General features: G+C 48.7%; 2 protein-coding genes and 1 pseudogene across 8 annotated transcripts; 2 read left to right on the top strand and 1 right to left on the bottom strand.

The window, feature by feature from the left end:
* The first annotated feature begins 44,174 nt into the window (after window positions 1-44,174).
* HDAC4 (histone deacetylase 4) lies at window positions 44,175-230,479 on the top strand. 7 transcript variants are annotated; one of them, XM_063162701.1, is made up of 27 exons: window positions 44,175-44,261; window positions 69,612-69,861; window positions 118,311-118,382; window positions 141,944-142,188; window positions 155,520-155,670; window positions 158,571-158,691; window positions 163,628-163,749; window positions 172,884-173,024; window positions 174,851-174,963; window positions 178,309-178,425; window positions 179,686-179,884; window positions 182,246-182,475; window positions 188,150-188,407; window positions 190,325-190,511; window positions 198,073-198,206; window positions 199,464-199,584; window positions 202,689-202,735; window positions 208,106-208,213; window positions 208,511-208,566; window positions 209,042-209,129; window positions 209,997-210,116; window positions 212,234-212,331; window positions 217,756-217,874; window positions 219,450-219,583; window positions 223,273-223,357; window positions 224,428-224,569; window positions 225,003-230,479. In XM_063162701.1, the coding sequence occupies exons 2-27, from the start codon at window positions 69,840-69,842 to the stop codon at window positions 225,040-225,042; spliced, it is 3,270 nt and encodes a 1,089-aa protein (XP_063018771.1). In that variant the 5' UTR covers window positions 44,175-44,261; window positions 69,612-69,839; the 3' UTR covers window positions 225,043-230,479. The 7 variants fall into 7 exon arrangements, with proteins under 7 accessions (XP_063018771.1, XP_063018772.1, XP_063018766.1 ...); XM_063162702.1 differs by lacking the exon at window positions 44,175-44,261 and adding an exon at window positions 44,746-44,820; XM_063162696.1 differs by lacking the exons at window positions 44,175-44,261; window positions 69,612-69,861 and adding an exon at window positions 111,878-111,962.
* LOC134421560 (uncharacterized) lies at window positions 228,856-231,075 on the top strand (annotated as a pseudogene).
* A 21,964-nt stretch (window positions 231,076-253,039) lies between these two features.
* TWIST2 (twist family bHLH transcription factor 2) lies at window positions 253,040-280,864 on the bottom strand. Its single transcript, XM_063161404.1, has 2 exons — window positions 280,105-280,864; window positions 253,040-253,858 (listed from the first exon to the last, which is right to left on the bottom strand). The coding sequence occupies exon 1, from the start codon at window positions 280,614-280,616 to the stop codon at window positions 280,134-280,136; it is 483 nt and encodes a 160-aa protein (XP_063017474.1). The 5' UTR covers window positions 280,617-280,864; the 3' UTR covers window positions 253,040-253,858; window positions 280,105-280,133.
* Window positions 280,865-283,786: the final 2,922 nt, after the last annotated feature.

Here is a 283,786-nt window from a genome sequence, read left to right on the forward strand (position 1 = left end):
CATGAACCTCAAGAACTGGAAATTCTTGGCCCAGTGAAGATGGATTTCTGTATAGTATTTAGCCTTCCTGGGTCAAAGCAAAACAAGGACAAATTTACCGATGCAACCCCAGATCACATTACGTACAGAAATGCCACATCTCGGTGCAAGGATGATCACACTGTCCAACAAGGCTCCACTGCAATTACTGCAAGGAGTCTCTTTCATTTGGGGGACAGAATTTAGTTGGGCCCCAAGGGGTTGCAGCAGCCCAAAGCTGCGCCATTCACACAAACTGGACAGCTCCTGCTGTGACATCTCCTTTCCCTCAGCACCGTCCCCATCGTCCCTACGTTGTCCTCGCACAGTCGCAAGTAGAGAGGTGGCACATTCCCATGCCAGACCAAACCCCACTGTCCAAGCTGCTGCGCCCAGGCAGGGATGCAAGTCACGGCACTGCCGGGAACATATTCCGAGTGGCACGCGGGATCCGCGCCCGCTTTGCCCATTGTGTCAGGAAAACAGAAATGCTTGTCAAAATACCAGCTCGAGTCGGAGCTCGCGGCTTCTGCAGGGATAAAAGAACCATGTTGGCAAGCACAGGACTAGACAGGCAGATGTCCTCCTCTCCACCCACTAGAATTTTATTGGCAATTGAGTTAACAACCTCTTTGCATATGAAAGTAGCGGAGAGGCGCTGCCGCGGCCTCAGCCTCGCTGGCAGGAGACTTGGCTGCAAAACCAGTGAGACATTTGACAAGGAAGCAATATGTTAGCAGCATCCCTCCATCCCTGTTATCGGGGCCAAATTGCCATGGCACTTGCAGCCATGTGGAGGCATTAGATGCAAAGTGTTAGACGCCCTGCCATTCTTCCCCCGTCATTTTCTCCTTTCTCTTCTCCCTTTTTTTCAGAGCAGCCTGGTCCTGACACTCCCCTTCGAGTGGCTCTGGAGCCAATCTTGCCTTGTGCTGCTGTATATCCTTGGAAAATAGGCTGCCAGGTGCTGAACACCCACATTTTGAAGGGATGGCTCATGGTAATAAGAGATTCTGTGGGTTTTTTTTTTTTTGTTGTTTGGTTTCCCTTTGGTTTTTTTCTTCCCTCCCCCCCCCCCCTTATTTTTTTTTCTCCCCTTTTTTAAAATGTAGAAGCAACAGCATTTCCAAGTTTTCCTTTCAGAGGTCATGTTTCTGAGCTGATGAATGGGAGGAATATACAGACTGGCAAATCTCCTCCCCATGTTGAACACTTGGAATCCGTACCCCACAGCAGCTGTCCCCACTCTCTTTAGATTTACAGGCTCCCAGTGGAAAAACCCCTGAGTTTCATGAATCCCTGGTGAAAAGTGCCACCACAGCTCCCCATTTTCCCTGCTCTGTGCAGTGCCCAGCAGAGCACGCAGGTATTTACGTATTTGCTGCTGTGTTTGTCTTGTGTTGTCATGGACATTTCCAGCCTGGGATCCAGGAGCACAGGACCAGACATGCACAGCTCGATCCTCCTTTTCTCTGCTGGATAAACTGCAGGCACTGCCTGGAATCCTCTGTCACCCCTCAGCAAGGGGACACTGAGTTGCTCACTGGGATGTTTCACACCTGGAGGACCTGGCCTATAATAGTGTTGTGTCTGCTGCCTCCATATGCTGATTGTTTAAAAGGATTTTGGGAGCCAGATTCCAGCTCCAAAGTCACATTGGTGGTCTTCAAAATGGCATTTTCCCACCATCCCAGTGTTCTGGAGGAGCTGTGTTAAGAGAAGCTCACTGTCACTCCGCCAAGGGGCTCAAACAGTGAGCGACCAAATTCTGGGAATACCAAAAGGTCAGACCAGAAAACCTCAGACAAGTTAGGGAACCCCATTTTCCACTTCCCAACCCTGCACCACGAGCCTGCACACCTCCTCAGGGCCTGCATTCAACCAGAGCCTCCCAGCATCTCCTGGCAAGGGAGTGGCAGCTCTTGGAGGGCTCAGCATGGCAACCAGAAAATTCTGCTCTGTGCTCTCCCCGAGCTTCTCTGCACTCCATTTTCTGCGTGACAATTTATTCCAAGTATCAAAAGGCTCAAGCCTCTCCTGGTAATTCCTTCTGGCCAGGGAATGGGCATCTGCCCCCTTTGAGTTTGGGTTTCTCCTCTCATGCAATGCTCTGTTTGGGATGTGCGCACCAAGGCCAGGAATGAGGCTGATCTCGTGTTGTTCACCTGAAAAAAAGCAGCAAACAGCAGAAAAAGAGATAATAGCCTGCCTTTTACATGGGCAGGGTAATGTGCCTGTTGTAGTGAGTGATTTAATGTAAGCAAGAGTCAACTGCAGCTTTCCAATGAGTGTTAATTGCTCATTAGTTGTTGGGATGAGACATTTTTGGGTGGAAGGGGATGGAGATACTTGAGGGGAAAGCGGCTTATTTGGAAGGGTGGGAAGATTAGAGGTGTGGAAAGAGAAGGGTGAATATGGTGTGATTGGAGCACCAAAAGGGATCATTCCACCCAAAATAAAGCACCTGATTATCAACAGGCTTTGCACGGATCGTTGCTGGAAAACAGCTTTGCACAAAACATCTGCTGCCTTCAAAAGGCTCTGAGGTGACACAGCAAAGTCCTGTGGCTTTTGGGGGATGGAAACCTGAAGAATCATCGCTTGCCCTGGAAATCATCCCACACATCCTGATGTGTTCCCTGGGCAGAGCCTTTTCTCTCCTGCTTTTGGGCTTTCACCTCTGCAAACCATTCCGGTGCCGACCGTCCCCCTCTGGAAAAACGCATGCCAAACTTCATTTTCTGCGTCAAATCAGCAGGAAACCTCGCAGGGAAACAATCCCCTCCGTGACATCTGTAAAGGGGAATTCTGCCCTGCAGGAAAGGCTGGCAGGGAGAGGTCTGCATGGACCAGAGCAGTGAGCCGCTCACATCCTGGAGATCCAGCCCATCCCACCAGGCAGGGGGAGAAGGCATTTCTGGAATAATTCTCTTTTTGTGAAAAATGCCAGTCGCTTGCTTTTAAAATTTTTAAAGTTTAATAGTAATAAAATAATTATAAAAAATACAAATATAATTAGAGTAATAAAAGTTTTGGACAATTTGGATTGGGACGATGTGAGACAATAGAAACAAAGGGTTATGGACAATCCGGGTACGTTTTCCTGGGCAAAAGCTGAAAAAGGACCCATGTTAACAGAGGATTAACCCTTAAAAGCAACAGCCTGTTGCATATTCATACACCTCATACATGGTGCATAAATTCCATTCAAACACAGGATTCTGTGGTCAGTGTCAACTTCTTCCTCTGAATCCTCTTTAGGGCTGAGTGAGGTGGGAAGAAGTTCATTTCTCCTGATAATGGGGCAATAAATTCTCTTTCTCCGAAAGATTCGGGTGTCCGGTGGCTGCTATCTGGTGCAAGTCCTTTCTTTAGCAAAAAAGCATCCTACACACCATAGTTTCTATTTTAACATTTTTTATAATCTAAAAGTATTTTTAACAACACTACTTAAGAGAATTAATACAGCATCACTTTCTAACACAGCACATAAAATATTCATTTTAATATTTGCGAAAAGGCAATCATAGAATATGCATTTTTCACACTTTTCAATGCACTTTCCCTCTCTGATGGAGCTCTGGGCCGAGCTCCGTCCCCTTTCCATGGGGATCCTGGAGGGAATGTGGGGAACACACTCTGGCCCAGAGCACACGCTCCAGGGGCTGCCCAGGAGCTGCCCCAGCGCTTCCCTCTCCTTCCTGACCAGCACTGGAGGCTCCATCTCCCTGTCCCAGCCACGATTCAGGAGGAAGGATAGGCCAGGCCTGCACTGGGACACTGGAAGGTGTCCCTGCCATGGCAGGGGATGGCCCTGGATGGGCTTTGAGGTCCCTCCCAACCCAAACCATTCTGTGTTTCTGTGGTTCATCCTCCATCCATGCCTTTGGTCCCCAAACTGCTTGAAGGCTGAAGCAAACTCTGGCTGGTGCAGTCAGCTCTGCATGTCCTGCATGCTGCAGGGGTGAGAAAGGAGAAAACCCCTCCTCGGATCGTGTCACCCCAGCTCTGGGGCAGCAGCCAGCTGCAGACACAGGTAACAGATCCTCTCTGCTCAGATAAAACATTAAATGCATTTTTCATCAGAGGAGCACGTGTGCCCTGCAGCGGCGGGGTGCAGGATGCTGGGCAGGGGTTTCCCTGCATCCACAGCCCTGGGATCCCCCTGTGGAAGCAGAGGAGCCCCGGAGCATCCCCAGGCTGCTGCAGGGCTGCCACTGCCACCCACCCCTGGGGCAGACCTGCTGCTTTGATCTCCCCCTGAGCTCTGCAGCACGGAAAGCTGATCCTATCGATTGGACCTGGGTTATGATTTTCCGCAGATTGCCCCAAAGGCTGCTAATTGTGCACACAGCTATTTATAGCAGCCCAGAGCAGGAGGCTTTGATGGCCTGAGGGGTTATCTGCACACCCAGCCCCGGAGCTGACACTTCAGCATTTCCTTTTAAGTGACGGGCAAGAGGCATTTCAAAGTAGACATGTTCTGCTTGCTTTGAAAGGCCCCTGAAATTTCCCACCTCCTTTCAAAAGGAAAGAGCTCGTTTGCTGCTGACCTTCTGGAATTTCTTGCTGTGTGTGTTTGGGAGCTGGGGGCTGGAGGATAATTTGGGGTCAGACCTGCTCCCGGCTGGGGTTGGGGGCGCCGCGAGTTCTGTCCCTCTCCTCATCGTGTAGGAGAAGGTGTCAGGGCTGGAGGGGGAGGTTTGGCAGCTGCTGTGTGACCGACCCCACCCTCCTGCATCCCCAGCCTGGCTTTGGGGCGTCTGTGCCTGCAGCAGGCGCTGGAGCAGCTGGGGTCAATGCAGAGAGCCCTGAGCAGGATGCTCCTGCAGCCCAGGTTCCTTTGGTGGCCTCACCATCTCTGCTGGCTCCCAGCAGTGTGGCTGGAATGCAGGTGCCAAACCAGCCAGCTAATGCTGCATCTTCTGCTAAAAAAACCCATTTGTGGCCCTGCATTTGTTCCTTGCTTGTCCCGTGTGGGGTCCTCTGTCCCCTTGCCTTTGCTGGGAGAGGAACTCCGTGATTTTAGCTGCTTGGAAAAATAAAAATCAGTGTTTATTGAGGGTACTGCTGCAGGATTCTGTGCCTGGCTGCCTCTGAGATATTTGCTCCTTTCCTGGCCCTTTTTCTGCCTCTGCTGCAGGTGAAATTAAAAAGCAGCACTGTGACGGTGTTCACAGGGGTTCTTGGATTAGGGAAGAGACAAGAATATTGACTCCATGTTTCAGAAGGCTTGATTTATTATTTTATGATATATATTACATTAAAACTATACTAAAAGAATAGAAGAAAAGGTTTCATCAGAATGCTGGCTAAGCTAAGAATAGAAAAAGAAGGAATGATAGCAAAGCTTGTGCCTCAGACAGAGAGTCTGAGCCAGCTGACTGTGATTGGCCATTAATTAGAAACAACCACATGAGACCAATCACAGACCCGCCTGTTGCATCCCACAGCAGCAGATAATCAATGTTTACATTTTGTTCCTGAGGCCTCAAAGCTTCTCAGGAGGAAAAATCCTAAGGAAAGGATTTTTCATAAAAGATGTCTGTGACAGGGCACCACCGCTTGCCTGATGCAGAGTAGCCCTGTGCAGGGTCGGTGGATGTTGCTCCAGCAGCACCAGCCCCTCGTGCTGAGCCCCCTGGTTCCAGCCCAAGGGCTGTGCAGGATCAGCTCCTGCTCATCACAGATGCAGCCCACTGACTCCTTCAGTCAAAAGAGAGATTTATTTTTTTTTCCCCGTGCATTGTGTCGAGTGCTTGCTCGCAACAGCCTGGAGCAGTCATTCAGAATATTTTAAGAGTGTCTTTCATGCTGTCTGAAATACCTGGCAGTGCACAAAGGCCCAAAGTGGGAGTAATTGACTGCAGGATTATTCTCTGCTGCCTGAAATAAAAGTGCAGTGTCTGCGAGTGTGACACGGAGCCAGAGCCACGCTGAGAGGCTCGTGGAGCCTTTTGGTGCAATTAAACTAAATTGTCCTGGTGCCACCAGGTGCTTCTTGCAGAAATCCCACCTTGGCTGGGGCAGCAGTGGCTGACAGGGGCTTGGAGCCTGGGAGATTGGGATATTCACGGCAATTGGGATATTCATAGCAACATGGCATTTGTCCTGGGGCAGGGGCTCTGGGAGATGGATCTTTGTCGCAGACATCTTTTCGTGAAAAAATGAAAAATCCTTTCCTTAGGATTTTTCCTCCTGAGAAGCTGAGAGGCCTCAGGAACAAAATGTAAACAACGATTGTCTGCTGCTGTGGAATGCAACAGGTGCATCTTTGATTGGCTCACGTTGGTTGTTTGTAATTAATGGCCAATCACAGTGAGCTGGCTTGGACAGAGTCTGAGACAGAGCCTTTGTTATCATTCTTTGCTATTCTATTCTTAGCTTAGCTAGCCTTCTGATGAAACCTTTTCTTCTATTCTTTTAGTGTAGTTTTAATGTAATATATATCATAAAATAATAAATCAAGCCTTCTGAAACATGGAGTCAGATCCTCATCTCTTACCTCATCCTGAGACCCCTGTGAACACGGTCACAGAGATCTTCACAGGGAAAACTTCTTGGGAGGTTTCCAGGATCTTGGAGGAGCTCCCATGGGCTTCAGAGGCTGCTCTGCCTGTGCCGCTCCTGTGGTTGCTGCACTTCATAACCAACATCCTTTGGGACGGTCACCTGGGATGTCCCTGAGCCCTGGCATACGGGTCCCAGAGCCCTGGCGCTGTGTCAGGCCATGCCTGTGTCTGGAGGGTGCTCAGCCCAGCTTCTCAAACAGCCAGGAGTTGTTTTACAGGGCTCTGTCCTTCCTCTCACAGCCAGGTGTGTGTCTCCATCCCTCAGCCGTCTCTGAGGATCCTGTTAAATCAGCCCAGGCTCATAAAGGATTCCAAAACCGCGCTGAAAGCCAGGGCTCCTTGTAAAATGGGGAAAGGTGTGGTGAGAAAACAAAAAGAGGAGTGTCTGGAGGGGAGAAACCAACACCTCCTCATCAGCAGAGGTGTGTCCTTGACCAGGAATCGTGGCCTGGGCTGGGTTGGAAGGGACAGAAAAGCTCCTCTTGTCTCACCCCCTTGTCCCGCACCTTCCACTGGGCCAGGCTGCTCCAAGCCCTGTCCGGCCTGACCTTGTGACAGCAAAATGTGTCTTTGAGCAACACTAAAGGGTCAGAGCTGGACATCCATGGGCTCTGCCATTCCACAACCTCCCAGCTGTGGTTTTTTTGGGCTCTGCCAGGTTAATTGGCAGACCCAAGGCTCCCCAGGGCAATATCCACCACCAGCACTCATGCAATCAGGACAAATGAGGGTAAAGAGTGGGGACAATATCAAAGCAGGCATGCCAACCATCCATGGAGATGTTTCCAAGGACAACTCGTTGGGAACAATCTCCACAAGGCACTCTGCAGTTAAAAGTGCATCTGTCAGGTAGCACGCCCTTCACCCTAAGATCCTTCTCTTCTCTTCAGGATCATGCTTTTGTTACGTGACTTCAGGGCAAGGAAAATGCGTAAATAAGCCAGATGCGACTTGTGTGGCTGGGAAGGAGCCAATACTTGACCCTGTCACTTCATCAAAATGCTTTCCCTGATTTTCATTCTGTTCTGGAGGCAGGTGCTGATTGCTGCTGCTGACAGATGTGCACAGAAGCTTTCAGCTTTCCTCAGAGCTCCGAGCTCTCCTGGAAGCAGCCCATTAATTATTAAGGCAGGAGATTACCTTAACTGGAATGGATGTGGCTCTTTGCTCCACGCTGGAGTTGGGGCTCCCTCCCAGGGCTGGGCAGAGGGTTGGAAACCCAAAATGGGAAAGGCTCTCCTTGCTTTTACGGGAAGTTTGCAGCGGCTTTCAGGAGCTTCGTCTCCGGAGTGGATCTGGAGTCTTCGTGCTGTGCGTTTCCATTTTTGCGTTTTAAAAATTTCCTCCTTGGCGCTGCTTTTGCTTATTTATTTATTTTTCCTTTCTTTAATGTTCTGGAGTGCCTGTTGATGGATTCCTGCTGGCCATGACTCTGGGGTGCCTGGGGCAGCACAGCCCCGAGCACTGCTCCTCCTTGCTCTCCCCGAGTCACCAACCCCTGATCAGAGCAGGGTTCTGGCCTCCCTGATGGACCCCTGGAATGAAAGGAATGAGCAGGGAGGATGGAGCAGCAGCAAACCCTGCCAGGGCAGAGCCCAGAATGCATCTCAGAGCCCCCCAGGGCAGCAAAGCCCTCCCTGGTGGGACAGGCCAGGCTCAGCCTGTGCGGGACAGGGATGGCTCAGACCCTGCTGCCCCCTTGTCCCTGGCCAGGGCTGGGGGACATCCACTGCCCCCACCAGCTGGACAGGCTCTGGGGAAATCAGAGTGTGTGCTGTGTGCTCCTCTGGGAGCTCTGGAGCTCCCTGCTCACCTTCCACACCCCAAATCCATCACCGAGACGAACATCCGACTGCATTAGGGCAAAGCTGTCCCTTGGGCCTCGTAGGTGTTGATAGGAACATCTCAGCTCCCAGTTTATATTCCCATAAATCTTGAGGAAGGTGATTTTCCTGGTGTGGGTTTTTTTTTTTTTTTTTTTTTCTTTTTAATCTTCTCTCTGGTTCCCTGCTTTAATTACCAGCCGCGGGCGCCGCGCTAACGAGCAGGGCACACTCTCCTTGCCACGGAGCTGCCAGGCTCAGGGAGCTGCTGGAATTCCTGAAATTCCACTGCAAAGCTTCCCCAGCACCCTGGTTCTGAGCTGCAGGGAGAGCTGGGCACGCCTGGGAATTTGTGGAAACCCAAATATTTCACACAGGGAATATTTCTGTGTCTGCTCTGGGCAGTACTGACTTTGACCCTCACTCATGGAGAAAGTTTCCTAGAGTTCAAGATAGACTGGAACCCACAAAAGTGTGAAATAGATTGTAGAGAGCAGTGTAGGTGTATCACTTGGGTGGGAAATTGAGGTTTTGGGATTTTTGTGGATGGAAACAAAGATGGAGGGCACAGGGTTTCTTCTCCACGCCTCTTCTTCCTTCTTCTCCGTGGGTTTGGGTGGAATTTTGTAACTGGGCAGAAAAGTCCCCATTGCAGCTCTGTGGGATCAGTTATTGGGTTAAAAGGGGAAATAATTCAGGTGTCAGTTCTTAATTGGATAATTTAGTCTTAAAAGGCCTTGTAACAAGAGCTTGTTGGCCGTTTTGTGCCTTCTAATGAAAAGGTGCAGAACTCACAGTAGTGAGACTGTTCTACTGATAAGAAATAATAAAAATAATAAACGCCTGAGTCCAAACATGAAATACTGTCTCAAGTGCCTCCAATCCAGACCCAGAGAAACCCACAACTGGAATCCCCCACATGAACTCAGCCTTTTTCTGAGCTGTTCCCTTCCTGCCCATTCACAGAGGATGCTGGGGATGTGCAGGATGCTGGATGCTCCCTGTGGGGCCCTTCCAGCCCAGGATTTTCTGTGATTCTGTGGTTTCACATCCCCTGCTGCAGGTGCCTCCTGGGATCTCACCCTCTGGATGCTCCCAGGGATGCAGCTGCTCCCCAAACCCTGCTGAGGGAGCACTGATAGGCTGAGAAGCACTCTGGGCTGCTTTGCTCTCCATTTAGAGAGGGGGATGGTTTGATTGCAAACCCATTTAGGATTTGTTTTCATGGTTTCAGGCTCTTCCTTGGCATTAAAGTGCTCCAAGACTGCAGCCAACCACTAAAATGCAAAAACCACCCATAAGAAAATATACATTAAATGGAGCAAAACAAAAAAAACCCCAAACCCACGACTTGGATAAATTAAGTGAAACACACCATAAAACAATAGGAACCATTATAAATCACACCTAACCAACAAAATCACCATACCAATATCTGGTTTGCCAGCACATACTTCTCTGATAAAAATAAACTGTTCTTGGAATGAACCCCTGCTTTGATTTATATCTCCCAGTCCAAGTACACACAAGGAGGATGTAAAATCTGCTAATATAAATACCACTGGTCTCAGGCTTTTATCAGATGCCTTCTACCAGGAAGAAAAAAAAAAGCCTCTTTTCTTTTCCTGCTCAGGCAATTAGCGTGTTCCTTTGAGCCAAGCTCCCGTGTGTTTCCTCCTTTTTCAAAGCCATAATCCTGGGTGTGGGCCCCACTGAAAATTACCCCAGCTCTCCGTGCCAGGGAACATCCCTGAGCCCCGAGCCAGGCTTGCAGGGAGGGTGGCAATGAAACACAGCCACAGCCAGGGGTGCAGAGCAGCTGCGGAGGGCCCAGAGTGGGATTGGACCCCTCTTGAACAGGATGAACACCCCTTGGGCCAAGCTGGGAATTTTTGGGGAGATGCTTGGGAGGCACCTGCTCTCTCCATAGCCGTGGTGGGACCGTGCTGCTCATCGTGGAATGGTTTGGCTGGGAGGGACATCAAAACCCATCCTATCCCATGGATGGGGACACCTTCCACCATCCCAGGCTGCTCCAAGCCCTGTCCAGCCTGGACTTGGGCACTGCCAGGGATCCAGGAGACCTCTCCCCATCCCAGTTTTACCTGGTGGCAGGGAATGAGGAGAATATCCTGGAGCTGAGGGTGCCTGTGTGTGTGCCCCTCACGCTTTGGTGGTGCAGCACAAGCGCTGCCTCCTGCAGCTTTCAGAGTGCTCCCTCCTCTCCCACTGATCCTGGGCAAGCAACCTGGCATTAATAATTCATTCTGTGGGTTTTGCCTCTGTGGTGCAAATCTAATTATCCCAGCTGTGCCCTGGCCAGGCTTTGGGAACGGCACGTGGAATAAGCAGGGTGTGATCCCAGAGTTGCCATTTCCCATCTGACTTTTCCTTGGAGAGGCAGCGGGGCTGATGGGGCTCTCACCTGCACTGCACAGAGCCAGGTGAAAGCTCCATCCTCTCTCTGTTTTCACAGTCCTGGACTATCTGTGGAGGGGCCTCAGGGGATAATCTCTGCTCCCAGATGGGAGTTCAGTGGTCAGGAGGGGCTTTGGGCTGGAGCAGTGCTGGAGAACCCAAGAGCATCATCCCACAGATACCTCCAGGTGGGATAATTCAGTGTGCCGGGATGTGCATGGCATCGTGGATCTGGGAAATAACACACCTGCAGTGCCCTGAAAACCACAGCCCAAAGCTGGGGCAGCTGATAGAAAATCCAGCTTTGCCTTCCACTGTCTGCTTGTGCCTTCGGAGGCTGCACTGCCAGGACAATTGGCATTCCTGTGCCTCCTGAGCTTCCCTCATCCTCCTGCACTTTTTGCTGGAGGTGCAGCTTTCCCCTGAAACAAACAAACCAAAAAAATATTAATTTTTGTTTGGAAACAAACCAAAAATATTAATTTTATTCCCTTCCAGCGAATACATTTCTTATTCTTACCTATTCTAAAGAACACTTGGGACAACTCGGGGTGCACAGGATTCACTTCTCTTTCACCCCTTGCTTACTTCTGCTGTTTTTCCCAGTGGATTTATGAGCAGGATCCAGCTGTGGCTGGATCAGGGGAAGGGCTGGGATTTACAGCCAGGGAGGGATGTCCCAGGGAAGGACAAACTCGGGAGGAGGAGGAGGATGGGCCATGGGAGGATGCCTCGCTGGGGTCGGGTTGTTCTGACATTCCTGGGGCAGCACTCATCCTGCAACTCGTCTGATTTGCTGCCCAAGCCTCCTTCATGGGCTGAGGAGATGCAGATTTTCCATTTCCCCAGATTTAAATCGCTGGCCAACGCTCCAGATCACGATGGCCTGGGACAGACATCTATTGATTTGTTTATTTTTTATTATTCTGCTGATTTTTTGGGTGAGTCCCCGTTGTTTGGGGATATTTTGGAGCCCCGTGGTTTTCTGCACAAGATGTGCCCCCCGTGCCTGGGCTTGCCAGCGCCAGAGGAGAGGCAAAGCGCTGGGGCTGTGTCCAAAATGAAGGGATGTGAGCACACAAACCCAAACATCCTGCCACTGCAAAGCTATCAAGAGCCCTTGACTGCTTTGAATCCTGTCCTGATTAGTAATGATGTTTTTAATTGAAATTTCAAGGTTCATTACTGAATGCAGATTAATTAAATTGCGAGGAGAGATAATGAGAAATGTTCCCTTTGGAGCCATAAAGGAGCACACGTGTCCTAGCAGGACTTTCCCAGCCTGATCTGCTGCCCATCTCCCAGAGAGCCTCTCCTGGGGTGGGGAGCTGCCATGAGAGGGGCTCCATCCCCCATCCATCCATCCATCCATCATCCATCCATCCATCCATCCATCCATCCATCCATCCATCCATCCATCCATCATCCATCCATCATCCATCCATCCATCCATCATCCATCCATCCATCCATCCATCCATCCATCCATCCATCCATCCATCCATCCATCATCCATCCATCATCCATCCATCCATCCATCATCCATCCATCCATCCATCCATCCATCATCCATCCATCCATCCATCCATCCATCCATCCATCCATCCATCCATTCCCCATCCATCCATCATCCATCCATCCATCATCCATCCATCCATCCATCCATCCATCCATCCATCCATCCATCCATCCATTCATTCCCCATCCATCCATCATCCATCCATCCATCCATCCATCCATCCATCCATCCATCCATCCATCCATTTCCCATCCATCCATCATCCATCCATCCATCCATCCATCCATCCATCCATCCATCCATCCACCCATCCATCCATCATCCATCATCCATCCACCCATCCATCCATCCATCCCATCCATCCATCCATCCATCCATCATCCATCCATCCCCATCCATTCCCCACCCATCATCCATCCATCATCCATCCATCCATCCATCCATCCATCCATCCATCCATCCATCCATCATCCATCCATCCATCCCCCATCCATCCATCCATCCATCCATCCATCCATCCATCATCCATCCATCCATCATCCATCCATCCATCCATCCATCCATCCATCCATCCATCCATCCATCATCCATCCATCATCCATCCATCCATCCATCCATCCATCCATCCATCCATCCATCCATCCATCCCATCCATCCATCCATCCATCCATCCATCCATCCCTCCATCCATCCATCCATCCATCATCCATCCATCATCCATCCATCCATCCATCCACACATTTTCTGGAGAGCTCTGTGAAAATTAGAAAGCTTTAATTGGGCTCATCTGGGCCCTGGTGGAATTACTCTCCTGACTGCAGGATGATGGAGCAGATAAAACCGCACTGGAGATATTATTTCCTGGAAGCTTTTCTATTTCTGTCAGCTCTTACTCGCTAGCTCTGCCCTCCCTGGGGGACGAGCTCTGCTTTCACACACTAGTGGGTTTTTATTTTGGCAAAAAAAAAAAAAAAAAAAGTGGGTTTTGGCAGAAAAAAGAGACAGTACATCAATGAAAAGGGGAAACCATTTTTTTCCCCCCCCAAATGCTTCAAAGCTACCAGTTAAGGGTTTCCAAAAAGCTTTGGCATGGAGAGTAAGTGGATGCTAAAAGAGATGGGAATTGGCTCCTGTCCTGCGCAACTTTCATGATTGCTTGAAAAAGCACCCGATTTTTGTCAGTGTGTTTGTGCAGACCACTCTGCTGGAGACAGGGTTGTTTTACCCAGATTTTAACCCACCATCTCCTCAGCACTCCTGTGCCCCTCTGGGAGCAGGTTTTGGGGGAAAAAGGCAGGGGAATCTTGGTGTAAGGCCCCACCTCCCCCATCCAGAGGGAAATTAGGATGGACCCACGTGTGGCAGAGCAAATTCTGGGCAAAGGGCCTGGAAAAGCCCTTCCCAAACCTTGCCTGGGGATAAAAATCTGCCCAGGTGTCACTGCCCCACTGCCAATGGGGGAAAAACCCAAAAGAACCTGGATCACAGGTGCCAAGGTGGTTTTTCTGTGTGTTGCCTGAAGAGCTGCAGAGCATCCCTGAATCCTGGGATGCTGCTGAAGATCCTGGGATGCTGCTGAAGATGCTGGGATGCAGGATGCAGCAGGAGCCCAGCCTGGGCGTGCACTGTGCAAACAGCCAGCCCAGTCCATAACACTTCAGCTGAGCAGGAGACTAAATAAAGATGAAATTGAGACTAAATAAAGATGAGCTGGAGACTAAATAAAGATGAGCTGGAGGCTGATGCTCCCGTTTTTGCATTGGGAAAGGTCTTTAGTCTCTTTTAGCTGCCTCATTCAGGATAAATCCTGCCTCACCAAACCCTGGGCAGTTTTTATCCCTAAGTTTGCCTTGTTTCCAGTAGACCTCCTAATTACAGGGAACAAAAAGTTAAATGAGAGGATGGCAGTAAGCAGAGGGTGGGATTTGTCAACAGCTGGCTGTGATGTGGGCTCTAGGACCCAGGGCATTGCTCCAGAAATCCTATTTGCACCGAAATAAGGACAGGTACAAACTGGGGATAGGGCAAAACCCTATGTAGCTTGTGTATCCTTAACCCCAAATTTATCAGCCAAGTCTTTTGCTGTTTAAGCAAAGTGGAGTCTTTTCCTGGGGAGGTATTATTGGGATGAAATCCCACTTTATTGGCAAACAGAGTGAAACACCACAGTCCTTCTTCCTTCCATGGGAATTTGGAATTTGGGGTTTGCTTTCTTTAGAAACCCCTGACCTCAAAGGTAATTACAGAATTTTGAGAATTGGCTGGAACCAAAAAAAAAAAAAAAAAAAAAAAAAAAAAAAAAAAAAAAAAAAAAGAAAAGAAAATAAAGAAAAGGGGGAACGTTCTTGCTTGTCCCAGCACATTTTATTTTCCTCCTGAATGCAAGGAAAATGAACGTGGAAAGCCCAAGTCTGGGTTCTGCCTTTTCCCTGTGCCAACATCTGGAAATGCAGATGCACATAAACAATCGATCTCCAAACCCCACAAAACCAGGGCAGATCCCTCACAAATCAACACAGAACGTCCTCAGCCTCTGAAAGGAAGAGTTTGGCTTTGAGGGGAGACCCATCCAGTTCCTTTGTGAACCCTCTTCTTCCCCCTCTGCCCGTGGAACAGCACTGGCGCAGGGAGACGTGCACTGATGGAGAGAGCAGAGCAATTGCCAATTAAATGCTCTTTAAAATTAAATCTGAGCGTTAAACCCAGCAGAGAGCTGCACTTAGGGCTCTGCCTGCTGTGAACCCCCTTGTCTGTGGGGCACAGAGGGTGCCAGGGAAAGGTCCCTGCTTTGTAGGGATGGGATGGGATGGTTTGGGATGGGATGGGATGGGATGGGATGGGATGGGATGGGATGGGATGGTTTGGGATGGGATGGGATGGGATGGGATGGGATGGGATGGGATGGGATGGGATGGGATGGGATGGGATGGGATGGGATGTTTTGGGAAAACAAAGGCTTTTTTTGGAAGCAACAAATCTCCCTTTGCACGAACGTCCTGGGGCAGCCACATCTCATTCCACAACCATTCCCAGGAGCTGGGAGCTGCAGGGCTGCGGGCCAGGACACAGCCCCATCTCCAGGCTGGCAATTCGTGCTTTTCACCCAATTTTTTCGCTGCTGCCTCCGCGATTTTTGAGCCGCGCCGTTCGCAGTGTGGTTCTCCTGCCATTAGATGTCCCTGTGTCCTACACGGAGCTCAGGCAGGAGGTCACTCCTGGCAGGAAAAGGTCACAGAGCCAATACAAAAAGTGCCGCCATCACAGCAGAAGATGGAGGACAAGAAGAAGGAGAAGAAGGACAGGACACGCCCAGATTTTTTTAATCTTGCCTCTTGAACCCCCTTTCTAAATCCCCAAAATTCTACTTTTTCACCCTGTGACAGATTCACCATCATTCTACTCAAACTCTGCTGGCTTGTAAATCTTCGCACGAAGCTGGTAATTTTTTCTATGGGCTAAAATGGAAGGCACAGGTGTTTCTGACTCCATGCCAAGGTCTCTGAGCCTTTTGTCAGGGTCTGGAGTCACCCAGGGCAGCCAGAGGGATGTCCTGGGTTCTGACACCAAGCTGCAGGTCCTGCCAGCCCACGCCTCTCTGCAAGGCTTTTTCCCCCCCCACATTTGTAATTGCAGCTTTTTCCCCTTTTGCTTGTTATTAATGTTGTTCGTTTCCTCAAAAATTGCATCTGTTTAGATGTTAATTGAGTTAATTGTTAGCATTCAGCAGCTGGAGCGGCAATTTAGCACCTGCTGATAAAGATGCCGGGTTTGGAGCTGGGTGCCCATGACCGGAGGCTGTGCCAGGAGCAAGGGGATGGGGCAGGGAATAGGGCATGGAATGGGGCAGGGAATGGGGCAGGGGATGGGGCAGGGAATGGGGCAGGGAATGGGAAGGGAATGGGAAGGGAATGGGGCAGGGAATGGGGCAGGGGATGGGTAGGGGATGGTGATTTTCCATTTTTTCCACGGATTTTCCATTGCCTGAAATGGAAAATGTGAACCCCCTACCCCTCCCAATTGATAAATTTTAAATTAAGGGGCTCTCAGGCAAAAAAATATGGGAGCAGGAAATAACAGTTCTTTAATAGGGAAGAAAGTAAAAGGATAAAATGAACAATGCAGTGCACCAGAACAACAGTGACAGAGTCAGAACCCAGCCTGACACCCTGTGGGTCAGGCTGTTGGTGGCAGTCCCATTGGAAATGTGGCTGCAGCCCTCCTGCAGTGTCAGGGGTGGTTCTGTTGGAGCAGGGGGATCTGTAGAGAAGGATGTATTGTTCCTGTGAAGATCCAGTGGAAGGAGAGGCAGCTGCTGTTCCTCTGGGGAATCCCGTGGGGAAGCAGGAATGGAGTAAAGACAGACTGACAGCACACAGGGGCAGACCTGGTACCAAGGGTTTTCATGTGAGGACTTTTCCACAGGCCTGGCTGTAATCAAATGCCAATGAAAAACTGTTGAATAAAGGTTAAAAGGGAAGGGCAGGGCTGCAGCAAGGATTTGGGGAGTGCTTTGTGGGGCTGTTAATGCTCCTGGAGCTGCATGAGGCAGAGGTGAGGAGCCCTGTTGGGATTTTAGGATGGAACAGCTCCCTGGGAAGGATGGAATCTGCTGGGGAGGGAGGTGGAGATGGCCTGGTCCAGAGGCTTGCTGGGAGAGTGAGGTCTGGGGAGCAGTGTTTGCTGCCTCAGAGGGTGTTTGCCTGGATCTTGTAATTGGGAATATCCTGCAGTGCTTCTGGGGATTTTTTGGGTTTTTTTTGTTTGTTTGGGGTTTTTTTTTTTTTTTGCATTCCAATTAGCTTATTTCTTGGGGGTCTGGACTCTGGATCCCTGTACTGCTGCCTGCTGATAGGTGTGGGTGAAATGTGGATTTCTTGAGGCTTCCAGGAGAGCCAGAGAGCAAACTCACCCTGGGCCACCACGGTACAACCTCAGCTTTTTTGGTGTCCAGGAGGTGACCCTACAGGAGCCCAGTGCCACGAGGGGTTTGGGTTTTGCTTCCAGGAGCAGGCTGAGCTGCCTTGTGTGTGTTTTCCTCTGTGGTGCTGCTTCTGGGTGCTGGAACCGGGCATGCCGAAGGAGAAGATGGTGGATTTTAATGCTCGGCAGCCCCTGGCATGAAATCCCTGCTGGTGTTTAAATAATCTGTACGTTTGAGGGAAGGATTATGAGTCAGTGGAGGAGGCAGCAGCGCTTTCTGTGTTTCCTGCAGGGAGATGCAGGAGGGAGTCCTTGGGAAAGGCAGCTTGCTGGAGAGCAGGAAGGGCAACCCAGGGATGCTTCCAGCGAGCTCCAAACGTGAGAGAGAGCCAGGAGACAGCTGCTCGCAGAGGCAGGGGAAGCAATAATAGCGAGAAATAACATTTAATTACTCCTCATTCCCCACCAGTCTGGAGAGGAGAGCTCTGGTGCCTGGTGGGGAAGCGCTCTGGCTGTGGGGCTGGTGTCAGCTCCACTTCCCTGGGTGAAAGTTTGCCGTGTAATTACCCTGTAATAATCACCCTGCCATTGAGGGGTCAGCAGGCACTGCCCGAGCAAAGAGGGCTTCAGAGACAGCCCTGTCCCCTGGGGCTTAAAGTATTCCAGGAGGGGGGAATGGAGATGGGAAAGTATTGATGGAAGTGTGATGGATGTAACAGCTCTGGCTCCCCTGAAGGAGAGGAGGAAACATCTGATTTGTTGGTGCCACCTTGGAGGGCAAGGAGCTGCTGTTCAGCCCCAAAACAGAGATTATAAACAGAGATTTTAAACTCCAGGCAGACTGGACTGATGTGGAATGGTGGAGTATCCTGGGTTGGGAAGGGCACACCAGGAGCAGGGAATATCCTGGGCTGGAAAGGGCACACAAAGAGCAGGGAATATCCTGGGTTAGGAAAGGCACAGAAGGAGCACGGACAGGACACTCAGGTGCCTTGTCCCTGCTCACAGAGCTCCATCAGTGTGTGAGCCTGTGGATGCTGTTCCTCGAGCATCCCATAGAGCTCAGCCCCAATTCCTGCTGCTGTCCCTGCCCGGGGGCTGCAGAGGAGCCTTTGGAAGGCTGTGTAGGAGCTTTGCAAGGCTGAGGAGGAGCTCTGGAAGGCTCCTGGCACTCCCTTGTCCTCGGCTGACTCCTGCTCAGCTCATTAGCACCTTGACATTTGCGCAGCCTGGATGTTGGGGAGGAACAGAAGGCACATCTGTCTGCGTGCGTGCGCCGCTCCGAGGGGAGGAACGCGGCTCCGCGCTGTTTAGAGCAGGCAGATGGGGGAGGAATTAATTTACAAAATTTTTTGAATGAAAACAATTCCAATAGCTCGAGTGCCCTCTCCCTCCCACGTCAGCTGTTTACAAACTGTCGAGTGGAATCTGTCCCACATGTCCCTTGAACCTACCCAGTAACGCGGGGAAACGGAATTGAAACGCATCGTGAAAAACTAATTTTGAAAGGGGGGGGGGAAAGAGAGAAATAATCCTGCCCACGGAGTTCAAACAACTTGTCTTGCTTCAGCTTATACCAATTTTCATGTGCTTAGACAAATGTCAGCAGCGGCAGACTTAATTGACTTCATTTTGATCTTTATCCTCATTAAAGAGGAGCGCTGTTGTTCCTCGCTGTTCCTGCGCCCGCCCCGGGAAGGTGCTTGGTGTGAGGCACTGATTAACTCCATTTGTTAAAGACCTGCAGAGTCTGAGGGCACCCAAATGCCATGGTGGGGATGAGGATGGGGAATCTCCTCCTTTCCAGGGCAGCACACTTGGGATCATGGAATCGTTTGGGTTGGAAGTGACCTCGCATCTCGTCCAATTCCATCCCCACCTTCCACTATCCCAAGGTGCTCTGTGGAACACCCATTTTCTCAGGCTTGCCTGGAATTTCTGATCTCTCATTCCTTCTTTAAAATGGAGGGAAGCTAATTGAAGGGAAAGGGCTGCAATTAATATGGTTTCTTGTAAATTTTTTTTTTTTTTTTTTTGTCTCGAGGACATCTCTGGCTCATTAGGGTTGTGTAAGTGTCTCTTGCACGACGTCCCTTGAAGCTTTCCAGACTCAGAGTTAACTCTGCCCTCTGGAATTTGGAGATCTGCTGTAGCCAAGCCACATGGTGGAAGCACGGGGGGAAAAATTGACTTCCCCAGCCCTCCATGCAAGGAGGACAAAGGAAAGGCAAACCACTATCCCTGCCCAAAAAATAAATGGGGCAAACTGATGGAGAACCATTTTTATAGCGAGCTAAGGGCTTGCATGTGATGAGCATGGCAGGGGGTACCTGTAAGATTCAATTTCAGGATGCTGCACAACCCTGAAGAATCTTTGATGGGTTTTGAATGGGTTTGAGGTGGAACCCATGAAGGTCTTGCAGTAGTGACAGCTCAAGCCCACCCCACATGCAGAACAGGCCTTCTCTGAAAGGAGACCCTGGGTGACAAAGCTGCTCCTGTGTCCCTGGGGCGGCTGCAAAGGCTCCTTTCACCCCAGGCTGTTCCAGGGTCACGGGAAGATGCCCAGGGATGAAGATCTCCACTGCATCCCAGGGATGGAGGCACGGGTGGGGCTGCTGGGGCTGAGCACGGATCGGTACCGAGCTTCTCCCTCTCCTCTCATGGCTTGGCTGAGGAGAGAGCTTTGGAGCCAGGTGAAAGGAGCAGAGCTGAGGGCAGGAACAGCAGCACAGTGAGGAGATGGATTTGGAAGGCTGCCAGGCATCCCCATCCCTGCTGGGCCTCTCCATCCCTGCTGTGCCGGGCATTGTGACTGCGTTCACAGGGGTTTTCGGATGAGGGAAGAGACGAGGATCTGACTCCATGCTTCAGAAGGCTTGATTTATTGTTTTATGATATATATTACATTAAAACTATACTAAAATAATAGAAGAAAAAGTTTCATCAGAAGGCTAGCTGAGCTAAGAATAGAAAGGACATGATAACAAAGGCTTGTGGCTGGGACAGAGTCCAAGCCAGCTGACTGTGATTGGCCATTAATTAGAAACAACTCTATGAGACCAGTCACAGATCCACCTGTTGCATTCCACAGCAGCAGATAACCATTGTTTACATTTTGTTCCTGAGGCCTCACAGCTTCTCAGGAGGAAAAATCCTAAGGCAAGGATTTTCCACAAAAGATGTCTGCGACAGGGCATCCCCATCCCCTCCGGGCATCCCCATCCTTGCCGGGCATCCCCTCCAGGTCAGGCACCCAGATCCAGGCCCTGCCCACCCCTGCCTTTCCCCCCAGAGTTGTGTGAGCATTGCTGGTGCCGAGCATCCCGCCGGGAGGAGGTGATGGAGTTTTCCTGCAGCGGGGATGCTGAATGAGAGCCACACCTCTGCCGCCTGTGAATGCGGCGGATTTACAAACCTTCTCCCTTTTTTATTAGCAGCTTCTCCCCATGTAACCACGTTCCTGTGGGCCGGGGTTGAATGAAGAGAAGCTCCTGTTTTAATTTTTGCTGTCAGGAGTAACGGGTAAGTGTAGGAGGAGGAATATTAATCATCCCCAGCAGGCATTCTTCAAACTTAGAAACAGCATAAGGAAGGAGCCCAAATGGTTTAAACATTGCGGGGACCATTTGTATGGGAGTCTCATGCTTGGAAACGTGCAGGGCACTCTTTTCATTTTTTGCTTTCACCCTGATTTAGTTTAAAGGGGAAGTTGTTGCTTTCCCACCTGCTTCCTGCAGCAGGGACCAGGGCCTGATGTGCCTGCAGAGACCAGGGAGGTGTGCAGGGGTCACCAGCGCTGCTGTTAAACTCTCTGTGGCATCAATTAGCTGCTGCTGTTCCAAATTAATTCGCTGTGTGGATGCAAAAAGAAAAGGAGAGGGAGTATTTTGGGTCTTGCTGTTCTGAATTTTCGCACTGGTGTTGTAGCAGGTGTAGCACTGCCACGGGAAAATGGAGATTTTTCCTTCTTTGGGGTGATTTGAGGCACCACTGGAGGTTCAGAAAGGACCTGAGTTATGCACCATGTGTTTTTATGGGTCCATCACTTGAAGACAGGGTGGCTTTAATCCCCTTCTAGGGCTTTGGGAGGCCTCCAAACCTCATCCCCTGCCACACAGGTGGTGGTGCAGGCTTGCTGACATCTTACCTGTGATGGAGGAGCTGCTCTCACTGGGAGAACTGCAACATCCTCATGTGACTCTTTCCCTTCCCTTTTTGCTTTTCTCTACTCTATTTTTATTTTGCTTTTTTTTTTTTTTTTTTTTTTTTGCAATACAAGAAGCCCCTGGAGAAGGGCACAGGGTGAGTTTTTGCTTTCCTGGAGGCTGCCTGTGTTTTCTACCAGAGCTGGAGCCTTTGCACCTCCAGCTGAAGGGTGAGAGTGTCCCCACCTTGGTGGGGCTTGGGGCAGCCACTAAGGACAAAACTCTCTCAGGCAGGTTGAGGGGCTCTTCCCTGGGGCAGGACAGCGGGCTTTGGGCCTCACCTGCTCTGCTGTGTTTTGTTCATCCCTGCCAGGAGTCTCTCTGGGGTCGGCAGGACCCAATTCCAGGGAATTGCGCGGAATTGTTTCTCTCTCGCGCTGCTCCGCGGCTGAAATTGGTTTAAGAGCCTCTGACTGGGAACCAAATTTCCTCTCCATCTCCTTGAGCACACAGCAAAGATTGCCTGGCAGCCTTCAGCATGCCTCAAACGTGGCTAAAGAAAGGAGGGATGAGTTGCTCATGGCAGGGCTGGGATCCTGGGATGGATTTTCCCAAACAAAGCGAGGCGGTGCCGTGCCGGTCCGATGCTGAGCCGGATTGTCTCACCCAGGGGGCTGCCCCAGGGCACACCTCAGGATGCTGGGCTTTCCCAGCAAGTGGGTTCCTGCTCCAAACAGATGTGGTTTTGGGGCCAAGCTATGTTCTCCCAGCCCATCCAGCTTCCCTGCAGCATTCCCAGCTCCTTCTGGTGAGGCATCCCGAGCACGGTGCCTGCGGGAGGCTGCGGCATTCCTGGCTCCCAGAGCTTTGGGGCCTGGTTCCACATGTGCAAAATGAGTTTATTCCTCTGCAGCAGCCCGTGTTCCTTCCCAGGCACACAGGGTTTGTTTGGCTAGGGAGCACATCCACCGAGGATGCCGGAGTGGGAGAGCAGGGCAAAGGGAAGAAAAAGCCCTTGTGGGACTGTGGTCAGGCACAGCCTGGCACCGAGGGCTGAAAGAATTGTGGCACCTGGAGCTGGCAAAGCTCCCAGATCCCGTTGTCTTGCCCCAAACCGCTCTGCAGGGGGTCGTGGGCCCCCCTGGCCCACGTTTGGTCCCCCCCGACAGCATCATTCAGCACGGCAGCACGAAGAGCAGCAAGCTGTAATTTGCTGCTGGGGCCGTGTCCCTCAATGAAAGCTTCCTACGTGTCTCTTGGAAGATTATCCTATCAAATCCCCTCCTGCTCTGAAAGGTACGCATTTAAAGCATGACTAACGCCCAGAGATGCTATTATTCCATTTTATTCCGCAGCTTGTGAGTAATGTCTCATTAGAGATGGGGATGCATTCAGAAAAACATCATCTGCCTGCCGGAGCGTGGGCTGCGCCGCACGGGCGCCTCGCGGCACGGGAACCGGCACGTGGATGGCTCCGGGAGGGGTGGCAGCGCCCCGGGAGCCCTGAGCCAGCCCTGGGCTCTGCCTCCTGCCAGGCTGGGCTGGGGCTCTGCTCTGGAGGCCACAGCGTCCCCGTTCCAGCTGGGACAGCGAGCCGAGGGTGCAGAGCCAGCGCTGCTGGGCAAGGGGCAAAGGTGTCTGGGTGTGCAGGGGTTTTGTGGCCGTTCCACAAGGTCTCTGTGCTTCCCTGCTGAGTGCTGGTCTCACAGCACAGCTTTTCCTGTGGTTGAATCTCAGGTTGCTGTTTGATAACTGCTGCCCCGAGATGTGCAGGGTGTCTCTGCTTCGGCCCGCGCGGCTGAAGAACGAGTCTGGACTCTTTGCTTTTCGGTCTTGAGGTTGTTTATTAATTCTTATCTATAAAATTTTCTTTTTGCCCAGCTGAGGTCTGCTCAGCAAGGTAGCCACGAGCACTCAGACTGCTCTTGAGGTGGTATTGTCCTTTTATACTACAAACTATGCATATCATATTTACTTTTAATTCCCAACACCTATCACCTATGTTAGACAGTGTACTTCTGTTCTAAACCAATCCCCAAGTGCCAACATCACAGCAGAAAATGGAGAGCAAGAAGAAGAAAGAAGAAAGGCTGGATACGCCCTGATTCCTCCATCTTGTCCCCATAACACCCATACCAAAAATCCTGAAATCTACATTTTCACCCTGTGGATATTTTATTATTACACCATTCAAACCTGTGTGACTTTCATGTCCTCATACAAAGCTGGTAACTTGCTCCAAGGGTCAAAATCAAATCCCCGGGTGTTCCGGGCAGAATGCCAGGGTCTCCGAGCCCCCAGACGGGGTCCTCGGCAACTCTGGACATCCAGAGGGATGTGCTGATTTCCAACAGTTGAATATACCCAAATTCTGGCAAAGTTCATCATAATGGGATGGATGGGCTCCTGCCAGTGTTCCTGGCTCCCCAGCTGGGGATATGGGTCTGTCCAGGCCGTGCTGCTCCTCTTGAGGCCACTCAGGTGTAAAAGCTCCTTGTCTAGGGATGATCACCATTATCCTGCTCCAAAGGAATCCTGTGTATATGGGAGCTGGCATTCTCTCTTCCATCCCATGGGAAATGCCTGCTGTCCTCTACTCCCTGTATTCCCACTCCTGTGGTGTTATTTTTGGGATGTCCATCACAAGATCGATGGCTGGTTCCACTGTTGGGTGTTTTTGTGTGGCACACATGAGGAGTGTGGTGGCACTGACCTTCCCCTGGGAGTGGCGCAGCCCAGTCCCCTTTTCCTGTGCTTCTGCCCAGCATCCCTGCTCCAGCATCCTCACCATCAACCATCCATCCCTATTAGTTCTCTTTTTTTAGGAAGAAATCCTTCCCTGTGAGAGGGTGAGGCCCTGGCATAGGCTTTGCCCATCCCTGGCAGTGTCCAAGTGGACAGGGCTTGGAGCACCCTGGGATAGTGGAAGGTGTCCCTGACCATGGCAGTGGGTTGAATGGGATGAGCTTTCAGATCCCTCCCAATCCAAACCATCCTGAGATTCATCTGCCTCGTGCCAAAGAAAATGAGATTCAATTATTTATTGATGTATTTTTTTTTTTCCAGGCGTTGTTTTTCCCTTCACCTCCTGCTGCGGAGGCTTCGGGGTGGGGTTTGTTGTTTGTTTTTTTTTCCCCCTTTCCTTTTCAGTTTGCATCGACGGATCATTCCTTTCCCTGCTGTTTTTTCTCCGTGCCAGGGGAAGCAGCCCGCGCCCCCTGAGGTGCTGTTAAGCTGAAAGGCTGGGAATTGACTGAGGAACGATTGCACCTCCCACAGCCCTGCAGCCACTGATGCACGCCCATCGATGGGGAGGGGATGGATAAACACAGTTCTGCCATCCCCATGGAAAAAGGGGATGGATAAACCCAGCTCTGCCATCCTCATGGATGGATAAACCCATCTCTGCCATCCCCATGGAAAAGGGGATGGATAAACCCATCTCTGCCATCCCCATGGATGGATAAACCCAGCTCTGCCATTCCCACAGAAAAAAGGGATGGATAAACCCAGCTCTGCCATCCCTATGGAGAAAGGGGATGGTCCCACTGACCTGAGGGACAGGAGGAGGGAATGCTGAACTCCAGGACTTGTGCACCTCTTGCCTGCCTGAAAGCAGCCCCCAAGAACAGAACAAGGGACAGGAACCCACCTGGGACCCTCCATGCCTCGAAAGGGCTGAGCTGGAATCAGATGCTGGGCTCCAGAGGCTTCCCACAGCACTGAGAGGACCAGACCCTCCTCCTGCTCCTTGGAGTGTTCTCCAGCCCCAGGAATTCCTCTTTTCTGAGGGGAAAGTAGTTGATACACTGAACAATTAACCACTGCCACTTAGTTTTTAATTTTGTATTTTCCATTTTGTTTTTTTAAAGTCTTTTTCTGCCCTGCTCCTGCCTTCCTGTGCATGGTTTTCCTGTGTGACCTCGAGGTGCTCCCTGTGGGGCTGGGAGCTGATGTCCCACAGAGTGATGGGCCTGGAGTAGGGTGAGAGGGCAGGAGACATCCTGCTTCTGCTTCAGATCATGCAATCCGCTCCTCAACAGGGCAGCTCTTCCCTTGGAAAGCCAACAGTCCTTGTTTCCCTTCTCCAGTTCACAGGGATCCCCTCCTCACAGGGGTCTGGGCCTAAGGAGGGATGTTGGGATCCTTCTCCAACTGCCCTGGAGCATGGGCAGGTGATCCAAGAGATCTCCATGTGCAGGAATTCTACCCCAAAGCCAACCTTTCCAAAGGAATTGCTGCATATTCAGGATTAACCTTGAGTGTTTCTGTCTAAGTGACCTGTCTTGGTTTGGAAAGCCAGGAGTCTGCTAAGGAAGGCAGGAGCCTCCCCTGAAATGGAGAATGTAAACCCTCCCCACCCCTCCCAATTCCTATAAATTTTAAATTAAAGACTCTTAGGCAAAAATATGGGAGCAGGAAATAACAGTTCTTTAAATAGGGGAAGGAAAAAACAAAGGATAAAATAAACAATAAAATAAACATTAGAACAACACTGACAGTGTCAGAACCCAGCCTGACACCCTGTGGGTCAGGCTGTTGGTGGCAGTCCCATTGGAAATGTGGCTGCAGCCCTCCTGCAGTGTCAGGGGTGGTTCTGTTGGAGCAGGGGGATCTGTAGAGAAGGATGGATTGTTCCTCTGAAGATCCAGTGGAAGGAGAGGCAGCTGCTGTTCCTCTGGGAATCCTGTGGAGAAAGCCGTGCTGGTGTCTCACAAACCTCTGGATTATATCTGGGTAGCAATGCTTGGCTCCTCCCTCTGGGCTCACATCTCCCAGTGGGATGTTCTAGTTCTTATCAGCCATGCAGTGACATTCAATAGTCTGTTATCAGCAATGTCCCCTCCCAGGGAGGTGTGAATGTGATCACTCAAAGGCAAACTGCCCACTTGCCAAAGGTGATCTGCCATACAGATGGGAATGGAAAACATCTTGCCTTGCAATCTTTAACATTATCCCCTTCCCACCACAGGCCTGGTAAAGCCCAGTCCCCTGCAGCCCACTCCAGGCTGTCCTCGCCATGTTGGCTGCTTCAGGTGTGTAACCCTGGCAATAGCACCCCCCTCTCAGCCCATTCCCTCTGGAAAATCCTGCTTTTCCATCCTTCTCCTGCTTGCAGCCAGTTCTGTGTCTGTGCTTTGTGCCCACACCCTTTTGCAGCAAGAGATTCTGTGGGAATTCGGTGGTGCTGGGGAGCTGGGCTCTCTCTGCTGCTCTTTTTCTTCTGGTCCTTTAACCCACAGAATTAATAGGTGTGGAAAAGAGGAGCAGGAACTTCACAGGCCACTCTTTGTGGAACCACAGGTTGGGAAAGGCTCCTGGGACCCAGTCCAACCATTAAGCCAACACCGTGTGTTTTTACTGCTAGAACTGGTGTGCACTTGGAGAGAAGAGCATCCTGAAGATCCGCCTGGGACAGGGATGTCTCCAGGGACCTGTGGAGACAACCTCTGCTCAATCAGCTCATGAGAAACCCTTTGGGTGAACAGTAATTCTGACGGGGCTGAGGGGGAACCCTCTGGTGTGGATGTGGAAAGGTTTTGTGGGCTCATTCTGGCTTCCACCTGCTTTCTCCTGGCTGCCTGCTGGGCAGAGAGGAGGGAATGGTCCCAGTGTGATCTGGGTGTCCATAAAGATAAATTCTCCCCCCTTTCTACCATCCAGTGACAAGAAAACCACCGTTGCCTGCTGGAAAGGCTTCCAGTGCTCTCTGATTGACTGAACTTGTTTCAAAGCATTACAGATGGTTTAACCCCACGTGGTGCCCTAAATACCCCCTGAAATGTCAGCAGCACTGATGGCAGCCCCATCTCCAGGATGGCTTCATGGCAGCCTCCTGGATATGTTATTTTTCCAAGTGGTTTCAGGTAATAACAGTGTAGGAAGTGTTCTGCTGTCAGTGAAACATCAACACAGGCAGCTCTCAGCAGGTAGCTGGTAATAAAAGAATCAATTGCTGCTGGTTCTAACAATCTATGGCTTCGCTGCTGAACTGCTAAAACCAAATTGCTAATGCGAAATCTGATTTTTCTTCTCCCCCATATTTTTAGATAGCAGAGTATCTCACAGTAGTTTTAATTAATTTTTTTTGGGGGAGCAAGTTTTAAGCAGTAAATTGAATCTTAGCAAATTCACGTTTTTATCCTTAAAAGGGAAGTCCAAGCACATGGGGGTTGTGTGTGTTTTCCACACAGGTTGTGTGTGTTTTCTGCTGCTGGAGTGAACTGGAAATTACCTTTTTTTCTTTTTTGAGGTCACAAGTTGTTGTGGCCAGAAGCTCTGATAGAAAATAGCCAGGTCTGGTGGTTCTAATAATCTATGGGTTCACTGTTGAACTGCTAAAACCAAAATGCTAAAGCGAAATCTGATTATTTTTTATCCTCCCATATTTTTAGATAGCAGAGTATCTCGCTGTAGTTTTAATTAATTTTTTGGGGGAGAGCGAGTTTTCAGCAGTAAATTGAATCTCTGCAAATTAATCTTTTTATCCTTAAGAGGGAAGTCCAAGTCCATCAGGGTCCATACAGGTTATGTGTGTTTCCCATACAGGTTGTGTGTGCTTTCTGCTGCTGGAGTGATCTGGAAATTCCTTCTTTTTTTTCTTTTTTTGAGGTCACAAGTTTTTGTGGCCAGAAGCTCTGTTAGAAAATATCCAGGGCTGATGTCTGTGGGTTCTGCTGAGCAGGGGGGACAATGCTCCCTGGTGAGTGCCCTGATTTATCCCTCCCAGCTGCTGTGGCCAAGCTGCCCATGCTGGCTGCCCGAGCAAGGGGCTGAGCAGCCCCAGGTTCTCCTGCAATCCCCTTGCCAGGGGAGGCTGTGCCTCAGCTCTGCTGCCTGGCACTGCTGGAGGAGCCTGGCTTCCCAAGGAAAGCAGGGAACTGTCAAGGAATAACTGATCACAGGAGATTCCCTCTTGAAAAAAAGCAGAAGCTGGAAATAAATGAACTGGGAGGGAAGTGCTGCTCTGCAGCTCTCAGCCTCTAAAGAGGTTTCTGTGCCTTGGAGCTCCTGTGAGAGCTGTGATTGCTGCAGTTCTGAGCAGAGATTATTTTCCAGCCTGGCCTTGGGCACTGCCAGGGATCCAGGGGCAGCCACAGCTGCCCTGGGAATTCCATCCCAGCCCCTCTCCACCCTGCCAGGGAACAATTCCAAATTCCCAATATCCCATCCATCCCTGCCCTCTGGCAGTGGGAGCCATTCCCTGTGTCCTGTCCCTCCATCCCCTGTCCCCAGTCCCTCTCCAGCTCTCCTGGAGGCCCTTCAGGCCCTGCAAGAGGCTCTGAGGTGTCCCTGGAGCCTTCTCCTCTCCCAGCCTGCCAGGTTAAAGCCTTGCAGCTCCTTGGTTTGGTCTCAATCCCATAGAAGGGATTGATTTGACTCCTTGTCACCAAATTCTCCAGCCTTCTCCCTTCCAGCATCATTTCCTGAATTCCCACAGGCAGCCAGCTGCGGCCACTCTGTGAGGGAATTCTGAATTTAATTAAATTCAGTTTGCTATCTTGTTGAGGATAGAAAGGGAGCAATTCTCTCAAGGGTGGACAGCTTTATTTTTAATTTCTTGGCTCCTGTGGTGTGTGCAGCAGCATCTCGCCCTGTGGGTAGGGATCAGAGCAATCATCCCACCAGACTAAAAAGGGGTTGGTTTTGGTGTTGTTGGAATGGTACTACCTTTCCAACACAATGATATACAGCCCTGGGGTTCCGGGTTAGGAATAACTCAGCTGAGTACAGACAAATCTACACAATGCTCCCCAACACCAGCCAGCTCTTCAAACAGAACCCCAGGCACAGCAGAACATCACCAAAATACACTGCAGGGGTTAGAGCAGCTTCTCACAGGGCTAAAATCATCTTCTGGGGGCATTTGGCTCTCTTCAGTTCTTCAGGGAAGCGCTCCCCTGACTGAGTGTCTTGGTTTGGAAAGACAGGAGTCTGCTAAGGAAGGCAGAAGAAGCCTCCCCTGAAATGGAGAATGTAAACCCTCCCCACCCCTCCCAATTCCTATAAACTGTAAATTAAAGGGCTCTCAGGCAAAAATATGGGAGCAGGAAATAACAGTTCTTTAATAGGGAAGAAGAAAAATAAAAGGATAAAATAAGCAATGCAGTGCACCAGAACAACAGTGACAGAGTCAGAACCCAGCCTGACACCCTGTGGGTCAGGCTGTTGGTGGCAGTCCCATTGGAAATGTGGCTGCAGCCCTCCTGCAGTGTCAGGGGTGGTTCTGTTGGAGCAGGGGGATCTGTAGAGAAGGATGAATTGTTCCTCTGAAGATCCAGTGGAAGGAGAGGCAGCTGCTGTTCCTCTGGGGAATCCCGTGGAGAAAGCCGTGCTGGTGTCCCAAACACCTCTGGATTATATCTGGGTAGCAATGCTTGGCTCCTCCCTCTGGGCTCACATCTCCCAATGGGATGTTCTAGTTCTTATCAGCCATGCAGTGACATTCAATAGTCTGTTATCAGCAATGTCCCCTCCCAAGGGAGGTGTGAATGTGGTCACTCAAAGAGAGAGATAAAGCAAACTGCCCACTTGACAAAGGTGATCTGCCATACAGATGGGAATGGAAAACACCTTGCATTGCAATCTGAAACACTGAGATAATTCCAGCTCCGTGGTCACTGCAGGCACATGAAGGAATTGGGTTGCGTGGTAAAACATGGAAGGAAAAGAATCCAGATGTTGTGCTCTATGGGGGCAGAATCTGATCTCAACCCAGGAAGCTGTGATACCCCAAAAAGGTTTTTTAGGCAAGGACCTAACCTGTGACCCCTCAGAACCTCCAGTGAAAAAGACTGGGAATGTTTTTGGAAGTCCAGGAAGATCAGAACAACTGATCCAGGTGTTGACTCCCTCACAGAACCACCCTGGTTTGGTGAGGCCAAACCTCCCCTTACAGGAAGGATGCTGATTCTCCCGGGCTGTGTCCCTGCTCTTCCATGTGCCCTCTCTTTTTAAATGCAAAATTTGGGAAGAAGAAGCAAGCTTAGGGTGACCACTTACAAGTTCAATTATTTCATCTCTAATTTCCTGTACAGGGCACAAATTACTTCTTTGTTAATGAGAAGTAATTGATTCCAGTGACTTAATTGTTTGTTCTAGCTGTCTAAACTCTTTTACAGAACATTTTAACACACAAGGTTCTCTCCCTGATTGTCCTCCAGCAAGAAAGTTGTGGGGGAAAAAAAAAAATCCCATTTCTCCACAGATTCCTTTTCCCTATCCCAGCAGTTGCCTTGGAGCTCACACCCCTAAGAAACCCTCCTGCCATCAGGGTGATTTTGGGAACTCTGTTTGTAGGGGCTCTTTTGGAAGCCTTGGCTGCATTAGGGATGCATGCTGGAAGTTCTCTCCAAGCTCCCTGCAAAGCTTTCCCTTCCTGCTCCATTAGGGATAGATCCAGAGTTAATCTGTGGAAATGGGAGCTCTGCTCCCTGCGCCTGCCTGGGGGGGATGCTTGGGGACAGGGGGATGTTTAATGGGATAAAATGGGATAAAAGCAGGCCTTGTGCTGGCTCCCAGGCTCTCTTCTAACTGGGCTTTTCCCCTCTCTTTTTGTTTTCTGGATGTTTTAGTTTTGTTCACCTTCCATCATTCTCACTGCCTTTGGAGAGTGCTCACTTCTCTGGCTTCCACAAGTATTCATGGGAGCAAAGCCCACATGGGAAGCCCTTTTCTGCATGGGAAAAGGGCTTTCTTTGGGTTTGTAATCTGCGTCATTGCAGTGATGTGCAGTGGAGGTGCTGTGGTACTGAGAGAAGGAGCCACCACCAACCACCACACAGCTCCTGATTCCCAAGGGAATGTCCTCTGGAGCGCCAGGACACAGGGAATGGCTCCCACTGCCAGAGGGCAGGGATGGATGGGATATTGGGAATTGGGAATTGTTCCCTGGCAGGGTGCTGAGGCCCTGGCACAGGGTGCCCAGAAGTGTCCAGATCCCTGGAAGTGTCCCAGGCCAGGTTGGATGGGGCTTGGAGCCACCCGGGAGAATGGAAGGGACGATTTTAGGGTCCCTTCTGGCCCAAACCATTCCATAATTCTGTGAATTCCTTGCGCTGTCCATCCCTTTGCTCACTGTTTGGCAGTGAATTGAGGGTTCCTTTGGATTCTCTTGCTGCTGTGTGGCAGCAACAAAGGGAGGGGCTCTGGTAAGCTCAGCCTGGTTTGTGTTACTGCATGTGGGGCTCTCTTTATTGTCAGGTCCCATGGTCCTTTGAAGTTTTTTTTCTAATTTCTGCTACTTTAAGTAGTTATTTTCTTCTTTATCTTCTGCAAATTGTTCCAAATACCCCCTTTCCAGATCCTTTAGGCTCCGAGAACAACACATGCCTCAGCCCAAATTGCCTGGGGATTCCCCTGGGATTCACTCTGCTGTGAAAAATTACCATTTTATCCCTACCTGTCCCTTCCTGTTTCCTACCAGTCTGGAATTCACTTAAGAACTTTTCTTCTAGTCCCAGGGGAGATTAATTTCCAAGGTGCCCCTGGTGAGGAAGCTTTTGAGGAACCAGAGTACCTGGTACCAAGTAAATTGCCTCTATTCTGCATGCATTGATGGCCACAAAGGATTCCCCAGGAGCCACGATTCCAGCTTCCAAAAGAACAGCTTCCTTCCATCCCAGTTTTCTAATTATCTGTAATGTTGTTACACAGCCTCCACTGCTGTGCTTGGTGTTAAACTCAGTGATAAGTAGCTCAGTTAATTCGTCTTTGGGTTTTTTAAAATTGGTTTTATTGTGGTGGTTATTTTATTTTATTTTATTTTTTAAACTGGCCAATTCCTTCATTCTGAGGCTGACAGCCCCAGAGCTGATGTCTCCTTCATCTTGGGTCATCCCTCATTTGTCCTGGTGATGGAAAAGGTGACACCTGGATGTGAAATTATGCTTTCTGCAATACTGAGGGAGAATATTTCCTGTGAATGCTCCAGGTTTATGAGAATCACACAAAACAAGTGTGTTTGACTGGAGGCACTTTGTGGTTTCTGGTGTGAGTAGCTGAGGGTGAGCACCACAAAGCCCTGTCCCTCTGTCTGTCTGATGCTGCCACACAATTTTTAATTTTATAGCTACCTTTGCAGACAAGCTGTAATAATCCCAGCTGCCTTTGCAGGCTGCAGGAGCTGCATAAAGTTGCTGTCTCAGGATCATTCCTGCTGCTCCTGTGTCTTGGTTTGGAGAGTCAGGAGTCTGCTAAGGAAGGCAGGAGCCTCCCCTGAAATGGAGAATGTAAACCCTCCCCACCCCTCCCAATGCCTATAAATTTTAAATTAAGGGGCTCTCAGGCAAAAATATGGGAGCAGGAAATAACAGTTCTTTAATAGGGAAAGGAAAAAAAAAATAAAAGGATGAAATAAACAATGCAGTACACATGAACAACAGTGACAGAGTCAGAACCCAGCCTGACACCCTGTGGGTCAGGCTGTTGGTGGCAGTCCCATTGGAAATGTGGCTGCAGCCCTCCTGCAGTGTCAGGGGTGGTTCTGTTGGAGCAGGGGGATCTGTAGAGAAGGATGTATTGTTCCTCTGAAGATCCAGTGGAAGGAGAGGCAGCTGCTGTTCCTCTGGGGAATCCCGTGGAGAAAGCCGTGCTGGTGTCTCACAAACCTCTGGATTATATCTGGGTAGCAATGCTTGGCTCCTCCCTCTGGGCTCACATCTCCCAATGGGATGTTCTAGTTCTTATCAGCCATGCAGTGACATTCAATAGTCTGTTATCAGCAATGTCCCCTCCCAGGGAGGTGTGAATGTGGTCACTCAAAGAGAGAGATAAAGCAAACTGCCCACTTGACAAAGGTGATCTGCCACACAGATGGGAATGGAAAACATCTTGCACTGCAATCTTCAACACTTGTCTCACACCAGGAATGGCTTTCAGAGCACACTCTGGCCTGGCTCTGCAAACCCAAACGAGCTGGCCCTGTTCAGAGGTGATTTTTTCCCAAGACAGTGCAGGAATGCTGTTCAGGTTGCTGAGCTATCTCAGCTTGAGGAGCCGAGTTCTCCTTCAGCCTGCAGCAGGCAGCCTGCCAGGCATTTTGCTTGTAAATATTTTCAGTATTTCTTTGTAGCCACATATTTTGGGGTGGTTTCCACCCCTCTCTCCTCATTCCCATTGTGTCCCCCACCTATTTTTCTTTTTTTTCCCCCCCATGGAGGACATCTTTTGGTTTCAGGAGAGATCCCACCGAGGGCTGCAGCCCAGGAATTCCTGCAATCCAGAGCCACTCTCTGAGTGTTCCCAGGGCTGGATTCAATTGACAAGAGGCTCTGCAGCCAACCCCCTTGGACTGCACATGTGTTTATTTAAATGTCAGTGGCCCACACAAGCTGAATACCTATTAGCTGCAGCATGCCTCAAATCCAAAGCAGAGCTCCAGTTCATATTTATTGTTCAAAGTACGGATCCCTTTTATTGTTGTCATTTCAGTCCCCTCGTATTTATGGAATTATTCAGGCAGCTCTGAGAAGTTAACTAGCACTTTGCAGTGTTTCTTTACTGCCAGGGTATAATATCTGTCTGTAATAAATGTATAGGTAGGGGATTTCAGAAACAAAACAAAACAGAAACAACATATTGCATGTGAAAACTTTACTAAGCAAATAAAACATTCCCTGCCAGAGATGCAGCAAGCTGGTACCATCTGAAGTCACTTAATGAGCAGGAGATGGCTAATTCCACTCTATTCTTTTAACTGTTGTTCTCTGCCATTCTCCAGGGTTCCTCTGCAAAGCACCCAGGCAGAATGGGAATAAATTTCTTATTGGAAATAAAGGGTTGTAACAAGAGGGTTTTTTAAGGGCTGGTGGGAGCTGAGGGTTCTACAAATCCCTGACAGGAGGCAGCAGCCAGGTGGGACTCAGGTCACAAGAGACAGGACAAGAGGGAACGACTTCAAGTTGTGCCAGGGGAGGTTTGGAGTGGATATAAGGGAATGTTTCTTCATGGGAAGGGTTGCAAAGAGCTGGCACAGGGCACTGGTGGAGCCACCACTGCTGGAAGCGTCCAGCAGCTGTGTGGATGTGTTCTAGTGGAGAACGTGGTGGTGGTGCTGGGTGGACAGCTGGACTCAGGGATCCCAAATGTCTTTTGCGACCTAAATGGTTCTTTTGTGACCTCAAGGCAGCCAGGCTGGGTGTAAGGGCTGCTCTTCTGGTCTTGGGACTTTCTGGGCATGAATAGCATACTGGAAATGCCAGTACCTGGTATGAGCTGTGACAGGGAGGGTTTGCTTCTGCCAGCAGAGCTCATGGTGGCCCTGGGAACAAAAGGAGCAGCTGTGGATAATGGGTGTTTTGGGCATGGTCACCTCACCCCTCCACGACACGAGGAGCTTCAGTGTCCTCATTTCTCTAGGCTTGGTTTATCTCTTCTGAAGGAGGAACGCAGACAGAAAACATCTTTTGCACTTGATAGCCTAAAAACCTGCCCCACTTCAGTTCTAACCGTTGGCTCAGTGAAGAGGCATCCAGCAAAAAAAAAAAAAAAAAAAACAAAAACCAAACCAAAAAAATACTCTCTTAAAAGCAAAGCTGTCTTAAGTCAGTTTTTAATTTCACTGGCAGCATTCACCTGTGATCTTTCTTAGTCTGGAATGAGGAGAACGCTTATATTTGATTTGAGAGAATAACAGTTTAATTAAGGGAGAAGAAAAAAAAAAAGAAAGAACTTTCTGTTTGGCTGGGGCAGTTCTGCTGACGTGAATGTGAGCTACTCCAAGCGGGATTTTGGGCTCAAGTCCAGAAGAGCAAAAATGCTTCTTTAAACCCAGCTGAAAGGCTGCTGTTCTGAAAGGGGCTATCCTGCTGGCTCATTAAAACCCAGGGAAGATGGGGTGCCTTGGGAGCAGGGATCATTTCCCTGCTGGGCTCAGTCCCACCCAGGCTGGCAGTGAGGGGAAGCTGCCAAGCTCCCATGGCTCCCTGGTGGCCTGGCCCCTGCTCCCGGTGCTCAGGTGTGTGCATCCCGAAACCAGCCCTTCACCTGGCATCCTCACCACCAGCACCCAGAGCCCATTGACTCCAGGGAACATCCCTACAGTTCTGGGACTAAGCCTTGAAGCTGTTGCTGAGAAGGGCTGACGGTGCAGTTGGCTTTGGAAATCCAAAGGCCAGGGCTGTGGGCTTGGCACCTTGGATGAGTGTCTCGGTTTGGAGAGACAGGAGTCTGCTAAGCAAGGCAGGAGCCTCCCCTGAAATGGAGAATGCAAACCCTCCCCACCCCTCCCAATTGATATGAATCTTAAATTAAGGGGCTCTCAGGCAAAAATATGGGAGCAGAAATAACAGTTCTTTAATAAGGAAAAGAAAAAAAATAAAAGGATAAAATAAGTAATGCAGTGCACCAGAACAACAGTGACAGAGTCAGAACCCAGCCTGACACCCTGTGGGTCAGGCTGTTGGTGGCAGTCCCATTGGAAATGTGGCTGCAGCCCTCCTGCAGTGTCAGGGGTGGTTCTGTTGGAGCAGGGGGATCTGTAGAGAAGGATGGATTGTTCCTCTGAAGATCCAGTGGAAGGAGAGGCAGCTGCTGTTCCTCTGGGGAATCCCGTGGAGAAAGCCGTGCTGGTGTCTCACAAACCTCTGGATTATATCTGGGTAGCAATGCTTGGCTCCTCCCTCTGGGCTCACATCTCCCAATGGGATGTTCTAGTTCTTATCAGTCATGCAGTGACATTCAATGGTCTGTTATCAACAATGTCCCCTCCCAGGGAGGTGTGAATGTGGTCACTCAAAGAGAGAGATAAGGCAAACTGCCCACTTGACAAAGGTAATCTGCCATACAGATGGGAATGGAAAACATCTTGCATTGCAATCTGGAACAATGAGTGAGGGATTCAGGGCTTGGAAAGTCCATTTCCAAGGGAAAGGTGCCTTGCAGACAGACATGCGAGGAAGTGGTGGGATCACTGCCCCTGGAAGTGTTAAAGCTGTGGCACCTGGAGGATGTGGGTTGGTGGTGTGCTTGCAGTGCTGGATTCAGGGCTGGACCCAATGATCCTGGAGCTCCTCTCCAACCTTCCTGATCCCATCCTTCCAGGATGTGCAGGTGCAAATCCTGGCAAAGGTGAGACCTCACACTCTCTATGGTTGCATGCTAAAGACTGAAGATGCCTTTGAAGAGGTTTCCAGGTCTGACTTTATGTATGAGGAGAAACCTCAGGAGAGGTTTTTGGGGTGTGACTCCAGAGATGGATTTATAGACAGTCCTAAACTGATTGATGATCTGGGAATTCAACTGGGAAATATGTGAGAGATCTTAATTCATGATGGCATGAGTCCACCTTCCAAAATCCTCAGTCTTGTGGCAAGAGCCCTGTGGCCAAGCACAGGAGAATGTGTCACTGCAGATCCCTGTCACATCCAAACTGTACTCTTGTACCTGTGTTGGACACAGCTCCTTCCTCTGCTCTGATAATCGCAGTTCCAAATTAGTTTTCCAACCTTGTAAATTCTTCTTTTGTTGTGTTAAGGCTTATCCAGCTCCATTTTATTTTTGGCTGGCTGTAGAGCACCAGCCTCCAAGCCAAAACTCGATGGTAAATCTGTGACAGTCTCTATCAGGAAAAAGGATAATGATGGCACCCAGGAGTTTTATCAGCCACAGCTGTTGCACTGTTTGCTGGAGAAATTGTTCTTTGAAATATACAACCAAAATAAAGAGCCGAGCATCTGCAGCACTGTGGATAATTTAACAAGTAATCTCCCCTGAAAGACTTGTCTGCCTTTACCAACAGCAAGGTGATAAAAAGTGTTCTTTCCTATGGAGACAGGCTGGGAGTGCTCACCCTGGAGAGAAGGGAGAAGGCTCTGGAGAGAGCTTAGAGCCCAGAGCCCAGAGCCCAGAGCAGCTGTGGCTTCCCCATCCCTGGCAATGCCAAGGCCAGGCTTGGAGCAGCCTGGGATAGTGCAAGGTGTCCCTGCCCATGGCAGGGGGTGAAATAGGATGGGATTCTATGGTTCCTTTGACCAGTAGGGAAAAAAAGCCCCAACACCTTCTGTCTCCTGTGCAGTTACACACAAGCACATCCCAGTTCTGGCCCACCACATGATTGCTGCCCCTTGGTCTTTGTGTGTGAGCAGAACACATCCTGCCCCTTATCCTGATACAAGACAAAGGCTCTGCTGATAACTCAGCCTTTGATGTGCAAAAGGCCACCTGGCAAGCAGCTCCTGATGAGGATGAGTGGAGGTGCCTGTGCCTCATCCCCTCGGATCCCAGTGGGAATGGAAATCCCAAACCAGTCCCACTGCCAGGCTGTGCACACATCCCATTGCAGCATCACCCCTAGAGGAGCCTGCGAAACCCTTCCTTTCCCAAAAGGAGGGTTACACATCCCTCATTCTGCAGGGTGGGTGTTATTGATCCCTGTATCAGCTCCTCACATTCCAGCTCTGGGCTGCTCCCCATGGCCTCGCTGCTTTTTTAAAAACAACTCTTCCATTTGAGTTTCCATCCCATCCTTGTCAGTCCTGTCCTTGGATCTAGTCCAGGAAACCACGGGGTTTCTGTGATCTGCTCTTTTGCAGAATGGGAACTCTGCCTTTTTTCCTTTCTTTTTTCCTTGTGGAAGAAAGCTAGAGGGACCTCCTGGTCTTTTAGAGGCCTTGTGACCCTGGAAGAGGGAAGTAGCTCTCCTTTCAGCCCATGTTTTAGAATCACACAGACATTTCTAGGGCTGCAGAGGTTTTTGACTCCTCTGACCTCTCATCCTCATACATTCTAAAACTTTATTTTTATCATTAATGGGCCAGCACTCAGTTCTTGCATTTCTATTAAACGTATCAGGGCTGGATTCCAGAGTCCCACCCAGCCATTTAACAGGGTTTGAGTGTAACCCTTCAGACTTTTCAGACATTCCTCTCATTATTTTGATGCCACTGGTGCTATTTGGACACCGCTGCTGGCACATCTTGCTCTGCTCTGATGCTTTTTAAGAACTCAGTGAAGGTGCTCGTAAGGAACACAAATTTTTAAGATATCACATTTAAGGAGCTTGCATTAGGAAAAAATTCCTTGCTCCTTGATAAGCAGGCAGAGAAAATTTGAGGTGTTTTAGTGCTTTAGTGGATTCCAGTCCAAAACTGGAATTTGCCATAGGAAAGGGGAAACGGGTCAACTGAGGTTTTGTTAGATGCAAAGCATAGGTGGTTTTTAATAGATATTGGTATTCAGGAAATGCTGTGACCCACATGAAATGAGATTAAACAATCCCTAGAGCAGCAAAACAAAGGAGGGAATAGTTGGGAATTTGAAAGGTCCATGCAATTTTGTCTGCACACAGCATATATCAGTGCCACTTCAGTGTCAAGTGCTTAAAATCCTGAGATCATCTTGGTACCTTGTTATGAAGGCAGCAATCAGGTGGCTTCTGGACTGCCAAGCCCTAAAACACCTTGGTGCTCTGCTGCTGGTTCCTTCGAAACCCATCTAAGCTCAGATCTTGGGAAGATGATTTAAAAGGAAGCTCTTTAGTAAAAGGGCAGTGAGGGTGCTCAGAGAAGCTGTGGCTGCCCCTGGATCCCTGGCAGTGTCCAAGACCAGGCTGGACAGGGCTTGGAGCAGCCTGGGATAGTGGAAGGTGTCCCTGCCCATGGAGGAGGAACCTGGCAGGCAGAAGAGGGATATGCACTTGGATCCTCCATACAGTGGTGCTGTGCTCTGAACTCCAAGGCGCTGCAGGCTCTGGGCACCTCCACGAACACTCCAGGGACTCTAATCCAGGTTCTGAACGCCACAGTGAGCTCTGGGTCCCTGGTGGGCAGCAGGAGCTCCCTGCAGGCCCTGGTGAGAGGCTGTGTTTAGGGATTGCTCCTGTGCTCAGCGTTCCCCGTGGAGCAGCCCCAGGCTGCTGCATCCAGAGCGCTCAGAGCTGAACCAAGGCCACTCCCCGGGTGGATCCCATCCTGCCACATCCTGAACGCGCCTGCAAGTCCCAGAGAGCCCTGGGTTCCCTTCTGGGGGCTGCAATTGGCGGCTTGGCTTTTCATTCCAGATCTGTCCCACAGAAGATTGGATCCGCGACAGGAAAGACTCCAAGCACGAGCTCTGCCAGCTGCTCCTCGTCTGCAAAATCTGAAAGTTGCTGCTCCTCAAGCCAGGCTTTTTTATTTGCATGAGAAAGCTGTAGCTGACTGTAAGATAGTCTGTGATCTGATTTTAAAAGAAAAGGATAAAAATAAGTCTAATTGTGTTCTCGTTCTGCCTCAATTTAGCTGCTGGCCGTTCTCTTTTGTGCTCCCCACATTTCTGGAAAGCTGGTTGACACTTATTTAGGTTGGCACAAACTAAATATAACCAAGTGTGTGTGAAAGAGCATGGACTGGGTCACCGCTTCCAGAGCAGCAGAAAGAAGCATTTTGCTTTAAAATACAAAAATCCAGCTTTTTCGAGACAGCTCAATGAAACACACACAACCTGAACAAAAAGTGAGTGCTCCATTCAACTCCTGAATGCCGCTGAAATTTTTATTTTATTTTTTTTTCTTTGCCAGCTTTTACAGTCCACAGCCTTCTCATTCAATCCTGAATAATAGCTTTGAATCGGGCTGTAAAAGCTTCCGAAGTTTGAAGTCTTTTGACAAGTTAATTTAGCTGTATGGTAAAAAGTTTTTCCCCCAGATAGAATAAAGCCATCATCTCATGAATGTAGTAGTCAGCCAAGGGAAAGAAAACACCATTAGGATTAGAAATGATGGGCTTTCTGGAGATAGTTTGTGGTTTAGTGTAATCTACTATCAATATTTCAGCAGAAAAATATCCTACTCGTCATTCAGCTGCAAGTCAGTCTCTTCACGTAAAACCAACACCCAGGGGCCAGGCTGCAAATGTTTTTATTTCTATTTTTCCTCTTTTTTTTTTTTTTTCTTTCCTCCTTGTTATATTTTTCTTACATTTATTTAGATTTTAATTGTTTTTCACCCTGGACAACGCCTTTTTTTTTTTTTTTTTTTTTTGCCTGGTTGAAAGAGACAGAATAGAAAAATGGATCAATATTTCCTTGAAGGTTCCCACTATAGAGAGACACACCCCACATTTTTCTCCTAGCAGCTGCCATGGATGAAAAGAAATATAATTAACTGATGCACATTTCCCTTATTTTTAATATTGAGAATGGGAAAATGAGTGCTGATAAATTAAGCATATCCAACAGCTATTTTAGCCTCGATTTCACAAAGATTCCATATTCATTTTAGACTTACTTCTGCTTTTCATCTCAATTTAAGCCTTAATTGCTACTAAAATTGACTGAACCAAAAAAAAAAACAAAAAAAAAAACCAAAAAAACAAAACCAAAAAAACTCCCACCCCCAAAAAACAGTTGAGGGGGAAAAGAGATTCCTTTCATGCTCTTAATTCTTCAGTTTAATTTGGAGGGATGATGACACCCTAAGAACTTTTGGGCAGTGGTTTGTAATGGCCACAGAATAATTTTTCTCTCTGCAGTAGAAATGATGATCCTTGTGGATGCCTTCCAAGTCAGGATATTCCATAACATATTTGAGAGCATAGCTGCTAAATAAATAGGAAGTTGATAGAAAACCAGAAAAATATTGAAAACAAACTTCAACAAGCAGTTTTATTTTAAAGGTGTTTTGTACTCAGTCATTGTGAAACGACTGCCATAACAATCCAGTGTATCTCCATCAGCAAAAATGAAGTGTAAATATGAGAAGAAAGCAAAATTTACATCTGTGACCTCCATTTTGAACTTCACTTGCTTGTTTTTCCCCCCAGGCAGGGGACAGGGACTTGATTTTGCCCAAACCAACAGCAATAACTCGTTTCTCAGAGTTTGGCTCTCACTGCTTCGGGATTTCAGCTCTTTCAGGCCCTGAGTGCTGCAGACTTGATGAAGTGTGGGGTGTGCAGACAAGCTGGGAATTGGCTCCCGCAGCCAAGCACAGGCGTGGGGGGCTCAGAAGTGGAGGAGAACCACCTTGTTCTGGCTCACAGTGAGCTGTGAGGAGAGAAGGAGGAGCTCCAGCTGAAGCAAAACTCACCAGCGTTGGAAAAACCACTAACAGCAGAACAAAACTCCACAATGAAAGGTGTGCTGGAGGAAAACACAGGAGGGGGCAATGTAAATTTAAAATTCCCTGTCCCATCAGAGCTGTGTGGGTTTGGTGGGGTTTTCCTTTGGATGGCAAAAAGGAGTAACCCAGTGTGACAGATGGAGAACAGGCAGTGGGAGATAAAGCACAGGAGGGTGATGAGGGGACAGGAAAACCAAGGGAGGTCAGTGATGGAGACTGAATGATCAGGAGGAAGAAGAGGGAGCCATCAGCAGGTTGGAAATTGTGCCTAGGCTTGACTTTTCTGCAAGGAACTGCCACTTGGAGAATATCTTTGGTGTCTGGGCTCCAGAAGAAGTTCCTGCTGGCTCTCTTCCTAACTCTCTCCTCCTTTTTTTTTTTTTTAGCCTGTGGAGCGGCAGGGTTGGAGTGGAAAGCCAAAGCACCCTCTTTTACTTTCAGCAGCTCCTTGTGACTAGCGAGGGAAATTAGCTGGAGTGTTGTGATGGCTGTTTCCTGCTTGAGAACATAAAAAATGGAATCATTCCTGACAAACAAGGAGTTCAGCTAAAGATGAGGTGGAGGTAGGCGGGAAGTTCTGTAATTGCTTTTTATTTAAATCTTCATGAATTAGCTCTGCCAGGGTGTTGGTTTTTATTTTAGATTTTTATTTTTTGCTCCAACAGGCTTCTGAGTAAGTTTTTCAGCCTCAAATACAGCAAAAACAATCTATATACAGCTATAGCCAATATGTTGGATTTAACATATAGCAAGAAGCCTTTCCCTTGCGAATCTCCGAGCTCTAATTTCCATGAGCAACGACAAAGGTTTAATTTTCTGCCATTATGCACAGGTTAGCCTAGACTGGGTATTAATAGAGACACGTACTCACACCCACAGCCACAGGTACAGCATCAATCAAAACCTGAAGGTAGAACTTCCACTCCATGGCAACTTCCAGGGCACAGCTCTCTCCTCTCGTTTCCTGTTTCCAAACTGCTCCAGCAGTGCGGGGAGGCAAGGCAGCTGGCTTGGTTGTAAGCCATGTTTAGAGGGTTTGGGACCAAACCCTGCCATGGCTGGAGCAGAAATGGGGACCAAAGGGAGGGCAGACCTCAAATATTGCCCTGCCTTGGTAACCCTCTGGTCCTGAAGGTTTTCCACCCATAGGCACTCAAAAATAATTTGGGAGCTTATTGATGCGCATGTTCCCCCATCCATCTGAACGAGCCCCAATAAAGAGGGCAGGACAACTCTGGGAAATCTCAGCAGCCAAGGAACAGCAAACAAGCCCAAGAAGCTGCAAATGGAACACAAAGGGCTTTGGCTTCGGGCAGAAGGGTTGTTCTTAATGCCAGGGGTGCTCTCAGGTGTGCATTACGGGGAAATGTCACCATTTCCTGGGAGCCTGTCGACAGCCTGGAAAAAAACCCCAAAACTTCAAGGATCTGGTTCAATGTGCCAAGGGTTTTTGTAAGGATGGCCCTTCCAAATGAAAACACAGGTGGTAAAGAAGTCCGAAAAGGTAAAAGAGAAAAGGAGCAGTGTTTCTATACGACCACATATAAGCAGAATTTGAGAGAGGGACAAAGTTGTTAGCAATTCCCATCAGGTCCCAGAATTTATGTAAATCCAGATGGCTGAATGACAGGAGTTCATTTATTTTTTTTTTAACTTTTTTTTTTTTTTCCTATAAGGGAAATCTGGAAGTTTTAAAAACAATTTAGCAAGAGCCAATTAATCAAACCCACCAGAAGCGTGCTGGGATGGCTGCCTGCGAATAAGGAATGTCATGTTTCAGCTTGCCTTAGGCAAGGATGGGAAGAAACTCCTTGGAAGCTTTGCAGGAAATCTCCTTTCCGCTATCCCAGGCTGCTCCAAGCCCTGTCCAGCCTGGCCTTGGACACTTGCAGGGATCCAGGGGCAGCCACAGCTCCTCTGGGAAATAGAAATAATGGGATAACACATCGCTGCTGGGATGTTCCCATCTATTTGTGTCCCACAGGATGAACTTCTTGCACCCAACACTGCAATATTTTCCTTCCCATCATCAGGAAGCAGGATTTGGGTTGTTTTGGGCACTGCGTGAATGAACAAAATACGAGTGAAGCGACATGTGTCAGCTGAACGGGGTAATTCCAGGTACAACTCAAAAATCAATTAATCACTGAGAAAACGGGGATAGAGGGAAGCATTGCCGGAAAACGCCTTTTTATTTTTTTATTTCCACTCGGTAATTCAGGCAAATATGTTGAATCATGCCTTGTCCTTTCTGTCGTTCACCCGTCGCCTCAGATATTCAGTGTTACACGCGGTACCTGGCGGAAAACACAGACCGGCCCGTGAGGGAGCGGGATCGCGGTTGCGGAAACCTGGGGCGTAAAAACACCCCAAAGTTCCACGTTTTACCGCAATACCGTCTACACGGCACGGATCGCAGTTGCTGCGGCCACTGGGGATGGGGGGGGAATCAGGAACCCGATCCCAATTCCCGATTCCCAATCCCGATCCCGGCGGGGCCGCGGGCTGGGGGCCAACATGGCGGCCCCTGTCCCGCCCCCTGGTCGCCATGGCGACGGGCCGCGCGCCACGGGGCGTGGCCGGGGGCGCGCGGGGCGGGGTCCGATTGGTCCCCCTTCCCCCGCGCGGCTATAAATAACCCGCGCCCGCTGATTGGCCGCGAGGAAAAAATGGTTGCACCACGTGACTCCCCATCTAAAAAAAATTCCAAGATGGCGGAACCCGTCACGGGCTGAGTCCGTCGGTGGCGCGCTCCGCGCCTGGGGAGCCATCGCCGCGCAGCGTCCCCGCCGCGCCCACCGTCCAGGTCAGTACGCGGGGCTCCGTCGCCGCCGAGCCGCGCCGCCTCCGCCGTCGCGCTCGGGCTGCCCGCGGCGCGGGCCCTTTAAGGCCGCTCGCCTCCCCGCCCGGCGGGCTGGCGGCGCGGCGGGGCCGCTCCCGGGGGCCGCTGGTCGCCGCTGCGCCGCGGCCGTGGGAGGGGGAGGTGACGGGCAGCTGGCGCGGCCAATCACAGGCGCCCGCGCGCTGGTGGCGGGCGGATTTGAGCCGCGCGGCGCCCCAGGCCGCGCGCTGATTGGGCGGCGCGCCGGGCGGGGCGGGGCCGCCGCGCGCCATCGGCCCGGCCCGGCCCGGGCGCGGCGGGCGGGGTGGGCGGGGCGCGGGGGGCGTGACGGGCAGCGCCGCCGCCCACTCAGCGCGCGGGACCCGGTTTTTTGTGAATGGGGCGGGCGGGGCCGCCGCCGCCTGCAGCCCCGCCCCCCCGCGCGCTCGCCCCGCCCCTCCCGGGCGGCCGCGGCTCCGCCTCGTCCCCCCGGCGGCGGCGGCGCTCGGTCCGTGCGGGGCGAGGCGAGGCGATGCGGGCAGCGGTGAGTGACCGGCGGGGCAGGCGAGCGAGCGGCGGGCCGCGGGCAGCGCCGCACGGGGGCCCGGCCCCGCGGCTCGGCGGGGCGGGCGCGGCCCTGCGGCGGGGGCGACGCCCGCGGCGGGGCCCTGCGGCGCCCGAGCGGGCCGCGGCCCGGGGTCGGTTCTTCCATCCTGTCCCCCCGCGCGTCCTTCCCTCGTCCTCATGCCGCGAATAACGCGCGACTTGCGGAAAGTTTGCGTCCGGGGCTGCCGGGCTCGGGCCCCGCGGCGCTCGGCTCCTCCTGCAAGAAAAGCCCCAAAATGGCTTTTTCTGTGCCCGGGAGGAGCAAACCGGGGTGCTGCTCTCGGGGAGCCCGGCCGTGGCAATCCCGGCTCCCAGGCCCAGCGCTGCAGCCTCGCGGGCAGAGCTCCGGTTTTTGGGGGGTTCCAGGGGGGACACACCACGTGCGGCTCGGTGAAACCGGGAGGCTCGGCTTGCTCGGGGCGAAACGAAGCAGAAAGAGGCGAGCTCCGGGGCTGGCGAGAGGGAGGGAGGGAGGTGTTGCCCGGCAGCCGCGTGTGGGTTTTGCTGCAGGGATTTATCAGGGGAAAGATGCTGCGCGCTGCCCCCAAAAAACGCTGCCCGCCGGGGTGTCGGTGACAGCTCGGCGGGGCTGATGGATTTACATAACAATAAATTGGACGCTGTCAGTGCTGGGCAGCGGCTGGAGGGGAAGGGAACCTGCCCTCGCCTCGAAGCACTTGCGTAATTGTGCTGTGCGCCCACTCCGCGGCAGGGGAAGGCGCTGGGTTTTTGGGGGTTTTGCCTGTCGATAAATTGTTTTGGCGTAAATCGCTGACGGCCCGTACCGGGAGGATTTCGCGTTCCAGCCTTGCCTCATGTTCCGGGCTGGGTTACAGCTCCGCGAACGCTCGCAAGGAGTGGGGATGTGTGTCGGGAAGGTGTGGGTGGATGGAGGGTGTGAAAATGCCTTGTAAAAGCCTGGCGTGGACGGGGCGTGCGGCGGGGCTGTGGCTCCCTGCCGTCCTGCCGCTTCTCTCCCGCCAGGCACCTCCTTTTCCCACAGCCGCATCCCCTTGTGCTCGCAGCGCTGCTCGGAGGCCGGGGAGATGGAGCAAGCGCTGCTCTGGACCACGGCGAGCGAGTAATCCCCCTGGCCAAAGCGTTTGGATTTGCTGGTATTGCGCCCTGTCAATAAATGGGACCCGCGCTGCGTTTATTCCCTGCCCTCAAAGTGCTCCCCGCTCGCTGCCAAATCTACCTGGAGTTAATTATCCGAATCGTGCTTTTTTTTTTTTCCCTTCTCGTTTGTTGTTGTTGTCGTTGCAACGGCAACATTTTTAAAAGCTAAGGAGCTCTGAAGTTTATATAATAATCTGGTTCTTGGCCGGGTTTCCTGGTGGGGTGTTTTTTTTTTTCTCTGTGCGTGTGTGTAATGCGGTCGGTCGCGGCGCTGAGTTTTAATGGTTTCTGATGTTTCCAGCACCGCTGTTGAGAGTTCTCAGCCTAAAAAGCCGCCGCCGTCGCTCGGCAGCCCTCGCTGGGAAGAGTTGAGGGCATTTGAATTAAAGAAAGCTCAGCTGCTTGTATACAAATATACAGCAATTACAAGGCAACAAAGTTATTGCAGAACCCTGCTGTCGCCATGGCAACACGCTCACTCAATTACATTTGGAAATGTAAAATGCCACCCAGTTAGAGTAAGTTTTAGTGGCTGCAGATTTTCTGGGTAAAGTGAAATGTGGAAGATGCAGCTTTCCAGGATTCTCTGCTTTTTTTTTTTTTCCCCTCCGTCCTTTTTAGCGTGCGCATCTGACAGATTCCCGGTGTTGGTATTAAGCTGTGCCCTTGGTGGTCTAAACTTAGGGGAAAAAAATATCCTTAAATCTTCACAATTTTAACTTTGCCACCCTGTTTTTATGTTTGTTTGTTTGTTTTGCTTCAGGAGTTAGCTTTATTAAGGAGACAGATTAGAGAAAGCATTTTGGAAATCAGCTCAGAGCACCAGAAGAATTTTGTCGTTTGCTCCGTGGGATGGAGGCGTGGAAGGAAGGCATGGAAAGCTTGTGCACCCTTGGGAGGAGATGTCTGGTGGGCAGCCTGTGTCTGTGTGCTGCCACCTCCTAAAATCTGCTAAATGGACTGTCCTAAAGCAGAGGAGAGCTGCCAGGTGTGAGTTACTAGGTTCTTGAGAAGCCCAGGGAGTTTCCAGGGTGGAGGAGACACAGGTCCTGGTGTAGGATGCCTGCGGCCTCCATAGTGGAAGTTAGTTTCACTTTCTTGCTTGCCTTTAATGGTGAATCACCAGGAAAATAAAGAAAGGCCAGGTTGGATAGGGCTTGGAGCAGCCTGGGATAGGGGAAGGTGTCTCTGCCCATAGCAGGGGGGTGGAACTGGGTGGCCTTTAAGTCCCTTTTCACCCAAACCATTCCAAGAGTAGATGAAAACAGCAAGGATAGTTTCTTGCTTAATCTTGCCTGTGCTTATGTTTCACAGGCAATGTCCCAGTAATGCAGAAAAGGTAAAAAACAGCAGTGCAGTAACAGTAGGAAAAGGTAAATACAAGAATAGGGGGTTTTTCTTAAACTGGTAGTGATGTGTTTAGAGACACCTGGGGATTGATGAACTCCTGAGGAAGTTACCTGGTGGCAGGACCTGATAGGAGGTATTTAGGTAGGTGCAGATGGCAGTGGCTTGTCTTGCAGAAACATGTTTTGCCCAAATCTTTAAGGGCTTGAACTCCAGACTGCCTCCTGAGCCCTTGGAGCATCTGGCCTGGGAAGGTTTGCCCGTCCCGTGGACCTGTGTTAGCTGAGGGATGATTTCTGGGGGAGGCTTTGCCCAGCTTGTCAGGTTGTTGTGCTTTCAGCAGCAGCCTTGTGGTTTGCCCACTCCTGGAGAGCAGAGTGACTGCAGCCCCCGTGGGCAGTGCCTGTGCTTCTCCTGGCCATACAATCATGGAATGGTTTGGGTTGGAAGGGACCTTGGAGCCCATCCATGGCAGGGACACGTTCCTCTGTCCCAGGCTGCTCCAAGCCCTGTCCAGCCTTGCCTTGGGCACTGCCAGGGGTCCAGGGGCAGCCACAGCTGCTCTGGAACCCTGTGCCAGGGCTGCTCACCCTCCCAGGGGAGATTGCTTCCTCCCATGGGCAGTGGAGCTGCCTGTTTGTAGCCTGCTGAAAATCTGGAGTTGAGTCTTCAACCTTAAACCCGTGGGGCTGCAGGGGTGAGGAGCAGGACTTGTTCAAAACAAAGGTTAAAGTTGCCTGTGGGTTTAGCTCAGTTTGCTCTTTTTATCTCTCTTTCAAATGCTTTCTGCTTTCTGGGGAGTAGAAACTTTTTAAAGCCAGCTGAAGGTGTATCTGTGATCCAGAAACTTGCTGCAGTGTACCTGGAGCTCGTCCTCGAGGTTCATTTGCAGGTTTCAAATCAGGGGAAGCTGCAGACTGTCTGTACCTGGAGTGCCCAAACACCTTGCAAACCAAGTGTTGAGGCTGACTTGCCCATAAATACATAAGATGGGATAAATCAAATATTTCAGGAGTTTTCCTTCATCTTCCAGGTTCCCTTTGTGCTGGTATGCCGCGCTGTGCCTCTGTAGGGTCCCTGTAACCAGCTGTCCCCATGTGCTGTGGGCTAAGTGATGCTCCCTTCAGGCTTTGAGAACTTGAGTGCTCCCTGCCCAGCTGTGCCAGCTTAACCTTGGGTTAAAACACTTCTTTGGTGTCCTCCTCCTTGGCATTGTGTATTTGTATTTATATGTAAAGCAAATATGAACCCCCAGCTCTTGGGACTGTATTTCACTGGTCTTGTACCCGTGGTTGAGTATGCACAAAGGAGTTTATTTGCTCAGTGGGATCTGTTGCTGGCCTGTTTCAAATGGCAGAGCTTGTCCCAAACCACAAGGAAATATTAATTGAACATTTTATTGGGGCACTGGTAATGACATTTGTTAAATATTTGCCAAGTATTCTTCTTGCTGGCTTCTTCAGTGGTGTCACATTCTACTTCACTGCTCTGCCAGTTCACCTTTAGCTTGTTTCCAGTTTTCCCATCGCTTTTCCATCCTCTTTTTCAATCCTGCTAACAAGTCTACATGGGTTTAGATTTTATCAGAGTCCTGCTGGAACCCCTTGAGCTTGTGCTTTTGTAAGGATGTGTTTCAGTGGGCAGAGAAGCCAATGGGATTTGTGCTGTCACTGAGTTTACAATTGCATTTCAGTTTTGAGCCCCCTTCCATTTACCTTTGCTTCCAGCTTCCCCAGTCCAAGCATGCCAATGCTCCACTGCCATGCAAGGAAACAGAGCAGTGCAAGGTTCCCCTCACTTGCTGAGCTTGGGGAAAAAAAACAAAAAAAAACATAAAAATGTGTGTTTGCCTCAAATAGCTGAAGCTGACAAACAGCAGAAACACTAATGCTGTCTGCTTTAATGATTAGAAATATGGCAGTATTGGTAACCAGTAAAAGGGGGAAACAGTCTTTTAATCTTTTAAAATACTAAAGTAAAAGCTGTGTATGGTGGGGGAGGAAATAGCTGTTAGCGTTTTGGGTCGATGTAGGTTGTCTCAAATATATAATATATATTTTTTTTAGATGTATTTGAGGCAATCTAAATCACCCCACAATGTCTATATATATATATGAATATATATAAAAATAAACAAATAAATAAATATGTATTTTTTAGATGTATTTGACGCAACCTAAATCACCCCAAAATGCCTATATATATAGAATATATAAAAATATAAATATATAAAAATAAATAAATAAATTTTTATATGTATTTGAGGCAATCTAAATCGCCCCAAAATGCCTATATTTAAATATGAATATATATAAATATATAAATAAACAAATAATTTTTAGTATGTTTTTGAGGCAACCTAAATTGCCCCCCAATGCCTATATATATGAATATATATAAATATAAATATATAGAAATAAATATATGTATATTTTTAATATGTTTTTGAGGCAACCTAAATCACCCCAAAATGCCTATATATATTGAATATAAATATATAAAAATAAATAAATTTTTATATGCATTTGAGGCAATCTAAGTCGCCCCAAAATGCCTATATATATATATATGAATATATATAAATACATAAATAAACAAATAATTTTTAGTATGTATTTGAGGCAACCTAAATTGCCCCGCAATGCCTATATATATCTATGAATATATATAAATACATAAATAAACAAATAATTTTAATATGTTTTTGAGGCAACCTAAATCACCCCAAGATGCCTATATATATGAATATATATAAATATATATAAATTACCAAACAAATATATATATATGTATATATATATATGTGTGTGTGTGTGTGTGTGTGTGTGTGTGTATATATATATATATATTTATTTATTTATTTATATAGCCTATATTGGATCTTTGGATGAGGGAACTCCTCAGAGCCCTCCTGTAATTAATGCCACTTGCATTTTGATTGTGTTATGCACAAGGCCCAAGTGGGCCAGGTTTACTTTCTCCTGCAGTGGACCGTGTTGATAAGGCAATATATAACAGATGATTCATGAAAGTGCTGCTTGTCATTGCCAGGGCTGCTTGAATAGCGAGCAGATTTTGGGCAATGCTTCTTCACCGGAAAGATTTGGGCAGTTTAAACTGAGAGGAGGAGGAGGAGGAGAGAAAAATCTGCGCTGTATTTCTGGCTGTCTTAAAGGAGCTGCCTCAGAGCGTTTAGGAGAAGTTGGTGCGGGGAGAATGGGTGAAATAAAGGGGGGTAGAGGAGCAGGAAAGCACACGGAGGTTGCATAATGATGTTGAAAAAGGGAACAATTAGAAAAGGGCTGTAAAATCTCTTGGAAAGCTTCTGTGGTTTTCCCTTTGCAAGGAATTGCAGCTTGGCCTTCCCCTCTGAAAATTCAGGCGTTCGTTACTGGGCACGTCTTGATCAGGTCCATGTTTTTCAGCTCATTTTGTGCTGGATATTACCTCAGAGAAGTTTGATTAAAATGTGCCTCCAAGAGCAGAGGAATGTGAGTTGGCTCGTGGGCCTGGACACACTCAGCCCTCTGCCCCCCTCATCAGTGGCTGAACCTTTGTTCATCACACAAGCAGCATTTAAACACCAAAAAGCTGCAATTTGAAAACTGGATCTTTGGCTCATGAGAATCCTTTTTTAGTTTGGCCAAAATTAGGTTATCTTAATTTAGTTTGGTTTTCTAATAACAAGCCAGTTATTTCATCTATCTGTGTATCTACTGGAAGAAGAATTGTGTTTCAGGGGGTTTATTTTCTGCCATCACAGGATAAAATAACACTCAAGGGCTGAGCATCCCAGCCTGGGTTTTGGCAGCACAGCAGTGTGTTGTTTTAAATGTCTTTTTAAGCGTGTCACTCCTTCATTCCGGGGAGCAGTGACATCCAGCTGAACTGAACTCCATGTATCTTTCATGAGCAGTGAAAAACCCTGATATTTCACACGTAGGAAATAATTCACTTTATTAATTTTTTTTCTGGAGAAGTGGTGCTTTAATGAGGTGTCTGTCAGCGAGACTTAATTACAGTTAAATTCTGGGAGCATTAGTACACTGTGTCTTGTTCCCTGTGAAATGAACTTCCATTTGTCACGTGAGCATTGGTTTGCTGATAGAATTTGTGTTAACTCCACTTGGAGGAATAGCAGTTACTCATAACTGGGCTGTCACATCCTTCTCCTGCCTGGATTTTCCCGATGTGCTCCAGGAACAGCTTATGTTGCTTTTGCTCAGGGAAAATCACGCTCAGGTTGGTTTTGGGGTCGTGTTGACAAAATTTCTTCTCCAAGAAAAGGGTCCTCAAAATTTCACCTCCAAGAAAAGGGTCTTCAATGTGAGCCTGAAATAAGGAATTCATCCTAGTGTGTGTGCTGTTCCCAAGAGATTTTCAGGAGTGTTTTTCAAGGCATTTGGAAGGTTACATTTCCCCCCCATGGGAGCTACAGTTACCTAGTTCTTGTTACTGCTTGTGGTGGATTCTGGTAAAATCCTCAATGCAGGTGGTTCTCCTGGAGAGCCAAAAACATGGATGCCTTTTACTGCAGGTCCATGTGCGTGTGGAATGGTGAGGTTTGCTTCTCTGCTCAAATAATGTGCGCAAGAGTGAGGAAAAATTGCATTTTTCGCACCTTTATAACAACGTTATGGTGCAGTTTGAATGTGGTTTGTGCTGCTGGAGCATCTTCAGGGGCAGGGAAGGAAACAGACCTGGCTGGGTTAATGGCTGGACTCGATGGTCCTAGAGGTTTTTTCCTACCTTAATAATTCCATGAATGTGGGCAGGGTCTCTGCTGGGTTGTCTTTGCTCCCTGTGCAAAGCACTTCTTCCTCACTACCTGATGCATGGGAAAAAAAATGAATAAAATAAATTACTCTCCATGTGGATGCTGTTGTGCATTTCTCCTAACCATGACAGATTTCCTGTTTGAGTCAAATAGGCTTTGGTTGGGAGGAAATGTTCTTTACTTATTTATTTCCACAAGTGATACCTGCTGTCAGATCCTGGTGGAGGCTGAAGGATGCATTTGAGTCAGGACTGCCTCTCACAAGATATTGACCTGGAAGCATGATCAAAGGAGGAGGGAGAGGACTAGAAAGGAGTATTTATTCTGATTGTACATGGTAGGTACCTGCTGCTTCCTTGGGGGCTGTGTTTGCTTCTCCTTGTCAGGCTTTTCTTCATCCCCTTGCTCATCCCTCTTCAGCCTCGGATGGAAGCTTTGAGGATGGGCTTAATCATAACAGTGAATGAAATATTTAACATTAGGCAAAACACTTCCTGCTTGAAGCTTTGCAAAAACCACCAGCTTGTGACAGGGAAAAGCAGTCTGAGGCTTTGGGTTATAAATTATCAAACCTGCAGAAAAGCTGGAGACTTCTGGGTCAGTGGGCAAAAAGGCTTGATGTGATTTCAGGGCACAGTGTGGCTCTGTCACTGGCTGCTTTGTGCCTTGGAGAAGATGGCCTTGTCATGGCAGTCTTGTTCTGTGAGCTGTTGAGAGTTGAAAAGACTTTTACTGTGCAATTTTCCGAGCCACCCCTGCAGATTTTGGGTGGATTTACACAGATTACACGGTTTTGTTCCTCTCAGTTGCTGTGTCTGGGTGTCACTTACTGCTGTTGCCTCTGCCAGGTTGTGTTCTGTCAACAGAAAAAGCTGATGGTGATACCTGCTGGATTTGATTCCCTTATTCTATAATTGCACTGAAACAACAAGGCATAGTCAAAAGGAGGCAAGTATTAGTGTTTAGAACATGGAAACCACCTCTGGCTCCTGAAAGCTGATGATAAAGCTGGGCAGGAGCCTCACTTTGTACACTGGGGCACTTCTCCTTGTCTGTGTTGGTGGATAAGGGCTCGATCCAGCACCTGGTGAATCCAGCAGGGATCTCCCCTTTGCCTTGAGCTGGCTGTGAGCAGTGACCCCAAACTGCAGACATTCATGGGCACCTGCAAGGGGCAAGCTCTGGGTTCTCTGTCCGGACATTTGGGGTGGACATCAGGAGGAATTTCCTCCCTGAAAGAGCTGTGGAAGGAGCTGCCCAGGCAGTGGCAGAGTCACCGTCCCTTGTGCCACTGGTGTGTGCAGCTGGGAGAGTCCCCAGGGAGCGACACCAGCCTCGAGTGGCCACCAAAGCCCCCCGAGCGTCCTGCTGTCAGCTGACAGCCTCAGAGCCACAGCTGAATTCTGTTTGGCGCTGAAAGTGTGCTGCTTCTGGGCTTTGCTCTAAAAATGCTGGGCTAAAAATAAACTGCTGTGCAGGGATGCTGGAAGCAGGGGAGCAAATGGAGAACTTGAGCGCAGAACAACAGAAGGCTTGGCTGGCTGCAGGGATGGGATCCTGGGGCAGCAGCCAGGCCAAGGCAGGTCAATTCTTCTGCCCAGGGGAATGAATGATTCCCTCCCTGGGAAGGGGAGGAGGAAGTGAGGGAGCTGAGAGTGGCAGGTAGACATTGAACTCTTGTGGCTGCCCCACTTCAAAGGGAGCGGGCCATAAAAGCCCCAGCAGCGGTTGGGTGAGGAAAATTGCACCTCAGATATGAAATCCTGCCCTGCAACAGCCCAGCCAGGCTGGCCCCGTGCAGGTGCTCTCAGAAACGGGAGTTTGGGCTGCTCAGACAGTGCAGCAAAAAAAAAACCCACTCGTGTTTAATGGGGTGTTCAGCTCATTTAAAATGGCAGCAAACCTGAGCTGGGCAGGAGTGAGAGCATCTCCTTGCAGCAGGCTTGTCACCCTCCTGGGACAGGGATTCCCATGCCTGCATCTTCCCAAGTGCCGCTATGAATGACATTCCCTACATTCTTTCCTTAGCTGGAAGGAGCTGATCAGGCCCCGAGGAGGTTGGGAGTCATGCTGGAAGCTCAGAGATAGCTCAGGCTTCACCTCTTGGCATCTCTCTTCCCTCTTCCTGAGGGTATTCCTGGAGTGGGATGCCCCAGTCCAAGGAGCTGGATATGGATATTTAGTCCTCCTTGCTGCCTTTTTGCTCCAGTAGGAAAAATCTTCAGTGCCTGCATTTGCTGGTGGAATGTCTAAGAGGAGCAGCTTAGGCTGTATTTAAATAAATAAAAAAAAAAAGGCAGCATATTTTTGGCAATAATTTAGACTTTTGCTGTAAACTGTCTACATTCCCTGGGGGATGAGGTCTCCTTTTGAGAAAATCTGTTCTGGATTCAGCATGTTTGACAATTTCTTTGTGTGACTACCTTCAGGTTTTTGTTTTGGTGGGGTAAATGAGCACAATAATGTGTGTGTGCTTCTAAGTGCTCAGCTTGGGGGGTTTATTTCTAATTTTTTTTTCTTTAAAATATCAAAGCCCTCTCTTCAGGATACCAGGACTGACAAGGTTTGCGTTCCAGTATTGCAACACAAGGTGTTCTCTGTTTCAGACTGTAAATATTTATCTCTTGTCAAAGCAGAGCAGTTACTATTGGGAACTGATCTGGCATGTGAAAAGGTTTTCCTTAAGGAATTTGTTTCCTTTTATTTACAGTGTTATCGTATATTTAAATTCCAGGGCCTCAGCATATAGCTCTGAGGCTCCTTCCCAGCACTGGCAGCTACAATGGGAATGATGGGGATGGGAATAAGGGAGTTCTGAGCACAGGCTGGAGCCAGAGCATGGCTGTGTGTCCTGGTATTCTCCTGCAGGGCAGTGCTGGGGCTGGCTGTGATGGATGGAAGGGGCACGGGCTGAGCTCAGCTCTTCCCTCTTCTCCTGGATCAGCCCCTCTCAGCCCTGTCCGCGTCTCTGCTCTCCTCCTGCCAGCAATCCTGCTTTGTCATAACCTTCCTGCTGCTCTGGGAGCCCTCTCCAGCCACCTCCTGTTGGATGGCTCTCTGCTGTGCTTGCCACAGGTCTGGGGATGGTCCTGACGCCTCCCTGCAGGTCCTGCTCCTGGATGGAGCCTGCTCTCATCTCCCTGCAGCGCCTGGCGTGGCTGGGGAAATCGTTCCTGTTGTGTTGTGCCACACGTGGGAGGCTTATTCAGCCTGCACAGGTCTGGGGTTTATTTTTTTTTACATCTCCCCAGCTTCTGTACATGCTTGTTTTTTGATGCTGGTGGTTGCTTGACGTTCTGGGTAGTCTTGCCTGTGTGCTGGGGGCTGGGAGGAGCAGCCAAGGGCTGCAGGCTGTGCTGTTTTCCCTCTCTCAGGGAACGGCCTCATGCAGTGGAATGGGTGATTGAGGCTGGGCTCAGCCCCTGCCGTGGCAGGGCAGAGCTGCTTTTGCTTTTGTTTAGCAACGTGCAAAATGCATACCTCAGACCAGAGCCAGCGCTGGCCTTTGAGCTCATCTCGCTGATTCAGAGCTGGTAGGCAGATAAAATGGAGTGAAAATAAGAAATGCTTTCTTTGCCTCTGGTGTTTGAATATACAGCTATTTGTTTCACACGTATAGATATCCATGAGAACAAATCATGGCTGTATTTAATGTTTTCATGCATCTGTGTTTCTGCCTGGTGTGTCTGTCCAAACCCCAAGGACAACAGATGGATGTCCAGGGAATGCCTTTATCATCGCTATCAGGTCACATCAGCTTCAGTCCTTGCTCTGTAATCTGTCTCCAGGGATGCACACTCAATACACCCTTTCTTTTTCTCCTCCCTGACACCTCGTGTGAAATTTGCAGTTTGTGGCTTCGGGGCAGCAAGCCCTGTTGTGGTTTGGGGAAGGGTTTGTGACTGGGACTGGATGGATGCAGCTTTTCCAGGCTTTATGTGGAGGTTTTTTAACAGCACTTCCAAATCACACTGCTAAAAGGTAAATGGCCAAAGTTATTCATAAACACTGTGATAGTCAGAGTGGAGACTGAATAGAAAGCTTTGTTCAGGATTTCCTGGAGTGAGAAGTGAAGCTGTCTTGGTCAAAGGGAGCTGCTCTGTGTGGATTCAGTGCCGGCCTTATCTCTCTTGTTTAATGTGATATATTTGAGCAGAATCAAAGTTGGTTCTGAGTGTTACTGGCAGAAATGGCAGCCTATTTGCATATTTACTGGCTTCTGGGAGCCTAGATATGTCAGCAGCCTCTGCTCCTTTTCACTCGATCTTATCTCCCCATTCCATTTCAGGAAAGAATTCCTGCAATCTCCTTGCCCCCGCCCCAGCCCTGAAGTGTGCTTTGCATGCCGAGTGCTCTGAGCTCATGGGACTCTGTTTGCTCTGCCGTGGCCCTGCCGTTTGCCTGGATGTAAAGCTGGTGCTGAAGTGTGGATGTTCAGCTGCCTGACATCCCGAGGAGGTGTTGGACTGTGCACGGTTTCCCTCGGGAAGGGGCTGGAGGTGCCTGCAGGCATTGCCTGTCAGGTCATTTTTCCCCCTCTGCTGTAATGTAGCTTATTAGTCATTATGTTCATAGAAACACAGAATCGTTTAGGTGGAAAAGTTCTGTGAGATCATCAAATCCAACAGTTTCCCCAGCACTGCCATTAACCCATGTCCTAAGTGCCACATCCACGTGGCTTTTAAACCCCAGGGATGGGGAGTCCACCACTGCTCAAGGACTGACAACTCTCTCCACGCAGAAATGTTTCTAAATATCCAACATTAACTCCCCCATCAACAACCTGAGGCTGTTTCCTCCTGTCCTGTCACTTGTTACCAGGGGGAAAAGACCAACCCCAGCTCCTGTCAGGTACAAGATGGATCCACACTAAGGCTTACACACAGAGTCTTTGGATTTGTGTTGTTTTCCCCTTGTATTCTTTCCCGTTCATTTCTTTCAGAGTATCCCAAGCAGCAGGTGGTGAGGTGGATGAGGTGAGAGGAGATTTCTGCAGAGCTTTGGTGACTAATGGCAGCTTATCTTGAAAGCCCAGCAATTCCTCTTGCTGCAGAAGCTGGAGCTGTTAGCCAGAATTTCCAGGAGGAGGTTTAGGAGCATGCAAAGGTGCAAAACCCCAAGCTCCAGGAAAGGCCCCGAAGGTTGGGCTTTGATGTTTTTAAGGGCTGAAGAGGGACAAAAGCAGGTGGAAATTACTTTGCTTCATTCCCACCCCGAAAGAGGAGGCAGTGGCAGGGAGGAGTGTTCTGTCTGTGCTGGTTGGTGTGAAAAGCCATAAAGGGCTTGGAGGTGTTGGTGGATGAGAAGCTCAGCAGGACCCAGCAGAGTACTCTGCAGCCCAGAAGTCCCAAACCCCCAAACCCTGGGCTGCATCCAAAGAGCTGTGACCAGCAGGGAAGGGAGGATTCTGCCCTTTCAGGTGAGACCCAACCTGCAGAGCTGCCCCAGCCCTGGGGCCTCCCAGGGAGGAGCTGGAGCTGCTGGAGAGAGCCCAGAGGAGGCTCCAGAGATGCTCCAAGGGCTGAAGCCAGGCTGGGAGAGCTGGGGGTGCTCACCTGGAGAGGAGAAGGCTCCAGGGAGAGCTCAGAGCCCCTAAAGGGGCTCCAGGAGAGCTGGAGAGAGACTGGGGACAGGGGATGGAGGGACAGGACACAGGGAATGGCTCCCAGTGCCAGAGGGCAGGGCTGGATGGGATATTGGGAATTGGGAATTGTTCCCTGGCAGGGTGGGCAGGCCCTGGCATTGCCCAGAGCAGCTGTGGCTGCCCCTGGATCCCTGGCAGTGCCCAAGGCCAGGTTGGATGGGGCTTGGAGCCACCTGGGATAATGGAAGGTGTCCCTACCATGGCATGGGGTGAGATGGGATGGGCTTTAAGGTCCTTTCCAACCCAAACCCTAATTTAGGGCTCTAAGGCTTCCTTAGAGTTGAACTCCCTTTCTGACTGGTGACTGGCAGCATTGTGAAATCCACCTTAAAAAGCCCCCATGGCAGGTGCTGTGTCAGTCCTTGAAATATGTCCAACCTTTTTATGGCTCTACAGTCCAGTTTTCTTATTGGCAAGAACAATTCCAGTTTGCCTTGCTGTGTTCACATCCAACAGGCAAAATGGGCCATATAAAATGTAAATCCTAAAGTAAATGGAGCTCTTCCTTCACACTGAGTTCAAGAACCTGGAAAGTGATTTCCCAAAAGTTTGCTGGCCTTTGTCAAGGTAACCTGCAGGTACTTCTTTAAAGGGTTTTGCTCCTCTTTGGTTTTGATGGTGTTATAAACCAGATAAATATATAATAAACAGCCTGAAACCTCCTGGAGCTTGAGAGGTGCCAGTTGCTCCTTCCTTGGCTTTCTTGCTTGTCAGCTTTTAAGACTGCAATATTTGCCTGAAGATTGTAGTTTTCATTAAAGGGTGATGCTGGTCATGAGAAATGTAATCCTGTTCAGAGAAATGTAACCCTGTAGAGCAGAGGAACTGACAGGTTTGTGGTGACTTAACTTGGTTTCCTATCCTGGCTGTGGATGTGGTTGGAAAATGTTAAATTGTGCTTTTAAACTGGAAATGGTGGAACCCCCGTGAATATAAAACTAAATATTTATTTCAGCTTCCTGCCCCTTCAGTTATCAGCAGTCTGGGGCTTGGGAGTCTCAGCAGCTTTGGCAGAGGGGCCAGAACTGAGCAGAGTGCCCAGGACTGCCCTGTGAGCATCCTTGAGGTATCCTGTCAGTGGTTACAGGTTTTCCTAACAAATGAAAGTAAATTATATTGCACTTTACAGGCAAAGCTGTAAATTCTTCCTTTGGTGCATTATCCTTCATGCTTGTATGTAAAATTTGGATTTAGGTAAAGATCCTTTGAGTAAGATACACAAGACATTTTTATTGGCTGTAGGAAAACAGGCCCTTTAAAAGGAGAAATGGCAGAGTGGGGTTTGGATGAGATGGCCTTTCCAAGCCAAACCATTCTGGGATTCCATGATTCCATTGGGACTGGGGTCTGGCTGCTTGGGAAGGGGCAGTGTTTTGGTATCATTATTGGCATTCAGTGCCAATGATACCAAATAACACCAGTAATAATGACACCCACTAATACCAATAACTCAGTGCCAGACAGGAGGGGTAAAACATGCAGAAATGTAAACTTTGGAGCCTGTGATAAGGTCCCAGAGCTTTTGTGGGTGAGGATGTGCTGTGCCAATGAGCTGGGCACCAGCCAGGGTGGAGGGTGCCCACCTGAGCTCTGCCCACATTCCTGCACTGTGGGATGGGAAGCTCAGCCTGGGAATGGGGGGAAGCACAGAGTTATGGGATACAGGGGGACAGCAGTGGCATGGTATGTCCTCAAACAAAATAGTGCTTCTGGAGGTGGGCAGTGTTGGAGGAGTAACTGAGGCGTGGAAAAATGTAATAAACACTGAGTTGAAGTGGCTCCTCTGGAGAGAGAGTGACTGACTGGATGGAGCTCTGTGAGCAGGGGTGGAGAGGGGCTGTCTTGGTTTGGAGAGACAGGAGTCTGCTGAGGAAGGCAGGAGTCTCCCCTGAAATGGAGAATGCAAACCCTCCCCACCCCTCCCAATTGATATGAATCTTAAATTAAGAGGCTCTCAGGCAAAAATATGGGAGCAGGAAAGAACAGTTCTTTAATAGGGAAGAAAATAAAAGGATAAAATAAACAATGCAGTACACCAGAACAACAGTGACAGAGTCAGAACCCAGCCTGACACCCTGTGGGTCAGGCTGTTGGTGGCAGTCCCATTGGAAATGTGGCTGCAGCCCTCCTGCAGTGTCAGGGGTGGTTCTGTTGGAGCAGGGGGATCTGTAGAGAAGGATGTATTGTTCCTGTGAAGATCCAGTGGAAGGAGAGGCAGCTGCTGTTCCTCTGGGAATCCCGTGGAGAAAGCCGTGCTGGTGTCTCACAAACCTCTGGATTATATCTGGGTAGCAATGCTTGGCTCCTCCCTCTGGGCTCACATCTCCCAATGGGATGTTCTAGTTCTTATCAGCCATGCAGTGACATTCAATAGTCTGTTATCAGCAGTGTCCCCTCCCGAGGGAGGTGTGAATGTGGTCACTCAAAGAAAGAGATAAAGCAAACTGCCCACTTGACAAAGGTGATCTGCCACACAGATGGGAATGGAAAACATCTTGCCTTGCAGTCTTCAGCAGGGACCCACCCCTGGCTCGTGCTGGGGCCGCCAGGTGATCCCGGGCAGCCTCTGGAGCAGGGGACAGTGCAGGGGAGCTCTGCATGGCACCGTGAGGCTCCTGGCTGGTTGGGTGTGCTGGCAGAGGCTGTGCTGCAGGTGAGATCTGTGCCTGTGTCACTGTTTTACGGCAGAGGGCTGAGTGTCCACTGCACGGTGATGCAACGTGTTTGTGGAGACCTTGGGGCCATGTATCTTTCTTTCTTTCCCAGAGCATGGCAAAGGTCAGCACTGCCAAAGCCACGGGGGCAGTAGGTGGGAATGGCAGCCAGGTTAACACGGGGCACTGCAGAGCAGTGCGAAGCTTCTGGATCCAAGTGGCCCTTCCAGAAAAGGACTTGAGGAAATGGAAATGTCTCGACAGACCAAAGAACTGCACAAGTTGCGTGGCAGGCTTGCTTGAGTGTTCAGGCCAAATTATTTTCTCTTGGTAATCAGATAGCATTCAATTAAAACAAAAGAAAAAAGAGAGAGAGAGAGAGAACTAGGCTGACCTTAAACAATGTTTGTTCTTTAAAAAAAAGTCAATATTCTTTTTCCAAGTTAATGAAAGTAATTAACAGTGATTGATGACACATGTACTCAGCTATTTTATGCTGGGAGACCAGATGGGTTATGCACAGCTAGTGACCAGTAATTCTGATTCTTTGTCAGAAGGAACAAGAAGTTCAGATGTGGCTGGAACGGCTCAAGTATGTGAAGAGAAAAGGTAAATGTTTTTCTCTGTGCCTTTGCCTACCTGAGGAGCTGAAAAACGACCCCAGTAAAGAATTGCTTTCAGCCAGTGAGGTGAGCTCCCTATCTGCTGGCCACACAGCCTCTTCCTGCCACTGAAAATGTTGTTGGGGGGGATTCTGGTTAAAAATAATGTGGAATTATGGAATTACAGAAGGGTTTGGGTCAGAAGGGACCTGAAAGACCATCTAGTTCCACCCCCTTGCCACAGGCAGGGCTGCCCCTCACTGGTTCAGGTTCCAACCTGGCCTCAAATATTCCATTTTTAATCACTTCTCAGTCAGGCATGTGAAAGGAGTTTTGATTTTTCTGTTCCTGAGTCGTGTGTGTGCAGTGAGGGTGACCTGCAGGCAGGGATGAAGAAACAGGATAAACTCCCAGTCTGCATTCACCTTCTGTCGAGCACCACTTCCAGCTACCTGATTTGGACTCCTTCAAACGTGGAAACAGTAGGATGAGGGAAAGACATGGAATTGGGGGAGAAGAGGGCCTCAGCAAAAGCCAAGGCAGGAGGTTTTTATAGGTGGCTGTGCCCAATTGGAGCTGCCTCCTGCGAGGCTCCGGTAGCAGCTGGAACAGGCTCCCGAGGCAGACTTTTATCCTTTCTCCCTCCCACGCGGATCCATCTGTGAGACTGCTTGTTCTTGCTGCTCTTGCTGAGAAACTGGATTGAGCTCAGAAGCATCCTGCTCCTTCAGACCCTCTGCCAGAGTCTCGCTAGTCAAGGAGGGCTCTGTATTCCTGCACGTTCGCACAGTCCCAGGTTTCAGGCGGGCGGTTCTGAATCTGCAGCTCGTCCTGCTCCACTCCAAAAAAAATAATTTCTAAGCTGTTGGTCACTTTAACCTGGGGTGAGCACGAGGTGGTATTTCCAGATTTGCTCAGGATTTTTTGTTCAGAGTTTTGGGTGATGCTTGGGAGGGTTTAGGTTCACTCCTCATGCACTTGGTTGTTCCCAAAGTGGTTTTGCTTCTCTGTGTGTTTGGGATACCTACAGTGGTTCCAATATCAATTCTTGTTGAGGTCTAAAAACTGCTGAGAGATCTTCCCAGGAGTATTGCTGTGAAATCTGTGGAAGCAGAAATTGTGTGGATACTCCTGTGTGTTTCCAGCAAAGAAGGAGAAAGGGCAGTTGGGTGGTTTTGGTTGTCCACCAGATTATTTTTCTTTCTAGGCTGTGGAGGCACCTTTGGTATTCAGAGCAGCTGTCAGTGCTGGTCAGGGTGGTGATTTGCAAAAGTGTCTGTGCAAGGTACCACGAGGGATTTCCTCAGTTTGGTCAGGAAAATACTGCCAGGGCCACACTCAATAATGTCAATTTTCTGTTAATTTAACATAGAAATGGGCAAAGGGTGTTTTCACTTTCACCAAGATACCATGTTTTCAGTTTGGGCTGGTGTCTCAGTGCTCGGACTTCCACCAGAGATCAGTCTGAGCACCTGACTTTGAGACACAACAGAAAAGAGCTTGGGAAAAGCAGCTTTACTCAGGGAATCTGTGTGATTCCCTGGAAACCAGCTGTGGAGCGTTCCGTGACTATGAGAAGCAGAAGGCTGGGAAATTGGTAGAAAACATTTTCCTCGATGATTTTTGTAGGCAATTTCTGTTACATGTAATTAGATTAATTATTTCCACCTAGGTTTTCCACCCTTCCATAGCTGTGGATTAGTTCCATGTTAATAAAGCAGCTCATAATTAGTTAATAAGTTGATAGTGTGGCTGTTCGTTTCGTTTCTGACGGTGACTTCAGCGCAGGTGTAGCACTGCTTGTATTGCAGGGACTTGTTTGGGGAAGAGTGGCAGGATTGCTGGTGGAAGAGTGGCAGGATTGCTGGTGGAAGAGTGGCAGGATTGCTGGTGGAATAGTGGCAGGATTGCTCCCAGGGGCTGTCCAGGAAGGCACTGCAGCTCCTGGGTGAACTGGGGAAGTTGGTTAGTCCTGGAATTTGGCACACACACACACTAAAATCGAACATGTAGGACCAACATGCCCAGAGATGGGATCCCTGCTGGTGTCCCCACACAGAACCTGTCAGGAGGCCGCAGTGTTTGGTGTGAGCAGCAGATTTTCCCCGTGTGTGTGAGCTGGAGAGTGGAAGTTCCAGGGAGAGGCAGAAGCACAGTGTTTGTTCAGCTCTGGGCTGTCATGTGAGAGCCTCTTGTGATGGCTGGCTGGGAAAAGCCAGCATTTGCTAAACAAATGCACTGGGGCTGATTCCTTGAAGTGTTCCTGAGCTGCTCTGGGTGTTTGAATCACCGTGCTGAGCTTTTGATCTCACATGCAGGCACCTCTGTGCTGCTGCTGCAGGGAAACCATGTGTTTGGCCAGGATGGGATGTCCGGGCAGAGAGGGCTGGACTGGTCAGTCTGGATCCTCCTTGCCGGGGCATGTTTGTACCTGGTGTTCCCTTGGAGAGGAGCTCCTGGTAACAGCTCCTCTCGGTTGGGTTTCCTCTTTAAAAATTGTCATTTCCACAGCTCTAACTTCAGTGAAGGCTTCAGTGCTCTCGCACTGCTTGTGCTCCCTGTCCCCCTTCCATGAAGATTCCTGAGTTTTGTGTCAACACTTCCACTTGCCAGTATTTCCCTTCACTTGCTGGGTGCAGGTGTGGAAACTGGAAAGAATCTTGATATGTGATATCAGTGCAATATAGGAAGTTTTACAGAGCAAAAATTACACTTTGGGAGATGGGGCTGTCACGTCTGTGTGGGACAGTGCGGGGCTGAGTTGGTTTGGTGACTCGAGGTTGGTGTTAAAATGAGATTTGAGCACATTTTAAGGGACATTTTAGGATTTTAAGGTTTTTTTAAGGTCTTTAAAAGTTCCTCGTTGCCACGTTCCCCAGCAGCCTCCAAGAGGATGTACTTTGGGAGGCCTTTCACAACAGGACATGCCCATGGTGACACTTCTTGTCTCGTGGGTGTCCTGGCCCCGTGCACTTGCTGTTTGTCATCTTCCATAACAAATTTGTCCATTTGCTTTTAGAATTCAGGAAAACTTTTGGTTTTTCCAGCACCTTGAGTCAGTTTCTCAGTGCAGCTAAGGAGGAGCAGGTAAATACAGAGAGCACACGTCAAATTGTGCTTTTTCCAAATTGTGGACCCTTTCCTTCCTCCTGGGTCAACTCAGCTTCTCACCCAGCAAAAGCAGGGGAAAAAGTTCTGCCTCTGACAGAAGTAGATGGAAAGCTGAATGATCAGTGATTTGTCTGCGTTAATCATGATTCTACATCACTGTGATATCTTTAAGTCACCTCTATCTGGGCTGCAGGTTTATTATAATCTGCTTCACTTGCGTGAGCAATTTGTACCACACCTCTGATGGTTTTCTTGCCCTTTTGAAACTCTTACACTGCTGCTTGGAAAAGGAAGGGGAATGTCCAGATCTGCACAAAATCCACGTGGTTTTGGAGGAACTGGGCTAACACAGCACCAAATTCGCTTCTTTATTTTCAATTTTCATTATTCCATGGTAATCCAGTTGCTTTTCTGACAGTAGATTTTACAGTGTCACCTGCTTATTCTCACCGTGTATGTTTAGAGAGAAAACTGCTTAGAGACTCCAGACTCTTTGAGGACGGTCTCTGATGGTATTTGAAGTTTGCGAATACATTTCCTGGAAGAGGTGGGAAAACAGCGCTTGTGGGCAGTGCTTGTGCAAGCTGCTCTCCTGGGGTGGATGCAGGGCAGCTGTATTCTGCTGGAGAAGCAGGGGTTGAGGGGCAGATGCAGTGCAGCTGTATTCTGCTGGAGAAGCAGGGGTTGAGGGCATGTTGTCCTGGGTGTCCTGGGGACTGCTGCCACTCCTTTTGTCACCTTGCAAAGTGGCGGCTGGGAGATGGAGGTCCCTGGAGGGGAGGTGAGCTCAGGAGGCTGTTCCACACTGGCTCTGCTCTGAATGAAGCAGCCTGGCCTGGTGGAAGGTGTCCCTGCCCATGCCAGGGGTTGGGAGTGAGCTGGGCTTGGAGGTCCCTTCCAGCCCAAGCTGTTCCACCTCCCCGTATAAAGACACAGCAAATCTCCCTGTGGTCACAGTGAATTGTTTCCAGGCACTTCTGAGCCTCTTCCTTCCCTGCTCTTTCCGTGTGTGGATCCTGCATTGGCAGTATTTTATAAACAAACCCTGGGAAGCAAAGGCAGCTTTCCCCCGCTCTGGTTAAAGTGCAGGATCTGTTGTCAAAGGAGAGCTTGAATCGACCGAGCTCTGAGAGAGGCTGTGCCTCCCTTCAGCTCGGTGTGCTTGTGTAAACCAAGGGCTGTTTGCCTCTAAACCCAGCCAGGAAGGTAATTTTGGGGGAAAAAAATAACAATCTCGTTGGAATTGATCTGTGCCAGGCAGGAGGATCGACGGTGGCGCCTTTTTGAAGGGAGCGGTGGTGGTGCTTCCATGGGTGCAGCACCCATGGTGGTGGGTGTGGAGCTTTTGGAGAGCAAACCCCAGGGTGCTGGGTGCTGCTGGAGCAGAGGCAGGATGTGGAATGCCTTTGTTCCACCAGGGATGCTGGCAGCAGTGCTGCTGTGTCAGAGAGAGCCGGGCACCAGAGCTCCTGGTCCCCGGTAACCCGGCTGACTCAGCCTGCAAGCCCAGCCCCAGGCCGAGATTCTTATCAGGGCTGGAGAGCAGTGAAAGCTCTGAAAAATGGAGCTCTGTAAATAAAGTCCTGTGGTGGCTGTCGTTAGTGGTTGCTGCACATCCAGACTTGTGATGGCACAGAGGCACATCTGGAAGGGGCTGGGAGGAGGAAGGTGAATGTTCGTGCTGCCACAGCATCACAGAACCATAAGGGCTTGGAAGGGACCTTAGACATCACCTTGTTCCACCCCCTGCACCTTCCACTATCCCAGGCTGCTCCAGCCAGGTCTTGAGCAGTGCCAGGGATGCATCCACAAGCTCCCTGGGCGAGCTGTGCCAGTGTCTCACCACCCTCACAGTAAAACATTCTTCCAAATACCTAAACTCCCACTCTTTCCAGTGTGAACCCATTATTCCTTGTGCCCTCACTGCAGTTCCTGGTGCAGAGTCCCTCTTCAGCTTCCTCAGAGCCCCCTTCAGACGATGGAATGTTGCTTTGAGGTAACCAACCACGCAACCTGCTCTTCTCCAGGCTGGACAGCCCCAGCTTTCTCTGTAGGGGAGCTGCTCCAGGCCTTCTGTCAACAAATCAGTCTTGGGGCAGAACTGTAAAAAAAATAAAAGGAAAAAAGCTTTCTGTTGGGGTAAGAGAAGATCTGAAATGACTTTAAACCCAGGAAAGACGCCTTGCCAGGCTTGGTGGTTTGCTGAGGCTCCCAAGCAGGTAGAAATGAGGTGCTTTGCCCCTCAGTCTGTCCTGCAGGAACAGAGGCTTGTTTGGGGCTGTGACAAGGAGGTGACAGCACTCTCAGACCGTGGCCACCCTTTGATCCAGGGATACTTTGATGGTACAGCTGCTGATGCACCAAGCCGCGTGGTTTTAGGGAGCCTGTGCTCTCAGGTGTGCCCTGCTAGAAGCAGGCTGAAACAAAAAGGCATCAAATGGCTCCTTGTGCTCATGAGATTTTTAAACATCCAGCAGTGACCAGACTCTGAAAATTCTCCTGCAAGGCAGGAAGCTTGATGATGCCAGTGCTGGTTAAATGCTGTTTGCCAAACCAGTTCTGCTGGTGCCACCCCTGCCCTGTCCGTGGCCGCTCTCCCGAGCCCTTCCTTTGCTCAGTGCCCAGGGATGTGCCAGCCCTGGCACGGTCCCTGTGGCCCTGCCAGCCCTGGCACTGTCCCTGTGGCCCTGCTTGCTGTCTGCCAGGCCAGTTCCCGTGGCCAGCAGGTGATCCTGGGGCTCACGGCACGCTCTGCCTGGCTGTGCCCATCTCCGCTGCTGCCGGAGCCTGAGGCGCACCCCAAAAACCCAGCTCAGAACCTTTTGGTGCACCCCAAAATGCAGCAGGGAGCTGTGCTGCGCCCCAGGGGTGCCTCCTGTGTGTGGGGTGGCAGTGGCAGATGGCCCTGAGCCAGTGCCTGCCCGTGCCTCTGGAATGATGCTCGGCGTGGACTCGCTGTTCCTCGGGACAGAGGTGATCGCCCTTGTCCTGGCAGGCACTGGAGCACAAGTTAAATAAACTCGGGTTTGTTTTTCTTTTTAATCTTATTTTTTTTTTTCCCCCTAAACGAGATAATTTGCTTGGAAAAGCCTCTAGACCTCCCAATACCCGAGGCACAGGGAGAGACAGCGTTTCACTCCTTTTAATTTAAGGGGTGTTTTCTTTGAGATGGTGGCAAAAGGACAAATTTACAGAATTTTTGCAGGTGGAGGCCTGGCATTGGTCTGCACGGAGATCAGTGCAAGGGCCACCTGAAAATTAAACTTCTGGGGCAGGTAATTTAAGACAGGACTGCTGTGTCCTGGAGAGAATTATGGAATCACAGAGTGATTGGAAGGGACCTTACAACCCAACAACCCATCTCATTCCACCCCCTGCCATGGGCAGGGACACCTCCCACTGTCCCAGGCTGCTCCAAACCCCTGGCCTTGAACTCTTCCAGGGATGGGGCAGAAGTAGGAATGGATTAAACTGATGATGCTGTATTATGGTTTTGGTGCTATTCATTCAGTCCAGTTTCTTTGGGAAACTTTCACTGTTCATTCTTGTGCTGGGAAAATGAGGACAGGGAGATCTGGTAGCTCCACTCCAAATCCTTCGTGTCTACAGCTGAGATGGCTTATGCTCCAGCAGTACCTGCTGGTTTTAATGAAAATAAATTATGTTAGTATCTTGCTAATGCCTGGTCTAAGCTGACCCAGCTCTGTTTAACAGGATGTGCTGATTAATGGGACTGGAACATCTTGAACATTGGGGATGGCAGAGACCTGCAGGGATTGGAAATGACATTTAAGTCATTTTTCTCTCGGGTTTGACGCGTAACATGGAACGCGTTCCAGGTCTCTAAGAATGCAAGATGGGCAGAGAGGAACTTGGAGAGTGGTGATGCTGAGACACTTGGGCTGCAGAGAAACAGCCAATTAAAGGGGGTTTTTAATGAAGCACAGCAAGGAAGGCAAAGTTACATCAGGGAAGTAACTTTAGAAAGCCCATCCCGAGCCACTGTGTCGGTGACTGAAAGTCTCAGACCTGGTTTTGCTTCTTGGAAAGGAGCTCTCAGGTGTGAGCATGCTAGGAGCTCTTCCAGGAACAGCCAGCAGTGCCTGGAATGCCGTGTCACGGTGGCCAGAGGGTCCTTGTGCAAGGCAGCAGCAGTCCCCATGGCAGCACCCCACCCAGCAGTGCTGCAGGGCACCACTCCTTGGGAGCTGCTGCCAGGGCAGTTTGGGGTGAGCAGAGTCAGCTGGATGCGTGGGGAAGGGCTGGAGCTGGCTGCTGCCAGCAGGGTGACCTCACCCCAGCGCTGGGAGATGCCTGGCCGGGCAGGAGGAGCCTCCCCATGGTACCCAGGAGGGCTGGGCTGCTGGTTTTGTGGTGTTTTATGGTGTACAGAAGGGAAGTCACCTGTGGCAGGGGGATGCTCTGCGTGGAGGGCACAGCTGGGTTCAGTCTGGGTCAGGGGTGTTGGCTGGGAGCTCGTGCAGTGGCACAGCACGGTCCCTGGGACAGCCTGTCTGTAAAACTGGGATGCTCAGGAACCCCAGAATGGTTTGGGTGAAGGGAACCTCAAAGCCCATCCCATTCCACCCCTGCCATGGGCAGGGACACCTCCCACTATCCCAGGTTTCTCCAAGGCCGGTGCAACCAACCTGGCCTTGGACACTTGCAAGGATGAGAAATACTGGATGTCACTTGGTATAGTGCCAAAACCCCCCTGACTGCCCCCAAAACTGAACTTGAGCAAGATCCTTTGGTCTGAAGGTGGCTGGTTAGGTCAGCATGGGCCTCAGGGGGGTTTTCTCCAAACCAGGGCATCTCCTGCTTCTGTATTTCCATGTTTTGGGGGTTGGGGCCAGGGGTTGCTGACCCTGTGGGTGATTTCCCCTCTGTTCTCTCTCCCTCCCTCTGCTACACAGCTTCCAAATAATTGGGAATGGTGGATTTTTTCCCCCCCCTGGGGCAGTATGGAGCTGCTTCTTAGTAATCTGCTGGAGGCTTGGCTAGAGTGGGAGTGGAATTGATTGTGTGGGTTTTTTTTCCTTCCTGCTCCAAGACCACTTCTTGGCACTGAGGAATTTTTCTTTAGACTTCTTTGGGGAACAGATGCGTGAAGTACAGTTACCACTCATACATATGGCTTTTAAAATATGGAAGCTGTTGGACTGAAGTGGCTTCATATGGTGCTGTTGGAGGATGAGAATTAACATGGAATTTTGGGTTTCTGAGACGTGAATGTGTCGTTGGAAAGTTGTTTAATTGTTTTTTTTGCAAAAATAATGTTAAGTATTAATTTGCATCTTTATGGTTATTAATCAAAGTAACGTTTACAACTCTGAAAATGACTCTCTCTGCAGCCCTTAATGCCTAAAATAACATTGTAATTTAATCTCAGGGATAAATAGGTTATATAATGTACAATTTAAATGGCTGTTAATCTTCATTTGCTAACGCAGACATCTTTTTCTTTAATTGCAGGTTCCCATTTTAAAAGCTATTGGAAGACACTCTGCCACCCTCTTGGATTACTTCCCATACGACTCAGCATGTCACTGTGCCCTGGATTTTACAAGGTGGCCATGATTTAATCCCCACTTCCCACTCCTATGTATTGGTGAAGCACTGGAGCTCTTTTGAGCTGCTGCTACTCCCGTGGCAGCTGATCTGTCTGCAATCCCTTCTCCCAAGGACTAGACATTGCCAGCAATGAGCTCCCAAAGCCATCCAGGTAAGGGCAAGGCCACTTGGAGTCCCAGCAGCGACCCCAAAACACAGTTTGGTGCATGAACACACCTTTTAATGGTGCTGGAATGCTCATCCAGGCCCCCTCCCTCCCTTTCCTGCTCCATCTGATTCCTGGTGGGAAGGTGCAAAGTGCTGTTGGTGCTACCAAGAGTCACAAGGGAAGTTTTACTGTTTCAGACTTCTGATTGTTGTAGAATTTGGGTTTCTAATGGTTGCATCAGTGAAAATAGGTATTTTCTGAGTCGTTAACCAGATATTTAATTTGTTAAATCCCTGCTGATGAGCCCTAATGATATGGAGTGTACTTCCAAGGAATGGGCATGGTTCTGCTGCTGCCTTTATTGATATTTAAGAAACCTGTTGGACTTTTTAACAGGAAGGAATAGTTTTGCTAGAACAAAAGTCAATTGATCCACCTCAATGCTGTCTGGGGGATTATCCCTAATGTGTCTTGTAAATTGAGGCATGATTCATCACTACCAAATTGTGCATTTCTGTCTATCGGGAGGATCTGTAGCTGCTCAGTTACCTGCTTTCCAGCTTAAAGGTGCCTCACACATTTGTTTTTAGGGAGTCTGGGGCAACTTTTGTGTTAGTTAGAGCTTTGTGAGAGGAATTTTAATTGTGCTTGGGCTGTGTCAGTTTATGGTAGAGAACTGACTGCTGGGAAGCAAATAATCCAACAACAACAAGGCACGTGGAAGGACTTATTTCACTCTGCCTCTGAGAGATTACTCTGTGACTTCAGTTTAATCAGGTTGAGGTTAACAATTAAGGCTGAAGTGCTAAAAGCCACAGAGCAGCCCCAAAGATTTAAGGGGGAAGAAATCCTGCAATAAATAGGGGTGCTGGAGTCTACAGGCAGCAGGGGGAGATCTGACCTTCTCCTCCCAACTGAAATGAGTTTATGAGTCTCTAAAATCATCAGAATGATCAAAAAGACAAAAAACAGACCTGGCCTCTGCTTCCATATTATAGCAGTGTTAGATGATGGAATTTGTTGGTACTCTGAGGAGTTGAGAAATGTGTGTTTGTATGAATGCAGGTGTTTACTGGAGACACGAATGCAGAGTGATGTTTTTCAGGAGCTCTGTTCTTCAGATAACAGATAATTGCTGTTTCAGTGTTTCCATGAGTCAGGAGGGAGGCTGGGCAGCTGTGGCTGCCTGCTTTTCTCTCCTCGTGGTGGTGGGACACCTTAAACACCCACCTGCAGTGCAAGCCCAGCCGTGGGTGTTCCTTGGCTCCTCAAGGAGCTGCTCTCCCGAGCTTTGGGAAGTGCTGATGTCCTTCCTGGTTGGGCTCTTGCCAGTGGAAGCCTGGTGCTGGTTTGCCTTGCTTCCTTCCATAATCCATCACTGAACACTTGTTTCTCATGCCCCTTCCTGCTGCTTTGGCTCAGCGTTCCTGTAGAGCCAAAAATCAGCTTGAGCTTTGTTTTTCTAAGGACCCTTTCTAGAATGGTGCTGGGAAGGGTGGTCTGATCAAAAGCCAGGGTGCTGCAGCTGGGCAGGATGCTGCTGGATACCCACCTTGTGCCCTTCCTGGGTGCTGGATTCTTACTCTGGTTGTACTTCCAAGGGTTGGGTTGGAATTCTGCGGTGTTTTGTGGCGGCTTTTCACCCCCGGTGTTCTTGCTGCTCGTTTCTCTTTCAAGAGTCAGTTGTATAATAAGGAGCAGAAATATTTCTCAAGCCTTGCCAAAGATGACATCTGGACTTCTCATGTCAGTTATCATAGCCATGTTGATTATACAGCTATAGGTAATTATTCCTAATGATGGGCATTGTTTAAGGGAAGGCTCTGGCTTAACTCAAGAGCCCATTAAGCCTTGCTTCAGTGGGTTCAAGCTTTCTTCTCTAATCTTCTCCAAGGCCAGCACTAATGGGATGTTTTAGGAGCTGTGCCATGAAATTGTTGCGGCATAGATGAATGGAAGTGGTTTGGGTTGGGTTTTTTTTCTGTTCCTTTTTTTTTTATTTTTTCTCATTTCACTCTGCAAAGCTTTTGTGAGAAGTGTTGGGCACTGAGAGCTTCTCACCGAACAAGGTGGAAAAATACGGAGGAGATTTCAGCTGGCTAAGAAAAGTGTGACTCCTTCCCCCACCACTGCCTCTTCTCTTGTTGTGTTTTGGGCTGAGATTCTGTAGGGAATAAGAAATAGCTTTTGGAGGAGAAGAAGAAGAATACCCAGGTGGGAGAAAACTTCCTGGGAGGCATCACGTGGCCTTTGGCTTTTGGCAGAGGAGTCGCCGCCTCTTCCAGCGCTGGAACAAAGCTGGAAAAAAAAAAGACGCTGGGATTGTGCTGCAGAAGGCTCAAGTTGCTGCGAAGTATAATTAAGACAATTAGGCTAATTAAGATAACATTTAGGATTATGACAAAGCTTGGGGGGGCGGGGGGAAGCGTGTTTAGTTTCACTCCTTAACCTGTTCGCGTTGGCCACAATTTAGGCTTGCCTTACATAACCCGTGGTGCTCACCTTTCCCAGGCTGACTGGGTTGGGAGTAGGTGTGGGGTGTTTTTATAGGGTTTTTTAAATGTTTTAGGGTTTTTCCCCCCTCTCTTATTTACCTTAAATGATTCCTTGCAGTTGCCTTCTACCTCCCCCCTTAATTTTCAGTGGCTTGAGTTTCACTATCGTTCTCTTCTTTAATCAGTAAAGATTGTTCTGCTGATACTAGTTATACATAAAGATTAGTTTTAAAAAACCAAAACACTTAAAGTTAATCACTCAACTGATTTGTATTTGTTTAAAGTTCACTTTCCTTTGTAAAAGCTGAAAATCTCCATGTTCAATGAAGCATTTTGTTTATGAAATGTTATCCTGCAGGAATTAACCAGTCTGAATGCAAATGCTCCATCCTTTCTTCAGAGCCACTCTTGCAGAGATGCAAATTTCAGCTACATTTTGCAGTGCTGAATGTTTGATAATTAGGAATATTGAAGTTTTGAGAATGAGCTGCCTGGCTGATAGGGCGCAATCTGCAGCAGGGATCATTAGGGCTGAGAGGAGCTCCCTGAGGAAGCAGAGAGCTCCGGGATCACACGGCACCGGGAGAACGAGTTGGGGAGTCACGTACTGCGATTTGCTGGGCTGATAAGGACTTCTGCACGGGCCTTTATCTGCAGCCAGCCACTCTGCTGCCCTGCTCCACAGCCCAGTGAGGCGTGGAAAGCCATTCCATGCAGCACACACGCACAGAGGAGCTCTCCCCATGAGCATCTCCCAACGTTTTGCACGGCGCGATAAATATTTGATGCCTTCTCTTTTTAAAGATTAAGAAGTTTCTTGTGGAGATGCATTTCAAGGCGGCTTTAAATGACACTGACCTACTTCTTGGCAGCAACGAGGCTGTCTGGGGAAGTTATCTGGGGGCAAAAGCATCATTTCAAATAAGCGTAGGGACTGTGGGGGTGAGCTCCAGCCCTCCTCTAGCAGGGCTGGGTGCTTGGTGACTGTGGAAGAACACCTGGAGCTGGTGTATGATGGAGCCATGGAATGGTTTGGGTGGGAAGGGGCTGTGAAGAAGCCCACTCCATCCATGGGCAGGGACACCTTCCACTATCCCAGGTTGCTCCAAGCCCCCTCCAGCCTGGCCTTGGACACTTCCAGAGAGCCCTGCTTCCCTTTACCGGGTGCTCTGGTTTTACTGGATTATTCTGGACTGGGAATTCAGAGGCTGTTCCCCTGAGCAGCCTGGTCCCCCAGTTTTGGGGGGGGGGACTTTGGGGTTGGCTGTGGGGCAAACTCAGCAACAAGCTCTGGTTAGAACAGCTGGAAACTCCAGCAGATGGAACTGGCCATGTCTCCATTCACTTTTCTTTCTCCAGCCCTCTACAGAACACCTTTTCCACCTCCATTCCTGTTCTTACCCATGTGGGAGCTGAGCCTGTCCTGAATTTCCTCTAGGAACGGTGTCATTTTGAGGTCCTTGAAAGTTTTAAGTCTGCTCCCACTAAACCTGTGAAGTTTTCACTTTCTGGAGCTTCAAATAGTTGGGACTTTCTGTGCAAGGTTTTGATTGTACCCTCAAAAGAGAAGAATAGTTTTGTGCTTCAACTTGGGGTTCAAGCTGAAGTTCCTGCTAGGTCAGTGTCCCTGCCAAGTACATTCCTCTCATTTCTGCTTTTTCTTTAAATGCAGTTCTTGCACTTAGGAATTCTTTAAAAGCCTGTTTCTAAAGTAAGTTTTTTAGCCTGTGATGTTTCCTGCAGTGCAAAGATGAGAAGCAGGTACTTGTGATGAGAGGCTGAGAACTCTGGATTATTTTGAGTGAAGTACAGGTTAGGGGAAGGATATAAGAAAGGTTGTACCTTTAAAGTCAGGTGATTCTGTAATAATGTTTGAGATAGTCCATGGGATCTTGTGTCCCACTTGGAAAGGAGACAGACCTTTTTCCATGAGGTTACTGCATTTTTGTTACTCACTTTTCGTCAAGCCCAGTTTGCCCTGTGTCTCATACTTCCCCAATTCAATCTGCTACCAGAAGAGTGAATAAACAATTGCAGTGAGGTTTCTTCTTTCAGTGTAGTGTTTAGTGTATCTTTTTCATCCCCTGACATCTGCAGAAGCTGCCCTTACAGTCAGAGGATAGCTGGGAGTGAGTGAATGTGGAGTAGCAGGTGCCTGACTGGAGAATGAACAGTTGTGGAATTGGTGATTCTCCCATCTTTCAGTAAAGCTTTGCCAGTCCCTTTCTCCTCACAGCTTGCCATTTACCAGGAATTTCCCCCCGCCCACTTTTATTTCTTTATTTTATTATTTCTATTTAGGCCATTAAGCAGGGAAGGCCTTGACACCTGCGCTGTTTGAGCTGCCAGGTGGAGTGGTCACACCACTGAGAAATGGGGCACACAATTTATTCTTCTGCTAAGAAAACAAAAATTAATCCATCAGCAGGTCTTTTAAAGGTTTTGTTTCCATAACCAAAATCAAAAGTAGTGTTGTTTCATCAGTTACTGGGAAAATCTAAAGATGCAGTGCCCTGCCTTGCTTTGAGGTGCTCAGTTCCCCCTGGGGATTGCTGTCACCCTTTGGCTTGATGGACTCATTTGCTCAGGTGTGGGAGCAGGTTTTTACCCTTTCAGAGGGATGAGGCTGATATTAAACTTCATACCTATTTAAAAGTGATTTCCATGTGGGAATAATCCCAGGTGGGCTTTTCTGAGACCCTCCTGTCTCAGCTGGAAGCTACCCCTGGTGACAGCAGCGCTTGTGGGAGTTCCCAGGAGCTCCTGGGTGTGTGTTTGGGGTTCAGTGGGGCACTGCTGCTCCTGCTTTGAACCCTGGCAGCACAGGCTGTGCCAGGGAATCTGCAGCCAGACTTGATCTTCTCCGTGTTTGTAGCTGCCCTGCTCCACTTTGATGTTGCAAGAAATGTTTTGGAAGCTGGAGTTGCCAAGAGTGAGGAGGTTCTGCCAGGGTCAGCCCAGGGAGACGGGAGCCTGACCACAGCTACCTGTGGATACCTGGGGAAAGGGGGGAAAGACAGGCAGGATTGTGACAACAGCCATTAAATACACCCTCTCAGCTTCTCTCTTGTGTGATGTGGATTTTTAGAGGGGCTGATGGAGTAAATTTTATTTTATTTGTTGTTTTGTTGTTTCTTGGGGTTTCTTTTCTGTCATTTTGGTTTTACCAAGGGCTGAACAATCCCAGCACTGAAAAACAACTTATTTTGCTGACTTACTGTGAAAGTGTTCACCGGGGTTCTTGGGTGAGGGAGGAGACGAGGATCTGACTCCATGTTTCAGAAGGCTTGATTTATTATTTTATGATATATATTGCGTTAAAACTATACTAAAAGAATAGAAGAAAGGATTTCATCAGAAGGCTAGCTAGGAATAGAATAGAAAAGAATGATAACAAAGGCTTGTGGCTCGGTTCTGTCCGAGCTAGCTGGGCTGTGATTGGCTATTAATTACAAACATCTAACATGAGCCAATCAAAGTTTTACCTGTTGCATTCCACAGCAGCAGATAATCAATGTTTACATTTTGTTCCTGAGGCCTCGCAGCTTCTCAGGAGGAAAGATCCTAAGGAAAGGATTTTCCATAAAAGATGTGACAGACTTCCCTGTGAACAGAGCAGAAGCAGAGTGCCTCTCCTCCAGGAGAAACTCCCCAGCAATGCAGAGCTGCTTGCAGTGGAGGGGATTGCTGGAAACCCCCTGTGCTCTGTGCGAGGGCTGGGATCAGCAGCGCGTCGGAGAAATCGCAGCCGAATTCAAAGAAATCACTTGTTGTTTTTTTGTTTTAAAAAAAAAAAAAAAAAAAAAAAATCAATCCTGACCCTTTTGCTATTCTGGAAGCCCTTGTGCTGCCAAACCACATAAATAGCTTTATGGGGCAAATGGTGATGGGAGCTGTGAGCTGCCAGCCTTGGCCTCAGGTGCCTGCTTTGTGCTCCTGTGATCCCACCGGGATCAAACCGCGGAGCGAGGGGCTGGGGGCTCTGTGGGCTGTGCTGTGGATGCTGAGTTTCCCTGGCAGTGCTGCTGTCCCTGAACTCCCGTGTGGTGGCTCTTGGTGTCACCCGGGGTCGATGGCCCCGGATCAATGCGGGGCTCGGCCAACGGGAGCGGCCGGAGATGGGAAACGCGGCCCCGGCTGGGAGATCTGCTCAGAGATCTGAGGAGGGCAGCTGGATTCTTTGCCTGCTGCTGGAAAGGTGGTTTAGGCAGCTCTGATCAATTGACAATTCTTCAGGCAGGAAACCCTTAAAGCCTGGTGGTGATGTTAAAATAATCCATTGAGAATTGTATTTCGCTCTTCTGTTTCGGCATTCAAAACTTGCACTTTCTACTCAAGCGAGGCTTAACCCTCTCTGTTAACTGTGACCTTTATTTTATGCTGCCTATAAAGGGAAACAGTTTTAAACGTTTTTTTTTTCACTCCTGATCTAGAAGATGCATGAGCTGCTCCTGTGGGAAGACATAAAAGCCTGAACTAGACCAACCCTCTCTTTTCTGGCCGTAAAATCATCCAAAACAGTAAAAAAGATCATACACCAAACTCCACAAGTCCATCCAAGTACTGAATCCTTGACGTCTGTCGCTTCAGGAAAAATCTCTGCAACTTCCCAGAACTTGCTTTATTCTAACTAAGGTGCCAGTGGTCTCACAGAACCTCTGCCAGGGGAAAGCATGTGATCCTCACAGCTTACCAAACCTAGGAGAAGGGCTCTGGCATCTCTTCCCTGCCAGCAGCAAGAATCTGATTGGCATTAGATGGCTTTTTCCCTTCCTTTTTTTCCTTTCCAGCAGGTGCAAGGCCTGTTCTGCAGGCTCGTAACTCTTGACAGGTTTATCGTGATGTCTTCTTGGCAGGTAGGGCTGATGCTATTCCTTCAGCCTGCATTAAAGATTCTTTTCTTTTTCATTTTTTCCCTTCAAAGTGGAGCTCTGTGCAGTAGCTCTTTCAAGGAGGTGATGGGACTGTTGCTCCTGGTTTCCTTCTTTTTAATCTTAACTGCAGCAGGTAGAGCCAACCTGAAGGGTCGCTACACCTTCACCACCTCCCCCAAATAAACTTGAGACAGGTTGATTTGAACAAACACAGCACCAGCTTGTGTTGACAGAGCTTTGGGAAAGCTCTGATTCGTTCCTCTCATGTATTTTCTCTTTCACAAGGAAAGTTATGCAGGCAGTTCTGCTCAGGCACTGCCCGATTCCTGAATCCTTCCAAAGAAGCTGCTCTGTGGAAGTTGCCCTTTTAATTTTATTTTTTTTTTTTTTCCTTCCCTTTCCTCTCTTTTCAGCGCTGTTTGTCATGGGAGACCTCAGCCTGTTGTTTTTAGCAGCTCACCAAAGCGCTTAAGGAGAATTCCTCCTCCTCCACTGATTAATTTCTGGCATGGAGCACAAAATAGCTCTTGCGTCAATAAATCGTCACAGCCCTCGCTTGTCTCTGTCAGCGTAAATACTCTTGGACTCCAGCGTGCCCCCAGGCAGGCCAGAGGTCCCAGCCTGCAGCTGCAGGGTGGTCGAGTCCAAGGGTGCAGGGCTGGGCTGGCAGGGCTGCTGCAGTCGGTGCTGCCAGCCCCTTCACCCCCCCACCCCTCCTTAGCTTCTGGAATTCTGCTCTAGTTATAAATATATATATTGTTCTGCAGCTTAGGACATCGTGGGTTTGGGTGCATCTGTTTGATTTGCTGGGAAAGCAGGAGTGTGTTTGTGGCTGTGAGCAAGGTTCTGCTCAGTGACTCCCAGCCTTGTTTCGTTGCTTCACCTCCCATCACTTGGGAGGCTCCTTCTCAAGCTGCTTGCTCAAACTTTTTTTTTTTTAATTTTATTTTTTTAATTTTATTTTTTTAATTTTATTTTTTTAATTTTATTTTTTTAATTTTATTTTTTTAATTTTATTTTTTAATTTTATTTTTTAATTTTATTTTTTTATTTTATTTTTTAATTTTATTTTTTAATTTTATTTTTTATTTTATTTTTTAATTTATTTTTTTTTAATTTTATCTTTTTTTTTTTTTTTTTTTAGCTGGTATTTCTGGTGTTTGCTTTTGTTGGAGAAAACGGTGGGATAGCAGTTGCACAAAAGAACGTGATGTTTTGGGGAGCGATTGCCCAAACCATTGGGCAACAGGGACTTGATCTTTAGATGTTCCAGCCACCAGATGAAAGAGGCTTTCTGCAAAGCCATTTGCTGGAACAGCTGTTGTGCAAACAGCGTTCTGAACGCTGCTGGAAATGGGGAGGGAGGTGAGAAACCTGGAAAGTGGGTCATCCTCCTGCACCAGGGAAGCTTGAGGGAGCTGCTGGAGAGGCTGGGACCATCCATTGGCGGCTTCAGAGTGGGGATGGAAACTGCTGGGCGTCTGCAGAGGTTTCTCCTTGGAGAATGTCCTGGTGGAACTGCTCTCTGGCCTTCCCTGGAGCACATTCCTCCTCCCGCTGCCCCCACAGCTGCCCTGCCTCTGAATGGAGCAGTTGAGCAGGCTTGAGAGTAAGAATGATGTAGGAGTGTTTCTAAAATTTAGATTTTTTTTTTTTTTATTTGTTATTCCCTAATCTACATCTAAATACAAACACAAACTGCTGGTGGAGGGGTGGGGGGAAATTCCTCAATATCCCACCTGTGGATGAAAACTCTTGGCAGGTATTTTTGCCAGTTTTGAGAAATCAGCTGTAGCTGCTCTAAACCAAACTGTTCCATTATAAACTTCTGCAGGTATTCCTTCTGTCCTTTGAAAAACAACCCATTCTGTGCATGGCAATGGATCCACAGAAGGGGGGACTTGATGGGATTTGGGTTTGGAAGGGAGACCTTGATGGGATTTGGGTTTGCAAGAAATTCCAGAGGTGGAACACCTATTTTGGGGAGAACACTCTCTGCTCCAAGGTGACTTGCATTGCCAGAGAGGAGAGCATGGCTGGCTCTCAGCCTCGTGTGGGGATTTGATAAACTCTGTATTTTCTAGGATTTCTCATCTTGTTCTCTTGGCCTTCCTCTCTGGAGCTGCACACTAATATTCACAGAGAGATTGATGTGTTTTGGCCAAAATGCAGAATGTGTGCAAAAATAACCCTGGTGCGCTTTTCCCCCATAAGAGCTCGAGGTCTGAGCGTGAAAATGCAGGTTTAAAAGCGTTTTCCCGATCAGTTTGTTTGTTCCTTGGTCAGTGATGGGCAGGGTGGCGCTGAGGGAGCCACAAGGGGTTGAGGTTGCAGGAAAAGGCGACGGGGGTTGTGTCACTGGGACATGGGGTGGTTGTTGGTTCTGGGAGCTCTCTGGGATGCCCATCCCACATTGAGGAGTCTCTGAATTAATTCCTTTGTGCCTGAGGTAATTTTTCTTTTCTTGTAAAGCACTGAAGCAGGCTGCTCGGTGCAGTGGTGGAGTTGCCATCCCTGGAAGTGTTCAAAACACCACGTGGACTCTAAAATTAAATATTTCCTTCCTATTTCAGCTTGTGTTTCACAACTGGGGCTGCTTTCTTCAGGAGAGGCAGGCAGGAGAGTCCCTTCAGGAGCCACCAGTCCCCAGAGCTGGGTTCTGTATTTGCAGCAGCCCAGCTCTACCCTGGGATGAGCCCTCCCTCCTGGGGAAGGTGAGCTGTGGGATAAAGGGGTCTGCTTGTGGTGTCTTGTTTGGCTTTTCAGGCTCCTGAAGCCAGAGAGCTCTGCAGAAGGAGCTTGTTTTTATGCAGAAATAATGATGGAGTATTTGGTTTAGGCACATAAACATTTGTGGCTTGAGCAGGCAGAGGTATGATACGCACTTGTGTTGGGAGATGAGTTTTGTCTCGCTGGAAACTCCTTTTTCCTCTTGCAAGAAACAACTGTGGGACTATTTTCTTTGAACATCAGTGGGTTTTTCACCCCCCCAAAATCTTCATCTGGTTTTATTTTGCAGTAAGAAGCAGTAGGTAGTGTTTAGGAACTGTTGTTGGTGAGATTGTATATGGCAAAGACACCATCTCACCAACAGCTTTCAAAGATTTTGAAAAAGGCAGAATGCTCAGTATTTGCTCCTTTAATATTTTTGCTTACTGTTTCCCACCAAGCCTGTGTTTCCATCGTGTCTGTGAGCTTCACTGGCTTTGTCACATTTGCAAGTTGTTAATAACATCTTGGTTTGTTAATATATTCTCAGTATTGGCAAATTCTCCGTGATTTATCTGCTTAGATCTGCGTTATTTACCGCTCTGCCTCTTCCAAGTTAATGATTTCCCTGACTAAGGATACCTTTGTGCAAGGGAAGGATGCAGGGAGGAAAAATCCGCCTGGGATGTTTCTCCTCCCTCCTCCTCCTCCTCCTCCCAAACTGGAACTAGTGGAGGCTGCTGGCCACTTGCACTGGTCATCTGCTGAGTCTTTTAATTGGAATGCTTCTGACTCGGAGCTTCCACATCTCCTGGCTCAGGCCTTGTGTGCAGGCAGAGCATTCGAGCTGTGCTGTCTCTGGTCCCCAAATTATAATTTCAGCTCAGGTGTGTGGGGTGTTTTACCCCTCAGCACTGGGGGGCTCACAGAGCGCTGCTGTGGGTGCAGGGTGACAAATGCTGCCACATCTAATGAGGGATCACTCCGAGCATCCCGTGCCTTGCTGTGTGGCTTCTGCTGACCTCTGCCTCATCCCTTGGCCAGATGTTTTGTCTGGCAGCAGGGAAAGCGTGGTGCTGGTGGGAAGAGCTGAGAGGGCAGAGTGTGATGGGATGGGATGTGCTAGGTTTGGTGCCTGGCATGGCTGTGGCAGCTCTTCCATGGTTGCCAGGAGTGCCAAAAGCTCCGGGGCTCGCATGTGGCTGTGGATGAATTGCCCTGTGCTCCAAACGAGTGGCTGCACACGGAGCAGGCACGTGGCACAGCAGCTCTGCTCTCAGCAGGTGAAGCTGCAGCAGGAAAACACCTCAGGCTCAGCAAGACACAATAGCAGAGTGCTGTGAGGCTGTGAGGGATGTGGGATCCGTGCTACCGGAGGCTCAGAGGCAAAAATAGCATAATTTATAATAGTACCGGGGAAGGCTCCTGCGCGACGCCTTTGCATTCTGCCAGCCTCTAGTGAATGGAGGAGTAGTTTGCTTACAGATGACAAGCAGGGATGAATAAGCACTTAAAATTTTTGGTGCTGGAGAAACAGCTTTTCCATCTTGGTCCCTGAGCTAGTCAGCCTTGCAGTCCCTTTCCTCAGAGTGTTGCATGCTGCTTGAAATACAGGTGTTGAGAGGCATGGAATTAAAACTCTCTCCTTGGCCTCACTTGGGGTTCCCTGTTCTGCCCTTGGCATGCTCCAGGATGTGTTTTGACTGGGCTGTGTGCTGGTTTTGGAGAGGACCCCTTTGCTGTCTGGCTTGCCCCCAGCAAGCCAGAGATATCCAAAGCACAATCCATGAACTCCTTTGTGACCATGTTCACAGGGGTTTTCAGATGAGGGAGAGACGAGGATCTGACTCCATGTTTCAGAAGGCTTGATTTATTATTTTATGATATATATTACATTAAAACTATACTAAAAGAATAAAGGTTTCATCAGAAGGCTAGCTAAGAATAGAAAAGAATGATAACAAAGGCTTGTGTCTCAGACAGAGTCCAAACCAGCTGACTGTGATTGGCCATTAACTAGAAACAACTCTATGAGACCAATCACAGATGCACCTGTTGCATTCCACAGCAGCAGGTAATCAATGTTTGCATTTTGTTCCTGAGGCTTCTCAGCTTCTCAGGAGGAAAAATCCTAAGGAAAGGATTTTTCGTCAAAGATGTCTGTGACACTCCTTCACCAGCCAGAAACATGCCATCACCACAGACTAAATCCCTGATGGATTTTAGTGGATGGACACCTGGAGGTGAAATGGAATAATAAACACATTCATTTGGATGCTTGAAGAAGAGCAGTGAAGTGTGGACAGGTGTAAAGTTATGTCCTGGAGTAAGGAACTGCTGGCTACAGCAGTGCTGCCTCTGCCCCTTGCTCTTGTCCTCTGTGCTTAATTTCCGTGGAATTTCCATGGGACACCTTAAGTATTTTAGCTGTTGGAATTTTGTAATGGGAGGTAAAGTTGTTTGGATGGGGTTTTTTAAAAAAATTTTTGTTTTCTTTTTCCCTTTCTTCCCCTAAACTGCTGCTTTGTGGGCTTTCTAAGGAATAGTCCAGGGTGGAAACAGAGGGAAAAACACCTTGTGGTAAGGAGTGGAATGCACCTAGTGCTGTGTGTTTCTTCAAAGTCAATACTATTAATTGCTTTCTTGCTGCTTAATGATAAACTTGTTAAGGTGTGGCCAGAAGTGGTTCTCTGGCCAGGAAAATGTCCTTTTTGCAGTTGTGTTTGCCCGAGCTAGCAGTGGAGAGATACCTGTAGTACCTGAGGGACAGGCCTCATGAAAACTGGTATTTTGGAGCATTTTTCCCCTTGCCTGCCCATGATTAATGCCTGCATCATTTCTGGTGTGCCCCTTGCACCACGGCCCGTGGGTGTGTGTAGATTTGTGTGAGGAGAAAAGCCAGCCACGGCCTTTGGAAACCAGCAGGCATTGCAGCAATGTCCATCAGGGCTTTTATTATTTTCATATTTGGCTCCAGCCGAAATGTCAGTGACCTCCTGCTCGGAGAGGCACCATCCACAGGGAGCCCTGGCAGGCGTTTCCCAAACACAGCACGGGGATCTTGTGCCCTCTTACAGGACACATTTTACACCCTTGCAGTGCAGTTGAGAGAGGGTGCCAGGCTTGCTTCCTTCAAACATAACTTGTGGTGGTGAGGTTGGCCAGTCCTCATGGGAATTGGCCTCTCCTGAAGGTGTGAATCCAGCCCTAGGCTGGGTTGTACCTTAGGAAGCTGAATGTCACCCTGGACAAGTCTCCTGCCTGACAGTGAGAAGCAAAAGGTGTTTTGGCCTCTAAGAAGCAAAACAGAGAGCCCAAAATGGGAACAGAATATAGAATCATATGTGAGATGAGTTTATAATTCTGGCTGTTTTGGTGCTTGCTAATCTGTGAAGGTAAAGAAGGCCAGGCTGGCAATTAAATGTGCAGTGAGAAGCTTGGGGGAGACTTAAAGTTTGGGGCTACCTGCTGCTTGTGTGAACCGTGGAAAATATTTTGTGAGCAAAATTTTCCATTAATATGGGGTTTGTGAGTAATTCAGGATTATTGCAGGTCAAATTTCAGAGAGAAGCACCGGAGCAGCATGAGCTCCACGATTTTCCAGCTCTTGGTGCGTTCATTCCTGCGTGCTGGTGTTTTGGGGAGGGAAAGGGGATTCTCTGGGACCTGTGCTCAGCTGAGTCAGCTTTATTAGCACTGCATGACTTCCTGAATTGCTGCCGAGGAAGGATGTGCTGTTGACTCAGAAGCAAGTCTGTGATGTCTGGGGACAGGGTCAGCGAAGTGGATGCCTGAGTTCCAGCGTGCTCTTGAGGCTGTGAATCACTGTGACAGCTGAAGCGAGTGAAAAGTGCCATTTTCTTTAAAAAAAAACCAACAAAAACCCCAAATAAGAGGTGGAAGAAGGCCCCAGAGGTCGTGCTTGGTTAGATAACAGGGCAGGATGGAGTTTGTGGTTTGCATCATTAAATTTGGCACTGGCTTCAGCCGAGTGTTTCGCCCGGCTGTAAACTCGTGCGTTCCCTGTGGCTCGCTCCTGTAAACTCCGTCTGCACAGCTGCGAGCCGCGCCGTCGTGTGCACGCTCAATTCCTGAACTGGATCGGGACAGCGGAGGATTTTCTGTGCGGAATCTTCTATTAAAAACACGCCCACACTCCCCAATCAGCCTTCCTTTTCCTCTGCAAACTGCTCATTTGTCTCCGAGCGCTCTGTCTGCCTCGAACATGCCTGTGTGTGTGTGGCATAGCTTGAATTTTTATGCCGAGGAATGTAAACACCAAATCCGCACAAGACTTGCTGAAGAACTCCGGGGCTCTGGTGCATCATCTGTTTGTTATGTAACCTGATAGAATGGGAGCGAAATAGAAACCAGATGTCAAGGCAGAGCAATTACAATTTTTCATCTGCGAGCGTTACAGTAAATGCACTTTGTGTTCCTTCCCCCCCTCCCCGAATGTGGGGTTTTATTTGGGAAAGTGCTGCGGGGGACCTTGGAGCTCTCAGCATGGCTCTTGCTTAAAGACTTTGTTATTCTGTACTTGTGTTCCTTAATGTAATTAGAGTCTGTGTGCTACTCCACATCCATGAGCCAGTGTATTCCCAACTGGAAATGAGCTGGACACAAGTGCTGAGTCCCGGGAGAGCCCCTCCGCATGTCCAGCTCTGTGGGTTACGCGGTCAAGCCGCACTAAATTTAGCATTCCAAGGGAAGCTGCTTTGCTTGTCATGTTTAAATTTGGCAAGAGAATCCCCTCAGAGCAGGTTTGGTGCGGGCTCTGCCGGGGATTCCGGAGCTGGAGGAACATCTGGGAGGGGAGCAGATGGGAGCTGCAGTTAGCTCGTTTGCTCCAATTCGCCGAACGGCGAGGAGGATAAAAGGGAAAATGGATAATCGTTGATTCTCTCTGGTGGGGAAATGGATTCTTCCACCGCTAGTTTATCCCAGAGGTTTATCTCTGCTGCCTTCCATTAAATAAGGCAAGCCCTGGGTTGAGAGAGGCATTGATGCACGTCTGTCTTGGTCTTCATGTGCATCTTCACGAGTCGAGGCGTGTGTGTGATCTCACCGAGTAGGAGCCGATGGGAATTTTCCTCTTCCCTTCCCTCGTGTTTTTCATCCTCCTGCGCTGATATCTGTTCTCTGGCTGCTGAAGATTTATTTCCTTCTGTCCAGTTAAGCTTGGAAGCCCTTGGCAGCAGGTCCTCGCCTGTGGAGTTTGGGCTTGAGTAAGGCCACAGGGGCTGGAGATCCAGATTTTCTGTGGGAGCAGAACCCGTTTTGGGCATCCCTCTGTTAAGTACAGATAACTTCAAGAAACCCTTAAATGAGTTGTACTTTCCAGATGAAGGGATAATTAAAGGTTCTTGCTCCTCCTAAAAAGCAACTTTCTTCCCTTAAAACCAGCAAACAAGGAGAAGAGATCAATGTGAGCACTTGCTGCCAGCCGTTCCCAACAGCATCCAGTCTGTGCCACCTCTCCTTTCAAGGACAGCATGGAAAGGGGATGATAGGTGGTCACTGCTCAACTCGGCCAACAGCCAGTAGTGACTTCTGTATGCTGCCCGTGGAGTCTGAGCTGAAATTGAAGATTTACCTGTTGGAGACACTTTTCCCCCACATGAAGCGTTTACGGAAAACTTTACAACTGCAAGGAAGCAGCAGAGCCTCTTGCACCCGTGAAGTCCAGAATCAGGTGTTCCCAGTATGGAATTGCTTCCTTTCCAGCTCTCCTTCTGAAGGAGAGGTGACTCAGGGGGGGCCTCATCACTCTCTACAAGCACCTGACAAGAGGTTGTGATGACGTGGGGGCTAGAGCAGAGCTCTTCTGCTGTGCCTCCAGTGAAAGGATGAGAGGAGGTGGCCTCTCAGGGGAGGTTCAGATTGGATATTGAATATTGGATATAGGAAAAAAAAAATATCACTGAAAGGAGGGTGGTGCAGGTAGTTGCCCCAGAAGCTAGTGGAATGGAAACATTCCAGAGGCACCTGGGGGTATCACTGAGGGCAGTTATGGTGGCGCTGTGTTGGTGTTTGGACTGGATGATCTTGAAGGCCTCTCCAACCTTGAGGATTTTGTGATTTTTTTTTCTAAATGGAGAGCCCAGATGTGGCCGCCATGGGGAACATCCCCTGGGGTTGCTCAGGGTGGATGTTTGCCCAGTTCTCTTGCACAGGTGCTGATGCTTGTTGAAGATTGCAATGCAAGATGTTTTCCATTCCCATCCGTATGGCAGATCACCTTTGTCAAGTGGGCAGTTTGCCTTTGAGTGACCACACTCACACCTCCCTCAGGAGGGGACATTGCTGATAACAGACTATTGAATGTCACTGCATGGCTGATAAGAACTAGAACATCCCATTGGGAGATGTGAGCCCAGAGGGAGGAGCCAAGCATTGCTACCCAGATATAATCCAGAGGTGTTTGAGACACCAGCATGGCTTTCTCCACGGGATTCCCAGAGGAACAGCAGCTGCCTCTCCTTCCACTGGATCTTCAGAGGAACAATCCATCCTTCTCTACAGATCCCCCTGCTCCAACAGAACCACCCCTGACACTGCAGGAGGGCTGCAGCCACATTTCCAATGGGACTGCCACCAACAGCCTGACCCACAGGGTGTCAGGCTGGGTTCTGACTCTGTCACTGTTGTTCATGTGTACTGCATTGTTTATTTTATCCTTTATTTTTCTTTTCCCTCTTAAAGAACTGTTATTTCCTGCTCCCATATTTTTGCCTGAGAGCCCCTTAATTTAAAATTTATAGGCATTGGGAGGGGTGGGGAGGGTTTACATTCTCCATTTTAGGGGAGGCTCCTGCCTTGCTTAGCAGACTCCTGTCTTTCCAAACCAAGACAATGCTCTTTCTGAGCTCGGGGAGCTGAGTGCTGAGCTCCGTGTAAACACCTGTGTCACTGACACCACGGGAGTGCAGAACGGGAACGTGGGCCAGCGGACAGGAACGACTCCCTGTCAGTCACACAGGGCTGGCTTTGAGAAGGAAAGCAGGTCCCTGAAGGAAGCTTTGGGCTCAGCTGCTCTGCTGTGTGGGTCCTGAGCAGGCTCTGTGAAGGGATCTCGGCGTGTGCTGGGGACACAAGTGCTGGCAGGGGCCGTCACGTGTGCCCGGCAGCTCCTACTATAAAAACAGCAGCTCCGCCGCCAGCGACCTTCAGCATGGCTCCCAATGTTCCCCGTGTTATTTTTAACCTGTCTGGGTAAATTTCCAATACAAAGGCCAGTGCCAATCTGATGTGCTCGCTTTTCCAAATCCTTATCTTTTGCTTTCTAGTGCACTGACGCATCAGATGGAACAGCAAGTTTCGGGCTTGAGTAAAGCTTTTATTGTATGGCCACAGCACCAGAGAGAAAGAAATATTTCAGTTTTACTGCTAAATAAATTTATTTTTAATTTTTTTTTTAAGATGGGTTTTAACAATTTTTTTTTCTTTTTAAAGAAAAATACTTGAACTGTGGTTTAAAAATAGCTGAAGGCTGTACTTTGATTAGGTTGCTGTGGTACTGACGTCAGCGGGTGACATTTATCTCTGTATGGATTTGTCACCCTGTTGACTAAGGCTGTATTTACACAAATGGGGATATTTCTGTCCGCTCTGGGGGGGACCAGCAACAGCTCTGCCCCGGTTGTGTCCTTGCCCTCTGTATTCCTGAACTCTGCCTCTCTCCTGTGCTGCTTCTTTCTGTGCTGCAGTGGGGATTTTTTGAAGTGTTGGAGGGTAGTTTGAGGGATTCAGGTTGCCCAGGAAGGTCCAGGCATGATGATGATGATGTTGGCTCGGTGGAGAAGGACGCTGGCAGAGAGATGCTGAACTAGACTTGGACTTGCTAAAGCATCAGGTATGAGCCTGGGTGGGTCCTGGCTGGATAGCTCCATGAACAGGCAGATAATGGATGTTCTCCAAATAGAAATTATAGAAAATAGGTCCTGGGCAAGTGAACTAAATGTGAAAAAGGAAGGAAAAGAAGTGAGCAGTTTCAGCCCAGCACGGTTTTGAGTGCAGTGTATTTCTCTGTCGCTTACTGAATGTTTTCATCCAGCGTAGTTGCTGTGATTCACTTCTTTTTTTTAAAGCTTTAATTGTTGCTCTTGGGGTTTCATTGGCCCCAAATCCCACTGTTCCAACTGCAGCAGAAAGCACTTTTAAGTTTCCTATAAGGACTCTTGTCTAAGATCCAGTTCCTGGAGCATAAGGTTTCCCAAAAGGAACTTTCTGTAGAATACCAGAATGGTTTGGGCTGGAAAGGACCTTAAAGCCCATCCAGTTCCATGGACAGGGACACCTTCCACTATCCCAGGCTGCTCCAAGCCCCGTCCAACCTGGCCTTGGACACTTCCAGGGATCCAGGGCTGCTCTGGTCAAGTTTTCTCAAAGCTGTGCCTGTTTTAGGGGGATGCACTTGGAACACCTTTTAATTTAACCCTGACACCAAGGCAATAATAAAGGGAAACCTCTAGAAACAAATGTAATTAAAGGCTGATACAAATTAACTTGCAGACTTTCTCAATTTGTCACACTATTCCAGTCTGTTTTCCAGGGAATCGTGGGTTTAAATCCGTGAGCCTTGTCAGCTCTGCAGGGAGGAGGCAGCTGATGCTGGCTGGCTTCAGGAAGGCATGAAATGTGTTTGTGTCTTCTGGAGCTGTGAATTAACTGTGGGGCTCCTGCGTGATGGGCAGCCAATCGTGGATTTGGCAGATTAATCACACTGACTTGTGCAGAGCTCTTACCTGGCCCTCATCCCGTGGCAGGAGGGAAAGGAGCACTAATTAACATCCTGGACACAGAGCCTGCTGACACAGGAGTACATTTTGGTGCTGGTTTCAGGCAGCTGGTAATGCATGCGTGGAATAGATTTTCCCCAAATTTCATAGTGGATGAAGCCTGTGGAGTGAAATGCTGTTTTCTCTGCTGCTTACCCCTCTGAATTTGGGACTTTTTTCCAAACTAGCAATTCTGTGGGCTGCACTCACCTGCAGGCTCGCTGCCACTGCTGGAGCATGGCAAGAGTAAGCTGATTGTTTCACATCTCACCCCAAGGCAGCTGCTCCTTTCTAAACCTCTGTGATCTTCCCTTAAAAAGAGGAGGGAGCTGGGAGGAGCTGCTGTCTGGTGGCATCTATGCTGGGAGGGAGGCCTTGCTTTCATCCCCTGCCACCACTGTCCCCCCAAATTCCAGCTTTTCCAGTGTCTTGCCTCATAAGTGTCTGGATGAAGACTGTAAGGTCAGTCAATAGTACAGGAGTTTGATAAAAGGGAATTTCTGCTGGAGTCAGATATGCTTGTATGTCCAAACCACATATTGAATATGGATATTTATGCACAATTGTACCGGTGCATATGTGCATTTCCCGTGCAGAAAGCAGCATCTGGGTGACATCCCTGTCCATGGCAGGGAGTTTGGAATGAGGTAATCCAACCCACAGCATTGTGTGATTCCATGAGCTTGTCTCCATCCCCAGAGAGGGACAGCAGCCAGCAGTGAAGACAGTACTGGTTAAACACAACATTTTGCATTCACTTGGCCAGGACTGACTTGAGCTTGCCTTTTTTTGTATCTAAAGGAATGAAAAAAGGTCTCCTGTGCATTTCTTGTTAAGATGTGAGGAGGAAAATGCCTTCTCACCTGCTGAAGCTGCAGCAGGATGTGTGTGGAGTGTGATAGCCTGGAGGTCGAAGGGTTTATGACTCTTGGGGAAGGCTCTTGCAGGCTCAGAGGGTGTATAATGGATATGTAGGGATTTCTGTTGGGGTGTGGGATTTTTGCTGTTTCGGTGCTGGCTGAAACCCTCTGGGTTTTAAAGCCGGTGAAACCTTGGGATTCCCAGTGTGATACACTGCTGCCTCAACTGGAAGAGATGAGTTTTCTCTAGCAATGCTCAGCGTTAACTTCTGCAGTTGCGACAGAGGTCGGAGCGTTGCTCAACAGCCGGGCAGCCCTTTAGGTGAGCGCTGCTTTTGCAATGCACAGCCAGCAGAATTCACCTGGCTACATCACTGGGGGGAAAACAAAGGCTTGCTGGTGGTTTCCCCCCTCTTTTCCAGTGGCTTTCTGCTGTAGATGAAAGCGAGTTTCAGGGCCCCGAGCTCTGAGTGTACAGTAAGCAGGCTGCAGCCTTGGCTCTCTTCTCCAGTTTGTCATTAAATTTTAAAATGGAAAAGCGATAAGGAATCTCTGTGCAGGGAACATTCCTCATACCGTAGAGTTCAACCACAGCTTTTGGGTCCTGCTCTGAAAATCTGATTAACCTGGAAGAGATGAGGTGTGCCCTGGGTGATGCCAGATAAAGGAAAGTGCTCACACGTGTGGTTATTGCTTCTCTGCCTGTTTATAGCAGCTTCCCAGTCTTTATTTGCTCCGATAGAATTGTTGGAGAATGCTGTGGGGCAGGAGTAAATAACTACTGAAGTAGAAGGAAGAGCCTTCAGAGAAATTGGACTTTCCCAAAACAGAAGCTGGATACAGAGCTTCCCATAGAAATCATCCGAAAGGCTCGTGCAGATAGGCTTAAACCAGGATTTACGGTGAGTGAAACGGAGAGAATTGGCTTTAGGCTTTTTTTAAACAGCAGAAGAATAGCGTGGAGGGAGATTATGGCTCTCCTCTGCCTGCATCCAGCTGCATGTGACGGCTTTTGCAGCTGTATTTTTGGAGCATCTTCCCCGAGCTCACCTAGAATGCCCAGCTCGAGGCGTCGCAGCTGCTGCCAGCTCTGCTGCCTGCGAGCAGCTGCTGTATTGACAGGCACGTTCCTACCCCGGGAGATGCCGGCGGTGTGGAAATGAGCGAGAAACAACTGTTTATATAATCCGCCCGTACAGATCAATTCCTGGGAAAACAAGCTGCTCCCTGTCTGCAGCAGCAGCGGCGGCGGCAGCACACACCTTGAGCTGCTATAAATAGCTCCGGTGCCTCTTCCCAGGGCCAGCTCCAGGGCCTTTGTGTTCTGCTGGGGTGGGAAGTGCTCAGTAAACTGGCAGTGGTTCCCACTGTGGGGAAGGCAGGGGCTCACAGTCTGCCTGCTCCTGAGGGATTTTGATGGGGAAATGCCCCTTCCCTGCCTGGGTCTCTGCCGCACTGAATTTCAGGGAATTATGGAATAGTCTCAGTGGGAAGGGACGTTAAAACTTATCCCATTCCTCACCCTGCCATGGGCAGGGACACCATCCACTGTCGCAGGCTGCTCCAAGCCCCATCCAAGCCGGCCTTGGGCACTTCCAGGGATCCAGGGGCAGCCACAGCTGCTCTGGGCACCCTGTGCCAGGGCCTGCCCACCCTCCCAGGGAACAATTCCTCCCTAATATCTCATCAAAACCTGCCTTCCTTCACTTAAAGCCATCCTCCCTTGTCCTGTCCCTCCATCTCTTGTCCCCAGTCCCTCTCCAGCTCTCCTAGAGACCCTTTAGGCCTGGAAAGGGTTTGGAGCTCTCCCTGGAGCCTTCTCCTCTCCAGGTGAGCACCCCCAGCTCTCTCCTTCCCCTAAATGCCAAATAGGTATCCAAGTGATGTAAGTGATTGATCAGCCCAAGTTCTTCAGGAATCATATCCCTGATGTATCTGGAAAGTTCTGTGCAATTTTACAGTAAATATCTGGACTTGGTGATTCTCTGAATCGCAGTCAAAGCCCCAGGAACATGACTGGGGTCAGCTCTGCAGACAGTTCCTCGGTGCTGGCAATATTTGCTTTATTTGGGTGAACGACACGTTTTTAATCAGGCAGAGCAGCACAAGATGAACAAACAAAGCGGTACAGAGCGTTTCAGGCACACACAGCAGAGCAGGGCCGAGGCACTGCAGCCTTGAGCCACGGCATTTGTGGTGATCCCTGCCTTTTCATGGCCTCATCCCATGTTCCTCTCGTGGTCTGGTCACTCATTACACAGGCACCGGAGTTCTGCTCCTTGATCATGCCCTGAGCTGGAGTTGCAGCTCCTTGGAGCCAGGGGAAAACTCTGCTCACTGTGTCAAGGACTCTGCTGTTGCTGACCTCCTGTAAATTAGGATTTGGGTTTTTTTACCGTAATGGAGCTTTTTGCCTGAGTGTTTCCATTGGAGGTGGATGGGGGAGTCCTGGGAGGGGTTTGCTGTGCTGCCGGATCACTTCCTTGGGTGACTTCTCTCTGCAGCAATACCAAAACCAAATTTTCTTTCCACAATCATAATTCCTTACTCTTTCTCTCTTCCTTCTCCTTTCTCTTCTCTAATGCTGGACAGAGGGGCTCAAGCAAAATCTTCTAGGGATTTTGCGTTTTTAGTTTTTTTCTGAAGCTTTTCAACCAACGCTCCTGCTTAAAATTTCTAAAAGGAAGCAAAAAGCCAACCCATATTTCTGCTGCAGGCTGGATAACTGGAAATCACCCACATGAGCTCTTCCAGAGGTGTGAGCACAGTTCCTTGGGCCGGTGTCTTTCACCTGGTTTGCAGTTCTGAGATGTCCAGTGTGGGATTAGATCCCTTAGCCTTGCCTTTGCTGTTTAACCACCTCTTAATGTTAATTAAGGTGGTGCTGTGGAACACCCTAAAAAAGATCTGTACCCTGAGTAGGCTTCTCATATTTACAGAAGACTTGATTTATTGCCTGGAATTTTAAAACGTGGCTGGGTCCTGTGAAATCCCAGAGTGGTTTGGGTTGGGATTGACCTCAAACTCATCCCATTCCACCCCCTGCCATGGGCAGGGACACCTCCCACTGGAGCAGGGGGCTCCAAGTCCCATCCAGCCTGGCCTTGGACACTTCCAGGGATCCAGGGGCAGCCACAGCTTCCCTGGGAAGCCTGTGCCAGTGCCTCACCACCCAATCCCATTGGGCAGCACGGATCCTGAATTAGCTGGGTATTTTTAGGATTTCACACAATCCAAGTCCTATCATTAGAAGAAGCATCTGAATAGATGAAAGATTCTTATAAAAACATTTCTTTAGGGAACATTGTGTGCAGGAAGATTTTAAAAACCATGCCAGGTTGAAGGGATGCCTGGCAGGATGAAATATTTGGGAGCTGCTGCTTCCACTTGGAAAATTATGGAAGGATTATTGGGTACCAAACAGCAAACTAGTTCAGTGGCCTAAGACCATTTAACTTTTAAAACTTCTGGTTTTTCGAAATTCTTTTTAAATGGCTTAATTCTTTTTTTAACAGAGTGTAATTTCAGGTGATTCTTCATCAATTTGAAGTTTTTGAATGCTTACATCACAAAGTTTAACACTGTTGAAGAACACAGGATATGTAAAATATTGATAGGCTAAGGGGTTTAAGCTAGAAGAGGTTCAATTCAGATCAGATATAAAAAGGAATGGCTTTTACTTTGAGGGTGGGCAGGCCCTGGCACAGGGTGCCCAGAGCAGCTGTTCCTGCCCCTGGATCCCTGGAAATGTCCAAGGCCAGCTTGGATGAGGCTTAGAATAACCTGGGATAGTGGAAGGTGTCCCTGCCCTGGAATGAGATGAGCTTTAAGTAGTTCCCTTCCAACCCAATCATTCTGGGATTCCATGCAAACAAGCTGGACAGTGCTTATTCTTGATGATGAAAAATCTGTGGCTGTGGTTGTGCACAGTGTGATAATTCTCGTGTAAAATACTAGGAAAAGCTGAAATACAAAGAGGTGATGGAATTGCTTTGAAATAATTTTTTTTTTTGGTGTCTTTTCTTGAGGTGTCAGTGTGTGCATTAAGCATTCTGTGCAGCTGGGAAAAATGTTTTGTTTTTAATTTTAGCCCTGCTAATAAAGTCTTGTCATGTATGTCAATGAAGCAGAAAGAAAATTACTCCAGAGCTAGCTGTAGGTTGTCATTAAAGCTGATTTCCTGCATTAAGCCAAAAACAAGGAAAGATTTCATTTCTGGACTTCCTAAAGATGTTCATCACATTGACAGCTTCCTAAGCCCAAACCCTGAGAGCTAGAGAAATTTATCTCGTATATGAAAGTATTTGCTCTTGTCTGTCACCTTGTCCTGATCTTCACATGCTGATCTCCTGCTGCCCTCTCTATTTTTAAAATAATTTGCTTCAGTTTCCAGCTGTTGACTCTTGCAGGCAGCTGCTTGTAGGGTCCTGCCTGCAGAATCCCTTCCTGAAATAAGAATAAGAAGTGATCTGTTGTTTGGAGAGCACAGCTGAAGGCACATCCTGCCAGATTCCTGGGGGAAAACTCCTGCCATGACTGCATGGGCACTCCTAAACTCCAGGAGGGTTTTGTCTTTGAGTTGTATTTGGGTTTTTTTTTTTTTTTTTCAACGATGACTAAGCCAGAACCTGAGGAGGGGTGACAACTGCAGTGCTGTGGGATTAAACTTTGTGTGCTTCACTCTTTCGTGGTAATGTGTTTCTGAGAAATCTCTCCTTGTGTTCTGCTCCCCCTCCCTCTGTGTTTTCACCCTCAGGAGTTAGTTCTGAAATGCTGGAGCTGATGGAATGACTTCTCCTTAGGCTGCTCCAGCTGCAGCAGTGCAGAGATGCAGAACCAGGCATTTTTGAACCAGGTGGAAGGGTTGTGTGGCACTCGAAGGAAGTTCTTTTAGGCTTTGCCCTTCATTTAAAATCTCTTCTCTGCGGTGGAGTAGCACTGTTTCCCAGAAGCACAGAATCTCCAGAGCTGGGAGGGACCCCCAGGGATCTTCCAGCCCAAGGCCTGAGACACAAAGCTGAGCCTGCTGCCAGAGGCAGTGTCCCAGGAGGGGAGTCTGGAGTGCACTGAGTGTCGCAGACATCTTTTCATGGAAAATCCTTTCCTTAGGATTTTTCCTCTTGAGAAGCTGAGAGGCCTCAGGAACAAAATGTAAACAATGGTTATCTGCTGCTGTGGAATGCAACAGGTGGATCTGTGATTGGCCCATGTTGGTTGTTTCTAATTAATGGCCAATCACAGTCAGCTGGCTCGGACTCTCTGTTCGAGACAAAAGCTTTGTTATCATTCTTTCTGATTCTATTCTTAGCTTAGCTAGCCTTCTGAGATGAAACCTTTTAATCTATTCTTTTAGTATAGTTTTAATGTAATATATATCATAAAATAATAAATCAAGCCTTCTGATACATGGAGTCAGATCCTCGTCTCTTCCCTCAACCTGAGACCCCTGTGAACACCGTCACACACTGAGCTGAGATGTTGGTGTGGATCTACCCTGCCTCTGGTTCTCTCTGCTTGGAGTCTGCTTTCTCCCAGGGTCCTGGGGACTGCTGCCAGCTTGGTTTAGGGTTTATCTCCAGCTAACCACAAGGCAGAGGTGGATGGAGGTGAGCCTTGTGGGGCTGGGAGGGAGGACGCTTCCATCGCTCATCCCAAAGGGAGCTGCTTTCCCTGGGTCACTGTGGGCAGCTGGGATGAGAGGTGAGGGGCTGGGAAATCCTGGTGGTGCTGGGAGAGGCTGCAAAACACCAGGAGCCAGAGGGCTGTGAGTGATGCATGGATCAGGGCAGCTCTTTGGGAAGCTCAGGTGCAAACATGAACTTGTTCCAGCAAAGCCAGCTCACAATCCAGATGCTTTGGATTGCTGTGCTAGCAGAGCTGAAGGCTGAGGAGCAGAGGTTTGATGCAAGCCACTGGACAGATCTTGATGCCCTTTTCCGCCCCTAATCCACTGAAATCCACTTTTCCACCCCAAGGTGTTCCTTGGATTGATGAGTGACCTCAGAAGTCATGGATGTTGGAATTTTCTTACCTACAGTCACGTTTGCCTTGAAATGGTTTATGAGAAAATTAGTATGACACAATGTCTTCAGTTTGTTTGGTGGTGTTGGCAGGAACTTTGTACGTTCTCTTTTGTCTCCTAATTGTTTGCAGGAACGTCATGGTGTCATTTTCATGAGTTAATTATGGTAGAAGTTTGTTTGCTGTCTTTGTGTGTGGTGTGAGAGCTGCAGCAGCACAGCACCAGCCTGCTGCTGGTGGCAGGGACCCTCCCGTGGCCCAGCAGCTCTTCTCCCAAATCCCACTCTTTTCCAGCTAGGAGAACGAGGTGTTTGTGATCCGTGCTGTGTCCCTTTGTGAAAAACGCCGATCACTTGTTTTTAAAATTTTAAAAGTTTAATAGTAATAAAATGGTTATAAAAATAGTAATATAATTAGAATAATAAAAATTTGGACTATTAGTATTTAGGACAATATGAGACAATAAGAACAAAGAGTTATGGACAGTCTGGCTACCTTTTCTGGGCAAAATAAGCCCGAAGAAGGACCCACGTTAACAGAGGATTAACCCTTAAAAGCAACAGCCTGTTGCACATTCATACCCCTCATACATGATGCATAAATTCCATTCAAACACAGGATTCTGTCTGGGCAGTGTCAGCTTCTGCCTGTGTATCCTGACGGCATCTTCAGGGCTGAGCAAGGTGGGAAGAAGTTAATTTCTTCTGATAATGGAGCAATAAATTCTCTTTCTCTGAAAGATTTGGGTGTCCTGTGGCTGCTATCTCGCTATGAGTCCTTTCTTTAAAAAAGCATCTTACACACATAGATTCTACTTTAACATTGTTATAACCTAAAACTATATTTAACACACTACTAAGAAAATGAATACAGCATAACTTTCTGACATAACACATATAATATTCATTTTCATATTTACAAAAAGCCAATCATAAAATACACTTTTTTCACATCTTGAATTTGTAAATCTTTTAGGTAAGTTGGACTGGGATTCACAGAGTATGGCAGGATCCTTGCAGTGCTCCGGGGTGATTCTGTGATCCCAGCATTATCCACACCCGTGGCTGCCCTGTGCAGAACTTTGTCACAAGAGCTGCAGTTCAGGGCTCTTTCTCAAGGCTCCCTTTTAAAATGGGAGAAAACTTTTTTGTCCTGGCCCCAAACCAGCCTGGCCCTGCTCTTGAGAAGCTCAGGGGATAGGAAAAGAGGAGGGAAAGTGGGGAGAGAAGGAGTAGGCTGGAGTTGGCCATGGAAAGGTCACAGTGCAGGAGTGGGGTGGCCATGGGTTATCCCTCAGCCTTTCCGGGATTGTGCCTTCACTGTATTTGACACACTGATCTTCCCCGCCGAGCTTTGGGGAGGTACAGCGCCCTGCTAACTATACATTTGTGTCCCAAAATTTGTTACAACCTGGGAAAATGCAGAATGTCTTTGGTGGGAGGGGGGGAAGAGCGGGGAATGACGCCTCCCTTCCCTGAGGGGCCCGGTTTGAGGCTCCCCTTTTAAAATGGGAGAAAACTTTGTTGTCCCGGCCCTAAACCAGCCTGGCCCTGCTCTTGAGAAGCTCAGAGGATAGGAAAAAAGGAGGGAAAGTGGAGAGAGAGGGAGTAGGCCGGGGTTGGCCATGGAAAGGTCACAGTGCAGGAGTGGCTATGGGTTATCCCTGGGATTGTGCCTTTACTGCATTTGACACACTGATCTTCCCTGCCGAGCTGTGGAGAGGTACAGCGCCCTGCTAACTACACATTTGTGTCCCAAAATTTGTTACAACCTGGGAAAATGCAGAATGTCTTTGGTGGGAGGGGGGGAAGAGCGGGGAATGTTGCCTCCCTTCCCTGAGGGGCCTGGTTTGAGCGTGGCCTCGCAGCGCTGAGGGTCAGAGCCATCGGCCAGTTCACCCCCTTGGCAGTTTTGTGCTCTGAGTGTCGGAGCACATCGGAGAGTTCACCCCTGTGCTGGTTTTGTGCTGTGAGGGTCGGAGCCATCGGCCAGTTCACCCCGTGCTGGTTTTGTACTGTGAGGGTTGGAGCCATGGGCCAGTTCACTCCCTTGGCAGTTTTGTGCTCTGAGTGTCGGAGCACATCGGAGAATTCACCCCGTGCTGGTTTTGTGCTCTGAGGGTCCAAGCCATGGGCCAGTTCACCCCTGTGCTTGTTTTGTGCTCTGAGGGTCGGAGCACATCGGAGAATTCACCCCGTGCTGGTTTTGTGCTCTGAGGGTCGGAGCCATCGGCCAGTTCACCCCGTGCTGGTTTTGTGCTCTGAGGGTCGGAGCACATCGGAGAATTCACCCCGTGCTGGTTTTGTGCTCTGAGGGTCGGAGCCATCGGCCAGTTCACCCTGTGCTGGTTTTGTGCTCTGGGAGTTGGAGCACATCGGAGAGTTCGGCCTGTGCTGGTTTTGTGCTCTGAGGGTTGGAGCACTTTCCCCCCATGCTGGTTTTGTTCTGTGAGGGACCAAGCCATGGGCCAGTTCACCCCTGTGCTGGTTTTGTGCTCTCGGAGTTGGAGCACATAGGAGAGTTCACCCCTGTGCTGGTTTTGTGCTCTGAGGGTCGGAGCCATGGGCCAGTTCACCCCGTGCTGGTTTTGTGCTCTGAGGGTCGGAGCACATCGGAGAGGTCACCCCGTGCTGGTTTTGTGCCCTGACAGCGATGAATCACCCGCTCAGCTCCTGATTTGCGTCAATCAAACCACATTTAAGGGCGCCTTTGTTCGCAGCCTGGAACGCCAGGCCGGGGCAGCGCTGCTCCAGCAGCTCCTCTCCAGCAGCCTGGGCTCAGCTCTGGGGACAGAGCCCCTGCTTTAAGGGAGAGGTGGGAACTTGCTGTTCCTTCCTTTCCAGCCCTCTCCCGCTGGATGCTGGGTGTATAAATTCATCTTGGAATGCATCTTCTCTTCCAGAGGCTGATCCCTGAGGTCTCGCTGTGGAAGCACAGGGTTTCTGCCCAAAGTTGCTGTGATGAGTGTTTCTGTGTGAAGGGATGCAGGTTTATCTTTGTATTTCATTACTTGTGGGTTTCAGTTTCTTGTTTTTTCTTAATAAGAATTTCAGTCGAATTACAATTTCTCCAGGAGTGTTTGGACGATGCTCTCAGGCACAGAGTGGGATTCTTGGGGTTGTCCTGTGCAGGGTCAGGCGCTGGACTGGATGATCCCTGCAGGGTGTCTTCCAACTCAATAAATTCTGTGATTGTTACAGAATCCTCTTTCTGACCTAGAAACTGTGTCTGCCATGGGATCACGAGCCAGGCAGAGGCAGTGCTGAAATGCAGCTCCCAGCTCCAGGGGGATTGCAAACCCCAAAATAAATCCCCTTGGCAAACTCAGCCCTGGAGTGGGACACAACCTGATGCTGCTGCTGCTGTGCAGGAAGTCTTTTGGAGAGGTGCTAAAAACCCCCAAAAGCTGCCAAACCCCACAAGAGTCTTGTCTGCTCTTCACTTAAATTTCTGGTACCTTAGAGAGGTCTCCAAGCTGGATACAGAGCTGTTCTGGGAGCTGGCTGAGGTTTTCTGAGTTCCCTTTGAGCCTGCCTGCTGAGGGCTGCCTTGGGCAGATGGTGCTTCTCTTGTGGTCTGCAAAGTCCACTGGAAATCCTTCTCCTTTCTTTTCCACTTCTAAGTATCCTCTTTCACCTGTAGGTGAGTGTGACCATATTGCCTCCTCTCCTCTTTCCTCCCAGCCTTCAGGGCTGGTAGCTGAGGTCCTGCCCCGCTGCCATGTCCCTGTCCAGGCTCTCCCTTGTCCTAAACACACCCCTGACCCAGTTCATTCCCAAACCACTTCCCTGCCTCTTCCTCTCTCTGTGCTTTCAGCCCATTGAAGTCTCTTCTCCTGCTTCCCGTCCCCCTCTGGCACAAGTCCTTGTGCTCATCAAAACATTGATCTCATGGGCTGTAGCCTTGCCAGCATAAGGCCACTGCTCTTCCAAGCATTTTATTTTTCCCCTCCTCTTACAAACACAGAAACAATTTTTATTTTTATTTTCTTCGTTCAGCTTGCTCTCACTATTTTTCAGGCTGAAATGAGAGGATTAATTCCTGCTTTCCTGCTGACAGTTGTGAAAACGAGCTAATTTCCAAGTGTCAGGATGCTGATCCATCTCTCATTCAGTTCCCAAAGAAGGTAATAAAAGAACTATAAGAATAAATCGCTGTAGCAGATGCAGCACATGGGCATATGGTGGTCTATTAATTCCCCATGTTCCACCCAGCTTTTAAAATAAATCAATAAATGTTGATAAAACACTAGAGAGCATGCAGGGTTTTTCCCCTCCACCCATCTTTTCCTGCTCTGGACTCTCTGATGGTTAATTTTGGCAGGTTTTGGACAACCTCAGAGTTTCCCCATGGAAATGAACACTCACAGGCCTGCCTCCCTCTTTCTCCACACTTAGGGATCTTGTTCCCAGCTGGTTTATTCCTTGGAGGCAATCCCTGGCACAGGCTGTCCACAGGGCAGTGCTGGAGTCCCCATCCCTGGAGGGATTGAAAAGACAAGTGGATGTGGCACCTGGGGACATGATTTAGTGGTGGCCTTGGCAATGCTGAGGGAACAGTTGGATTTGATGATCACAGAGGGCTTTCGTTGATTTTATGGTTCTATCAAATAGGTCTTTGTTTGGAATTTTGTACTGATCCTTGTCCCTGTTTAAAGGTGTGTCAGAGGTGTTTAGGAGCTGCCTTTCCTCAGCCTGGCTTCCACAGCTGCTCTGGGCAGTGCCAGGGCTGCCCACCCTCCCAGGGAACAATTCCTCATTCCCAATATCCCATCCATCCCTGCCCTCCTCCAGCTTAAGGCTGTTCCCCCCTTGTCCTGTCACTCTGTGCCCCTGTGAAAATCTCCTTTCCTTGCTGTGGATCCTGAACAAGCAGCAAAGGCAGGAGGGAGAATGCTTTTTCCACCCTCAGCTAAAGGAAAGCTTTTGGCAGTAATGCAGTGGAAATTAAAGTTCAATCTTTTCTATTAGCTTAAGTGGAAATTGTTAAAATCTCCAGGATGCTGTCATTCTCAGACTTAGGACTACACTTGGAAGTTTTCTGGGGACGTTTCTGCCCCTTTTTTAAATCATTTTCTGGGTCCTTGATTTGCTCCTCAGCTTTTTTAAGCTCTTCACAACAAAAAGTCTTCGTGTTGGGTTTTTCATCATTCTTTCGCTCTTCTCAGTGCTGCTTGTGAGCTCCAACCTGTCAATATTAACACAGAATCCATAGGGCCAGGACCTTGTGTTTTATGCTGGTTTAGTGAGTGATGTTCCCTTTTATTTGAGAACTGCAGAGGCTTCAAGAAGCCTTTTACCCTTTGGCAGCAGAGCTGCTGGAGTGCTCTTGGCGGCCAGGCTGAAGCCTGGCTCCTTGCTCTTCCCAGGGATTGGACAGACAAAAACTGGTGAAAAATTGAATGATAAAATCTCAGGATATCCTGAGTTGGAGGGAACCACAAGGATCATCCAGTCCAGCTCCTGGGCCTGCACAGGACACCCCAACAATCCCACCCTGTGCCTGAGGGTGTTTCCCAAATGCTCCTTGAACTATGGATAGGGTATGTGTGACTAGAATTTCCAGCTGGGATTTTGAGTTGAAATGAAAATGGTTTATTTCTGAGAATCTGTGCAAAGGCTCTCTGTCCTTTGGAAATATAAAGTCAGCTTTGACTTGTTCCTGCTACTTCAAAATATGGGTTTTAATTTGTATTAGATTGTATTAGATTAGGTGGAGGGGGTTGTTTATTATTATTATTTTGTTTTAATTAATCCTTTTGCTGGTCTGCAGGCACAGTTGTTTTGCTTCAATCAAAAAGTTATCGCAGAGGCAGAAATGAGATGCAGGAGCAAGATGGGGAAGGGAAGGCTTCTGACAAGAAAGCAGGAGAGGGACTTCTCTCAAAGCCTTGGAATGATGGGATGGGGGGGGATTGGTTTTAAGCTGAAGGAGGGCTGGTTTTGATGAGATATTGGAGAGAAATCCTTCATTGTGAGAGTGGGCAGGCCCTGGCACAGGGCGCCCAGAGAAGCTGTGTCTGCCCATGGATCCCTGGAAGTGTCCAAGGCCAGGCTGGATGGGGCTTGGAGCAGCCTGGGATAGTGGAAGGTGGTGCTGTGTCTCCTTAAGAGGGAGGATCCCTAAACTGTAGGTAAACAAGAGCTCCTTGGATCTGTGTGTTTCCAAACTGCAGGTTCAAAGTCCTTTGTGGTGGTTTTTACACAGAGCATCTACTTCTGAGGAGAGATGATGATTTTGTGTGTGCAGAATAAAACCCACCAGCTTGTGTTTCTAATGGTGTCCACAGAGTAAAAGCAGCTTTGCCTCAGGTGGTTGTGCTCATGGTTTTTGATGTGTGTTTAGGGAATCTGGCCTGAGGTGCTGCCACACTGGAATCCTGGGGTCACTTCTGAACCCCTCGTGACAAGAGGGACCCTGAGGGGACACTGGAGAATGTCCAGGGCAGGGAATGGAGCCCCAGGAGGGGCTGAGGGAGCTGGGAAGGGGCTCAGCCTGGAGCAAAGGAGGCTCAGGGGGCCCTTGTGGCTCTGCACAGCTCCTGCCAGGAGGGGACAGCCGGGGTGGACAGGGACAGGAGCAGAGGGAATGGCCTCAGGCTGGGCCAGGGGAGCTATAGGATATTGGAAATCAGGAGAAATTTCTTCCCTGTAAGGGTGATCAGGCACTGGACCAGGTTTCCCAGGGCAGTGATGGAGTCACCATGCCTGGGAGGGAGAAGGTGTGTGGATGTGGCACTTGGGGGCATGATTTGGGGCCTGTTCTGAAAACCCCCATTTCTGTGCCCCCATCCTTTGCCTTTTTTGCTCTGCCTTTTCCCCACTAGCTGGGGCACAGTGCAGGGCTGGTGTCCCCAGCACTTGTGGCCATGGAGCTGTCTCTGCAGTCACAGCTGCACATCCTGCAAAGCCCCTGCTACCCATGGGCTTGTTTGAGTGGAAATGAAGTGAATCAAGGAGAGACCAGGCTGGAGGACACCAAAGAAACTCAAAACACATCCCCCAAACTCCCCTCTCTTCTACATCTCCTTCCAAGCGTGGAGGGAATAATTCAAACTGTCTGAACTAATCTCTAACCCCACACATCTCTTTGGAGCTCCACTTAGCTCCAGATGATGGAATTTGTGGTGGTAATCACAATTTAAGAAGCAGTACAATAACCTGGCAGCCTGTTGATGGTTTGTTCTCTTCCTGGCACAGTACAGTTTTTAATTTCTTGGGGTGAAATAATCAGCCATCCTTTCAAGACTTCAAGGTGCTGCTTCTGCTTCCTGCTGTGTTTTTTCAGGACATGGCACTTGGACTGAGAGAACTGTGTGCACAGCATATCCCAAACTGCTGGAGAACCCTCCCATGCCCTGTTTTGTTGCCTGATTTTTGGAAGGACAGGGGAAAGCAGGAGCAGCTGGTCCCTGGGTGATCCCCCCTCTGGTGGGACAAAGCTCTGCTGATGGCTCTCACTTCTTTGGCTGCTTTGCTCAAAAGCCTGTGGGTACTGTGAAGTCTCCTTTTCACAGGCAGGGATTCCCAAGCAAAGCTAAAACCCCCAAGCAGGACTAGGAAGATGTTTTTTAACCAGCTGTGTCCCATTTTCTTACTTTTTTTTCACCTTTCCTAAAGTTTGTGCTGCCCATCTCCCTACTCACAGTAATTCTACATCCTCTGCCCTGGGAGCTGCCTCTTTTGCAGTCAGCTCTCAATTCCTTATCCTCTTTTTACCTTTCCTGCTGGGTTTTGGTGGCTGACACTGATCAGTGGATTTTATTGATGCCGGACAAGACAGATGGAGTGCGCATAGCAGGAGTATTCTAGGAAATAAAATTGCTAAAAGTAGAGGAGATGCTTCTGATCTGTAACAGTGTTGTACAAGCACATTGGTGTCTTGTGCTGGAAATGTCAAAAGGTGATTAAGTATAAAATATTTTGGGTCTCACCCATTCATTATAAATGGCAGCTGAATTTGTTTTGAGGCAAAGTTATTCCGGACTGTGCATGTGGCACTTGGGGACACAGTTTAGTGGTGGAGTTGGCAGTGTTAGGGGAATGGTTGGGCTTGGTCTTAGAGGTTTTTCCAGCTTTAATGATTCCATGATTTGGTAGGAGACCAGTGACTGGCAGGGTGGCAGGTTGTCTTGGTTTGGAAAGACAGGAGTCTGCTAAGGAAGGCAGGAGCCTCCCCTGAAATGCAGAATGTAAACCCTCCCCACCCCTCCCAATTGCTATAAATCTTAAATTAAGGGGCTCTCAGGCAAAAATATGGGAGCAGGAAATAACAGTTCTTTAATAGGGAAAGGAAAAAAAAAAAAGGATAAAATAAACAATGCAGTGCACCAGAACAACAGTGACAGAGTCAGAACCCAGCCTGACACCCTGTGGGTCAGGGTGTTGGTGGCAGTCCCATTGGAAATGTGGCTGCAGCCCTCCTGCAGTGTCAGGGGTGGTTCTGTTGGAGCAGGGGGATCTGTAGAGAAGGATGTATTGTTCCTCTGAAGATCCAGTGGAAGGAGAGGCAGCTGCTGTTCCTCTGGGGAATCCCGTGGAGAAAGCCGTGCTGGTGTCTCACAAACCTCTGGATTATATCTGGGTAGCAATGCTTGGCTCCTCCCTCTGGGCTCACATCTCCCAATGGGATGTTCTAGTTCTTATCAGCCATGCAGTGACATTCAATAGTCTGTTATCAGCAGTGTCCCCTCCTGAGGGAGGTGTGAATGTGGTCACTCAAAGAGAGAGATAAAGCAAACTGCCCACTTGACAAAGGTGATCTGCCATACAGATGGGAATGGAAAACATCTTGCATGGCAATCTTCAACACAGGTCTGGGGTAGGAGGTCTGGAAAAGTGGCTTGGGGGCAATGCTGCCATTCCTTGAACTCAGCATTTTGTCTGGGTTCCCATTCTTTTCCATGTTAAAAATGAGACACATCAGATGGGGGAATTTGGGCATGGGTGTTGTGTGGCACTGAAGGGCATTTAGGGCTGAGGAAGCCAAAGTTTGTGGTACCTTCACGAGCCAAGGAATACAAATGTCTGAGGAGGATCATTGTTATCCAGAGCTGTTCATCCTCATCCAAGAGCCTGTTTCTGCTCTCATATGGTCTCATAGGATGGGAGTGCTGGCAAATCACAGAATCATGGGATGGTCTTGGTTGGGAGGGACCTTAAAACTCATCCAGGTCCACCATCTTCCGCTATCCCAGGCTCCTCCAAGCCCCAAAGTCCAACCTGGCCTTGGGCACTGCCAGGGATCCAGGGGCAGCCACAGCTGCTCTGGGCACCCTGTGCCAGGGCCTGCCCACCCTCACATGTTGGGAATTCCTAATTCCCAACATCCCATCCATCCCTGCCATTCCCTGTGTCCTGTCCCTCCAAGCCTTGTTAAAATCCAGAGCTTTGGGGTTTGTGCCTGTGTTGTAAGTGGTGGATGTGTTAGGAGCAGCGTGCCTGCCTCCCTCTGGGGGCTGGATGGGACAGGAAGATCTGCTCCAGGCTGGGCTTCCCACAGCCTGGGAACACACTGAGGCTCTGTGTGCTGCTGAGACAGCTGGGTGGAAGGGATCCACATAAATCAAGATACCAGGAAAACAAGCACAGCATCTGCAGCACAAAGGGAAGGCAGAAGCATGAGGCTGGATATGTGGTTGGGACACTTTTGGAAGTGCCTGGCTTTCCTTCCTTCAGTTGGAAATCCAGCTGCTGGGCTGCATTTTTTTCCCTGCTGCATTCTTCATTTGGAGCATTGTTTGTGCTACCCTTGAACAGTGACTGCCGAAGCTTCTTCACTTGTGTGGGCAGCCCTGGAAGTCTGTTTTCCATCTTTCAGAAGATTCCAGCTAGTTAGGGTTCCTTTGTCAATCAATTTTCTCTTGTTTACCAGGGTATTAGGAGGCTGGAATAGAAGCAGTGTGTGTTTTGCCTTAGGAAACATCAGCAGCCCAGTCACCATTCCAGAAATTCCACTCAACTCGTTTTTTTTCCCCCCGTCTGTAGCAAAGCTCACAAGGATTGTGAACGCTATAAATGTAAATCTGAAAAGGTCAAACCTCATGTATGCTGGAGACAGGAGTAGAGGACGACAGCGATGCAGGGGTACAGTGAATTTCAAACCGTGGCTTGAGAACAAGATGTTCAAAAAACCTGTCCAAGGACATGCCTTGGGTATCGAGGAGGAGTTTGAGGGAAAGCAGTGAGGATTTATTTGTGTTACTCGATGGCTTCTTAACATGCAGCAGAGAGGGAGCAAACCACAGGGTGAGGCTGGAGATGAGGAAAAGGTTCTTTCCCCAGAGGGTGCTGGGGTGGCAGTGCCGCCCAGGCTGCCCAGGGAATGGGCACAGCCCCAAGGCTGCCAGAGCTCTGTGAGCATTTGAACAACGTTCTCAGGGATGCACAGATGGGATTGTTGGGTGTCTGTGCAGGGCCAGGGCTGGGCTCCATGGTCCTTGTGGATTCCTTTCAGGATGTCCCCTGGCTCTTTGAAAGGCTTTGGATTGGATGAGTCCTTGTGCAGAGCTGCAGCTCTGCCTTGCTGCATTTCCAATCCCAGGAGTGAACACCCGCACCCAGCGCCGAGGGAATCTTATCTGCATTGACAAATGTCAAGTGTTTTCAGCTGCTCCTTTGCTCGTGCTGCACAAAGGATGAACGATTCCTGCTGGCTGGGGATTGAAATGTGGGCCAGGATTGATTTTTTTTGGGGAGGCCATTGATTGGCACTGCTGGCTTGATGGCAATGTCGGCACGGCAGTGCCTCCGGCCAGCAAAAGGCAGGGGATGGATTCTCCATCAGTGGCTGGAGGAAGGCAACCCAGAAGTAGCTGTTGGTGTAAAACACTGAAGGATGCAGTCAAAACTAACGGAGGTATTTGCTGTTTAGCAAATTTATAGTCACTGTGGTTTCTTATTTTAAACAACATCCAGATAGGATAATATGTTCAGGCTCGCAATGTGCACTGGTTCTAGGGAATGAGAAAACTGAGCCTCCTTTTCTCCAGGTCCAGCACATTTGGGTTTATTATGTGGAGCCCACTTCCCTATTTGCTGATCATATTTTCAATGTTTTTCTCCTCCCATGATAAGCAGGGACCTCTTGGCTGCAGAAGCTCTAAAGGAATTCTGATGGATTTCTGGGAGGTGCCAGCTGAATTTTGGTTGGGGCACACAGAGGGCTATGGAAGGCATGGCTTTAAGGCGAGAAATGGGAGATAAATAACTGCAGATTAAGAAAAAAAGCCCTGAAAACAAAACCCAAAATCATCCTTTTTTGCCTGACTGCTTCTGAGTAAATGGTGCCTTAAGGAGTAACTGAAGTAGTAAACCCAAGTATCTTAATTTACACTTTTTTACTTGCAGTGATGAAGCAAAACCCAACATAATGACACAGAAATGAGTTCAAATTTGAACTGGAGCAACGTGGGCTAGTGGAAGGTGTCCCTGCCCATGGCAGGGAGGTTGGAACTCGATGAGCTTTCATGTCCCTCCCAGCCCAAACCACCTACTCACAATTACATCTGGAGACCTCCGCTGAGTGCTCTTTAGAACACCAATTTCCTTTTGTAACACACAAAAAGTATTTCATCATGCTGATAGTTCACTCAGAGGGATCCTCAGGGACTCAGAGGTCCCGTGGGTGTTGCAGCTCCTGAGATTCCCGATTCCCTGTGAAGGCTGTCTCCAGACAGACCTGGAGCAATCCACTTATGGAAGTGCAGCCCATGAGGAGGCTTGGTGCTGTTCAGCCCCCTGTGAAGGCTGCACATCGGGGCTAAAAGTTCTGTGCCCTAAAGGAACAGACAACAATGCTCATTAAAATGCTTTTTAGTTTGTTTTCTCCTCTTTGTCACATTATTTTGAACACCAAGTCCAGCGTTGAGGCTGCACTCAGAGATGGTTGGACTCAATGATCGTGGAGGGTCTTTCCAACCTTTTCTGCAATTCCATGATTTTGGGTTGGCCTTGTGTTAAGACACACTTGCTTCTCCTTGGCTTGGAAACAGGAGTTGCTCCTCTACACACCAGGAATTAGAAATATCCATTTTCAAAATGTGCCGTTCTCGTGTTACTGTGTTTAATGCAATTTAAAATGCTTTTACTAAAGCAAATCCATATTACTGGAATTATCTACTATTACTAGATTAGATCGCCATGGAATAATGATCCATTGTGGTAAGGCAAGCCCATTATGCATCGCAGGAGCATTTCAGCTGCTGTGAACCCCTTATGTGCCATAGACCCAGAATAAAGGGAATTTTTGAGCGTGAGGGAGTTGGGGATTGTGCCTTTCTGGTGGCAGTGGTGAGATTTTCCTCTCTTGGAGCTTTCTGCTGCTTTCCATCATCATCAAAGGAGGTGCTGAGGGTGGGTGCTGGGAGCTGTCCTCTGGGTTGGGATTTGGTGGTCTCCATCCAGAGTTCTCTGTTGAAAGTGTCCAGCTTCTTCATGGCTCTAGTTTAAGGGCAGTAATTCCCACAGAAATGCTTAGTTTGTGTATTTTACAGTAAAACAGTCCTTTTGATGAATGACTCCACATTCTTATCTTTAGTTAAAAGTCACCCTTGGTGCTTGGAACTTTTGAGGGGTTTGTTTCTTTTGAGGGTGAAGAGCCAATGGTGAAGTTTGGATTATGGTTGCTTTAGAGATGACTGGTTTTAATTGCATGATCAGTTTAATTGCTGTTTGTGTACTTCCTTGATGATTTTGATTTTGACCAAGCACTATCTCCAGTTTTGTTTTGAGCACCCTGAATTAGCACGTTGGGACAGGATTTTGATTTCTGGGTGCCAGTAGCTTTTGGTCCAAACTTTGTGCTCAAACTTACTCAATTTGTGTGTGCGCCTGCTTGAAATCTGAGCAAAGCAAGGAGAAAACTTGTCCTGCTCCCTTTTTGAGACTGAGAGTGGCATTCAAACATGACATTGTTGTCTCCAGCAGGCGTGGGGTGACTTGCAGTTCAGGCTGCTCATAAGCACGGTCATGTGGTATTTTTTGGGGTCCCCTGTGGTAGGAAGGAATGAATTTGACTCTGTATTCTTAGAAAGCTAATTTATTGCTTTATGATATTATATTAAAGGATGCTATACTGAAACTATACCAAAGAATAGAGAAAGGATACTTAGAGAAGGCTACAAAGAATGAGAATGAATCTCAAGACTCTCTCCAGAGTCTGACACAGCCTGACAGTGATTGGTCATTACGTTAAAACAATTCACATGAAACAATCCTACCTGTTGGATAAACAATGCCCAAACCACATTCCAAAGCAGCAAAACACAGGAGAAGCAAATTAGATATTATTGTTTTCCTTTTTCTGTGAGGCCTCTCAGCTTCCCAGGGGAAGAATCCTGGGCAAAGAGGAGAGGATTTTTCAGAAAATATGATGGTGACCCGGTCAGCTGGTCTGTGATCCTTAAAAGGTTGGACCAAAAGGATTTTTCCCTGCTGAGCCACAGATGTTCTGCTGTTACAGGCTTGGATGTGATATTGTATGTGAAGATGAGTTTTCCATTGTGAAAGATGGTGGGTGTAGCAGAAAGGGTGATGGAGCACTGGGAAGGGTTGGGGCTGAAAGCCTTTGGAGCCTGACAGCCACTGCTCCATCAAACCCAAGGCCTGATCTGTTTGCTGACCATCCTGTTTCCATGTCTCCAGATTTATTTTCCTCGATGAAAAATCCCCCCTTTTTTCCCCTCTGCTCTTTCCAGTTCTGCCACGTGCTCAGGCAGCTCCCAGGGCCAGAAGGCATCTGCTTAGTCCTGAAATCCTGCATGATTCCCGTTGCCAGCAGTGTCCAGGGAGGGCTCCAAGCCTCAGTTTCCTTTGCCTCAGTTCTCCCTGCAGTCTCTGCTGCATCCAGGAGTTTTTCCTGGGTTAGCAGGGTTGTTGAATAAGTGTCCTCAAGTCCCTTTTCTGCACTGGAAAGGATCAGAACCTGCATTTGAAATAGTTCATGGAATCACAGAATCTCCAGAGCTGAAAGGGACCCACAAGAATCACAAAGCCCAACCCCACAGACACCAGCAATCCCACCCTGTGCATCCCTGGGAATGGTGTTCACACCCTCCTGGAGCTCTGGCAGCCTGGAGCTGTGCCCATTCCCTGGGGAGCCTGGGCAGTGCCAGCACCTTCTGGGGGAAGAACCCTTTCCTGAGATCCATCCTAAGCCTCCCCAGAACCATCACTTGTGTGGAACAGCCTTATTCAGCTCGTGTGCTAGCCAGGCATGGGGTTGAAAGGCAATCCATGCTCTGTGCTTCCCATCACATACAGCTTGTTCCCTTCTGGAAGGAGGGAAGCCTTTTCTTCCCATGGCATCTCATTAGCTTGAACATCATGTCCTGTGAGCGTGTGGGCAGGAGCTGGATCCTCATTTGAAGCTGTGGAAGAGCCAGGCTATCTTTCAGCTGGATTTCTTCCTGACAGTTTATTCATCCAGAGAGAGAAGGGAAAATTAAGCAGGCTACTGAACCTTCTCTCCTGCCCTGAAAATGCGCTTCGCCTCTCTCCCACTGCTGACAATTGCAGATAATTTCAAGGTGTTTTTCCCACCCTCCCCCCTTTAGTTTGCTTCATTCTTGTATCAGCAATCAGTTGTGAAAAACCTGCTGGAACGTTTGGATCAGAGGGGCATTCTGCCTGTGGGTTTGTGGCTCTCCAGCGGGGATGTGCGTGTGTGTGTGTGCTGAATAGCGGGTGATTGGGGAGTGGCTGGGTGCCAGCAGCACCTCTCCCGCTGAATGCTGAGGGAGTCCTGGGGAGCTGGCTTTTTTCACTGTGCTCAAGTCCACAGGACCTGTCTCAGCAGATTGAACGCCTCACTTTGATAGCGCTGACCTCCTGGAGAAACATTTAACCGGGAGGGTGGAATCCTGCCTTCATCCTGCTCGCCTCCCAAGAAGGATGGGAAATTTTAGCCACTTTTGTTAAAAGGCTGCATTACAAGTTAAAACCAAAGGATCCCCAGCACCACGCAGGGAGCAGGCATTTTGCAGAATGGCTCTGGAAAGAGCCTGTTGGTTGAACATAATATTCCAGAGTGAAGTTAAATGCTTGGACTATGCTAATTTCTTGAGGACAGTCACCTTTTCAGATGGATTGCACCGTGCAGATGGTGGCAGATTGTGCCCTCCTCCACTCCTGCCAGGAGCGTGTGCTCACTGACAGAATCAAAGCAGCAAAAGGATGAAGCTCTCCAGAAGAGTTGATGAATCTCTTGCCTTTAAAATTGAAGTGCTTTGTGCCAGGGAAAATATCTATGAATATATTTATAGTCATGAACAGCGGAGTCTGGGCTCCTTCATTGCAAGTGGGAAAATTGCTGTTCCACCAAGTCTGTGAAAGTGGAATCTACTTTTAGACGCTTTGAAATGGGAGTCTGTTTTTTTTAATCTGGGTTTTAAAAATATCTGAAGTCCAAATTTTAGAAATCTGTACATAATTGACATGAAGATGATATATAGAGACAATCTAAGCTGGCAGGTGTTACGGAATCACAGAATCCAGAGGGGTGTGGGTGGGAAGGGACCTTAAAGCTCATCCAGTGCCACCCCCTGCCATGGGCAGGGACACCTTCCGCTATCCCAGGCTGCTCCAAGCCCCAGTGTCCATCCTGGCCTTGGGCACTGCCAGGGATACAGGGTGGGCACCCTGTGCCAGGGCCTGTCCACCCTGCCAGGGAACAATTCCTAATTCCCAATCTCCCATCCATCCCTGCCCTCTGGCACTGGGAGCCATTCCCTGTATCCTGTCCCTCCATCCCTTGTCCCAGTCCCTCTCCAGCTCTCCTGGAGCTCCTTTAGGCCCTGGAAGTGGCTCTGAGCTCTCCCTGGAGCCTTCTCTTCCTCATCTCTCCCAGCCTGGCTCCAGAGCAGAGGGGCTCCAGCCCTTGTGATCAGGAACAGGTAGATGGGGATGTTATCAGGAACAGATAGATGGGGATGTTATCAGGAACAGATAGATGGGGATGTTTTTCCTGCTGCCTGGTGTGATCTTGGTGGCTCTCTATGGGACAAGGCTGGGATGGGGGGGGGGATGTGACGTGCTGATCCTGCAGGGAGCACCTTATCCCGCACTGATGTGACATCCCGCAGATCCCGCAGCGAGCTGTGTGTCGGGCTTTGCCCTGCGCTGGGCAGGGGGAGCTGTCACCGTGCACAGGAGCGAGCCTGAAACAGAGCCGGCTCTGGGACACAGCCCCGTGCGTGCCTGGGAATGGCACCGGGGGCGGTGCCTGCCCGGGAAAGCAGAGCTGGGGCTGGGGCCGGCCCAGCAGAGCGGGCAGGGCTGGAGCAGAGCGGGCAGGGCTGGAGTCCCTCGGCAATGGTCAGGACCCTGCGCTGCCCCCGCGGCGCTGCCGGAGCCCGCGGTGTGCCAGGTGCGTGCGGGCATTCCCTGGGTTCCCCTCCCTCCTGAGCCATCCTCGGTGCCGCGATGGATCTCTGCGTGTTGTTACCTTTAGGGGTGTGGAAGAAAAAGCCAGGGTTTTTCAGATTTGTGTTTGCTTGGGTCCTGTCCGTCCTCCCAGGGCTGCTGAGGGATAGCCAGGATAGTTGGGAGTGTAGGGTTTAATGAGGGTGAGGTTATGGATGGCGGTGGGATTGGAGGGAGTTCTATGGCAGTGGATAGGAGGAGGCTAATTTTACCTGGCTTTCTATAGTTACTTCCTATGGGCCAAACGAGCTGATTTCGAAACCAGCTATGGTGAAATGGAATACAAGCCAGCATTAAATACATGGGGTTTTTTTCACTTGGAAGAAAAAATAGGCACAAAAAAATGTTGCATACATTCTCTTCCTTTAAGGTGTTTTGTTTTTTCTTCCCTGCATTCTTTGTTGGGGGGCACTGGGGGGGGGGTGTTTCTGGCTTTCCTTGCCCAAGGGGAAGAGAAGCAAATCTGGAATGGGCAGCTCCTGCTTCTTGCTGTAATAATGCCAGGGAGCCTTAACCTCTTTGATGGGTTACTCCGAGCCTCTGCTCACTTGCATTTGCATGTCAAGGATGATTTGATTCCCCTGCATTTCCAAAGTGACACATCTCCTCAGTTTTGTGTGGATGAAGTCATCGGAGTCTGCTGAGGAGGCTGAAGATTGTCATGTTTAGGAGGAGTTGCTTTATCCTCCCACTGCAAAGAATTAAGGAAAATAATGGCATAGGAAGCGGAACACAATGCTTCCAGGGTTTAGCATTTGAGAAGTGGTGTCTTGTCATTTGGATATCAGTCTGTCAACGCCTTGAGGACCACAGCTTCCTGTTTAAACGCTTCTTAGGTATTTTGGCTTCTAGGATAACTTCCTAGTAATAAATTAAATGTTGCTTTTTGTGTTAACAGCTGCTGAGCATTAGAGTCCCAGGAGGGTTTGGGTTGGAAGGGACCTTCAAGACCATGCAGTTCCTCTGCCATGGCCAGGGTGCCACTCACCGGATCAGGTTGCTCAGAGCTCCATCCAGCCTGGCCTTGAACTTTTTTATTTTTCCTTTTATGCTTTTACGTTGATGCTAACCAAACTGTGACCTGCTGGATTTATCTTTGCAAGGTCCAGGGTAAGAGAGCAGTAAATGATGTGCCTGGGTGTCTTCAGGTCCTTGTGAGGTATTTGTGTGCATTCTAATGGAAAAGGAAGCTTGAACCCCATCATGGTTCTCTCTGTGGCAAGGTGCTGGGTCCTGGGGTGGGCTCCTGGCTTTGGTGGAACTCCTCCACTGACCTCTGGACTCTGGAATGTCTCTGGAGCAGTCAGGATTGTCAAGGGCATGAGGGAGGCTTGCTATTCCATATGTACCAGCCTCTTCCAGAACTGAGGAAGCCACCAGCCTGACCTACTTCCTACTGCATCCAAAGCAAGGAGCCAGAACGAAGGCAAATTAAAAATATATGTGCATACACCAGCCCATCCTGGTGATGGTGATACATATATTGTATATGTACATGTGTTGTGATGTCACCCACTGGCAAGGCAAGGTGGCTCACTTCAATAGCAATCCTAATAATTAAAGAATTACCCTATATGAACGGGATTGGATTAACTTCCATCCAAATGGTTGTTTTGATAACTCACACAAATCCGTCCCTTTTTCCCTTGTCTCCCCTCCTCCTGTCCCCCGTTCTGCCCCTGTGTGGCTGCAGTGTTTTTGATTTCACCATCCCCCTGTAAAGCAGGAGTAAATACTGCTTCAAGGCTGGCTTTGCTGTTTGGAGTTCCAGGGGCTGGGTTTTTACAGCGCTCACAGTCGGTTCCAGCTGAAGCCATAATTGGTGTTTCGGCCTGAGAGCTGCTGTAAATCTCCGAGAAGGGAAGAGAAGGATGCTCTCATTTTGTTAGGCTGCCTCTCTTTCGGATGCAGAGTGCATCTTCCAGCTCTCTGGGCTAATTAAAATGCCATTACAGTACATGTGGTGCTACAATACAGTCTAGGGAGACTTCCAAAAATAGATCCTTGAGTGCAGACAAATTAGAGAGGAAATATGCACTGAGCATTTTCTCATAGGTTTAAAGAGAAATAATCCATTTGCTGTCCTAATTGCTTTCTTGTAAATGTTGAAAGATATTTTTTTCCCCCCCCTCTGTAAATTTCGAGTGAGCAGACAAATAAATAACGCATCCATGATAATTAGTGTTCTCATTACTAATATTGTAACTTGTCACACACGCTTGATATGCAAGTCAGGGTGTTGCAGTGGCCTGTGCTGAACGGTCAGGGGTGGAGATTTTGTATTCCTCAGCCAGCCTGTTTTAGCTGCCTGGCATCCCAAGGCTCCGAGGGCAGCGCATGATCTGGTTTTTAAATTCAGCCAAACGCTCGAGCAGAGCCACCCACGGACCCTCCCCAGATCCTGCCAGGAAGTAAAGCAGAGAAATCCTGTTTGCACATTGTCCTTCCCCCCAGCCCAGCTCGGGTACAACATGCAGGCTGCTTTTTATAGCCTGGTGTACTGTGGGTACTGAGAGCAGGGGGGAAAGAAACCCCACGTCCCTGTGCCTGGGGGAGATTCATGGAATTGCTGTGGGCTGACACGTGTAATGGAGACAGCACAGAGCTGCTGGGCACTGCCAGGACCAGCCAGGAGCTCCTGTGTGCTGCAGCCTGATGCAAAGGGACGAGGCTTGTGCTGGCTTGTAGAATCCCACAGTGATTTGGGACCTCACGGCTCACCCTGTTCCACTCCCTGCCACCGTCCCAGGGGGCTCCAAGCCCCATCCAGCCTGGCCTTGGGCACTGCCAGGGATCCAGGGCAGCCACAGCTGCTCTGGGCACCCTGTGCCAGGGCCTGCCCAGCCTCTGAGTAAATTCCCTGCCTGCTCAGGAGCCCCTGGTTGCTGCTGTGCAGTGAGGTGCTGTCCAGAATACTTATGAGCAAAGGAAGCAGAAGTTGGTCGAGTGGTCTCAAACTCGCAGAAAACTGCTCGTCCTGAGGAAAATCTCTGGGCCACTCTGTTGTCTTCCCTCCGTGGGGAACAGGCTGATGCTGGCAAAGATAAGTTCTGCAGCCCCTCTGTCTCATTTTTAAAAATTTTCTCTCTGAGGTTTCCCCTTGGTTGCCCACATTTCACGTTCAGGTGTTGAAGCTAAAGCTGTGGCCACCGAGGCTGCCATGTCACCTTGCCCGTGCCCCTGGTGGCACATCCAGGAGGAAACTGGGATCCTCTGCATCCTCACTGAATGCAGAGTGCTTGGTTTTGGAAAATCCTTTGGCTTTTCCTCCTCCTGCCCTTGCTTGGCCAGGTGTTTCCCATTTGTAGTTGCACTTTTTTCTGTCATTATCACAGCAGGGAGGTTTTACTCCTTTGTCACTGCATCCCCCATCTTTTTTTTTTTCAGTTTTAATTCTGCATTTCAAGCTCCAAAGGGACAAATCTGAGTCAGTAATGCTGATTTTCTCTGCCTCTTGCTCCTGCCTTTCTCCCTGTCTCTCCTAAAGTTTTACTTCTACACCTCTGTAAAACTTTTCCTCTACTCTGGTTGTCCTTTAAAGATAATTTTTAGTTGCTCATTGCTATGCTCCAGGAATTCAGGTAGGCCAGGGTGATTTGCATCAGGTTGAAAGATCTGAATAAATGGAAAACTATTTAAATAACCTCTTCGTTCCCAGTTCTGCCCTGCATTTTAAAGCTCATCAGAGTTAATTATAGTCAGGCTGCTTGCAGTTTTCTCTAAGACCTCACTGAATGTTTCAGCCTTCCATTTCTCTTCATTTCTTGTCTTTTTTAAGTGGAGAAGTTGCATTTCCCAGTCTTCATCTGGTTTGGTTTTGCCCTGGATGATCTCAGAGGTCTTTTCCAATCTTGACAATTCTCTGGTTCTGCTGCTTCATCTTTTCTGAGGGTTCTTATCTGTCATGTTTCTGCTTTATTCTGGACTGAACTTATAAATATTTTCCCTTTGTTTTGCTATTTTCAACTTCTTTCAGACCTGCAAACTCAGCTACTTCCAAACCTGTCCTGGCTATATTCTCTGAATAACTTAACTCTTTGGAACAGATTAAGATAAAAACCAAAGTGTTCAAGTTTCCATCAATGAATTATGGCTTCATCTTGTTAATTAACGACTAGAAATGCCCATCTGGAAACGAAGCTACACAGAATGTTCCCTGACTCGAGCCATGAATCAGCCAGGCTGGTGTCTGCTTCCCTCCAGGCTCCGTGGACAGAGCACTTTGTGGCAGAGTTTTGGGGAAATCATCAGAATGATTCACAGAGAACCAATTGGAGAGGATGGTTCCTTGCCAAATCTGTTTAGTAGCTCAGCACCAATTTGGCCAGCAGAGAGCTGGGGAATATTTTGTAGCTTGTCTGGGCTGTCTCAGTACTCAAACCAGGGCTTGTGGCTTGTGAGGAGAGTCAAAACCCTGACTGCAAGTGCTCCAGCAGCTCCACATCCTTGTGCTGAGGCAGGACTCCAGAGATTTAGAGCTTTATTTTTATTTTATTTTATTTTATTTTATTTTATTTTATTTTATTTTATTTTATTTTATTTTATTTTATTTTATTTATTTTATTTTATTTTATTTTTATTTATTTCATTTCATTTCATTTCATTTCATTTCATTTTACTTTATATTTTATTTTATTTTATTTTATTTCATTTTATTTATTTTATTTTATTTTATTTTATTTTATTTTATTTTATTTTATTTTATTTTACTTTATTTTTATTTATTTCATTTCATTTAATTTTATTTCATTTCATTTTACTTTATTTTTATTTTATTTTATTTTATTTTATTTTATTTCATTTCATTTTATTTTATTTTATTTTATTTTATTTCATTTCATTTCATTTCATTTCATTTCATTTTATGGAGTGTTATTTGCACAGCAAAGACAGAACCTTGGTCTTGGATAGCTTGGTTTTGCTTCAAGTGTTTTAGCTGTCAGTGCTTTAAAAGATGTTCCTGAATGTTCTGCTGTGATTAATCCAATCCTCATTTCGAAACAAAGATTGGTTTATGGGCATGGGAGTTTTTTTAATGAGTGTAAAAATGAATGTACTTTATTTCTTACCATTAAACAAGTCTTAAAAATTCCCCAAACTGACCTGGATTTGTTTCACAGAGAACCTTGCTGCTGCTACAGGGCTCTGTTTTGTCTCCATGGGTTCTTCTCTTGTGCAGGAACATCTTTATCTGAACCTGGCCAGCAGAGAAGCTGAGAATGCCCTGCTCCCCAGGAAAACTGGGAATTTTCCTGGGCTGTGCTCTCCACTGACCCTGGAGTGCCTGATGGCTTGATTATATTTTAAATAGCGATGTTTTGCTCTTCCCCTTCTGTCTGGGTATGGTCATTGGAGGTGAAGCCAGGCAAGACATGGAGAAGTCCCCAGAAAATCAGAGAAAGCAGGGAGAAGAAAACAAATATTAACATTTTTGTAGCGCTGTCCTTTGCCTGAGAGAGATGGGGTGGCTTCTTTGATGTCTCCAGACAGGGTTTGGCTTGATCCTATCAGAGCTGCAGCACAGAAAGGGGTTGGAGGGGAAAAGTGAGACAGACTGGCAAAGGTGGAACAAATAGGTTTGAGATAAATTTTCTGTGTCCCAGGGTTCGTAATTACACTGAAAACATAATTTAGCATTTTTTGCTTTGGCTTTTCTGGGAGGGGAATGGGTGACTAGAAACTCAGGTGTGGCAGTCTCCAACACTGGTTGTTCTGTTTAACTCTACCTGGATGCAAGATACAATCTTGGAAATATTTTAAATAGGGAACTGCTTCAGCAAGATGGATTTGTGCATCTCATTTACAAAGTATGTTTTTAATGCCTTTCTGAAATCTAAACTTATGCAAAATGGGGCTTGTTATGCATGTCTCTGCATTTTAATCTCCTGCAGTGATTTGTCAGTTTTCCTTAACATCTCCCTGGCATATTCCAGCCATTCCTCAACTTTGCTCCGTGGGGCTGCGTGTGTCTTAGCTCAGTTCCCCCAGCAAGGAAGGAGGCACAGTTCTCTCTGGTAAGGTCTGGGAGCTGACATGCCCATTTCCTCAGCCTGGGATCAGCACCCCTTGTGGACTTAAAGACCAGGAAGCCCTGAGTGGAATTTGGGATAGAGTCTTCTTTATTTTCTGCTGGGAATGTTCTCATTTCCATTGATTCCTTGTGTTTCTGCTCTGCATCGATAATTGGTTGCTGATTTTTTTTAATTTTTTTTTCTGCTTGGAATGGCTAAAAATAGCTCAGCTACCCAAAGTGTTGATGTGATTTTATTTTCTTTTCCCCTCCTCTTTCCAGATGGGCTTTCTGGCAGAGACCAGCCAGTGGAGCTGTTGAATCCACCTCGAGTGAACCACATGCCCAGCTCTGGTAAGGAAAAAACCTCCTATTAAAGCTCATTCCTGTTCTGGGGGGGTGCAGGAAAAGACTCTGCAGCTCTGCCTTGTGAGTAGGAGAGCAGAATGCAAATGCAGAGTGCTGGAACAGAGTCTGTTAGGACTTGCACACCTCTGCTTTCCCAGGCTGGGAGAGTGGGATTTGGGAAGGGAGCACAGCAGCCCTGGGAGCCTTGCAGGGGGCTGAGGGGAGCCCAGCCTGGTGGGAGATGCTTGGTTTGCCTTAGAGGGGAGAGGAGAACAAAGCAGCATCTGAAGGAGTCCCTTCCCAGCCCAGAAGGAGCTTTTGGAGCTGGTGCTCTCATTAGGGAGAAGGAGCAGGGAGCCAAGGCCGGGCTGATCAAAGCGTGTCACGCTGGGCTCTGGGCTGTTTGCTGTTCTTGCCTCTCCTAATGATCCTGCCACGGCCTCTCCTGGGGCTTGTCCTCCTGCTCCTCATCCTGCCTGCTCCCTGCCCAGCTGGGAGAGCTCTTGGAGCTCAGGGCTGCAGCTCTACAAGGGATGGAAAGCAAAGTTCTGCTCCCAGTACGTGGAATTCTGAGGGGAAACAATCTGCTGCTGGCTTTTCTGTTTCCCCCTTCTCTCTCTCCCTGGTACAAGCAGATATTTTTACCAGGGTTGATAGGATATAGCAAACATTATCTACTCTTGCAGGGAGCAGCTCAGATCTTCCAAACCCCCAACTTTCCCTTCTCTGCTGCCTTCCAAAATGCCCTCAGGCCCTTTTCTATTAAGGATGAGATCCTGCAGAAGATCTGAGCACTTCTGGTAGTGCCAGTTGGAAAGATGTAAACGAAGTTTATTCAAAACAACTTTAGTACACTGGGAGGGGGAGAACAAAAGTGGGCTGTGACCTAACCTAGATTTTTGTGGACTTGAATGCCTGTTTGGAGAAGGAAACCTTCAAGGAGGTAGAGTTGTTGCATTGGGGGGAAAAAAGGAAGGGATGGTTGTTTACCAGGCACAGGCGTTTGGCTTTGGATGCTGAGAAATCCCTCTCCCCTCTGTGTGCTCCCAAACGTGTCTGTCAGGTAAGGGAGGTTCTATTTCCCAAACCCTCAGAGGGATTCTCATTTTCAAGTCACTGTGCTGGACAGGTTTTACTGTGCACCTCAGTGGTGAGCCAGGCTGGGTTTTGTGGCTGTGTGGATCGTGGGCCAGCATTGTGGAGGGGATGGGTTTGAATCTTCTATCCCTTTATTTTGGGGGTGATTTGGTTTGCTGGTTCAATGTTCAATGTTTCCTTTGGAGGTGTTTCAGGCCAAAGGCTGGTGCTGGTTAAGGGCTTGGGGATCTTGGTGGGAGAGGCTGTCCTGGCTGCTTTTCCCCAGGTGGAATGAGGCTGTTTGATGGAGCCGAGCAGGATTTAGGGAGTTCTTGCTGTTTGGACTCCATTTTGAGTGTTTTTCATAACTCACCTCTGTGCTTTTGGGAGAACACTGAGGCAGAGATCCCTGGGGAGCTGTGCTGGTGTGGAGTGGGTGGGATGAGAGATGGGCAGTGACTCTTTGGCAAATGGTTCTCCCAGTAACTGAGCTGTGGGAATGGAATTCAGGCTGGGAGAGCTGGGGAGGAGAAGGCTCCAGGGAGAGCTCAGAGTCCCTGAAGGGGCTCCAGGAGAGCTGGAGAGGGACTGGGGACAAGAGATGGAGGGACAGGACACAGGGAATGGCTCCCACTGCCAGAGGGCAGGGCTGGATGGGAGATTGGGAATTAGGAATTGTTCCCTGGGAAGGGCTGGGATGGAATTCCCAGAGCAGCTGTGGCTGCCCCTGGATCCCTGGAAATGTCCATGGCCAGGCTGGACACTGGGGCTTGGAGCAGCCTGGGATAGTGGAAGATGTCCCTGCCATGGCAGGGGTTGAATGGGATGACCTTGAAGATCCCTGAGCCCATTCTGGGATTGCCATACCTGGCTTTTATCATTCTTGCCTTCAGGGGTTTGCTGCAGATCTTTCTGAGGGAAGAAAGGAGAAGTAGCACCAAGCATTGCTCTGGAAAAACAAGTTGTGTGTGGGATTGCCGGGTGGTGTTCCAAGGCTCAGGCACGACTGAAATAATGGTGTTAAAAACAGCAGAAGGGAAAATAAAACTGCTTGATTGTGTCTTGGGATATTTTGTTTAAAACATTCTCCTGCCCTGGTCAGGGTAAGGTTGAATAAACTTGAGTGGTCGATGAGCTTTTATGCTGGGTTTCTATTTCAGATAAAATCACTGCGGTGTGCTCGTAGGAAACCAAAATGTTTTTCTCTTCACCACGAACCGAGTGAAGGAGAGGTTTGACCCTTGTTAGTTGTTTTTCTCTGATGTGAAATGGTGAGAAAGTTCTAAAAATCCTCCCTGAAGTGCCGAGCATTTCAACTCCAAACCAAGAAATGTTTACAGCAATTTTATGAAATGGGTTTTAGGAGTGAATTTGCTTGAATAGAACTGAGTTCAGTCATCAGCAGTGAACATTACTTCTATCTTCTTTTCTGTATAAATGAAGGAGTAATTGGAGGAAGGGAAGCACTTTCTCTTTTCACAGACATATCACCTGTAATTGGTGCTCTGAATTTCTGAGGTGCTCACAGAGGTGCAAGGAGACCAAGCCCCCCCAGCCCACCCCCTGCTCTGGAGTGCAAAAATCATCCTGGGAGAGCTCTGCCTGCTCTGCCTCAGACTCCTGAGGATCACTGAGCCTTTGGCCCGGGGCAGGAAAAGGAATAAATTAACTTTATTGAGCAACCTTGCTTCCCTTAATTCTCTCTTAAATAATCAGAGCCTGGTGAGGCCCTGGTACAGATTTCCCAGGGAAGCTGTGGCTGCCCCTGGATCCCTGGAAGTGTCCAATGCCAGGCTGGACAGGGCTTGGAGCACCCTGGGAGAGTGGGAGGTGTCCCTGCCTTTGGAAAGGAGCTGGAAAAGGGATGAGGTCCCTTCCAACACAGAGCATTAAGTGGGAGATTTCAGCTCCCTGCTGCTTTTTCTCCATGCCAGATCTACTTATTCACTCTCACTTCCACAGTCATTCACAAAAATAATAATGTTGATGTATGCAGGAATAAGTGGTTTGTATGAGCCTCTGGACTAATATTGTCCCTTGGTTTTGCAGTCAGAGATTAATCTCTGTCTGTGAGGGAAAAATGTGAGGTTTTGTAGTGCCCCAGAAGTAGGTACTCCTCAGAAAGGCTTTCCTTTAGTCTTAAAAATATCCTGACCTATAATATGGACCCCTGGAAGTGTCCAAGGCCAGGCTGGGAGCAGCCTGGGACAGTGGGAGGCGTCCCTGCCCATGGCAGGGGGTGGCTTTGAGTCCCTTCCCACCCAGACCATTCCATGATTCCAAGGTAGCACAGAAACTGCAGCTGAAAGACTTAAAATCAGCTCAAGGTTCTATTTGCTGCAGTACTTATGATTTATTAGTATTTGTCTTTAATTTCCAGCCCTGAGCTAAATGGGCAAACCATGGCCCGTGCAGTGACAATCACAGGAGTGTTTCACCTGCTGGAGGAAAGCTCCAGAGCCATTCCCCAGCAAGGAGAGCCCTGACAGCCCTTCAGCCAGCTCCCCCATTTCCACAGAGGATTTGCTGGATTGTTGTGCTGCTCTGAGAAGCCCTTTGCAGTCAGTAAATTTGGGGTGATTTGTGCAGGAGAGGGGAGGGAGCTGCCACATCTAGAGCAGAGGAGCAGGGAAGTTCAAGCTTCAGAACCTCTTTTCTGGATTAATGCTGTCTCCAGACTCCTGCTCTGTTGGCCATGGGATAATTTCATGTCCTTCTAACTCTGCTTTAGCACTTTGTGCATGTGCAGGGCTGTATGGAAGAGGGATGAGGTTTTTGGCCGCCTCTGTCTCAGCATCAGCATCCGTGTTCTGCGTGGAATTAAACCCCTCTTCTAGCCAAGCTGGCAATCAGAGAACCACAGACTTGTTTGGGTTGGAAAGCACCTTAAAACCCATCTTGTCCCATGGGCAAGGACACCTTCCACTATCCCAGGTTGCTCCTAGCCCTGTCCAGCCTGGAACTTCTAGGGATGGGCAGTCCTGAGCTGCCCTGATGCTGGAGCCCAGCATGTGAATATCCTGATCCCTGTGGGTTGGGAAAAGCAGGAGCCCACAGCTCCTCATCTCTGCTTTGTTGTCTTTTGTCTCAGAAAACGTATTTATCTGTCGTGATTTATCTGTCTCCTTTCTTACCCATGAGGAAATGGTTATCAATTGGAAGAGCTGGCATGAATTATAAATGATTATCCCTCTTTTAACAGCTGAAAGCAGCACTTAAATGTGAAGCTCTTGAATGCAGCACTGGTTTCCTGGATGAAAGGCAGGAAAGTTTGCTCTGCTGCAAGCCCCAACTTGCTGGTTTTTCTTTCTTCTGCCCTCACCTTGCTTGGTTCATTAATTCACAGCGATCAGCTCTGGAATTCGCTGGATTCCCTTAGTCCTGACTCTTCTCCAAGTGTTACTTTCAAAAATAAGAATTCTTACCGATTCCCTACCCACAGGAAAGGTTGTTTTGTGCTTTTGATTGATATAAAAACAGGTGATGAAGGGAAGAGCCTTTGAATGCTAGAACTTTGTGAAGAAAGCTTAGGGGAAGGAGGAGATGGCAGGACATGGAAGGGCTCCCTTGAATGGTTATCCAGGAATTTGTTCCCATTGCCTCTGGCTTTGCTAAAAATAACAGTACTGTGTGCTGAATGAAAAGTGATAAATGTTTCATGGAAATGGATCATGGATTGAGGCCTTCCTTGGGGAAAAAATTCCACGTGCCTCAGAGGGGATCTTGGAGGCCGTGTGTGTTTGCAGCCTGGGTGCTTTACCTGGGTTTGCAGCCTCAGAGGGGCGATTGGGGTGAAATCTCTGTTGTTTTGCTTTGATTTCATTCCAAGTCCCTTTACTTTTTGGAGGTAAGGCTCATCCTGGGTTTGCAGTGGAGCTGTGCTCCTCTTTCCCATCAGCTTCCCCGCACAGATGGTGCCAGCCCTGGCTGCAGGATGAGGATGGACAGCCCCATTATTCCCAGGGGCTGGCTTTCCTTTTGCTGCCTGCCCTTTCCATGGCTGTGCCCTGCACTGCAGAGCTCCCCAGGGAGCTTTCTGCCAAAATTAACTGGGCTGGTTTATTGCTGGAGGGGAAAGAGCAGCCACCTGCGCTCCCAGGATTTTAGGAATTCCTCTTGCAGCATGACACGCGTTTATCACGATCCTGGAGGCTCTTCCCCAGTGGATATTGATTTTCAGGGCTATATTTGGCTCTGCTTTTTTCTTCAGGCAGTGGAGGGAATATCAGGTGAATGTTTTGTGCAGCGATGCCTAAAATACAGCAGCAGTCTCCAGATACTTCCCTGGGGAATTGCTGATGGTTCATTAAAGAGACCTTTCTTTGTTGGATTCTCCTCCCTGGAAGTGTCCAAGGCCAGCTTGGATGGAATGGGAGCAGCCTGGGATAGTGGAAGGTGTCCCTGCCCATGGCAGGGGGTGGAATTGAATGGGATTTAAGGTCCCTTCCAACCCAAACCATTCCATGGTTCTGTGATTAAATATCTCCTCCTTTGGCTTAACTAATGTCTTGTGATCTAAACCACTTAATCATCACTACTTTTCCATCTGTTTCTCATTCAAGGAATTGTGTCATATCAGATGATTCATTCATATTTGATTAGAGATTTCATTATAAGCTGGCCTGAAGTTTTTTTATGATCTAATGAAAGGCTTTGGAATCACTGATTTGGAACTGCAGTTGTAATATGCAGAATAAATCTACTGCACATTTTCATGATACTTTTCCTGGGTACTTTTTAAAGCTCTGACAGTTCTTGCCAGTGAATTGTGTACATTGAATTTTTGAAAAAAGTTTCTGATGAAGTCCAGTGATCTTTTTCACTGGGGAGAAGAACTCCCAAGCTACTATAGGACTTCTCCAAGTTGCACTGAATGACCAGTGAAATTTAGGTCAAAACTTGCCTTTTTGGATCCATTTATAGTCCTGCTTGTAGGCAGTCACACTCTAATGATATTAATGAAGATCCTGAGTTGTCCTGCTTAAGTGACATACGGGAAGCTTTTTATTTTCACTGAGGACAGTCACCTACCACCTGTGTGCACATTGTTCCTCAGATTAAGTAAATTGCTACAATTCTTTTTCAAAAAACAGAGGAATGGTGTATTTTTAGAAATATGGATGGGGCAGAGTTGGAGGTGTTTGCCAAGGAGTGCTGGGACTGGGATGACACAGATCTGGCCTGGCACAGGTGGGGGTTTGTCCGTCCCTCCCTTTCTGAGCAGGAAAGTGGGGATTTCTGTTTGTTCCCTGCTGGCAGGAGGGGCTGGCAGGAGCCCTGGGCTCAGCAGCAGCTTTGGGCAGGTGTTTGTGACGCACTGAGGGGCAGAGGGAGGGCAGCCAGCTCCTGCCCGTGCCCAGCAGTGCTGGGAGCTGCTGTGCCTGTCACTTAGGGGCACCTGCCTTGGGGTGGCATTCGGGTGCAGCAGAGGGGTTCTGCTGAGCTGAGCAGCAGAGATTTGCTGGTAAAACTCAGCTCAGAGAGTGGCAGGAGTTCCTTTCACCCAGTGTGCTGCAAGAGATCCCTTCACACACTGTGCTGCAGCCCTCGGGCAGGTTCCCCTCACCAAGGTGGCTGGAGGAGCCCTGGGCTCCAGCAGCACACTGAGTGGATCCCTGCAGGATTCAGGAGTCACAGCATCCAGCAGGACTGAGGAGTCACAGCATCCAGCAGCACTCTGAGTGGATGGATCCCTGCAGGCCTCAGGAATCACAGCATCCACCAACTCTCTGAGTGGATGGATCCCTGCAGGACTGAGCAATCACAGCATCCACCAACTCTCTGAGTGGATGGATCCCTGCAGGCCTCAGGAATCACAGCATCCAGCAGCTCTCTGAGTGGATGGATCCCTGCAGGCCTCAGGAATCACAGCATCCAGCAGCACTCTGAGTGGATGGATCCCTGCAGGCCTTAGGGGTCACAGCATCCAGCAGCACTCTGAGTGGATGGATCCCTGCAGGACTGAGCAATCACAGCATCCAGCAGCTCTCTGAGTGGATGGATCCCTGCAGGCCTCAGGAGTCACAGCATCCACCAACTCTCTGAGTGGATGGATCCCTGCAGGACTGAGCAATCACAGCATTCCGGGAGCCTTTGGGTTGGGAAGGATCTCAAAGCTTCCCCCATCCCACCCCTGCCATGGGCAGGGACACCTTCCTCTATCCCAGGCTGCTCCAAGCCCCAAAATCCAACCAGGCCTTGGACACTTCCAGGGCTCCAGGGGCAGCCACAGCTGCTCTGGGAATTCCATCCCAGCCCCATCCCACCCTGCCAGGGAAGATTTTCTCCCCAATATCCCATCCATCCCTGCCCCTTCTTCTGCTTCATAGTGGGATCAGGGTCCCGGGAGCAGCTCCCAGCTCTGTCCCTGTCCCTCAGCCAGGCCATGGTGTCCAGGCTGGCACTCCAGTGGAGCTGTGTGTGTGTGTGTGTGAGTGCTTTTAACCTCACAAATCATGTTCTGGGCTTCAAAGCCAGCTCAGATGCTCCAAAGGGAAGGGCTCCTTGTCTCCCTGTCTTGCCTTTGATAGCCTGTGGGGTGTGAAAAGCTGCCAGCTTTTCCTGCTGGGAAACACCAGGCCTGACCTTCAAGCAAATGTTGTGCTACCAAAGTAAAACTGGAATATTATCAAGAAAATACCCCTTACCACACCCTGCCATGTTTGGAGGTATCAAACTTTTTTATAGATGGAAGAAATAAAATTCCTTTCACGTTCCATGTAAATCCCTGATACAGGGATTTGTATATACTTATATATGTATATATATTTGTATTATGCTTGTATAATCCCTGTCCCAGGGATTTATCATGTCTTGAATTAGTGCTAAACAAAACTCAGATCCCTCTCCCCCATCCCTGTAACAGAGTCTCTAAAGCCTCAGGAGTTCAAAGCCCATTGGGTTAGGAGATAACACTGTGGAAAAGGCAGAAGGAAAGGCTGGTACTGAAAAGTTAGTAAATAGGTTTAATATTAAAAAAAAAAAAAAAACCTTTTGGGACCTTGAGGGCTTTACCTTGGTGACCCCACGCTGGCATGGAGTAATCCTTAAAATTGCAGAGAAGGAAATTCTAGAATTTTCTGGAGTTTCCTTTCCAGGATGGCAGGGCAGGGAAAGGTTTGATTTCTGTTTGGGCTCTGGACACACGACCTGGCCGTGTCCCAAGGCTGATCAGGGATGGGAGTGACACAGGGAAGGTGCTGGCTGTGTTGACACGAGTATCAGGTGTCCTGGGTGAGCAGCCAGGAGGAAACTTCATCTGCTTCCCTGTGCAGCCAGACGTGCAGCGTGTCCCTGAGGAGCTGCTCCACGTCTGTCTGTCCAGCCAGGCATTGGGGAGCCACCAGGAACACTTGGTTTGGGAACATGCTGCAGTAAAGCAGCTTCTTCATTCTCTTTCTCATTTTTCTTCATTCATTCATTCTCACTTTCTTCATGCGGGAAAGCCAATTCTTTATTCACAAAGCTGATATTTATAGGAAATATCAGAAGGCACTGTGTTAGACCTAACTGGCTGACAATGCACTGACACTCAGTATGTTGGTCTGTAAATGGCCAGGGTGTGTGTCAGTCAAATCTCTCTATTCTTGGTTAATTCCCATATTTTTTTCACTGATTCCCATGGGACACATTTCTTGTTTGTTACAGGTGCAAACAGTTTTCTTACCAGAATAGCTTGTTGTGCTAACTGCTTTCATTCTTATGATTTTTCACCTTAAAGTTGCAAGCTAACTGCTAGCTTAGCTAGAGTAACAGGGCCTAAACCATATTTTATAAGAGCTTTCTTTTATATCTCTACCTGTATGCAACAGGAACACGTGCATTAATCCACTCTGAAGGGGATTTCAGTCATTCAAGACCCCATTCCCCCCTCCCTTTCCCAAACACTCCCTCACAGGTGCCAGCTTTTCACTGTCAGGCTCAATAATGTGGGGTTTGCTCATATCCCAAACCCCCCATATTTGTTGGATAATCTCTGTTTTCTCTTTAGTTCCAGCAGAAATTGTGTTCCTGGGCACAGAGGGGGAGCTTTGGAGTGGTGCTGCTGTTTGCTGGCTTGGAAAAGGCTCCTTGCAGCAGAGAAGTAGAAAATGCAGTTACTTGGCAGCTTGTCTCTGTGCATCACCGAGCCCCACCAAGTTCCTGCAGCTTGTAAATACTCATCTACTCAAATATTCATGGACTTCTGCCAAAAGGCTTAACAGTGTATACTTTTCCACCTTGTCTGTATGCTCCTCTTTTGTGTTTTAGTTTCATTATTTCTTCAGTGTTATTTGGAAATCGTTTGGGCTTCAGTGCAGAGATTTGGCTGTGTGTTCTAACAAAGTTCCTGCTGCTGGTCAGGGTGCTGGTGGTGCAGGAGCTACAGCACAGTTCTGTCCCACAAGAGAAAAATGACTTTTTCAGTGAGGTGCATGAGGTGACAGACAAATGCAAATTACAGGTGATTTAAAAATCAGCATAATATTAAGACAAATTCTAGTCCTTTCAAAGCAGCTTCAGCTAGGGTTTGAGACAGTGCTGGAGCATGGTGGATATGAGGCTTTTGTGCAGTTTAGAATGCACTTTACTCTTTATCCCACAGGATGAGAATTTCAGCTTCTGAGGAGCTGTTACATAATTCAGGGTGCTGTTTACACCTTGGAATTAAATATTATGCTGGTTTCTACCCAAATGCTGCTTTACATCTGAAATCCTGAGCTCTGCATCTCTGGGTGGGTATGGCAAGTATTAAGGACAGGTTTCCTTTCCAACCCAAACCATTCCATGATTCTTTGCAGCTCATCACTCCAGGATCTCCTTTACCTGTCAACAAATCCAGACTCCCTGGGCAAAGCAGTCTGAAGGAGTGCAGCATTTTACAGGAAGCTGAACTTGTTTATTCTTTAAGCCACTGCAAACCAGATCTTGGCAGAAATGCTAATTTTGAGAGGCTGATCTCCACGAGCAGCAGATATTTAGTCTTACACGCGCCAGATGGGTTTGCTGCTGGCCTCACTTGTGAGATTATGGTCAAAACAAGGACAAATCCGCCACAGAATTCCAAGACCTGACTGAATAATTTTGTGTTTGCCTTCCCAAGGATCAGCTAGTTGTCACAGTGCTTTACTTTGTCACTGTCAGTGTGGTAAAGCTCCTTCAGGCATCCGAGATGGGAGGAGAGGCCTTGCACTGAGGGATCTCTCCCACCTCAGGTTTCATTTACCAATAAGCTTCATGTCTTTTTTATTTTTTGTTAAGGTCATTGTAGAATATTTCCAAACTTTTGAGCTTGCAGGAAAGCTGGAGAGGGATTTTTCACAAGGACACTGAATGACAGGACAAGGGGGAATGGCTTCCCACTGACCACCCCAAGCTTTTGCTGACCCTTTTCCCATTATCCAGGAAGTAATAACCCACAGCTGTTGATTTGTTTCCTGAGAAATATTTCCTTTTTCTTTTAAGTGGATGCTTGCTTTAAACTAAGTAATTAGTTTAAGGCAAGCATTTCCACTGTGTTTCCACTGGGATGATACAAAATCAGGCTGCTGCTGGTTCCGACGTCTCCCAGTTCGTGTGCAGCACTCAGGATTTCAGAAACAACACTTTCCTTGAGCAGAAATCAAGGCAGATGGTAAAACCAAGTGACCTACAAAACATAACAAGTTTTCTCAGCAGAAATGTACAGTACAAACAAATGTACTGTCACCTAAAAATACCGAGATGGCATTTCTGACAGAGTGATGATCGTACGGGGAAGTCAAAGTTTGGGTAAGGTCAGGAGTGAATTTTGCATCCTCTAAAAACGCACTGGTGATCAAAGGGACTGTAATGAGCTTCAGCCTCTTGTTTCTTCCTCCTTGGGGCTTGGTTTGCTTGGGTTTGTCTGGTTCTGTTGGGCCTGTAAAACAAGTTATTATCTGAAACTGCCTCTGCTGATGTGAGTGTCTCAGTGTCTTGTAGCCTGTGTTATTTTCCTTTCTGTTGGTGTCTCTTGGATCCATCCTCACACAGGACAGAATGGTGGAGCCACTAAAACTGGAAAAGACCTTCTGAGTCCACCTGGTCCCCTAGCACTGCCACCACTAAATCATGTTCCCAAGTGCCACATCCACCCAGCTTTTGAACACTTCCAGGGGTGGTGGCTCCATTCCAAAGCCTGACCACCATTTCAGGGAAGAAAGTTCTCCTGATTCCTGCCCTGGTCAGCTCCCCAACCCTCCCGGCTGTGCCCTCCTGTCAGGAGCTGTGCAGAGCCACAAGGGCCCCCTGAGCCTCCTTTGCTCCAGGCTGAGCCCCTTCCCAGCTCCCTCAGCCCCTCCTGGGGCTCCATTCCCTTCCCAGCTCTGTTCCCTTCCATGGACACGCTCCAGCCCCTCAGTGTCCAGCTCCTGCAGCTTTGACAGCTCCCTCATTTTTCAGGCATCACCTCTGGACCTCGAGGACCTCGTGCAGGGACAGTGAGGTCCTCAGGAAATCTGCAGGGCTTGGGATCCGAGGCCAGGAGCTGGGGCTGTCTCACGGTCCCCGCCAAGGCAGGGCTCAGTTCAAGGCTGCTGCCCTGGGAGAAGCAAACTTGAGGCAAATCAGCTGTGAAGTGGAAACATGGGAATGGAAACAGGAGGAATGAGGGGAGGATTAGGCTGTGGTGATTGAAGGCAGCTTTATTTTGGGCTGGAAGCACTGATGCAGGATTGAATGTGTTTGGAGTTTGGCTCCTTATTTCCCTTGCTGAGAGGGGTGGTCTGACACAGCCGTGTGCAGGAATCCATCTCTTTGCAAGACCTTTCCATGTGCAAAAAAATGGTAATAATGGCATTTTGGAAATGCTGTTCCCTGTGTTGGCTCCTTGGGTTGATCAGCTGGGAAGGCAGAGGGGCTTTCATAGGCACCATGTCCTGTGGGCTTCTGGAACATTGGGATATGCATAGCATGGGGTTCACGTAGAAAATATGGATGCAGCAACCTGGGCTAGTGCAAGGACAAGCCCCATCCAGCCTTGGGACACTTCCAGGGATGGGACAGCTGCTCTGGGCAGTGTTTTCACTCATGGTGAAAAATCACTCTGAAAAATCCCATCTAGGTGAGCGCAAGTCATAAAAATTTCATTTGTAAATAAGTAGAAGTGCAAAAAATTTAAATATGGGTGAGTGGAATTCTAAAATATCACAAAGAGACAAGGGAAATCCTAAAAAAAAAAAAATCACATTTAAATATTTCAGCTGGTCTGGCTTTCCCTGGAAGAATGACTTGTTTCTGTAGTCTTTTGGAGGAATGGGCTCTTAAATCTGAGGGATGACCCTGCAGAGTGCAGAGCTTCATTAAAGTGCCCTGAAAATCAAACACAGTTAATGCAAGGTGTGGTTTGCTCAGTGGAGGAGGGATTAGCTGTGTGTCAAGCAGAAGTTTTACCTACAGAAGGTTCTGGCAGTGATTGTCTGTATTCTTTGGAGCTTCTTTGCGCAGTGTTTTGGCCAGGAATGCTGAAGCAAACCTGGATGTCCCATTTCCATAGTTTATTGCTAATACCCAGGGTGTGTAGTACTTCAGGGAGGCAGCAGATAAGCCATTGCCATCTCTCTCTCACTGAATCAATCTAACCTCCTTGGATTTGCTTTTAAAAGCCTTCCTCTTCAGCCTGCCTCCTGCAGCTGTTCCTCAGCTGCTGCCTGGATGTCCTTTTCATCTCTTTCTCCAACTTCCCAAGTGCCTTTTGTCCCTGGTGTCCTCCCAAGCCTCGCTCAGCTGAATCCCTGAATCCTCTTCAGCTCCTTCCCCGAGCCTTTTATCTTCTCCCAGTGCTCTGAAAAGTGACTCACTGTTATTTTGGGTACATACAGGAGCTCCATCCTTACACAGATATTTTATGTCTCTCACCTTCGGGCTGCTCACAGCATCCTGTTTCTTTTTGTGGAAGGATCAGGCTGCAGTCTACTCCTTGGCAGGGAAGTTTGGTGCCTGAACGTAGCTGGAGCAGAGTTGTAGCCTCCCACTGAAAGAGGCAGCCACCATTTAATTTGCCAGAATCCCTAAACCCTGTATTAGGTCCAAGTTTTGCAGCTGAAGTTGCATTTTTAAGCAAGATAATCCAGAATTTATCAGGATTTCCGAGGATGGACTCGCTCCCCTCTTGCTGGGGCTGTAGTGGACGCAGTGTAGGTGTGTTGTGGTGTGGGAAGCTGCTCACCATGCTCAGCAGGAGACCACCCAGCTCAGAGCTTTTCATAAAAGAAGTGTGAGGTTTCAGTCTAGAAGCTCCCAGGAACAAAATTAAGCTGCTCTCTGTGTTCATTCATGGAGCTGTTTGTTCCTTAGGAAGGCAAGTTTAAATTGAGCTTGAAAAGAGCATTTAGAGAATCACAGAATAGTTTGGGTTGGAAAGAACCTTAAAGCTCATGAGTACCACCCCACTTCTACTGTCCCAGGCTGCTCCAAGCCCCATCCAGCCTGGCCTTGGACATTTCCAGGGATCCAGGGGCAGCCACAGCTGCTCTGGGCACCCTGTGCCAGGACCTTACTGCCCCCAGCCAGGAATTTCATCTATCCTTGCCCTGGGAAGCCATTCCCTGTGTCCTGTCCCTCCATGCCTTGTCCCCAGTCCCTCTCCAGCTCTGGAAGGGGCTCAGGGGTCTCTCTGGAGCCTTCTCCTCTCCAGGTGAACATGCCCAGCTCTCCCAGCCTGGCTCCATCCTTTGGCACCCTCTGGGCTTGTTCCAGCAGCTTCACATCCTTCTTGTGCTGGGAGTTCCAGAGCTGGCGCTGCAGGTAGGCTCTCAGCAGAGCAGGGTGGAGATGGAGAATCCCAGTGAGATTCCTTGTGAGAAATATCCAAAACTCTCCACAATCATACCTGGTGCGTTGTTGTGTTAAAACTCATCTTCAGGCCGATCCCTGCGTGGTCTGGCTCAGTTTGAGGAGCAGCACCTGGAAGGAAAATGCCACAGGCTGGGCAGGTTTTCAGCAGAAGCAGCCCTGAGGTTTTGTGCCATGTCTGAGAGGCCACCTGGTGTCAGTGGTTTGGGGGTGAATGCCAAGGGAAAGCTCCCTCTGAGCAGAGCCATCCGTGACGTGGGGAATCCTGGTGCCATGGGGAGTGCAGGGAACATCTGCCCTCATCCTTTAGGATTTGGGGAGCAGCTTTCTGGGTTTTCATGGGCTCAGTTCAGCTGCTGGGTCTTGGGGGGAAAACAATGGAAAATTTCTGTTTTTTTAAGAGAAATCTTAGCCCAGGTGTGTGCATCCTGATAGGGTAATCCCTGCCTGTTCTGCCAGAATAAAAAGGTGTTTTTGTGCCATTTCCCCGTGCTGCCCAGGGGTTTGAATGGGTTGAAGTTACTTGAATTTCTCTAGGAAGCTGCCTGTGTGTGACTGTGGCAGACATACTTTATGAAAAATCATTTCCTTAGGATTTTTCCTCCTGAGAAGCTGAGAGGCCTCAGGAACAAAATGCAAACATTGATTGTCTGCTGCTGTGGAATGCAACAGGTGGGTCTGTGATTGGTCTCATGTGGTTGTTTCTAATTAATGTCCAATCACAGCCCAGCTGGCTTGGACTCTGTCTGAGACAGAAGCTTTTGCTATCACTCTTTGCTATTCTATTCTTAGCTAACCTTCTGATGAAACCTTTTCTTCTATGCTTTTGGTATAGTTTTAATGCAATATATATCATAAAATAATAAATCAAGCCTTCTGAAATATGGAGTCAGATCCTCATCTCCTCCCTCATCCGAAAACCCCTGTGAACACGGTCACAGAGTGCAGTGCACATCTGCCCTCATCCTTTAGGATTTGGGGAGCAGCTTTCTGGGTTTTCATGTATTCAGTTCATCTGCTGGGTCTTGGGGGGAAAAAAATGGAAAATTTCTGTTTTTTAAGAGAAATCTTAGCCCAGGCGTGTGTTTTGGTGTGTGCATCCAAGTAGGGCAACCCCTGCCTGTTCTGCCAGAATAAAAAGGTGTTTTAGGAAAAACACCTTTCCCTAAAAGCCATTTCCCTGTGCTACCCAGGGGTTTGAATGGGTTGAGGTTACTTGAATTTCTCTAGGAAGCTGCCTGTGTTTGACACTCTCTTAAAAGGCTTTTTTTCTGTATTTTAACGTGCATCTTCATAGTATTGAATGGACAACAAGCATGATCCTGCTCCCTACACAGCTGGTACTTCCATTATTTGGAAGTAAAGCCCTTCCAGAGGGGGCTACAGGAAGCTGTGGGCTACTTACCCATTTGGATGGGCTTCTCTTCCACCATGGTCTGGATTTCTACTTAAAACTGCAGCCTTTGAGCTCTCTGTGAGTTTTCAAAAGCTGTGGAACAGCATTCCTATTACAATTTGCTGTTTAGCTGCTCCTTTTGCTGCTTTATTTTTGTCATGATGAAGGAGATGGCATTGCACATTTTGGGGCTTGTTGGACAGCTGGGAGTCCCTTGGCTGGTGACACAAATGAACTCACTCTCCTGCTAATAAGAACCATTTATTTGCTGTTTGAAATACAGTGGGACAGGAAATTCCTCAGAATTTTGTTTCACCTTCTCTTTTGGCAAAGGGTAGTGGCCTAAGGCTGAGGAAGGGCAGGGATGGATGTGATGTTGGGAAATAGGAATTGTTCCCTGTGAGGGTGGGCACGCCCTGGCACAGGGTGCCCAGAGCAGCTGTGGGTGCCCCTGGATCCTTGCAAGTGCCCAAGGCCAGGCTGGATGGGGCTTGGATCCACCTGGGATGGTGGGAGCTGTCCCAGGTGGAATTTTTATTTTTTTTTTTTTCTCATGGGAAGTTTTTAATATGTAATCTCAGAATGAGACTTTCTGGCTCCTGCTCCATCTCTTCCGTGTTTAATTCTCTTCTCCAAAGTGTCATTTTCCCTTGAAGGAAGCTCAGAGTGAGATTAGAGAGAAGCATGTGAGAAATCCATGTGGGTTTGTCTCTACAGAAGTGCAGCTGGGCTTCCTCCAACTCTGCATTTTGTCCTGGGGATCTGCTGAGGAGAGAAGTTTCCTGTTCTGAAAGCAAGACAGATGGATCAAAGAGGTTCAGTTGCTGGGTAATGCCTGGAGCAAAGAGGCAGGTGAAATTACATTCCCAGGAATCACAGAATCCTGGAATGATTTGGGTTGGAAGGAGCTTTAAACATCATCCAGTCCCACCCCCTGTCATGGGCAGGGACACCTTCCACTATCCCAGGTGGCTCCAAACCCCAATGTCCAGCCTGCCCTTGGACACTTCCAGGGATCCAGGGACAGCCACAGCTTCCTGAGCCTTTTAAGAAGAGCTGTACATTTATTTTTGTTGTTTCCTGTTTTATTATTTATTATTTATTTAGACTGGGGATCTTTTTCAATGGAAACTCAAGTGGGTTTTGCTTATCCACGCCATGCAAGGAAACCTCCAGGAAAGGTTTCCTACAATTGTGTGAAGTTTGAAATGAGAAATAGTCCAAGCCGACTCCTTTCATTCCATTATCTTTAATTTCACAAAAAGCTCTGGCTCCATCCAAGACACTCATTTGTTAGAGATGTCACTGATGAAACCAGCAAGGAGATAAAGTGGGATAATGGTTGAAGAGGAGGTGGAGAAACTGGAGTGTCTCCCTTTGGAGCTGCTCTGTCCTGCACAGGCTCATCTGCTGGAGACATCTCTGCTGGAGACGCCTGTGCCATCAAGGCTTTGGTGCGGACCTTGAACTCTCCATGTTCTCATTAAGGAAATACCCCTGGATATTTATCCACGGGAGTTTATAATTTTCCAAACTCTGATGTCCTGCTCTGAGGCGAGAGGGGTTGGAGTGAGATCCATTCTAGGCCAAGCCATTCTGGGATTCCTTGCAAACACTGGAAAATGTTACTGGAAAATGTTGTTTTCTGTCTTTTGTGGATGTAGCCTGGTGGGTTTTCTTTTTCTTCAAGTGAAGAGACATTTTTTAATGCTTTAAATCTAAGATGGAGCCAGTAGGATAAGTGGTCTGCTCTTCAAGTTTTGGCTTCCTTATCGTCATGAATAAAATTTCTGTGTAGGTTCCTAATAAATGCTGATGAGGTCTGTTCAGGGCAGGAATTAGGCTCAGGAGAGCTGGATATGTGGAAATGCAGAATCTCTGCACCCTGTTTCTGTCTGCAGGTCTCGATAGTAATCAGGGAGAAGTTTCCTCGCAATGAATGAGTGAGTGACATTTAAAGCTCCATCTGTTGCCTGCGGAGTGCTGCCTCACGATGTGTTTCCATGGCTGATGGGATGATTAATTTCAGTTCCCATTCACAGAGCAGGAAATATTCCCTGAGCAGGGAGTGACTCCAGCCCTCGCCGAGCTGCAGCGTGCGTGGAGCTCGTAGGAAACCTCGGCTGCTGTTTACTCCCAGCTTGTGCTCCCAGACAGGATCCAGGCTGCCTTTGCAGCACCCACCTGGGCTGTCCCAAAATTCCCAGGGTGCTGACCTGCCTTTGGTCCAACTGGGCTGTGGTGCTCAAGCTTGTTGGCTAATTCCTGCCCAGAATGCCCTCCCTGGCATTCTGGTCCTTGGAAATGGGATAACAGAGGTAAGAATTGAGTGAAACAGAAGGAACTGTTTCCTCCCGCTGTCCCACCCAGCAGGGGTTTGGAACCAGGTGATCTTTAAGGCTCCTTCCAACCCAGGCCATTCCATAAATCTGTGATAGTTCTTTAATTTGGTGTGGATCCACAGAGGGGCAGGACTGTGCCCTGATCGTGCCCCTGCACGATGCTCGGTGGGATGTTGGTGTCCTGGAGCTGCCCTGCCCTGACCTGCTCTTGGACAACTTTGGGGTTCCTCCAGTCCATCTTGGCACAATCTTGTCTAGAGGATAAAAATGCAGAATTGAGTGAAGCTGGTAACGTGTTTTTCCCCCCTCTCCTGTTAATTTCTCCTTCTGGGTGGGATGTGTGGAGATGGAGCCAGCTCCGAGGGTGCTGTGCCACGGCTTCGTTCCGCTTCCCCACAAAATCCACTGCTTTTATCCTGCACTGCAGTCAGATACTGCAGCAGCTCAGTGCTATTTATAGCTCTGATCTCACCATCTCGCTGTGTTTCGGGGGGTTTTTAGCAATTTGGGGAGGGGGAGCCCTGCTGGAAAAGGATCCCTGGGTCAGAGGGGATCCCAGCGCTCCAGCCATTGCCGGGAGAGGGGATGGATTTAATTCACAATAATCCAGTGATGCTCGACTGGCACACATCTTCCTGCCAGAATAAACCACCTCAAGTGCTCCCTTGGCTGTGCTCAGAGTCAGCAATTGCTGTTCACCTCCCTTTCCAGGCTGGTTCTGGAGGCAAACTGGGGTGATGGGTTATAGGAACGGCATTTGAGGATTCAGAGCCAGCGTCACGCTCCCCATATGCCCAAGGCATTCCTGCCAGCAGCAACTTGGTGTTTAAATGCCTTTCAAAACACAGGGAATTATTTAAAAATCCAAAACTGTTGCTGGACACTGAGGACAGCCCTGAGGAATAAAGTCAGGGAATAAACAGAGGATTTTTTTGCTTTTCCCTGGGGATGAAAGAGCTGGAAATAATGCTGAGAGGGGGAGATCCATGCTCACACTTCCTCAGCATCCTGCTGGGTGGTTCAGCAGGATGGGGATGATCTGATGGCATCAGCCAAGAGTTTGGGATTCTGAGCACATCCTCTGGCTTTGTGTTTGCTTTCTGTGGGTGCCCAAAGGCTGACGTGCTGCTCTTGGCAGAGCCTGGCCCGAGGGCACGGCTGGCACAGCAGTAATTAAAAAGCAAACTCATTAGCTGGGAATAAAGCCCCGACCCAGAAAGGGTGGGAGAGAGGGAGAAGCTGAGTCCATGGGCTCTGGAAAGCCCTGGCTGGGGAGTGTCAGCCACCAGGAACATCTCATTCCTGGAGGGCAGTGATTTGGGAGGGCACCAGGCACTGGAGAGTCACTAGAAGAGGTTGGAATGCCCTTTTCTTGGGATTTTGAGAATCTCCCAGGCTTTCTCTGCCATGGGCAGGTGGGATGTGTCCTGATTTCTTCCTCCAGCCTTGAGCAGACTCTCATTCCCTGGGGTTTTGCAGCAGGGTTGGGGAGGTTGATGGGATCTCTTCCCCTTCTCCAAAGGGAATTGTTGCAGAAAGAGGAGCTGGGAAGAAGTTTTGCAGCAGGTTTGGGGAGGTTGATGGGATCTCTTTCCCTTCTCCAAAGGGAATTGTTGCAGAAAGAGGAGCTGGGAAGGAGCTGTTTGTGTTCAGCAGGACTCGCTCTGTGCCGCAGGGAGGGAGAGCTCAGGGAAAGCATTTCCTGCACTTTCCCTTTGAAGGTGATGTTGGATTTCAAATGTGAGAGGCAGTTTTCTGCGCTGCTTAAATTTAGTTTAAAAAAAAGTATAAGATCAAGGAAAAAAAAAAAAAAAAGAAAGGAAAGAGCAATTTTGGCCACAGCATTTGATATAAAAATCCTTCAGTTTTGTGTCTAGTGGAAAGTGTCCCTGCCCGTGGCAGGGGGCTGGGATGTAATGGCCTTTAAGGTCTCTTCCAACAAAACCCCTCTGTGGTTCTGGGATTCTGTGAATATTTTTTAAATTAACCTTAAGTAAAGGTTATGCTGAAACAGAGTTTGAATTTAAATATTCGTTTGGTGCATCTCGTACTGAATTTTTGATTTAAAATTTTAATGTGCTTTCAGGACTCAAACCTGTATTTCCATCCTTTAAAGACCAGAATGAAAATGCTGTAACAGAGAATGGGAAGAAAATTCAATTATTGCTGTTAGTTTTATTGAAAAGTGTATTCACAGGTTTAGAGTGTCACCTTCCCCTAATCCCTTCCAAAGCACTTGGGACTTATGGAGAAGGTATTTTCCATTTTGAAGTGTGGGAGAATCTACACATACAAAGTCCCCTGATAATGCCTTATGTGAAATGTAATGTCTTTATGTGAAATGTTTTTAATTTTTCCAGTGGAGCCAGGCTGGGAGAGCTGGGGGTGCTCACCTGGAGAGGAGAAGGCTCCAGGGAGAGCTCAGAGTCCCTGAAGGGGCTCCAGGAGAGCTGGAGAGGGACTGGGGACAGGGGATGGAGGGACAGGACACAGGGAATGGCTCCCAGTGCCAGAGGGCAGGGCTGGATGGGATATTGGGAATTAGGAATTGTTCCCTGGCAGGGTGGGCAGGCCCTGGCACAGGGTGTCCACCCTGGATCCCTGGAAGTGTCCCAGGCCAGGTTGAACAGGACTTGGAACAACCTGAGATAGTGGAAGGTGTCCCTGCCCATGGCAGGGGGTGGGATGGGATGACTTTAGGACTCCTGCCAAGCCAATCCATCCTGTGATTCCATGATTAAATACTTTTTGTAGAAAGTTCACTTTGCTGTCAGGTCAGAGACTGTCACTTCATTTCCCTGTGTTTTGGGTTTTTCCCCTCAGTGTGTTAAGGACGAGCTGAGAGATGTCAGATTTCCAATCTCCACCAGCAACTGAGGGGGACTGAAGTGCTTTAGGTCTTAATTAACGTGCAGCATGCAAGCAGGCTTTGATGTGCAGCCATGTTTTATTTATTTGGGAAGGGAAACACCAGCAGAATGGTTCTAACTTAGTATAAAAATCATCGTAACGTGACCATGGAATTAAAATCAGGCTAACTTGACCACGGGAAAAAAATAATTCCTTATATGCCAAGGGTGGGCGGGATAAAAAGAAATTTAAAGATTGATGATTTTCTGTTCCTACAGGGAAGAAATAAAAGCAGGGAGAGACCGTGAGATAGTTTGTTATTCATAATCAGGATCTTGTCTCCTAATTCATGGCTTTGGCATTTCTCATGGCAGTCCTGAATGTCGTCTTTGTGCCTTGGCTCACGTCACGGCTCCGATTGTGCTCGTGCCTTCTGGAGGCAGGGCCTAGAAAAGCAATTTTCGAGTGTCCCATCAAACACTGGTGCAGCACAGGCAGGTTTTTGTTGTGGGGCTGTGTTCATTGAGCAGGGAGGGCTGGCTGGGGCTCGCCAGGGCTCTGGGGTCAGCGGCAAAGAGGGGAATTTTGGAGCCTGAAATAGCCGAGAGTCAGGGATGACGCAGCCTCTGCCACAGCCCTGAATGGGAATTGTGGTCCTCATCCTTGCAGCTGTGGGGGCAGGACTCCCATTGCATGGGAAATGGGAGACTGGGCAGGTTTTCTTAGGATTGTTTTCCAGCAGGGAATGGCGATTTAAGGCTCTTTTTTTTGGGGAGTAAAGTGGGAGGAATGGATCTTAAGGCACAGTCACAAGTGGTAGGGTGTTCCTTCTGCCTGGAACTGGGTTGAGTTTTGCATGATTGGGAGAGCTGGGGGTGTTCAGCCTGGAGAGGAGAAGGCTCAGGGAGAGCTCAGAGCCCCTTCCAGTGCCTGAGGGGGCTCCAGGAGAGCTGGAGAGAGACTGGGGACAAGGGATGGAGGGACAGGACAAGGGGAATACGTGGGATCCCAGAATGGTTTGGCTTGGAGGGACTCAAAGCCCATCCAGTCCCCCATGGGCAGGGACACCTTCCACAGTCCCAGGTGGCTCCAAGCCCTGTCCAGCCTGGCCTTGGACATTTCCAGGGATCTAGGGGCAGCCACAGCTGCTCTGGGAATTCCATCCCAGCCCCTCTCCACCCTCCCAGGGAACAATTCCTAATTCCCAATATCCCATCTATCTACGCTCTCTGTCAGTTAAAAACCATTCCCTGTGTCCTGTCCCTCCATCCATGGTCCCCAGTCCCTCTCCAGCTCTCCTGGAGCCCCTTTAGGCCCTGGAAGGAGCTGTGAGCTCTCCCCAGGGACCTCAAACACAGTGTTGAGGTGAGTTTGAGTGCTTGTCTCTGGGTCAGAGTGTGCTGCTCTCCCCAAAATCCCTGCCTGTGGCTTGAGAATCAATCCATGGCAAGGAATCTCGCTGTGGTCCTGCTGGGCAGAGAGGGGAGCACAGAAAAGGCCACAGGAAGGAAAACAATAGGGAAGTGGAGGGAAGAGCTTGTGGGTTGAAAAATAGCAACACTTCCAGTAATGTGACCTTTTGCTGAAAATGTTTCCATCAAAAAAAGAAAGTCTCCTCCTCCTCCTTCTCCCTGGCTCAGCTGGGTGCAGGGAGGGGTGAACATGCTCCTGGACCTCTGCTCCATGAGAATATTTGAGAAGAAAACCCCTATGAAAACGCTCTCCCTGGGATGGATAAAATTAATGTCCTGACAGAGGATATGGAGAAAAAAAACCCCACCTTTATTTTCCAGTTTTGCTGAAGCTCAGTGTTTCTGAGGGATTAGCCTTTGTTATCCTGTAAATGATGTTCATTCAAAGCTCTCAGCAGAGTTATTGAGGGATTGCCCCGGAGATAGAGAGAGAGAGAGAGAGAGAGAGAGAGAGTGAGCAAATGTTGCTAATACAGAATACCCGTGAAAGGCAGAACTGTCACTCAGGTGGAATTCAGAAGATTTTTAGTCATTCATGCCATGGCAGTAATTTTTTTTTTTTTTTTTTTTTTTAGGAGAAACAAGCTGTGTTCAGTTATTGCAAAGGGGGGGTTGTGGCTTGTCAGTGCCAGAGGGCAGGGATGGATGGGATATTGGGAATTAGGAATTGTTCCTTGGGAGGGTGGGCAGGTCCTGGCACAGGGTGCCCAGAGCAGCTGTGGCTGCCCCTGGATCCTTGCAAGTGCCCAAGGCCAGGCTGGACAGGGCTTGGAGCAGCCTGGGACAGTGGAAGGTGTCCCTGCCCATGGCAGGGGTGGCACTGGAGAGGCTTTGAGGTTCCTCCCAAGCCAAACCAGTTTGGGATTTATTATACAACAACACATCGTGGTTTTTGCATGAGTTTCTTAAAGGGAGAGCCTCATGTTCCTGAGCATGGCAGTCCATCATGACAAGTCAGCATTAATCCTTTTTGTGAAGTCTCAGATTTCTCTTTATCCTCCTCATTTCCAGTGGTGCTGGATGAGTGGAACAGAGCAGTGTGTGTGTTTGGGAGGCACGGATGGGTCACACACACGATGCTCTTTGCGTGTCACAAACACATGGGTTTGTAGGAGCTGCTGCCTGGTGGAAAACTTGTTGATCCCTGAATTCCTGTAGTTCCCCCTAAGGGAATGGTGTGAATTTCATGGTGCTGCTCTCCATCCAGACCCCGGTTGCTCCATCCTTTGCTGGGTGAGGAGCCCGCTGACCGCACTCTCGTGCTCTCCCCGCAGTTGACGTGAGCACAGCCTGGTGGAAAACTTGTTGATCCCTGAATTCCTGTAGTCCCTGGTTCCCCCTAAGGGAATGGTGTGAATTTCATGGTGCTGCTCTCGATCCAGACCCCGGTTGCTCCATCCTTTGCTGGGTGAGGAGCCCGCTGACCGGGGTGAGGAGCCCGCTGACCGCGCTCTCGTGCTCTCCCCGCAGTTGACGTGAGCACAGCCTGGTGGAAAACTTGTTGATCCCTGAATTCCTGTAGTTACCCCTAAGGGAATGGTGTGAATTCCATGGTGCTGCTCTCCATCCAGACCCCGGTTGCTCCATCCTTTGCTGGGTGAGGAGCCCGCTGACCGCGCTCTCGTGCTCTCCCCGCAGTTGACGTGAGCACAGCCCTGCCCTTGCAAGTGGCGCCCAGCTCGGTGCCCATGGACCTGCGGCTGGACCACCAGTTCTCCATGCCGGTGACGGAGCCCACGCTGCGGGAGCAGCAGCTGCAGCAGGAGCTGCTGGCCCTCAAGCAGAAGCAGCAGATCCAGAGGCAGATCCTGATCGCGGAGTTCCAGCGGCAGCACGAGCAGCTCTCCCGGCAGCACGAGGCGCAGCTGCACGAGCACATCAAGGTAAGGGGGGGTCGGGGGTGAGGGGATTGGGGGATTGTTGAGGTTGGAAAGGCATTCCAGGATCAGCCATTCCAGCCACCAACCTAGCAGTGCCACCACGGTCCCCAGGCGCTGCGTCCCACACAGCTTCTGAGCAATTCCAGGTGTGATGAGTCTACCACTGTCCTGGGGAACCTGTTCCAGCACCTGGCCACTATTTCAGGGAAGATGTTGTCCCTGATCTCCAGTCTAAACTTTCCCTGGCACAGCTCGAGGCTGTTTCCTCTTGTCCTTGCTCTCCACCCTCCTCTCAGGGTGCCAGAAGCACCCCCCTGAGCCTCCTTTTCTCCAGGCTGAGCCCGTTCCCTGCTCCCTCAGTCTCTCTTGGGGCTGTGTCGCAGACATCTTTTATGAAAAATCCTTTCCTTAGGATTTTTCCTCCTGAGAAGCTGAGAGGCCTCAGGAACAAAATGTAAACAATGGTTATCTGCTGCTGTGGAATGCAACAGGTGGGTCTGTGATTGGCCCATGTTGGTTGTTTCTAATTAATGGCAAATCACAGCCATTAATTCACATCACAAATGGCTCGGACAGAGAGTCTGAGCCATAAACCTTTGTTAACATTCTTTCCTATGCTATTCTTAGCTAGCCTTGTGAGGAAATCCTTTCTTCTATTCTAGTTCTTCTACATTAAAACTATAAACTTCTATTTATAGTTTTAATGTAATATATATCATAAAATAATAAATCAAGCCTTCTGAAACATGGAGTCAGATCCTTGGCTCTTCCCTCCACCTGAGACCCCTGTGAACACTGTCACGAGGCTGCAGCCCTGTCTTGGTTTGAAAAGACAGGTGTCTGCTAAGGAAGGCAGGAGCCTCCCCTGAAATGCAGAATGTAAACCCCCTCCCTCTGAATTGTTATAAATTTTAAATTAAGGGGTTCTCAGGTAAAAATATGGGAGCAGAAATAACAGTTCTTTAATAGGGAAGAAAATAAAAGGATAAAATAAGCAATGCAGTACACCAGAACAACAGTGACAGAGTCAGAGCCCAGCCTGACACCCTGTGGGTCAGGCTGTTGGTGGCAGTCCCATTGGAAATGTGGCTGCAGCCCTCCTGCAGTGTCAGGGGTGGTTCTGTTGGAGCAGGGGGATCTGTAGAGAAGGATGTATTGTTCCTCTGAAGATCCAGTGGAAGGAGAGGCAGCTGCTGTTCCTCTGGGGAATCCCGTGGAGAAAGCCGTGCTGGTGTCTCAAACACCTCTGGATTATATCTGGGTAGCAATGCTTGGCTCCTCCCTCTGGGCTCACATCTCCCAATGGGATGTTCTAGTTCTTATCAGCCATGCAGTGACATTCAATAGTCTGTTATCAGCAGTGTCTCCCCAGAGGGAGGATTGGTTGTGGAAGAGATAAGGAAAACTGCCCACTCAACAGAAGACAGCTGCCATACAGAGGGCAAATAGAACACAATTTGCCTGGCAATCCAGGACAATGCCCTTCCCAGCTCCATCCCCTTCCCTGAACACAGAAAATGCCTCATTGGATTTGACCCTAGCAGGAGGTTACCTGCTGCTGTGCTCACACATTTTGGGAGTGGTGGCACAGGAACTTCTCGTTGGACGTTTGCCACCAGCACGAGCTGCAGGCTGAGCGTGTGGGCCATGGTGGGACTGCAGGAGCAGGGGGTGCAGGGCAGTGCCTGCAGGTGGCTCTGGACACGCTCACATTTTGGGAATTAGGCACCAGGCAGGGTCAGTGGGCAGTCCAGTGTGGAAGATGGCTGTTGCAAGTGAAAACATGAGACATTATATAAATATTTCCCAGTGCTGGAGTATTGCTATGGCAACGTAAGCTTTCCGAATTGGTAATAGGCTCCTTTTTTTCAAAGGGGGATTAGTGCTGCACATGGTAAATAGCCTTAATGTAATATTAAAAAGCAACCTCGATTCAACCTTATATAACTTTCATTTCAATACAAAATGCATGTCAGAGTGGGGAAGATGGGATTAAAAGTTAACGGGGTGTTGTTTACAGACTCCTTAGTCCAGAGAGGAGCTGGGCTTTGTGAGAAGTGTCCCTGTTTGAAGCTGGATTAATAGCAATCACCCCTGTGCCTTGGTGAGTCCTCTGTGCTGTGGCCAGGGCAGAGGTGAGGAGGTGCCTGGGTGTGAATATATTTATATATGGATGTGCAATGTGTGCATCTCTGGGGGTGTGTGTGGAACATTTACATATCCCCATGCTTCTGTGGCTGCACACTGGCACAAGCACTCAGGGTGGGGGAAGGATGGGGAATTCCTGTGACAAATATTTCCATTATTCCCTTGTAATTGTCCATGCCTGTAGTTGTTTGTCTATGAAAAATCAGGCAGGCTCATTCCCATTTAATGGCCAAGCTCAAAGCAGTGGTGATAGGAACATATTTGCTCTCATTTGTGTCAAAGCTTTGACTGGCTCTGCTCAAAGTCTCTCTAAGGAGGAAGCTGAGCTTGAATTTTGAGATGCCACAGTATATCCAGCCCATTAGGTAATGAAGTTCTTCATCTTGTGTGTAAGCTTGGCTAAATCAGAGCCTTAAAATAGGGATGGCATAATCCTGTACCAAAGGGTGGCCTGCAAGGTGATCTCTGAGGGTAGTGTGTCAGTGGGAGCAGAGTTGCTTTAAAAATCAAACCCTCATTGAAATAAGCCCTGTCATGCCTCACAAAGAAAATATCCCCCAGTGTGTGAGTGTGGTGCATTTTCTCTGGGAAAACATCCTGCTTGTCTCTGTGTGCCAGAGTCAGCCCACATTTAGGTGACTCTTAGAACTGGCAACTGTGTGAAGTCCAGTGGCTGTGAGTGCAGGGAAGCAATTATTTGGCCCAGAAAATTAAAATATATAACTTAAAATTTGGGCTCAGAGCTGCCTAGCTCATGAGAAAAGCAGGGTGGGAATGTTAAAGCAAATAAAACCCATTTATCTTCTACAAGTGAAGCACTGGAGCTGTGCAGTTTGATATAGAAACAGTCTTGAGTGAAGATGCAGAAGTCTTTTTGGAGAAATTTATTTGTTTTTTGGTTTTGTTTTTTTTTTTCTTTAATCCCATGTGGACACAGGCATGAACACCCCGTGGCAGGGGTTGGGAATGGGATGAGCCTTGAGGTCCCTCCCACCCCAAACCATTCTGTGATTCTGTGATAATGTTAAACCCAGAATTGCTTTGGAAACTGTTTCAGTGAAGGGGGAAGAATTTCTGCGTTTTACTCTGTTCTGTGTGTTGTGCTGTCTGGAATTGATTACTTTGCCTTTTTCCCCTATAGCCTGGCATCCATCATTTTAATCAATGAGTGCAAAATATTTATTTCATAAAATCCCTGAAACCTTTGGGTTGGCAGGGACCCTGAGGATCATTTAATTCCAACCCCCTGCCATGGGCAGGGACACCTTACACTATCCCAGGTTGCTCCAAGCCCCATCCAGCCTGGCCTTGGGCACTGCCAGGGATCCAGGGGCAGCCACAGCTGCTCTGGGCAGTGCCAGGGCCTGCCCACCCTCCCAGGGAACAATTCCCAATTCCCAATATCCCATCCATCCCTGCCCTCTGGCAGTGGGAGCCATTCCCTGTGTCCTGTCCCTCCATCCCCTGTCCCCAGTCCCTCTCCAGCTCTCCTGGAGCCCCTTTAGGCCTCTGAGGTGTCCCTGGACCCTTCTCCTCTCCAGGTGAGCACCCCCAGCTCTCCCAGCTGATGAAGCTTTCAAACAGCTCCTTTGTTTCCAGTGCTGACTCCTTTGCTAGTACAGACAAGTCATGCTTTGGGGTTGCTTTATTTCTTTTGCTGCTGTGGTGCTGGTGGGAACAGAGGAACTGGTCTGGCTTGACAGGAACTGAGTAGGGCTGAGCACCCCTCCGTGCCATCCCCCAAACAAAGCAGGAGTGTGAGGAACGCTTCAGTGAGTGAAGTTTGGCCTGGAAAATGCTGGCCTGATTGCCTGTTTTTCTATCCCAGTAGATAACTTTTTCCTATGGAGAGCTGAAGTCTTGGCTTTTTCCAGAGCTTGGAATTGCTTCCATCAGCTCAGTTTTAATCATCTGACCCAGTGCAGGAGGAGAAGGCGATGACTGCCTGAACATGTGATCCTTTCCCCAGCGTGTCCCAGTCCTTGCTTTTGTAGACTTTGTGTTTTGGCCTTCACATAAAAGTGCCGGATTCCCCAAGATGGTGCAAGGTGGAGAGAGCCAGGAAATGAGCGAAACAATATTTGTGGAAGGGCTCTATAATGGACACAGAGCTTGGCACAGGGGAGGAGTGGGAGAACGCACAGGCATGGAGAGAGAGGTGGAAGAAGGGGGAATAATGGCTTTGAGCTGAAACAAAGTTTAGATTGGGTATTAGGAAGAAATTAGTGATGAGGCACGAGGCTTGGAGCAAACTGCTCTAGTGGGAGATGTTCCTGCTCACAGCAGAGGGTTGGAATGGGCTGAGCTTTGCGCTCCCTCCCAACCCAAAGCGTTCTGGGCGATTCTGTGAAAACCCTGACATGTTTGGGGAAAATAAGCCAAGCCTTCTGAAGGCTTCACTGCACAGAGCAGGGCAGGCTGTTTCTTTCAGCTCTGCAGATTGCCCAGGCCTGGCTCCAGAAGGCACTGAGGGAGAGGCTGGAGGCTGGAGGCACCGGCGGCTGCTCCTCTCTCCAGTAGCCACTCACCTTCAGCCAGGTGGGTTTTCCACTCCTCCATGCATTCACCAGATGTGGGACGATATTTATGGCCTTCACATCTGCCTTCCTGAGCAAAACCAAGGATGGAGTGAGACGGTGGAAAGCCTCTCCGCAGGTCCCGCTGCCAGCTTTGCCTGACCTTTGCTCGCGGAGGAACAGGCAGGGAATTTTTTCCTTTGTGAGTCACTCATTCCCAGCCAAGATCAGCTGGAAGTTACCAAAAGCTTTCCCGTTTGCCCTTCTGGTCAAGGGCTGGATGGAGGAGGCGCAGGGTGGGCGCTTTGGCAGGGCCAGAGGCGCCTCACGGGGAGGGAAGGACGTCGTGGGGAATGTGCTTCATCTTCTGTGTCCCAGCTTGGAGCAGGGCTCTTCCCAGCTCCCGCTGTTTTACAGCCACAGCCACAGGAAACTTCTCAGGGATGCTGATGCATGTCAGTGGTGGGCTGAGCCTCCCAGTTGAGCCTCCCAGCTCCTCCTGGGCCTGAAATCCTCACCTGTGGCTGTGCAATCCCATTCCCAGTTTTTCCACCCTCTGAGAAAGCACTGTGTGCATCCATAGCACAGACAGTGCATCCAGCACAGACAGGATGGGCAGGGAAGCAGCAGCAGGGAAAGGAGCTTTGTGAGGGTGTTTCTTGTGCAGTGATCCTGAAACTGTTCTTTTTCCCTTGACAGAATGAATTCCCACGTTGAGTGAGGGATAGTGACACATCCGAGGGATCAGCCTCTTGTTCAGAGACACGGGGTGAAACTCCCGGGCCATTCCTTTGGTTTCAGGGAGTGAAAATCTTGCAGGAAATCTTCCAGACATATTTTGCCGTGTTGTAAAGAAATGTAATTCTTTCCCAAAGATGTCTAGACTTGATAGCTGTCACGCTGATGCTGAGGGGAGAAACTGCTCCTTGCTTTCATGTGGAGCCACTGCCCATGGAATGGCAGGTTTGCCTGCAGGATACCCCTGGAGCTGCTCAAGGCCAGGCTGCATGGGGCTGTGGTGGAAGGTGTCCCTGCCCATGGCAGGGAGTGGAACTGGATAATCTTTAGGGTACCTCCCAACCCAACTCAACCCAACCCATTCCAATCCCCACTGTCCCAGCAGTGGGGCTGCTCTCAGCATAGCTCTGCCAGTGCCCAGTGCTTCTCTTTGGTGGCCTCAATCAGTCCATGTTGATTCCTGCTCAGCAGGGAAAGCTGGGCATGTTTCAGTTCTGCTGCTGGGACTGGTGTCTGCTGATCCCCTGTGGCACCTTCCCCATGTCCCCAGGGCCGCTGCCGGCAGCACCATGGCTCCTGCAAAGCACCTGCTTGCCTTGGGCTCTGGAAAGGCCAATTTCCATCCCATCCCTGATATCCCAGCTCCCATTCCTGGGCCTGTCTGCTCTGTGCTGTCTTCCTGCAGCAGTTGCTGTGGAGGGGCTCCCCCTGCTCGTTTTTGTGCCGCTGTTCCGCAGCACGCCCGTCCCTCACAGCCCGCGTCCCTTTCAAGAGGAACTTGAAAAGCCCAGCGATACCAGGTGTCCGCCTCTGTCTGGATTCTGGGATGACAGGATTATTCATCTTAGGAAGCTGCAGCTGGGTACAGTCGGTGGTAAAAGGCCAGACTGAACATTTTGTGCCTCGTTACTACTCGAGCGCCTTGGAGCTCGCGCTATTTCCAGACAGTTTCCTGTTCTTTCTTGGTGACCTTGCCTTGCTTTTCTGGCACACCGAGCCCACTCCAAAACTTACACCTTAGATCCTGCAAAACTTAACTTCTGATGGAAGCAACCCCGGGGAAAACTTTTGGAAGATCAGAGCGTTTGCTCCCTTTGAAGGGAGTGGGTGGTGACTTTTCCTCAGCCTCAAAGTCAGGATCTTTTGCGAGAGCAGCGAGGACAAACCTGCACATGGAAGGGTTGGTTCTGTCAACAAATCCATGGAGCAGCTTCTGCCCCATCTCTTGGTTGAAGGAGTCCTGCATCAGGCTGGGATAATTCAGGCATCTTCCTGCCATCCAAGCACTGCTGGTGGTGTCAGGAGTGATGTCAGGAGTGAAGCTGGAATGCTCATCCAGGGAAATGGGTACTGGAAATTGGTAGAAGAAACGTTTCCTTTCGGTTTCTTCTGAGATGGGCCATGGTTGATTGGCTGGAAGGAACACAATGGGAACTGTGGATTTTTGTGGAGTAAAATATATGTGGGGCTCTATGACTATTTTTTTTTGGTCAGTTTAGAGTTTCAGAGTAAATGGCAGCAGAAGAGATATTTTGGCAGTTCCCACACCCGAATGTTCAATTCCAATTTTATCTTAATTTTGAACTTATAAAATAACTGGAAGTAATCAAAGAGAGCACAGAGAATCAGGGCAGGAATAAAAAAAATACGCCACTAGATGCTGTTGTTATGCCAGGAATATTAGCCTGTTAATGTACACTGGTGCTGATCTGTTCATGTCCAGAAATGTGGAATTTCTGTAATACCCAAAACACCCCAAAACAGTTCACAGAGGATGTAACTGCTCCTTCAAGGACCAAGGTCTCATCTCTTACTTAGCATCAAATATCTAGGGCTCCTCCTTTACAGGATTTTATGTGGTTTTTTGGTTTACAGGGATTGGTTTAAGACAAGTTTTCTGATTTCCTTATTGCCATCCATGCTGGGATGGGCACTCCCTGCTCCTGATTCTCTCCCCTTCAGCAATAGCCATGAGGCAAACTCAAAGGAGTTTTTCCTTGGAGGAGGAGCTGAATGTGCTGGATACAACAAATGGAGCTGGCTCTTTCTGGGAAGGCTGTTGGATATTCTGCTTCTGGAGGAAGGGAAAAATTAGGCTGGAGTGCGAGTCAGGCAGCAAGAGGCTCACACAAAAGGGCTGAACCTTTCCCAGTGCTGAACTTTTGGAGGTATTCAGAGCTCAGAGGGCTTCCAGCCTTTTGGGAGAGGTAATGGCAATGAGAGGGAGACTAGGGTACAAAATCCCATATCCATATGTAAAGCTGCCAAGGGGAAAACATGGGATCTTGTCACTCAGAGCTGGCGTGAAGGGAACCTTGCCATCATTCCCGGTCCTGGAGACGTTTTAGCCTCATAAACCTGAGCACCAGACATTCTCAGTAGGATGTGTCTGGCTGAGATCAGTCTCAGGGAGCTGCTGGCTGGGAGGGATCATTTCCCTGCAGAAAATTCCCTGCCCATGGGAATTTCTGGCACGGGTTTAGCTGGCTGTCAGCTGCCCAGTGGCGGGAAGGGGGCACGTGGGATGCGTGTCCCAGAAAAGAGATGAGAGGTGCTCCTTCTCCCAGATCTTTGTGTCTTGGCTGCTGCTGGAAGTCACAATGTTTCCCCCTCCTAGACTCCAGCACAGCTGATTTATTCTGCCCAGTGCTCCAGGAGATATCCCAAACACGCCGCCACGGAGCCAAGAGAGAGCAGATCCTGAAACTGGAGCCACAACTTGAGACTTCAGTAAACAGGATGGGGGAACATGAGGCACAGAGTCCAGCCAGCGTTGGGATCACTGTGAAACAGCCCAACAGAGCAGTGCTCCCAGAAATCCAGCTCCCAGAAATCCCAGCACCTGTGCTTTGCTTCCACCCGTAGCCAAGGGTTTTTCGAGAGTTTTCCTTCATCCTCGCCTACAATTTGACTTTACTTTTAAAGAGCCTGAGCCCAAAGATCGTTTTGAATACCTGATTTAAACCCCCCAAACTGTAGAATTTGGCCAGAACAGGTGGCAGAAGGGCCTTTCCCTGATATCCCCCCGTGCTGGAGCTGAATTTGGGTGTGGATTGAGATGCAGTTGGGAGCTGGACACAGCAACTTTGCATGCCAGGGAGTATCTGTCAGCCAGAAGTGTTCCAGCTTCTGTTCACCCAGGCTTGTGCTTATCTCCACAATTATTTTGCTCTCCCTTTCATTAATTGCTGCTATTCAAAATGTCTCTTGTAAACACCCAGGAGCCAGTCTGAGCTGGGAAGGGCAGGAAGGATCTCTTTGCTTGGCTTCTTGTTTGGCATCTGGAGGAGTGCTTGTGGAAGTCCTAATGCAATGTGTCTCCATGAAGTCCATCCTGGTTCTCTCTGGGAAATGGGATCTTGGTGTCAGCACTCCACACTTCCTGGGAGGGCACTGCAAAGACTCAAGAGAATTATTTTAGCTGCATTTCCCTTAAAAAGAGGTTTCTCTGTGACAGCTTCTCTACTGATAAGGTGTCAGTCCCCCTCCCAGGCAGACAAGCTGGAGCTCTGAAGACAATTGAGGAGTGTGGTGGCAAAATCCTCTGGATGGCTGAGTCCTCCTGGTAGGCTGACAGTTGATAAATACCTGGAAATGCTCTGCATCCTCCCTGTTACCTTTATTAATATTAATTTATGCTAAATGAGCACCAGCAACACTAACTGCAGGTACAGTTGAACATTTGTGCAGTTTTCAGAAATAGTGGGAGCAGTGACATTAAACATATGCAGGAATCCCCATAGTTATGAATATTTACAAATATTGATTTTGGCAAGAGCACCTAATTTGGATGTTCTGAGCTCCCTAATGCAGCGTGTGTGTGTCTGTCACGCAGTGCTCCTCAGATCCAGGGATTTCCCTCTGTGAATCACTTTGCAATGAGATTTCAGTGATTGGGAAATACAGTTGGGGAATAAACCCCCTGCCCCAGCTGTGTGTGGTGAACACACAGGGTCTGAGTGGGCAGTGCCTGTTCTGATTTGCCTCTGTTGCTTTAAATGAACCAGAAACTGATGTTTTTCCTGACAGCCCAACAATCCCACCCTGTGCATCCCTGAGAGCATTGTCCAAACGCTCCTGCAGCTCTCTCAGCCTGGGGCTGTGCCCATTCCCTGGGCAGCCTGGGCAGTGCCCATCATCCTCTGAGGGTAGGACCTTTTCCTGATCTCCAGCCTAAATTTTTGTCTTCCCATAACATTCCTGGTAAGTGTGGAGAAATAACCCTGAGAAGACACCCAGATGGGTTTTCTTTTTTTTGTTTTCCCAGGCTACAGCAGACACCAACAGTGATTTCTTTTCATTCTTCATGGGTACAATCAGAGACGTGGCTTTACTATTTTATTTTTTTAATCTTTTTTTTTTCCTCAACTTTGAAGCCATTTGAAAAACTATATTAAGAATAGGCTTTGTGGAAACTGGGGTCAGAATGAGCAGAGACAATACATCCCTAATGAAACTTCCCTAAACCATCCAGCGACAAATTGGGCTTTTCATTCCCATTTCACTCCAGATGTCAATGAAAGCACAGCTCCTTCTAAAGCAGCCTAATGTATGTAAACCATCGCAGGAAGCAGAGCCTGCAGAGCCTAGGAGACTGCAGATGGAGAGAAAAGGCTCCTGATTCCATAAAAATAACAAAACCTGTTTTACCATATTGTGCATTAAATATTGTTCATTTGCATACTTTCCATGGCGAGGTTCTCAAAGCCCACCATGTGGTGGACTTGTTGGAAGTCGGGAAAGAGACTCTTTCCCCAAATGGAGACGTGTTAGTAGAAGCTGCTGCTTAATTAGAAAACAAAAATAGCTGCTTTCCTCTATTTTTTTTCCTCCTTTTCTAGGTTTTTTTTTTTTTTTTTCACTGTGGATTTTTGGTTGTTTACATATAATTCAATAGAATTAAGAGGGGAAGCATAGGTGCAGTCACTACAAAATAACTGGATTGCTGGTGTTTTACAACAGCCTGTCTGCTTGGAGCAGGCAGCAGCAGGGATTCCTTCATGGGGAGTTTCCAGCAGATAGCCAGGCAGATTGTAAATACCTCTTATATTGTGGGTGTTTTCCATCTTTATATAGAATAGTGTGATTTTATTTGTATTTATTGTGCATCCATGTCTGTAGCATTGGGCAGTGCAAATGTGCAATGTCACAGTGGTCACAGGGGTCTTTGGATGAGGGAAGAGACGAGGATTTGACTCCATATTTCAGAAGGCTTGATTTATTATTTTATGATATATATTACATTAAAACTATACTAAAAGAATAGAAGAAAAGGTTTTCAAAAGGCTGGCTAAGCTAAGAATAGAAAGGGATGAATCAACAAAGGTTTGTGGCTCAGACAGAGAGAGAGCCAGCTGGGCTGTGATTGGCCATTAATTCCAAATATCTACATGAGACTAATCACAGATGCACTTGTTGCATTTTACAGCAGCAGACAATCATTGTTTACATTTTGCCTTGAAGCCTCTCAGCTTCTCAAGAAGAAAAACTCTTAAAGAAGGATTTTTAATGAAAAGATGTCTGCGACAGTGCAATGCCACAAATTAATCAGAGGAGCCTGGAATATCCAGAGCTGGAAGGGGCTCACGAGGATCATCAAGTCCAAGATGATCCTCGTTACAAGACACCCAAAGAATCTCAGCTAAAGGGATTAAAAGGAAAATGTGCTCAAGGAGAAGAAAAACCTTTGGGGTGGGAGTGTCATGTACGCAGGAGCTGGCAGGGTTTGGAGAAGGATGGATTGAGATGTTCTTGGAGAGAGCACATTCCCTGTCTCAACAGCCACGGCTTGGACCCTGCCCACAGCAGGGGCTTGGAACAGGCTGATGATCTTTAGGGTCCTTTCCAACCCAAAGCATTCCACAATTCCTCCGTGCTCCTGATCTGCCCCGGGGCTCTGCGGGAGCCGTGGGTGGTATCCGAGCACAGGCCCCCATTAAGCACAGCCCTGGAGAGGCCGGGCCTTTGGGGCTGCAGCCTGCCAGCTCCGATCAATCCCTTGGTTTATGAGCTGCCAACGTAAAGAGTGCGGGGTGGGCGCCGTGCTCCGGAGGCTCCGGAGGCTGTGCTGGGCTCCGGAGGCTCCAGAGGCTCCACAGGGCCCCGCCATTCCCGGCCTGTGGGGCAGGCCCAGGAGCGGCCCACGCCTCGCTGAGCAGGGTGCAGGCCCAACTACGCGGTGAGAGATCATCCTTTGGGCTCTGCTTTTGAAGAAAAAGCGGGTTTTACCTCACAGAGATACCTTTGCTCCTCTCCCACAGCTGGGATATGCTGTTTGTACACCTGCTTTGCCACAGCCTGGCAGGACTCAGGGTGTCCCCTCACACAGTGCATCAAACTGCGGCCCTCAGTCCCATGGGAATCCTCCCTCACCCAAACAGGGAGAACTGCCCTGGAGGAATCCCCTCTGCACCCAAACAGGGAGCTCTGGGCTGGGAGAATCCCCTCTGCACCCAAACAGGGATGCGGGAATCCTCTCTGCACCCAAACAGGGAGCTCTGGGCTGGGAGAATCCCCTCTGCACCCAAATGGGAATCTCTGGGCTGGGAGAATCCCCTCTGCACCCAAACAGGGATGGGGGAATCCTCTCTGCACCCAAACAGGGAGCTCTGCCCTGCAGAATCCCCTCTGCACCCAAATGGGAATCTCTGGGATGGGAGAATCCCCTCTGCACCCAAACAGGGATGGGGGAATCCTCTCTGCACCCAAACAGGGAGCTCTGGGCTGGGAGAATCTTCCCCTCACCCAAATGGGAATCTCTGGGCTGGGAGAATCCCCTCTGCACCCAAATGGGAATCTCTGGGATGGGACAATCCCCTCTGCACCCAAATGGGAATCTCTGGGCTGGGAGAATCCCCTCTGCACCCAAACAGGGATGGGGGAATCCTCTCTGCACCCAAACAGGGAGCTCTGGGCTGGGAGAATCTTTCCCTCACCCAAATGGGAATCTCTGGGCTGGGAGAATCCCCTCTGCACCCAAACAGGGATGGGGGAATCCTCTCTGCACCCAAACAGGGAGCTCTGCCCTGCAGAATCCCCTCTGCAACCAAATGGGAATCTCTGGGATGGGACAATCCCCTCTGCACCCAAATGGGAATCTCTGGGTTGGGAGAATCCCCTCTGCACCCAAACAGGGAGCTCTGCCCTGTGTGAATCCCCTCTGCACCCAAACAGGGAGAACTGCCCTGGAAAAATCCCCTCTGCAACCAAACAGGGAGCTCTGCCCTGGGGGAATCCTCTCTCTCCCAAAAAGGGAGCTCTGCCCTGTGTGAATCCCCTCTGCTCCCCAAATTTCCCTGGAGGTTGGTGAGGACACTGACACCTCCCAGCTTCTGGGACATGGGGAGCCCAGGGGGGATTTGCACTGGGGCAGGAGCATTTGGTGCTTACAGCCTTGGTTGTCCCATCTGATGCAGGCTTTGCAAATAATTACCTTAATTAGACATCATGTCTCCTGATTATTCCCATGAATATGGGTGAGTTGAGAGGGCCAGGGAAAATCCTTCCTGGAGAAATTGTTGGGATAATTATTTCTTTGATCTGTTGGAGCAATTATTTTTATCATTAATCATGGAATCTCTGTGTGGCTTGAGTTAGATGGACCATTAAATTCCATCTCGTTCCACCCTCTGCCATGGGCAGGGACACCTTCCACTAACCCAGGTTGCTCCAAGCCCCATCCAGCCTGGCCTGGAACACTTCCAAGGATGGGGCAGCCACAATTTCTACAATTTCTCTGTGCAACAAATAATACTGAGGGTGCCCTAGTGGGGTTTTATTTAAAATCAGGTGATGGAGATGAAAGGAGGCCCGTGCTTGTCCTTCATGCCATGAATGGAGCACTGTTACTGTCACCTGCCTGCAGCATCTGCTTTGGCTCTGGGAAGGCCCATGGTGTTAACCTGCTCCTTTTGCCTGTTCCCTTCTCCGCAGCAGCAGCAGGAGATGCTGGCCATGAAGCATCAGCAGGAGCTGCTGGAGCACCAGAGGAAGTTGGAGCAGCACCGGCAGGAGCAGGAGCTGGAGAAGCAGCACCGAGAGCAGAAACTGCAGCAGCTGAAAAACAAAGAGAAGGGGAAAGAGAGTAAGTGGCCAGAGCACCACTGCTTCGGGTGCTGACAGGCAGATGGGGGCATGGAGGAGCCTCAGAAAGCTGGAGGAACCTCCTTGAGGGCACAGGGAATTGAGGGGAAGAGAGAAATGAATTTCTCTGCTTTATCTTCATTTTTGTCTCACTAAATGCCATTTTAGCATTTTTCAAAAGGAAGCGTATCCTCTCTTCTCTTGATTTAACATTTTTTGAAGTATTTTTGGCAGCATTCCTAATGGAGGCAGAATATTAAGCCCATAAAATACACCAGATGCACGCTGCACTCCTTTTCTCTTTCTGCTGCTCTGAATTTCACTCTTTTTAAGACATAGTCGAGTTCACAGCTCTCCCCTTTTTGAAGCGTTCCCATTCATGAGGGGTTTTTTTTTTCAGGAGGTTACAGCTTGTGGGTGCCTTCCCCACTCTGTGTCATTATGCACTTGAGGAGATCATTGTGGCCTCACAATGTCCCTTATCAGAGATACTCTGGGCTGCTTGTTTGGGCTTTTTCTGCAAGTCAATGGGGGGAAAAAATACCTCCAAACACCAGAATACCAAGTTGTGCCATCAACTCCTCAGGTCTGGTTTCAGATGGGAGAAGTAGTGGAAGGAAGATGGGATGCTGGCTGGGAACTGGGAATAAGATAAAGCTCCAGGAATTTTTTCAGTAAGATAAAACTGGGGTCTGGGAGACCTTTTTCAGTGCTAGAAAGACCAGAGGTTCAGAATCCCTAAGCATTTCCACTTCCCCCTGCTGCTCCCATCAGCTGTTGCTGTTTGATCCAGGTTTTGCTGGGCCTCTCCTCAAAACCAATACCTGGCCATTCTCATTAATCTGGAAAGAAATTAAAATGCCTGAATCTCTGGAAAATGGAAGCAAAGCATCTTTTGGGTGAAAAGGTGTAGAGGAAAAAAATCCCAGAATTTGGGGATGTTAAGTTGAAGATCCTGTTCCCATGACTACAGTTTTATTTTTAAGTTACTTTTTATTTGAGAAGTTCTGTGGTGTAGAATCATTATCGCACCTCAGTGCTTAAGGACACTTAAGTTATTTTTCTCACATCACAAAATTTGGCAAAGAGAAGCTAAAATTGTCCTGATCTGAAATATGAAGAGAGTGTGAGAGAGGTGGAGTTTGTTCTGCTTCCTTGTTAATATCTCTGCTCTGGAGCCAGGCTGGGAGAGCTGGGGGTGCTCACCTGGAGAGGAGAAGGCTCCAGGGAGAGCTCAGAGCCTAAAGGGGCTCCAGGAGAGCTGGAGAGGGACTGGGGACAAGGGATGGAGGGACAGGACACAGGGAATGGCTCCCAGTGCCAGAGGGCAGGGCTGGATGGGATATTGGGAATTGGGAATTGTTCCCTGGCAGGGTGGGCAGGCCCTGGCACAGGGTGCCCAGAGCAGCTGTGGCTGCCCCTGGATCCCTGGCAGAGCCCAAGGGCAGGCTGGATGAGGCCTGGAGCACCTTGGGACAGTGGAAGGTGTCCCTTCCCATGGCACAGAGTTGAAATTAGATGATCCTTGGGATTCCTCCCACCCCAAAGCTCCCTGAGGTTCTGTGATGTCTTTCAGCTTCCAGTAAAGGAGGTAAACCTTACACTCCAAAAGTATTGAACTTCAAGTCTTCTAAGTAGCAGGTTTATGGCAGCGTGACAGAACACAGCCAGGTTTGAGTGTTCTAAGGATGCTAATGGATCAAGGATGACACATTTTGGAGGGAGAAGGCTTTCAAGCATGGATTTGTCACCCCTTCTGCTACTCAGGAATTTATCTGCAGCTCTTCGCTTGAACTTTCCACCGAACTGGTGTTGTGGAGCTGGTGAGAAATGCAGCGCTCCAAAAAAAGGGAATTTTCTCGCTTTGGTGTTTGAACCATTTTACAGCTCCAGGCAGAGCCTTGTGGGAATGCTGCAGCTCCTTGCTCTTGGAGAGAGCCCAGGAATTGTTTTCCCAGCATGTCAAACATCACCTCATCATTGACCAGGGCGCAGGACACGAGGACATGGCAGGGTGATCTTTTAGTTCTTGTTCCTAGCAGAGCCAGCAGCTTCCCTGGCCTTTCCCTTTCCTCCCAGCCCAGATATTTTCCGTTGGAGCTCCTGCCTCATGCCACGGTGGGGATGAAGCATCATTTTCCACGTGTCCCCTTGCCAAACTTGGGATGCCTTGCTCCGTCAGGAGCTCTGCCTGGGAGTCTGGGCTGTCGAGCCGATGATCACTGGGATCCATCATGGCAGGGGAACAGCCTGCTCTCCATTGTGCAGGAAATCATGATTAGGGATTACACAGTTGACATTTTGGCTCTGCACAATGACCGACTCCCTTTCTTTAAGGTTTTTTTTTAACGTTAGGTTTTCTAGCTCAAGCCAGAGATCCGCGCGCTTGTAAATGAAGCGAAATGTTACGGCGGTGGTGGTGGTGTGCACAGAGATTGGGAACAAAGAGGTCCCTGTTTACAGGGGTTTTCAAGACAAAACCTACACATGAGCCACTGGGCTCATTCCCCTTCTGCTTTTAGATGTGACATTTAACAACTTGAGGGTGCACAAGACCCCTTTTCTTAAATAACTGTGGTTCAAAGAGAGCTGGGATACCCCGGACAAGTGCTTTATTCTGAGTGTGCTTCTCTGCAAGTGTAATATCCTCTTCTGGTGAAATAAACCCAATTTCATCTGTGTTTTCAAACATAACTTGTGAATCTATGCCAAGCTAAAGGGATAAAAAAGGAGAGCTCCTTACTGGAGGCACTTTGTTCTTCTCTCTTTGAAAGCAAAGTTCTTGTTTTTTGGACTGGAAATGAAAGATTTTATTTGGGATCTATTTTAGAAATTTAAAATGCCTTCAAATGCACGAATTGATTTAACAACCTTTTGTAAATGTTTGTTTTGTAATTGCAGGTGCAGTGGCAAGCACAGAAGTGAAGATGAAGTTGCAGGAATTTGTGTTGAACAAGAAGAAGGCTCTGGCCCACCGGAATCTCAACCACTGCATATCCAGCGACCCTCGCTTCTGGTACGGGTAAGTGGTGCTGGGCTCTCTGCAGGGCTCAGCCAGTGCCACCTTTGTCCCCAGTTCCCTGAGGGAATGCACCTGATGTGCTTGTGGGATGAGCAAGAGCAGTGGCAGGATCCCTGTGCATTCCCAAAATGCCTTTCCCAGAGAGTTTTCCAGAGGTGTGAGTGGTTTTCGTGTCTGGTGTCACAATGCTCTGTGTGTAGAGAGAGGTCTCTGTGTCATCTGTAATCCACAATTATTCAAACTCACAAGTTCTACAGTCAGAGATCAGCTTTTATAAATCCTACAGCTTTTCACCCAGGATTTGATCCCACCTTCTGTTATAAAACTGGAACTTTAGTCAAATGAGAAATAGTTTTTTATGTTCAGGGGCTGGAATCTGATGATCCTTGTGGGTCCCTTCCAACTCAGGATTTTCTATGATTCAGTGAATTCCTGCAGCTCATACTTAAGCCTTGCATTCTAAAACTTTTAACACTTACTGCTATTCTTAAGCTCTCAGACTTGGAAGTTTTGTTTACTTTCTTACTGGAAACACCCAGTGGATCCAATCTGTATTTCTAATTACAACTGCCCCAGCATCTCTGTTTTCAACTGCAGGTCTCCAGTTTCAGTTTCAGAAATCAACTTTTTCATTGTACTAAAGACAGTTAGAAATTTGATGTGATGTAGAAGTTTCTTCTGCTCCGATTTTGTCATTGTCTTTATTAAATAAAAAGCCAAAGTGCTTTGGATGTTTGCTTTAGTGACCTCAAAATTCATGAAATTTTGAGTTACAAAAGTAATTTCATTTTGCCATGAAATTAATGTTCAAGCTGAAGTACTGACAGTGTTTTAAGTCTTAAGAAATGAACGTGTGTAGAGGGAGGATGAGGTCATAGCCAGAAGATGTTTCCAAATTCCAGAAACTGAGCTGCAATGAAATTTGAAAGCTATCCCAGCTTTGAGCCAGGACAGAAATGCTGATGTGGAGTTGGCAGAAGAATTCAGATGTTATTGGAGGCAAAGTGAGATTGAGCAGCTTTAATACATCTCTGAAAATCTAATCTGAGACTTGGGATTTCATTAAAGGTGGTTGAAGACTCTGAGCCTCCATTTCTTTAAGGGATGGTTAAAATAACAGTTAATGCAGGAGTGGTGCAAGGTCAGTTAGAATTCAGGGTGCCCAGAGCAGCTGTGGCTGCCCCTGGATCCCTGGAAGTGTCCCAGGCCAGGCTGGATGGGGCTTGGAGCAGCCTGGGACAGTGGAAGGTGTCCCTGCCATGGCAGGGGGAGGAATGAGCTGAGCTTTAAATCCCTTCCCATCCAGACCATGCTGGGATTCTCTGTGATGCAAGGCCAGGGCTGCTGCAGGTTTTTAGCCACACCGTGTTCAGGGTTTCAGGATGTCGCCTCAGCTGGGGCTCAGAACTTTCTGAGCACCCAAATGTGGTTTGGGTTTGTTGTGGCACTCAGGCATCCTAACAGCCCTTCCCTCTGATGCTCCAGGGATGCCAACAGGCAGAGACAACACAAACCTTTGCACAAATATTTCAGGTCACGCCATCCCCTCATTTTCCATCTGCTCTGTGGTGGGGTGAGGATTGTTATTCTGGATTCTAACCCAAGATGGACAAAGCCTTGGGGCCTCACAGCTCTTTCTCAGTGCTGAATTGTCCTGCTGAGCCCTCAAGGAGGGCAGATGGCAGCAGCACAGGATTTTTTTAAATGCATCCTTCACTTGTTCAGGCAGAAGTTGAGGATTTTTTTCCTTTCCATTCCATTAAAAAAATAATATATATTTTTTTTTTTTTCAAAAGGAGAACCAACCTTTAAATTCCTGCCGTATTAGTATTTATTTATATGGCATCTCATAGGTTACCAGCTGAGCTCTGGAGGCCCTCCTGTCCCCACATAGCTGTGCTGTGATGCAGTTGGGTGGTGGCTGGGTTGAGCACACAAGAGCAGGGCTCACAGGAGCTCCACTCCATGCTCCCACTGTGAGCAGGCCAGGCCATTAAGTGCTAACAGATGCTGGGAGAGCCTCTCGAAGCAGCAAGCCTGCTTTTAAGCACTTCCCTTGCTCTTATTAAGGTTTGTGAATTCCTTTTTGGGTTTTTTTATTAAAAATGGAAAGCATTGCTTTAGGAAAAAAAAAGTCTCTTAAGGGTATTGAGCACCGTGATGGTCTGATGTCAGTGGCTGGGACAGGAAAAATGTTCTGCTGGCATGGAATCACAGAGATGCTAGAGCTGCAAGAGACCTCTAGGATGATGTCCCAGCCCTGGAAATGCTCAAGGCCGAGTTGGACAGGGCTTGGAGCAACCTGGGATGGTGGAAAGGGGTGAACAAGGTGGTGTTTAACCTCTGTCCCAGCCCAAACCACTCTGGGATTTTGTGACAGGCTGCAGCAGAGGAGGTTCTTGGGAACTGCACTGTCAGAGTGTCCCTCCCCTGGATTCTGAACCAACTGGGCAGCCTGGCTCCCAGGAGTTTCTGCTCTCTGTGATGTCCCTGGGAAGCTGTCAGCAGTGCTTGTGCCAGCAGCCATGGAAGGGAGTTCAACTGAGTGTTTGCATGGTGAGCAGGTAGAGAGACACAATTACACTTTAAAAAATTGCACATTAAATTCTACATTGAATGATCCCAACATCCACAGGTGTGAACACAAAACATTCCAGCCCAGGTACACATGTCTGGATGTGTATTCAGTGCACCTTGCTGGACATGACTGAAGGATGAAATATCAAATCATGGAATGGTTAAGGTTGGAAAAGACTTCCAAGATCATCACTCCAACCCTTCTGTCTGTGCACGTGGGTGTTTGAAGGAGCTCAGGGAGCAGAGGATGCCTTGGATGAAGGGATGTGCTTTCAGGAATGTCTGCAGGCTCCATGCAGTGTCCAATTTCCTCTCCTCCCAGAGCTCTGACATTCCTGAAGGGGCATGCAGAGCAGTGCATGCTGCTGGGAGCAGCGTCAGAGCCCAGTCCTGGAGCCAGGGAATGTGTTCCTGTTTGCAGAGCTCAATATCTGTCATTCAGCAGCCCTGGAGCACATCTAAACAGGCCCTTTGAATTCCTGCACATTGCCTGACAAAGGGATGAAAATAGCTTCAATGTACTCGATTGTGCTGCTTAGGTCATAATTATTAAAAAAAAAAAAAAAAAAAAAAAAAAGAAAAGGGAGAAAAAAAAAAATCTGTTGCTCATATAGAGCCAAAAATGTCATTGTGTGACTTGATGGGGCTCAAGGCTCCCAGATCACAGCACCCAGGATTCCTGGGAGTGAAACATCATTCCTGGGAGTGCTGCCTTGCCATGGAATGAGCAGATCCTGGCAGGAAAAGCCACATCTCTTCCCAGGAGGGATTATTTTTTTTTTTCAGTTTGTCTCTGTTTTGATTGCAGGTGAAGATTGAAGTGTGCGTGGGGGCATTCAGGGGTGGGGATGTGGCACAGCATGGGGTGGGTGTGGGAAACACAGCCCTGCAAGAACCCCAGAAATCATTCTTCTTTCTGTGCAGAGAAATCTGGATAATGAAGAGGGAGGGTTGGGAAACCACAGTCATTCATACTTCCATAGAATCCCAGAATGGTTTGGGATGAGGGCACCCTAAAGCCCATCCCATTCCACCCTCTGCCATGGGCAGGGACACCTCCCACTGGAAGGTCTGTGGGAGTAGAAAATGTTGATGTTCAAATAAAATTTGCAGAAAGTTTCTTAATTATGTAGAAAATTCAACGTATTTTCCTAGTATTTTATTAGCCCCTTATTTTTTGGAGGCTTTAACTTGCAGTGGAATTGATGCTCTGATCTCAGCAGCCAAGTTCTGAGTTGAGCTTGCAGTCAAGGGATTAGTACTGCTCTAGAAATGCTGTGAATTTGTGCAATTTCCAGCTGGGGATGGTTCATTTAGGTTCCTTGAAGAACCTTTTGCAGGAGAATATTTTCAGCTTGGTTTTTAGGCAGTACAAAATTTCAAATATTCCCTTTTTTTTTTTTTTTTTACAAAATGCTTGCTCTCCATTGTCCTAAATCCTTTAGTATTTCGAAGAAATAGGGGGTTTAAATTCTGTTTCATTTAAAATAAAGTTGTGAGAGCCCAGTGAGTGTCACCTGCACGGCTAAATCAGATGGAGCTGCTCTGCTGGCTGGAGCCTTCTCCCAGGCTGGTGGAGCTCCTGAGAAACAGCAAAGCTGGGCACAAGTCATTAAGCAGGAAAGATGCAGCCAACAAACTGGTAGGAGGCTGAGAAAACTCATTCATTATTTAGTATCCTCAGCAAACAGACTGTAATTTACTTCCAGCAGCCTGCTCAAACAAAGCCATAAATTATCATCTCGGGGAAGTTGAGCTGGAAAGGTGCTGAGTGCTTTGGCCCTGTCTCTGCTGAGCTCCTGGGATGGGAGGACAGGCAGGAGGAAGGGCAGGGGGCCACCTGTGTGCCACGGCTTCAGCCTTGGGCTCTCTCTGCTGAGCTGGGGGCTTATTCTGGGGAGGGAAGTGCTCAGTTTGAGGTCTCACCTGTGCTGAGATTCAGGAAGATGACTTAGCAAAACCAAGATACAGAATTAACCATCTTAGAATTTATACTTGTGGTATGAGCTGAGCCAAGGTGGAGTCTTACACTGAAAACTAAGTGAATTGCCTTCCTGTGTATTGGATTTTAGTGGGGTTTTGTGTAGGAGTGCCCAGGAGGAGAAAGGCAGGCTTTGGGGATGGTACTTTTGACTGTGCCCTTCCTGGAGGACTCCAAAAGCTGAGCTTAGAAAGCTGGATTTGCTGAAGGACAGGGCATCCTCTCCTCTCTGCTCCTGGGAAATGGAAGAGCTTACAGGCTGCCCTGGGGGTTCACAGCTTTGCCTTTGCCCCCTTCCCCGCTCCCTGAGGTGTCAGGCTGCTCCTCTCTGTGTCACTGGTGTAAAGCTTGTCCCTTCTTCTCTTTCCTCCTGTGCAGGAAGACCCAGCACAGCTCTCTGGACCAGAGCTCCCCACCCCAAAGCGGCGTCTCCGGCACCTACAACCACCCAGTCCTGGGCATGTACGATTCCAAAGACGACTTCCCACTCAGAAAAACAGGTAGGGCTGCCCTTCCCTGGCCACACTGCCCGTCCCTGCCTCATGCTCAGCCCTCTGATCTGATCTTGCTGAAAAAGGGATGCTGCCAAAAGCTGGATTCCAGGCTGTGCTTTGTTTCCCTCTCCATCTGCTCCCCCTTCACCTGTCTCTGTGCTCCCAGTGTTCCAGGGAGCCTGGGGCTGCTCCGGGGTGTGTGAGAGCTGTGTGTCAAAGTTTGGGAGATGTTTTCTGTCTTGGTTTGGAAAGACAGGAGTCTGCTAAGGAAGGCAGGAGCCTCCCCTGAAATGGAGAATGTAAACCCTTCCCACCCCTCTGAATTGCTGTAAATTTTAAATTAAGGGGCTCTCAGGCAAAAATATGGGAGCAGGAAATAACAGTTCTTTAATAGGGAAAGAAAAAAATAAAAGGATAAAATAAACAATGCAGTGCACCAGAACAACAGTGACAGAGTCAGAACCCAGCCTGACACCCTGTGGGTCAGGGTGTTGGTGGCAGTCCCATTGGAAATGTGGCTGCAGCCCTCCTGCAGTGTCAGGGGTGGTTCTGTTGGAGCAGGGGGATCTGTAGAGAAGGATGAATTGTTCCTCTGAAGATCCAGTGGAAGGAGAGGCAGCTGCTGTTCCTCTGGGGAATCCCGTGGAGAAAGCCGTGCTGGTGTCTCAAACACCTCTGGATTATATCTGGGTAGCAATGCTTGGCTCCTCCCTCTGGGCTCACATCTCCCAATGGGATGTTCTAGTTCTTATCAGCCATGCAGTGACATTCAATGGTCTGTTATCAGCAATGTCCCCTCCCAGGGAGGTGTGAATGTGGTCACTCAAAGAGAGAGATAAGGCAAACTGCCCACTTGACAAAGGTGATCTGCCATACAGATGGGAATGGAAAACATCTTGCATGGCAATCTTCAACATTTTCCCAAACCCAAAGCTCTCACAGAGATTTGTGTGTCCCCAGCCCAAGTGTGTTTGCTGAGTGAGAAAAGTACTGAGAAAAAGTTCATTTCTTGGGGGGATTTGCATTTTATGTGTGAGTTTGTACCTGAGGTAAATAAGGGGGTTTGTGCCAGGGCGAGCACCGGGGCTTCCTGCGAGGGTTTGGTTCACACCTAGACAGTTCTCTTTCAGTCTGGCTTCTTCTCCCTGCACGGTGGCTGAGCAGGTCAGTTACTCCTCAAGCCTGTATTATGTAAACCAGGTTGTTTGGCTTGGCTGTGCTCCTCAGCTCCCTAGCACATGCCTGAGCCAGCACAGCCTGGGCTCCCAACCCAGCCAGCTCAGGGCTGCTGCCTTCGGGGAACAGCTCTGCCCCATTCAGGGAGCTCTTCTGCTCACTGGCCCTGCTGGGAATCACTGCAGGACAGCAAAAAAAAGCTTCTCTGGAAAGATCACACCATCATTAAGGTTGGAAAAGATCCAAAGATCACCTTCAACCAGCGCTGCCGAGGCCACCTCTAACCCATGGCCCCAAGTGCCACATTCACGGGTTTTTTTAAACAATTCCAGTGATGGTGATTGACCACTGCCCTGGACAGCCTGTTCCAATGCCTGACCAGCCTTTCAGTGATGAAGTTTTCCCCTTTTGGAAATGTCTCACTAGGAACTGTAGCACCTGCCCTGCTGGATGGAGTCCCATCCGTGCAGTTGTCTCTGTTCCCTCTTGGGTTGGTTGCTTGATGAGTAACAAGCACTTCAGCTGCACAAGAACCCAGTCAAAAATTGGCTGTAATACATGGGTTTTCCCCAGGAAAGGTGTCCCTGTGGCTTTGGGGATGGTACTTCTGACTGTGCCCTTCCTGGAGGACTCCAAAAGCCAAGCTTAGAAAACTGGGTTTGCTGAAGGACAGGGCATCCTCTCCTCTCTGCTCCTGGGAAATGGAAGAGCTTGCAGGCTGCCCTGGGGATTCACACAGGAAAACATCCCTTGGCACCAAACCTATCACTTAGGGCCTGTGGGCAGCCTGATTCCAAGAGATTTTTAGCTCTTTCCTATGCCTTGTGGTGCCAGGTGATCCCTTCCCACCCTGTTAGCATTACCACAGCAGAAATGGGCTTTGACATGCTCCCAGACCTTCCTGGCTCGTCACCTCAGGGCACCCTGTCAGATTGGCTTTGAGCAGCAGTCACCCTTCTTGCTCCCAGTGTCCTGGAAGGGAATTCCTGCAGGAGAAGGAAGACATCTGCACATCTCACCCACCCTGTGCTGCTTCCCAAACTGGGATCTGTCTCACCAAAGCTCCTGCTGGGTGAGCTCTTGCTGTCAGACAGGGGGAATTAAGGATGATGAATGGAGCTAATCACATTATTAAGGAGTGCAAGCCACCAAACCCATTGTTGTTTTCCAGCCAGGAGGATGTTCAGCTGATTTTGGTTTGCCAGAACGCTGGTGCTTGTTCTTTTTGGGCACCAGCACATCAATCTCCTGGGCACTGGTCTGGGATACAAATGAGTTCACTTTTGTGAGGTTCAGGGGAGAATTTTATTTTCTTTTTTTCATTGTTTTCTTTTATTTTCCTTTCAACGCAACAGCACGTCAGGCTCTGGCACAGCAATATCCTGCAGAATTCCCAGTGCCAAGAATGTTAAGTTGCTTGGAGAAGAAAGGCTCCTGAACAGTCTGGTGTAAACAAAAGGCAGGGAAGGCTGGAGCCCATCCTAAATAAAGTTCTTTATTACGGGTGAGCTTTTCAGATTTTTGGCACCAGGCAAGGCTCTGGCTTTGTGTTGGTAATTTAAAACCACCATATCGTGTAGTCCAATTTTATTAAATTTGATTAAATATTTGCAGCTCAAATAACAGAACCCATCACAATACAGCTCTGATTACCAGGGCTGGAATCCAACCAGCACCATTGCTGGGGAGAGGGCGGCTTAGGGGGTGGTGGGAAGGCAGTTGGAATTATCATTTCTTACAGTCTGCAGAGCTGGGAGCGTGTCCTGCAGGTTGAGACATTGTTGGGAAGAATAAATATTCACCATCCCTGGAAGTGGTCCAGGCCAGGTTGAACAGGGCTTGGAGCACCCTGGGATAGAGGAAGGTGTCCCTGCCCATGGCAAGAGTTGGAACAAGGCGAACTTTAAGGTCCCTCCAACCCAAACAATTCCATGATTGCATCAAATGTACCATTTTCCTGCATTTTAGCAACACTCTGTGTCTTTAATCTTATTTCAAGCATCCTGATAATCACAGGTTATGGGAGAAGGAGGAAGTGCAGGAAAGATATCTTCAGAGTGCTTGAAAGCCTTCAGCAGGGGGAACAGTCAGCTCCTGCAGCGTGCTCCTGATGCCTCCCATGCCCTGAAATCCAGCTCTCTCTGGTTTGTTTTCCTAAATTATGCTCCAGTTTCTTGGCTGTTTGGTTTCAGCGTGAAATTGTTTTCCTGGTGCAGTTACTAATTGCTTGAATCCTGTTCTTAGCCTGGCTGGGGGATTGATTTCACTCTGCTCCCTCTCTCCAAGCACTTTGGGGCTCTTCCTTTTTTTCACTGATCTAAGATCAGTTTGGTTGGAGCTGCTCCTGCCTTTGCTGTTAAATACCTGGATTAGCACAAGGATTCTTATTTCCCCTTCTGGGGAGTTTATTTTGTTCTGTGTAGGATTTAATGTCAGAGTTTTATTGACAGTTTTTGAGAGGGGAAATTCTAAGTGACCTCAGATCAAGGTTGGTGTCTCCCAGACATAATAACATTCATTATGTGCTGCACTGGGATCCTCTGAGGAAAATCTCTGGAGAATCCTGATGGAGTGATTTTAGACTCTGGGTTGGGACAGCCTGTTTTGATAACCCCAAGAGCTGTTTGTCAACACCTTTCTTGGAGCTGCTGAAGTGGGTTTTAGCAGAGCTTTTCAGTTTTGCATTTCCAAGGAATCCTGTCCTCGTTTTCTCCCCGGGAACGAGGTTGTTGATGGCATTCCCTGCTTTCTGAAATTTGAGCAGTGGATGTATTAGGACATGCTGTTACTTAGAAAGCTGACACCACCACCATCATGAAGATTTAAAGGGAATTATTTCACTTCTTAACGTGCTTTTCCTCTTGGACTTGATGATCTTAGAGGGCTTTTCCAACCTAAATGATTCTGTGACTCCATGGTTCTTTTTCCATGCAAAGGAGAGCAGCCTGAGAGAGGAAAGCATGCAGCATCCTGTGAAGTTGTTGATATTGCAGGAAACTGGGGTTGTTTGGGTATTATTTGCAGCTAAGCAGGTGAAATTGGTGTGAACTTGTTGCATTTAGAAAGAAATAAAAGGGAAAATGAAAGGATTTGTCAACAATTATAATGCTGCGTTTGTCGAGGAAAGCATAATGTCCCTCTGAACTGGTTCTGATTATTGGAGTGTTTGGAGTGGTTTGTTTTAGGACAAAAGGTTGTTTGGAAGAAAATAGACTTGTCAGAAACCCTGGTGTAATGTGGGAGTATAATGAGAGGAAATCTTGGAGCTCTGTGTGGCATGGAGTGTCACTGCAGTTCGAGAGCATCTCTGCCTTCCCACCCACATTGTCCTTGCAGCCAGCATGGGAGCCTGGCTTCCCACACACTGAGAGGAGGCCCTGAGCCCCGGAGAAATCCCTGCTGGAAATACCCTGTGCTGCTCCAAGGGGAAGATGTCAGTCTGTCTGATCCAGAAATAACACTTAGCTTGGATATTGGGGAAGATTTCTGGCCTGGGAAGGTGCTCAGGCATGGAACAGGCTGCACAGGGCAGGGGTGGGATCACCATCCCTGGAAGTGTTCACAAAATGGGATGTGGCACTGGGGGACAGGCTTTGGGGGATGATGGATTGATGGCTGCACTTGGTCATCTCAGAAGTCTTGTCCAGCCTTAACAGTTGTGGAATCATGAAAACGCTCCTGGTGAGTGGTGCACCAGAAGAGAAACCTCTTCCAGCAAGAGACCAAACAAAATCTGATGGTTTAGTGTCACCTTTGGGGGATCCCAGTCACTCAGGGAACCCATCCTCCTCCTCCTTGGTCCTGCCAGCTCCATCTCTGCTTCCCAGGGGCCTGCACTGTTCATGGAATCCCAGGATGGGGTTGGAGGGGATCTCAAAGCCCATCCCATTCATGGGCAGGCACACCTTCCATTGTCCCAGGCTGCTCCAAGCCCCAGTGTCCAGCCTGGCCTTGGGCACTGCCAGGGATCCAGGGGCAGCCACAGCTGCTCTGGGCAGTGCCAGGCCTGCCCACCCTGCCAGGGAACAATTCCTAATTCCCAATATCCCATCTAACCCTTTCCCTCCCTCAGCTTAAGCTCCCTCTCTCATGGAGTTTTCTTATGGGTGTTAGAAGGGAGACAAAATAATTCTGTTGGCTTTTGCCTGACTATTAAACTTTGGCTGGAACTTACAAATAACAATAATAATAACAATAACAATAATAATAATAAATTAATAGAATCCCTTTCCAGTCCCCACCTGCTGAAATGAAGATGTTCAGGGGCTGGGAGCAGGGGTTTCATGCTGCATTGTTTGCTTTCATTCCACAAATGTAGATGGACAGTTGGGAGCAGGGCAAACTCTGCCCGGGACTTGGTGGAGTTTTGACTTCCACAGATTTAATGTCCAATTAGTTCAGCAGCTGAGGGGCTGCAATTCTAGGAAAAAAACAATGGGAATGACATAAATGTTGGAAGAATTGGATTACATGGGTCCTGCTGCACACAGTGATGTATAAGAGGGGTAACTTGGTTTGGAGCCTGTGAAAACCAGGGAAGCTCTTGGCTTATGTTCTGGTTATTAATTTATTCGGAGGAAAACAAAATATTCTTTGTATAAATCCTTATTATAGGCCAAATTAAGTGTCAGTGCTTCAGAAATCCCACTGGCTTTGTGGGAGCTGACTCAGATTTGGGCATGGGCTTCATTTGTTTGCTGGAGGGGAATTTTTCTAACTTTGTGGCATTTGTTTTAAATACTTCACCTGGAGATGTAGAGAAGCAGTAATTTTTTAACTTAGGTTTGGTGGTTTAGTTTCCAGTTTTTAAATTTACTCCAGTTAGCAAGGCTTTGTTTGGGCACATTGCCTGGCAGGGTGAATTTGGGGAGATTTCCAGTGGAATTGGTGCTCCTGAGGCACCATTGAGCCTGCATTGACTGTCAGGTATTGATGCTTCTGTGTTGTTTAAATTCCTGTTTTATACTTGTGAAAGATAGCTCTCTTCAGCTTTAAAATATTTTTATTACATAATAGTTTTAAAAAACCATGTGAACAAGCCTAAATTATTTTACTATAAAAGAGGTTTTATGTAAATTCTGTGAGTTTGAGGCTGTGCTGAATTTTAATTCACCTACTTTGGGCTCTGGAGCACCCAATTAAATCCGTGTAGGGATTATGCTCTCTGAGGTCCTGATGCCATGTTAGATTTGGGATTATATCTGAGGGATAAACAACAGAATCAGAGCAGGGCTTTAAATAGACCTTTTGGTGTTTTGAAACTCAATCCCCTAGCAGAAGGGGAAAACACAGAGTGATTTTGCCTTAAAATAGATTAATCTGACAAATTCCAATACGTTGCTTTGGCAATCACTTACGCTGGAGGTATTTTCTCTTTGAAGGCTGTCATCTTCTATGTCTGTTCACCTCTTTGTTATATGGAAGGAGGCTTTTATTGTGGCTTAAAATATGGGCTGTGTTAGGTCATCTGTGACCCCAAATCTTTTGTTTCCCTGCCTGTTTTTAAGGTGTTTCAAACCGATTCCTTCTGTGTATTTTAAAAGACATCTAATTAATTGTGTGTTCCCAACAGAAACCATCCCTCATCTGAACACCAGGAATAAAATTTGGGCTGAAATACAGTTTTTATTGCCATGTTTGCCTTTGTCAGGGGACAGATCCTTCCAACAGGAGTGGTATAGGCTTAGACTTCCTTTCTTTAAAATGGATATATCAGCATCCAGCTGTGGCACTTTCCCCTTGCACAGAATCCCAGAGTGGTTTTGTTGGAGGGGACCTTAGAGATGATCTCATTCCAGCCATGAGTGTGGCATCCAGGCAGCTGTTAATGCTCAGAAATTGGGACAAATTAAAGCTGGGAATGTAAGGATGTGGGATGAGGTGTGTACCCAAATGCTGCTTTTAAAATCATGTCAGCTTGTGTTTTGAAGAGAACTCAGAGAATTTGCTGCTTGGAGCCTGAGCTTGTGTTTGAACTGGTCCAGTCTTTAATATTGCCCTGGGAGCAGATTTGCATTCAGTCCCCTGCCATTTTAAATGCAAATTCTCTCTCTGGAAGATAATTCCCCCCTTGCTAATGCACTTCATTCAGCATTTGAAGCATCATCTTGAGGAAGCACTTTTTTTTTTTAGCGCTCCCTTTATCTCTTGCTGGTGTTTTTCTGTCCAAAACATTCACAAAAAAGCTCTTTCCTTTCTTTTTAAAATTTGTCTTCCCTCCCAAAATTCCATCAAAGCACTGTGTTGATGGCTTAACTCCAAGCATTTGATCTTGAATTCATCAGCCTTGTGATTTTTCGGGCCTTGCAATTAACGTGGATGGGCTTGATCTTCGACGTGACCCGGTGGTCAAGGGAAACATAGCTGCAGCCAGACTGAGTTAGTTCAAATCAGTCGGTAAACCTTGTTTTAATTCTCCCAAAGACATGTAGATCATTGGCCCTGGAGTGTGTTGGTTGGTGATGGAGCGGGCACAGGTTCAAAGGGATTAAGCAGTGGGGCTGTTGAGGAAGGGAAAGGATGGGGCTGCTTCACTCAGCTCTGTCAGGAGCCCTCAAACCCTCCAGCAGGTGTTTCACTCAGGGCTCAGGAGGTCAGAGGGAAGCTCCCAGAGGAAATCATCTTGCAGGAGGAGTGTTGAATTAAAGCCTTGTGCCCCTGATGGAGGTTTGATAACGCGTGCGCTGTCACCGGCTGTCCTGGCCCCAGGGCCGCTGGGGCTTCCCAGCAGCTCTGCCTTGGCTTTTTGGGAGCTCAGGATTTGTGCTTTGGAGGGGGTCTCTCAAAAGCGTGGCGTACACAAGGCTGTGGTCACAGGAAATGCATCCACACCTGCCCTGGGCAGTGTGGAACTTCCCAGGTGTGAGATGTGCTGTTAGATAGGGTTGAACCGTGGCGCTGTGATGATGCAACCCCAAGCTGCTTCCCAAACAAACAAACAAAGAAACAAACCTCCTCCTCCCTGGCCGTGGCTTTCCTTGGCCACACTCTCATGCCCTTTCCCTTGAGTTGACACTGGCTCCAGCTGACACAAGGAGCCAGCAGGCAGACAATCACCTGATTTGCTTGTGCCTGTGGGGGTTGATTTTGGTGTTTTCTTTTCCCATGCCCTGGCATCCCTCCCTCAGGGGTCGGATGACTCGAGGGTGTGGAGCTGCCTGTTCCAGCAGCACATCAGAGATTACCAACAGCAGCATCTCAGCTGGCTCAGCCATTCCTCTGCTGGATCCCATCAGCTGGGTTTGCCACTGGGCTGGAAGCAAGTTGGGCAGAGGTGGGAAACTCTGCAGTAATCATGAGTCTGTGTCTTCGCTCAGAGAAGACTTTGCAGGATGATTATTCCATTTTTAATTCAAATGCCTGTCTCTGTTGTTGGATTCAGATGTTGCATGGGCTGGTGTGACGGTGTTCACAGGGTTTTTCGAATGAGGGAAGAGATGAGAATGTTGACTCCATGTTTCAGAAGGCTTGATTTATTATTTTATGATATATATTACATTAAAACTATACTAAAAGAATAGAAGAAAAGGTTTCATCTCAGAAGGCCAGCTAAGCTAAGAATAGAAAAGAATGAATAACAAAGGTTTGTGGCTGGGACAGAGAGTCTGAGCCAGCTGGGCTGTGATTGGCCATTAATTCCAAAGATCCACATGAGACTAATCCCAGACCCGCCTGTTGCATTCCACAGCAGCAGATAACCACTATTTACATTTTGTTCCTGAGGCCTCTCAGCTTCTCAGGAGGAAAAAATCCTAAGGAAAGGATTTTTAATGAAAAGATGTCTGTGACAGGCTGGGACCTGTTTGTTACATTAAAAATCTATGTTAGCGAATGACTTAATTCAATTTAGCTTCCTGCAAATGCTCGACTGCGGCCAACTCAGCTCAACTCAACTCAACTCAGCTCAGCTCAACTGAGTAAAACACAGCTGGGACACTCCTAACAGTGTTTCCTTTCCTGGGCAGCCTCTGAGCCCAACCTGAAGCTGCGCTCCAGGCTAAAGCAGAAGGTGGCAGAGAGGAGGAGCAGCCCCCTCCTGCGCAGGAAGGACGGGCCCGTGGTGACGGCGCTCAAGAAGCGCCCGCTGGACGTCACAGGTACGGCGGGTAAGTGACAATTCCACAGTCCTTCAGCCCCTTCTCCCTTCCCAAAATGTCTCCTTGGTGTGTGCTTCAGCAGTGCTGGAACCCACTGAGGGCACTGGAATTGTCCAGCTGGGGGAGGCTGAGGTCAGGCCTCGTCCCCATCCGCAGCTCCCATCTCCGCTCCCTTTGACACACCTGGAGCTGTGTCATTTAGGATGGAAAATAGGAAAAGCTTCTTGACTCAGGAGCTTTACACATACAGCTGGATAAAACTTTTTTTTTTTTTGACTACTCAACTGACAGTTTCTTGTTGAAAAGTCCTGTCCTTCCAGAACCAAAGTTTGCAAGTGGGATCTGAGCAAAGAGCGTGATGAGATTACCATAAAGTTAATTCTTAGCACCATCTAGGGATGTCTCTGTGTAAGTACCACCCAGTGACAGCTTTGCCAGGCTTGTCTGGCTCTGAGGCACACAATCATCACTCCATCAAACTCAAAGTGAGCTCCGTTTAGACAGGGGAGTGGGTTTGGGAGACCCCGGGGTGCCTCAGCACTTCTCTGGGTCAGAGCCTCTCTGTTTGCAGAAGGGAAGGAGGATTTCAGGAGCTAAAAGCTGTGGAATCATAAAATATCCCGAGTTGGAAGGCACCCACAAGGATAACCCAGTCCAACCCTAGGCCTGCACAGGACACCCCAAAAATCTCAGCCTGTGCCTGAGAGAGTTTTCCATGAGTTCTGGCAGCCTTTCAGACCTGAAAATCCAATTTCCTTCACTCACACAGTGCTGTATGGCACATGGCTCCTGGGATAAATCAGCCTCTGCTGGCTGACCATTTTTTCCCTGCAATGACTTCAGAAATGGCAGTGGAAGCTCCCATTTCTCACTGGCATGGACACAGTTCAAGAAGCCACCCTGGAGCTTGTTTGAAAAGTAAAAAAGTAAAAAGAGGGGACTTTTAAACGGAAAATAAGTTTTATAAACAGTTCCACTTTGGGGAATAGAAATTATGTTTAATCCCTGAAGAACACAGGGGGTTCTGGTGGGACACTTTCCACTTGACCAGGTTGCTCCACCCTGGTTTTGAGCACTTCCAGGGATGGGGCAGCCACAGTTTCTCTGGACACCCTGTGCCAGGGCTTTATCACCCTCAGAGAGAAGAACTCCTTCCTGCAATTCCCTCTAAGCCTGCCCTGTGGCAGTGGGAAGCCATTCCCCCTGTCTCCTGTCCCTCCAGGCCCCTGTAAAAATGAGCTTTTATTCCTCCTGGAGCAGTGAGGAGCCTGTTGCAGCCTCAGCCACTGCAGCTGCTGGGAGATTCTCCTGCTGCGAATGGTTGGGGATGAGGAAAGTTGGAAAGAAATGGTTGGAATGTTATTAACCTTCCCAAATAAAAGGAGGAACACTGGCAGCTGTGCCATAGAGCAGGTGAGAGACCTTCTGAGGGAGGTCTGAGGCAAGGAGGTGTCTTTAGGGTTAGAGAGAAAGAGAGGCACTTCCAGAAGAATGAAGCAGAGCAACTCTGCCATCCTCCAGTCTGACCTCTTCAAACCTTCCATGCCTTTTATTATCTTTCAATCATATTTCGAGTTATTAATACACTCCAAGAGAAATCCCCATGGGGAGAAGACTTAAATATGCTGAGTGGGTACTTGGATAAACCATTTGAAAGTGTTTGTTGGTATTTTAAGAGCCCTGGGAAGATTTAGGGGGAAGAAGGGGAGGAGGAGGAGGAGGAGGAGGAGGGCTGCTTTCATCCAAAACAAAACTTGAGGGGTTGTTATCTGTGTAAATACCATCACAGAGATGGTTTCTAATGTTAAAAGTTGGTTTTGGGATGTGTTTTCCAGACTCTGCATGCAACAGCGCTCCTGGATCCGGTCCCAGCTCTCCGAACAACAGCTCCAACAACATCAGCACTGAGAATGGAATTGCAGGATCAGTCACCAGTATCCAGGCAGAGGTACAGAGCCCCCCTTCCCTCTGCTTTGTGACACCCCTCAGCTCGGGGAGAGTTTGGCAACTAAACCACACAAAAGGAAAAGCCCGACTTGTGACTCGGAGCAGACTTTGGGAATTACCTCTTATCTGTTTATTAAATCTGGTTTGGACCAGCTCACAGGCAGCTTGTGGTAGCTTGCAGTGGTTTTGTAGTGAGGGGAAAGTAAAAATAAAGGGATTCAGCAAGGTCAAATGCAAGTAGTTTAGTGTTTGGGGCTTTATTCCTGTATATAGGGTGGATTTATTGTGTGCAGTAGGATGGGCTTAATATGCCCAAACCATAATTGGATTAAAGGGGATGGATTTAAACTTTTCCTCCGCAACTGGGGATCTGAAAGCTTGGTGCCTTGTGCTGGTTTATAATCCCATAAAGTTTCACCATCACTTGAGGCATTGCTGGATGCCCAGGGCAGGGTGAGGTGGGGTTGGACTGAGCACAGCAGCTCCTGTGTTCAGGGATGTGGGAGCCAAGCTTTTCCAAGGGGTCTGGGCCATGTGAGCTGGCTCCCACTACAAACTTTGCCTCTAGAAAACCAGTGTGGTTGTCTGATGTTACTGGTGCATTTCTTTTCATCCAGCTTCCCATTAGCTGTTCTCCCCATGAATAGAGTCTGTCTTAACACCAGGGCTCCAAAAACAGGCTGGGGCTTGTTCTCCACAAATATTCCTTTAGAATTGAAAAGGCCTTCTGATGGTGGAAATGTCAGTCCTTATTGCTTTCTAGTTTTGTACAGATTTGCACTTTATTTTTATTTCTAATGTAGTGTAACAGTATTTAATATGGGGAACATGCCTCCTTCTCCACCCTCTGCCCTGCCAAATGATGCAGCACACGTTCCAGCCACTCTAATCTATAGCAAACCTTACAGATTTAGGTAATTAGTATGAAAATTAAGATGGTGGGAGGTGGGGGCTTCACTTGCCCCAGGAGGATGAGCACTGAGTTTTGGTTTTGCTGATCAGTCTTGTCTGTCCTTAGCAGATTGCAAATTCCCAGTTGCTGCTGATGGAAAAACCAGCAGGTTTGACAATTGTTTTTGTGACATAAACAGAGCAGGCAGCTTCCCAAAAGTCCCTGCAGGGCATTGGAATCAGGTGGTCTTTAAGGTCCCTTCCAGCCCAAATCATTCCATGAGGTCAGAGTGAACTCCTGCAGGTAAATGTGAAGCTGGAGCATCCTCCTCATCCATTTGATTTTTCAGCTTAATAATTAGAGCTGATCTAGACCCCAAACACTTAATCAAATGGACACTGATCACAAGAAAAAGTCTTTCCATCAACTGCTTGTAGTGCAGCTGGAATTTTGTGACTTAGGCTGAGGCACAAGCAGTAAAAATTATTTGGAAAAAAACCCCTGTCCTGCCCAAGCCTTTCCCCTTCCTAAAGAAAAATAACTCAGCATTTTATTTCAGCATTCATGTGTGATCCCAGCTGATCCATTGGCCTGTATTTGGGAAAAAAAATAAGTGTAGTTTGGTGCCTTTAAAATCCTCTTCTTCAGTAGGAGCTGTATGACCTGGGAGCTCAGGTGTTGGAGATTCTTTAATACCAAAATGGACCAGGACTTCCCAAGTTCCCACCATTCAGTGTTTGGAAATATCTGAGTGTTTCTGAAAAGATCATGTTGTGTTTTGTTCTTAGCTTCATGTTTCATTTTAAATGAGAAGTATATCTCACTGCTTCTTAAAGAGTTTGCTGCATCAGCCCTTGAGGCAGGTGTGTTGGAAGATGGTGCCCAAGTTCATTGTCTGAGTGCCTTCAGTGGGGAAAGACTGCAGCCCTGCCTCCTTTAGAGCAGGCACTTTCTGCTTTGAAATACTGTTTTTAAAGGTTTTTCCCTCTCTGAAAGGCACACTGCAGTTGGTACAAGGCTGTAAAAACTGCTGGAGTACAGCTGCAGACTGTGCATTCAGAAATGGCTGTGTGCAATTGAGCCCAGAGATGGGAGCTGTGTGTTTAAAGTGGTGATAATGCTGCCAAATCCCATATGCTCAGAGCATCAAGCTGCTGTGTTCTTCTCTCCTCTGTTTTTCTACAGCAAATCCCCAGGAGAGGCTTTGAGGCACAACTCCAGAGTATTGATTGTTCAAAGGGAAAATGGATGTAGTTTTGTTTCATTTATGATACCAGTAAAATATTTCATTCCTCTGCTGACAATAAGTATCTTATTTTCAATGGCACACTGACATTATGTAATTTAAATTAAAGCAAAATTGCCAGGAGTGTTCAAAAATCACTTGCAAAGAGAAGTGTGTGGGTACAAATAATCACATGGAGAGTCACTTTAGATTAGAGAGAAAAATAAAGTTTTTTTACAATGAATCTGTTAAAAATAAGGCACAGGCTGCCCAGAGAAGCTGTGGCTGCCTCATCCCTGGAGGTGTCCAGAGTCAGGCTGGATTTTGGGTTTGGAGCACCCTGAGATAGTGGAAGGTGTCCCTGCACATTGCAGGAGGTGGAACAGCCTGGCCTTGAACAATTCCAGGGATGAGACAGCCACAACTTAGGTACACATTGCCCCTTAATAGAATATTGAGTTAAACAAAACCCCCTTTTTCACTGCAGCACCTGAGTTTAACAGGCTTCTGCAGAAGTCTTCTCAAAGTCTAAATTCTATTTTATGTTGGAAAATCCCCTGCAGAGACCTCAGGGTGATCAGAGCCCTGGTTTCCTAACAGGAAAATCAGGCACTTTATTGTAATTTTTATAATGGGCTTTCTAGTGCGTATTTCAAATCAGTCTTGTTTAGAAATTAAAGGTATTTTTGCTAAAGTGTTCTTGCCTCAAATGCCTGTAAGATAACCGAGCAAATCTTGCATTTCACCCTGAAAATCAGGAAATAGCTCCATAAATGCAACCTTGAGGCTTTTGGATGGGATTTTGAAGTCTGATTTATGCTAACACACGCTAGTAAATAACATAAATTGTCTGTTATTTGCTAAAGAGAAAAACACCAATTGTAAAGCTTGTTTTTTTTTAAAGATAATTGGTTTTACCTTTAAAAATGCTTGGAGAAGGGCAAGTACCAAGGGAGTAGCTGTTCCAGGGGAGGTTTAGGATGGAGATCAGGAAAGGTTCTTTCCCCAGAGGGTGCTGGGAATGGGCACAGCCCCGAGGCTGCCAGAGCTCCAGGAGTGTTTGGACCCTGCTCCTAGGGATGCACAGGCTGGGATTGATTGCTGGGCTGTCTGTGCACTTCTGGAGACTCTGTGTCCCCTCCTGCTGCCCTGTCCCGGTGAGCGCTGTGCCCTGGGCACGGGCATGGCTCTGGGATGGGCTCTCACCAGGTTTTCTCTCTCCTTTCCAGACCAGCCTGGCTCACAGGCTCGTCAACCGCGAGGGCTCCGTGACGCAGCTCCCGCTCTACACCTCGCCCTCCCTGCCCAACATCACCCTGGGACTGCCTGCCACCGGCCCCTCCAGCGTGAGTGGGGCTGGGACAGGGCTGGGGTGCCTGGCTTCAGCCTCTGGGATGGCAGCGGGGCTGGGATCAGCCTCTGGGGTGGCAGGGATCAGCCTTTGGATGGAACTGGAGCTGGGATCAGCCTCTGGGGTATCACTAGGGTTGGGATCAGCCTCTGGGATGGCAGTGGAGCTGGGATCAAGGGCTGGGATGGCAGGGATCAGCCTTTGGGCTGTCAGTGGGGCTGGGATCAGCCTCTGGGATGTCACTGAATTGGGATCAGCCTCTGGGATATCACTAGGGTTGGGATCAGCTTGTGGGCTGTCAGTGGGACTGGGATCAGCTTGTGGGCTGTCAGTGGGACTGGGATCAGCTTGTGGACTGTCAGTAGGACTGGGATCAGCCTCTGGGATGTCACTAGGGTTGGGATCAGCCTCTGGGCCATCAGTGGGGCTGGGATCAGCCTCTGGGATGTCACTGAATTGGGATCAGCCTCTGGGATATCACTAGGGTTGGGATCAGCTTGTGGGCTGTCAGTGGGACTGGGATCAGCCTCTGGACTGTCAGTGCGGCTGGGATCTGCCTCTGGGATATCACTAGGGTTGGGATCAGCCTGTGGGATGGCACTGGGGCTGGGATCAGCCTCTGGGATATCACTAGGGTTGGGATCAGCCTCTGGGCCATCAGTGGGGCTGGGATCAGCCTCTGGGCTATCACTGGGGTTGGGATCAGCCTCTGGACTGTCAGTAGGACTGGGATCAGCCTCTGGGATATCACTAGGGTTGAGATCAGCTTGTGGGCTGTCAGTGGGACTGGGATCAGCCTCTGGACTGTCAGTGCGGCTGGGATCAGCCTCTGGGATGTCACTGAATTGGGATCAGCCTCTGGGATATCACTAGGGTTGGGATCAGCCTCTGGGATATCACTGGGGCTGGGATCAGCCTCTGGGATATCACTAGGGTTGGGATCAGCTTGTGGGCTGTCAGTGGGGCTGGGATCAGCCTCTGGGATGTCACTGGGCTGGGATCAGGCTCTGGGATGTCACTGAATTGGGATCAGCCTCTGGGATATCACTAGGGTTGGGATCAGCCTCTGGGCCATCACTGGGGCTGGGATCAGCCTCTGGGCTATCACTAGGGTTGGGATCAGCCTCTGGGCCATCAGTGGGGCTGGGATCAGCCTCTGGGCCATCACTGGGGTTGGGATCAGCCTCTGGGCTGTCACTGGGGTTGGGATCAGCCTCTGGGCTGTCTCCTAACCCCCGTGGCTGTGCGTTTGTAGGCGGGCCAAGCGCAGCAGGACGCAGAGAGGCTCGCAATCCCAGCCTTACAGCAGCGGATCTCCTTATTCCCTGGCACTCACCTCACTCCCTACCTGAGCACTACAACGTTGGAGAGGGATGGGGGAACTGCACACAACCCTCTCCTGCAGCACATGGTCCTACTGGAACAGCCAACTGCACAAACGCCCCTGGTCACAGGTGAGCGCTCCAGGGGCAGCACTGGGGCACCTGGAAAAGAGAGGGAACCAGCAGGGATCTGTTGGGCTGCTGTCAAGGCAGCCTCTAGGTCCTGCACCACCTGTACACCCCGCAGGTAGAACATAAAGCCTTGGTTTATTGATTCATTGATTAGTGGTGGTTTTTCCAAAAGCAGATCTCCCACCTCATTTTGGTGAGATGAAAATAAATGCTGTTATTCCACCAGGACAGCAAAGGTTGCTTGGTAAAAGCTGAGAACTCTGTTTTGTTTAGAGTTCTGACCAGTTCAGATCAAAGTGAGGGCAAAACAACATCTTCACAACTCCTGTTTTCCATGGATGGTTTCTATTCCATGAAAATACGAAAGGTTAAAATCACAGGTTAAAACACTTAGAATTCCTTAGAAAATTAAAAATTTCCTTAGAAAATCACAGGTTAAAGCACTTCCTTAGAATTCCTTAGAAAATTAAAATTTTCCTTAGAAAATCACAGGTTGAAACACTTCCTTTGCATCATTGATACAAACAGCAGAGCCGTGGCACAGGCAGCTGCCTGCCAGCAGATTGCATTTGTTTGTGTGTGCCTTCCCTTTGCAGGATGTTAACTGCCATGAGTCACTCCCAGTGCTGCACTTTCAGAATGAGCTACCTGTGGGAAGGCCTGTGGCTATAAATAAGCTGGATTGAAAGCAATAATTCCCACTGGGATGAGTTCCTGGCTTCCTGTGTGTGGTGCTGTGACAAAGGATGTTTGACGTGTTGGTTTTCCTTCCCTTCCTTCCATTTCTGTTGGAAGTTCTTGGGAGGTGTCAGCCCCTCTGCAGCACTGCTGGTTGTACGTCCAAATCCCAGGAATATCCATGGGGTTGGGATAAGCTTGGGAGCACATAGATATGGGGAGGCTGATGCCCAGAGGTGTGGTGTTTGCTTCTCTCAGTTTCCAGCATGCTGTGTTTGCTTGCAAGCAAATTCCTTCTACTCCACCTGCTCCGTGCGGGGCTTCCTAAAACAGTACAACGTGTTACAGCCCAGCCCTCAGGAGAAGGAGTCAGCACAGGGAAACAAGGACAAACACACGTTCCAGAGGCAGCAGCTGAGAGGCAGCAAGCTCACACGTGCTCCCCAAAGCCTTGAGTGCACGGCTAATATTTGGAAACTCCTTGGAAATAAAGTGGAGTTTGTTAGGATTCTGCTGGAGAGCCTTGAGCTCTGGAGATGGTCCCCTGGCAGCTGCAGAATTAGCTGTGATGGCTCTCTCTGGGCTGGAAGGTAGACATGGACAGTTTGGGAAGCTGGACTAGAATTCCTCAGCTGTGCCATTCCTCTTGGGAATGGTTACTCCAGATAGTATCCTCCATGTTGTGGTACATGCCCTGATGCTCCTTATTCCTGATGGAGCATACTCAGGGCTAGGAGCAGCCTGGGATAGTGGAAGGTGTCCTTGCCCATGGGAGGGGGTGGAATGACATGAGTTTTAAGGTTCCAGGATTCTGTGAACATGGTGTCTCCTGGAAAGCTTTCCCAGGAGCACCTTGGAGGAGGGTAGTCTTCCAAAATATCCTCTGCAAGCTCTGCTGTCTGATTGGAACTTCTGGGAGGAGGAGCTGTGCTCTCAGGGAAGAGGAACACATCTTTCCCAATGATCTATGTATTCATACACAGACCTGTGTGTGTGCACACCAACACCTGCAGGAGCATGCATTTATAAAATCAAATACCCTTTCACATGATCTGTTGCAGAAAAAGCAGAGAGTGGGAGAAACTCTCTTAGTCTACTGAGAAAAGAGGCTTTCCCATGAGTCAGCTCCTTCCACTAGGGCAGTTCTATGAATGGCTGGGAAAGGAGGTCACATCCTGAGACAGAAATGCCAAGGTGTTCATAATCCTCAGCATCCAGCTGGCTGCAGACTTCTGGGCAGCTTCTCCCTCTCCTAAAGCAAAGCCTGAGGAGAGCAGAGGGCTTCTTGTGACTGTAGGGAGGCAGCTGGTTCGTGCAGCTTGAATTGAACCTGGGATCAGTCCCTAAACCAAGGTGAGCCCTGAGGTTTAAACTCCAGACCAATGTGGTCCCCTGTAGCAACAGAAAGGTCAGTAAGGTGTTGCTGGATGTTTCCAGAGGGTCTCTGAGTCACCAAGCAGATCCAGAACTCAAAGCAAGCAGAGCATTGCTGTGTGCAGTGGTGATTAATTGATCTGCTCTCTCTCAAGGCAGCTCCAGCTGTAGAGGTGGCTGGGTTTGACGTGGTATCACTGTCACCGTCAGCGTTACTCAACAGCCGTTTTTTCCCTTCCTTCCTTCCTTCCTTCCTTTCTTCTTCCTTTCGTTTCTCCTCTGCTGTTTTTTCCTCCATATTATCTTCAGACTGGTATCTTTCAGGACTGCCCCTGCACGCACAGCCCCTGGTGGGTGGAGACAGGGTCTCCCCTTCGATCCACAAGCTGCGGCAGCACCGCCCGCTGGGGCGCACCCAGTCTGCTCCCCTGCCCCAGAACGCCCAGGCCCTCCAGCAGCTGGTCATCCAGCAGCAGCACCAGCAGTTCCTGGAGAAACACAAACAGCAGTTCCAGCAGCAGCAGCTGCACATCAACAAGGTGGGCACGGAGCTTTCAATGCCTTTTTTTCCTCCACAGCAGCCTCAAGCGTGCGATTTCGGGGTTTCTGGTGCAGATGTGTTTGTGGGCTCTACCTCCAACGTCCCTGGGATTCTCATCCTTGGACCTCTATCAGGCATGACAACACAAGGATGAATTTGTGAGGGAGGTTACTCAGATACACTGAAACATTTGCTGAAAGGCTTAGAGACTTAGGAGTGTTCACTTGGAGAAGAGGAGGCTCCAGGGAGAGCTCAGAGTCCCTGAAGGGGCTCCAGGAGAGCTGGAGAGGGACTGGGGACAACGGATGGAGGGACAGAACACAGGGAATGGCTCCCACTGCTAGAGGGCAGGGATGGATGGGATATTAGGAAGGAATTGTTCCCTGGCAGTGTCCCAGGCCAGGTTGGATGGGGCTTGGAGCACCCTGGGATAGTGGAAGGTGTCCCTGCCATGGCAGGGGGTAGAACTGCATCATCTCTAAGATCCACCCAAACTATTCTGGGATTTGTTCTGGTTTGAGGCTTTCTAAACACTCCTCCCAAGGAGTTCCAGTGGAGGCTCTCCTTAGGACAGCAGCAATTCCAGCAGCAGCTCTGTGGCTCAGGACAAGCCCGTGGCAGGCGGCCATTCAGATCACTGCTGTTCCATTTACAGCAGAGGTTCCTCCAAATATTTCCACCGTTCCAGTCCTGTGAGAAAACACAACTGCCAAGGGCTGGATCAAAGAGTGGGAGAAGCCACAACACCCCCCCACACACACACACACACACACCACCCCCAAACCCTTGTTTGTGGCCCGGGCTGAGGCGGGATGGTTACACAAGTCACTGACGTCAATGCTGTCCTCCTGGAGCACTGCCACCGCGGGTGCCAGCCCTGGCCCTGCACACAGGGCTCTGGGGAGCTGCTGCTCCACAGGGATCCCATTTCCTCCCCCTCCAAACACTCCCTGGCACCAGGGCCATGGGGTGTGGGGCAGGGAGTTGGGGCTCTTTGTTCAGGGAAGTTGTCAGCTGGAGGGATTTTTGGCGTGAAGGGTTTTAAAGCTTTTCCAAAGCCTTGGATGTGACGTATCTGCTGAGCTCATTCAGACTTTCTCCTGGACCTCCCAGGAGCTGGAGAGCCACTGGAGCACTCTGACTTCCAGCTTTGTCCATTGCTCTCCACAGCAAAATCAGGCAGAGAGGGTTTAATTAAACTGATTTCCCTGTGTTTGATTTATAGGAGTCATGAGTTAAAATCACTTCAGTGCTAGTGCTGCGTGCGTGTGGCAGATGTATCCCATGGGATAGCATCCAAGTGCTGACATGGGAAAAGACTTTTCCCAGATTGGGGATATTTTAGGACCCTCGTGTGTGTAGGAGAGTTAAATGATACTCCTGAAGTATTTTATATATTTATATACTCATAAATCAGGCTTTTCTTAATTCCAAATGTGATTTTCCAAATGTTGAGATTTTGGCCCTAAACGTTCCCTGTTAGGTGTCTGCAGCAGATGAAATTTTTGAGGGGACTGCAGCCAAAACAAGTCTTGCTGTTTCCAAGAAGGCAACTAAGGAAAAACATTTTGTTTTACATGAAAATATTAAGAATAATCATCCAAGTAGCTGTGGCTGCCCCTGGATCCCTGGAAGTGTCCCAGGCCAGGCTGGACGGGGCTTGGAGCAACCTGGGAGAGTGGAAGGTGTCCCTGGAATGGCAGAGGTGGAATGAAATGAACTTTAAGATCCCTTCTAACCCAGACCATTCTGTGATTTTCATTGAGCTGATATTCCACCATCAGCCTGTGCTTCTGTTTCCCACCTTTTTTTGCATGTTTAGTGTTTGACAGGGAAGTGCCAGGGGAGGTTTAGGTTGGAAAAGATCAGAAAAACTTTCTGCATTGAAGGGGTGCTCAGGCAGTGGCACAGTCACCATCCCTGGAAGTGTTCAGACAGCCTGTGGATGTGGCACTTGGGGACAGGGTTTGGGCTGGGTTTGGCAGTGCTGGGAGGACAGCTGGACTCGCTTGTGTGAGAGGGCTTTTCGAACCTTAAGGATTCTGTGATTTGTACTGTCAGAAGAACTTTTGCTCCAAGCCCCATCCAGCCTTGCAGGTGGGTTGTTCCCTCTCCTCCAAGCACAAAAGCTCCACAGTCTCCTGGTCCTTGCAGCTGTAGGACTGAGCCTGCCTCAGACAGTTGTTTTTCCCCTGCTGTCGCATCACTGCAGGGGGAAAACAAAACCAGATGAAGAGATTTCTGTAGGCTTTGGCTGCTGCAGAAGGCTCTGCCAGGTACTCTGGTGCCCAAGTCAGCCTCTCCCCATCATCCCTTGTCATCTCTTGTTTCTCCTTAGTTCATAAAAATTAAAAATCAGAACCCAAAGGGAACATGGGAAGAGCCATGTCGAGTCGAATGAGTTCAGCCTTTTTCCTGTGTTTTACTCATTTTCATCTAAGCTGTGTTCTATTTCTTCCTTGAGTTCATCCTTCACCTCCAGAGGGAGGAAAGGGAGGGTTCTGCTGGCTTCTGCACATCCTGGCGTGGTCAGGGCTGAGCTGACATCCTCCTTTGCTTCCTGGCTCCTCTCTTCCTCTGGCTTTCTGACCCATGGTGCCACCCCATTGATGGGGATCAGGGTCCCATCCAGCCCAAACCATTCTGGGGTTCCCTGGTTTTTCTGCTGGGAACTCCTCATTGATCTCTGATCTGTAAATAGATGTCTCTAACCTGTTGGTAGGACTTTCAAGGTCTTCAGTGTCCCAGGAATTTGCCACTGTGGAGAAAGGTGTCCTGGAGAGGATGGTGTGGAGTGATGGGCATGGCGATGCTCAGAGGTTGGATTTGATGGTCTTGGAGGTCTTCTCCATCCTTAATGATTCTGTGGTTCTATTTATCACATCTGCTGGACAAATCCAATGCTAGCTGAAATGTCACCAGTGAAAAATGCAGCTTTTTTTTCCCCCTCATGAAATGTTTCACAGAAAAATGATGAACTCTTTGGTTTCCCCTGTATTTATGACCTGACTTTGCTCTGTGTTTTTTGTTTTTTACTGTGGTGGTTTTTTTGGTTCTTTTTTGGTTTTTTTTTCCTGGGTTTTGATTTTGGGTTTTATTTTTTGGTTTCTGGGGCTTTTTGGGGGTTTTGTTGTTGTTGTGTTTTGGTGGGGGTTTTTTTCTTTGTTTGTTTGGTTTTTCTTTGGTTCGCTTTTTGTTTTGTTGTTTGTTTTTTTTTTTTAATTTCTGTTCTTTGTATTTCAAAGCTGTGGAGGAGAAATCTTGCCAGCTGCATGGAGCCTTTTAAAAATGCTTGTGACTAGAGAGCAGTAATTTATTCTGGAGTGAAGTCGTTGTCTGGCCGGGGCTGGAGAGAGGCAGTGCCTTTACCAGAGGTTTATGGTGGCAGCTCGTGACAGCCAGAGGCCACTGGGTATGAAAACAGAGGAGTAACCTCGTGGCAGAGGAAGCCAGACAGCTAATTAAGGCATGGAGAGGTTATTTATGGTGCTTTGTGCCTACTATTTCAGATATATTTACAAGCATTCTCAGTGCTGCCATTCCAGCCAGCCCCTCGCACTTTTATTCCCTCGGATTTTAAACGGCACGAGCACGTGCTCGTAAAACTGCACAAATGGAAGATTTTTAGGGAGCTTGGATGGGCCTGGCATGCAGATACTGAGTGTTTTATGTGGAATTTGTTGGTAAGAAAGTGTCTTCTCTGCAAAATCTTCCTTTGAGGGTGGGGTTGCAACAACTGGAACTAGAATGTCTGAAATGTCCTTGCCATCGGCCACTTGGTCTTCTCAGCCTTCGCCGTGGCTGGCATTTAATTCCTACATTTTTAAGGAGTAGGAATAATTTAAAACTTCCAGGGAACTACACTGCCTCTCATTCCCATTAGGTATGACAGTGGCACTCTAAGTTATTTTTCCCAGCAATTACCTCGTGCAGTTCAGAAGTTCAAAAGGCATAAGTTCAAAAGCTTGAGACCTTCGATCCAAGCAGGAAAAAAACCCCAAAACAAGCAGCAGATGGTTTATGATAATTTAATTATCTTTAAAACAGATAATATTCATCAAGCCTAAGAGGGCTTAAGGAAAATTGGTAGAAGAACTTTTAGCTTAATGTGGTTTGGTTATTCAGTGTGTGTTATAAGGAATTAAACTGTGAGGGGCAGGGGAACCTCACAAAAATCCTTGAGGGGTTTTGATCCCTGAATCTTTGCAGGGACCTCCTGAGGTCACTGAGGGCAATGTCCTCCCTCTAACAGGTTGCCCAAGGATCTCCAAGGATGAAGATTCCAAAACTTCTATGAAGAACCTGTTCAAGTGTTTGACCAACCTCACAGGAAAAAAAAAAAAACTTTTATTGTGTTCAGAAAGAATTTTATGAGTTTTAATTTGTTCCCATGGCCTTTTGTCCCATCACCTGTGAGTGCAACCTGTGAGAGTCCCATGGACTTAAGGATGTCCAGGTCTTTAAGTGGTAATTCCTTCACCAAGGGAGGTTTTCTTTGTTCAAGACTTTGCCTCTGGTGTCAGAGTTCCAGGGATTCCTGAAGGATTGTCTTAAATAAGGCATTAATTCTATCTCATGTGCCTTCCGTCATTCAGCAGGGGCACCAGGATCTCCTTAGCCTTCCTCTTTTCTTGCTTCATGTCCCTTGCCAGATTCACTCCATTCCTGCCCCTCTGCCTTGCTTAGGTAATATGGCAGAGCCTTCTTTCCTGCTTTTGGGGGAGGAAAAGGCTTAGTTCCAGATTGGAGCCACTGTTCTTCAAAGAGCAAGTTACTGACAAATAGTCCCTCCTCCTGCATGTGTTCAATAACCATGTTTTGATTTAACTTTATTAGATTTAAAATCAATATTGCTTACCATACCGATGACCTAATCCTCATTAAACCTTGCCCCGACAACTTTCAAAGTGCAGCAGTTTCTTTATAAGCCTGTTTGAAACAGGGGCAGCCTGAGCTCTTTGAAAGGGAGGAAATGGATTGGTGTTCCTACTCTGGAGTTGAAAACAGGTCACATTTGGTTTTTTTTTTTTTTATATCCCAAATAAAAATCGTAAGCAGTCTGAGACAGAGAACTGTGAATTTTATCTTGCCAAGGAACTTACAAAAAGCCTGAGTGAATTACAGTGAGAATTAAATTGTTCCTTTAGGTTTAGGAGCTCCTCTCTGAGACGTTTACTGTGTCTGGTAAGGAAGGTCAGGTTAGAACAATGCTGCTCTTGAGGTTTGCTCTCAGCTGCATGTCCTGAGTTCCCTCTTAACCAGCTCCATAAGAGTACAGATCTTCAAGTAATCATTATTTCAGCCTCACAGAAAAAATTCAGGGAGTGATCCGAGGTGATGTTGAGCAAACAGGCAGCAGAAGCCCTGCTGGAGGGTTTGTGTCCCCGGTATTCTTTCAGAATTTAATTGCCAAACATCTCGATGGGTTTGTGAATGGAGTAGCATCTGGAAGCGTGCAGGAACAAGAGGCTCTTATTCCTTCAGAGAGAGGATGAAGTGGAAAATAAGGAGGTGTCATCAGTCAGGACGCAGGATTTCGGAGCCTTCGATGCCAGGGTTACCCTGACCTTAATACACAATAACTCAGAGCTGCTCCTTCCCTTCAGCCTGGAGAGCAGAGCGAGCTTTCCCCAGGGCGGGAGGCAGCTCTGATGAGTTTGTGCTTCTTTCAGATCATCTCCAAGCCCGCCGAGCCGGCGCGGCAGCACGAGAGCCACCCCGAGGAGACGGAGGAGGAGCTGCGCGAGCACCAGGCGCTGCTGGAGGAGCCCTACGGCGAGCGGGCCGCGGGCCACAAGGAGCCCCCAGCGCTGGCCAGCCTGGTGCAGGTCAAACAGGAGCCCATCGAGAGCGACGAGGAGGAGGCAGAGCCCCAGCAGGAGCTGGAGGCCGGCCAGAGGCAGGCGGAGCAGGAGCTGCTCTTCCGCCAGGTCTGGCGCTCGCGCGGTCGGGAGACGCGGGTTTGGGCTTGGGAGTCACCTCATGCTGCTCTGAGGGGAAACAGCTCCCGAGGGGTGGCTGGGTACAGGAACCCCGTGTAAAATCAGCTGATTCCTTCCCTGGAGTCACCTACCAGGAGGGTTGGCTGGTTACAGAAACCCCATATAAATTCAAGTGATTCCTTCCCTGGAGTTACCTACCAGGAGAGTTGGCTGGTTACAGGAACCCAACGTAAAATCAAGTGGTTCCTTCCCTTCAGTCACCTACCAGGAGGGTTGGCTGGTTTCAGGAACTCCATGTAAAATTGAGTGATTCCTTCCCTGGAGTTACCTACCAGGAGGGTTGGCTGGTTACGGGAACCCCATGTAAAATCGAATGATTCCTTCCCTAGAGTCACCTACCAGGAGGGTTGGTTGGTTACATACAGGAACCCCATGTAAAATCAGCTGATTCCTTCCCTGGAGTTGCCTACCAGGAGGATTGGCTGGTTACAGGAACCCTGTGTAAATTCAGGTGATTCCTTCTCTGGAGTCACCTACCAGGAGGATTGGCTGGTTACAGGAACCCTGTGTAAATTCAAGTGATTCCTTACCTGGAGTCACCTATCAGGAGGGTTGGCTGGTTACAGGAACTCCATGTAAAATCAAGTGATTCCTTCTCTAGAGTCACCTACCAGGAGGGTTGGCTGGTTACAGGAACCTGATGTAAATTCAGGTGATTTCTTCCCTTGAGTCACTTACCAGGAGGATTGGCTGGTTACATACAGGAACCCTGTGTAAATTCAAGTGATTCCTTCCCTGGAGTCACCTACCAGGACGATTGGCTGGTTACAGGAACCTGGTTTAAATTCAGGTGATTCCTTCTCTGGAGTTACCTACCAGGAGGGTTGGCTGGTTACAGGAACCCCATGTAAAATCACAGGAGACTGTATTTTGGTTTAATGATTTAAAACTAATTTCTCCAGAGAAAGACTGTGGTGGTGTTTGCAGGGGTCCCAGGATGAGGGAAGATACAAGAATGTTGACTCCATGTTTCAGAAGGCTTGATTTATTATTTTATGATATATATTATATTAAAACTATAGTAAAAGAATAGAAGAAAGGATTTCATCAGAAGGCTAGCAAGAAGTAGAAAAAGAAGGAATGATAACAAAAGCTTGTGACTGACTGAGACAGTCTGGACAGCTGGGCTATGATTGGCCATTAATTACAAGCAACCACATGAGACCAATCCCAGATGCACCTGTTGCATTCCACAGCAGCAGATAACCACTGTTTGCATTTCATTCCTGAGGCCTCACAGCTTCTCAGGAGAAAAAATCCTAAGGAAAGAATTTTTCATAAAACATGAGACTGCACATAAGAGAACAGGGCACAAGTGGAGGGTGTTCCTGCTTCAGAATTAGAGAACCTGGAGCCTCCAACCAGGCTCACTTCTGAGGGAAAACACCCGAGGCTTGTGGATTGCAGGTGATAAATCCAATAACAAGGGAGCACAGTGTAATGGTGCTGGTCCATTTCCTCCAGGAATGTCATTGTGATGTTGCTGAGGAGCCTGTCCAGCTGATGGTGTGGCTGCAGAGAGAAGCAGCTCAGTTCAGAGCTCCCTGTCCAGCCTGGGATCCAGCTGAGTGGGACTCGTTCCATGGCCTGGACTTTTTCACTGTAAAATGTCCCAGAGCAGCGGGGTGGGAGGAAGAGGAGGGAGCTGTGGGGGAGGATGGAGCTGCCCCTGGCAGTGACGCTGTCAATGTGCACCAGCTCAGGCTGGGGCTCTGTGTGTTGTGCCAGTCTGAAATGTCACATCTTCCTTTGATGCGCGCGAGGGAAAGGAGTCCAAGCCTGGAACCCTTCACAAACCCTTTTGGCAAGGCCCTTTCAGCAACTGCCTGCTTCTGTTGCCCACAGCAAGCCCTGCTCCTGGAGCAGCAGAGGATCCACCAGCTGAGGAACTACCAGGCGTCGCTGGAGGCGGCCGGCATGCCCGTGTCCTTCGGGGGACACCGGCCCCTGTCGCGGGCACAGTCCTCCCCTGCCTCAGCCACCTTCCCCATGTCCGTGCAGGAGCCTCCCACTAAGCCAAGGTTCACAACAGGTGAGCTTTTTGGGGGGCTCTGGGCTGGGGGGGGCTCTGCTCACTGGTTTGTTTTACACTGAGCCGTTCTGTGAGGGCACGGAAAAGAGGGAATGACTTTAGGATGGAGGGAGTGGTAGGTGGGATGTTGGAAGGAAATCCTGCCCTGCCAGGTTGCTCACAGTAGCTGTGGCAGCCTCATCCCTGAAAGTGTCCAAGGCCAGGTTGGACAGGGCTTGGAGCCCCCTGGGATAGTAGAAGGTATCCCTGCCCTACCCACAAGGTGAGCTTTAAGGTCTCTTCCAACCCAAACCATTCCATGGAGATGGTTCTATGATTTTCTAGCCCGTCCCTGCAAATCTGTAAGCGTGGGCTCTGCGTCTCATCCCCGTTTGGGTACTCCATAACATCCTGCCTTCCTCAAGGAGCACACTGAGTCATCCCTCTTGTCCTGCTTGTCCCTTCCTCTGAGCTAAAATACCCTGCACACACACAGAGCAGCAGCAAAGCAAAAATACCCTGCACACACACACAGCAAAAACACCCTGTACACACACACACAGAGCAGCAAAAATACCTTGCACACACACACAGAGCAAAAACACCCTGTACACACACACACAGCAGTACAGCAAAAACACCCTGCACACACACACAGCAGCAGCACAGCAAAAATACCATGCACACACACAGACCACAGCAAAAATACCCTGCACACACACACACAGACCACAGCAAAAATACCCTGCACACACACAGAGCAAAAACACCCTGTACACACACACACACAGCACAGCAAAAATACCCTGCACACACACACACAGAGCAGCAAAAATACCCTGCACACACACATAGAGCAAAAACACCCTGTACACACACACACAGCAGTACAGCAAAAATACCCTGCACACACACATACACACAGCAAAAATACCCTGCACACACACAGAGCACAGCAACAATACCCTGCACATATACACAGCAAAAATACCCTGCACACTCAGAGCAGCAGCCCAGCAAAAATACCCGGCACACACACAGAGCAAAAACACCCTGTACACACACACGTACACACAGCAGAAATACCCTGCACACACACAGCACAGCAAAAATACCCTGCACACATACACGGCAAAAATACCCTGCACACACACAGCAGCAGCACAGCAAAAATACCATGCACACCCACAGAGCAGCAGCACAGCAAAAATACCTTGCACACACATACAGCACAGCAAAAATACCCTGCACACACACACATACACACAGCAAAAATACCCTGCACACACACATACAGCACAGCAAAAATACCCTGCACACACACAGACCACAGCAAAAATACCCTGCACACACACACAGCAAAAATACCCTGCACACACAGAGCAGCAGCCCAGCAAAAATACCCTGCACACACACAGAGCACAAACACCCTGCACACACACACAGCAGCACAGCAAAAATACCCTGCACACACACACAACAAAAATACCCTGCACACAAACACAGCAGCACAACAAAAATACCCTGCACACACACAGAGAGCAGCAGCACAGCAAAAATACCCTGCACACACACAGAGCAAAAACACCCTGCACACACACACAGCAGCACAACAAAAATACCCCGCACACACCCATAGCACAGCAAAAATACCCTGCACACACACAGAGCAGCAACCCAGCTCTGGAGCAGTGTCTCAGGCACACAGAACGAGTCCCAGGCTGGGACTGAGCTGATTTAGAGGCAAGGCAGGGAGAGCCAGTGCTCCTCAAGGACAGAGTGCCAAATGCAAAGCTGCCTCTGTTTCCTCCACATTCTCCAGTCCCTCCCATAGCATAATCTCATGATGTACTCCAGGCTCCCTGCCAGCCTCCCCTCCTCCTGCCACACAGGTTGGGAAAAACCAGGTGGGCAGGTGATTCCAGCTTGTCGTGAGGATACAGAGACCAAAGGGTGTTTGCTTCCATGTGGAGGAAAATGATGAGTGCAGTCCTGTGTTTGTCTGGTGGAAAGCACAAGTGCAAAATAGGTGTTGATCCCCATCCCTTGGAAGTGTTCACAGCCAGGATGGAGCAGCCTGGGGTAGTGGAATTTGTCCCTGCCCACAGCAGGGGAGGAATAAGATGGGCTTTAAGGTCCCTCCCAGCCCAAACCACCCTGGGATTCTGTGATCTCCCCACCAAGATTTAAAGCAAAAAACCTAATTGTTCTTCCTGTATCCTGACAGCCAACTTTTCTACTCCAAAATCCTTTCTGTTTCTTCAATGCCCTCAGCAACAACTGAAAGTTGATTTTCCCTGCAACTCCTCAAGCCCTGTGCTGGGTGGTGAGGACTGATTTCAAAGTCCGCCTTCTTCCCCAAATGTCAGGCTCTTACTTTGTGAATGAACAGTTTGCAACATGATGTGTTCCCTGGGAAAAGGAAAAGGAAGGGGGGGGGAATCCACAACGCCCAAATAAGTCGCAAAAGAGCGACTCATGATGTTATTTCCCTTTCACTTCTGCTTTTATTCCATTTTTAACCTACACTTCTTGCATCACTCGGCTCAGCGCTGTGAATCGGGTTTATTTTCAGGCCCTGGTGGTGTAGTAATAGTGGCATGTTCAGTGTTCCTCAGCTCCTGGCTGCAGGCAGGGTGGGAAGCATGTGCTGGCAGTTCTGGAAAAACCCAGGGAATGGCTCAAGTTTTGCAAATCAGCCCTTTAAAGTCCCAGTTTGCTGTTAAGGTTTAACCCAGAATTTCAGCAGAACTGCATTTCAAATGCAGTCGATTCTGGCCAGATTAAAAGATTTTGGCTTTTGCCAGGGGTGCAAGGAAAAGTCCCCTGGCTTTTGAATGAAACTTTAGATTCTAATACACTTAACCCCAAACCTTGAGGCTTTAAAAACAAGGAAGCCTGGCCCTGCTTGAAGGGATTATTCATTCCTTCTCCTTCTTCCCTCCTCCTCTGCCGGTATTGAAGCTGCCCAATCAATCACATGCAAGACTCTGAACATAGAAATAAATAACATATCCTAGCAGAGGATCTGTGTTTGACTCAGATCTGTGCCTCTGAATTTCATTCAAAATTGCAGGCAGTAGTAAGAGTGCAGATTTGAGAGCTGTGCTGCTTGGAAAAGATGCTGTTCCAGTATCAGGATTTGTTTTCCTCAGAGGCAGGGTTTGATATACTAAAAAGGTGGCTGAAAATAAGGAGTAGAATATCACACTGCTTTTATCCAGCACTGCACAGGGTGATGAGGTGCAGAATGCTTCAGGTAGTTCACCTGTAAAATACCATTTTCACAACATTTATCCTCATTAAGATTCCAAAGACCTGACTTTTCTTTTTCCTTCAGTCTCTGCATTTATGCTGGGTGAATGGAGAAGGAAAAACACAATAAAATCAGGCATTCACTGGCACTCATTAAGGTGTAAAGCATAAAGGTAAGGCCTCTGTACTAGTCCTAAAACCAGTCCTAGGTCTGGTTTAATTAACCTGCACTGTCTGTGTAGGAGAACCAGGGGACAAAAGCCCTCTGCCATGGGCATGGGAGCAGGAGAAAGGAAAGGCATTTCAGCTGCTGAGCATGTGTGAGTGAAATTGCCTCATGTTTTGTTGGAGTTGTCCACGGCCGCGTGTTGGAGATTGTATTTCTGGAGGTGGATGCTAAAGCTTAATCACCAGGATTGAGCCATTCTGTGCAAGGCAGGAAATTAAAGTCTTGGGTGTTTTTCAAAAGCAAGCAGTGCTGAAGTGCATCAGGCTTCTTTTTCCTGAGGAAAACCCATCTGGCTGATAAGTGCTTTGGAGACTGATGCTGAGGCAGAGGAATGAGGGTTGGAATTGGTGTGAGGGTTTGGTGAGAGGGCTGCAGGAAGCAGACTTCATTGCATGGCCCTAATGAAGCCAGCCGCGATCGCTCTGGATGGGAACGCAGCCACTGTCCAACAGACAAAGGAATCGTTCCTCCTTTTCATGTTTGGTTTATTATACAGAAATAACACAGAGAGCTGGTGCTCTTCCTGGACTGAGTTAGCTGCAGACAGCTGCAAGTTCTGGGGTTGATGTGTGTTTGATTTTCCTGTCTCTCTCGGTGACCAGCACCTGAGACTTCAAAGGTCTGGGGTAAAGAGCTGCATCCTGCAGCTCTCTAGCATGATGTCCATTACTCCACATCAAAGGGAGAGCTGTGCCCTTCCTGGATCCTTGCAGCCATCAGTTTGATGTCCTGAAGCATGACATTTAATTTTCCTTCCTCCCAGAAAGCAGGTCCTTGAACTCGCCCTCTCTAGCTCCAGCAGCCCCTGTGACTTTAATGAACACTCGTGCCTGCCCTGTTCTGTGCACTTGAATAAGGATCCTCAGGTTAGGCCATTAATTTGCATAGCTCCAATTATCCAGTCTCTGATCTCCTGCAAAAATGGGTCCACAAATTATTCTGATGTTCTGCATTAAAGGGTTTTTCCTTTCTGATGAAGGCATTTATTCTCTCCTGTGCCGAGCAATATAATTATCTGAACCTCAGATCATATGTTTGTTCTGCCAAGAAAAGCCAGTTGGTTTTGCTTTAGTGCTGACCTTTAAAAATTATTGTTCTTATGTCTGAAAAGAGCCTTGCTTCCAGCACCACTTCAATTAACTTGTAACAGCCAGTGTAGTTTTGTATTTTGAGCTTAAATTGCCGAGCTTCCCTTTGTGTGAGTGTGTGTGTGTGTATGTGTGTGTGTGTGTGTACAGCTGAGTGTCCCCAGCCACAGGAAGGAACTGGGAACAGCTCCCTTTTCAGCTGGGCTGGTTTCTAGGAAAGAGAAATGATGAGTGATTGATGCTGCTGTTATCAGTGAAGCCCTGGGAAAGGAGGAACCACTGATAAACCAAGGTCTGTGAGCACCACGTTTGGGGTGGGATAGATTCCTTGAGCGGTTTGGGTTGGAAGGGACCTTGAAGATGATCCAGTTCCATGGGCAGAGACGCCTCACAGTGTCCCAGGCTTCTCCAAGTGTCCAACCTGACCTTGGACACTTCCAGGGATGGGACAGGCAGGGCCTCACCACCCTCACAGGGAAGAATTTCTCCCATGAATCCAGTCTAAATTTCTTTTAGTTTAAGACCTTGCACTAGCTCAGTTAAACTCAGACTGGGGTGAAAGCTTTTCCTGAGGTGAATTCCGAGCTTGCCTTGGCCCAGCAGCTCCTGGTGGTGTTTGATGCTGTGAATCAAACACGAGAGACCTTGAGGGAGCTTTGCAGCACAACCTCCTCCAGGTGAACTTGGGCTGACCCGAGGGCAGCCAATTACCAGGGCTCTGTTCTCTCCCTGGTTTGGCTTTTGGGGGGTGTTTTTTCCCTCTGCACTCACCTACAGCAGAGTGAGGAGCTGCCAGACACCTCCCCTGAGGCTGCAGAGCTGCAGGAGCCAGAGCAGGGAGCCAAGATTCCCGGTGGCACAGCGTGCCCACACCCAGCCAGGAGGTGGGACTGCAGCTGCAGCCAGGCCTGGGAGCTGCAGGAGCACAGCTCCAGCTCCAGCTGCTCTCAGGATTCCCTGGGAGCTGCCAGGTTGTGCTGTGTGTCCGTGCTGGAGCTGGGAGCACGGATCCAGCTGTGGGTGTGCTCACCTGGGATTCCCCCAAATGCTCTCAGCTGGGCTGCACATCCTTGGACATCAGGGGCTGGGTCTGCCTCCTGCCACTGCTGCCTTCAGAGCCTCTGGGTTCTCATCTAGACCTTTGCATTCCATAGAAATCATGGAAAAATGGGCTGGAAAGAACCTGAAAGGTTGTCTGGTTTTAAGTCTCTGCTGTGGACAGGGACACCTCCCACTGTCCCAGGCTGCTCCAGCCTGGCCTTGGGCACTGCCAGGGATCCAGGGGCAGCCACAGCTGCTCTGGGCACCCTGTGCCAGGGCCTGCCCACCCTGCCAAGCAACAATTCCTAATTCCCAATATCCCATCCAGCCCTGCCCTCTGGGACTGGGAGCCATTCCCTGTGTCCTGTCCCTCCATCCCTTGTCCCCAGTCCCTCTCCAGCTCTCCTGAAGCCCCTTCAGGCCTCTGAGCTCTCCCTGGAGCCTTCTCGTGTCCAGGTGAGCACCCCCAGCTCTCCCAGCAGAGGGGCTCCAGCCCTTGGACCAACTCATACAGATACTTCCTGCAAGAAACCCTTTTCTTGGGGAAAAAAAAAAAACAAAACCAAACCAGCCACTTCTATTCTGTTTTCTGGAGCTTCAACATTTGAAGTCTTCATGTCTTTTGCTCGAGAGAAATTATTAAATCTCTTCTGCCACTGGGAGGGACCTGCTGTTGGTTATGGAATCCCGACTTCCCCTCCAAAATCGTAGCCAGGCAACCCTGGGGTGTGAATCAGAGCCTCCTGTGCTGCTGGCATGCTGCAAATCCCTGGGAATGCAGGGGGATTGAGCTCCCCCAGCACCCCCTCATTGGGCTGAACACCTCGCTGCAGTTATACCCGGGCAAGACAAGCAATGTTTGTACTGTTCTAAGTGTGCAAATGGGGTGATAGATGCATTTGGGAAATTGGGGGAAGAAAGAGGTTTATTAACCTGCAGGGGAAAGATGTTAGCTCCTGAGAGCTTCATCTCTGGCCTATTGGAAGTGGTGAACTTGTGATGGTGTTCACAGGGGTTCTTGGATGAGGGAAGAGACGAGGATCTGACTCCATGTTTCAGAAGGCTGATTTATTATTTTATTATATATATTACATTAAAACTGTACTAAAAGAATAGAAGACATGATTTCATCAGAAGGCTGGCTAAGAATAGAATAGCAAAGAATGATAACAAAGGTTTGTGGCTCAAACTCTCTGTCCAAGCCAGCTGACTGTGATTGGCCATTAATTAGAAACAACCACATGAGACCAATCACAGACCCACCTGTTGCATTCCACAGCAGCAGATAATCAATGTTTGCATTTTGTTCCTGAGGCTTTTCAGCTTCTCAGGAGGAAAAATCCTAAGGAAAGGATTTTTCCTAAAAGGTGTCTGTGACAGTGAATTTACCAAAAAAGTTAGCAATAATACACATCAAGGCAGTGTAGGGGAAGTGATAGGAAACCGAGTGGCTGATGAAGAAACTGGATAAGCTGCATTGTTGCCAAAAATCTCTAAGATGCTCCCTTTGCTCCCAGTAACTGCACCACTGCCAGAGAAAATGTCTTTCCCACCAGAGGAACCTGCCCAGGTGGGCGCTGATGGCTGCAATTAGCAAATGAGGCACGAGCTGCAATTAGCAAAGAGCAGCACGAGGATGCTCGTGAAACACAGCCAGGAATGGTTTGGTCCTTCTGAGTTTGGTGTTTTGGCAGCCAGGGAAAAAGCCCCAGATCCCATTCCTGGGTGTCACATAGGTGTCACCTCCCCCCGGCGTTTCATTTCATATCTTGGTGCTGATTCTGCTTCTCCTGTCCCTTGAGGATTTCCATGGGAAGGGGAGGATGCAGCTTTGGGTTTTCAGCTCTCTGACACAGCTTTGGCCTAGAACCGTTGACTCCACAGCAAAATTCGCTTTTTTCCTCCCTCAAGCTGGCAAATTTTTGGTGTTTTTTTTAACCCAAGATCAATTCTGTCCCCTGTGCTGCAGGCCTTGTGTACGACACCTTGATGCTGAAGCACCAGTGCACCTGTGGAAACACCAACAGCCACCCTGAGCACGCAGGCAGGATCCAGAGCATCTGGTCCAGGCTCCAGGAGACGGGGCTGAGAGGCAAGTGTGAGGTAAGGGAAACACCACAACAGGCCACATGGCTGCTTTTATTAGTGTTATTAATATTATTACAACATTATTATTATTATTACTATTATATTGCTATTATGCCAAAGAAAAGAGCAAGATATGATGTAACCCTCTCATTTGTTATCCCTCCCAATTATTCCAGCAAAAGCAACAGCTTTTCTGTGCTTTAATAACTTTTTTTTTTTTGTACTCTTTAATAAGTAATGGTCAAGCTATGCTGTAAAAAGAATGGGGGTAGGAGGAAGGCACTGAGCACCATTCCATCACAAGAGGTTAAATTAGATTTATTGGATGTCTTTTAAGAGCAGGCAAATGGAGAGAAAAGCTTAGATATTAAACAGAAAAAATGAAGATTAATAATAGAAATTAACGAGTGGTTATTAGTTCCAACTAACAGCAGTGGTGATAAATGGGGGTATAAGTGTGTGCTCATAAATTTTTTGAGCACCTGAGAGGGCTGAATCCCAGAGCATAAATATTCCAGCAATGTCAGGATGGGGCTGGGAATGTTCCCAGCCATCAGATAAGACATCCACGTGGTGGCAGCATTGCCATTGCCTAAATTTCCCTGTCCTGCCCTCCTTTATCCCCTTCAAACCTGTCTCTGTCTGTGGATACCCATTTAATCGAATGCTGGGATTATTTGGGACCAAATGAACCTCGTTGCTAATTGCCTGGCCTCCTCAGTGGGTGTTAGAGATGTCCTCCAATGTATAAGTTTGTGACTGTAAGATCCCAGGCAATATTATTGTCCTTAATTTCCTGTTGATTTCCTTCAAGAAGATTTATTTTCCTTCATTTCTGTGCTTACCTTGGTGCTTTTGGTTGCTCTCACGATGGGAGCTGTTGATGTGAGCTGTGTTTCCCTCCTGACCACTGGTGACTTCCAGCCTCACCAGACTCTTATAGTGAATTTCTGCCTTCATTCCCTGCTGGCTTTCTTCAAGCTCTGCCCTGCCATTTCAAGGATGCTCTTCCTTGTCTCTCTGGTCACCTTTCCTTCACCCCCACCACCTCCTGTCTCAATGTTTCCTTCTTTATCTTGTCTGGATCTGATGATGACATTCCATGTCGAGCAGATAAGTATTGTGAGTAAGGGATTAACTCCAAACCTGAATTTCTCCACCTCAGGACCCATTTTAGTGTTTTGCTGTGTGTCTCGGTGGCTTGCTAAGGGGACAGAAGAGAGAGCCAAGCCCTCAGCAGTGGTTTCAGCAGCCTTTTCCCTCCCCTTGCAGTGCATCCGTGGCAGGAAGGCGACGCTGGAGGAGCTGCAGACGGTTCACTCGGAGGCGCACACGCTGCTCTACGGCACAAACCCTCTCAACAGGCAGAAACTGGACAGCAAGAAGCTTCTAGGTACCATTCCCTGGGGGGACACCCTCCTTCCTGAGCCCTGGCTGAGGTGCTGGGCTCCATCATTAGCCCTGTGCATCTCCAAGAGGATTGTTCCCAGCTCCGTGCGCGGGATCCATCTCCCGCTCTTCAGGCAGACCCCTAAACCCTGGAGAGCTTAAACCTCACTCTGGGTGTTAGATAGTTATCCATGGCTAGGGCAGGAGCTGGAGCACACTCCCAAGGGTTTGGATCTGCAACCCCCAGCCAGCTGCACAGGCATCAACAAACCCCTGGCAGCTTTGGACAGTCAGCAAGAGAGATGCAGGGGCCTCGACGTTTGTTTAATGTGGAGTGGAATTGTTTATCCCTTTCAGTGGAGACCAAATCTTCCTGAAACAGGGCTGTGTCTGTTGTAAAATACAGATAAAAATACAAAAAAAAAGATATTTTCCCAGCAGAAATTCTAAGGGATGCATGTTCAGATAACCAAACAACATGAATTTTAGCACCTCTGTGGAGTCATCATCGCCTCCCTTTACTTCCTGCCTTTTTGCAGCAGCAGGCTGGAGGGACAACTTAGGAAGTTGCCACGTGGGGATCTGAGGAAAAAAAAAAAACCTTAAAAAACGGTTTCTGGAACGTTGAGATGTTGAGAAAGTTTATTTTGGGATTAGCCTGACTTTGGATGATGTAAAAAGAGGTTTAACTCAGTGGCCTTTGTGATGTAGTGGTCACAGCAAAGGAGCTGGAAAGATTTTGCTCAGCGTGTCCATGAGCTCCCAGAGAGGGAAGCTATTAGGCAGTGGTTAAACACACAATTAGCACGGTATTTATAGCTCACTTCCCACCTCTTTAGGGCCAGAGAACCCAAAAGTAGACACCTCCAGCTGAATGATAGCTCCATTAGGAGGTAAACTTTCAGGAATTTATGATGTCATATGCTCGGGAATGGAAAACCCACAGCCTGAAGTAGCTTTGGTCAATCTTCCCCGGGATATCTGAGAAAATTCTCCTGGAATACTTTTCCACTTCCTCCTTGGCTCTGGGCAGGATCTGTCTCAGCAGTGCCCACAGATGCCTTTGGAGATGGAGTTTATTTGGAATGCATTTTTGGGGGGACACCCAAACTGCTGAACCATTCCTGATGGTTTCTGTAGAGAACGTGTGGGGGAAGCAGCCCTTGCTGCTGTAGTTCTGTGCCCACCATGGTTTCCATCACTCATTTTAGAGTGTTTGCAGAGGTCAACTTTAATCCTGTAGAGAAGAGAAATTCCAAAGGCTTTCCAGTCAGAACATTCCCTGTTTGGATACAACTTGCAGAAGAGCCCTGGAGCTGTGGGAGGTCAGGTCCTCAAGGGTCTCCAGTAGGAGGGGATGTGCAGTAGCTCTTAACTGGGCTTAGAGCTGCTTTCCTAAGCCCACCTGGCACCATCTCAGCCTGGAGATGCTCCAGTGGCACTGGCTGCCAGCTCACATCACCCCCTTATCTCCTGATGGCTTCCACAGGGCAGGACCTGAGCAAGGAGCTCAGGTTAAAAACCCCTCCTTCAGCTTCAGCTCTCCCTTTGAGGGTTTAAAAGGCTTTCAGATTTACAAACCAGCTTGGTGGGGTTCTTTGAAACACCTTAGAGGGTGGGTTTAGGGCAGGTTGGAACGCTGAGGGCAAAGCTTGGTGTGAGGTTTAGGGATGCAAATGGGAGTGTCTTGGCAGGTGTCTGATGACTCCGTGTAAACTCTTGGCCTTTGATACCTCTGTGAGGAAGAAAAAAGCCTGAGAAGCCTCAGCCTGGAAGGGAATAAAGGTTTTTCAGGACACAGGATGTTTCTTGTTAAGCTTCTGCAAATGAAAAGGGGGGATGTGCCTTCATGGAATCACAGAATCCCAGAACGGTTTGGGTGGGAAGGGAGCTTAAAGCCCATCCCATTCCACCCCTGCCATGGCAAGGACACCTCCCAGATTGTCCCAGATTGTTCCAAGCCCCGTCCAGCCTGGCCTTGGGCACTGCCAGGGATCCAGGGGCAGCCACAGCTTCTCTGGGAATTCCATCCCAGCCCCTCCCCACCCTCCCAGGGAGCAATTCCTTCCCAATATCCCATCAATCCCTGCCCTCTCATGGTTTAAATCCATCTCCCCTTGTCCTGTCAAGGACACAAAGTACAAACCCATCTCTCCCTGGACAGTGGAAACACTTGGAACCTGTTGGACAAGTTGAAACTTTAGGCAAATAAGGCTGCTTTTAATTTGTGGGGAGCAATCCTAAATTGTTGTCAAGAAGACAAATAGGGAAATAATGGGTGGATTAGCAGTGAGAGATGTGACAGGAGGCAGGATGATCTAAGAACTTCCATGTGGATCTAATCAAGGAGGGCATCTCACTTGGAGCTCAGATGAGTCCAGATGCATGAACTCCTCTCTCAGGAACAGAATCCCAAATGGTTTGAGTGGGTATGGACCTTGAAGCCCATCCCATTCCACCCCCTGCCATGGGCAGGAACGCCTTGCACCAGACCAGGTTGCTCAGGGCCCCACAGAATTTATTCACACGCGAGCCCAGAGAGCGATGTTACTTTTCCTGCAGATTCAAAATTAGCCCTGCAGATGGTTTTCTCAATTTTTCTCACATTCTCCTTGTTGGTTTTGCTATTTCAGTCAAAACACATGTTTTTTCTTTGCTTGCCACTGGTTTATTTTTCTGTCTTCCTCTTTCATGAAGCCCATGCTCTCCAAAGTCATCTAGTAACTGCAGATGAGTGACAATTGGGGTGTGAGTGACAATTGGGGTGGTTTTGTGATTTCCTGTCCTCCCTCAGTGGGAAAGGGTTAAAGTGCACATCTGAGAAGACACACTGAGTGATTGTTGGTGGCATCTTCCTCGTGTATAGTCTCAAAACATCAGACAACACCCACCTTGCTTAAAACTGAATGATTTATAGACAGCTTTTACAGGAGCCTAAGCGTGTACATTGTGTGTGTGTGTGTTGTAACAGGGCTGGGTGAAAACGGGAAGAAAAGCCCCAGGAAGAAATGTGTGTGTTTCTGTGCTTGGAAAGATAGCAGAATTGCCACAAAGTTGGCCCCAGAGCCTGGTGACCTTTGTGCCTCACAGGTTTCTTGTCCCCCCCAGGTTCCCTCACGTCGATGTTTGTCAGGCTGCCTTGCGGTGGTGTCGGGGTGAGTATACCTCCCTTTAATGTGTAAATAATGTCCTGTTTGTTCTCCCCACTGCTCCCCTCAGCACCAAAAATTGCTGCTCTGCATTCCAGGGTGGGTAATTGCAGCCAGATGCTGCCCCTGAGCAGGGGCTGCCACGGCCTCACGTGCCTTTCTTCAGAAGCAGCCGCAGCGCTTCGGGGCTGCTGCCGAGAGCCCGAGCTCTCTGCGAGGGACACTCAGGAGGAAAAACCTCATTTCCCAGCCTGGGATGTTCACTGGGGAAGGGGTTGCTGTGTTTGGGAGCAGCCCTTGCATCCCAAAGTGGTTTTTTGTCCTGTGGAAAGCAGGATGTGCTCGTGCTCCATCCTCAGTCTCGGGGCTCCAGAGCAGGTGGGAAACGTGGCCATGGAACAGGACAATATTTGGGAATGTACATTTTTTTCTCCTGTGAATAGCAAGTTTGCTGTTTCTCTGCCCTGGAATGAAACAGCATTTGGCATCTTTTATTCTCCAGCTCCAGGATAATCCACGTGGATTCTCCAGGAGGTGACTAAGATGCCCCTCCATCCCTTGTGGAAAAGCTGAGTGTTATTTTTCAGCTGTCAAATTTCCATATAATCAGGCTTTTTGCTGTTGTTTGTTCCCATAAAGCTGAAAAAATCCCAAACCCCAAATACCTTGTTTTGAAGGTTTTCTTGTTTTCCTTTGAAGCCCGAAAGCTTAAAAGTTTCCCTTTCAAGTCAGACTTTCTGCTCCAGAGTTTCTGTGGAGGGTGACAGGACAGAAAATCGTGGAGAACAGGAAGGGGAAAAGAATGAGAAGAGACAATAAAAGGCATTGTGTTTGAAAATTCACAGTGGTAGTTCTGCTGCATAATTGTAGCTCATGAAGTTGAATTTTCAAGGTCTGGATTCTGTTATGGAAATGAAACAAAATTGTTTTCTTCCTGAGTCTTTGCAAAATCGCTGCTTTGAAAATTATCCCGTCAGAAAAAAAAAAAAAAAAAAAAGAATAATCGTCGTTTATTCGTACCGCCACTCGTGGAGATATTTTATTTTGTATTGTAAATATGCTGCAGTCGCCTAATTCATGGCAAATTTTTGGCCAGAGCTTAAAAGGTTTGGATTTACTCTGCCCTGCAGTCAGGCATGCCATTCAAAGCAAAAAAAAAATTATCATTTGCAAATGAAGACTGAATGGTAACAAGTAGAGACAGTGTCTGAGCCCAGCACGGGCCCAGCAGTCTTGCATTAAATCCCAAATCAGGGCAGGAAACGCCTCGGTGCTGGTATTCCTGATATGCTCCCAATAAAGATGCTGCTTGGTTGTCTCCACAGACCCTTAATATTGAATATTTGCTGACTCTGGTGCAGTGTTTGAGCAATCCTATCAGCAAAACCTGTGCCAGGGAACAATTCCTTCCCAATATCCTTCCTCACCCTGCCCTCTCTCAGTGGGAAGCCATTCCCCATTGTTTGCCAGATATTTTTTCAGAGGGCAAACATGATGTCATCAAGTCAAAAGGAAAAGAAAAGAAAATTAAAAATCAGTAGAATGATGTGGGACAGGTCCTCCTTTGGATTTATACTGGAGCAGGATAAAGCAGAATGATGGCTGATGATTGGAATTCAGGAGCTGAGGGTGTTGTGTGAAATTACGGGCTGGAAAGCTTTGAAACCAGGCTCTTTTCCTGCAAGCAGTCGAGTGTGGCTCTCTTCCTTTGGGGATGTTGTGGAGATGAAAAGGAAGGATGGGTCTGGAGGGGGATGCAGGGCAGTTTTGGGGGGGAGAAACCCCTGGAGAGCTGTTTTGCCTCAGGATAGAGGATGAAACTTGGGCAGCCGTGAGTTCTCCTCAACAATGAGTGGAATGAGGGACAGGGAAGAGAGTGAATCAGAGAATATCCAGAGCTGAAAGCACCCACAGGGATCATTGACCCACCCCCTGTCCCTGCACAGACACCCCAACAATCCCACCCTGTGCTTCCCTGGGAGCTCTGGGAGTGAAGCAGCAAGGAAACAGTTCAGAGCAAATCCCTTCATCTTATAACAACTTTCAGACCCTCTCTTTTAATTAAAAACTCAGTCTTGGTGAATTGAAGTCAAAGAGAGAAAAGAGTAAATTTGTTCCCAGGTGCTTGGAAACTCTTTTTCCTTGTTGGTTTGTCCCATGGCTGACAAGCCTCCTCCCTTCTGCAGCCTTCTGGTCCTAGCAGGAGAGGAAGAAAGAAAGCACAGAAGCTCTGAAATCAACAGGTGTGAGCTCTGAGTGAAACATCACTCATTTATTTCTGCTGATCACTTGGGAATTGTGCTCAGCTTTGCTCCTCTGCAGCTCACACCCTGTTTGCCACTCACCATGGCCTTTCCTAATCCAGGATGATTAGAGGAGGCTTTTGGGATATTGGGAAAGATGAAAGTTTGACAAGAAATTCTCACAGATATGTATGCTTAGCAGATAGATTTTTGAGTGTAAAATATGAAGAAAGAATAAGATAGAAGCAAGTCTTGATATAAAAGAATTGCTGAGCCAGTCTCACTGGCTAACCAAGGAGGCAAAGGCTGTGTTAGTTAGAAGGGGTTTTTATGGCTTAGAGCACATGATAAACCCACCCCAAACAAGAAGATGTTTCTACCAAGCAGAAAGATAGCACAGGCAAACAACTCAGCAAATGCTGCAAGTAGAAAAAAGGTCTCAGAATTTTCCACTGCAAGAAAACTGAAAAACAACTTCTAGCTTAAACTGTAATGCACTGACTTTCAGTGATTGGAGAACAGTAACATGAATATGGTAATTATAGCAATTATGATAGGCTATAGGTAAAAGTTAAGGTATAGATTGGTTCTACTGTATGAAGATGCTCAGCAAAGAAAAGTCTATAATGGATTGTAACCAAAACCAAAGGGTCTCCAGGCCTGCCTGCAGCTGGAGCTGACAGCTGTGGGCACAGCTCTGTCACCCATAACCCTGGGCTGCTGTGACATCTTGGATAAAATAAACTGCATTTTGGAGAGCTGCCTGGAGTCCCACATCCCTCATTTAGGCTCTTACTTTGGGAGAAAGGAGTTTAAGCTTGGAAAATCTGCAAGATCATCCCAGCACACTTGCATCCAGATTCTTCAAAACACTCAAAGGCTTGATTTAAGGAGAGCTGATAAATTTGTTTTCTTTCCTGTGTAGCGTTTTGCTGCGCACATTCTAAAAATATCTGAAGACCTGCATCATTTCTCTGCACGTGTTCTAAAAACTCCAGAGGTGTTTGTGTTGTTGATCTTCTCCAGAGTAGTTGATTCTATTTTGGGGTTTTTCAAGGGCTTTGATTAGAGCATATCAACAATTGGAACTGTGCAAGCAAAGTAAGTTCTTGCAGAGCAGAGAGCAGGGAAAGGACTTCAGTGGAATGGAAATGAGGAGGAACTAATTAGGGAGTCAGAGGAAGAGAATGTGAGAATTATTTAATTGAGAGCAGGAGGAGACACAGTGGGGTGTCTTCCTCTGTGAGGGAAGAGCAGAATTCCTTCATTTTGCAGGGTCTGGAGCTCTGGTACCACCTGTGTCAACCTGTCCTGGTGCTTGATTTCTTACCTGTGGATTTTTTCAGTAGAATTTTATTGTATTTTTATTCAGTAGAATAATTTCAGTGCATTTTTATTCAGTAGGATAATGAACTCTTTTGTGAGGTGCTCATTTAATTCTGAGATAGCTGCACATTAGTGAATAGCAAGGTTTACAGTGTGAGTAGGAGGAATTCACAGTGTGAGTGGGAGCCTCATCATGGATATTAATAAAAAGACCTTGGGTTTTCCTTAAAGGAAGGAAATAATTGTAAGGAAATAGTAATTTGGAAATAATTGTTAGGAAATAATTGTAAGGAAATAGTAATTTTTATTATGAGGAAGGAAAAACTCTTTGGGTTTCACTTTGGACATTCTTCCTGGAATGCTCCTGGCGGGAGCCTGGTTTGTGGCAATGCTTGGCTCTGGCACTGAAGAATCCTGTATCCTGTCTTTTTTTGTGGGAAAAGCTGGCCCCAGCAGCCATCTGAGGGTCTGTGGGCCCCTTAGGACAGGTGAATTTGGGTATTTTGTATTTCCATTCCTCTGGTGCCTCACAGGGAATGAAGAGGGCCCATGGAAGGAGCCCTGAACTTGCTGTGTCCAGGCAGGAAGGGAAGCTCTTTCCTGCTGGTGTCCTGAGGCATTTTCTTCCAAAGACCAAGAAAAATGGGTTAGGTTTCTTCTGCATGTGTGCAGTCCTGATCCAGGATTCCTGTGTAATTCAGACTTTATCCTGCTGCTGTTCCCATCTTACTGTGCAAATTTACAGGGGTGCAGGCCACAAATAGCCACTGCAGGGCTCTCCCACAATGCAGTGGCATTCCCCAGAGGCTTTTTGGTGTTCTCCAAGTGCTTTCCTAGTTTATATTGTGGCTTCCAGGGCATCCTTGGGGTGGATGCTACCAGAAAGCATCCATGATCACAGAGCTGGAATCACTTCCAATGGCAGCTTCAGCATGGCTGGGAAGGAGGTGGATCAGTCCTCTGTGGGGCCACTTGTGTCTCCTGACTGCTCAGTGAGTCAGGCACAGCAAATGATCCCTTTCTTCCCATTTCTGCTTTTTGCCATTGTTTCCATAGATACACTCAGGGCAGATATGTGAAAAATGGCTGGGGGTCCTTCCCTTCCTGGTGAGGAATGTCCCTTTCATCTGGTGACACAGTCTGGAATAACAGCAATGAGCATGCCTGCAGGGTGCCTTGCCTTGCCTGTGGCCTGTTCCCACGTTTTCAGGGGGGTGATTCTGTGGAATATTTAGGGTTGAAGAAATCTGTGTGGTCAGCACAGGATGCTGAAGGTCTGTTAGGGTGGGTGAGCTCCTCAGGGAAGTGCTGTTACTCCTGGGCACTCTTCTTTTAAATGCCCAACACTGAACATCCCTCTTTATTGTGGATTTTTAATTTATTTTAAAGAATCATTGAATCATTTAATAGACCTTTTTATTTCATCTTGGATCAGCAGCAGTTAAAGAGAAATGCTGATTCCGTGGTCACAGAGTTACAGAATCATGGAATGGTTTGGGTAGGAAAGGACCTTAAAGACCATTCCAGTCCATCCCCTGCCACAGGCAGGGTCACCTTCCACTAGCCCAGGTTGCTCCAGCCTGGCATTGGACAATTCCAGGGATCCAGAGGCAGTTCCAGCTTCTCTGGGCACCTCAATGCCCTCCCAGGGGACAATTCCTTCCCAGTATCTGAAAGAAACCCCTTTCAGTTAAATCCATTCCCCTTATCCTATCCCCCCATGTGAGTGATGTCTTTATAAGACAGGGGTCTCCTGCTGCCTGGCTGCCCTCCTTGCTCCTAACCTGTCTCCTGTGTGTCCCCTCAGGTGGACAGTGACACCATTTGGAACGAGGTGCACTCGTCGGGCGCCGCTCGCCTGGCCGTGGGCTGTGTCATTGAGCTGGTGTTCAAAGTGGCCACGGGAGAGCTGAAGGTGAGGGAACAGCCCTGAAGGTTTGGGAACAGCCCTGAAGGCTTGGGAATAGCCCTGAAGGTTTGGGAGCAGCCCTCAGCCGTGCTCTGGGCATGCTCTGCTCAGGGCTCTGAGCAGCAGCTCCAGGACCTTTTCCCTCTCCTCAGTGAGGGAAAGCATCGTCCACTGCTATCACCTTGTGAGGAATCCATCAAGAGCAACTCCAGAGTTCCCAAGCAGGATTAAAGCTTCTGGCTGCACCCCCTGTGTGCATCCTTGTCCCTCTGACCTTTTCCCTTCCCTGTTTTTTGTGTGCAGAATGGGTTTGCTGTTGTCCGGCCCCCGGGTCACCACGCGGAGGAGAGCACACCCATGTGAGTATGGGCTTCACTGCCTGCAGCCAGGGCTCCTTTGGTGGGGGATCCACAGCTGGCAATTCCAGAGGAATTCTGTCAGGTTATCACTGTGGGATTTCTGTTTGTTGCTAGATGAGATGTGTGGTGTTCAGAGCTCCCCACGTTCTGTGGAGCAGGGTAAGAGCCTGCTTAGTGTTTCCTAGCAAGGATCAGCAGTGGGTTCAGGCAAGTGTGGGACGTTCCCTGTTTCCCTAGAGCCTGCTGCTGGAATCCAGCACTTCCAATGGCAAACAGATCTAGTGGAAGGTGTCCCTGCCCATGGAACGAGATGACCTTCAAGGTCCCTCCCAGCACAAGCCTTTCCATGTTTCCAGAGAGGAAAGGAGAGCAGAAGGAACTCCTGCCTCCTGTGTTCTGTCTAGGTGATGGGTGCAGTGGGACCATGGGAAGCTGTCATTAACACCTCTCTTTTCCTCTTGTCTCCCCTCTCCAGGGGTTTCTGCTACTTTAACTCCGTGGCAATCGCAGCCAAGCTGCTCCAGCAAAGGCTCAACGTGAGCAAAATCCTCATCGTGGACTGGGTGAGTAATTGCCCCTTCTTTCCCTTTAGGAGGGTGGAAATTACTATTATTAATTCCCTTTAACAGGTGGAAATTATTCTGGGTGGTTTCTTCTTGCAAGAGCAAGCTCTGTCAGTGAAAAACTTCTTGCCTGTTGTCTGCAAGCCAAAATTCGGGGGTTTAATTGAATAAAATTGTTCTAATCAGAGAAAAAATTCTTCAAGGGGCCAGAATTTTCAAATAAAGAGAAAGGGCTGATTTGGAATTCTGCTTAGGCAATGTATAGATTTTTATTTCTTTATAGATTTTATGTGGCTGGGAAGGTATTGGAGTGACTGGGGATCAGCCAAGAGTTTTGGTTCTGTTGCCACAGGTTAAACCCACAAGTTAAAAGGCATTTATTTATCTTTTGGACTTACTGGATGGATGTTTATTTCCTCACTTCCCACCTGTTCTTCATGTCAGAGAGGGGCATTTGAAATAGCTGTCCTGTCACAGGCTGTGTTTGTGCACCCCACAGCAGCTCAATAGGGGAGCTCTCATGGGTTGTGTTGTTTAACTTGGATTAAACAGAAATTTATTTGTATCAGTACTCACCCCAAAGATATAGGGCAACAAATATCCCAGTATCTCCATCTGCCAAAATTGGTGTTAATCCAGTTCTTTCCATCAGTTTGATAGACATTTGGGGTTGTGTTTATCCCATGAATTAAACAAGGAGAGTAATCTCAAACTAGGTGTGCCCAACAGGTTATTCCCATTCCCCACAAACTGCTTCAGCCGGGCTGGAGAAAACAAAGCTCAACAGCAAAGAAAACCCCTCCAAATCCCAAACTGATGCCTTTAATCCATGTTTTTAGTGAGGGACTAACCTCCCTGTCCCTGCAGGATGTCCACCATGGGAATGGTACCCAGCAGGCCTTCTACAACGACCCCAACGTGCTCTACATCTCACTCCATCGCTACGACGACGGCAACTTCTTCCCAGGCAGCGGCGCTCCAGATGAGGTCAGCACATGGATCCCAGAGCCCTGGCACCCACAGGAGCTCCTGCCACCTCCAGAGCTCCTCAGGGTTTTGTGTTCCCATCCCAGGACGCACCAGGTGCCTGTGATCCAACAGCCTGGTGTCCTGGCCGGAGCTGGTGGGACAGCAGCCAAGGAGTCACTGCAGTTTAGCTCTCCAGCCCTCTGGGGACAGCCTGCTCCAGAGGAGCCCTCTGCCAGCTGTCCCAGCACTCCCTGTCCTGTGCAGCATTTCTCCTTCCTCAGCAGAAGTTGTTTCTTAGATGCTGAAGGAACAGATTGTCCATGGCTGCACCGCCCACACTCGGTTTTCCTGGCGCAGCCGTGGAGCCTCTCCATCTCCCCTTCTCCATCTATCTATCTCCCCTTCTCCATCTATCTATCTCCCCTTCTCCATCTATCATCTCCCCTTCTCCATCTATCTCCCCTTCTCTATCTATCTCCCCTTCTCCATCTATCATCTCCCCTTCTCCATCTATCTCCCCTTCTCTATCTATCTATCTCCCCTTCTCCATCTATCATCTCCCCTTCTCCATCTATCTCCCCTTCTCCATCTATCTCCCCTTCTCCTTCTCCCCTTCTCCTTCTCCCCTTCTACACGTCTCCTTCTGCACCTCTCCTGCACCTCTCCTCCTCCCCCTGCCCTTCTCCACCTGCCCTTCTCCACCTCCCCTTCTCCTTCTCCCCTTCTCCTTCTCCCCTTCTCCTTCTCCCCTTCTCCTTCTCCCCTTCTCCATCTCTTCTCCACCTTCCCTTCTCCACCTCCCTTCTCCATCTATCTCCCCTTCTCCACCTCTCCTTCTCCACCTCCCCTCCTTTCTCCTGGCCCTGCCCAGGCATTGCTCACCACCAGCCACCAAGGCTGCACCTGCACCCCAAATTTGTGGGGTTTGAGGCCCAGCCTCGATGCTGCTGGAGCGAATCCCCCTTTCCTGGTGGTGTCCTCAGAGCCTGCAGCAGGAGGGCTGGGCCAGTGGAGCTGAGAGCTGAGCTCTGGATGGATCCATCCTTCCTTTCCCTCTGGGCTGGCAGGAAATATGGTCCTTCAGAGGGATTTAGCAAAGGGAAATTTTTTTGAATACTTATAGTGCTCCAGGTGACATCTGAAAAACTTCTTCCCCTGTCAGTTTTACATTTTCTGCTTGAGAAAACATCAATGTTTCCATTTCAACCTGTAAAGAAACTTCAATGTGACGTGATGCTGCTGACTGTTGTAGTGAATCAACAGCAGCCCTTTGTATCAGGGCTTAATTCCTGCTTTTTAGCAATCTGCTTTACAAAAGGAGTCATTTTCAGATGTGTCATTTTAGACCAAATAAAAGAAAGGATACAAAGCAAGTTTGATTTAAGCCAATGACGGATAAATAACCCACTGTGGGTAGATGAACACCCACCCCTGTGTTTTTCTAGCAAAAATATTTGCACCACTATGAGGAATAATGTGCAATAAAAGCCATGCAGTTTTAGCCAGCTGTGCAACACATTGATTTTCACTTATTAGTTCTTTTTTTTTTTTCATATGCAAAGACCTTCTTGCCAAAAAAAAAAAAAAAGCTGGAAAAGCCTGGTTTATTTTCCAGTTTTTCTCTCTCTCAGGTAGTTGCAGGCAGGGCAGATGGGGACATTTGCAGTACAAGCAAGGAGAGGGATGTATTTACATCTCCCACCCACGTGTCCATCAAGCAGCCAAAATCTCTTCTCTGTGAATCCTGTTTTTCTCCAGCAGAGGGGGAGCTCACTCTGATTAAAATACACATTTCCCCAGTTGCAACTGTGCTGAATTACAAAATATGCTCCTGAATCAAGCTTAAAATGAATTATAAAAAAGGAATACATGCAGCACACTCTGCTGCAGAAAAATCAAGAGGGTGCAGTTGATGTTGGGGTGTTTTTTTTTGGGTGAGCAGCAGAACACCACCAGTCCTCAGCTCCCATTAATATCTGAGCATGGAGGAGCTTTATTTTCCCTCTTATTTCAGGAACCAGGGGCTAATCAACCTCACTACTGGATCCAGATCCAAATTCCACTGGGACAACATCAAAAGAGCAAAGAAGGGTTGCCAGAATTTGCTAACTGAGAGTCCCTTTTCCCTTTTGCAGGTTGGCACAGGAGCAGGAGTTGGTTTCAATGTTAACATGGCATTTACTGGTGGCCTGGATCCGCCCATGGGAGACACGGAATATTTAACTGCCTTCAGGTACTACTGAGTTTTCCCACTCACAAATGTGTTTTTCACCTCAGCTGGGTTTGTTTCTCCTTGTGCCATCCTCTGTGATTTTGATTTTTGATAAGGTTTAAAATTTTGGTATTATTGATCCCAGAGAGGCCCTGGCACAGGTGCCCAGAGAAGCTGGATCCCTGGAAGTGTCGCAGGCCAGGTTGGACATTGGGGCTTGGAGCAGCCTGGGACAGTGGAAGGTGTCCCTGGCCATGGCAGGAGTGGCACTGGATGGTCTTTAAGCCTCCTTCCCACCCAAACCATTCCATGATTTTTCTTGGACACTCCCCTGTGCCATGGGTCCACTTTCCCTCTCCTTTAACAACCTGAAACTTTTCTGTCCTCACACCTTTGATGCCTAAATTCATGCAGACACACACTTGCCAGAAGACAGGGTGTGAATTTTGTGGGATATCACCTTTATGGAACAGCTTTAAATCCAGGAACATTATTTTCTGCTCTTCCCTGTTATATCCCCTTAGGCTGAGCAAAAAGCGCCCTTTCCCCCTCTTCATTCTGCCATCATGAAGCCCTGAGAGAACACCCACAATTTCAAATGACACCAGATCCCTGCCATTTGTGTCACTCCTGGCTCAGAGAGGCAGCACATTGCTCCAGAGTGGAAGCCTGGCTATCCCAGGATGGATCTCTTGGTTAGCCAGAGCACCTGGAGCTGGGGACAGTAAATATTAATTGAGTGTCCAGGCTCCTGGAAAAGGCTCAGGGCTGCACGGTGAGGCCTTTGCCAGCCATTCCTGGGGTCTGCTTGCCTGGACACTGCAGCTATTTAGGGAACATCCTTTGGAGTGGGTCGCAGCCCTGATTTTGGGGAGTTTTGGGGGATGCTCCTCCCAGAGCCTGCACACCCTCAGTTTAACCATAAGTTAAACAAGAAGCATTTTTTTCATCCTATGCCAAGTTTGGCCGTGATAGTACATTATCAAGTGACCTTTTTAAATCTTAACCAGCTCCTTTGAAAAACATTTTTACCCCCCCCACACCCACCCCCCGAATCTTTCTATTGATTTTAATGTAAAATAACGCTTTGAAGTTTGCAATTTATAGTCCCCTGAGAGTTGGAAAGTGAAGGGAATGGGTCATATATCCTATTTTTTCCCCCTTCTTTTCTTGCTTTAGCCCCTTGAGACAATACATGCCTTCAAGGCAGCACCTTGTTATTCCACCCTGTCGAATGCCACGTTGCATTTGCTGGGGATCAAACCGAAGATGAAGAAAAGATAAGAAAATTGGCCATAATGAACTCCAGAAGCAGGAGGCATTTTCACCATGAACTTGGAAACTCACAGTGGAGAGCTGAGCTTTAATTCAAACCAGTCCAAATGCCAAACTGTGAGGCTTTGAAGTCTGGAGAGGAATCAGTGGAAATCCTTTGAGCTAGGCAAAGATACTGATAGACTTTTTCTTTTTTTTTTCTTTTTTTTTTTCAAGGCTTAACTCTTCACATGCCTGTCTGTTTCTAGGGAAAAAAAGTCATTTTTCTGTGTAGAAGGAGCAGATTTAAATAAGCAACATGCTCCTCATTTTTTTGTTGTTGTGTTTTAGGAAAAGCCAGTGTGTGTGAGTTTGAGAAATGAAAATAACTGAGATAATTATCTTTCTGAATGAGAGAAATGAGGGAATAAATAAATCCCGGTGAAACCACTCATCCCCAAACTGAAAACCTGTTTCAGAGTGGGTTTGCTCCATGCAAGAAAGAGATGGGAACTCACATCAGTGATTTTCGTCCTCTCTCCAAATATTATTAAATTACAAGTTTTGGGGTGACCTCTGGATGGTCCTTAATGCCATCGAGACGTATCAGAAGTGAGAAAAAGAGTTAAAAATCAGCTTTCCCCTGCACTTTGTCACTTGTTGCCTTCTAACCTGGGGCTGAAATCACTGCCTGCCCCAGCTCCAGGTTGGGGTGCTGTTTTTAGGAGGGTGGTGGTGCTCAGAAGGGATCTGGGGAGATTTTTGGGAACCTGGAGCTCCTGCACCCTGTGCTAGCTGCGGCTGTGCCAGAGCCAGCTCCACATCCCGTGTCTGAGCTCACCCCTGAGCGTGTGGGCAGCCCCAGATTGCACAGATCAGGCAGAAATGGGGTCAGTTTAATGCAGGGAGCAATGCAGGGAACAATGCAGGGCACGTCCTTCCCAAAATCCTGAACTCCCAGAACGTTCCCGCTGCCTCCGCTGCTGTTCCGTAGTTACAGAAACAAACAAGTTGTAAAATTCAGAGGGGTTTTTTGGACCAGGATTTGTTGTTCCCTTACATTTTACATCAGCTGAAATCCTGTTTGCCTCTCTCAATCCTCCTGATCCAGGTGCAAACCCAGCTAAGAGACCTGCAGGAAAAATGGGAAGGCTTCGGCTGGTTCTTTATGACACGGCAACAGCAATTAGTGAAATTAAAAATGTTTCATCTGCAGGGGTTTCCCTCTGAATTTACTGCAAGGAAGTTTTCCTGGTGATGCCAGCAGTTGTGTTGTGTCTGAGAATTCCTTCCCCTGTCCCAGTAATTCCACCATAATAATTCCAGCCATAATTCCACGTCCAGCTCGATTGCACATTTGACTTTATTTAAAACACCTCAGCCAGAAGGAACAAGCCAGGGCTGTGCTCCCCCTCCTCCTGCTGCTTTCAAAAAGCATTAAACAAGTTCAGAAACCAATTTTAGGGGCATTTGGGTTTTTCCTTCGATCCATAAACCATTTGAGGAGCGAGGAAGAGGATGAGGAGGAGGAGATGATGCTGTTCTGCCTGGAACGGTGGTTGCTGTATTTTCAATTTCATGCTTTCCCCATGCTGATTTCATCCCCAAATTCCTAATCCCTTTGGACACAGTAAATGACCATGCAGAAGCAAAGACTGGAATTTTCAGGAAGCTGGTTAGCCTGAGGAGCAGTGGATAACATTTTTAGTTTATATATATAAAATATATTACATGTATAAAACCATATATAGAAATTTACACATGATATATATGAAATATAAAATATATCAATAGGTAAATATATGCATAATATAAATATATACACTTAACAGATATAAATTTATACATAGCACATATAAAAATATGTATTAAACATAGATGTGGCCAAGAATGGGAAAAAGTCTCTAAAAAAGTGTTCAGCCTTCTAAGTTTCACCAATTTACTCACTGCAATTGAGCATTTAAAGCCCAAAATAATCCTCTGTAGGATTGTTTCATTTACCTGTCATTTATTAGGCATTTAACTGGGGAACTGGCTAATGCCAGGCTAAAATTGTTCATTCAGCCTTCTGGAAAATAGATCTAAAATTACATTTATTTTTTTGCCTCTCTCCCAAGCAATTGCAGAACACAATGAGGAGGCTTTGCTGGTTGCAGCCATGAGTTTGCTCTCATGTAGAGCTGTTCAGCTCAGCTGTAACCAGGCAAATAAAAAGATTTGATTTATTTTAAGCAAGCAAAAACAAGCTTCTGAAACTAGGGAAATTTCAGTTTCCTTTTTTCTTTTTTAAATTCTACATGGATTGAATGAATATTCAGTGTCAGGAATATTCATTCCTCAGTGAATAACTTTACAGCCACCTCAGCCATTCCTTAAAAGACCCTAATCCAGGCAGAACTGCTTATCTCCTAGGTAATAATTCAAATTTCTGGCTTTTTTAGAGTCTCATCAGCAGGGCAAAGCCACGGGGTTGTTTCCAGTTTAATCCTTGTTTCCCCTGGAGGGGGATGGAGCATCCCCAGCCTTTTGGGGTGCAGCTTTGGGCCGGCTCCGGTGTTCCCACACTTCCACTGAGATCCCAGCAGCTCCCACAGCATCATAACTAGGGGAGAGGGGAAATAAATCTGATTCTTTGAGCAGTTTTCCTTGGGTTAGGAATGAAAAAGCTCATGGAAAATAAACCCTTGGCTGCTGCACTTGCTCTGGAGTTGCTGCTTCAGGCCTTGGTGAGGGTGGTGGTGGTTTCTCCTGAAAATTTCTGTGGGTTCCACCAAACTGTAAACTCACCAGCCAGAGCTGTGCTCTTGTCTTCCTCACAGAAGGACGAAATGGAGAGGGGCAATCACATCCTCAGAGGAGAAAATTCAAATTCCTTGTTGGGATTCTGTGTGTTTTAAGGGAGAATGAAACCCCTTTGTTCTCACAGAGGTCTCTGTGCACAGAGATCAGCAATGCTGCAGGAGCCTCTGGGGTTGCTGTGGCGAATAGCTGGGAAAGAATGAAGCTAGGAGGTGTGTGGGGAGGTGTTTTTTGGTGTCTGTGTGCCTGTTCCTGCTCCCTGGTGGCAGTGGAGGCTGGGGGTGGGTTTGCTCAGTGCCTGGCAGAGGCTGATGCCCCATTCTGCATCATTCACAAGCTCAGCTGGATGTCACGAGCTGCTGACTCTGGCAGATGTCTCCTGGCTGTTTAATATCCTTGTGGCAAAAAGCTGGGAGCTTTTATGAGTGTTCTGATAGCACTTGAGCCATCTCAGCACGGAACAGCCCCCCTGGGCTCTGTTTTTAGAGCATCACATAAAGACTCGACTCAATAAAGTGTGAGGTTCTCGTGTGTGCCAAGATTTACAGGTCCACGCTTTGGGATGTGGGTAAAATAACCTCAGTTCCTGCTCCAGAAAGTTATCCTGCCTGGTGGCTGTTCCTAGGATGGGAAAATGGGAAAATTGCAGGTCAGGTTGCCCTAGGGACACATCCAGAATTCAGTAGGTGCAGTTACAATGGAAAAAACATCATTTGGGAAGTGTGTCTTGATGTGGGGATGGGATGTTTGCAACCTCCTGTAGGTTTTGAGGAGAAATTGTGGAGTTTGGAGAGAGAGAAAGCAGAGGGAGAAAAGATGTTTTGGTGAGAAACCACAGGAACAGACCCCTTGTTTCATTTAAATACAACTTCAGCAATCAGCAGGATGGGGATGCTGAACAGTGCCATACATTTTTTTAGTGAACAGAACATCAGAGGACGGGGAACTGGCAGTGGGAGAGGTGGATTTGGGTGGGATATTTGCATTCTAAAGCTGTTCTGCCCCATGGGACACTCCAGCCTTTTGCTGTGGGAAATGGGAAGTGCAGCAAGTGAGGAAGGAATCACTTGGCAAAGCTTAGATGAAATGTTTTGAGGGAGGACTTGAAGAAAATGCCTTGGGGTGAGGTTTCCCAGGTAGTTTTGCAGCCTGTGCCAGATGCCCTCTTATTTTACCCTTATTGCCATGGATGTAAATCAGGATGTGATCCCAAATGGGAACCACAAGGGGTGACAGCTCGTTTCCCTGCTCAAAACACGAGGTGGAGGAAATCCCAGGGAGTGCAAGGAGTTCTTCCAGCCTGGCTCTCAGGGTTTGATGAGAGGGTTGAAGCACCCCTGCCTTGCTGAGGAGCCCCCCTGACGTGTGTGCTGTGGATTTTCTGTGTTGCAGGACAGTGGTGATGCCCATTGCCAACGAGTTTGCCCCAGATGTTGTGCTGGTGTCATCTGGTTTCGATGCTGTGGAAGGGCACCCCACACCCCTGGGAGGATATAACCTGTCAGCAAAATGTAAGTGGGGGCTTTGCTTCTGCTGCTGTCCTGTGGATTGAAGGACAGTATTCCCAGATTTTACTTTGTGGGGTCTATTTCAGATCTTTCGTTTCAAAGGCAAAACTTCCATCCTTCTCCTTTGAATTTTCATGGCATTTATCTTTTTATAATGCACATTTTAGCCTGGCTGAAGCCTTAATTTTGTTGGGTTTTTTTTGAAACATTGCATATTTCAACTTTGAAATATTCAGTATGTAATATTGTGTAATTTATTTGTAGTCACATCTCTGCTGAATTAGAGAGTTATACTGGCATTAATATAAAATTGCAGAAAAAGTCCATACCAGCTGTAAACACTCTCATTGCTACCAAGAAATCCATTTCTTCCTCCAGGACACCTTATTAAAACTTTGGGCTGAATGTTTTTGCTCTCCACCTTTGAATTAATTACAGACACCCACAAGCCCTCCTTTTTGCTTCGGGTCTGGGATGTTTTTGGGAGATGCACTGAAATAACTCCCCCCCCTCCAGGTTATGTGGAGTTTACCTGGCACTGTTTCCTTCACATTTATCCAGAGGACAGTTTTTCTTGCAAAAAGGCTTTTACTATTATTTTTTAAGAGTTTGTTCCAGCCAGGAAAATTGTTCTCTACAGTGAACTTTAAAACGTCGTAAGGGAGCTGAACCTGTAAACTTTATATAAGAATAAAGTGAAATAGGTTTACAAGAGGCAAGTTCCTCGAGATATCCAGAAACACTTTGGAAAGGAAAGGTCTTGTTTACGTGCTGGTTGAATTTGCCATGCTCTGCTCCTCTCACAAAACCACCTGTGGGCTCAGCAGTGGATGCTTTTCTCTGCCTGTTAATTTGTTAATTTGCAAAGGGGTTCGCTCCAAAGCAGAAAGCAGGCAGTGGGGATGGAGGGTAGAAATTCCCTGGCTTCTCCTTTGTTTGGCTTTTTTGATTTTTTGATTTTTTTTTTTTTTTTCTCCTGGAGGGGGAAGGTTGCTTTGAGGACACGTTTTTTAAATCCTCGCCGCTTGGTTCTGTTTTGTTTAAAGGGGGCAGAAATGTATTGTGTGTCATCTGATCAAAGTGCCGGGTGCCCCTGGAATTTTTATAGCATATTATGGACGGGAAGAGCTGTCTGCTGAGAACGAGATGTCAAACCTAAATCTCTCTGGGGCTGTACTGCACTGCTGCTATCCCGACCCAAACTGGGCCCGTTCACCTTCCTCCTCCCTCCCCCAAAGCAGCATCCAGCAGAAATCCGCCCCTTTCCCTGCTCCCAGAGAGAATGCTGGCTGCTGGCTTTAATTTGGGGTGCTGAGGGGTGGCAAGGGGAGGATGGTGATGCTCCCAGCTGGGCTGGTGCTGCTGGGGGACGCGGGGATCCATCCCGGGAAGCCGCAGCTGGAACCGCGCGCCGAAGCCCAACCTGGCTCGCGTTACGCGCCGAGCCTTTGCAAATCCCCGCTGGCTTTTTAATATGATGTAATTCCTCTCCCTAATTCTTTGATCCTCCGCCAGGAGCCCCATTCCAGCCGCCACCTTTGCCCTTGTGCTGCATTTCCTCTGTTTCCCTCCTTGCAGGCTTCGGGTACCTGACGAAGCAGCTGATGGGGCTGGCCGGGGGCCGCGTGGTGCTGGCCCTCGAGGGCGGCCACGACCTCACGGCCATCTGCGACGCCTCGGAGGCCTGCGTGTCTGCCCTGCTGGGAAACGAGGTACAGGCACCCCCAGACACACTCCCCCCTCGGGTTTGGGCGTCCCATCCTCCCGGCTGCCAAGTTCCTGTCGTTGTTTGGTGTCCTCCTGACACTCGGTGTTTGTTTTGTGCTTAAAAGCCACCTGTGCTTTGTAGTCGTGCAATGAGTGAAACAGCTAGGAATGGGTTTTGGGTTTGTTCTTTCTCCAAATAATTTGCTTTGTGCTCTTTGAAAAACAACGCTTTTAATTAATTTCTGAATTCAGTGTGCAAGTCTTCCCTTCTCTTTGCTCCCCTCTCTAGTCCTACAGACTGTGCCTGCTACATGGGGCATCTTGCTTGACATGATTTTTTCCTAGGAGTTACATTTTCTATTTTCTGCACGTTGCTGTGTAGGAGAAGTCTTGACTGTGTCAGAAAAATTGGCCAGAAAGGTTAGGGGGGTGATTGCAAGATAAGAGCCAGACAGAGAAATACAGCAAGATGTTGGATTCTGAAGAGCTGTGGGTGTTTTCCTACTGAGAAAATTTTAGATACTCCATCTTTTCAATACAGCAAGATGTTGGATTCTGAAGAGCTGTGGGTATTTTCCTACTGAGAAAATTTTAGATACTCCATCTTTTCAATACAGCAAGATGTTGGATTCTGAAGAGCTATGGGTGTTTTCCTACAGAGAAAATTTTAGATACTCCATTTTTTCTGCTTTCCCCCCCCCCCCACACTTTTAGTGTCAGTGGGATGAAAGAAGGAACACTACATCTACACACCTTTGAAATCCTTGCAGGGATGTTGACTCCACCACTGCCCTGGGCAGCCTGACTGAATGCTTGAGCATGCTTCCAGTGAATGAATTTTCCCTAATATCCAACTTAAACCTCCTCTGGTGTAGCTTTAAACCATATTTGAGGGCTTTTGAGTGTGGTTACTTTGGGCTGAGGTGCAGCACCAGTGGGTCTGTCTCCAGTGGGAGCTGATTTCTGGGGAGGGTTGTAGTTCAGTGACCATCAGGTGTCTGGAAAGATGGAGAGGGAGCTTGGATCTGCATTGAGGTGTGGAGCAGTTTGACCTCCAGCCTGTTGGGGAAGTATTCTGTCTTGGAGAATCCACACTCAGCGTTAGGTGGGAGGCTGGAGGAGGAGATAAACCAGCTGGGATTCATCAGGAGCACCTGCTTCCATCATCCAGCATCCCAGTGTCCAGAGAGCATCCTGCTCCTTGTGCTGGGCCAGGCAGCCCTGAGAAGGCTCTGGGCACAGGGCATGGCTCCAGCCTGCACTCAGCCCTGGGGACAGCTGAAAACTCAGGAGGCAGCTGCCACACCAGCATGGAAACAGGGGACTTCCACTGGTGGGGCACTGGCACAGCTTTCATAGAGAAGCTGTGGCTGCCCCTGGATCCCTGCAAGTGTTCCAGGCCAGGTTGGATGAGGTTTGGAGCAGCCTGGGATAGTGAAAGGTGTCCCTGCCCATGGCAGGGATGAGCTTTAAGGTCCCTTGTAAGCCAGACCTTCCTGGGGTTCTGTGAGGTGTGTATTGCACACCCATATGTTTTAAGTGGTCTCTACAGACAATTCCTCTGGCTCCAGCCACCTTTGGGTGCAGGATGCACTTGGAAAGGGAAGCAGTGGGAATAACACCTGGAGGATGTCACTCCTGCTGCTCAGTGTGCTCCTAGGATCACAGGAGGCTGACTGCAACCACAAGCAGTAAATAAGTGCTTCACCCAAGCCATGGGTGTGTTTGGGAGTGTGAGGCTGTGGGGAGAGCTCAGCACTCAGGATACCTTGGATGTTGTGAGCTGCCTGAGTGATTCCATTGAGCAGAGGAAATATTGATCCTTAAAGATAAAAAACATTGATTGTTTTAATCATGGCTACAAGGACACTTAAACACAGACCTGCTCTCACTGGTCCTAGGTGGGCTGTGCAGATAGGGTAATATTCCCTGGCTTAGGCACACATCAGAAAGCAGGAAACACTCCTTTTATCCAGGTCTTTCCTGGAACCTTTTGAAGGCAGGGCAGCCGGGGGGAGCTCTGTGCCGCGGCGCTTTGATGCGGTTTGATCTACAGCGTGTCAGAGCAGCCTGCTGCACACACATGGACAGGCAGCTGTGGCCAGGCCGGGCTGCAGGGAGCTGGGCTGGCTCGGGAGCCAAGCTGGAGCTCCACTGGGGCTGCTGGGAGAGGAGGGGAGCAGTGCCAGTCCCCCGAGCAGGGCGTCCATCGGCCGAGATCAAAACTCCCGCGTCGGGGAAGCAGCTCCTTCCCGAGCTGCCAGGAAATGAACCCAGAGCTGATTGCTGCCCTGGGGAGGGGGTCAGGGCTGGGGAATGGGCCTGCACTGCTGTGCAATGCTCACAGGGCTTCAGGGGAAATCAGGGCTGGGAAATCAGAGAGAGACTTGATACAGGCTGAGCGGGTTTGGGTTGTTCCGCCTGGAGAAGGCTCCTGGGAGAAGTGTTCCAGTGCCTAAAGTGGCTCCAAGAGAGCTGGACAGGAGCTTTAGACAAGGGTCTGATGGGACAGGAAAAGGGGGAATGGTTTTAATCCATTTTAACCCAGAGGGCAGGGTTAGATGGGATATTGGGAATTAGGAATTGTTCCCTGTGAGGGTGGGCAGGCCTGGCACAGGGTGCCCAGAGCAGCTGTGGCTACCCCTGGATCCCTGGCAGTGCCCAAGGCCAGGCTGGATGGGGCTTGGAGCAACCTGGGATAGTGGAAGGTGTCCCTGCCCATGGCAGGGGTGGGATGAGATGAATTTTAAGATCCCTTCACTCCCCAGCATTCCATGATTCCATGATTTTGGCGTCTGCTGATGGCAGTCCACACCAGTTAGCCACCGTTCCTCTCCCATTGCTCTGCAGAGCTGCTCAGTCCATCGTGGGCATCTCCAGCCTCTGCCCTTCAAACAGGAAGGTGATGACAACCAGGTGCCTTATGCCCAGAGTGTTTTTGCTCCCTTTTCTGCAGGCTGAGGCTGTTTATGAGTGTTATTTCAGGAGGAGGAGTGAGCTCTAGAATCTGTAACATGCTTTGTCTCAGTGTCAACCAAGAGGCCGTGGAAAGCTCTTGCTCAAAGACTTACCCAGGAGTTGCTTTCACCTTCACTTAATGTCGTACAGAAACCAGTTTGGAGCAGAACTATTTTTAGAGTGGGGAATTAATAAAAAGTGCAATCCATAATTACTGAATCTGGAATGCAGCATCCTGTGAAGTACCTATGGAATGGCTACCATGTGCTCATAAGAGCAGTCTTGGCTGCAGCTTCTCTTGGCTTTGAGGGAAGTTAAACTTTGCCATGGATATTTTTAAATGTTGAACTCTGGCTGTTCTTTGCTGGGGAACATCCCTGATTGGGTTGCTTTCAGCACAGTTAACAGCAGTGGACATCTCTTGTTTTGGACAGCCCACCTTGGAGGTTTGGCATGAATTCATTCATTAGAGGAGAACCTGCAAGGGCAGAGGTGTCTCCTCTTCTTGAGCTTTTCTAAAGGAAATCAAATAAATCCTAAAACTTTTATCCAGCAGTACTTGTCAGGCCTTTCCCTGGGCTGGCACAGGCATGCTCCCACTGCAGAATGACTAGTGGAAGGTGTCCCTGCCCATGGCAGGCATGGAGTGGGATGGGCTTTAATGTCCCTTCCCACCAGAACCATTCTGGGATTCAATGTTAACATTCCTCTGGTGTTCCTCTCTCTCTCTCTCCAGCTTGACCCTCTTCCAGAGAAGGTTTTCCAGCAGAGAGCAAACGCTAACGCCGTGCATTCCATGGAGAAAGTCATCGAGATCCACAGTGAGTGCAGCCCCACCGACCCAGCCGAGTCCCTGGGGACACCCCTTGGGCTTCCCCACCATCCTGCCAGCTCCATGCTCCCATTTCCCACTTTTCTGGTGGTCACTGCACCCTGAGCTGGGCTTGTGCAGTGACAAAGCCCAGCAGGGCTTTAGCCCTTAGGGGGAATTACAGAATCAGAGCACAGGTTAGGTAGGAGAAGACCTTCAGGAGGATCCAGTCTAGCTGTTAACCCAACAAAAACTAAAAGCTCTAAAATCTCTGTAAAGGACAGACTGTCCTGCCGTTAGAGGGTGCTCTTACTTCTTGGAAAGCAATTGAGTATCTCTGAATAACACAAGTTGGGTGTTGTGGCACCCATTGTTTAGGAGTAGATAGGCATGGAAGTGAAGCAGGCTCTCAGACACAGGCTGGGATTCTTGGGATGTCCTGTGCAGGGCCAGGAGTTGGATTCAATTATCTCTCCCAAGGGATGATCCCTTCCAAGGATATCCTATGAATTTTGCTGGCAGCTGTTGATATTTTAGGTTTATTTAGCTAAGCAGTTTAAAATCATTGCAGTGAACCTCGCCTGGAGAAATTCTTGGCAATTCTTTCCTCTGGAGCCTTCCCAGTGCTCTTCTCCATGCAGAAGGGTGTCAAACTGCTGGCATAAAAAATACTTTGGAGGTTGAAGCTTGGACTTGGTGATCTTGGAGGTCTTTTCCAACTTTAATGGATCTAAACACATCTTGGACTTCGTTAGTCTTCAGGGATTTGCCCACTGAATGTACGTGGCAGTCAGCAGGTGGATCCAGACCTGGACTGCATCCTTCCCCTCTCCTGGATTTTTTGGTGGAGAGACATCTCCAGGCACATTTGTCCTTAGGTCTAGAAGTTTCTGAGGTGTTTAAAGTGGAAAAGGGAATTAATTTTTGAGCACCTAAGGCCCTTAAAGTGAGAGTATGGATCAGATGAGTGAGAGTATGGATCGGATGAGCGTTCCTGAGCAGTTCCAAGCCAGCAGCCAAGTTTGGGAAAGCAGGAGCTGGAATGGTGCCCTGATGGCCCTGTTGTCACCTCTCCCCCAGGCAAGTACTGGCATTCCCTGCAGCGTTTTGCCTCCACGGTGGGATATTCCCTGGTGGAGGCCCAGAAGTGTGAGAACGAGGAGGCGGAGACAGTGACGGCCATGGCATCGCTGTCGGTGGGTGTGAAGCCGGCAGAGAAGAGGTCAGTGGTTTCCCATCACATTTCCAGAGCAGCCTTGCAGGTTAATCCTCTCCTTTCAGCCACTGCTGATGTGTTCCCCACATCCCCTGTCCTCTGTGGGTTCCCAGAAAACCTTCCAGGCTGCAGGAGAGCAGCGGAGCCATGAGCTCTGTGCGTGCACCCTGCGTCTGAGCCTTCTGCTCTGAGCACGGCTTTGGACCACACAAAGGAATTTATTTTGCTGGGGAAAATCTTAATGTTGCCCAAGTGGGATTGTCCAAAAACCCTTCTTGGTGGCAAGTTTAATTCAGGTGATCCCAGCTGGCTGGGTGGGAAGGTGATGGGAATATAAGGAGTGAGACTTGGCACCACGAATTGTCCATCTATGTCATGCCAAACCCTCTTTTCTCTCTCCCCTCCCTGTCCCACCCTGGCTGGCTGTGCAATCCCTCAGACCTGAGGACGAACCCATGGAAGAGGAGCCTCCCCTGTAGCAGCCACCTTCGAGCTGGAGTTCTCCTGTCTGTTCGTCTTCATCTTGAAGCTCTGCCAAGAAGCTTTCTCTTGTTACTCCTGCGTCCTGTCACGGTTATTTCCCGAACACGGAAGGACAGCCAGGTGTAAAGCAAAGCAAGCGACACAAAAAAACAAATCTCTCCGCATCTTTGAGTCTCTTTTTGCTGAAAAAACCACGCTGGTGAAGAGCAGCAAAGGACTGACACGTTGGGCACTCGCGTTCCTCTGGTCCTCACCGCGAGCAGAAAGAGGAACGATGCCCGGGAAGTCTTTGGCAGAGTTGCCAAACAAAAAAAAAAACACGAAAATGAAACAACGAAACGCGAGAATAATAAAGAAATCAAAGATTCAACAACACAAATCAAACGAACCTTAACGTAAAACTGGTGCTTACAAAGTTGATTACCCACAACTGAGCAATCTCCGCTTGAACCACTCAACCCATCGTGTACTTTCATTTCTTGGATATTTGGAAATGGCTCTTGCCTGCCTGTGCGTCACGACAGCTCCTGTCGGAACTGGAACGTTGGGAGATGATGGTGGATTTTTAACGGGGAGGGACAGGGAACGAGGACTCACCTGACACCTAAAGGAAAGGGAAGCAGAAGGGGGGGAACGGTAGCCCAGATGGAGTCGGCTTTATTGTCTCCAAAGCCATCTGAAGATGAGTTTGTGCCTTTTTTTTTAATTGATGGATTTGGTGCAGCTGGATTTTCTGAAGTTTGAGGAACAATGCCTTAAGTAAAAATTAATTAAAAAAAAACAAAACACACACGGAAAAAAAAAACAAAAAACAAAAAACCAAAAAAAAAAAAAAAGAAAAAAAAAAAAAGAACACAGCAGTTCCTGAATATTTTTCCTCTGGTTGGGAAAGCCAAGGACTGCCATCAGGAAGGAAGACTTTTTGGCTTGTGCTGGCATGATGGTGGGAAGCAGGCATCAGCTGAACAGAGCGTCTCCAAAAACTGTCGACAAGTTTGGATTTGTTTTGTTTTCTTTCATTGCTGTTTCAGAGAAAAGGAAAAAAGAAAAAAAAAATTAAGGTAGTTGCCAGAAAAGTGGCAAATACTGTTGGGTCTTTGAAATTCAACCATTTTTAACAACCAATTTTCAAATGTTTTCTCTCTCTTCTACATTATCTAGTAATTGAACTTACCAATTTGGTTGTTGAAGCATGTATTAGACACAAATGCAGGTTTTAAGACTGGAATGCTTTTTATTAAAAGCAACTAGCATGAGATATTGCTTAAATTGTTAGGTATAAATATATATATGTGTATAATGTATATTCCAAATGTATTCCAAGCTTAGAAACCGGATTCCTATGAATTATTGAGAAAAATATTTATGATGCATTTATAGAAAAAAGAAAAGAAAATATATGTAATAAATGCATACTCTAACAGTAGCCATTGGAAGCTCCCTAGGGACAGATTTGGGAATTGGAATGTCAAAGGTGCTTTTGGAGAAGGATCTAGGTTGAAACTCGAGGACTTGTCAGGCAACAGGTTGGGAAGTTTTTCAGAAAGCCAACACTTTAGCCACTGGGCAACTACCCTAAACATTTGTATTTTAATTTAAGGTTTTTAGTTGTGATCCTTTTCTAACAAACACGAGAAAAAAAAAGAGTTTTTTATAGCAAAGACGCTGAATTTGCTGTTAATTTTTATATGGATATTTCCCGAAACCCTCCGGAAGCCTTGTTTGTGTGACTCTGACATTTCTTTTCCATTTGGCAGGTTTCCTTTCTGAACGGCAATAGCATCTAAACCTTTCTTCCTCCCTCTTTTCTTGCTTATAATACATGGATTTTCCTTTATTTTCTTTCCTTTTTTTAAATTTTTTTTTTCTTTTTTAAATTTTCTGTATTGTTTTCTCTCCTTTTCCTCAACTCTTTTGTACAGTGAGCAGCTTTCTGCAGGTGTAAGGAACTGTGGGCAGACCAGCAGAGTTTGTTTTTTTCTGGGAAAGGGCGCATTTTACCGAGGAGGAGGAGGAGGAGGAGGAGGATGAGGGACGGCGAGGGGCTCCTTTGTTGTACCGATTCCGCCAACTGTATATTTCCTCAGCTCTCTTGTAGTAGCTCTGTAGAGAAAATAAGGAATTTTCTTGCCTGGTAGTGTTCAGTGGGCAATGCCTTTGTCCTGCCCGCGGCTCCTGGCGCTGCCTGCCCTCGGGAAGGCTCCTTGGATACTCCGGGACCGCCGGCCTTTTCTGTCCGCCGGACGTGCCCGCAAGCTCCCCACCTCCTCTCTCCCTCTTTTTCTCCTCTCTTGTTCTTCTTCTTCTTCTTCTTCCTGATGCTGGGAGAGGTTTTGGAGGCCTTTTTTTCGTTTGCCCCCCACCCCGAGGAGGGAATCCTCCCGGGAATGCCGGGTGGGAGAGGCCGCGAGCGCTGCCGTGGAGCGTCCGGGCGGAGACGGCGCTCCCCGCGCGCCTCCCTCCAGCAGTGTAGGACAGCACATCCCTCTCGCCAGCACAGCTCCTCCTTAACCACCCTTCCTCCTTTTATCCTTTGCTCCCGTGGTGACTGACTGGTGGGGTTGCTTCCAGTAACTTCTCTTCTTTCCAGTTCTCGAAGCAGCCGCTTTCGTTCCGTTCAGGACTCGCTGGCGGGAGGAATCGGGAGCGTGACCCCCACGCTGGAGGCTTTTGTTTCCTTCCTCGATTTCTAGTGCAGTTTCAGAACCAAGACACTACAGTATTTGAGTTGTGCAAACCCAAGTACGTCCTAAAAAACCCCAAAAAGCCCCAGTGGCAAGGCCTGTCCTCGGCATATCCTAAAATTCCCCCGTGTGAGAGCACCGCGTTCCTGGGGATGTTGTGGTTTGGGGTTTTCTTCCATCTGACCACGCTGCTGCTGTGATCTCAAATCCATCCCACTGGTGACTGACGTGGGGTTTGCTCCCTGTGCCCTGGGCAGTGCCTGTGTTTACACCTCCCTTTGTCTCGTCAGCTCTTCCCCGGAAGGTTTTTGACATTTCTGCTCCCGGTCGCGGCAAAGCTTTTTCCTTCCTTTTTGCTCTCCCGGGAGCCGCCGGCTGCCTGTGCTGAGCCGGTTCCTTTGGAAAATCCCAAGGAGCTTGTTGGGATGCCACCTTCCTTCCTTCCTTCCTTCCTCCCTCCTTCCTTTCCAATCCTTTCCCTCAGCTTTTTGCCGGGACGGGAAGATTTTTCCCGAGAGGACAGAGCTCCAAGCTCCCGGCGTTGTGGATTTGTTTGCAGCATCCCCCTTTTCCCTGGGAACGCTGTGACCTTCCCTGGGGGTGCTCTTCCCCGGGGATGCTCTCCGGGCCCAGCGCAGGCACGGAGAGGAGGGAGGGAGCCCTCGTTTTGAGGCTCTCCAGGGGGATTTTTCACCTTTTTGAGCCATTAAAGCTTCTTCATTTCAGATGACTTTGCCACGGTGCGGCCGCGCCAGCGGGGTGGGAGCCTGGGATGCTCCCACATCCCGGCCCGTGCTGCCCAGGGCATCCTTTGTACCTGCTTGGGAAGAAAAGGAACATCTGTCAATCCTCTTTACAGTGAAGTGAGGCCCAGTTTGCAGTACACAAGTAACCATTGGGGGTTTTTTGGTTGGTTTTTTTTTTTTTGTTTGTTTTTTGGTTTTTTTTTTTTACTTTCGATACAAAACATTCCTTTTTTTTATTAGTCACGGTCATGTACTCATTCCATTCTTCCTTTTGTAAACTTTTTTGGGCCCATGTTCTTTTACGGGCATTGATATATATAAATATATATATAAATATATATGAATATATTTTTTTAAGTTTCCTACACCTTGAGGTTGCATGGTCTGTAAGGTTGGCATGTCTTTATATTGTATACAGATTTTGCACGCCAAACTTGGCAGCTTTGAAAACGATAACGAGAAAAAGAAACAAAAACAAAAAAAAAAAAAGAGGTGGTTTGGGGTTTCTCTGGGTTGGTTTTTGTTTTGTTTTTGTTTTATATTGGTTTTTTGGTTTTTTTTTTGTTTTTTTTTTGCTCTCGTGGCATTTGTGGAGACTAAAGGTTGGGATGTTGTTGTCACACACACTCACTCACCCACACAGCTACACACCAAGGAAGGAGAGTGGGAATTCTTTTTTTTTGTTTCCTTTTGGAGTCTTACTGAACTTAATAAGAAGAAATTGTGCTTTTTATTGTTAAAAAGAGTAAATAAATTAAAAAAAAAAAACAAAAAGGACTACTTAAAACATTTCTCATTTTAAGAAGAAAAGAAAAAAAAAACTAAGACGTTTATCTAGCACTTGTGACTTACCAATAATAGAGTTTATTGTATTTATGTGGAAACAGTGTTTTTAGGGAAACTACGCCGAACACACCAAGTAAACTGCCTGTGTCATTATTATTATTATTATTGTTATTATTCTTTTCCTTTGGGTTGGTGTTTTTGCTTTGATTTCTCGGCTGGGTGGGGAGGTTGGATGCAACCCTTGTGTCAACACACACAGAGTCGTTCATTCCGAGGAGCCGGACGGACGGACGGACGGACGGACGGATGGATGAGGAGGACTTTAAAGAGTTAACTCTTCAGCACAGCTGCGTTAACTTTTTTAAGAAATTACTTTTACATGATGTATTTTTGCTCGGTTTCACTTTAAGCAGTCGTGTACTGTGCAACACTGTGGTTTAAAAACGAGACTTTACAGCAAAAGGCAAAACGTGTTTCTTCATTGTCACGAAGTTGGGCTCGTTCTCAGCTCATCTTCACTTTGTCTTTGATATTGATGATGATGAAAAAGAAAAAAAAAAAGTATCCTATTGAAAGAAAATAAATTAACACTTTTTCTGTGCTCCATAGTGGAGGCGCTATTTTCCAATTTATGAGGATGACAAACTTATATATATAATATATATATAAAAGTGGGGGCGGGGAGGGGGGGGAAGGGGTTGAAACATTATTCACCCGAGAGCTTATTACAGATATGTAGTATCAAAAAGTTGTAACTATATTATATTCTACTTTATACCTATACATGCTCAGTATGACATCACCATTGGTAGCAGCTACCGGTTTACGCTGTAATTTAGACACAATTTCACTCTTCCTGTATTGGACCCTCCTTTCAGTGATGGTAGCATTCTTTGTGCTCGACTTTCCGATGGTCCTTTCTTTTAATTCGGTGGAGTTGGAATATTTTTTCTCATTCTCGTTTTTTTTTTTTTTTCTTTGTTTGTTTTTATTTTATTTTTCTCTTTTCTCTTTATTTTGTTTGGGGGTTTTTTTGTTGTTTGTTTTTTTTTTTTTTTCTTTTTTTCTCTTTTTTTTTTTTTTTACTGGCCAATGGTGTCTTTCTCTGACAGTACCGACTTCAATTTCAACTTTATTAGGAGTCCAGTATTTTGTACCACATTATGACAACTTGTTATTCTTGTGGTGTAAATAAAAGAAAAAAGTTAATTATAGTACCACCCGGGTTTCTGCTGCTCATCTTCTTTCCTTCCTTTGCTGGGATGGGATGGTTTCATCTGCTGGGTTCTTCATGTGTCATGGAAGGGGGTGTTGGTGCCAGAGAGGGTTTTTGGGCAAAATATACCCATGTCTGTGTTGGAGTGTTCATGGAATAGCTCCTGGAGTTTCCCAGTTTCCATGTGGCTCCCAGGTGCACGTTGACAAGTGCTGCGAAAAACCACTTGGGTTTCCAGGTGAAGCAGCTCCAGCTTTACACCTTTCCCAGCCTTTTTCTTGTATCCTTTCCCTCTGATTGGCTTCCTGCTGGTCTCTGGAGCCCCCTGAACCATCCAAAATCCATCTGCTCCGTGTGTGTCACCTGGAATTGCGCTGTGCTCACAGGGGATGAGGCCACGCCTCAGTTCTGGGCTCCTTGCAGGGGCTCCCTGGAGCAGCAGCAGGTTGGTGGGGAGACCTCACAGGGAAAACTTGGGATGCTCCCAATTCTCTCAGCTGTGAAGCATCCCCTGCTGCTTCTGCCTGGTTCGTGGAATCATGGAGTGGTTTGGGTTGGAAGGATCCAGGAGGTCCCCTCTCATCCCACCCCTGCCATTCCCGGGACATCTTCCACTGTCTGGTACTGGCACACCCTGCCCAGGGCCCCCGCTGAGTTTAATTTTATAAATTTCACTTGTTTTACTAATGTTTTTTCAAGGCTTTGTGCTTTAGATGCCTGCCCGTGGCAGTGGGAGCACTGCAGGGGGAGGAAAAGGCTCCAATATTAAATGTACAACCTGAGCACCCAGGGGGCAGGAGCTCATTTTGTGCCAGCAAAACATCCTGGATTTATGGTGGGATTTGGATCATCTTAATTTCTGGAGCAGAAACTTTCTCCCAGGGCTGGGTTGATCTCTTAGGGAATTCTCTGAAGCTCACTCAGGGCTGTGAGCTGGCAAAGCCAGCTCCTGCTGAGGATGGGGAATGTGCTCCCATCTGTCACAGACATCTTTTATGAGAAATCCTTTCCTTAGGATTTTTCCTCCTGAGAAGCTGAGAGGCCTCAGGAACAAAATGTAAACAATGATTATCTGCTGCTGTGGAATGCAACAGGTGCATCTGGGATTGGTCCATGTGATTGTTTCTAATTAATGGCCAATCACAGCCCAGCATTTGTTATCATTCCTTCTTTTTCTATTCTTAGCTGGCCTTCTGATGAAATCCTTTCTTCTATTCTTTCAGTATAGTTTTAATGTAATATATATAATAAAATAATAAATCAAGTCTTCTGAAACATGGAGTCAGATCCTTGTCTCTTCCCTCATCCAAAAACCCCTGTGAACGCCGTCACTCCCATCCCAGAGCTGGAAGGCTTCAGCAGGAATGGAGCAAATCCCAAGCTCAGAGAGGGAAAGGATTCCTGGCTGGGGGACACAGAGAGGGGCCAGGTGTCTCCTGGATGGCCACGAGGGAAAAGCAAACCTCTGCCCACGTTTACAGCAAATTAAATGGTTCAGTAGCAGAAGGTAACGTTTGGGGTTGAAACAAAACCACCCCAAAATCTCACTGCTGCACAGAAGTGAGGGAAAGCATTTCCTGTGTGGATTAGACCACACAGCCGGAGCATCAGTGTGCACTAGCCACAGACAGGTGCCCTTTATCTGATTTATTACAGGCCCTTTTGAGTCTTTTCCATCTATTTCTTTATTCATTGATTCCCTTGCCCCACGGTGGGAAGGTTTAGATTCACAGAATCACAAAAAGGGACTTGAAAGGACCATCTTGTAACAGACCCCTGCCATGGCCAGGGACTGCAAATTCACTGCAAGTAAAGGAAAAAAAAAGGGGGGGATTTACTGTATTTGGAAGGATGAGGGTGCAGTCAGAATTGTGCATTTGTGCTGTACCAAGGCACAATTATCCAGTGGTCACCAGCTTCAGAGTACCTGCAGGAACAAGAAACCTGCTTCCCATTAAAGCAGGAAGGGAATGGGGAGCAATTCCTGAGCTTTAAAGGCGATTAAAGAGTCCTCGAGCAAGTTTTCAGAATTTCACTCTTCAATTACACGTTTGAGTTTGAAAGGGGGGAAAAAATAATAAAAACTAAAACTCCCTCCTTCCCCACCAGCAGAGGGCAATTCCTGCAATCCCCCCCAATCCCCGTGGATAATGCAGCCAGTGTGGGATTAGCAGCCACCTCTGAGCCGGCTGGGTTCAGCCGCTGGGGAGCGCCGGGAATTCCTGGAGCTGGTTTATCCTGGAGTCTGTTAATCTCGGAGCCGGTTTATCCCGGAGCTGGTTTATCCCAGAGACAGTTTGTCCTGGAGCTGATTTATCCTGAAGCAGGTTTATCCTGGAGTGGTTTATCTGGAGCAGGTTTATCTGGAGCTGGTTTATCCAGGTGGAGCCGATTTATCCAGGAAGAGCCAGTTTATCCTGGAGGTGGTATATCCAGGAGCCAGTTTACCCTGAAGCTGGTTTATCCAGGAGCCGGTTTATCCAGGTGGAGTCGATTTATCCAGGAAGAGCCGATTTATCCAGGAGCTGATTTGTCCTGGAGTTGATTTATCTGGAGCTGGTTTATTCTGGAGCTGGTTTATCCTGAAGCAGGTTTATCCCAGAGCCGGTTTATCCTGGAGCCAGTTTATCTGGAGCCAATTTATCTGGAGCTGGTTTATGCAGGTGGAGCCGATTTATCCAGGAAGAGCTGATTTACCCTGAAGCTGGTTTATCCTGGAGCTGATTTATCCAGGAGCTGGTTTATCCAGGAGGAACTGGTTTATCTGGCAGCCCATTTATCCTAGAGCCGGTTTATCCCAGAGCTGATTTAACCCAGGGCCAGTTTATCCAGGACCCAATTTTATCCTGGAGCTGGTTTATTCTGGAGCCAGTTTATCCTGGATCCCATTTATCCTGGAGCCAGTTTATCCTGGAGCTAGTTTATCCTGGAGGAGCTCCCGGCACTGCTGAGGGTCCCCAGCGCTGGCAGGGGCTGCTCCCAAACCCTCCCGTGCTGGGCTCCAGCAGGAGGAAAACCGGGACCAAAAGGGATGAAATCCTCTGGGCTCTGGGAAAGGGGGAGAGAGCTCTGTGCAAGGGAGGGAGCCTGGAGTGGAGATGGGGAAAAACTCTGGGAGCATCCTGAGCCCATCCTGACCCTACCCCGAGCCGTGCCAAGGCTGGGGAGTATTCCATTTGGGGGGACCCTCGTGGCAGGCAGGAATGATGCATCTGACTCCATGTTCTCAGAAATCTAATTTATTACTTTATAATACTGTATTGTATTAAAGAATACTATACTATACTATACTGTACTAAAGAATACAGCAAGGACACTTACTGAATGCTCAAAGATAACAATGAAAACTCCTGACTCTTTCCAGAGTCTCTTTTCCAGAGTCTCGACCCCGATTGGCCAAAGAGCCAAAACACCTCACAGCAGAACCCAATGGAACACTCACCTGTGGGTGAACAATCCCCAAACACATTCCACATGAGCACAGCACAGGAGAAGCAAATGAGATAAGAACTGTTTTCCTTTTGCCTGAGGCTCCTCAGCTTCCCAGGAGGAAAATCCTAGGAGGAAAATCCCAGGTGAAAGGATTTAATCAGAGAATGTGAATGGGACAGGGGAGCACTGGGCCAGCCAAGGGAGCAGGGGCTGCACCCCCCGCCTCCTCGCTGTTTTTAGGGAATGTCTGCAGCCAGGTGCCCAGTCCACTACCGGGGATGCAGGTGGGGATGAGGAGGAAGGAGAAGGAGAAGGAGAAGGAGAAGGAGAAGGAGAAGGAGAAGGAGAAGGAGAAGGAGAAGGAGAAGGAGAGGAAGGAGAAGGAGAGGAAGAGGAAGCGGTGGAACAGCTGCACACCCAAAGCACAGAGCAGCTTCCCCCATCTCCGTCTGGAAGCTGGGCAGGGCTGCCCAGCTCCCCTGGGCTGGTGGATGATGGCCCCTGACTCCCTGAGATGCTTCCCCTCCTTTCAGGGCACAGGGGCTGCTGTGGTGCTGCTCAGCTGGAGCAGCTCCATGCTGGGATAACAAAGTGCCCTGGCCAGGCTCACCTGCTGGGCCCTGGGCCCTGCCAGACCCTGTGAGAGCTGCAAGTGGGACTTGGAGTGAGTTATCCCACAGGGGCTGCAGGATAATTCCTCTGTCATCCAAAGCCTTCTTATATCTGACCTCTCTCCCCCTTATCTGCCACGGGAAATTGGATTCGCACTGTTACTCCAAAACAATTCCTCTCTGTTCCCTTTACAAGGAGAGAGAGGCAGGGCTGAGGGCTTGAGGGTCCAGGGCTGCTCCCAGCCCTGCTTGGAGAGCCTTGGAGGGAGATGAAAGGAAGAGGAATCCAGGCAGGTGTTGAAGATTGCAATGCAAGTTGTTTTCCATTCCCATCTGTATGGCAGATCACCTTTGTCAAGTGGGCAGTTTGCTTTATCTCTCTCTTTGAGTGACCACATTCACTCCTCCCTAGGAGGGGACATTGCTGATAACAGACTATTGAATGTCACTGCATGGCTGGTAAGAACTAGAACATCCCATTGGGAGATGTGAGCCCAGAGGGAGGAGCCAAGCATTGCTACCCAGATATAATCCAGAGGTGTTTGAGACATCAGCACGGCTTTCTCCACGGGATTCCCAGAGGAACAGAAGCTGCCTCTCCTTCCACTGGATCTTCAGAGGAAGAATACATCCTTCTCTACAGATCCCCCTGCTCCAGCAGAACCACCCCTGACACTGCAGGAGGGCTGCAGCCACATTTCCAATGGGACTGCCACCAACACCCTGACCCACAGGGTGTCAGGCTGGGCTCTGACTCTGTCACTGTTGTTCTGGTGCACTGCATTGTTTACCTTATCTTTTTTTTTTTTAGCTTCCCCTATTAAAGAACTGTTATTTCCTGCTCCCATATTTTTGCCTGAGAGCCCCTTAATTTAAAATTTACAGCAATTCAGAGGGGTGGGGAGGGTTTACATTCTCCATTTCAGGGGAGGCTCCTGCCCTCCTTAGCAGACTCCTGTCTTTCCAAACTGAGACAGCAGGGAAGTGTCTGCAGATCCCACCAGGGCTGGAATCCTCTCTGGGAGGCAGCTGGATCAGGTTCTCCTTCCCAAGGATCCTGGCTCACCTGCCCGTGCTGCTGGGCTGCTCAGCCAGCCCATCCTGGAGCACAGCCATGCTGGAATTCTGTCTGGAGGCAGGGAAGTGACACAGAACCATCAAACCTGGCAGGTCCTAACCTCCCCTCAGTCAGAAATCACGGTGCCTTGAGTTTATCATGGAATCACTGTGGTTGGAAAAGCCCTCTCAGAGCGCTCAACCATCCCCCAGCACTGCCAGTCCCACTGAGCCCTGTCCCCAGGTGCCACATCCACAGGGCTTCTAAATCCCTCCAGGAATGGGGACTCCACACTGCCCTGGGCAGCTGTGCCAGGGCCTGGCCTCCCTTTCAGGGAAGAAATTTTCCCTAATATCCAACTTCAGCCTTCCCTGAGGGGACTGAAGGGAATCCCATTCTGGACTTCTCTGGTTCTCCTGCACAGAACTGAACCATGAGGACAACCTGCGGGAGGATTAAAGGTGTTTATTTCTGGAGACTTCCAGGTGAGTTTTTGCTCTTCCCCCTTGTCCTGCTGTAGGACAGATTTATTCTCCTCCCTTTGCCTGCCTGAAAGAGGTTTTTGCCTGTGTCATCCTCAGCTTTGGGACTTTGGGGAGTTGAGGATTCACAGCAGAGCAACTTCCAAGGTGAGGAAACAGCAAAAACAGCTCTGAAAAATGCATTGGTCTGACTGCTCAGAAGCAGCTCCCAGAGCAACATCTCTGTAAAGAAACTTAAAATGATCTCTCAGTTTTGCTTTGGGTTGGGTGTTGGGGTTTTTTCCCCCCTTGGGCACAATTAAATCCATGAGCTCAAAGGGACAATGGTGGCTGGAAAAGTGCAGTGGGATGGGAAGGGACGCCCTGGCTGCCACCAAACCCACCTGAGCAGCATCACCCTTGTCCTGCTGAGCCAATTTGAGGCTCAGGGGCTTTCCCAACTTTTAGCTGGATTTTCTTCTTTTCCAGACAACTTGGATTTCGCTTGCAACCTGTCTGGCAGCCTTTGGCTTCCTGCCTGCTCGGAGCCAGGGCCTGTGGAGATTAATGGCATGGAAAATGAGGAATGCTGGCCATAAAACTCTGAAATTGTGGGAAAAAGGCAGCCTCTGGTGAGAAGGTGTGTGGCTGCCTCAAGGGTGGGGTTTGGGAAGGCCAAGGCTCTGGCAGGATTATTTTCCCGATCCCTGGAAATGTCCCAGGCCAGGTTGAGGCTTGGAGCAGCCTGGGATAGTGGAAAGTGTCCCTGCCCCATGGCAGGGTTGGAATGAGATGAGTTTTAAGGTCCCTTCCAACCCAAACCATTCTGGGGTTCTGAGAGCTTAAAGAAAAGTCATCTCACAGAGGGGCTGGAGCACCTTGAGTCCAACAAATCCCTTCCCTTTCCCTCCTGATGGAAAGGTGGAAATCCCCAGGGTGAGGGCTGCCTCCCTCCAGCAGGCAGGGATGGTTCATTCCCAGCAGGGGAGAGGAAACCCAAAATGTATTATTTATTAATTATACCCAAAATCTATTATTTATTAATTATAACCAAGTTTTCCATGGGCTCTGTTCCCAGGAGCTGCATGGGACCCACCTTGGTGTGCATGAGGTTCTCCTCCTCCTGGATCCCGGCTGCATTCCATGCACAATGGGAATTCTCAGCTATGCAATGGGGCGACCCGTGGAAAGGACACCCCAAAACAGTGGGGATGGGCTGTTCCTCAGCAATCTGTGCCTGGAATTGGCATCCCAAAGCCTCCAGGGCAGCAGAGGCAATGCCAGCACCCCCTGAACTCCTGCTAAACATAAGCAGAGAGCCCTGCAAGAGCAGCCGCGCCAGGAGCTTTTATTAATCACAAAATTCACCTGGAAACACTTTAATCCTTACAAAATTCACCTGGAAACACGTTTGAGGCTTTGTTGTCCTCAGAGAAGGGGCTTGGTGAGCTCTGGCTGGAGCAGGGCTGTGATGGTGCTCACAGGGGTCTCAGGATGAGGGAAGAGATGAGGATCTGACTCTGTGTTTCAGAAGGCTTCATTTATTATTTTATGATATATATTACACTAAAACTATACTAAAAGAATAGAAGAAATTATTTCATCAGAAGGCTAGCTAAGAATACAATAGGAAAGGATGATCACAAAGGTTTGTGGCTGGGACAGAGAGTCTGAGCCAGCTGGGCTGTGATTGGCCATTAATTACAAACATCCACATGAGACCAATCACAGACCCGCCTGTTGCATTCCACAGCAGCAGACAACCAATGTTTACATTTTGTTCCTGAGGCCTCACAGCTTCTCAGGAGGAAAAAGTCCTAAGGGAAGGATTTTTCACGAAAAGATGTCTGCGACACAGGGCAGCTTGGCCACGGCCAGGGAAGGAGGATTTGGGGATTTGGGGTGGGTGCAGCAAGGCTGGGGGAGCTCAGCAGGGATTTGGGATGCTGGGGCATGTCCCTGTCTGATCATGACCCTGTGGAGGTTGGGAGGAGGGATGGGGCTGTTTGAAGTCCCAGCCACCCAGCTCCCCTTTCCATACCAAAGCTGAGCTTGATTAAATCAGCATTTCCTGGCTGGAAGTGGGGTGAGGACAGGCTCAGTGCTGCTGTGGCACCCCCAGAGAGCAGCACCAGGCAGCATCCCACCCCTGGAGGGGATGGAAGTGGGGTTTGGCCCTTGGAATGTTTTCTTTAGCCCAAACTCAACCCACAGAACAAACCCTGGTGGGTGGGAAAGATGAGGGTGAATGAGTATTTGGATGGGGAAAGGTGGAAATCACCTGGAAAGAAGAAATATATATATATATATTTATATATACACATATGTATTTTATGTGCATAAATATATATAAAATCTGACCCAGCCCTGAACTTTTCTGGCAGGGGAAGTGAAATTCATGAGGAAATACAGCCCAGGCTGCAATTCCTCATTATATCAGTGGGATATAGCCACGTTAGTGGGGCCAGTAAATCTGCCAGATGGCAACAGGGGGATGAGGTGGGGAGGGAAGGTGGGACTCTCAGGAGGGTGCTGGGGCTGCCCTCCCCCAGCCCTGAGCACCCCCTCCATCCTCATTAAGGAATGTTAATCACCTCGGCTCCCAAAAACTCCCAGGGGTTTGTTTATCATAAAATCTTTATGGTGCTCAGAGGTTTGGAGGGTTTTTTTCCCCTTTCCCTGTTGCATGGGAAGGGTTGGGAGGGGTGGAAACAAGCAAAATATTGACCTGATCCCTAGTGCACAAAAAAAATGTATTTGTGGGAGAAGCCCCCACGTTTCCCATTTCCACGAAAATATCAAATTAACAGGATAACTCTGCCTCCCCACCACATTTCTGCAAAGGGAACTGTTAAATTTGGTTTGGTTTATATCTTAATATTGTAGATCTTTAATGATGGCCTTGCTGTGGGCTGGGAAGTCAGGGCAGTAAAATGAAAAATGTAAAAAAATGTAAAATGTAAAATGTAGGTTTCCCCAGTGGCAAAAACAGAAAAATTCCTGGTGTCCCAGGATGCCTGGCACTAAATTCCCTGCACATAATGCACATCTCCACCATCCCCAGCATTTTCCTGGCGACTCGTGCTTGGGCCGGCTTGGACACACTGAGGCACACACTGAATTATTTGGAGAGCAGAAATAGAAAGCACCTCAAAGGCTTCCAAACTGAAGGGGAAAAAGAATAAATTCAGCCTTTTCTCTGTGGAAAATTGAGATGGAAATTTGGTCTGATCAGCACAAGCCTTTTATTGAGGGTTCATTTGAATGAACCCTTTTATTGATTTATTTCTGTGATGCCAACAGGACAAGGAGCACACTGGGCAAAACCTGGCTTGGTGAACCCCATGGTCAGAGGAGCTCTTGGGTGACCCTGTGACTTTGTGTCCCCTCTGGTGAGGGACCATGGAAGCCCTGAGGAAGGCAGGATTGACCCCCGTGAGCTCTGAAGTGCCTGTGCCATTGGGTATCACTGGGAAAAGGTGAGCTGAGGGACTGGGAAAGCTGGAGATGGCCTCTCCCAGCTCCTTTCCCTGCTGTGGTGCCTTGGTTTGGAAAGACAGGAGTCTGCTAAGGAAGGCAGGAGCCTCCCCTGAAATGGAGAATGTAAACCCTCCCCACCCCTCTGAATTGCTGTAAATTTTAAATTAAGGGGCTCTCAGGCAAAAATATGGGAGCAGGAAAGAACAGTTCTTTAATAGGGGAAGGGGAAAAAAAAGATAAAATAAACAATGCAATACACTAGAACAACAGTGACAGAGTCAGAACCCAGCCTGACACCCTGTGGGTCAGGCTGTTGGTGGCAGTCCCATTGGAAATGTGGCTGCAGCCCTCCTGCAGTGTCAGGGGTGGTTCTGCTGGAGCAGGGGGATCTGTAGAGAAGGATGTATTGTTCCTCTGAAGATCCAGTGGAAGGAGAGGCAGCTGCTGTTCCTCTGGGGAATCCCGTGGAGAAAGCCGTGCTGGTGTCTCACAAACCTCTGGATTATATCTGGGTAGCAATGCTTGGCTCCTCCCCCTGGGCTCACATCTCCCAATGGGATGTTCTAGTTCTTATCAGCCATGCAGTGACATTCAATAGTCTGTTATCAGCAATGTCCCCTCCCAGGGAGGTGTGAATGTGGTCACTCAAAGGCAAACTGCCCACTTGACAAAGGTGATCTGCCACACAGATGGGAATGGAAAATATCTTGCATGGCAATCTTCAACCTGGGGGAAAGGCCCAACCTCTCCTGGGCCTGTGTTGCTCTTGCCTGAAGGATCAGGACAGCAATTTCCACATCCCACTCCGTGGCTCCTCTGTGCTGAAGGTTGCTCCAGCGTCCTGCCAGCGCCCTGGGGCGATGGGGAAAACCTCCTCACGTGGGTGGATGCTGTGAATTTTGGGCATGGTGGGCACCCTTCCAACCTTCCAACCCGGGAGGACACAACCATCTCCTCAACTCTCTACCTTCCACTCCCCTCTAGTGGTTATGGAGCCCATGGGAGGCTGAGGGGAGCTGGGTGTGCAGGGAAGTGGCTTTTAATTCACCACTGATGCCATCTGAAGGGCACCGAGGGGTTCCTGCTCAGGCCCAGAGAGATGTGAGCCTGTGTGACACAGCCCAGGCTGAGCCAGGGTGCTGGAGATGGGGTCACACCCTGCACCTTCCTTTCTTTAAAAAATAAATTTAAAAAAATGAATAAATTTAAAAAAACAAAAAAACCTAATTCTCTTCTCTCCTTAATGAGAGAAACTAGAAAAATGGAGCCACAATTGGCTCCAGGGCATGAGCCCTGCTGTCCCCAGCTCTGTCCCAAGCCTGTGACATCCTCGGGTTCTGTTTGGTTCCGGGGCTGAGCGAGCTCCAGCGTGGTGCCACGAGCCTGCAGAAGGAAGAGTTGTTAATCTGACGCTCTGGCCTCAGTTCCTGCTGCTGTCAGCTGCCCAGAGAGCTGAAAACGAGAGGATGAGAGTGGAGCTGAGATGGGATAGTAAACATCAGGCAAGGGAGGACCCCCTCAGTCTGTCCGCTGTCATCCCAAGAGGTTCTCCTGGAGCTGATCCTGGCTGAGCAAACACCTCTGAGCTGGTGTCTCCTCCTGGCTGAGCACCCCCTGAGTCTCAGGGCTCACCTGAGACTCCACACCGCGGCTCTGGCTTTGTTTTCATCTCTGTGATCCAGCAGACCTTTATCTGAGGCGCCCCAGAGCTGGGGGCCTCCATCCCAGACCCTTCAGCTGGTTCAGGGACACAGAGTGATCCTGCCTCGGTGTCCCACCAGCTGGCAGCAGCTTTTTGGGTGCATTCCCACGGGCATCCCTGCTGGGAAGGCAGATCTCTGCCTCCAGGGCTGGCACAAGGAGCCCTGGAGAGGCACCCACAGCTGTCACCCCCATCCTCCTTGGGGACATCTCCAGCCAGCCCTCCTGGGAACCATCCCATCCAAGGCCACCTCCCTGCCACCACGCTGTCCCCCCAACCTTCCCGAGGGTCCAGGGACCTTCGTGTTCGCTTGAGAACTGAGATTCCTCTTTTTCCTCTTTTTTTTTTTTCTTTTTCCCCCCCCCCCCCCCCCTTTTGGAAGTCGGGAAGTTTCCAGCATGAGTCACTGCCCGCCTCCCCTCCGTAATGAGCACTCTGGGAGCTGCAGGATGACTTTGGGGTGGGCTCCTAGAATTAATCAAAGTATCTTCCACATTTCATCCGGCCAAATCCCTCCTGACTGGCACGGCCCTGTCCCAGCCCCTTCTCCCTCTGCCCTTTCCTCCTCTTTATTTTTTTTTTATTCTTGGTCTCTTTTATCCCTTCCCTCTTAGCGGCATTTCCCACAATTTACTCGTAACCTCTTTTCCCCTTCGGTTCGGCGGAGCCCTTTTTGGGGAGGTTTGTTTGTTTTGTGCTTGCAGCCCTTTTCCTGGTGTCCATCATTGTGTCGCTGCTGTCGGGAAGTTTGGGGCTTTGTTTTCTTTGGTTCACAGGCTTTTTGACGTGTTAAATAACAGGGATGGTTTCACCGTTTGACAGTAGGGAAAAAACACCCCGGTGACCCCACCCCACTGCTGCTTTCAACTCCCCATTAAAGCCTCTGTGGTTTCGATTGCTTTCAGGATTAAACAAATGTTTTCATGATAAAAAAAATAAAAAAAGAAGAAGTGATTTTGACCATTTTTCCCTCTCTGTTGGTCACCTTGTTCTGTAGGAGCAGTGTGGCTGGAAGAGCTCTGGTTGCTTTGTTGATGGGAGCTCCATGAATCCCAAATTTTTTGGGATGGAAGGGACCCTAAAGCTCAGCTCAGGTGGGCAGGGACACCTTCCACTGGTCCAGGTTGCTCCAAGCCTCATCCAACCTGGCCTTGAGCACTTCCAGGAGAGAGGAAATGAGACAGATCTGACAGGGGAGGTTCACCAAATAAATTTGTTTGACCCTTGCCTTGCTGAGCTAAAAGCTTTAGGTTTGATTCCCGTGAAATCCGGCACTGCCTTTCCTCTGGAAATCTGCATTGGAGGGCAGTGCTGCTGAGATAAAAGGCGCACTGCAGGAAAGGCTGGATTTTGGGATTTAGCAGCGCAGGTAGGAATGCTGGAAGCTTGGAGGGGGCTGGTTGTCATCTGGTATATTTCCTTGTGATGATGAAATGTGTCTTTCCTGGAAGCAGAGCACAGATCCCGTGTCTTTTGATAGCTGTGGTATCTTGGATTCCTCCTGGATGACTGGCAAGGTTGGGATTTTGTGTTCCCTCTTCATTTATCCAGCTCTGTTTTCAACTCTCAGGGTGTACTTGGATACACAAGCCTTGACTTTCCTAGCAGCAAAGCTCCAAAAACTTGAAATAAGGACTTGGGGTGAAAAATTAAATGATGGAAAAGTGATGAAATGATGGTTCTGACAAACCAAAACTGAAAAATAAGGAAGAAAAAAAAAAAAAAAAAAAGAAAAGGAGAGAAAGAAGAGACATTATTTGTAAAGAGATATTTCAGCCAGCCTGAATTAAATATTTAACTTGAACAGTGGTTTATATTGTAAAATTTCTTTTTAAATCAGAATTTTCACTTAGAGGCACTTCAACTATGCATTCTTAGTTTTTCTTCCTGATTTTGCTGTTGCTAAACACTCCATGAAATTTCTGCAGTTGTTGTGATTTTAAAATCATCCTTTCAAGAAAGCATCACCCATTTCTTCTTGCCCCAGGCTTTTCACATCTTCCTGAATCCCCGTGAATCATTCACCAAATAAAGAGCTGCTCCCTGCAATCCAGGGATTGCACATCTGCAAACCAAATTTCACCTGCAGGTGAATAAAGCCAAGGACAGAATCAGAGAGTGGAGGAGTTAATGAAGATGATTTCTGGCACCAGTTTGGGCAGTCCAGCAGCCTGTAACGTGCTCAGACACAAGTGTGCACCTAAATCCTCTCTGGAAGCACTCTGCTGAGTTGAGGCCTTGAGTTTTAGCCTCCTAAAAAGTCTTGGCAAGCCATGAAATGTGCTTAAAGGCCAGAAATGAAAACACGTCCTCGCTGGCAATAACCTCTCGGTTCTGAGGGATGTTCTTTTTATAGGTCAAAGCCAGATGGGAAAAATTCCTGCATTTCCCAAATAACAATGGGAAGGAACCATTTAATCTGAAACAGCACCGTGGGGCTGGGTCCTTCATGGATTTCGGATGCAGGTGCTGCTAAACCTGGCGGGGATGGGGCAGCAGCTCGCTGGGAATGCCCTGATGTGCTGGAGATGCTCTGATGGATCCACAGGAGATCCAGGAGATCCCACCTGCACCTGCAGGTGCTCCAGCCCCGTGACAGCCAGCACAGAGCCACTGAGGGCTGGTGGCTGAGCCCTGGTGCATCCTTTGTGCCCCTTCCAGAGCCATCCCGGCAGAGCCAGCAGGACTTGGAGGGGAAATCGCTCTGCAAACACCTTGGCAGTGGGAATTTGAGGGGGGAGCCAACAACATGACAGGGCTGGATAAGCCTGGAGTGCAGGGGTGGGAGGGAGGGAGGCAGGGCAGGGCCTGGACAGGGCCCTCAGGGAATCCCTGCCCTCCCTGTGGCTCCAAGCTCATCCCCACATCCGTGCGTCCCAAGGAGTTGGGGCAGGCTGCTCTCCATCACAGGTTTGGGAAGGAGCTCACTGCAGCTCAGTGCTCCACTCTGCAGGATAATGGGAACATCCCAGCCAGCAGGGCTTGGCTGGGGATTTTGACCACCCAAAGGAAACCCCAGGCTCCTGATCTGCTCTCCCCCCCGCTTGTCATTTGGCTCCGCTTCAGCTCCAGGCTGTAAAAAGCAGTGGAAAAATGACAAGAAGGAGGCTGGATGCACATCCACTGTGTCAGCTGACCCCAGAGTGGCAGGGCCCTGTGGACCCTTTATTTTTATCCTGGGCTGGGATTGCTCCTCAGTTTTGCAAGAGTTGGAGGCTGGGGACTGTGTGACTTCCAGGGCAGGATGTGAGCCCAGAGTGCAGCACACACCCTCTGCCAGGGGCCAAAATCCACAGCCTGATCCTCCTCCAGGCCCAGGAGTGTGTTTGTGCTGCTTCACCAGACAGTCCTGGAGATCCTGGAGGGGATGACACAGGCAGGGCTTGTGCTCCAGCTCTGTTTCCAGCAGGAAAGCAGAGTAAGGTGCAGTGGTTTCAGCTTCTGGGCCTTTGGCAGGGACCTAAATCTCAACCACCGCTGCTTTCCTTAGGGAAAACTCCCTCTGGGATCTGCTGTGGCACCAGGAGATGCTGTAGGTGCAAGTGGGGCAGGTGGTTGTTGAAGATTGCCATGCAAGATGTTTTCCATTCCCATCTGTATGGCAGATCACCTTTGTCAAGTGGGCAGTTTGCTTTATCTCTCTCTTTGAGTGGCCACATTCACACCTCCCTGGGAGGGGACATTGCTGATAACAGACCATTGAATGTCACTGCATGGCTGATAAGAACTAGAACATCCCATTGGGAGATGTGAGCCCAGAGGGAGGAGCCAAGCATTGCTACCCAGATATAATCCAGAGGTTTGTGAGACACCAGCACGGCTTTCTCCACGGGATTCCCCAGAGGAACAGCAGCTGCCTCTCCTTCCACTGGATCTTCAGAGGAACAATTCATCCTTCTCTACAGATCCCCCTGCTCCAGCAGAACCACCCCTGACACTGCAGGAGGGCTGCAGCCACATTTCCAATGGGACTGCCACCAACAGCCTGACCCACAGGGTGTCAGGCTGGGTTCTGACTCTGTCACTGTTGTTCTGGTGCACTGCATTGTTTATTTTATCTTTTTTTTTTCCCTTCCCCTATTAAAGAACTGTTATTTCTGCTCCCACATTTTTGCCTGAGAGCCCCTTAATTTAAGACTTATAGCAATTGGGAGGGGTGGGGAGGGTTTACATTCTCCATTTCAGGGGAGGCTCCTGCCCTCCTTAGCAGACTCCTGTCTTTCCAAACCAAGACAGTGGTGCATCCTTCTGCTGATTTATTTATTCACCTGCTTGAGGAAGCAGCACGTAAACCCACTGGTATCTCTGGGAGGCAACCTGGTTTAGATCCAGACATGGACAATGCCAGATCTGTCGTTTTCCCAGTTCTGCCTCCTCCTCATCCTCCTGATTGCAGCTGTATCCACACGATGGCACCAGCCCCCAGGCACTGTCCTGCAGGCTGGGCTGGGACAGGGAGCTGGGGATGACCCAGTGAGGGGGGAAAGTTTCCTTGGCAGCAATCCAGGAGGGCTGGCAGAGCAGAGACAAAGCAGCAGTTTATTCCCTTGTCAAGGTGATGCAGGAAACTCAGAGTGGTTTGGGGGCGCTTGGAAGGGATCTCAAAGCCCATCTCATTCCACCCCTGCCATGGGCAGGGACATTTTCCACCATCCCAGGGTGCTCCAAGCCCTGTCCAAGCTGAACTTGAACATGAACCTCACAGCTCAGAAATCACCCCCTGGCTGGATTTGAGCAGCCAAATCTCTTAACAAACAGTTCTGAGGTTATCTAAATCACCAAATTCTTTCCCCACGCCAGCTGAGCTCTGAAACTTCCCTGGAAGGAGGAGGGCAGAGCCCTGAGAACCACTGCTGGAAAAGTTCTGTAAGAGATTTCAGGACCAGAAAAAACAATGTCAGGGCTGAACTTTTTGGTGGTCTCAGAGAAATGCACAGAAACAGAGGGGTCCAGGACCAGGAGAAGCACTGTTGATGCTTTGCACTTTGTCCTGGGCAGTTTGAGTTGCTCTTTTCTGGGGCATGAACAAGTGCAGGCAGTCTGGAAGCCAGCTCCATCTCCTGCTCTTTTTCCCTTGTTTTCTCTCCAAAACAAAGCAAGCACACGTGTTTTGGACAGTGGGGTTTGGTTTTGCTCTTTCCAGCCCCTGGCACGTCAAACAGGGCCCTGATCCCGTGGGAACACAAGTGGCAGAGCCATTAAAACCAGGAAAAAACAACTGTGAGGTTTCACCTCTCTGCCACCTTTATTTCTCCTGCACTGGTAAGTTGAGGCATGGGGCAGGATCCTGGCCAAAATTCCCCAAAATCTTGGAACTCGGGGCAAAAAGGAGCTGGTTTTGGGGAATGAAATACCCATCTTGTTAAAGTAGAGTAGGGGAGGAGCTATCTTGGTGGTACCAAATGAAAATTTATGAGGAGGAGGAGGAGGAGTTTTGTTTAGAAGTGAAATCGGCTCCCAGCCCGACCTTTGGCTCTCCCCAGCCCCAACACTGATGAAGGGGAAAGGGTCTGGCTGTTCAAACATGCCACAGTGAGAGGCCACAGAGCCGTGCCAGAGCTGGCTGGACGTGCCCATCCCACCCCTGACAGGGCTGGGCTGTGTCCTGCAGCCACCCCTCAGGTCTGAGCTTCTGCCTTCTTGTCCTGCTCATCCCAGACCCTTGTGGAGCGTGCGGAGTGAAAGCCCTGTGGGTCTGATGGACATTTTAAGGAATGTTGGGGAGTCTGGCCAGGATGGTTGTACCATCCCTGGAAGTGTCCCAGGCCAGGTTGGATGGGGCTTGGAGCAACCTGGGATAGTGGAAGGTGAAAGGTGTCACCATGGAAGGTGTCCCTGACCATGGCAGGGGGTGGAACTCAATGAGCTTCGATGTCCCTTCCCACCCAAACTCTGCTGTGATTCTGTGAAAAAAAAAAAATCTGGCAGGAAAGAGCAGCTTCTCACAACACAAAATCCCTTCTCACCAGCACGGTGCTCCTGCAGTGTTTGCCACAAAGATGTTGAATTTTTATGTAATTCTATTTTAGAGCAGCCCCAACCAACATGGGCTTAGCAAGGCACTGCTGAAGTGCCTGTGCAGAGCAGCAGAGTTGAGCAGGGATGAAATGCTCACCTGACATATGGATCCATGGGAAATGACTCAGGAGGGCCTGGAGGAGCCGTCCATCTCCGCCCTGAGCTCTGCATGTGTGCTCTGCAAGGGGCAGGCCTTTGCCTTCCCTCCTGTCTGTACTTCATCCTAATCCTCTTCTTCCTCTGCACCTCTCTTTTCCTTCCCACTCCTGCTTCCTTTTCTTTTTGTTGTGCTGTGACTCCAGGAGGGACAAACCTCACCTCAGCCCTCATGTGGGAAGGCTGGGGCTCAAGATTTGGTGGAGATGAACTCCTCTGCTGGCTTTTACCTGGTCCAGGTTGCCCAAGCAGCTCTGTGTCCTCAGACCAGGGTGTTCTGTGGTGGCAACTGGCAAATGAAGCACAAGCCCCCCAAGAGGAGCCCATGGAGCACCAGCTGCTCCAGTGTCCCCAGAGGTGCTGGTGGCATGCTTGGATGTCCCTGCTGGTGATGAGGCTGCCTGCAGGGACAGTGACCCAGGCAGGAACTCATGGGAACACACTCATGCTCCAGCCAGCTCCTCTGACTTCCTCCACCCCAGGGCAAAAAAAAAGAAAAAGGAGAAATAAAAACCAACGGACAGAATCCCACATGAGGGGCTTGGGATGCCACCAGGAACCAGGAGACCACCTTGGGTGGATCTAAAGGGAGGCCTGGCTGTGTCTGACCCTGGGTGTGGCTGACCCTGTCCCCATGTCCGGCCCCATGGGGGGACCCTGACAGCTTTGGCACTGCTGTGGTGTCCCAGGAATGTCTCTGTGGCTGCCCCTGGACCCCTGGCAGTGCCCAAGGCCAGGCTGGATGTGGCTTGGAGCAGCCTGGGACAGTGGAAGGTGTCCCTGTGTCCCTGCCCATGGCATTGGTGGCACTGGATGACCTCTCAGGTTGCTTCCAACCCAAACATTTCCATTATTTCTTCTGTGGCCACGGAGGTCCCTGCCCAGCATTTTGTGTCCCTCACCCCTGCCTGATGCTGGGATGGACATGTCCCACCACGATCTGCTGTCCAGGCCATGCCAGCTGGTCCCTGGCCCAGCTCCCACCCCATCACTAATTTGGGAAAGCAAGGCACGGCCTGGCAGGGCCCCTCTCTAACGAGGCTTTCTGCCGTGAGGGATGTTAGGAAATTCCATTACGGCTCTCCCGGCCATGTGGGAAGCAGGAATGGGTGTTTTTTTTTTTTTTTTTTTTTGCCATGGACAGCTCCAAAGACGTGATGAACTGCAAACGACCCGCGGAGCCCATTGTGTGCAGGGGCTGGTGACAAAGCCACAGCGAGCAGGCAGGGATGTCACACCCGGCTGGAAAACAATGATGCTGGAAGTGGTGGCGTGAGGCCGGCAGTGGGGACAGTCCCCGTCGGGAATGGGGACAGTTCCCTTTGGGAATGGGGTCAGTTCCCTTCCAGAGCAGGGAGAAGGCACCGGTGGCACATCCCCAGCCACAATCTGCTTTTGGATGGAGCAATTCCACAGGCCTCAACTGGAAGCACATGCTGGGGCCGTATCCATCACCCAGGCCAGAGCAGGGATGAGGGAGGAGAAGCCTTTTGTAAGTGTTGGCCGGGGGAAATATGACTTATCTCGGAGAAATGAATCATGTTTCAGCCAGTGCTTCCTGCAGAAATATTTTTCTCACAGCCTTTGTTCGGGGTTTTTGGCAGATCTGGAGTTTGCTGGCGTTAGCAGAAGCCATCCCTGCCGCCCACTGCTCCTGGGGCTGCAGTAGGAAACAAGGAATAAAGGCAGAGGGGACGTGGAAGGAGAAATCCATCAGCTCTGTGCTGCAGCAGGATGTGGAGCTTAGAGGGGAATTTCAGAGGAGATCCCCGGATAAAGCCCAGCAGAGCTTGGCTGCTCTTGTGGAGGTACCTGGGCTGGGCATTCTGACACTTGGAATTCTGACACTTGGGCAAATCCCTGTCAGGTGCTGGGGCTTGCTGGAAATCAGCCCTCAGCTCCTCCTCTCTGCCCTGAAAACCAGCGTTTTGGGAAGGGGAAAGAAAGGGCAGTGTCTCCTGTTACTATGTGTGGTTAACCCCAGAAAATGAAAAGAAAATGAGAGAAAAATCCGTGTTTTGACCCGCAAATCAATCCTGAGCTCCTCATCTCCTTCTCCAAAGGCTTTGACAGGGATCCTGTCTGCCTTCCCAGCATTCCCAAACATTGCTCTGGGTCACAGCTCGGGAGGGGAGGGAAGGGAGGAAAAATGTCCACCTTGCTTCTGGAGAGCTTCAAGGATTTTTCTTCCCAGTGGTAGGGAATTTTCCTGGGAAGGCAATTTCATTCCTGGGCCTGGTAGGCTCCCTGATCACTTTAAAACAGACCCCTGAGGGGGAATAAGGCCTTTAAAAGCTCCATTTGCTCCCAGTCATTTTACACAGTAACCCAAGCTGAAGTGAAGGGTCTTTATTTAAATATGAATTAAGCCCCAACCTTCCCCTTTACTGCCTTATTTTCCTTTGAGGTTTACTTTGATATTATTTCAAAGTCTTGAAGCTAACAAAATGCTGGCCCATATTTAAAATGACAGGAGAGTTCTGGAAAAAGATTTAGGAGGCAACTAAAGTCTTTCAGTGCAGGGCTCCGAAACAGGACAGGAAATCATAAAAGGGCTGAGTGCACTTTACCAAGCTCCAGACAAATCCTGGGACTACAAAGGCACCGAGAGGGGAATGGCACCGAGACCACAAAGAGCATCAAGGTGCAGCTGAAAAACCTGGAATTATTCCCTTAAAACACGGGCAGGACGCTGGCAACAATGGAATCATGGAATGGAAGGGTTGGCAGGGTGGTTGAAGATCACCCCATCTCACATCTTCCACCATCCCAGGTTCCTCCAAGCCCCAAAATCCAACCTGGCCCGGGACACTTGCAGGGATTCCAGCCGCAGTTCCTCAGTCTGAGGTGTGTTTGCTTCTTTTTGTGGTTTAGGTGAGCAGCTTCTGCCCAGCTTTGGTGCTGCAAGTGGGAGCAAGGTTTAAAGATGAGACATAAATGTGTGACTTTTAATGTAAAGCAAAGAGGACGTGTCTCAGTGACAAAGATGGGGCTGTGTCCTGCTGGGACTGGCCTCTCCTTTTGCTTCCCATCATTTCCCAGCCATCCATCTGCTGCTGGAGCAGCTTTTGTCTGCCTGAAGCATCACGGAGTCCTGCAGGCCGGACAAGCCCTCTAAAAGCAGAGTCCATCCATCCCCCCAATAATTCCTGTCCCCAAGCACCCCATCCAAGCAGGTTTTAAATCCCCCCAGGGCTGGGGAGTTACTTTCACATCGCCCTGATCTCAGCTTTTATCTTTCTGCCCGAGCCTGATCCAGGTCCCTTTGTCACTGCACTTTCCAAGAGCAGGAAGCAGAGGATTTATCCCTGTCCTGAGCGTGCAGCTGCACGTGGGTCCTCCCTGCTCTCCCAGGTTTGTGTGGGATGCAGCTCCCCCGGCCAAGATCTCCGTGCTGAGGTGACACTGACCTCTCTTTGCTGTCACCCTGCGCGGGGCGGGATGCATTTGCCATCCCAGAAACGGCGCCTGGGTGGTCCCAGCACTTCCAAGTTTCCAAGGATCCCTGGGAAAAATCCTCAGGGCTCCCCCCTTTCCCCATCCCTCCCTGCTGTCAGCACTCCTCGGTTTTGTGTGGAAACGGGGTGGCCGTGGGGAGAGCAGACATCCCAAGGGGTGGGATGTGGGGGGTTGGATTTGTTTGGGTTTTTTTAATAGTTATTATTTTTCATGTGGACTTTGGCTAAAAATGCAAAAACCTTTCTTCCCCCCCTTTTTAGAAATGGAGGGGTCAGAGGTGCTAAGCTGAGCTGGGACTGAGTAAAAAATTATTTTTAAAAAAAACCCAGATCAGTGAGTTTTACATCCTCACCTCAGTGCTTGGCTTCTTTCCAGCGAATATTTTTGCTTTGTGGTTTGCTGGAATAGTTTGTACTGGTTTGGTGGGGGTTTTTTTTTGTAGCCTTTCATGTGCACAGAGACCAAGAAATCCAGGATCAATATTTAGCCAGGCTCCACGTGGGCGTGTGTGCTGCCACGGAGGAGAAATCCCATTGTTGGGATTCATCTGATCCTGCTGCTTTTAGGGATTTCTTGCTTTCATCCTCTTCTGCACAAGCCACCCTGCCCCTGCCCTTGGGGACATCCCTTAATCTCCCACAGGGTGTTGTGGTGGCATCACAGGTGGCATTGGGAAGGACAATTTCAATCCCCTTGGGAATTAGGGGTGATAAATGCCACTGGAAAAGACTCCTGTGTATGGAAAAGAAAATTTAGATGCATCCATGAGGACACAGCTGCAGTTTGGGGTCTGGGTTTCCTGAGTGCCCAGAGAAACCCCAAGCACACAAAAAGCTTTCCCAGCAGCTGATAGAATTGTCTGCCTCCTTCTCCATGGAGTCAGCTGTGTTTGCTGTCAAAAATCTGTTACCCAGAGAGTTCACAGCTCCCAAACTTTTTTGGGAGGATTTTATGGCCTTGGTTTTCCTCAGGAGCTTCATGCACCCATCTGAACCCCACAGCAGGGCTCTCTCCTGACCATTTGAACAGACACTCCCTTTTCTGCCTAAAAACAAATGTTGAACCCTAATTCCAGGCTCCAAATCCACCTCTCCAAGGCCATACACCCACAGGAGCCTCAGCTGAGCCCCAGAATTCATGGAAGAGGTTCCAAAGGTGCTTTGTGAGCATTGATATTTGTTTAGAGTTGCAGGGAGGGGTTGAAGGCTTTGATCCCTCGTGATAGATCCTTAAATCCGTGCCACTGGAGCCTGGGGGAAGCAGCCCTGACCCTCTTCAGCAGCGAGGAAGGCAGGTGGCACAGCTCCTTGGGAAAATCCAGCTCCTGAGCATCCTCATGGCACAGCTGAGCAGCACCACAGGGTGCCTGGCAAACCCTCAGGAAAGCTGGGTTTGGGTTTTGGTGCCTGCGCTTAAAAAAACGTCGCTTCTTGTGGTGAAATGACAACCTGGGGCAGGGTTAGAGATTCCCCAAATTGCAGTAACTGATGTGAAACCACGCATTCCTCGGGGCTGGGGGAAGTCATTCCGCGTGCTGCATGCTCTGACAGCTGTTAAATTCACCTTCTTAAATGGTGCTTTTGGCTCTGCTGGTACCCAGAGCCCAGACTGAGATGTCATTTGCTCCTCGGTAAGAGCTTCTAATGGATGTGATGGATTTTCCCTCCACGCAACGGGGCTTGTTTTAAAATAAACACTTGACTTTGGGGCTCGGGAAGCTATCAGGGAATGAATGCATCTGATGCACACACAGACAGGGCCGTGATTTGGCATCTTAAAATGTTTTTCCCCCGAAGCTGGTTGGGATGGAATGACATGATTTATTTTTTAATGGCCCTAGACACCACAGCAGGGAGGTTTTGTTGGTTTTTGTTTTTTTTTGTTTAGCTTTGTTTTTTCTTTTTATGTTTTTTTTCTTCTCATAGTTGATGAGGAGAAAAGGTCATTTGGGATAATTTTGCCCCCTGTTTCCAGATCCTGGTCTAGTGGAAGGTGTTGGGTTTTTAAGGTCCATTCCAAGCCAAATCATCAAGTGATGCTCACACCCTCTGCACCCCATCACCCCACTCCCTGGGAAAGGGTTTTTTAGCCAAATTTCTGAGTGTCAAAACATTGTGGGGCACAAGGAAGAGTCTCAGCCTCTGCTGGGGGCTGTGGAGTCAAGAACATAAATCCCAAACCCTCGGTAGCTGCATGACATCTTTATTTTTACTGGCAAGAGAAGCAGTATACACAGCGACATTGCAGTCTCTTAGCTCGTTAAAAATATCTCAATAAATAAAACAAATAAGCAACATATACACTGGAACAGAAAATGAAAACCAAAAAAAAAAAAAATTTAAAAATAAAAAAAAAATCAAAAAAGGGGGAAGGGGATGAGCGGTAGCAAATCATGGAGCAATAAGGGAGAGGTGGCAGAGTGTGGAGGGCAGTCTGTAATCCAGGCTGTACTTGAAACAATTCATGCAGGGAGCTGGGGGCATAGTGGTGGGCTTTCTTCCTTCTTTTCGTCTTTTTGCTGAGAGCCTTGGTCCAGTTTTGCCATGACTGTACAAGAAATCAGGTTTGGAATTTAAAAAAAAAAATTAAAAATAAAAAGAAGAATACAGTTAAGGGGAAGTAAAACTCGAACCCAAAGATGCCTCATAAATGCGTTCCTGAATTAAGATTGTTTCCAGAAAAAAAAAATAAAATAAAAAATTAGCGATAAAACACCAAACGCACGGACAGACAGACAGACACAGAACCCCAACAACAATGAACAAGCAGGAATGTTGCTTCTCCTTCTCTCTTTGGTCAGTCGTTCTGGGGAGAGATGCTGCAAAGGCTCAGCCCCTTCTCTTGGGTGCTGTTTTGCTACTCAGTCTGAAATGCTCTGCAAGAGTTCAGAGCGAGGGAGGTCAAGAGGGGTCTTTCGGACCAGTTTTCTTGAGGTTTTTAAGGTTTCAGAAGCTACAAACTTGGATATATCCCAATTCCACTTCAGTCGCAGACACTGGACAGTCTGGAGAAAAGGAAAAAAAAAAAAAGAAAAAAAGAAAAGAGAAGAAAAATAAATAAATACACCAAAAAATGCAGGACATCTTTCTGAGCTAGGTTGTGTGGGAAGGGCTTTTTCCCTACAAATCCAGGCTGTGGTTCATCAGCAGGTGTTGAATCCTGCCCCTGGTTCCAGCAGCGTGGAGTTAATCCAGGCACTGGGCAAGATCCAGTGTGCAAGTGGAAGCACAATTCCTTAGGCTTTTGGATAGACAGCCTAAATTCAGAGTCTGGTAATGTCACAGCTTGGTTTGCAGTGGGGTTTAAAATGGTAAATCTCTAGGCAGGGGCAATGTATCCATCAAAACAGCAGAATCCCAGAACGGTTCGGGTTGGGAAGGACATTAAAGCTCTTCTCATTCCTCCTCCCTGACATGGGCAGGGACAACTTCCACTATCCCAGATTGCTCCAACCTGGCGTGGAACCCTTCCAGGAGCAGGGTAAATTCTGTGGGACAAACTCCATGACCCAGCAGTGCCCCTGGGATCCCCTCTCCTGCTCAGGGCAGGGATGGCTTTGCAGGCAAGGTGCTGTTCCTGCCTTCAGCAAAGCCACCTCAGCTCAGATATCAAAAAGCAGATATAATTATTTCCTCCCACTGAGGAAAGCTTCCATTTAGCTGATTTCCTTTCCTTTCCCTCTCCAAGTTATTAATTATCTAATTACAACCACATTCTGCAGACCAGCTCGGGGACTTGTCAGGCTGCCCAGGAGCACTTTGGAGAGCTCCACCTCTCCCGGTGGTTTGGGGATGCCCACGTCTGACAGATGACAGGCTGACCCTTTCCCCATCCAGGGAGGGCTCCAGGAAAGCAAAACGAAACCCAGGGAGGAGGAAGATACCACGGAGCAATTTGCTGATTTTATTTTTTTTAACTTATTATTTTTTCCAGCCAGCAGAAGGAAGGGGTGGAGGATGGTCACACGAGGTTTTGCTGTGCCCTGCTCCTCTCTGAATATGGCTGACACAAAACCGAGGTAAAACCAGATAAAAAGCTGGTCTGGTTCCAGGGATTTTTTTAAATCCCACCCAAGAGCAGAGAGCTCAGCACAAAGCTGCTCCTGGGGCAGAGCTGATGTCTTTAACCCTGGCTAGGACCCTCTGCTCCGGCTGCTGCTGCCCTGAGGCTGCTCCTTCCCACTGGTTCTTTCTGGTTTCCACCTCCAGCTGGAGAAAACTGGGAATTCCACAGCACTTCGGTGCTGAGGGGCTGATTTTTCTCCCTGTTATGGTGAGGGGATGGTGATGGCCTGCCCTGTGGATTGTAGATTTTCCGGAGCTCTGGGATGGCTCTGCCACATTCCACCTCATGCTGGTTCCCTGGAACTGGATTGGCTTTGAGGAGCCTCTCGACCCAGACTGTGCTGTGATTCTGTGAAATGGTGCTCTGAAATCAGACTCTGAAATAAGGGTCTGTAATCAGACTCTGAAATCACTCTGAAATCACTCTGAAATCACACTGTGAAATCACTCTGAAATCACACTCTGAAATCAGGCTCTGCAATCACACTCTGAAATTGGGCTCTGAAATCACACTCTGAAATCAGACTCTGAAATCACACTCTGAAATCACACTCTGAAATTAGGCTCTGAAATCACTCTGAAATCAGACTGAAATCACTTAGAAATCAGACTCTGAAATCAGGCTCTGCAATCAGACTCTGAAATCAGACTCTGAAATCACACTCTGAAATCACACTCTGAAATCAGACTCTGAAATCACTATCTGAAATTAGGCTCTGAAATCACTCTGAAATCAGACTCTGAAATAACACTCTGAAATCACACTCTGAAATCAGGCTCTGCAATCAGACTCTGAAATCACACTCTGAAATCCCTCTGAAATCACACTCTGAAATCACACTCTGAAATCAGGCTCTGCAATCAGACTCTGAAATCACACTCTGAAATCACACTCTGAAATCCCTCTGAAATCACACTCTGAAATCACACTCTGAAATCACACTCTGAAATCAGGCTCTGCAATCAGACTCTGAAATCACACTCTGAAATCACACTCTGAAATCCCTCTGAAATCACACTCTGAAATCACACTCTGAATCTGGCATGTGATCCTCATGTCAGCAACCTGGCCCTGTTTGGCTATTGCAGGGGGAAGGAAGGGCTGAGGAAGAGCGAAAATGCCCCAAAAACCTCTGTGAGCCATCCAAGCTGGCCTTGCACACTCCCAGGGATGGGAACTGCTTTCTCCTGGGATTTCTTGGGGATTTCCAAGCATTTCTCTTATCCTAACACAGAGCCCAGCTGTGATGCTCTGCCTCAGCACAGCTTCCTCTGTCTGAGGCCTTTGCTGATCCATTTTTCCCTGTTTTTGAAGCATTGCCCAGCCCAGCATGGATGTCACAGGAGCAGGGAGCTGCTGGCCTGATGGAAGGTGGCAGCAGGAGCACGGCCCTGGCTGCAGGAAATTTCCCAACAGGTCCCCCAGGCCTTTGCTTATACAGGATTGGGGTGGGTTTGGTTACAAAAGGATTGAAATCATTTCCGTGACATGGCTGAGAGTGCAAATGAAATGTGAAATGCAGGAAAACTGCTGGAGTTTGTTTAGGTTTTTTGGTTTTGGTGGGTTTTGCTGTTTTGTTTTGGTTTTGGTTGTTGTTTTTTTTTTTTAAGGTAGCTTTTGCAATTTCTTTTAAAGTTGAGGGTGTAGAAAAAAGGCTCTGCCCCCAGGGCCTTTTTGTTTTCTTTCCCTACATCCCAGGCACGTTTTAGGGTGAATGGGGAAGGAGAAATCCCATGTGGGGTTGGTTCTTCTCAGAGGTAAGGCCTGAACAAGATGGGACAGAGCAAACATGTCAAGGTGAGGAAAATGTGGCATTCATAGAATCCCAGAATGGTTTGGGTTGGGAGGGATTGTAAAGTCCATCCTGTTCCATGCCTGCCATGGTCAGAGACGCCTTCCACTATCCCATGTTGCTCCAAGCCCTTCCTTAAACACTTCCAGGGATCCAGGGGCAGCCACAGCTCCTTTGGGCACCCTGTGCCAGGGCCTCACCACACTCAGAGTGAGGAATTTTATTCCTCACTGAATCTCTCATCTTTCTAGTGTAAAAAATTATTCTGGAATAGTCTCACCAGTAGCTTCAAGCAATGCTGGGTTACAGCACAAAAGGTGATGCTCCTGCTTTAGAAAATCACTCAAATCCCATTCCTGGGCTCAGGAGCCATCATTCCTAGCTGTTTTGGGAATAACTCCCCTAAAAAGCCCTGTGGCACAGAGCAATCAAAAGATCCATGGTCAGGTTTGGACACTTGGCCTTGATTCCTTTGTTGCCCTTGTTTTTGTCTTGTGGGCAAATAAAAAATACGGCCCAGCTGTTTCAGGGTATGGGGAGAGTGGGAAACAGCCAAAATTGCTGATGGCATCCCCATGACTGGGAGGATCACTGCTGAAGGCATGTTCCCAAATTATTTCATGAAGTTCTCAGAGTTCTCAGCTCTCCCTGGAGCCAGAATCGATGGCAGCCACTCCAGAGGGTGGTTTGGGCTGGAAGGGACCTTAAAGCTCATCCCATTTCATGGGCAGGGACACCTTCCATCAGACCAGGTTGCTCGGGACCTCATCCAATCTGGCCTTGTTTAAGTTTAAAATGCTCAAAATCATTTAAATTTAAGCTTATTTAATTTAAATATAAGCATGTTTCAATTTACAAAAAAAAAAGGCACCTTAAAACAGCAGAATTCCCTTGATTTTTTTTTTTGGGGATGTTTCCCACCAGAAAAGCCTAAACCCAGAAGAAATCCCTTGATTTCTGGGGTGTTACCAGGAAAGGGTAAACCCAGCAGAAATCCCTTGAGGCAGGAAAGGAGGGAGCCCTGGAAAAGGCAGCAGGAGCAGGCTGCAAGGCTTCAGAGGGGAGGAAGCAGCAGGGAAAGGAATTCAGATAATTGTGTCCGTGCGAGGGGGTGGTGAGAGGGCCAAAATCAGATCGAATGCTGCGGGTAGGGACAGACTGAAACCAGATCCCCTGGCTCGGGCTGCGCTGCCTCTGCTGCTCCATCCTTATCAACCATCCGCTCTTGAAGTCTCCCAGATGAAGGCAAAGCCACAATTATGTGCATCTTACAGCTGGGAAACCATTTCAAAACACATCCCTGGCAGAGGCTCATTCCTGAGCCCCGGGGAGAAGCGTCTCTCTGAGTCAGCCCAGCCTTTGCAGAGCTTGGGGGATTTATCTGCCCATGGCTGGCTGGGGGTGAAACATCCTCCCTGTGTCCTGCGGCTCCCCAGTTTGTTATCAGGAGCAGTTTGATGGGTGTGTGGCATGGGGAAATGGAGACTGGGGCTTTGTCTCCTCTCCCTGGGGCTGTTTCTTCCTCTCCACACCTTCTTGTGCATCAGTTTGCTGACACCTCACTGTCCAGGGGGGATCATAAAGAGGTGATGCCACAAGAAGAAGCCAAGGGGAGAGCCCTGGTCCTTCCTGCCTAGGTCTGCTCCCAGCCATTGGAGCAGGATGGAGCACGGCCACGAGGTTAGAGAGCTCCAGTTGTGAGTGCTCCTCTCACATATTGCCAGGAATGGCTCCGTAATTTTGCTTTAAATAATTTTTTTCCCCCCCTCACACAGCTGCAGAAAGGGTTATTGTTGTCCATAGGATCCCAGAGTGGTTTGGGTTGGAAGGGACCTTAAAGTCCATCTCATTTCACCCCCTGCCATGGGTAGTGACAGTTTCCACTATCTCAGGTTGCTCCAAGCCCTGTCCAACCTGGCCTTGAATGGAAAGAACCCCTTGAGAAGAAGAGAGGGATGCTCACCAAGCAGAGGAATTCAATGGCTTCTACCTGTGGGCTCAACAACTTCCCATTGAAAAACTTTGGGAAGGTTTTCCAAAACACCTAGAAGGAGCCAATTCTTCAACATTTCAGGTCAAATCAAACTAAAAGATCAAATTCAGCTAAAATCAGTCTTGTGGGCCTGTGCTCACCACAGGGAGGAGAAGGGAATGCTGACAAGTGAAGCACTTTGCTGCTGGGATGCTCAGATGTTCTCTGTTAGGTTCTGCCTCCCTGCAGCAATATTTGGGCAGCCAGGAATGTTGGCCCCAAGGTGCTGCGTCCCTCCCTCACCAGAAAGTTAAAACAAATATAAAAACAGCTTTAAACCAACATTAAAAAAAAGCTTTAAACAGCAACGGCGCGTTTCCCCCAGCCCTGCACTCCTCCACAGGCCGTGCAGGGCTGGTGGCAGCTGGAGGAGGAGGAGGAGGCAGGTTTGTGGGAGCCCCCTTTTGAAAACCTTGGCAGCACATCACTGGAATGGCAGCTCGGAATTGCCGAGGGGCGGAAGCCGCTAATGAGCAGCGGAGCAGGGAAAAGCAGCAGAGCTGCCCCGTGTAGTTTGCGAGAGCCAGGAGCCGCCTGGCTGCCTGGTGGGTGGTTTGGGGGAACAAGCACTGAGGGACACCAGCGGCATCTCCTGGGCCAGGGATGGGGGCAAAGAGGGGCAGGAGTGGCCCCTGCCGGCCCTCCTGGCTAGCAGAGCTCATCATCGCTTTCTCTGGCTCAAATCCACTGCCCCACACCAAAAACAGGAGAGGGGTGTGGAACAAAAGGGCAGGGAACGAGGTGTTCTCCTGGGGCAGCTCCAGGGAAATACCCAGGCTGGGGAGGAGAGCTTGCACAGACACTGATGTGTCCCTAAAAAGCGGCTCTGAGGCCACATTTCCACCTTCCTCTGCCTCCTAGGTCCCACATCCTGCAGCCTTCTCGGATCCAGGAGGGCTCCAGCTGCCAGGCACTGCCTGAAATGCACTCCCAAAACGGGGCCAAAGCAGTGGGAATGGCTGCTGGAAATCAGAGAAGGAGGGTGGAGTTGTCACAGGTGATCCATCTGCTTCTGCTGAGATGCTCACAGTGACATATCCCACCCTGCACAGACACAGCTGGCAGCCCGAGGGAGAATTTAATTGGATTTAATTTAGGACAAAGCTGGTGGTCACTGGGACATGGTCTCTGGTCCCTCTATGCCTCTACAGGGATAAACACAACTGAGATATGAACTGGGCTGTGAGAACACCCCCCTGCCTCCACCCTGTTTTAGCAGAGCAGATATTATTGGCCAAGGGAAACCTTTCCTCCACCCCCTCAGCGCTCCTGCCAAAATAATACAAATTCTAGGAAAGACACCTTCTCTAAAAATAAACATATACATCTGTGCCTTTCTTCTTTTTCCAAGGGAACTCTGTTGGTCTGGCCTGCTCAGCCAGCAGCTCCTCTGCTCTCACAGTTTTCCTGTGTGCAGCTGCAGTTCCCAAACCCCAGCAGCAGCAGCAGCATCCCTGTGGGATGCTCTGGGATTTTCCTACCCCATGGATGAGACTTTTCCTATGTTTTCCCACTTTGCCTGTCCTTGCACAGATTAAATATTTTGGGAGCAAGTCTGGCTGTACCTGTGGCTGAGCATAAAGAGGAGCAGCCTCAGCTTTTTTCACCAGTGCAGCACAAAGGCTCTATAGTAACCTTTACTCCTAGGAGTAAATCAGGGGAAGGATGACAGCCATCCATTATGACTGACTCAGCTGCGTGGATTAATGCCAGTGGAATTAATAACAACACAACCCCCCTGTTTTAAAAGCATCTAGGGTTTAAACTCCTTCTTTCAAATAAAATAATGGAAAAACAAACAAAAAAAAAAAATTGGGGCCACCCACTGAAAAGCAGAGACAAAAAACCCACAGAATTCTGGGGGCTTCTGGGAACAATCCACGGGACAGGTACGACTGCCCCGGGAACTCGGGGTGCTTTTTCACGTCCCTGACACAAAGCAGCTGAGACACCTGCGGGCCAGATGTGCACAGCTGTACGTGTGCTGCTGCCCATCAGCCCTCGGCTCCCACCCCGCTCCAGATGCTGGCCCTCACAAACACAGCTTGGAGCGGGGAGCCGGGAGCTCAGGCGTTTCCCCCCTCCTCAGGAGACTCCTCCGCACGCAAAGCCCTCAGCAAGAGTCCCCCTGGCTTGCACCATGCAAACCTGGGCCAGAGACCCCCAGGGGGAATTTGGGGAGAGACACTGGCAGGCCACAGCTGTGAAGTTTTAATGTTCCTGCATTAAAAAATTGCCCCTGGTGGGGGAGGTTGTAGGAGAGCAGATATTATTGGCCAAAGGCAAGCCTTTCCACCACCCCCTCTGCATTTAGGACCCAAAACTTCATCAATACCCGCCTTGGAATTGGTGAATTCTGGTGTTTATCCACAGTTTTGCCATCTCCCCATGGGCACACATGTAAAGGATTTTACCCTTTCCTGCAAAAAGTATGGCATTTGTGCCTACAACTCTGGGAAGCAAAATCTTGCCTGTCCTGAGTTAGCCTTGGAAATGATTGCTGAAAAAAGATCCTTTTTCTTGGCATTTGGAGTAGGAATGAAGCTGTGTTTGCTTCTCAAAACTGCCAAAGAAATGCTGGGGCAGCTTTTCCTGAAGCATGAATGGACTTAATCCTGTTTTTACTCTTATGGATCCTTACAAAACACCACATGGAGCCCTCAGTGGGAAGAAGCAAGGAAGATTCCCCATCTCCTTGCCCACTGTGCTCAATGCCCAGGTTTTAGACTCCCATCCCAGGTGACATTCCCAGATGTCTGCAGGAGAAAGGATGCTACTCTGGCATCTTCCCCCCATTATAAGGCACACCCTGAAGGTCCCTAAATTCCTCAATCCCAATTCCCTGGTCCCATCCTCAGTGTTTCCCACATGGCAGGTGCTGTTCCTTGTTCCTCAGTAACTCCCTGGACTCTGAGCAGTGGAGGTGATTCAGCCCCAGGACTTTGGGAAGGGATTGTGCCTGGCCAGATCTCCATCTGGGATTAATCAGCATGTCTTCCTTGAAGTCAAGGGGCCAAATTCTCACTTGGAATAAACCGGCTTAACCCTGCTGCAGTCAATAAAGGCCCTCTGATCTTTTTTTTACTGCAAGAATTGCTCAACTCTTTAAAATACCTGGGGTTAGAGGGTGCTGCCCTCGTGAAGGGGGAGTTGTATTTTATTTGACAAACAATCCTGCTGGGGGAAGGAGTCCTCGGCATGGAGTGAGCCACTCTGGGTTTTGTGGGGCTGGGGTAAATCATTGGGATTGGGGTTTTGGCACCCTGGGAATGGTGAAAGTGAGTTGGAATTTGAATAGGTGTGACAGGCCTGGCTTACTCTGCCTGCCTTATCTCCTCCTGCCCCGGGGCTTTTTCTCTCCCTTTTCCTTGGCCTGGCAGCTACATCAGCACAGCACAAGCCTGGCAAAAGCCACCCTGATTCCCACATCTCTCCTCAGCCCCACATTTCTTCCAGCCTTTAGTGCAAATACTGCACAGTACGGTTGTTTTTCCTAAACTTTACAGCTGCTGCCTTCCATGCAGATGGCTTTACCCATGCTTAGAATCACAGAATATCCCATTCAAAGCAGGTTTAAAACCCTTAAACCTTGGCTTCTTACATCAAGCCCTCTGGATTTCAGCCCCAGTCCTTTAAGGTACTCAGCCCATTCCCTGCCCTGGTGTTTATAATCATCTCTACCCCTCTCTTTCCTCTTCTTCCTCCTCTCCTTGCCAGCCTCTTCCCAAGGGCTTCCTGGGGATGCCCAATTCCTTGGGGTCCATTGTGCAGGGCCAGGAGTTGGACTTGATGCAGGCATCAGCACAGTGGCTGGTCAGGGTGGGGATATTTAATGTTTATTTCTGTAGGTTTGGATGCTGCCATCTTCCTCCTGTGGTCAGCGCATCCCCCCTGCTCCCTGTCCGGGCTCTGAGCATCCATGAATCATCTTTCCAAGACTCCCAGGAGCAGCACCACTGCCTTGAGCCCAGCATGGGGCTGGCCAGCTGCTTTATGGGCTTCTCTGAAACTTCTCCATGGGTCCAAAGGCAAACCACAGGGAGCAGGACAGGGAGCCAGATCTTACTCACACTCTCTTCAGTTTCCAGCCTGGATAGCGCAGGGAGCTTCCCAACCCTCTGCTCTGCTCCAAAAGCCTCCCCTCCCATCAATGGACACCCTGAGGGGTCTAATTCCTGAAGCAATGACAGACTAATGATTTCTAGAATCTTGTTTAATTCTGCTTGCTGTCTGTGTTGCTGCTCCCTGTCCCTTTCCTATCAATAGATCCCTTCAGATCTCCTGTGTCACCTTTTGATCACACTTTTGGATTTTAGAGGTAAAACAAAGTTATCACTCCCTTGCTGCTGCTTTCCAAAGGGGAGCAAACACCAAGTTCAAATTTTCGGAGGAAGAAGCGTGCAGAGGTGGAGCCTCTCTGCTCAAGGAGCAGGCAGATTGGCTGGGCAGTGTTTAGCAGAGGATGCAATCAAATGTTCAATATTTCAGTGTGTGCTGCTCGAGTGGGGAAACCCAGGGCACAGGGAATATTTTTCTGTCTTCTCTGGGGTGCTCTGACCCCTAGGGCAGCACTGACTTTGACCCTCATTTGTGGAGAAAGTGTCCTAGAGTTCAAGATAGACTGGAATCCACAGAAGTGTGAAATAGAGAGTAGTGTAGGTGTATCACTTGGTGAGAAATTGAGGTTTTGGGATTTTTAGTATGTTGTGGGTGGCAGCAAGATGGAGGGCACAGGGTGTCATCCTGGGTTTCTTCCTCATTCTTCTTCATGGGTTTGGGTGGCATTTTGTAACTGGGCAGAAAAGCCCCCATTGCAGCTCTGTGGGATCAGTTATTGGGTTAAAAGGGGAAATAATCCAGGTGTCAGCTCTTAATTGGATGGTTTAGCTTTAAAACACCTTGTAACAAGAGCTTGTTGGCCATTTTGTGCCTTCTAATGAAAAGCTGCAGAACTCACAATAGTGAGACTGTTTTACTGATAAGAAATAAGAAACACTTGAGTCCAAACATGAATTACTATCTCAAGTGCCTTCAACCAAGACACAGAGAAACCCACAACTGGTACCTCCACACTCGAGGAGCAGGCAGATCTGCTGGTCAGTGTTTAGCAGAGGATGCAATCACATGTTCAACATTTTAGTGCGTGCTGCTCGAGAAGCAAAAAGATCGGCTGGTTGGTGTTTGGCAGAGGATGCAATCACATGTTCAATATTTCAGTGTGTGCTGCTCAAGGAGCAAGGGGAGGATGCAATCACATGTTCAATATTTCAGTGTGAGCTGCTCCAGGAGCAAACAGATCGGTTGGTTGCTGTTTAAGGGAGGATGCAATCACATGTTCAATATTTCAGTGTGAGCTGCTCAAGGAGCAAACAGACCGGCTGGACAGCATTTAGCAGAGGATGCAATCACATGTTCAATATTTCAGTGTGAGCTGCTCAAGGAGCAAACAGATCAGCTGGACAGTGTTTAGCAGAGGATGCAATCACATGTTCAATATTTCAGTGTGAGCTGCTCGCCCCGCTGGCCGGCTGGGGTTTAGCACATGCTCTGCTGACTCAGAGCAGGCACAGCCAGAGACTCCCAGGAACATGATTTGTGTGCAGCACGCACTCAGCAGCCGAGGGAAAAAAAGCCCCGGAAAATCGGTTTCCACGGTCCTTTCCAGCCTGTCATGCTGCAGAAGGGCAGATGTGCGTTCTCCTGTCTGCAGTTGTCAGGTTTTGGGGGTTTGGGTGATTAAAGGAACGGGTTAAGTGGACGAGCGAGCGCGGCTGACTCAGCTCGGCAGCAGCTGGCTGGCCTTGTTTAGGTTTGCCAGCTGCAAAAGCTGGGCTTGTTTGAGCCTCGGCGAGTGACCCCTGCGAGGTTCCCGCTGGGATAATAACCTGTGGCACTGATGCAATCCCTGCTCTGGGGGGAGCAGCAGGAGCAGCATCTGCTCCCAACAAAGGCTCCGTGCTGGAGCTTGGCCGTGCTTCTTCTCTCTGGGCTCCGCTGCAGGCAGAGCTGAGCCCAGCTGAGCCCAGCTGAGCCAAGCTGGTGCTGCTGGGAGCCAGGGGCTTGCTCAGAACTTGCTGATGGGCTCCTCTGCTCGGGTTTGCAGCTCAGGGAATCTCAAATTGGTTTGGGTTGGGAGAAACCTTTACAGGTCGTCTGATCCGACACTTTCCTCTAGACTGGGTTTTTTCAAGCCCAGGGATGAAGGGAACCTCTGGTTGATGCTGAACAGCTTTTCTGCTCTGTACAACTGAGTTTTACACACGGTTTACATTTGCAGTACAAGATGTTTAAGTTTGGAATTCTCCAGGTTAAACCAGCGTGTGATATTTGTGAAGGGAGGGAGGCTGGGTGTTACATTTAGTGACTGAAATGAGGGTTTAGAGGCTTATTAGGGAATGAGATTGAATGCAGGGAGAGAATAGGGAAGCTTGGATCTGTCTCTGTCTAGAGAAATGTGTTCGTGCTTCCGCACACAACACACAGATGATCTGTGATCCCAGATTCCATTAAATATCTGGGTGTGGAGAATGTCTGGGGTGACTCAATTTAAGAACTTCTCACTCCTCTGTGTGCTTTTTACCCATTATCATTTACCCATTAACATTTTCTTTTGAAATTCCTAGTTGCCGTTGTTACACAGGCACAGATGGGTCTCACCATACCAGAAAATCACAGAATGATTTGGGCTGGAAGGGACCTGAAATCTCATCTTGTTCTTCCCTCTGCCACGGGCAGAGACACTCTGCTATCCCAGGCTCCAAGCTCCATCCAACCTGGCCCTGGACACTTCCAGGGCTGGGGAAGATCTGTATCTGTATGTGCACTGCACTTTTCACCTCCAATACAGCCCTTCCCCAGCAGTAAATATCAGTGTGAATCTATGCACAGACATTCAGGTTAAAGCAGCCCTAAAAGCAGCAGTAATTGAGATCAACCCCAATAAATGAGATGATTTTGCCTGAAATGGCAGAAGAAATGCAAGTGCTGGGCCAGGCTCCCCTCCTGGAAGTGCACGGATGCACCCGACAGGAACCCTAACCTGACATCCCACACGCTTTGGCTGGAAAAAGTGATCTTTGCCCTCTCCATACTTATTTATATTTTCAGTTGACTGCATAATCTGGCCCTCTAGAAAGTCCCTTCAGGAGGTCACACAGCTGAAATAATAGCTAATGAATTTGTAAGAAAATTATTTCAGACTTATTAAATGGTTTCTTCCTTCCCTTCCAAGTGTTTGCATGCTGTTCCCAAGCTCTGTGGGGTTGGAATAAGGAGGCTGGCAGGACTGTGCCAGCTCCAAACACATCAGGAGAGCTGCTGGCATTGCTTTTCCTTCCAGAGATTATCCTCATTCTGCTCCCATCTCCTCACTTTGCTGTTCCACCTCTGCTTTTGGGATGGCCATAAGTCCAGGGGATGAGGCTCTTGGACTCCTCCAAATGATTTCCATCTCTGCTTCATTAATCGTGGATTGGTTTGGGTTGGAAGGGAGCTGAAAGATCTTTGAGGGTGAAAAGACCTGAGTTTATTCCTCCAGTGCCTGGTTACACAAGCCAGGCCCTGGCTGCAGGAATTGGTCATTTGTGTCTGCTCTGAGGGGATCTGCTGCCCTTTTCCATGGATGCCAAGATCCTCCTGTGTGCATGGGCTGGGGACAAGGGGCTTAATTTTTGGGGACTCACTGCCTGGCTCCCTGGTGAGATCCAGCCAAATCATCTTGATGGCTGAGCAAGGGAATGCCTGTGGGATTTTCCTTGCCAGGAAAAGGAGCTGAAACCAGACATGGAGACAGCGTGGGACAGCTCTGAACCAACTTGTGCCTTCACCTGGACTTGAGCTGTGCATTCCAAACTTGACAATGCTGCTTCATCCTTACTTATGCTGCTCTTGTGTGTCAGGGATTTTAGTTTTTCCTAGAGAGCCAAAGAGCAACTAAATGATAAAGGCTGCTGAATAGGAGTTTAGGCTGGAACTCTCAAAAGGATCAAGAAAACTTGGTGTCTTTCAAAAAACTCCCAGCTCTGGAGGGGCCCTAAGTCTCTTTAACTTCAGTCTGCTCATCATCAACCCCAACAGATTATTAACTTAATTAATCAGTTAATGTAGTATTTTTAATAGGGTAAATTTCCATCTTTTGGTTTTTATGTGGAAAAGCTTGAGTACCTAATCTTTGAGTTCTAAACAAGCAAAAAAAGAGCTTTAAATAAAATTTCTGGAATCCTGCCTTAGTTCATGTCTGATTAGAACTGGAAATTGCCTTGGAATAAGGAGGGACCGGAGGAAAATTACTCCAAGAGGTATTTGGGCCTGAATTATCCAGCAGCACTACTCAAGCAGTTTTCCCTACCCTGAGTTTTACATCTGTGTGCTGACCAGAGCAGTGACTTTTATTTTTATTTGAAGCATCCCCATCCCTACAAAAACCTCTGGTGGTTTGTGAGCCACAGCTCTGCCGATTTAAATCACGCCCAAATCTTTAAGGCCAGCCTGATTGATTTATGCTGGAACTGCTGGCTCATCATCTTTCCCTTTAATCACTGGGGTTGTTGGGACTATCCAGCCCCCCTCAGTCACTTTGCAGGATCCTGCTCGAGCCGGAGGCCTCGGGATGGCTCCAGCCCAAGTGACCTCCTCGGGATCCTGGTGCAGAATTCTCCTGGTGGTACCCTGAGATCAGCAGATGCTGGCCTTTCTCTCAACTCCCACTCAGTGCCTCAAATCCCAGGGAAGGCTCTCCTTCCGCTGCTACACCCTCTGCTTTGAAGACAAAAGATGATTCAACAAGATATTTGAGGTTGGGGGGGTGGTGTGTGTGTGTGTGTGTGTGTGGAGGGGGGGGGGGTTGGATGGTTCAGCTGCCTTCCAAAACTCACAGGGCTTTCCAAAGCTAGAATTAGGACATTTCCAAAGCTGAAATCAGGACATTTCCATGCCCAGCTTGCCCTCTCCAGAGCTGCCCTGGCACTGAGGCATGGCAAGACCTGTGGCAAAGCTAATTCTCCTGCTTGCAATTCTTCTCCCAGCCCTTCCCCAGTTATGTGGCTGACATGCCCTCTGCCTCCCAAAAGCCCCAGAAAAGCAGCCTGTGGATAAATGATTCGGGGTTGTGATGGGTGTGAGGAGCCTGTGCAACTCCAAGGAGAGTCTGGGTGCACCAAGTGGCTGCCTGTGGAGCCAGAGTCCCGCTATTGGTTTGGGGTGTATTTTATTTTATTCATGGCACAGCCTCTCTCTGCTTGTTTGGGAAGTTTTTTCCTGCCTTTGCTGCCTGGAGCAGGTCCCAGAGAGCAGCACAGCCTGCTCTCTTCATTATCTGCCCCACTAATACCTCTTTTTTATTTTTCCCCTCCCTCCTTAGGTCACTTGTTTTGGGTCACTTTATCCTCAGAGCTGAACCCACGGCAGGGTTTTCCAGTTTTGTTGCTTCTGTGACTCAGGAGGGATGTTTTGCTCTCATTTATTAGTTTTTCTGGACAGAATACAAGAGGTTAAACACTTCAGAGAAGCTTATTGTGTATTTACAGCCGAGGTAGGTTTCTAAATCAACAGTAGGTCGTGTATTGGAGTGACTCACAGAGCTGCTTAACCTTTTTCCTTCCGTTTTTGTCCCCCTCCAAATGTGAGGCACAGCAACATCTGCAATTCAGATCTCTGAGATGAGAAGCTGTGAAAGGAATCGAAAGGGCTGAATGTAAATCCAGCCCTGGTGGCACGTGAATCCTGTCCCTCTGCTGGCAAGGTCCTGCCTGCTGGGGAGGGGCAAGGCGGGCACTGCAAGAGTTAATATTTGCTTTTTGGAGGGGAAACTGAGGCACCATCCAGCAGGGCATCAGCTGGAAAGAGCCTCAGTGTCCCGTGGCACTTCTGCTGCCTGCCAAAAGCAGTGGAAAACAGGATGGAGGTGACCAGATCAGATGGGAGCAAGCTGGGGGGCTCCCTCCTCACCCATCGCCTCTGCAATTTGCTGTGCTTCCATGTGTATGTGTGTGGTTTTATTTTTGGGGGTATATTTAATGAATATTTTGAATAAAACAAACATTATTGAGAGAGGAATAGAACTAGAAACAAGTTTCAAAAAAAAACAACCTTACAAATTAACTAGATGCTTTAGAGAAATAGTTAACTTCTGATTGTAATAGCATAAATTCTTATCAGACTGAAAATAAAAAAAAAATAATTCAAAATGCCTCTCAATTACCCCATTTCTAAGTCAGAAAAGGGTAAAATCTGACACTTCAAACCCCCTTTTTTCAGTGGGGAGTTACAGACCCCACCTTGTTCCTTAGCAGCAAAGCAGACCTGAGACATTTTCACTCCCAAATCCCAATCAAACCCCTGCATTTCTCCTGCCCAGCAGCATTTAGTGACTCTCTTCTAAGTGATCCTTGAAATCTTTCAGATTTTGGGGTTTGTCCCTCTCCTCTCCCTGCCCCAGGATCTTCAGGATGGTCCTGCCAGCTCTCTGTGCAGTTTTTGGGGTCTCAGCCTGTGTTGAGGTGCTGCAGGAGCCCTGTGGGCACCCCAGTCTTTGGATTTTTAAGAAACCCAGTCCCTCAGGGAAGGGCAGATGCTTTCTGTGGCTACCAGCAGCTCTGGAGGATGCTTGTCCTCCAGGATTAGGGCTGACCTGGGAGGTTTTGTTCCTTGTGTTTAGGCCACGAATTGCCTTGCCAGCTCTGTGTGGTTTTTCCCTGCTAGAAATGACTGTGCTGCCTGACCTTCTTGGAGTCATCTTTAAAAACTGGGGTTGTTTATTGGAGTGGCTGTTGATAAAGGAAAGCATAAACCTGTGCTTTTTGTGTTTGGAGCTAATTTAAAATCTCCTGTTAAGAGGAGGACTGAGCAGGGTTAATCGCATACTCAGGAAAACACAGCAGAGAAATGAGAATTTTTTTTTTTTTTTAAGAGTTTTTCTTTTAGAAAGGCAGCTATGACTGCAAGGTGGAAGCACACTCTGACCCTAAATTAAACAATCTGGGAGTCTGCTCTCCTGATGATCACTGACAAAAAGTGCAAAATTTGGTTCCTCCTTTTCTCGGGCAGTGAGACAGCTCCTAGCTGCTCCCAGATATCCCTGATGGACAAACAGGAGATGTTCTCTTGGGATGCAACCCCAACCCCACCTGATTCTTTATTTAATGCAGTTTACCCTGCCCTCTAGTGCCAGCAGGTGCTGAGCCAGCAGCTCCTGTGGTTTTTCCACCTTTTCCTTCTCCCAACCTGGGAATTTGCAGCTGCTGGGGAGAGAGGAAGGAACGTGGCCAGAAATGTCTGTGCACAAACATGTGGGGAGTGGGCACCTCAGAGCAGCTTTGGAGCGAGCACGGGCGCTTGGAAGGAGATTTTGGAGATGTTTGCAAGGGAAAATGAGCTTTGTGAGGGGAATGGGAATACACGTGGCAGGCTGTGCGAGGGGAGCCTTTGGAGCTTGTTTCAGTGATGAGCTTGAAGTGAAATCTTCAAGCCTGGGAAGTGCTTGGAGATGAAGGGGATGGGGTAACACCTGGAGATAGATCTCTTGCTTTTCTCTCGAAGGAAAGGGGGGATAATTTTCTGTTTAAGAATTCATCTGAGAGCCTTTTGTCCCTCTATCTGCCGGGAGGGGAGGCTCCCTCAGCCGCGGCTGGGGCTCTGCAGTCACATCGGTTCTCCCCAAATCCCCTCGCAGCCCATCACACCTCCCTCCCTCTGTTTGCTGTGACACTCCTGGTACTTTGAAGAGCCCAGCAGAACAAAGTTTTACAATGTGGGGTGCAGTAGTGCCACCTTTGGTGCTGGCTGCCGGGCCTGGTGTCCCTCCCTCCCTCACGCCGGCCGGGCCGGGCCCGCCGCAGCCTTTGCACAATTTCCTGGGTTATTTCAAGCTGTCGGGAAGGTCCGGCCGAGCTCGGGAGGGGCAGGCAGGGCTTCGGTACGCCAGCAAAATATGGAAAAACAGCCTCGGATAAGTCTCCTCCTCCCCTGTCCCCTCATCTTGGATCCCAAATTGGGGAAAGGCAAAGCGGGGAAAACACCAGAGCAGCACCCCGAGCCTGTGGGGTGACCCCCGGTTCTGCTGTGCTGGCGCTGGCGGAGCTCTTAGGGTGGGTTTGTTTCTTTAAGGTGTCTCCCAGAGGGAGGATCAGCCAAATGCGATGTGGCAGCTCTGGTAACTCCTCTTGGCTTTCAGCACGGCCCTAGCTGATCACACAACTTGCTAGTGAAGAAGGTACAGCTGTCCAGGCCTTGGCAGGCATCCCCACCCTCCGCTCGCTGCCAAATCCTCGCTCGCTTTTTTATAAAAATTCTTAAGTTTCCTAAGAGAATGGAAACGGAGCAGCCTCATCTGTCTCCCAGTCCTATCCAATGCCTCCTGGACCTGCTGGAGCAAAGCCTGGTGTCCCTGCATCCCTCCATGCCGCTGGGATGTTGGCAGCCAGGGAGAGGGAGAGCCCAAATATCCAGGGTTCCTCTCCTGCTCCGAGGGGCTGGAGAGGGGACCAGGGTTAAGGATTGGGGTGCCAGCAGTGCCAGCACTGTCATTGAGGGTGGTTTGGCATTCCTGGCTTGGGCATTCTCCTGGAAGAAGCTGGGAGTGGGGGTAAATCTCGCCACAGGGCCACAACTCTCCTGAGTTCTGCCCTGCTTGTGCCTCATTGTCCCTGTTTGCACCTCAGTGGAGCAGCTCCAAACACCCAGGTCCCAAATTGTCCCAGCAGCTTTCCCCCTGAAAAGTTTTAGGCATTGATTTCTGGCCCAGGCTCCCTGTGACAGCTCCAGGAAACCTTCATCTCCTCCTCTCCCTCTTTCACAAACGGCCCAAACCCTCCTGGTTTTTGGAATATTTTAGCCCCGTGCGCAATTTTAAGGATGTGCCTGAGCTGCAGAGAAGCTGCAAGGCAGCCTGAGCAGTGCAGTGGATGAGTAATTCAAGGCAGGGGGGGAGCCTATGGATTTCCTCTCCAGAAAGAGCTTTTGGATCTTCAAACAACATAAATGTGGCTGTAGCTGTGTGAGAAACTGTGCAGTAGCATTTCAGCAAAAGATTAAGGAAAAACAGCATTTGGGGGACAAAAATACATTTCACAGCTGGTGAAATGATGGCATTAGGAAATAGCTCTGAATGTGCTCTAAACAGGAGGTTTTATTTTCTGGAGGAGCAGGGGTGAGTGTCCTTGGGACTTGTACACGTACCTCGGGCATTGCAGTGGGCATGAAAACCTCGCTAATTGCAGCAGAAAATGAGCCAGTGATGCATATGTGAGAACAATAAACCAGTATGAAAAAGCGGGAATAGATTTCAGACTGTTGTGTTTCAGGCCAGGAGATTTTTCTCTCTGATTCTGACATGATTATCCCGAAAAACCATATGATTCCACAAATTGATTCTGACATTATTAGCCTGAAAAATCTTACAATTCCACGAATATGCACAGTTAAGGAATAGCTACAATTTTCAGTCGTGTCTGTTTCCCTCGGCAACTTTAAAATATTTACCTTTTTCCACTCCTTGGGAGTGAAATATTGCCTGGTTTACAAAATAACAGCGCTTAGGAGGAAAGCTTCCAGATTAACTCGGTCCTATTGAAAATCAGCGTGTTTTGAGCTCCCAATTCCCTACCCTCAGCCTTCTGGGCACGTGGCATTGCCCTGGGGGTGCCTGGAATTGTGGGTTTGGTGTGACAGGGTCTTTTTGAGGCGCTCTCCACTACCAGCTTCCCTGGAGTGAACAGGAAAAGCAGCGGTGAGCTATTCATTTGCGCGCATTACAACAAGAAATACTGATCATCAGATTGATTGTAAATTTCCAAGGGAATCACTGGAGAGGGATCTCTGATCTCCCCTGTTCATGAGGTCCGAGCTGATTTAAACAGTTCAAAAGCCTGAAACTCTTCTCAGTCCCAAAACCCAAGTGCAAGCTCATCACACCACCATGGAGGACAGAACGCGGCCGCTCCGCCGCACTCCAGCTCCCTTCCAGCAGCAAACATTTCAGCCCCATCTGGTATAAAACAGATTATTTAGTGCTGCATCTCTTAAACAGCCCCTTTTGGGGTCAGGGATGAAACAGCCCTTGTAAAATGTCGGGTTGTTCTGTGCACAAACCCCCACGGAGCTGGAAAGGAGCTTTGGAGATCGCGAGGCCGCGCCCGGAGCACCGCGCTCACAATTACTGCAGCAAAAAGGGCTTGGTGCTATCAGAAATTTCCTGGGCTTATCAGGCAAGATAATTAAGCAAAATAAATTAAAATACGCAGAATAGCCATCTTATATAATGTGCAAAAGTACAAGTTAATATGCTGTGTGCAGAATGCTTTTTTAATAAACTGCTGTTATCTCATCCGGCCTGTTTTTATGATGTGGTTTTATGCCCTGGTTTCTCACTGGGAAATTTCCAAGGGGGTGATTCCCTGGTGCTCCCAGAAGCACTACCATGGGTGAAAATGCTCTGCTTCCATGCAGAGGCTCAATTCCTGCCATTCATCCTACACTCGGGAGCCCACTGATGGGCGAGCTCACCTGTGTGTTTGGGGGAAGAAAGACTCAAACTCACAAGAACTGGCATAAAAATGCCTGTAGGATGAATTTTGGGGGGTTACGGGGTGGAGGTGGTACTGGGCATCCCGGTGGGCTACACATGAGAAGGACAGGGGGGCAAGTGCTCAGCTGGGACAAATAGATAACCTGTTTTCCCCATCCAAACCCCTTTGATTAAGGGATCATTAATAAATTTTGTTGCATCTCTGTCCTGGCCAAATTCAGGGTGGGATTTTTGTGCTTCAGGGCAAGCGTGGTCATGACAGCATTCATGGGTGATGGTACTGGAGTTTCTGGTGGGCCCAGGTGGGTTTTGTGCTGGTAGATTAAACTATAAACTCCTTTTTTCCCTTAACAAGGTGGCTTGTCTGCAGTTGCCAATGCCAGGTTGTTTGCTGGGAAGCATCCCCCAGTTCATCTTCTTCCCAAGTCCACTATTTTCTTTGTTTTATTCCTTGCATTTCTGAGTTTCTCCTCCCAGACAGAAATTCTGCCTAAGGAGCCGAATTTCTCACACAGAGAAATCACATCGTGATGTGCATAAAATTTGCCATAAGGGTCAGCCTGAAATGTGAGTTTTTGTGTCTCTGTCAGGTTAGTTTTGTTGAGGAGTTTGGTTTTGGGGACACTGGGTGGATACCTTGGCGACCCCCTCACCCCAGCCACCCAAAATGCTGTTTTTCCTATGAAAGCTTCTCCCTGGCTTCATCCCACCCTACTGAATTTTCCAAGCTGGATTAACTAATTATTTTTAATAGGAGGCTCAGCACAGCCGTGATTCCCCCATTTCAGCAGAGCAATTGGGTTTATTTACATTTAAGCACAAACATATGATTTTTAAAGGAGGCCTGAACAGCTAAAACCGAGGGCATAATCAGATAAATGACTGCACGAGGATTTCTGGTGGCTAAACTCACCCAAAACCCAATTCATGCATTTTAAAGCATGTGTTTGGCAGGTCTGATAACTCTTAAAGGAAATGCTTCTTGGGGGTGGCAGCTAACAAGGCAAAACTATCTTATTAGGAATTCAATTAAAGCTAGGCCAGGCTTACTGGACCTCTTCCAGTAAATATATATCTCAAGCTGAACCCGTAGACATCTGTCTCTTCTCTCGCCCCCACCTCCTCCTTTTTCTGTTTTCCAGGCTGTGGTTGAAAGGTGGAGAGGAGATGGGAGGAAGAGCAGGGACTGTCGCTCACCACAGAGTGCAGGGCGCGAGGATTATTTTCTGTTTTGGTGTTCTGACCACTTTTGTGATCTGGGGGAGAGCGGATCTTCCTCAATCCCACCCCTTGCCGAAGCACTGGTGTAAAAAAAAATTAAATTTTAAAATCCCAAATCACTTAATTATAGCAATTAGAGAGGTTGGATCCAGGTGGATCCCAGCCCCTGGGCAGTGCCAGACACTCCCTGGCCGCTGGTTTGGAAATGAAGAATCCGTGCTGCCTTTCCTGTGCTCGTTTTGGAGTACTAGATCAGCAGACCTTTTCCACAAAAAAGACCCGGAGAAGCCAGGGAACAAATCCGGAGAATTCAGGGATCTAATGGCCACTTAGAGCCCTCTGTTAACAGCAGGACTTAGGAGTTGTTGCCGCTTATTTCACGTTTTTATGGGAGTGGTAACCAAACCTCTCTGTCCCGTTTGCACCCTCCTCCTGCAAGGAACCTGTCTCCAAATTCCTGACGCGGCTTCCCTTGATGTGACAGAGAAAGACTGGGTTTTTTTTTTTTTTGTCCTCCCCCATTCCCGAGGGAAAACCCTCCTTCCTGCTAAACACTGATAACCTTGGGCTCTGGGTGGCAGATCACAAAATTCAAAGAGGGATCCTCTGTTTTACCCCCCAAAGGCAGGAGGAGAAGCACATCCCAAAGAGCTCGCAGAGCTCTGATTCCCACGTTTTTGCTGCACAACTGGCAGGGGAAGGACAAGGACATCGGGGCTGGTGTGGAAGTGGTTAAAGGGATGGGTCTGAGGGCAAGGGCTGCCTTGCCTTGATTTATGGGCTGGCTGAGTTAATTTGCTCTTTCTGTGTGATTAGTTGTTGTTGCTGAGTGGTCATCGTCCACAACTACAAATCTAATTAATGCCGGGATGCCAAGTGTTGTTTTGGTGTTTTGTTGTTTGTTTTTTCGGTTTTTTTCCTTTTTTTTTTTTTTTTTTTTTTTTTTTTAATCCCTGGCAAATATTTCTACTGTTTTAATTCTTGAGAACTGATCATTAATTAGCGCGAGCCTGCTAATATCCAGCTGGATGGTTTCTTGGTTTTCGTCACTTCCAAATTTGCCTGAAGAAGGGAATCAGGAGCTCCGAGCAGCCACCGAGGTGTCTGGTGGGATCAGCACCTTACAAGGAGCAATTTGCTTTTTCTCCCCCCTTCCCAACTTTCTGCAAAACCTGGGAAGAGGGGTGAAAAGGGTCCTTGAAAGATCCGCTTTCCCCATCCAGCTGTAATTCCCTGACGGCATTTCCAGCTCGCTCTGTGTTTCGGGGCTCTGGTGCCGATCCTTTCCACGTTCGTGGCCTCATCAAACCCTTCCTGTAGCTCTCCAGCAAGACATAAATTCTGGAGGGTTTGGGCTCGGAGATTTTCAAAGCCGTGCTGAAGCACATGGAAATGATTCTGAGGGCTACGGCTATAAAAATAATTATATTGCCGGGGGAAAGAGTGACATGAAATGTCCCCAAAAGAGATCTCAGCGGTGGTTACAGGATCTGTCCCAGCTCTGTGAGAGCCCGCTGTGATCTCCAGGGCTCATTTATCACCGCTACCTAGAACTGCAGGAATTATGCCCCCAAAAAAGCACCGTAGGAAGGAATGTGAAGGGGAGGCTGCTCAGGAGAAGCGTTTCAATCTCTCCCTTCGTTTTAATGAGGATGCTTTGAAAATCAGGGCTGCTCTGCAGAGCCGAGCGGTGTGAGGATGACTAATTTGGAGACAAATTAGGTCTACTTAGCCCAAATGTCTGCCTCGATTGTTCCCTTAATGACCCTTCAACGCACATCTCTCCCGATAGGAGTTTCACCGCAGCTCTGCCTCCAGCAGATTAAGTAATAACACGTTTTTACCACTTTTCTAAGCGTTCCTTCGAACCCGATCCTGCATTTTCCCTCCGCCATGCGTGTCTCCAGCTCTTTCTGATGGGTAATTCATTTATTTGCGTCTAGCCCCCTGGCAGATTTGTCTCTTCGCATGTCTCCTTCTCCGGAGCATTTCCCTTGCACCCTTTTTTTCAAAGATCCCCGAGCCTGAGCGGTTTTTGGCTGACTGCAGCGTGTTTGGTGTCTGCTGGCTAACAGATTTATCCTTTCCCAAGGAAAGACACGAACGTAAACAGAGGATCCAAAATGCATTTTGCTGGGCTTTTTAAATGCACTGAGATGAAACCCCCACCCCTCCCCGCCGCTACAAGGCTATTAATGTAAATACCAAACTTTACAATTCTTCCTGTCAAGGAAACTTATTTACATTTTTTTGAGGGATGCGTATAAAAAAATGGGGCTTTTGGGACAAAAAAGGGCTTCGTTCCAGTGTCACTACACCCCCAGTTAACTGTGCAGACACTATAGAGTTAGGTTTTGTTCCCAGGGCCAGCAGAGATAACATCTGTTTGCTCCTTTAAGGAGAAAAATGAAATAGGATGCTGGTGTTTTATACTGGAAACAGCCCTGCAAATCTGAAGGGGCGATGGGATGAGGGCTCTGGGTTGAACACACGCATTAAACGTGGCTTCTCCAGCATGGAAAAGGTGGGAAAAGCATTTCCCAGTGCCAGTGCCAGCCCAGAGGACGCAAAGAGCTCGTCCCCAGTGAGTGGGAAGGAGCAGCAGACTGGTCTTACTGGTGCGGGGCTCAGGGCTGTGCTGCTGCTGGTCCTGCCATCCCAGCTGGACAGGTTTAATCCCTAACAAAACAAATATCAGGAAATATACTTTTTTTCCTGGTTTGTTCTTTTTCAGTTTAGAGCCTGTGGAACATTTCGAAAGCAAAAGGGAAAGGTGGCTGCGAGGGGAAGGGCGCAGGTGCTGGCGGTGAGGATGGGGAGATTTTGGGGGGAAGGAAGGCTTGGCTGAAACATCCCACTGCAGTCCTAGAGGTGCAAAATCTGCGCCTGTTTCTCCTGCAACTCCCGGAGTCAGTTGTCTGGAATTCCATGGAGCAGAACAGGAAAAGCTCTCGTGGCCAGGGGAGCGAGCAGCAGCGGCCTGCTGACGTTCACAGGGGCCAGGTGGCATTTTCCCAGTTCCCAAGGCTCTGATTTTCTAATCAAACAGCTCCTCTGATTTTTGTTTTGCTTGCAGCCAGAGGGGAATGAGCCTTCCCCTAAGGAGAAAACCTTTCCTTGCTTCTCTCTTCCCAAAACCTCAGGAAAAGCGAGGATGGCAGCCCAGCCTGACCGGCCCTCACCCCACGTTTGCAGTTCCTACTCCCTAGGAAAGGCAGGCGCTGATCCCAAACCCACACAGCAATTTCTTATGGATTTTTTGTCCATTGGGGCAGCACAGGCTGCTCCCCTCCAGCCCACAAAAAGTCCCACCACCCAACTAAACTTGCCTGTTCTCAAGGGTTTCTTGAGGACCTCGTTGTAGCTTTATTTTTTATTTTCTGGCAGCCGTAATTTCTGTCGCCATAAACGATAGAATTTGACACCGCACCGCACCAGGCCATTTGTCAACAACCTTTTCAACAGTCCAACCACACGCGTGTTCCTGCACAGCACAGGCACAGGCAAAGGGGCAAAGTTTGGGATCTTCCTCTGCAAGAGCCACCTCGGAGCACTGGGTTATGGCGAAGGAGCCGAATTCCGATTTATTCCAAATCAAAGCAAAACGTGCTGTGGTTTGGTTCTGCATCGCGATTTTTCCGTTATATCCACACATTTTTTTGGAGATGGGAACAATCTGAGCACCTACCCATAAAATCTGCCTCATCAGAGCAATGTTAATAATAATTTAACCAACGTGGGGCCTAAAACACGGTTTAAAAAAGGCAAGTTTTGCCCCGTGTGCTAGGAGGGTTGTGTATTAGATAACAGATTTCCAACCATCCTTGGCTAATGGCAACACATCATTTGGGAAACAACAGAATCAATGCATTGTTCCAGCCCAGCACTTTCCTATTCAGCCAATCTAAACTGCTGAAGAAATATGTGTTCGGGACATTTTACATCTGGTTTTGACAAGAAGCCTGGGTTTTTGTGTGGGGATTTTTTTTTTTAATCTGTTTGCTGCAGTTTTTTAGCCAGATTAGCATGGGAAAAGGCTCTCTGTTGTATAAATGGAGGGTTTTGCTTTTGAAAAACCCACTCAGATTTGGATTTCTGCAGTTGAAATCGGGGCACGACATGCGAAATATAAAAATGCCAGAGATGGCCATAAACCCAACAACAACAGTGTTACCTATTTAAATAAAACGAAACAACAGGCAGCTCTTGCAGTGGGCAGAATAACCAATTTTTAGACTTTTTTTTCGTATTTTGGGGAATCACTAGAAGAACTTAATTCCAGCACCAAAGTGCAAATTCCAAACCATTTCAGGATGCAAGCGAAACATTTACATCTAAGATGGTTTTAAGTCCGTTTTACGCCACTAGTAAGTCCTGGTTTCACAATTTTTTACCTTTTTGAAGTGAGGCACTGCAGTTGCATCAAGTTTTTGCTTGGTTCTATATATTATTTATTCAAAGGGGCCGTTCATTGCTGACTGAACAAAGATGGATTTGCCTCTTTAAACAAGCCCGGCCAATGGGCTGGGATAAACTTTCCTCTTCAACTCTGCACATGATGAAATTATTTCATTTTTACATCATAAGGGTGGCGGGGAAAAATGTCCCATCAGAGTGTTTGCTTGGTGAAATGGGTTTGTGGGCTCTGTTTTATGTAGGGAGCACCAGACAGCGCCCGGCCAGACCCAAACTCTGGCTGACACTACGCAGAGCTGCTCTGCTTAATTAGCTGGAGATGAGGGTGTTATTAAAAGGCTTTTTTCCCCTCTCCTTTCTGACTGTTTGTTCCTCCCTCCCAGAATATTACAAAGGCAGCTGAAGAGGAAGTAGTTTTCTGCTAATGGAAAGTGACGAGGAAGGGTTTGGTGAGGAGAGTAAATAAGAAACTGCACCTAACGCCAGCCGCTGCTTTACCGTCACTTTGGGGAAGGGAAACTGGACAAACCCAAAAATTTAGCAGGCTTTCTCCTATGTCTGTTTGCTTTCTGCTGTGTGAGGGGGAAGGGGCACAGCCCGGGACTGCAGCCGACATCTGCTGCTTGTTTCTTTTAAGAGAAACACAACCTGGGGCGAACCCGTAGCCGAGCCCCGCGTGGGTCCTGCTGACCCCCGGCCCCCCAGCTGGGAGGGGATGTGACCACCACGGGGCTCAGCACTGGGGTTTTTGGGGTGCAGGCACCCACAGAGCGGGGCAGCAGCTGTTTTGGATCCCCTTGTCAGCCCGTTGTGGCCATCGCCTTTTCCTCTCCGAGCTCTTCTCCAAAGCAGCGCTTTCTGGCAAATGTCACACGGTGACGGTTTCCCCTCTGTCCCTCATCACCCAGCTCTCAACACCATCCCCCTCTTACTCCCCAATCCCACAGAGCAAAAGCATGCTGATTATTATTTCCCTCCCCCACGCCCCAAAATTTTGGAGATATCTCATTTTTTGCCTTCCTGGAAGCTCCGTTTATTTGAATTTCCTCCGGCACAGAGGGGGAGCGGGAGGAACTGGACCTGCCTACGCTGCCCTCCAGGTCGGCGACCCCAAACCCATCAGCATCCCCAGCATTCCACAAAGGGCAAAGGGAGGGAGACAGACCCAGAGCATCGTTCAGGAGAAGAGAAACGGGTACCTACCCCTTGGGCTGGCCCGGCCCGGGCGGTGGCTAGTGGGAGGCCGACATGGACCACGCTCCCTCCATCCTCCACACGGAGAAGGCATAACTGAGCCTCTCGTGAGCCACGTAACTGCAGCTCGTCATCTTACTGTCCATCTCGTCGCTCTGTAGCACCTGGTAGAGGAAGTCTATGTACCGAGCCGCCAGCTTGAGCGTCTGGATTTTACTCAGTTTGTCAGAGGGCAGCGTGGGGATGATTTTCCTCAGGGCGGCAAAAGCTTCGTTGAGCGACTGAGTCCTCTGCCGCTCTCTGACGTTGGCCAGGATCCTCTGGCTCTGCAGTTCTTCGTAAGATTGGGAGCTGGGACTGGACTTTTTCCCCCTCTTCCCTGGGTTGGGGCTGCCATCTTCGCTGGACTTCTTACTGTATCTTCTCTTCCTGCCAAATCTCTTTGGCTGCCTTTCCAGCTCCTCTTCACTGGTCCCCAAGCTATCCACAGGGGAAACAGGAGAACTGGAGCTTTCTTCCATGCTTTCTGCAAGAAGGGGAGGGGAAGAGCCTTTCCCCCCCTCCTTATGTTATGTGAGTGTGTGTGTGTCTTAAATGTGCTTTAAATTCCTGAGACAGATCCTTTGGAAAAACAGGAGGACTCTTTTTCTCTTTTTTTTTTCCTTTTTTTTTTTTTTTTTGCTGACCAAACGTTTTCCAGGTTGCTTGAAGGGCTCTTATTTCAAGGACCGAGGTTGTGTAAAAAAAATTGAGGTCTTGGAGAGAGGAAGTTATTCTAACTTTTTGGAAACTTTAGCTGAGCTCAGTTGCTAAATAGTTGTCAGAAGTGAGGGAGGTGCGGGGCTCCCTCCTGATTGGCCGGCCAGGTCGGTGGGAGGAAGGCTTTTCCCCCGCTAAACTTTCACAGTTTTATGTTACACTTAACTAAAATCTTGGGAATGCACCTCGAATCAAAGATAGCTGGCGAACGCCACCCCCCGCCCCCGGGGATGCTGGGTTTGCAGCACCCCTCCGGGATAACCCCCCGGGTTTTTGGGGTCCCGCTCCCAGCTCCGTGGCCAGGCTGCAGAGATTCTGGGGTGCAGAGGCAGCCAGCCCCCCACACATGAGAGCCTGCCCCGTTTCTAGGGAACGGGGCCCTGTTTCCCAGCCCCTGGTGCTGGGGGTGCTGCAAACCCCCTGTGCCGCAGGGATGGGGTGGGGACCTGCCTCCCCATCCCACAGGGTGACCTTGGAGAGGCAGAACTTCCCCGGGGCACGCTAAGTTTGGGAATGGTGGAGATTTGGGGAGAGAAGGGCTAAGCTTCTACTTGTGGGGGCAAAAACTCCTCCTGGACAACCCCAAAATATAGATCAGCTGGAAAGCAGCTAATAGCTCATGGAAACCCCCATGGAGAGGACCCTGGAGAAGCAACACTGGCTATTCGTTGCCATTTGCTCCCAACTTTCCCCCCGTTCCACAGTACATTTTAGGGAATCAGCAGCCAAGGTAGGTAGGAGGACATTTTTTCCTCCTCCAGAATATCCTGCTGCTGAATTTGTGGTATCTCAGCGCATAAAAACTGTGATAGCGGGATTTCTGATCTATCCAACAGAAGACAACAGGTCTCTTTTTTACTCTCCATCACGCCGTGGGGGCAAATGTGGGAAAACTCTGCTTGCTTCTGTGGAGCTAAGGCAGAGAAAAAATCAGATTTGGACCTCTGACTTCAGTCACAGCCCAAATTGCAGGAACAGATGCATTCCTGAGCGGCAAAGATCATGTTTTCAGTACGGAGCAGGGAAATAAAATAGAACAATAATAATAATAAAAAAGAAATAAGACAAAAGAAACTCGTAAAATGTCAATGTTGTATCAGAAGAATTCGTTTAGAGTGGATTTCTTTACAAAGTTTTCCAGTAGGTATCAACACTCATTAACGGAAAAAATAATGTCTGGTTTGATTGGAAAGTGTTCCCTGGTAGGAGAAGGAATTTTTGGCTTGCCTGGGGCTGGCTGCACTGCTGGTAGGTAATGTTTATAGTGGAAAGCCTTCCCCAGGCAGCCCCCGGGGAGAGCCTGTGTTTGCTTTCCAAAGGAAAGGTTTTCAGGTGCAGCACAGAAGTCGGAAAGCGGGGCCATTCTGCAAATAGATTTTTAATCCGATTTAAGGCCCCCGTGGGCCGGGCAGGGCCGGGTGCTGCTCCCACTCACACACCCCAAATCCCCCTTCCAGAAGGGTTTGGGGGTCTCCAAAACCTGGAGCTCCATGAGTGCAAGTGGGCTGGGATGGTGCGGACCTCAAAGCTGATGCCGCCCCTTGTGAGGCGAATTTGGTTTGTGCTGGGGTTATTTGGGAGCCTCCCAAGTGCCTGGGATCCTTCCCAAGTATTGAGGGAAGCCATCACTGGAGACTGGAGGGGCACCATTCCTGCTTTTCCCAGCAAACAGGTTCCCAGCTCATGGCACCGCGTTTTGGGGATGAGGTGCTGTGGGTTTGAAGGGATTCATGGAGCACGGGAGGGCAGGGGGGATGCAGGGATTGATGGAGGTTGGGGGGATGCAGGGATTGATGGAGCACAGGAGGGCAGGGGGGATGCAGGAATTGATGGAGCACAGGAGGGCAGGGGGATGCAGGGATTCATGGAGCACAGGAGGGCAGGGGGATGCAGGGATTCATGGAGCACAGGAGGGCAGGGGGATGCAGGGATTCATGGAGCACGGGAGGGCAGGGGGATGCAGGGATTCATGGAGCACGGGAGGGCAGGGGGATGCAGGGATTCATGGAGCACAGGAGGGCAGGGGGGATGCAGGGATTGATGGAGGTTGGGGGGATGCAGGGATTGATGGAGCACAGGAGGGCAGGGGGATGCGGGGATTCATGGAGCACAGGAAGGCAGGGGGATGCAGGGATTCATGGAGCACAGGAGGATGGAGGGATGCAGGGCTGAGTTCCTGGGGTGCCCTGCCCAAAAGGGCTGCAGGTGCCCACAGGGAGGGAGCAGAGATATTTTGGGCTGTGTCTGAGAGCTCCAGGAGCATGGGAAGATGATCCCAGCTGGTGAGGAGGGCGAGTGGAGCTGCTGGTTGTGCCTCTCCTCTCTCCCTGCCCTGCCAACATTTATTTCCCAGCTTTTTATGGCCCTGCCATGACCACCAAAAGCAAGGCTTGTTCTCCCAGAGTGTGAGGTGTTTCCATGGGGTGGGATTCGATCCTACAAGTGACAGAGAACTTCTGGGACTGGACTGTGTGGATGGATCTCAACATGCCCAGTTCTCAGCTGGCACGGGGTGTTTGGGATAATCCCATACAAACACGGCGACAGCTCCTGGGCATTTCACTGGAGCCATGCTGGGAAAAAGCTGCGGCCACGTGGCGTGATCCTGGTCTGGGATGTGCCTCTCCAGGCTGCGCAGCGGCAGCAGCAGAGCAGCCCCGTGCTCCTCTGGGTTAAGCAGCTAATATTAAGTAAATAAATTAAATAAAAACCTGCCTCGCTTCAGCAAACGAGACCGAAGGAGTGTTTGCAGGACCGAGGCAGGATTTCCCCCTGAGGGAATTGCTGCTGTGCATAACCTCTAAACGTGCAAAGCCTTTTAGTATCAGGCAGGCTTCATTAGGGGAAATTTATGGTGGGATTTGGCCGTGGGGTAATTATGGAGTCTCTGAGCCCGGCTCCGGCGAGCATCACTGCGGAGCTGCTCTGTGTG

The sequence above is a fragment of the Melospiza melodia genome, chromosome 8 (assembly GCF_035770615.1).
Source record: "Melospiza melodia melodia isolate bMelMel2 chromosome 8, bMelMel2.pri, whole genome shotgun sequence".
Taxonomy (NCBI): domain Eukaryota; kingdom Metazoa; phylum Chordata; class Aves; order Passeriformes; family Passerellidae; genus Melospiza; species Melospiza melodia.

What these genes read in the sequence shown, in the direction of transcription:
- TWIST2 (XM_063161404.1), bottom strand. Translation starts at nt 280,616, where the DNA reads ATGGAAGAAAGCTCCAGTTCTCCTGTTTCCCCTGTGGATAGCTTGGGG.
- HDAC4 (XM_063162696.1), top strand. Translation starts at nt 111,908, where the DNA reads ATGGTCAGGACCCTGCGCTGCCCCCGCGGCGCTGCCGGAGCCCGCGGT. An exon ending in TGCCTTGCGGTGGTGTCGGG is followed by an intron (nt 202,736 to 208,105) that starts GTGAGTATACCT and finishes GTGTCCCCTCAG; the next exon opens with GTGGACAGTGACACCATTTG. An exon ending in GCAGCGGCGCTCCAGATGAG is followed by an intron (nt 210,117 to 212,233) that starts GTCAGCACATGG and finishes TCCCTTTTGCAG; the next exon opens with GTTGGCACAGGAGCAGGAGT.